The 240,829-nt window shown below is 41.5% G+C and overlaps 3 protein-coding genes and 2 long non-coding RNA genes across 9 annotated transcripts; 3 read left to right on the top strand and 2 right to left on the bottom strand.

The window, feature by feature from the left end:
* The first annotated feature begins 1,533 nt into the window (after positions 1-1,533).
* Positions 1,534-10,773, top strand: LOC128423435 (uncharacterized). Its single transcript, XR_008332754.1, has 3 exons — positions 1,534-1,661; positions 4,584-4,727; positions 10,468-10,773. It is a non-coding gene; the product is annotated as an uncharacterized LOC128423435 (long non-coding RNA).
* TNFAIP8 (TNF alpha induced protein 8) lies at positions 7,551-51,549 on the bottom strand. 2 transcript variants are annotated; one of them, XM_053408561.1, is made up of 2 exons: positions 51,353-51,549; positions 7,551-10,595 (listed from the first exon to the last, which is right to left on the bottom strand). In XM_053408561.1, coding segments are annotated over exons 1-2 (567 nt in total). In that variant the 5' UTR covers positions 51,354-51,549; the 3' UTR covers positions 7,551-10,029. The 2 variants fall into 2 exon arrangements, with proteins under 2 accessions (XP_053264536.1, XP_053264535.1); XM_053408560.1 differs by lacking the exon at positions 51,353-51,549 and adding an exon at positions 30,130-30,252.
* A 966-nt stretch (positions 51,550-52,515) lies between these two features.
* On the top strand, positions 52,516-55,747 carry LOC128423434 (uncharacterized). The gene is made up of 2 exons (XR_008332753.1): positions 52,516-55,481; positions 55,635-55,747. It is a non-coding gene; the product is annotated as an uncharacterized LOC128423434 (long non-coding RNA).
* A 5,405-nt stretch (positions 55,748-61,152) lies between these two features.
* Positions 61,153-130,721, bottom strand: DMXL1 (Dmx like 1). Of its 4 annotated transcripts, XM_053408555.1 has the most exons (45): positions 130,206-130,720; positions 123,445-123,570; positions 121,291-121,368; positions 120,249-120,327; positions 118,453-118,579; positions 117,592-117,658; positions 112,734-112,909; positions 111,160-111,349; positions 110,826-110,991; positions 109,863-110,075; positions 108,578-108,822; positions 107,822-108,488; positions 107,565-107,686; positions 106,926-107,015; positions 104,820-104,922; positions 102,199-102,315; positions 100,702-100,923; positions 98,560-100,218; positions 97,176-97,286; positions 96,227-96,396; positions 94,588-94,685; positions 92,831-92,996; positions 91,621-91,873; positions 89,731-90,809; positions 86,933-87,124; positions 86,456-86,532; positions 85,534-85,661; positions 84,312-84,560; positions 79,493-79,665; positions 78,373-78,506; positions 77,783-77,868; positions 75,607-75,808; positions 74,557-74,674; positions 74,007-74,069; positions 73,049-73,135; positions 72,206-72,327; positions 70,870-71,011; positions 67,723-67,773; positions 67,396-67,456; positions 67,019-67,146; positions 66,477-66,569; positions 65,665-65,756; positions 64,823-64,875; positions 64,087-64,304; positions 61,153-63,721 (listed from the first exon to the last, which is right to left on the bottom strand). In XM_053408555.1, exons 1-45 carry the CDS (start codon positions 130,290-130,292, stop codon positions 63,497-63,499), a joined length of 9,105 nt encoding a protein of 3,034 aa, XP_053264530.1. In that variant the 5' UTR covers positions 130,293-130,720; the 3' UTR covers positions 61,153-63,496. The 4 variants fall into 4 exon arrangements, with proteins under 4 accessions (XP_053264530.1, XP_053264532.1, XP_053264531.1 ...); XM_053408557.1 differs by lacking the exon at positions 74,007-74,069 and having other exon boundaries at positions 130,206-130,721; XM_053408556.1 differs by lacking the exon at positions 67,723-67,773.
* A 6,043-nt stretch (positions 130,722-136,764) lies between these two features.
* Positions 136,765-228,081, top strand: DTWD2 (DTW domain containing 2). Its single transcript, XM_053408559.1, has 6 exons — positions 136,765-137,056; positions 173,722-173,812; positions 174,545-174,639; positions 183,612-183,801; positions 223,859-223,987; positions 227,461-228,081. The coding sequence occupies exons 1-6, from the start codon at positions 136,881-136,883 to the stop codon at positions 227,629-227,631; spliced, it is 852 nt and encodes a 283-aa protein (XP_053264534.1). The 5' UTR covers positions 136,765-136,880; the 3' UTR covers positions 227,632-228,081.
* Positions 228,082-240,829: the final 12,748 nt, after the last annotated feature.

The following is a 240,829-nucleotide window of genomic DNA, read 5'->3' as shown; positions in this document are numbered from 1 at the left end:
TAAAAGGGACATGGGTGGCGCTGTGGTCTAATCCACTGAGCCTCTTGGGCTTGCTGATTGGAAGGTCGGAGGTTTGAATCCACACAACGGGGGTGAGCTCATGTTCCTCTGTCCCAACTTCTGGCAACCTAGCAGTTCGGAAGCACGCCAGTGCAAGTAGATAAATAGGTACCACTGCAGCAGGAAGGTAAATGGCATTTCAGTGCACTCTGGCATTTGTCACGGTCCAATGTATGCCAGTAGCAGTTTGGTCATGCTGGCCACATGACCCGAAAAGCTGCCTGTGGACAAATGCCGGCTCCCTTGGCCTGAAACGAGACGAGTGGGTCCTTTACCTTTACCTACTCTTGGGTAAGTGGGTTTAGAATTGCAGCCTCAAACTCGAGTGCTGTTTTAGTTCTAGAGGAGGGAAGGCTTGGGAAAACATATTTATAAAAGAATACCAGCAGCATTCTGTTAATTTGCACACATTTTCTGAGAAGGCAAAAAGTCTCCTGAAAAATTAAACTTTGCCAGATGCTTTCAATTACTGCTATGTTGCAGTTTTTCAAGTTCACAGAGTTACTCAAACCACGGCAGATGTATCTTTCAAATGGAAACAGAAAAGGCACCTCTGATCTTGTCAACTCTGCTGGCTGGGTCATGGGACAATTTGTTCAGTTAAAGAGACCTACAGATATGTTTGAAACTTCGGTTCGTCAGATGATGTTAAAAGTTTGAGAAATGCGAGGTGCAAAGCTTGGTATGAGGCATGCTTGTGGAATTGGAAGACGGGATCCATCCCTTCTCTTCGTAGCCAAGAAGTACAAGATGCAGGATAAAAATAAAGACTATCCAAAATCCATGGCCAGACAATATTTGTTAAGACCAACTGAAATGTAACAAAACAGGGCCAACTTTTAGTGTTCCTCTGTTCTCTTATTAGGCTGCATGGGAGAAAGGGAGAGAAGCTGGCTTGGCATTAGAATATACATTTAGTCACAGAATGAGATAGTACAGCATACTCCAATTAATTTCCATATGGAAATTTAGATGCATGCATATGGTTAAGTGAACTACATAGTCCATATGTTAGTCATTAAGCTGTCTGGAGACTATTCAAGTTTCAGGTTACTGCTGGGACTAAAAGCCACCATCCGTTCGAAATACATTATTTCCCTCAACATATTCTGAGCACTGTCGTTTGTTAAGGACGCTGCAGATTTTTCTTTATATACCGAAAAGCCCAACCCTAGCCTCCTACAAGGAAAAGGTTTGTGCCATAATAAACCGGTGAATCTTTTAAGGTTACGGCAGCTGCTCCGGAAGTTCTAAAAAAAAATGGGTAATACACTAGGTGCCCATCAGTGTTTTAAAAGCACCGCAATACTTTAGTCCTTTTCTGTAACAGTGCTGCAAAAAGTACTTTCAAATCTCGCGAGACTTGCTTTCTTCCGACAGAAGCCAGCGTGAGAGAGAGAGAGAGAGAGAGAGAGAGAGAGCGCACGCGCAGTTACTCTTCGCTACGACGTAGTTGGCAGTTGGGAGTAGCACGTGACCACCCGAGTTCTTCTGCCCAGCCAGCCAATGGGGGCGCTCCTCGCTCGGGCCGCGGGGCTTTCGAGGGCTCGGTCGGCGAGACAAGATGGCGGCGCTTAGCGCTGAGGCGTCTTCTCAGATGGGTAAGGCGCGGTGGCGGCCGGCAGGGCAGGGCACGCTCTTTTTAGGCGTGGGAGACGCGACCTGCCCGGACGCAGCGTGACGGCGACGAGGAGGAAGGGGAATGACTGCGCCCGCCTCATGGGGGGGGGCTGGTGGGTGCCCTCTGCACATGGCCAGGAACGCTCGTGCTATTTTTTTGTAATTATTTGCAACCCAAAACCCCGCCTTTTTTCCGAGGCTCCCGGCGCAGTAATATAAATCTCAAACCCTTTTTAATGTCCAATTTGTCAACCTCAAAAAGCCACACAAGTAGCAACACACACACTATGGAAACGTTTGAAAACGAATGAACATTAAATTAAATAAAACTACACAAGGGGATCTCTGCATTTTTCAAAGCCGGTGGTCCCAAACACAGGACGTGTAAGGGATATATGTAATCCTGCAAAAAAGAGAGCTGCATATTCTCTGATAAGAATACTATATCAAAATCTGATTTCCTCCCCACTAGGGGGAGTATTGTACTGCTGACACAACTACACAGTTTTGCACCCTCCCAGTGCTTTGCACCAACCTCAGGATTGCTTTATCTCTAGCATCTTAATAATTAGATAACCTGATTTATTACTGTAGAAAGGACTGGCTGCTGGCATGTTTTCAGTTTCTGAAAGAGAGAACATTGCTGCTTTAATTTCAAGGTTTTTTAGTTTGTTTGTTTTTAACATATTAGAGAAAAAAGGGCCAGTTTAAAGGAGTGGATTCACTGAAGTATGTTTTACACCATCTCGAAGCACCATTCTAGCATTTCAATCTCTTCTGATTCAGATGAAACAGAACTGGGTGTCCTCCATATTGGTGACACCTCACTACGAAACACTGAGCAGTTTCACATAGCTGTTAAATAATATGTCAGCTTGCATGGAGCATTATTATTATTTATACTCCACCCCACTCTGGGTGGCTCCCAGCAGATTAAAAACAGAATAAAACATCAAACATTAAAAACTTTCCTAAACAGGGCTGCCTTTAGATAACTTGCATGGCACCAAACAATGATGCCCTCATAACTACTTTTTGAAAGCCACCCTGCAGGTAACGGTGAAACTGCTGAAGTACAGTGTCCCCAACCTTGATCTCCCTGGGCTGTTCCAGAAGAATACCATTGGCAACCGTATCAAAAGTCACTGAGAGGTTGAGAAAAATAAGTAGGTATAGATGGCTCTACCTAACTGTACTGTCCTGCTTTGAATCAGCAATTTTGTCCCTAAAGTGCAGAACAAATTTGTCACAGCAGGCTGCTCAGGGTGTCAGAGCATCTCTCTTGGCCAGATGACAACAGCCCATTTGCTGCTTGGAAGCTCTGCTGGACAGCTACCTGCAGTTGCAGTGGTGGCCGCTGGTGGAGGAAGAGGGGGCGGGGAGAGCACACCGCCCCTGGCAGCGCGATCCCAGTGGGGTGCAATCATGGCTGCCCCGCCCCCTGCAGGCAGCACGCCACCCCCAGGATGTGTGCCACACCCCCAGGATGCGCACCAGCCACGCCCCTGCCTGTTCTCTGCCCCCCCCGGTGCCAGAGCATGAAGCTCCACCACTGTGGGCGGTGTGCCACATCCCCAGGACGCGCACCAGCCACGCATCTGTCTGTTCTCTGCATCACCCCCCCCCCCGGTGCCAGAGCATGAAGCTCCGCCACTGGTGGTGACACCAAAGGCACTCAGTAGCAATTGTGTCAATGGCTCTGTGCAGCCCACCATTTCAGTGTGACAAGAGTGCCAGCCAACTGCTTAGCATCTTCAGTCTTTCATAATAATGTATGAGAGTTCAAACTATGTAGGGCTGCTGGGATGTGTATTCTAGCCCCACCCCAACATTCCCAGCTCCTTCCTCTTCTGCCATTTTTCATTCAGCATAAAGGTATGCAGGAAGATTCTAACTGGAACCCAGATTGTGCAGGGTTCTCAGTTGCAGAGAGTATTAGGATCACATTCAACTGAACACTGTTATAATTCCCCTTTGAACCATTGCACAGAATATGTGAAGGTCAGCAAAGAACCCAGTACACAGGGGATATTGGGGTAGGACTTTAAACCCACACAGATTCTTCCAAATGCCTGAAGAGCACTTTTCTCCACTAGGCACCAGAGCCTAATTTAGGAAGAGATGTAGTAATTGTATCCACATCCCTCATTTGTATAAAGGACAGTGACGGAACTCATGCATGCAAAATCATGGCTAGTAGAACAGGCTTCCATCAGCTGTGTTTGGTTACTTAGTAGTGAGGAAAACATTGCATGTGCTCTGAGATATGCCTTTCCCGCCTGCCCCCAGACTCAAGCTACAACATAAAAAATGATTTTGGAAGCTACATACACACTAGAGATCTTTGACTACTGTGTTGTATGTGTTAACTTCAGACAATTTATCATGCTTGCTTCAGTGTTTTTCATCCCAGAGAAGCAATCTTTATTTTCCTACTTCTTTGATTTTAGCACATGCCCCTGGAAAAGAGAGACAAAATTTTCATTGAATTCTGAAACCCTTTTAGGTTTCATGCATCAAAGCTAATGTCCTCCATGAATAAATCAAAGCTTGTACAACTTGTCTTTTAATGCAGAGCAATGGCATACTCTTATACATTGGGTTGCACAAAAAAGGCATTTTCTGCCATGTAAAAGACAAGTTACAACTATTGATAAACTGAAAAGTGTATCTTGATGGAGCTGTACTTATCCTAAATTCAGTTTCCTGTCTGAAATACCTTGCATAAGGAGGGAAAGTTCCTCCCTTTGTTTTAACAGCTATTTTTATGTTCCCCCAGTTTGCAATATATTTTCTGAAATGCTTGCACTGGAAGTAGTGTTTGTAGCAACTGTGGTGTATCACTAATTCAGTAGTGTCCCTATAGATTAACTATAAACATGTTATTTTCTTTGCTTCAAAAGCAGTGAAGTCAACCTCTTTTCAGATACATGCAGTTGATCATCTGTCAGCAGTGGTATCTGAAAAGCTGCTTCCTGGATTTGATGGCAAGCAACTGCATATTGTGCAACACACAGTGGGAAGTTCTAAAGAAAAAATTGGCAAAGGTAAACATTTGAGAAGCACTTAACTTTCCACTTTCATAGGAGAGGTCTGCTCCCTTGTTTTCTTGCAAGAACCAAGCTTTGCATTTGTAATGCATGCATTTGTTGAACTAGTTGTGCCTAAGGCACCAGGTCTGGCAAGCTACTGGTTTCACTAGTTAGGTTGTGCCCAAGGCACCAGTGTCTCATTGTGCTAATATAATGGTTTCACTAGTTAGGTTGGCCACAAATAATGTAACAAACAATTGTTACAACAAGTGCTGTATGTGGCTTGCTACTATTAGAGATACAATGCAGTAGTCTGAATTATAGAGAACTCTTAGCAATCTACTTCTATGTATGTCTACTCAGATGTAAGCTCCATCAAATTCAATGGGGCTTACTTTCAGGACTGCAGCTTAACTTAAAATGGTAGAAATTTACAGCCATAGGGGGACAAATGTGGATCATTTGGTCATTGAGCGAATTAATCTGTAGAATTTATCCAGTATGTTAAAACTACCACCATAATTATTGGTGAGAGGAGAGAACATTGGATGAAGTCACTGAGCTGTATTTGTAGTTGCTATTCAGAGATGGAGTTTGCATATTCAGACAGAATATGACAATTCCAGATAAATATTGACAGTTGCTCAGATAAATATTGACAGCAGTTTAGTTCCCTACTAGTTGGATCCATTGGGTCTGACCTGTAGGAAAGCCTCATTGTTTAATATGTAACTGATGGAAGTAGTTGAGTACATATGTGAAATGAAGTGGAATCAGGCTGCTGAACATATGGCTAAAAATTATTCTTTATTCTGATGAGTTCAGTTGTTATTCTCAGTTTTTCAATTGAAATTCAGAAGACCTAAAGATAAAAGTATTAAAGTGCTCATGTGGGGACAACACAGGGAGAAATAACTTACTTTGAATGTAGAATTTGAAGGACAATTTTTTTCCCTGTGGCAAAAGATAATGCAGTAATCAATACATGGTTTCTATTCAGATCTTGTGAGGGAACACCAAATCTATACTAGTGATGAAAAAAGCAAACAGAAGAAACGGGAAAAAATTACTGTGTTCTTGCTGACACTAACAGAAAATGATACTGGCTTCTCCTCCATTTTGAGCTTATTCCAGTCAATAGTACTTAGCAATAAGGGATACTCCATTTTAAAATTTGCCATGAGTGTTTTGTGCCTAGTAAGTGTTGGTGTATTTCTTTTCCCGCCCCTCTCCCAGTAACTCAACATTATTCCAAATTGTTTCGTTTTCCTGTTTTCATTTCCACATTTCCCTTATTTATCCCTCACTTTTTCCCTTCTTCCCATCTCCATTTTACATACTATGTTATTTATGTTATTGCTCAAGATGGCCATCTATGTAATGACCTGGTAAGAATCATAAATCAAGCAATGCTCTTTCTATTGACAAGATATCATAGTCCCTGTGGTTTTTAACAGTAATGTTTTTTAGGTGGAGACTGAACCAGATCTCACTGGCGCATTGATCTTGGAACATCCACATCTTGCTCGATAGCCACTTCCTTAGATGGTATTGTCTTCCATTTTCCAGCCACTGCTTCCTCTAGCTCACCTTTATTTCTATAAAGGTTTATATTCAGCAGTATCAGGATTTGTGAGTGGTTTTTTGGTGGTAGCAAAGTGAGGCATTCTATCAATGTGAACCAGACAGAACTGGAAGCTCAGCAATAGTGTACAGTATTTTAGTCACTTGGAACCTTCTTGTGGTTGAACTAAGAGCCATTCAGCATCTGTTTCATCATTCAGATGTTGAAGCTTTACCAATGGTTTCCTTTCAAATTTATTTTCACTATTTTTTTATATATATAATTTTTTATTAATTTTCCAATACATTTATACATATTTAACCAAATTGTAACAAAACATCTCTTTTGGACTTCCTTCAGCTTCCCTGGCAATCATCCATGGTTATCTCTTAATTACGCATTCCCTTAATTTATTTTCACTATTAGTCCCAATAGCTTTCATCAGTTTGCCTTTCACTGAAAAAATTTCAAGAGTTTTATTTGTGTCTCTGGAGAATGAGTTTGCCCTTGGTTTGGGGGCTAAACTGTGATGAGTGCCGTCTATATCCAATGCAGGTAGTTAGATAGTTCAGGAGCCCAACCCTCCAGTCTGGAATCCTATACTGTCTCCGTTCTTCACCCTCACATTCCTATAGAACCCACAAGTTCCCTGACCATTCAGTTTTAATAGAAAATTCCATGAGTGCATATTTAAAACACTTTTTCATCCCCATATCCAATGGTACCATAGTAGTGCATTTTAATTATTAATTTTATGCTTTAATTCAGCAATTTTTGAAGGCAGCCTGCCACTTTACAGATGAGTTTTATTTTGTTACTTCTTTGAGGAGCTCTGCAGCAACTGTCATCTCCCTTTTTTTGCAATTTTGATTGCTTTGGCCACCATTTTATTGGCCTATGAGATTTATTTCACATCAGCTGAAACAGAGGTACCAACTGCCATACAGTTTGCTGTTAATTCATGTCCATTAGCTAGTTGTCCTATGTTCAACATACACTTCCTGAGGCTGCTTCTTTTATTAAGGAGGGATGATAAAAGCCAGTGTGGTGGGCAGTTTTTCTGCTATGGGAGAAAACACTTATGCTTCCATCTTTCTTTGTGTGTGCACACCCCTTTTGCCTATCATGTAATGATTACAGTATTTTAAAAAATTGAAAAGTTATGAATGTTATAGGACACTGATTCATTATCTTCTTGCAAGAAGGGGAGAAAACAGCCTTAGAAATAGTTGGTGTACATAAATAAAGAATCAAGAGCAATAGGTAGACAAATGTAGAAATGTTCAGTAATTTATTCCATAGATTTCTTTTTCCACTAGATGATGCTTTGTATAGCCACTCTGTACCACTTCTGATATTCCAATATGACATTTTGCCAGCTAAAATGCAATTATAACACATTCAGAAACATGTTTGCTCAAAAATAAGTCCCACTGAGTTCAATGGGTCACCCCCAGTTAAGGTATGTACAGGATTGCAGCCTTAGAATATTATGTGCCACCTATATAACAGAAGTATTATACATTATCCAGGGTTTGATAGCACTCAAATTTCTAGTACAGTCATACCTCGGGTCGAATACACTTCAGGTTGAGCGTTTTTGGGTTGTGCTCCGCGGCGACCCGGAAGTAACAGAACGTGTTACTTTTGGGTTTTGCTGCATCCGCAGACGCTCAAAATGACGTCACGCGCATGCACGGAAGTGGCAAATTGCGAGCTGCGCATGCGCAGACGCGGGTTGCGTTTGCTTCAGGATGCGAACGGGGCTCCGGAATGGATCCCGTTTGCATCCAGAGGTACCAGTGTATATTTTTTCTTAGGCATTCTCCATGCTTTGAATTATACCCATCTCAATCTAAATGTAGTGGTGTTAAGGGCAGCTAAATAAGTCTTAATAGAATGATCTCAAACTCTGCTAATGAGTGGTAAAACTTAAGGGAAATCAAGTTTCTTCCCGCAGCAATAAAACATATATTTTGCAATACCTTAGGGAAAGCAACTACCCATAATAGAAATGGCATGTACAAAAATTATTAGAGACTTGTCAAGAAGGAACAAAACATGGCTTGGATTTAATTAAGTAGTGCATATCCATTTTCTGATTCGTTATGCCATAGAAAATCAGGCACAGCATTTATAATGAATATATTCTTTTAGTAACAATTCTTTTTAAAACTTGGCAATCAGCAAAGACCTGTGTGACATACAAAAACATTACATTTTCAGCAAATTCCTTTGGATAGTCCTATTTTCACCTCAATATTGTATTTTAAAGAAATCTTATACAAGCTGCTGCAGTTATAAGATGCATTTCACCATATTTGCTATACATTTATTCTAGGTTCTACACAGTGACTTCTGTTTCAGAGGCAATGTACACAATATTGTTCAGAATTTGGTGCTGGTACTTATGGTTTGCAGATTCACAATACCACCCATTTATATATATATATAAAATAGTTACTGTATTTTGTCACCCCACGCTATAGATTCTCATGTGCTCACATACACAAAATGTTGACTTGTGCATGCAGGGTGCCTCATTTTATTGAGGAACTTGATCTGGAAGTACATTCTTCTACAGAAATAAGAAAAGGCATATGCAAACTGAACTCCATGTGCCCACTGTGGGATTGGAATATTTAGGACAATTTCTATTTAAAAGCAAGCCCCTTAGCGATGACAGTAATTTTGGATTAAGCTAATTTTTGGTTTGTGTGAGGGTATTGTTAGCAGAATGGCAAAATGTATATGGGTGCTTCATTTAACCACACACTACTAATGTATAGTTTTCCTGGCCACACTTTATTACTGTAGCCAACTAAGAATAGCAATACATCAATCAAATCCAGACCATTCAGCTGATAAAGCACACAAAATTATGGTACTATAGATTAACAATCCAAAGCCTTAAATGATATGATTAAGGGTAGGGTCATATGGAAACAGCCTTTGTGAATTCCCTCGAGAGTACATGCCACAAGGTTTAGAGGTGGTATGTACTGGTCTTCCATGGAAGTATGTTATGTGAAACCATGCCAATACATGTGAAGCATATGCAGATGCAATAACCACAGGACAACAGCTTGATGAACTACTACTATCGTTATGGGAACAGGGACTGCCATGTACAGATGTCAGTTTATGCCAATGAAATATTTCCAGATGCATCTGGCGGCAGCCCTGCACATTTCAAAGGCAATTGTGTGGTCTCTTACTGTCTTATATGAGAACCAGCCCTACGAAGCAGAACTATTTTAACAGTATAACTAAGACCATGTGACCTAAGCATTTATGTATAGCATATATGGATCTAGATTAAGTAGCATAGGTTCTATTAAATCTAACTCCAGTTATCATATATGTGCCATAGTCATGATTTGTGTATATAAAAAAATATCGATCCTTTGTAGGATTATAAATACTCTTCTACATGTAGAAATATGCATTTTGATTCTGATTATCTTGCTGTACACTTTTCCTGTCTATTTTACAAAAGCTTTGTTTCACGAGTAATCCCGTTTCATGGCTTTATTGCTCCACGTTTTAAAGCAAAGTACTGCAAAAAAGAAAGAATAGCAATAGATGACTCCAAATAAATGGGTCAATTTGATGAAGAAATTTCTAAATATTTAGCATTTGTTTTGGTATTCAATTTTGCCATTACCACACACAGTTTTTCTAGCCCTCCTTCATTGAATCCAGACCATCAGTAGTCCTCAGCCAATGAATATACACCACTGATGCAGTAACTTATATATTCCCTTCATCTAACATTTTGTTGACACCATCACAGAGTCTCTGAAGGTGAGACTTGTAAGATCCAAATGGATTGTACAAGGCAGCCAAAAATTCACAATCTGAGAAGTGATCAAACACGTGGTTGACTCGTCCATGAGATTTCGCAGTTAGGTGACGCTGAATGATTTCATGAAGCAGGTCTCTGCATTCATTCAAGAGTTTTGACAAAAACTTTCTGTCAAAGGTATAATCCACTTGATGGAAGCTCACCACAGTTTTGGCCAACTGGTGAACTTTCTTCTTGAATTTCTCCATAAGGATGATCTCTTCTTCATTAAACTGGTTATTCCGGTAGAGGATTGCTAACTTGATTACAGTCTTAATGAGATTTTTAATGATCTTCTCCGCTTCCTTTTTGCTTTGTGTGTATTGCCTTGTCACTCTGTAAAGTTCATCCAACACATCACTGCTAGTGTCATCTATCAAAGCATTTGCTATGGATTTAGATGCCATTTTGCCAAGGATTTTCTTCTGGGCCTGGATGGCCAAACCTTTGGAATTGAAGACATCTGTTGCCACTGGAAGAAAAAGAGTAGATGTTAGTACCTTCAGACCATCTGATGCAATCCATTGAATGTGAAAGCATTTTAAAGCACTGTGTGAGGGGGAAATAACTAAAGTTTCCCACTACATATATTTCCTGTATTAAAATGCTGATTAATTTCCTTGTGTAACAATTAAAAGAACTAAAACCTTTATACTACTTAGGAGGGTATATTTTTTTATATCTAAGTACTGATGTTGTTATTACTATTTCAGTGAATGGTACCCTATATTGCTTACTTGAAATATAATCACCTAAAGGAATCCTGAAACCAATATGGGAAGCTAATTACAGACCCTAGAAAAAATAAAAATCCCCCAAAAAAGGATGGAGTACACCTGAAGAACACAGAGAAAGATCATTTATTTCTAGGCAAAATACCCAGAATTTTTGAGAAGCAAGGGTGGTAGCTACTGAGCAAAGCAATTTATCATGAGATGAGAAGAGTCTGAGCAATGAAAGCTTCTCTTAAATTGGGCTGGGGGACTGATTGAGCGGAGGCTTATCTGTGCCAGAAGCCAGACTCTCCCTTCTGCCTACCAAACATGCTGGTGGGAGCCATTAGAAAGTCCTGAAATGGGATATTCTGAGGGCTGTGGAATGGTTGAGCCAATCCTGGATTGAGTATATCCTTAGCCGGTCTCACTGCTGTTACATGATGGCATCTGGCTGGCTGGTGCTCCAGCATGGAGCTGGTGCGGGCACAGCGCTGCCACCATTAGGCTCTATCATCCTGCCCTCTCCACTTCTACCACTGTGAGCAAGCAGGGCTGCGGATGTAGCAGTGGCCCTGATGCTCCAAAAAGCAAAAAAGGTAGTTAGTGGGATCTTGGATTGCGCCTTTAATGTACATATTTGAACACTAAATGTACACTTTGGTTGGTAAGAACAATTTGTTTGTTTTGAGTGGAATATAGGATTGTGGTTCTTTGTCTTAAGTGTCAGATTTCCATGCCTGTGCTGACATGCCCCCCATAGGACACATGTGCAACGCCACAAAAAGCTGCGCTGTATAAAGAAATACCTTGTCTGTCCTAAATCTAGTGCCAAACAATTCAGGATTTTTTTGGGGGGGTGAGGGGATTCTTTCTATTCATCACATCACAACATTTTATAAACTTCTATTATGCTCCCTCAGTTGGTTTTCCTAAATCCACAAAAGCTGTAGCCCATGTTTCCCAACACAGCAGCTGTGGGCACAATATCTGCAGAGACAAAACTAAAGTCCATCATGAGAGCCATCCTTATCTTGGAAAGTTACACAAGTGGGCTAATTCAGACACACTACTCCACTGGAAGAAAGATAGAGCAATTCTGAGTAATATACTAAAGAAATATGATCTGGCCCTCCAAAAGACAGTTTAGATCTTGCAACAGCTAAGTGGAATACTGCTTTATTTGTTGTTTTTTTAAAATCCAGGTAATCACATGCATATGGATTAGCACAAAGCTTTACACATGTCTACTCCTAGACAATATTTATTGAGAGAATAGCTAATGAACTTTGAATAAAGTCTTACTCCAAGAGCAAAATATGTACATCTGGAAGACTCCTACAGATCAAATCCTGGAACTTGGAATGTGTCCAAGATATCCTACTAGCGCTCATGACAAAGATTCTGCTATTAGACACAGTCTAAACAGTTTATTTTAACTCTCATATCATTTAAACATGTCTTTTAATAGCCCAATTTTCACAGATGAAGCTACTCAGATGCCAGATGAACTATTGTGATCTATTTTAAGAGAAGCAACTGGGATCACATGATGGACAAACTTGTGTTTTAACCATGTGATGGAGGGAGAGTCAGTCAATTTAAGAAATAAATAGTGCACTTAATGGCTCACTTGTAGTCTCAATTGTAAGAATCAAAACTCAATTTTCTCATATTAAGTGACAGCAAATTTCTTTTCCTAAAACACACACACACACACACACACACACACACACACACACAGGGTTTCCTGTGACTGCAGTTACTTTATTTCATTTTTCTATCACCAGATCCTTTAAAAGTTGCTCTAAAATGACTGACATTCCACTTTATAGCTACCCTAGGAAACCTATTTAGAATTAAGTAATTCTAAGAATAGCAAACTAGTGCTAGAAGTTTTAAAAATATGAATGAGATTATTACATATAGTTTTCTACAATTACTATTACTTCCATTGTCCAATACTTCCAATATCTGACACAAATCTAATATTTCATGTTTTCTACAACAATCCTATAAATGTTCTTCTAAACTGTTTCTGCCGGGGGTCTCACTTTACACTAAGCCAGGCATGGCCAAACTTGGCCCTCCAGCTGTTTTGGGACTACAACTCCCATCACCCCTAGCTAACAGGACCAGTGATCAGGGATGATGGGAACTGCAGTCCCAAAACAGCTGGAGGGCCAAGTTTGGCCATGGCTGCACTAAGCCAAGCTATGTCTTAAAGGAACATTGTGGCTGATCTGGTTTTCCTTGGGTGCTGCTGCTGCACTACTGTGAGCAAAACCATGATTCAACTTAGAATGTCATCCTAGCTGGATTCATGGTGCTTCTTGCTCCAGACAAAAACAAAAGCTATAACCAAGGTTTGATCTTCGTTTCATAACTCATGATTTGTCATGGAGGCTAACTATAAGACCAGGTTGAACAACATGCTAAGCCAAAGCATGCCTTGGCTTACAGCAGCAAAGTAGAAAGATGATCGAGGGAGAACCACAGCGGGTGTTACCTCCTTTCTGGGAATAAACTATGGTTTGGTTTGGTTTAGTGTTTTGTGTGAACCAGATAATTATAATCACTTTCAGGATCAGACGCAGCATGAACAGCAGGAGAGGGCCACTGTGCTCATGTCCTACTTTTGTGGACCAGGCTTCCCATAAGGATCTGCTTTGCTACTGTAGATAACAGGATACTGCACTAGGCAGGGCTTTGGTGTGGTCCAGTGGGACTTACGTTCTTATGTTGGGGTCTCGCAGTTTACTTAGCCACAAGGAAAATTAACTGCTTTAAACTTAATGAGGCTGCTATGGAAAGTCAAATTCCATCTTACAGTGCTTAAATAAGCTTTGAGCCAGTTTACACACCCACGCTGCTGTTTTGTTATTATTTGATTTGAATTCTATTTCTTCTAAACTGCTCTGATTTTGCTACATATAAATAAATATTAAACTCAACTCAACTGGACTGATGGACTGCAGCTCATGTAATAACTTGCATGTATGACTGAGGCAGAAGTTTCATTACTTCAAGCAGAATCCTCTTCAGTGGAAAATTGAAAACCAAGTGAGGCACATATATGTGTGAACCAGTCCGTTTTTGTTTTTTTAAAAGGGTCTGATTAAGTGGGCGCATCTATATACACATTCTTCCTTCTAGACATCCACTACTGGCTCTGTGCTCTCAAATCCACACTCTCCCATGTATGCTATTGGTCAGCAATCTGCAGGGCTTTTGCAGACACATTTCCCACAGCAACAAGCCTGCAAACTGGAGTCATGTTTGAAATGAAAGTTGTGCGAATAGAAGATTGTATCACTTGCTTAAAACAACAAAACTGCATAGAATACAAAAGAGGCAGCAGCATGCTAACTAATAATGTTGCCTGGATAGCTCCATTGGTTAGAACATGGTGCTGAAAATACTAAGGTAGCCAGTTTGATCCCTGTATGTATGGGACAGCTGCAGACAAACACAGCTTACTGCTTGACCAAAGATTTTAAACCAAATGAATGTGGGTGGACAGGGTGACAGTTGGCTATGGTATTTGTGGATTTGTTGCTGCAGGCTTTGCCTCAGCACAACCTCTATGCTAACATTCCAACTTTCTATCCATCAAGCCTAGATTTTGCATGCCAATGGCAGTTGACAGTTTTAAAACCGGTATGTATTAATATTTATTTACCAGCACTCTGTTTTTCTTTGCACAAGAGTCACAGGGACGTTATCATTCATTTTTTAGTTGCTTTTCCTCACAAAAGTGATGCAAAGCGGCTTAAAAAAATAGTATAAACGTTAAAGCCAGTTATAATACACACACAACCAGTAAATGCCTAAAAAGCACATCTGTGCAGATGACAGGTCATACATATCCCACCACACTAAAAGCGGCAACAAATGTATGAAGCCCTTCAAATTAAGTAAAAAGGAAAGCTTTTGCCTGGTGCCTAAGAAATAAAGATGGCACCAGGGAGAGCATTCCACAAGTGGGGAGCCAGCACTGAAAAGGTCTGTTCTCATGTGGCCATCCTTCTGAGGAAGGGACACAAAGAAAACACCTCAGATGACAATTTAAGGATCTGGGTTCATTCACATGGGAAGAGGCAGTCCTTGAGATACTGGGGTCCTGAGCAACTTAAGGCATTTCAGGTCAAAACTTGCACTTTAAATTGAGGCAAGAAACATAATTTGTAGCCAGTGCAGTCATACCATAATTGGTGTTATATCTTTGGACCGTCTTGCCTTGGTCAACAATCTGGCTGCTGAATTCTGCACAAGCTGAACCATCTTTAAAGCCCCGCATACAATGCAGTAATCCAACCTAGAGGTTACCAGAGCCTTAGCAATGGAAGCTAGGCTATCCCTGTCCAACTGGGGCACCAATCAAAGCTGACAGAAGACACTCAGTCCCACTGAAACCACTTGAACCTCACATGATAGCAGTGGATCCAGACGTTTTCCCAAGCTACGTACATACTGCTCTTTCAGAGGGATCATAATCCCATCCAAGGCAGATTAATCCCATCTATCCGGTACCAACTAACACTTCCTTGGCCTTATCTGGGTTAAGCTTCAGTTGAACAAAGTCAAGGAAATGAGGGGTAGAAAAACATGGAAAAGAAAAATAAATAGTCCAGGATAATGGGGTAAATGAGGAACATGATAATGCATTTGTACAGATACAAGAGAGAGGAGCAAAAGGATGGATGGATGGATGGATGGATGGATGGATGGATGGATTTAATTTCTGTACTGCCCTATACCTGAGGGTCTCAGGGCAGTTCACATAAAATACCAAATACATAAAAATCAAAACAACAACAACAACCCAATAACCTCCCCCCAAAAAAGAGCCAGCATTTTAAAAAGGGTATAGGATGTAGATCAAGTCAGGCAAAGGCCTGGTTAAAAAGGAATGTTTTGCCTGGTGCCTAAAGGTGTATAGTGAAGGCACCAGACGCACTTCTCTGGGGAGAGCATTCCACAGACAGGTAGCCTGCATTCTTGTGTTGCCACCCTCCTGACCTCTCAAGGAGGAGCACATGAAGGAGGCCTCAGAGGATGATCTCAGGATCTGGGTAGGTTCATATGGGAAGAGGTGTCCTTGAGGTATTGTGGCCCTGAGCTTTTCAGATCAAGGAAGAAGATGGATATGGGAAATAAAAGGGAAGGAAACAACTAGAGATGAAAGGACTATTAGGCCAGACACAAAGAGAACAGTAGGCGGTGGAGGTGCGAACATATACAGAGCAATGGGTGGGGGGAGGCAGAAGTGAACTGGATAAACACACTGGAGAGAAGGATGTCATTAACAGCCAGAAGAGACACAAAGATCAGCCAGATATTTCCTCTCCTCACCCCACCCCCCGCCAACTACAGGACCAGAGTGATGCTAAACAGACACAGGCCACTTCTTTTAACTTGAGTTCAGACTTTTTCTTCTTTTTTTAACCACGTCTAATTCCACATCCTGACATTTGGATGCTGCTGTCAAACACCTGATAACCTTCAATGTTAAGGACATGTTTTGCTCTCAGGGATGTAAAAGAACACTTTGGGCATATTTATAATTGTGAGCTAATGACCTGGAAACAAAATATAAAAGAACCCCAATGGTTAACTTTCACTTCATAATGGAAGATGGCATTTTTTTAACTCTGGCCCTGCACAACACATTTTCAGCAGTCAAACTACTCTCACCCTGACGCTTTCTTTCCACTATTTGCTTTGGCATTTTTACAAACTAATTTGACAAGATGTAACATATACACTGGAAACTGCAGTGGTTTTTTTTTGTTTTTATGTTTTTTGCTCTACTGAAGCCTGGCCATAGACTACTGAAACCTCTGTTCTGAGTATTTTCAGGATCATAGTACCAAAGGTGACTCACTGAGACCACTATATTCAAAATGCATACATTCAGAGTTGCCTTTCTATTATGACCGGTGACTATGACTAAAACAATGAATGGATTATTGTACATTCATGCTCCAAGCATTTTACCATTTTTTATCTTGAAGAGAATGAGGAAATTTTGCTTAATAGCAGAATTTGGCTGGCTAGCAGGGCCATCACTCATAATACCTAATACCTGTTTATCAAACAGTCTGCTTCTGCACTCAAACCATCTCAATTCTGTATCATGTCAAAAAAACAACAACAAAGTGGCAGACACTGACCTCACACAATCACATGGTAGATTCTGCTGTTAGAAGACTGATAGTACCATAATGAGATAGCACCTTCAGTGATACAGCTTATTCCCAATTTGAGCTGACAACCTTAGAAACAGCTCCTGTAGCTGCCCTTTAACCACTAGCCAGGTCTGCAGCAGTTAGCAGGTGGAAATGTTTCGTTCCATGCCTTAAAAACCTTCACCTGCTGATTTGCATGTCTCAAACCTTTTTTTTTTTTTAAAGGAAGATGAGTAGGCCAAGCTGCTTTTATCAGGTCAGATGGCGAGACTGCAGTTGCCCAGGAGGATTATTTTACCCGAAAATTGCACAGAATTTTTCTGCCGGGGTCCTTACAGGTTCTGACACCTCGTAACGGGGGAATGCCCCATCACACTGTATCCTCAAGTCAATAAAGAAGCAGCCTAGACCCACTGACCCAGGAAAATCCTAAAGTCTAGGTATCAACCTCACTGCTAGTAATGAAGCAAATGGCTGTTAAGAAGTTTTAGTAAACTGTCCTACACCAGGCATGGGAAGTTTGTGGCCTTCCAGCTGTTGTTGGGCAACTCCCAGCACAACTGACTACTAGGCCATGCTGGCTGGGGCTGACGAGAATCAGACTCCAACAATATCTAAAGGGCCATAGGTGTCCTCCACCCCCCACCCCAAAAAAAGATTAATTCCACATAGTTATCAGTACAAAGTCTTTGAGTGATAGTTGTACCCTTTTGCACTCAAGTTACAGTATTCTGAGTACTTCTAAAGTCATTGCTGCAGGATACATATGGGTTGCAAGCAAAGTGAGAATATTAGAAATATTATCTTTTTCCAAGAGGGGGACAAAATAGAACATGAGGAGATCTAACCACACTTCTTTTCTAGCAGATATACTCAAGCCTCTTTATTGCTCCATTTGAAAACCATAAGAGGCTGTGGAGGAAATTTGCTACAGGATGTGGGTAAAGGTGCAATCGGACAAAAGCAGGACGACACAAATTCACATATTACTCTGACAGTGCCATGGTATACAGTAATACTGATTTCATCCTCCAAGTGTTAATCTTTATGTAGCCAGAAAAGGGTGAAAAGAACAACAAACTAGCCAAATGAGTACTGAGCATCCTCAGTTGGGTGGGATGATGGCTGACTGTTGTGGGGTGGGGACCAAAAACCAGGATGACAAAAATGGAATGGAGTATCCTGGGAAAGGACACAACTGGCCAGTGGGCACTTTAAACATCCCCATGCTGCAACATGTGTTACAGGTCCCATTTGTATAACTAACGCTTGTTTAGCTTCTTGGAGATTTTGTCTAAAGTTTGTAGGGCTATAGCCCTATTTGAGTGTTCCAGTTATCCTATGCAATTAGAATCACATGAAGAAGAGTGGCAACAAGTTACTAGCTCAGCTCTCTGTTACTGTTCTCACCACTCTCTCCAAGTTAGAGGCAAATGTCTGCAATGCAAAGCAGAGCTGGGTCCTAAACAGCACAAGGAGCCTATACATTTAGAAAAGATTCCATACTTCAGAAATTAATGCTACAATTTGTGGATGGTACAGCATTTTATTTTATTTTTTTTGAGGGAGAGAGGAACTAGCCCACTAATATAAGGTATCAGAACATCTAAATAGGGCTTAGATGCATGGACCAACAATATAACCCAGAAACACACATTTTATTTTAATCATACAGCTAAAGCATATACTTAGCTTTCCAAAGCTGTGGCAAGAGAAGGCTTAAGCGACATTATGTGGAGTATATCACAATCACCATTTTTATTATTGTGACTGAATTGCATATTCTGCTGAAATATTTACTGATTTTGCCTTGAAGAACTGTTTTAGATAAAATCCTATTTCCCCTTAAAACCATGACACTCATTTCTGCAATACAAGAATTATAACATAGACAAACACAGCATGGGAGCAACCTTCAGAACAAGATATAAGCTTGTAACTCTTCTCAATACTCTGAATGACATGGATCTACTTAACTGGAGAGTGCACAGAGTATTGTTAGTGAGACTATTCCTGTGAGATAGATGCCAGTGATTAGTTTAAAACACACAACTATTAACGTAGCTAGCATTGGATTATCATAATCAAGAACTGCTCTTTTCTCATTTATGTGCAATGACTTTCTACCTTCTCTTACAACTAAAACATAAGGCAGTGATTCTTAAGTGCTTTAGCCTAGGCATTCATAGATTCTAAGCCAAGAAATATGGTGTATGCAAATAAAGAATGCTGATTCACAGTTCTTTCTATCTATATGAGGGAACGTAACAGAATGTTAACACATTTCCTTCCTCTTTGCCTTTCTGTAACAAGAAGCGCATCTGCACAAGTACTGCTGTGCTATAGTTATTAGTTGGTACACCAGGCAACATTAAATTCTTAAACTTGCAGAATGATAAGCACTACCATTCTGCTGGGAGAACCAGCATCAAAATGAGCAGGGGAAAGTCATGCAATGTGAGTAGTAGTAATTTCAAATTACTAAAGCAGAGGTTAAAAAACTGATATTACCAGCTCTACTGTAGCTGGGTAATGAAAATGTTTTTCAAATTTCAGATAACCAAGGCATCTGCCTCTTCTCAGGGGAGCTCAAGGCAGCATACAGGGTTCATGCCTCCTAACTGTATCTTCACAACAACCTTGTAGGGTAGTTCAGTGAAATGCCCAAGGTCACTCAGTGAGCGTCACAGCTTAATACAGATCTGATCTCCCTGATACTATTCAGACACTTTAACCACTGCACCACACTGGCTCTGGGTAAGCTTCCTGCCAGAGTGGTCAGCAGAGAGGGGTGGCACTAAGCACCTGGCCTCCCAGCCATGATGTCTCTGCTGCTTGCTGAGAGTGACAGGGGCAAGGTGGCAGTGGAGATGGGAACTAGCTCAGAGCAGTAATACGTTGTGAGACTCAATGGGCAGCCTCTTCTGAAGATAGGCAACTCTGCTACATCTCTACACCTGGGTTGATTGAATGATCCAATCACATCAGATGCAGATATATGAAAGAATTATCCTGCCCCAAGATGATGTGGAAGATTACTGGAATGAGGCAACAACAGAACAGGAAAATGTGCAAAATTACTGATCAGGCTGCCAACTTTCTGGGAGGGTACTCTGAATTAAAGAAATCCTCACCGGACTCTGGTAGTGGTCTGAGCACAATAGAATGTCCTTCTGGCATGTACACAATGAACATGTATGAAATACAAGCACTTACATTTTATAACCTGTAGACAAATCTAATGACTGAAAACACCATTTTCAACATAAGAACATAAAGGGGCATTCATTCGCCAAACCATAACACAATCCAGTCAAAATTTGGCATTTAAAACATAGCACAATGGGCATGTACTGTGGAGTCAGGACTAATCCATGGCTTCATGGTATTCATCTACCTTATGGTTGTTCTTATCTTGGATCATACAGTGGTGCCCCACAAGACGAATGCCTCACAAAACGAAAAACGCGCAAGACGAAAGGGTTTTTCGGTTTTTGCGTCGCTTCGCTAGACGATTTTCCCTATGGGCTTGCTTCGCAAGACGAAACGTCTTGCGAGTTCTTGCGATTTGTTTCCTTTTTCTTAAAGCCGCTAAGCCATTAATAGCCGCTAAGCCGCTAATAGCCGTGCTTCGCAAGACAAAAAAACCGCAAGACGAAGAGACTCGCGGAACGGATTAATTTTGTCTTGCGAGGCACCACTGTACATGATGCAGCAGTCATGTTTGGGGAAGTAACATATGATCTGGGTGCCCATGCTGGCATCCAATTCTCCAGAAACCCCGTTTGTAGTTTCTCTCCTTCAGGGGTATGTGGGGAGTGGTATAAAAAGCACGAGTGACAGCATGAACTCTGGGCTCAACCTTCATTTCCCTCACATGGATGTTGCAATGAAACTGCTGTAAAGAGGGTTGTGTTTTTAAAGTACAGTAGACCCACAATTTATGAAGGGGTTATGTTCTGGGGATAGTGCATAAAGCCAAAATTGCATATAGTCAAAACACGTTGAGTGCAAGGTGGGTGGGATTGCCAAAGTATTTTCCCCAGATGCCCTCTCCATTTTTAATTTTTTTAAAAATTGTTTGCCAAGCACATAAAGCTGAGAGCCAGTGTGGTGTAGTGGTTAAGAGCGGTAGTCTCGTAATCTGGGGAACCGGGTTCGCGTCTCCGCTGCTCCACATGCAGCTGCTGGGTGACCTTGGGCCAGTCAGACTTCTTTGAAGTCTCTCAGCCCCACTCACCTCACAGAGTGTTTGTTGTGGGGGAGGAAGGGAAAGGAGAATGTTAGCCGCTTTGAGACTCCTTAAAGGGAGTGAAAGGTGGGATATCAAATCCAAACTCTTCTTCTTCTTCTTCTTCTGAATGCACACAAGTTAAATGTCCATAAGTTGCGAGTATAATGTTATGAAGCAGGGAGGCTTTTTATTCAGTTTCAAAGCATAGGCAGCTGGTATAATAGTTTATTGCAGAGTTTCTCTTGAAGTTATCCTGCGTGCAATTCCATTCCTGCCACAGCATCACCCCCCTCTCATGAGCTCGGAGATAAAGTCATGACATGCAGCTTTATTGATTCTCATCTAAAACTGCTGCAAACAAGCTTGTGACCTCAAGCATCTTGCACAGAAAAAGCTTCTGGAAAAGCCACAGTTATCAAAAAACAAAGGCTAAACCTCTCCAAAAAGGCATCAAAAATTCTATGCTGACCTCTCAAAGTAGTTTACAGTTTGCATTTTGACCGAGTCCACTGGAAAAGTGCCACATTCTTTTCCTGATCAGTGTATGCCAATTGTGAGTCATTGCTTCTGTTGCACTATTTTACTGTTCAGGAAACCAATGAGCTGTACAGCAGCTTCACATTTTTAATTTATTCATCTCTTTACCCCAAAGTGATGTTCCACTTCCTGCTGAACAAAGCAATACCTTTAGGAGGAAGCAAAGAGGGGAAAAATAAGGTAAGGAGGGAGGAGAAACCCCTGGAGATACTGTGGGACTGCCTTTAATGAAAAGTTTACTTCCAAGGATGAGAAAACATTTTCTGATGCACATCAGGTTGATTCTTCATTTCCTTTTGAGGTGTGTAAAAGCAGAGCAGGGGTTTTGTCAGGTTTCATGGTCCAGGTGTCCAGATCTGACACTGTTCCATGATCTAGATCAGGGGTCAGCAAACTTTTTCAGCAGGGGGCTGGTCCACTGTCCCACAGACCTTGCGGGGGGCCGGAGACCCTTGTCTGCTAGAGAGGGGTAGGGGAGGCTCTAAGCCAGGTTAGGAACATCCTTGGTAGAGACACGACAGGTTATGTTGCCTCTCTAGGAAGAAGCTAGATGACTTTCAAGAGAAGTGATGGGGCCTGTGGCTTTCCAGACATTGTTGGTCTAAACTCCCATCTATTGATTTTTTTAACACGCTGGTTAGGGATGATGGGAATTTCCAGCATCATCTAGACCAGGGGTCGGCAACCTTTTTCAGCTGTGGGCTGGTCCACTGTCCCTCAGACCATGTGGTAGGCCGGACTATTTTTTTTTGGGGGGGGGAGAAATGAACGAATTCCTATGCCCCACAAATAACCCAGAGATGCATTTTAAATAAAAGCACACATTCTACTCATGTAAAAACACCAGGCAGGCCAGGTCCCACAAATAACCCAGAGATGCATTTTAAATAAATGGACACATTCTACTCATGTAAAAACATGCTGATTCCTGGACCGTCTGTGGGCCGGACTGAGAAGGCGATTGGGCCAGATTCGGCCCCTGGGCCTTAGTTTGCCTAACCATGATCTAGATTATATTCCAAGCACCCAATCCTTCAAATGTCTGTTCAGTTCAAGTGAACAACAGGTTCAGTGTCACCTCATTGGAAGGATGTGAAAGAATTAACTGTGGTAGGGAACCTTTAGCCTGTGGGTTCCCCAATATTCAAAGTATACTTTCAGGGAGCTCAAGAGACAGCAGAAGGATTGAGTCCAAGCAAATGTAACTATTTTGAAAAAAATTAATAAAATTACCATAAAAACTCATTATGGACATTTTGATATTTCACTGTTTTACCTAGTCATGGTATCTACTCCCATACACTGATTAATTTATTTATCATTTACCTTTGTATCCTGTACTACTTTGAATGGATATATGCACTAACAAAACATTTGGAATATTTAAAGTCACACTTGTAGCACTGAAATTTATTTTACAAATTCTATTTTTAAGTCAAAAATATGCAAATTTCCAAAACTAATTCAAGGGGAGTTTTTGAAGGTATATTTACTCACTTGGAGGGAGTTAGCAAAGTTAGGTGCAAATGAATTTATTATGTGCAACATTGCAAAGATAGTATTTGCTATTTAAAAAACCAACACCCTTATATTTGCTCAAATCACCAAACATTATCAAACATTTTTTGATAGTTGATCTAGGTATATTTGTACTAGCTTTTGGTGTACCTCGCAAACAAAGTGTTTAACATTTACCAGCCCATGAAAAAAATGAAGCCATGTCTCTATTGTTGCTGTGTAGATGTTACTGTTCACATGCTTGAATCCACATGCTTGAAGGAGGAAGTCTCAATTTTGTGTTTGTGTGTGTGCATTAATAGTATGTATATTTGCAGTGATCCAATGAAAAGAAGTGCCCCTGAAGAAGGAAAAGAATAGTGAAATGTCTTGGACCTTTAAACTACAATAAACTTTGAGAACACTTCCCTCTTTCATTTTCTTGTTGTTCACATAACTACACAACCCAGAAATTATAAAGCTGTGAATGTGGCTAGCTTCATGCTAAGACTGGCTAAGGTATGGGAAGTACATTGCTAACCACTTAGAAATGTTTTGCTACTTTTAATGGTAGTGATTCTAAGAGAGAGGTGAGCCTCAGCAACGCAAATGGCCAGTGCACATGTAATTTGCTTAACCACATGCTCCTTCCCAATCCCTCCTTGTGGAACCGGGCAAGCCTTAACCACATAATCACCTTTCCCATAGGGACATTATTCCCTGTGTTTGTGGTGTTCTTTTAAGTTGTGTTAAAATTCATTTTGTGTTCAAGACTGCCTTCAACCTTTCACAGGGCTGTACTGTTCCCCTGAGGCAAGGTGAGAGACCTTCAGCTCCCAAGGTGAACTTCCGTATCTCTAGATCAGGGATCCTCCTTTGGCTCATGGGCTGATCTTGGCCCACCAGACTTCCCCATTTGGCGCATAAGTCCACCATGTGTAAGCCATGGCCACCCCCATGACACCTGATGTCATACAGGTAAGGGTGGGGCTTGACCAAAGCTGCTTTGTCCAGCTCTGAAAGCAACCGGCAACCAGTTGGTTGTCAGGAGCCTTTGAAGTGCTACACGAAGCAGGAACCCAGTGCTAAGCAGAATCACTCTCCCTTCATATCAGCTGATCCAAAGGGAGATCAAATTCTAATGAACTTCTGAAGTTCTTTAGCTTATTAACTTCTCTTTCTCTCTTAAATATTTTTCTATTCCTTTTTCTCGATTTCTTCATTTTCCTTCCTTCCTCCTCCTTCTGCTCTCCCTCTTTTTTGCCTTTAATGTTTCAGTTTGGATAAAGAAAGTATGTTTGACAATAATCTTTGTATTTTTCTTTATAAACCTTAATAATTACTTTAAGGAAAAAACAGGGAGATGCTGAGGTCAAGCTTTTGTAGCAAAAATAACATGCTCATTCAACATAGGTTTCATTGTCCCAAGCTCATCTGATTTTGTTCCTAACATAAAAATTTCTTGTCAGTTCACCAAATGACAAAGTAAAACTATGAATAAAATCAAGCGCCATTAACCTAGTCTCTATTTTCTGGGAGAAGGTATTTGAACACTAGAAGAAAATTAGAGAAATTCTGAGTCATTGCGTGTGTGTGTGTGTGTTAAGTTGCATACCACCCTTCATCTGTAGCTCTCAGGGCAGTTTGCAGCATAAAAACAAAACAAAAAACATGTAAAATGTAATTTTGAAAAGCTGTTGCCAAGTAATGAAACTTTGGGAAATTATGATATAGAACATGTTAGCTATATATGGAAACAAAAAATGTGTCTGCAGGTTGACATTTTAACAGAATTACGCAAATCTGAAAGAAGGACATGAACAGGTAACTTGAAGGTTGTGAACATAAATTATTACTGAAATCAAGTAACCATTCAAATCAATGCAAATAAGGATGTAGCAAGAGTCCTGCTGGAGGTTGGATCTGATTTAGTTCAACATCCTATTTCTCAGAATGCCCAGTCAGATATCTATGGGAAGCTTACAAGAAGGGCTCACTTCTAAATACATGTAGAAGAAGGCTGATCGCCGAAGAATTGATGCTTTTGAATTCTGGTGCTGGAGGAGACTCTTGAGAGTCCCATGGACTGCAAGAAGATCAAACCTCTCCATTCTTAAGGAAATCAGCCCTGAGTGCTCACTAGAAGGACAGATCCTGAAGCTGAGACTCCAATATTTTGGCCACCTCATGAGAAGACTGGACTCCCTGGAAAAGACCCTGATGTTGGGAAAGATAGAGGGCACAAGGAGAAGGGGACAACAGAGGACGAGATGGTTGGACAGTGTTCTCGAAGCTACCAATATGAGTTTGACTAAACTGCGGGAGGCAGTGGAAGACAGGAGTGCCTGGTGTGCTCTGGTCCATGGGGTCACGAAGAGTCGGACACGACTATGACTAAACAACAACAACAGATAATGTGGATGTTTAATGTAATAGTAGTTACATGAAATGTCCACATCATTCAATCATTCATGCTGCATTATGATGTTGTGTGTGAAAGTTGGTTCAAGACCCATTGAGGTATTGATTGGCTTCTCTTATTTAACTCTAAACAACAACCACAGGTCAGACTCTGACCGTATGTTTGCCACCTCAGTTCAGTCATTTGCAGAAGAGTAAATGGTCAAACTATCATAGAATTATTAAATAACTTAAAGCAAATGCATACTAATTTTGGATCCATTTCCTCTTTCTAAACTACAGACATTGTGAAAGATTTATTAAATATTTAAGCCATTACAATTGCTATATTGATAAACTCTGTGTCATGGACTGGCTGGATGCAGAGGAGTGCAGCAGGCACCAGCGGGTACCTTCAGTTCTCGTTAACTGCTTCATTGGGGCAAGATCTACTGGAAAGGCCTGAGCTGTTGTGTTTCTCTGAATAAAGAGAGTTAACTTCACTGACAGTGCCCCACACCCAGCGCAGCCAGATTTTATGGCTGGTGGTGGACCAAACAGAAGACTGGGACTGTCAGGTCTGCCACTGGAGTACTGCGCCCCCACTAGGGTGCCAATTGGTCCATTTGCCAGCTCCCCACAGCCGTCAAGACCATTGCTGACATCAGCTGGCCATGCAGTTGAGTCTCACCCCCAGCGCTCCTCGTGGCCCCATGCCAAGCTGCAACAACAACCACTGCCTGAAGATGGTAAGCAGTTTTAATATGAACCGCCAGCACCACCACAATTCTGGTGTGACTTTATTGATCATACAAATAACAAAGCATTAGTAAGTTCTAATTAACTATGTCCTAGTAGTTCAAATACAGTTTTCTATCTTACCCAGAAGTATAATGTGAAAAAGCACAGTGGTGAGGCTGCACACCTAACAGATTCAAACCCAAAAAATAAGTGTCAAAATGCCTCTTTTTAACATGGGATACACGATTTAGCAAAGAATGTCTTCCAACTAGTTAGGAGTAAATATGGATGATTACCAGAAAAATCGAAGGAAGTCTCAAAAGTATAATTTGTGAAAATTTGGTTAAAAATGTATAATTTTGGTTGTAAACTAATAAAAAGTATATTAAAAAAAAAAGAATGTCTTCCAACCTTTCCCACCCCATCTATCCCAAAATCAAGAAAGTAGCTGAGACATCTGTCTGACTTAACTCTAAACCTCCCCTAACTTTAACCCTGCCCACACTATACTGCAACACAACTGTGTTGTGCAAGAAGGAGAAGCATTACTACTAAATTGGGGAAAATATGTGTTCCAGCTCAACTAAGAAAGCAATTATTCTAACCAGGATGGCAATTTTCACATTAACTCACTCCCCCCAAAGTATTTAAGGGAACATGATGTTACAGATATTTAGCTTAAAATTAGTTGTGCTGAACATCAGTCCAGTACAAATACCTCTAATAATAGTTTGTGGTCAAAAATTTAATACAAAATTTAATACAGAATGTAGCAAAAAGCACAATTCTATTGATCCATTGAGGTTTAGAAATCAATTATAATGTTCCAGTGTAATTGCTCCTTAGCAGCATCATTTGTTGTGGGATATTAAAAGGCCAGTATGTGAGCAATCTTCATCTGGAAAATACAGAAAACAGCGAAAGAAACACACAAATGCTGCAAAGCCATGGAAGAATGAAATGAACAACATTAACAAGACCTCTGCCAAAACAAAAATTAAGAGCCCTATTTTCCTAACTCAAATTTCCTAACCCAAGACATTATTTTATATTTTTTTATCTCTCTCCTTGCAGCCCTTCTGAAACAGCTTATAAGACAAACACATAAACACACAAAAAAATGCAGCTTAAATAAAAAGCCACACACACAGTAATCAGAGTCAGGAACAGCATCAACACTGTCCAAGGTCTGTCTGAAAAGAAAAAGCATAGATGGCCAGCGAAGGATGGAAAACAAACAGGCCTGGTAAGTCTTTTTAGGAGAGTGTGACTACCAATATGCTACTGTTCCTTTTAACTTGCTGTTCAAGGCCGGAGTCCTCTGCACCTAGAAGCAGCTCCCCATTGGGAACAGTTATTTCTGAGCAATAATGCACAGGATTGCATTGGAACTGAGGCATAGCACTGGCAAGAGGAGCTCATTTATAATCCCAGCATCCACAAAGGAACAGGTAAGTTATCAGGCCCAAAAGTTTACAATGCTTTTTTTGTAATGACATACATTAACACAATTAGCAAAAGTTTGTGGTCTTTAATTTAAACACCTGAGTGGAACTCTGGATACACCTCTTTATAACAAATATATTGTTTGGTTTCATCATTATTTTCTTTTTTCTCCATTCTATGTCTCACATCGTAAGCTCTAACTACAACAGCCATCAATCCCGCTTAAAACCTAAATTTTGGGTGGACAGAAGAAATCGATCAACAGAATTCGGGGTTAGTTAATTTCCTGCTATGGGACACGGGTGGCGCTGTGGTCTAAACCACAGAGCCTAGGACTTGCTGATCAGAAGGTTGGCGGTTCGAATCCCCACGACGGGGTGAGCTCGCGTTGCTCGGTCCCTACTCCTGCCAACCTATCAGTTCGAAAATGCGTCAAAGTGTAAGTAGATAAATAGGTAAACTGGCGGGAAGGTAAACTGCGTTTCCATGCGCTGCTCTGGTTCGCCAGAAGCGGCTTAGTCATGCTGGCCACATGACCCGGAAGCTGTACGCCGGCTCCCTCGGCCAATAAAGCAAGATGAGCGCCGCAACCCCAGAGTCAGTCACAACTGGATCTAACGGTCAGGGGTCCCTTTACCTAATTTCCTGCTATTCTCCCCTCTCCCTGTAGCCCCCCACCCAATGTGCCCTAGAGGTGCCCCCAACACACTGAAACAGGTTTGTAAACTGAGACACAATATACTGTATTCAACTTTTACAAATGCCAACATGTGTTCTACTTTGTTTTCCCTAATTACCCCCCTTGAGAGAAGTTTCACCTTGCTCCATGTGAAACTCAGAAGTTTTGTAGAAAACAGAAGCACACAGGGGCATCTCAAGATGTCAGCAGAAGAACAATCACCCTGTAGCAAAGATAGCAGGGGCAATTTGGATGTTTTATCTTAAATCAACTGAATGTTCATGTGAAACGAAGGCCACTTTCAAAAGGTTTTCCTGCAATCCTTGTGTCATGTCATAGCATGCATGCTGCTTACTCATCTTGCACACAGGAGGGTTGGAATGAACGTGCCGCCAGGGGAACACTGCACTGAGGAGTTGCCAGAGAAGAAAGGTTTAGTACAGTTTTACAATTGTTCAATGGAACTGGATTCACATTTATCCTCTTGGCTGATGAGGAAAGGAAAGGGATCAGTATTAAAATGTGTTTAGCATCAATGTATTTGTTAATTAGCTATGCTGCAGTTTGTGGATTTCATTTACTAGGCTGTGTTTTTTCTGTGCTAAGAAATACACACTCCTTCAACTCCAACTGGAAGGATAAGAGCTATGTTGAAAACATTGGCAAGGTGGGGGTATCAGATAAGCCATGGGGAGAATAGAGGAGCATTCCAGTGTTTTGAAAAGTTTCCTGATTTACTACGAACTGGTGTTCTGACTAGCTTATACCAGCCCTTTATTTCATGCAATTTTATCTGGCTTCTTAATAAGTCAGGAAATTCCAGTTTTTAAAAGTGTGCCCACATTTTTAAAGGCATTGTCCTTACCCCATTCCCACCCCTTCTCCAAACCTCTGATTGAAATGGTTTTTGTATTAACATTTCAGAAAGCCATTTCTTCCCTTCCTCCACCAGATACCCCCTCCTCTGTGTTTACACAGATAATTGGGGTATTTCCAGCTCTCCACATGCTCTTCCATATCATAAAAGTAAATGAAATCGTTTTCCAGATTGACAAGCTTTGTTTCAGACCTAGTGTTACTTAAAAGCATACATACATCAAGAGTATATACCCACACTGGAAAAAGAAGTTGTTAACGCCAAGAAACCTCCTTCCTAAAAATAACGATCTTTCAGTTCTCTGTATTACACAACTTCCTTTTGCAAAAGGAACACTGCATCTACTTTTAAAAAAAAGTATCTTCCCCTTTCAACTTAAGCCGTTGTTGCTTGTGTGAATACATAGCACTCAGCCCTTTGAACATTAATAATACTGTGTATTGTATATAGTTATCATTGCACAAACAAAATGCCATTGGCATCAAGGCTCGTGTTTCTGCATTTTCAGTGAAATCTGAACAGCAGTCTTTAGATGCCTTTTGCTTTCTCCCCTCCCCTATGAAGAGCTCAGTGCTACAGAGAGCACAAATCTCTATTCATCATCTCATATTGCTGCCAGAAGCAGCTCTGAAGGAGACGCGAACTTTTTCAAAAACAAAAACCCAAATCTTAGAAAACACTAAAGTCATACCTTCTTTAGATTCATCTGCCTCGGCGCTCATGGTATCACACTAAATCTCTGGAGATTGCGGATGACGTGCGCGTCTGAGAAGCAGCAAAGTCAACTTCTCAAAAGAAAAAAAGGGGGGCTGGGATTAAGAGAGGAAAAGTTCTGTGAAACCAACGAATCACAGCTCAGCTGCTCTAAAAGTTTCCGCCTCTTTCGGAATGGCATTCTGAGCAACTGTCTGAAAAGGAGCACCTTTGCAGACACCCATTTCATTTGCTAGGAATCACAGTTTATATATTTTATTCTATTTTAGCCTTTCAAATGGTGGACTTCTACTCGTTAGAGCCTGCTAAGCAGTGTGAGCGCACACATGCACATGAAAGGCAGTTAAGACAAAACAGCAGAAAAGCCACTAAGTTTTTAATATCTCATTAAGAGGCTGGCAAGCAGCATGGGCCTACAACCTCCAACTGTAATTGTCTAAAACAGTGTTTTGAGCTATTAAGAATTAACTTGATATTTGAGTATGAATTGCTTTATAGGGTGGGTGTGGGTGGGAAAGACTCAAGGAAGGAAAAGGTATATTTTAAAAAACAAAAATACTTAAGCATTGTTTCTTCCAGCTTTATTTTAAAATTCAGACTGTGGCTTTTTATCTGTCCATAACAGGAGCAATTTTGGGGAAATATTTTTCCCTCTGCCCCCCTTATCTGTGCATTTCACACCTTTAATGTCTCAGATCAGATAGATCTGGTGCTAAACCACTGTTTGTTGTAAGCAGAGTTTAGAACCCAAACCATGGCTTGAGAGACCTCTGGGTATAGGGCGGTATATTCATCATCATCATCATCATGGTTTGTGCTTCCAAATGTACAAGGAAAACCATGACTTGCAGTACTTTATCTGCTTTTACATTCTGCCCTTCAGCTTTGCTAAATTGAAAGGGCCAGAAGCATATGGAAACAATGTCTGCAACTGTGGTTTCTGAGGCATTACAGTGGTACCTCGGGTTAAGAACTTAATTCGTTCTGGAGGTCTGTTCTTAACCTGAAACTGTTCTTTACCTGAAGTACCACTTTAGCTAATGGGGCCTCCTGCTGCTGCCACTCCGCCGGAGCACGATTTCTGTTCTCATCCTGAAGCAAAGTTCTTAACCCGAGGTAATATTTCTGGGTTAGTGAAGAGGGAAAGGATTTGCTGAAATGGATAATTGACTTAGAATACAAAAAGGGAGGTGTGAGGAGGTCAGGGAAATAAGTTAATGAAAGATCAGTAATGGGAAGATTGGCTGTATTTTTATTGATTTTTTCTTTTTGATTTTTCTCTTTTTTGTATCTTATTTTTTCTTGTTTAAAATGAGGGGTTTTTTTTACTTTTTTGTTGTATTTTTAAAAACTTTAATAAATATCTTATTAAAAAAAAAATTCTGGGTTAGCGGAGTCTGTAACCTGAAGCGTATGTAACCTGAAGTGTATGTAACCCGAGGTACCACTGTATACCAAATCTTGGGGCTGGTTTAGATGATACACACCTGCCTCATCTACTGGATAGAGAGGGGAGAACAAGCTTGCCTGCTCACCTCACCCAGACAGCATGCAAGCACCACTCGAGTCTCACTATGTGCATGGTCAAGCATGTGTATGATATTATGCCTATGCATATACCAGATTTCATTTAGGAAATCAACTGGAAGGTTTTAGTGTATGTATGTGAACAGCATTCACATATTATGTCCCCACATGCAGGTGTGGAGCCACCACAGGTGGGTCAAGTACTCTGGACAGGCAGGTATGTTCATGGTTCTCAAGGTATTTGGAGCCCTGGCTCAACTGGCTCAAATTGAGTGTGAACCATAGTTTCCAACCCCACTTCAAACTATGGTGTCCAATTGCAAGCAAAGGTTCATCAGTTCAGACATGATACAGAATCATAATTCGGTTTCCTTAACCATCATTTAGGGAGGCATCTGTATTACTACTACTACTACTACTATTACTTATTAAATTTGTATACTGCCCTTCATCTGCAGGTCTCAAGGTGGTTCACAACATAAAATTACAACGTTGAATATTGAACCTTTACTGTTGTATGAACTATCAGCTTTTCTGATAGTGATATAGCTCTGTAATTAGCCTATTCTTAAGTTGTTTAAAAGTTTTATGCTTTTGTTTTGAAATTGCTTCTACTGAAGTAAATTGTTTTAATGTTACAGTTCAGGGTGACAATATCAATACTAATGTTGCCCTTTCTTCTTGCAACAACTCTGCACAATCTAAGTGTCTTCTTCAATAGGCTTTTGTGGTGCTTTGTAAGACCAAAGGCTGCTGCAATTGTGTCAGTCATGGTAATTGCCATGAGATGTATTGGTCTCTTGTGGAAGAGGCACTGTTCGTACCAACAGTGCCCGAGGTGATTGTTAGACTACATGTGAAGAAGCTCTCCCTGTGCCCTGTCAACTCAAACAAGCAACTGGCGAGTTACCAATCACTTGAGCATTAAATACTGTTAATGAAAACAAGCAAAACAGAAAAATCTAAGTTATGTTGGTAGAGAATTTACTTGAGCAACGGAACAATATTTAACTTGGTTTTTTTTAAAGAGTGCTGTATTTTTCCTGTAACAGCAAGTTCAAAGCTCGGGAGTGCTTTTGAATCTGGCCTTGTCTTGCTTTGGTAACATCCAGACTGGATAGTTTTTAATTCATGACAAATAGGGCTGCCTTTTAAGTGTTCACAAAGAAACTTCAAACAGGGGTTTTCCACAATTAACATTTTGCCACTGTTGAAATATCCCTATTGTTTTCCAGTATGTTTCTGACATCAGTTCAAAGATCTCCTTTTGATCAATAAGGTCCAGCAGTCCTCAAAATTCCCTCCTAGGGCTCACTTGAGCTGGCCCATGGCTCATAAAATGGCAGTGAAGGAGCAGAGTTGATAACAAAATGATGGTCAATAGAGACAGAAATAGGTATAATTGATGAGCAGTTACTGACACTTCTATCTAATCTCTTTGTCACAGCAATTTCCTTGTGGCAGGGAATTCCAATAATTAAGAACAGATATTGGCTTCGGAGGCAACCTGATTTAGACTCTCCATTTTATTTTATAAATTTGTTCTTAGTCATACAATTATTTATAAACTATTTTTTTAGGAACATCCAATGGTGGTTTATGTTTTATTTTAGGCAGAAATTGCTGATCTATATCTAAGCAGAGATGGCTTTTATATTTTCACTTCCACATACACCTCAAAATAGTTTTACCCATCCACAATTTCATCTTCCCATCTCGTTTCACCCCTTTAACTTGTACCCTTTCCCCACTCCACAAACTGTCAGTTTCTTTAATCCCTCCTTTAACAGCTTCCCTCACCCTGATTCCCCTTTATTTCCAGTTTATCAGTACTCATATTATAAATACTGGATTTCTCCTAAGTTCCTTTAATGCCCCCTCTTCAAAGGAGGCTCAAACCATCCATTTCTTTCACCAGCTCCTCCTCCTTCCTTCCTTCAAAACCAGTTAACCACACTGCCAGTTTTCTCACTTTCCCCCCTTTCTTAGCCTCCAACTCTGCATGCTACAGCCTCACTCTTGCTGGGAAGCATAGGGCATTCTGGGCACAACAGCCTAAGTCAGGCAGCCCCCCCCCCCCAGCTGGCTTAGCCTTTCAAGGCCCAGGGCAAGTATACCCAGCTACTTTCCACTATGCACAGGCAGTATCAGAAAGTAGCCAGACACAAGGCACATTTTGCGACTGGTGCAGGTCCAACTGTGACCACGCGGAGATCTCTGGATGCCAGGTTGGCAACTGAACTCTCAATCTGGCTGGCCTCTGCAGCTTTCTTAAGCAGGTATGGAGAAGAGATTATTGCATTTATATCCCACCTTTTCTCTCCAAGGAGTACAAGGTCCAACCCCCTCCTACAACAATCCTGTGAGGTAGGTTAAGAGGCTGTGACTGGCCCAGGGTCACCCAGTGAGTTTCATGGCTGAGTGGGGATTTGAACCCTGATCACCTAGGTCTCAGTCTGACACTCAAACCACATTGGCTTCCGAGAGTACTTCTGCTATGGGGCAGCTATATAAGTTAAGTAGGTAAATAAATATGGGGAAAACAATATGTAACGTAGAGAAACATCTGAAATATTTTCCTTGAAGCTTTTCCTGACAGCAACAGGAGGAGGCGGAGGAGAGGGTTCCACTCGCTCCACACCAGCAGCACTGCCACACTCCTTCCCTCGCCAGGCCAGGAGCCAGAGCTACCAGGCGCATGTCAGAGCAAGTCTAGGGGAGGAGAAGCACAGGGGTGCCGGCGGTGGGTAGCTGCACCACTTGACTTCTCCCAGCCTGGTGAATGCTTCTCCCCCGCCCCACACACCAGCAGCATAGCTAGCCTCTCGAGCACCCACACAGGGGACGGGATGAGACACCATGGGGGCAGAACTAGCTGCCCACTGGGCAGCACGAGCTGGGGCAGGGGCCAGCTAGAGGGCAACCGCGGCAGGGAGAAAGGTGGCAGCTGGGGCAGCCTACAGGCCACGCTCCACATGCATCCCATGCTGCATTTTCAGGCAGTGCTGGGCCCATACGCTGGAGGGTACCCTGCAGCCGCAGTGCTGCCCGTGTCACCCACCCTCCTTCCTCCGCTACTGATGCATCCTGTTCTGGGTGTTTTCCCAACCCCTCCACAGGAGATGGGGTGGATATGGAGAGGGAAGGAAAGTTCTGCTATGCAAGCAAAAGTCTTTGTGCAAATGGTACAACTTTATTGGATCCAACCCTTAGGCTACAATCCTATATCCACTTAAGTGGGAATAAGCACTATTGAATTCATGGCGCTTCTTGTGTATACATGTATAGGATTGCACTGTAAGTAATGCAGCTGAGAGTGGCAATACATCGACACTGTAGTGCACAGTAACAGACCATGACATGTCAGCCTCTTTTCCTACTAAGGTTGACAAACTTCCAAGCCCTATGGTTCAGTATTTTGTGTAGTAGTAATAATCATAATCATAATAATTTATTATTTACATCCCGCCCATCTGGCTGGGTTTCCCCAGCCACTCTGGGCAGCTTTCAACAAAATTTTAAAATACAGTGGTCTGTTAAACATTAAAAACTTCCCTAAACAGAGCTGCCTTCAGATGTCTTCTAAAAGTCTGGTAGTTGTTCTTCTCTTTGACATCTGGTGGGAGGGTGTTCCACCGGGCAGGTGCCACTACTGAGAAGGCCCTCTGCCTGGTTCCCTGTAACCTGGCTTCTTGCAGTGAGGGAACCACAGGAAGGCCCTCAGCACTGGACCTCAGTGTCCTGTCAGAATGATGGGGATGGAGACACTCCTTCAGATATACTGGACCGAGGCCGTTTAGGGCTTTAAATGTCAGCACCAACACTTTGAATTGTGCTTGGAAACGTACTGGGAGCCAATGTAGATCTTTCAAGACTGGTGTTATGTGGCCTCGGCGGCCACCCCCAGTAACCAGTCTAGCTACCGCATTCTGGATTAGATGCAGTTTCTGGGTCACCTTCAAAGATAGTCCCACATAGAGTGCATTGCAGTAATCCAAGCGAGAGATAACTAGAGTATGCACCACTCTGGCAAGACAGTCCACCGGCAGATAGGGTCTCAGCCTGCATACCAGATGGAGTTGGTAAACAGCTGCCCTGGACACAGAATTGACCTGTGCCTCCATGGACAGCTGTGAGTCCAAAATGACTCCCAGGCTGCGCACTTGGTCCTTCAGGGGCACAGTTACCCCATTCAGGACCAGGGAGTCCTCCACACCTGCCTGCCTCCTGTCCCCTCAAAACAGTACTTCTGTCTTGTCAGGATTCAACCTCAATCTGTTAGCCGCCATACATCCTCCAACCGCCTCCAGACACTCACACAGGACCTTCACCGCGTTCACTGTTTCTGATTTGAAAGAGAGGTAGAGCTCGGTATCATCCGCATACTGATGAACACCCAGCCCAAACCCCCTGATGATCTCTCCCAGCGGCTGCATGTAGATGTTGAAAAGCACGGGGGAGAGGACAGAACCCTGAGGCACCCCACAAGTGAGAGCCCAGGGGTCTGAACATTCATCGCCCAACACCACTTTCTGAACACGGCCCAGGAGGAAGGAGCGAAACAACTGTATAACAGTGCCCCCAGCTCCCAGCCCCTCTAGACAGTTGATGTTATGGTTGATGGTATCAAAAGCCGTTGAGAGATCCAGCAGAACTAGGAAACAGCTCTCACCTTTGTCCCTAGCCCGCCGGAGACCAGTGCGACCAAGGCAGTTTCAGTCCCATGATAAGGCCTGAATCCTGACTGGAAGGGATCCAAATGGTCCGCTTCTTCCAGGCGTGCCTGGAGTTGTTCAGCAACCACTCGCTCAGTCACCTTGCCCCAGAATGGAATATTTGAGACTGGGTAATAGTTGGCCATATTGGCCGGGTCTAGAGATTTTTTTTTAAGAAGTGGTTTAATGACTGCCTCTTTCAGCAGGTCTGGGAAGGCTCCCTCACAGAGAGAAGCATTCACCACCCCGCAAAGCCCATCGCCCAGCCCTTCCCGGCTAGCTTTTATAAGCCAGGATGGGCAAGGATCAAGGAGACAGGTGGTTGGTTTCATTTGTCCAAGAAGCCTGTCCACATCCTCAGAGGTAACAGATTGGAATTGTTCCCACACAACTTGACTAGACAGGACTCTAGCACTCTCCTGCCCTGGCCCTGCTCCCACAGGCCATCAACATGGGATAAAGCATCCCCTACCACTCTTTGGAAACCATTTGGATCCATTAAGTGGCGGGGGCAGACCATCCAAATCGGTCCCACCTCCCTGCAAGAGTTCTACAGGAACTTGAAGCTTCACAACTCCTGGGTTTAAAAAAAAAGAAGACATTTTTAGGATGCTTTATTCAAGGAAAAGTTGAATTCCCATACAGCTATTGGTTTTAATATGCTCAAAACCAACATAATTGGTTCCTGCCTTCCACAGATGTGTGATAAGGCGAAATGAAAGTTCATTTGCAATGCATGTATGCAAAACAGGTCTTCTAAACTGCATACTAAAACACAGAAGACATCTAATAATGGCCTGGAAGCAAGCAGCTACTTTTTGCACTCACTCATTTTAAAACCTTAAACACACATGGCACCTACCTCTCTCTTGAAAGCCTGCTTTTATCTTCAAAAGAGTTTTGCCATGCAGTAGTATCTGTGTATGAATCCCATATGAAATTAGATAGAATTAATGTTACAGATTTGATCTAGTTATTTTCCCCAAGATAAATCCATAATTCAGTAATCTGGACTCAGTTTAAAACTGTGTGAACAGACTCCAATTAAGGAATTCTTATCTATTCTAAATTTGGTTCAAGCTTTAGAAAATGTAGTTGTATCAACATGGCACTAGATGGCACTTGATCACTAAGAAACCATATCCTTTTACACAGGAATGCTGGTTTGAACACAACCATTAGAAGCATTAAAACTTTACAAGAATTTTACACAAGTTTGGGGTATGTGTGTGTACACACACAATATATATATATATATTCTCTTACTATATCAGTTAAAACGATTAATTTTCAACAAGGTTATTGGAGGCAATCCACATATCCATGAACATAAATATCAATTTCTTTTATGGCCACATTCACTAAAATACAGGAGAGAAGAATTAGAAAGTTTGACACAAGTTACTATGGGTTGCATTCAACTAAAACATTCCCAGAGTACACCTATGGAAATTAGTTAACCTAAATTAGTCATACATATTAACTTCAATGGGTCTACTCAAAGTAGGACTAGCATTGAATACTACTCTATAGTAGTATTAGAAGAAAAATCAAAATTTCATCAAGTCTTTCCTATATATAGTTTGAGAGACTTTCTAAGTTTGTTATTAGTATTGATACCACATCCCAAATGGTTTGATACAAGTGTGCTAAAAACCAGAGTGAAAAGCTATTTTGCAGCCGTTACATTTGACCTTAGGATTCTGCTTTCTTCTTGTTCAAACCAGATTATTCCAATAGCCATGTAACAAAGCTTATGCACAGTGCAAACAAATACATCTGAGCAGCAAACAAAGTATATGTTTAGTCAACAAAGAAATAAAAGGTGGTACTTATTTTTCTAGATGTTTAGCTTCAAAACTCCTCAGGGAAGCTACCTTACTGTGCTTCTGCATAGCACAGTATTTCAAACTCAGTCCAATCATCACTTTTTAAACAGGCTCGCAATGCTTCTCAGATATTTGTAGAGACACAGCCTTTCCCTTTATTCATGCATAGGTGATTTCACAGCTGGAGATACACATAAGCAGCTAGGGATGGGGATGCATAAAATTTCAAGTCTGGATACTAGATTTTGGAGTGCCTGTAGCCCTCCCGTTTTATTATCAACAGGTCACTGGAGTACCAAGGTGACACACATGCTTAACAGTGATGGTGAGGAGTAATTGTGTGAAAAGCACGCATTCTGAAGTCCCCTAAAACCAGAGTGAAAGCTTTCTCCAACACCACAAAAACTCATCTGCCCAGGTCTCAGCTATATATGCCAAGCCAGCTCCCTCTTTCATGATCAAACTCTGGATGATGGATGTTTTATTCTGGACAGACCCATCATTTAACATCACCACCACCACGAGGCCACGAGAACAGCTGATAGGCACTCCCAGATTCTGAAGTGCAGCAGTCAAAGCAGAGGGGCAAAGGGCTTTGATGTAATTAGCCCTTCTCTCCCACTTATATACTTTCACCCACCTCTGTATGTCTCCCTATCTACAATCATCACTGGGATGGAAGTTTCACTTCCATCTCCTATCCTTGGCCCCAGCCTAGATACAAAACTTTCCTTATCCTGACTGTTCAGCCCTAATCATTTAAGGCTTGGGGAGAAGCAAAGCATATATGGAAGAGGCCAGAAGACTCTGCCTTCTACTGTACCAGCTGGTGCACTGGTGCATCGGTCTGAAGTACTTAAGGCACTTCAGCTTTAACAGCCACCAGGATATACAGTTCTACATCTAGAAGAAAACACAAGCTGCATATGTTATCATTAATAGTGGAAAGAGTGTGAACAGAACAGGCAAATCTCTGATCAAACTGATGAAGCTTTGTCAACATTTCCATATTATCTGGATTGAGATGAAACATTATTCTAAATTATTCTGCAGAATTATATACCTAGTGATAAGATGCAATATTTGATTGTTCCCAGTTAGAGAACAGCCTAGTATTGATGCAACCATGACCATGGCATTTATCTTAAGTGGAAACTGATGTAGTAAGCTGGAAGGCAATCACAGTTCTTGCTCAACAACAATAAGCAAATGCTTCCCAAGTAGTAGGAATGACACAACTGAATTTAAGCCTCCTTGCAAATAAGAACAAATATGAGTCATGTTACAACATGGGTGTTCCCATAGTATCACTGCTCAAACATCTAATAGTCACAGAGTGAATTCTGAAAACATTAAAAGGGAGAGTCATAAAGACTCTTAAGAACACAGGAAAGAGAGGAGTGAAAACATAGAGGAGTGATGTGTTTTGTAAGCTCATCTAATGATTTCAAGGATCCTGCTATAAAAGTGTTCCTTAAAGTACAATGATTCAACAACAAAAAAGAGCAAGACTAGAATTGTTGCATTATTACATTTGGATTTTAGTGGTCTTTTGAGCACTAAGACACACTTTAAACTGGCCCATTAACGGGGAGGGGCATTTGGGTCACTGAGCATTCAAGAAAATAAATTGAGATATTAACTGCAAAATGTTAAGTTATGCTGCGGAGTTCATGTTCTTACAAATGAGGTATTATCTCTTGACTTATACTTTGTACACAAAACCACACAAATAGGCACCTATGTGTTATGTTATCGTTCAGAAATAATAACCAATACAATTTACTGTTCATGCATTTCTCATTGCAAACTCTTATTTATATTGAGCTTAATTTGAAGTCAGGAGTCAAAAACACACAAAAGCTTGCCTCTACCTTTATTAGGACCAGTTAGAATGCTGGTCCTACTAAAAGGTTCTCATTGGCCACATTTGCACATCACAATAAATCACACATGAGCCACAGTGAGGTTCAGTGGTAGAGTGTTTGCTCAGCATACAGAAAGTCCCAAGCTCAATTCTTGGCATCTCCAGGTAGGGCAGGGATAGACCTGAACTCTGAACTCCTTAGAGAGCTGCTGCCAATCAGTGTGGACTATACTGAACTGGATGAACCATAGGTCTGACACAGTTTAAGACAGCTTCCCAAGTTCCTATGCTTTATGTGAAGCTTTTAGTTTCACTTTTTTTAAGCAATGGCTTCTCATCTCTTTCAAACTGGGGAGTATGGTTTAACAAGCTATGGATTATAAAGTTGGCTTGCTTAAATTTCTTCACCCAACAACATGGCAGGAAGAGAGGTGGGGAGCTAAGAAGTCTGGAGTTTGCTGTAGCTCATGTACATAACCCATGCTTTTTTACAGGTTACAGGGAACCAGGCAGAGGGCCTTCTCGGTAGTGGCGCCTGCCCTGTGGAACGCCCCCCCAGCAGATGTCAAGGCAATAAACAACTATTTTACTTTTAAAACACAACTGAAGGTGGCCCTGTTTGGGTAAATTTTTAATGTCTGATGTTGAATTGTTTTTAATATTTGGTTGGAAGCTGCCCAGAGTGGTTGGGGAAACCCACCCAGATGAGCGGGGTATAAATAAATTATTATTATTACTACTATTACTATTATTATTCCTGTGGGTACTCAAGGGTACACAGTATCCACATTCCCCCCCCCATGTTAAAAGTGTGGCACTTACTGTAACAATTTCATGGTGAGTAAAGGTACCTTTTTTGCTTAAAAAGCACAGTACATAACAATAAACCATGGTTTAGCATGACATTCAAACTGGGTCACTGTCACTTTATTTGCATACTACTTTTCTAGACTATGTAATTTATTACCCATCCTTCACGAACAAGTCTAGGAGGGCTGCTGCTGCAATAATTTAAAATTCAGACATATAAATACTTAAAACAAATCACAGTTGCATGAATAGGGTGGGTCCTGAAAATACACATCTAAGGTGTCAAAGACCAGGGTAAAGAGGTGCATCTTCAGTATTTGCCAAAAGCTGCATAGCAAAAGTGCTAGACACACTCAATGTTAAATACCTGACAGACAAATGGCAACATGGAGGGCAAAACACTAATTACAGAGCAGTAAAATCAAAGAGAGAAAGCACGATTCGCTTCTCTGACCTCATTTGGAAAGTATGCAACTACAGCATTTCTCTTAGTATCAATAGATGATGTCCATCCCTCTGGCATATACATAGATACACACTGGTAAGCTCTATATTGTTTGCCTTTCCCAGTTTAGCTCTCTGCAAAAACTACCCTCCAGCATCAGCCAGTGGAAAAACACGATCAACAAAAGTAGATAAATAAATAAACAAGGGTCTGGACTACGCAAGGCCTAACATAAAGCCAGGGGGATTAGGGGTGCTTGACGTGCAGACCACTTGTAGCAGCTTACACAAAAGCTGGAGTTCATGTAATATAAAGGCAAAAGCTCTCTAACACATAAAATAATCAGAAAGCTTCTACTGTGGCAGAAGACTCTTTGTTCCAGCAGAGGTTTTATCAGTGGAAGAGAGAAGGAATGTGATTTTCTTTTTTTTTTTTTTATAATATTTTTATTCAAAAAGTTTTCCATATAAACATAACATACATGAACATACATAAACATACAAAAACAGAAACAAAAACAAAACAAAAAACATGTACCATTTCATATCCTAATTTCTTATACCTTCCTTCCCCGACTTCCTCATGCCTCCCTTTTCTGTATTCCAAATTCTTATCAATTACTCAGCAAATCTTCCCTTATTTTAATTTAAGTTTAAGCTAACCTTCCTTGTTCTCCTTGTCTTAACCATTACTAATAGTAACCATTTACTTTCAGTCCATCATCATTCTAACTTTCATTAACTTTGTGATATTTCTTTAAATAGTCCTTGAATTTTTTCCATTCTTCTTGCGCTGTTTCTCTTCCCTGGTTTCGGATTCTGCTCGTCATTTCTGCCAAACCCATGTAGTCGAGAAGGAATGTGATTTTCACCCTTCCTTTAGCAGCACTGATCACCTCCCAAAACCTTCTCCAGAAGTTTGGCAGTTCCTTTAGAACAGCATGGGAAATGGTGTGAGGAGGAGTACAAATTGGTGAAAATAGCCTCCTTTCCTTTTTGACTGACAACAACCTCTGCTGGAATCAAAGAGCCTTCCTTTGTTAGAGCAACCATACTGCATGTAAACCACAGTGATTTCCCCCATTCATTCTGTGAATTTTTGACTAGGGGGCAAACTGTTATTTCACATAGAGTTCATGTAATTCTTTCAACAACTTCACTACTTATTTGCCTATTTATTCTGGGAAACCTTTCTAGAAGTCAGCCTAACTTGTTTGTCTTTTAGGTTATTATGTGTTAACTAAGTATTCAAATAGCTCCATTTCCATCTGCAGCACAAAGCTATTTCCCTATTATTCAAAGAAAAGACACTGATATGCACATGGATGCATTAAATACTAGGCGAAAACATGAAGAAAATCCACTACTAAGCTGAAAATATATTAACTGAGCAGAAGAAAGGACAAAGACACAATATGTCATTTTGTCACAGGTGATCGCTTCCTGATTCTTTGAAGATTTATTTTAATTTATGTATTATTTTCTTATATATTATATTTTAGTCTAATAAAGTATTCTTTATTAAGTAAACTACATAGTTTATAATATATATATGTGTGTGTGTGTGTGTGTGTGTGTGTGTGTATGTGTGTGTGTGTGTGTGTGTGTGTGTTATAAAATGCTAAAAAATATGAATGTCTTTATTGTCCTTTAAAGCTCAGAAGTATTTGACCCATTATTTTGAATAATGTAAAATTCAGTGCTCCTCACTTCTCCACACTCTGTTTTCTAACAGGTAAAAAGAGGGTAAGCCCATATCCCATTCCTACTGCAACCTCCCAATTATCTTCTGTGTTCTCCGACCACTGGACCCCTCCAGCTCAGTTGATGCCCCTCTAAATCATCCCTCACCATCTCCATGCCATAGAAGCCAGTGGTTACAGAAAAAGACAATGGTCTTTTAAGAACAGCTCTTCAGAGGAAATAGGGGCTATGTGGTGGGTTAGGCCAGCCAGCCTTCAGAAGTCCTTAAAAGGCATCAGCATGCTACTGAGACCACAGCTCTCCCAGAGAGAGTCCTAGTCTGAACTGGCCAAAGTGAGCTCTCCAGGGTACTAACAAGCTTTCTTTTGCTCTTAGGGGCCTTGCTGTGGCAATGCCAATTTTGCCTGGACCACTAGTCTACTGCCTCTGCCCTGCCCCTGCTCTTTAGCACATGGCCTCCATGGTGCAGAGCATCAATCCACCCTTGGATGGGGCACTATTTTGCTTCCCAGGCTCATATAATAAACTGAAAACTTTGCCACTTTGGAGTCATGTTAGAAATTTTAGTCCAAAGAATCTGGAGGGCAGTATGCTAAAGGACATACAGCTCTCTGGTCTAAAAGGATGGCTGCCAGCTTATCATAGAAAGGAATCACCATGGTATTGGAATACAAAGGAATACAACTGAGTATTTCGTGTGGCAATTTTCTTGACTTCTTTTTGAAGGCACTCACTTTCATCCTGCACTGGGTGGTGTTGTGGTAGCTCCATTGCACAGGATCTTGGAGTGGCAAGTGAACTTGGCAAGGCAGCAAACAAATCATTGTTAAGGACAGAACACCAAGCCATTGTTAAAACATAGTCAAAGTTTGTTCTTAAGAACAAACTATTGCTTCATACTGCAGTTCGCTGGACATTAATAAACCATAGTTAAGCCTCTGGGCAGAGTTCAGATGATGAAAAAAGCCATAAGTTTAACAAACCATGGCTTAGTGTTATATACTTCTATAGCTTGGTTAAGCTTCTTGCCACTCACCAGTATCAGATGATGAAAATAAAGTGCTCTATATTAACAAAGTCAAACCTTAATGTCCAGTAACTTATCTCATTCATGAAATGGTATTCTTCTTTTGCTACCATCATACCATGTTCAGTTTAGACAAAGGCCTCTTCCATATTCAGAATGAAGGCCTTCCACTAACTCTCTTTGCATATACCAATTGAATTATATGCTTAATTCATTTGTGCAGCTCATCCACAAACTAGTTCCAGAACCTGCTATGCAAATCTAAATAAGGAGCTATGCAAAGAAAGCCCTGTTTGCACTGCTGTAAGTGTAGACAGAAGATTAGAAGACAATATGAAATACAGACACCATTATGAAAATGTATTCCACTTGTCTCTACGATTCATGTTTCTCTAATGAAAATTATATTTTTGTTTTTCCTCCATCTTATATACAGCACCATTAACATTCAGGTGGAAAATTCAAATTTAATATAAAAGTCAACAATTGGGGGGGGCAATGCAGCTATATGTTTAGTCATACTAAGGAAAAGAAAAGCACCAGTGCACCCCACACTGCTAAGTGAAGCCTCCCCTAGTACCAAAGGCAGGTGGCTAGGATCATTTAGGATGAGGTGGGGGACCCTGGACCAAAATCAGCCTCCTAGGCCTCTCTATTCAGCCCTCTGGATTCTTCCCAGATGATGCCTCCCTCATTCCTAGGCTACACATCATCATGCTTTCATGCTCTTAAGTTCTTTTGCCTGGCTGTAATGTGCCCTTTAACTGTGTTAATATTACCTGCTTGCCTTATGGCAAGATCTGGGTGTAGTAATTTCCGACTTGTGTGGCTAGTGAATATACTGCCCATGGATCTCACTGAAAAATCTGAATGTGCCCATTGGTCTAAACAGGTTGGTGACTTGTGGATGAATGTCACAACAACAGGCTTTGGCCAGTTTCCAATGATCAATGATGGGGAGAGTTTTAGCCGAAACCTACAGGCTACACATAGAGCTTGCTCCATAATAGCATTTTAAATGAACGCAGTAGCTGAAGAAGCCACCAGCAAGCACCTCTTGAAACAGCACCAAGAAAGAGTCTCGTTACCTCCGAACACTCCTTGGTACCCAGAGAAGATGCACTAAGAAGGTGCCCAGATAAGCACAGGTTACAGATGTAAAGTTTCCTCACTCCCATCACTCTTATCTTTTCAACATCTTGAAAGTCTAAGCTGTGAACAAGAACTTAGCAATTATGTTCATGTAAGGAAGAAATTTCTTTAACGTTAACCATTTAATAAGAGGGTGTATGATGATTATGTTGGGAAACAGCCAAACACTTTAGGCTTTCTGCACAGTTCCTGGGTTCCACCTTTCTAAATGAAGGTGCTGTTCCTCCCAAACAGAAGCAAGATCCAGTCTTCTGGTCTGCAGGTGCCAGATGGGACAGCGCACAGGCGCATGCAGAAGAATGGAAAATGAAGTAAACAAAGAATCTTCTCTACTTCATAGTATTTTGTAGTCCCATTCATACAGGAGATTTTGCCCAAGAATTCTGCTATCCTACATTGTGTTGAGACGAATGAACACGCATACACAGGAAGTGCCTTTACACATGTGAAGAAAAACCTGGTTTACATCATACACATAGCGTACGTATTTTAAGGCAGCATGGCTTTTAATGAATTTTAACTTGACACTGGAGGTTTTAACTTTGTCTTAGTATTCAATGTTTTCTGTTACTGTTTAAATTTATTGGTTTTTGTATTTTCTTTTCTTGTAAAGTGCTTTGTTAGATCCACTGAGCCATCCATTTTTGTTGTTTATGCACATCACCTGGGAGCTAACATTTACAGCAAAAAGTGTACAGTACACATGTAAAGACAACTGAATCTTCTCCCACTCACCCTCCAGGGGCTTACCATCTGAACGCTAGAAGTGCACCAGGTTGGGGGGAAAGGGCTCTTAGCAGTGAGCCATGGGAAGATAAGGCATTTGAGGGTATAGCTGTCAGCTATACAACTCTTTTTGATGTTAAATATTACCCACATCGTGCTTTTTGAAAATACAAAAATGGAACAGATATGTGAACGGTGAGGCTGCCATAGTCAAATCTAGTTTAGCCTTTGAAAACAAAGGATACAGTTCCTCAAATGAGATCAACTTCCTTACCAAGGACAACTTAAGGTAATGCCTCCTATCAAATTCCTTACTACATGATGTACATGGAGCTTCACCAGCATAAGAGTATTGACCTATCTGTCATTGTTCATTTTCTCCCCATTGAAGCGAAAAATCAATAACTTTTCCAAACCCATTTGCCCTTGTAACAAGCTCTCCGGAAATACAATTCTTATTAAAATTATGGTAATGTATTTTAGATTTTACTTTTCTCCCTTCACCAGATGTTGGGCAGTGGCATGTAGAATTATGTGTGCAAGTTCATGTGGTAAGGATAATAGACCTTGGAATACACTAGGACTGCTAACGGCTGCTTAACATACTAAAATATTTTACAAGTACACAAAAAGGTTACAAATGTACATGGCATGAACATCCATGGCTTTATATAAGACCCAAGTTCCATGTCACATGCACACTATGGAAGCAAATACACATTTGCTGCTGAATATTATGTGTTGTTTCCAAATTAATCACTGCTGTTGTAAAGGCAGAAATTCCAACAGTAACTGAAAGACTTTTTCTGAAGAGTATACTGGTATAGGGAAGTATGCTACCTACTTCCTTCAACAGGAGAGCTGTCCAGATGGTCGCTGGAAAGACAACTAGACCGAACATTGCCTCAAATTGTGGGAGTGTTAAGCCATAGATTTGTTGATCAGGCAAGAACATAGAATTGTAGAGTAGGAAGGGACCATGAGAGTCATTGAGTCCAATCCCCTGCAAGCCCAAACTGGGGCTTGAACCCATGTCCCTGAGATAGCCCCAACACCCTGCAGCCCTATTTGGAATTAATCTTCATGAGAATAACATTCAGATGAGAGGCTGCACCCATTGGCCTTGTACCAGTATCCCTACCAACCTAGCCCCATCATCCACTTGCTGCAGGGACATGTCTGTGGAGGAGCCTGTTCTCAGTGCACAGTCTTGCTGCGCAATCATGGTTTTAAGTCTGAGAGGGAGTCTACTCGGGTAGACCAGGCTCCTTTCTACAGTTCGCCCCCAAACAGGGCTCCAAAAGAGAGGAAATTTCTAATCACAGTGCTCTTAGTAGTTGCTGAACTTACAACCAGGGCTGAACTGTCTCCTGTCAACATCCTATTTCAGAAATTATTCCAATCTATCCAAATCTTGCAAAACTTCAATCTGATTTCTGAATGATTGCTACCCGTATCTCAAATATAAATAAGGCTGTTCACACCCTCTCCAGACATTTCTTCTTCCCTAAGCAGTGGGCCAGAAACTCCTCAACCTGTATTACTGGAATGTTTGCCTACCTTACAATTGCCACACATTACATTGCCCTAAGTCTTTTTCTTTCTTGAATTGTCCTTAAAAGATCCAGGTAGTTCACAAATCAGATTTCACAAGTACAGAGATGGGTACTGGAATGCTAATACTGGGGGTATGATTTTTGTTTGTTACTATGGTATATATTTTTGTGTTTTTATATTTTAAACTGCCCTGTGACCTTTGGGAAAAGGGTAGTATAGAAATTTACATACATACATACATACATACATAGATACATACTGGAATATAAAATTGGGCATCCTGAAAATCTCTTTTTTCTTTTTAGAAACAGTAAGGATAATGCCTAGTGAAACCTCTGGTATGAGAGAGCAGTGAGCAAGATTTCTGGTTACCAATAGGCTTATATAATGTTTTGTCCCTCCACTAACTAGTGGAAACAAGGTAATATACACAAATCAAATGTATAAAAAATTGCAGTCACAGAATTTAGCTTTCCTTGACAAAGAATATGGAGTATCAGTACCTACTCTTTTCTTTTCCCATTATTTTATTTTTAAGTGAAGAAAATACAGAGCTCTGGATTACTGGCATGCAGGGAAACATAACTTTGGCCTACGCAGGATTTTTTGGTTCTAATGTGGGTGCTTTCACTGATGTTTAAGGCAGGAGTCTGGTACAAGGTGCAAGACAAGATTGTTCTGAAGTATCTACCAGAACAAACTTGAATCATTGCCAAACTCAGGATGCATGTCCTATTCTTCCTGCACTACACCCAACCAAATACACATTATACATACAAAGCAGGTGTATCAAGTATATACCTATTAAAAAGCAAATATTTGCTTTAGATGGCAGAAAAAGCAAAAGAATGATTACATTGGTCACCTTAGTTTGCTTACAAATGGAAAACATTGACCAGAGAAATCTGGTTTAGCCACATCCCCAAAACATGTTATACAATGTATAACAGATGTGTGCATGCACATACACATACACTTATTCAGATTTTTAATCTACTTTTTATCTTCTTTCCGAACAACTCAAGAAAATATATTTTGACGAATGAAGCAAGATACACCTGTATCTTCTACTTCTATTTCCCCCAGTTTCCCCATGGCAGAAACCCATTAAAAAAACACTTTGGTTACAATCACCATCAAACTTAATATTTCTCGCATTCTAGAAACTTGATCATTAAAACACCACCATGTGTCAAGCATTATGATCATGCCTTTTTTCTTTTTACAGTTTCACAGCAGTAATTTAATTTGAACAATCATTGTTCTCGGGAGGTTAATCAATAATATACATTATTGTCTAATTCCTAGAATAGGTTAATGTTGTTTCCTGCTTTTAGGCTTGCTCAAATTAGAAATCAAAATGCAGTTTATTTTGACAGAATATGTAAATTTCTAATTTCACCCATAAAAAACCCAAGGCATTTGTTTCCTTTCTTCTCATACACACACACCTTGCATATATAGCAGACATGGGGAAGATGTACCTTTCCTGGTGTTGCTGAGCTACAATTTCCATCATCACTGATCACTGGCCATGCTGGCTGGGACTGATGTGAGTTGGGGGGTTTAACAACATCTGGAGGATCCCTAGTATATAAGCCACAGAAGCCTCCCAAAACTTGGTGCCCTCCAGGTGTTTTGGGCTGCCAAAACATCAGCCTCAGCCAGCAAAGCCAACAGTCAAAGATAATGGGAGCTTGAACTGCAAGTTGGGGATAGTCGATATATAAAGGTAAAGGTAAAGGGACCCCTGACCATTAGGTCCAGTCGTGGCCGACTCTGGGGTTGCAGTGCTCATCTCGCTTTATTGGCCGAGGGAGCAGGCGTACAGCTTCCGAGTCATGTGGCCAGCATGACTAAGCCACTTCTGGCGAACCAGAGCAGCGCACGGAAACGCCGTTTACCTTCTCGCCGGAGCAGTACCTATTTATCTACTTGCACTCTGCTGTGCTTTCGAACTGCTAGGTTGGCAGGAGAAGAGACCGAGCAATGGGATCTCACCCCGTCACGGGGATTCGAACCGCCAACCTTCTGATCGGCAAGTCCTAGGCTCTGTGGTTTAACCCACAGCGCCACCCGCATCCCTGGTCGATATATAGGCTGCATTTATTTGCATGGGAAGCTACCTTAAATCAATTTGAACCACTGGTCCATCTAGCTCAGTATTATTTACACTGATTGGGAGCAGCAGTTCTCTGGGGTCTGAGACGGGGATTATCCCAGCTTTACCATTAAATGCCAGAGATGAAATTTAGGACCTTTGCTCTAACACTGAGCTATGGCCCTTCATATTATTTGGCAACTGTCTTTTGAACTGCCTTGCGTGTACAAATGCAGCAGGCAGGACAGATAGTACAGCACAGAATGGCAATTCCCGAAGCTTTTTAATTGGTATCCAATTGCCTTAACAATGTACATTTAACATATATTTAACTTTAAATATTTAAGGCTGCAGTCCTGCTTACACAGTGTAGTTGCTTAGATCCTAGCAACCTCTACAGCCACACTTAGAAGCCTCTCTAAGCGCACTGAACAACAGGCTAGAAGTAAACCCAGCATTCAAGTGGTGTGTATGTGTATGTTTTTAAAGGCCAGCTCCACAATGAACCCCCAAAAAGGACGAGAAAAGAATAGAAAGGGCTCTGGAGCTGCAAGCCTCTGGAAATTCCAGAGCAGCAGCCGTGATATGCCTTTCACAGCTACACAAGCTGACCAAGCAACCCAACCTGCAAGAGTTGGGGAGACAGTCAACCTCAACAAGAGGCGCCCCCTCCAATGATCCCAATTGCTTAATGGGATTGCAGGAGCAACAGCATCTTATTCTCTCCACCGCCCTCCCTCCAAAAAAGAGGAGTTTGCAGAATCGTAGCGTTGGAAGGGACCACAAGGGTCATCTAGCTCAACCCCTCTGCAGTGCAGGAATATTTTGCCCACGACCCCGAGACGAAGAGTCTCAGCTAGCAAGATTTCCAGCTTTCCATCTCGCACCCGCTTTTTTGCAGTCCTACTTCTCCTTGGTATTCCAACTGGAATGCCAATGGGGGACAGATATATATTGCATATAAATTCAATAAATAATAATATCTGTGAACCACCCTGAGACCTCTGGGTATAGGGCGGTATATAAATAATACTAATACTAATACTAATAATAATAATAATAATGTAATAATAATAATAATGTAATAATAATTGTGGTGCAGGTATATATTGAATATAAATTCAATAAATAACAATATTTGTGAACCGCCCTGTGACCTCCGGGTATAGGGAGGTATATAAATTCAATCAATCAATCAATCAATCAATATAAGCCCTGCTTGGCATAGTTGGTCACATGGTGCAACACACACACAAACACACAATTTGAATGGCAATGTCCATCAACTTTGGGGGAGGGGCTGGCTCCTCAAATATTTTATTTGGGGAGGGGCGAAGGGGCCTTGGCTCCTAGGGGTTGGCTGCTATGTACAGTATCCCATACCAGCAGGACTATTATGTGAGGGTAATCTGGGGGTGGTTTTCGAATAAGACCAACATGGTAACCTGTGATTTTTATTTTTATTTATTTATCTTGTGTGTGTGTGTGTCTACTACTCACTATCCCACGGATTCCTCAGCGAAGTCTAAGACGTTTCCCCAGCCAAGAAGGGAAGCCTCCCCTCAGAGCGCGCCCCCTCCCACACACCTTAAACTATTTAAAAAGAGCATTTTTCCCGTCACGAGCGCCTTCCTCACAAGCGGGGAGAAGCTGCCGCTGCTTCTTTCTCGTCATAAAGCCCCCACACACACACACACACCGACCCCTCCCTCCAGGGTCGCGGCCACGACGTCACACTCACTGTGTAGCCCGTGGAGAAACCGTTGGGACGGGGAGGGGAAACCCAACGGCGGCGGCGGCAGCAGCACCTTGACGACTCCTCACAACTCTCCCAATTCCCCGGGGCGCGCGAGAGAGCGCGGCTCGGATTGACAGGCAGGTGAAAGAAAAAGGTTTGGCCCACAGGGGGACAAGGAGAGGCGGGGCTTGAGACTTCGGGCCAATCGCAGAGCGGAGGAGAGGGCTGGGGGGCGGGGGTCTCAGCGGAGGTTTGAAAGGTGCGCCGCGTGAGGTTTCGCCCTCAGTGGCGGCAGGGCGTTGGCCGCTGCTCGCCAGCGGGAAGGGGGGAGTTTTGTTGGCCGCGTGGTTTAACCCTTTGTAAAGAAACGGGAATGCGAAACACGTGTCTCTCCTTTCTGAAGTGCCCCGCCTTTGGGAGCTTCTGCGCTCCTGTTCCTTCAACCGGCACAGGACGCCCGTCTGTCATCATCCTCTTGTCTATCAGATCCCGAACGAAATGTCTCAACTGTTTGTAGAGTTGGAAGGGACCCAAGGGTCATCTAGTCCAACCCCCTGCCATGCAGGAATCTCAGCTAAAGCATCCATGGCAGATGGCCATTTAAATCGCTTTCTTTTGACCCCAAGTGCTCAGGAAAATCCGTCAAAATCTTTCTACAATGTCTACTTCTAGTTAAGTATTTTTATTTATTTACTTGATTTTTTTTGGGGGGGGGTAAGCGGCTCCCCCCAGCAACGACCAAGGTTGCTAGGTCATCTGGCCTCGTTTTGCAAGGCCTCCACCACCCCATTTTGTGTGCACACGTGCAAATACATTTATAATTATATAATATATATAATATAAATATGTATTCTTTGCTACCAGCCATTAGGGGACAGTGCGCTTGGGTTTATGGATACTAAACCTGGGGACAGGGTGTTAGTGAGAAATAGCCCCCAGTAGTCCCATTGCATGCTCAGTGGGCACATCATGGCTGTCCGACTCTTGAGGTGGGGAAATCAAGATTTTACTATACAGTACTGAAAGGTATCTCAATGTGTAAGTAAAGGGACCCCTGACCATTAGGTCCAGTTGTGGCCGACTCTGGTGTTGCGGCGCTCATCTCGCTTTATTGGCCGAGGGAGCCGGCGTACAGCTTCCAGGTCATGTGGCCAGCATGACTGCCGAACCAGAGCAGCGCACAGAAATGCCATTTACCTTCCTGCCAGAGCCGTACCTATTTATCTACTTGCACTTTGACGTGCTTTTGAACTGCTAGGTTGGCAGGAGCAGGGACCGAGCAACAGGAGCTTACCCCGTTGCGGGGATTTGAACTGTCGACCTTCTGATCGGCAAGTCCTAGGCTCTGTGGTTTAACCCACAGTGCCACCCGCGTCCCTATCTCAATGTGTACATGCCATCTATTTAAAGTGCATGACTCCCCCCAAATATTCTTGGGAACTGTAGTTTAAGAATGCTGGGAATCATAGCTCTGATATGTAAACTAAAGTTCCCAAGGTTCAAAAAGGTGTACCAGACTGCCTCTTATGGGGTCTGGACTATGCTACAACATTTTGCTGCAGTTCCCACTTGTGTATGCATAATACATACCCCCAACGCACACACAACACAATAACAAAAAATCAACAATATATCCAGCTGGGCATACAAAACCTAAACTTATTAAATAATGACACCCAATTTAAAATCACAACCATCTTTCTGTAGATAGTGTGGTGAGAGATACAGTTTAGCTTCAGATTTACAGGTATGTGCTATTTTTCTTCAATAACTAAATTCCAATAGATTTTTTTATGCCATAAGTATATAGTCCATATTCATTATTTTTTATAATTTCCACTATTTTGCTATAGGGATCCTGGCAGCACCTATGTCAAAAGTTCCTTTTGGCAAAATGTATTCATGCCCTCTTATTTAGTAGGGATAACTGGGGAGAAATTTGAATATGTGTTTTAACAATCTTTCATATTTCCTGAATAATTTCATTCCAGAATAAAGCAACCTGTAGGAATCCCTGTCATCATTCATCCTACAGTTTGGTGATGTATTGGAAGTAATATTTGGAAGTGCACAATATTTATAAAGAGGTAGTGGGCTTTGGGTTTGCTTTGTCATGAAAGGAGTCTTGAAGGACCTTGAAACAACAACAAAAAGTTGTTGGTATTCTCTTTAGCATTTATATAGCAATATGGGAAGTAGGCTAAACTTAGACCTGCTGTATTATATGGTCCCAGATAATTTGCCATTATTGTAGCTTCAGCTCCCCGTCTGTTAAGGGGGGAAAGCAACAAACAATCTTGGAACTAGCAATGGAAGTGACCCTAAAGGGCATCTTGTCTCCAATATACCAATTCAGACTGTAATGAGGCTGAGCACAAATACTGTACAAACTTTCAGAAGTCCTAGGAAAACAATATATATGAGTAAAATTCTGGGTTTTAGCTCTTTAAATAAACCACACACTTTTTCTACTAAAACATACAAAATACTATACAGAAGTTTAAAAACAAGAACTGTAAAAGGCAGAAAGTAAGAGGCTCTAAATTAAGTTTAAATGCTATTTTTCATAGTAAACGGAAACATTGAAATTTCTGGCTTTTAGGCGCTTGATACCCTGGCTCCCCTTTTCTTGCAACTACAGATTCCCTTATTAATCAGCTGCACTTCCAATTTAAAACCCTCCCTTTAGATCCACAGTCTTCACCTATTTAGGAAAGCCTAAAAAGACCTACCTAATCCTGAGAGAGAAAAGAGACGACTCATCTTCTGTCTGAAAAATGCAGTTTTAAATTGCTGTCACAGGTGTCAAGTCTCCTGTTTGTCTTGCTTTCTAATTTTGCAATGTTGCAGCATTTATCTCACAAACTTCCTACTAGTGCACAATAATTAAAAGCATATTAGTCTGCTTCAGGTGAAAAGCTTCTGGCAGTCCTAGAGTTCTTAAGTCTGAAGCAGAAGCAGTCTTCCTGGCTGACATAGAAGACAAAATAAAAATCCAAATGTTTTATATATGTGGCACAATCACAGCTCAAGTAGAGTATTAAACATTGGTCATAGGACCCGTTTGGAGAAAGATACTTATTTTCCTCCTCCTCCTCACCTGAGAAACTAACTTTGTGCTTGCTCCACTCTGCTCTCATAGTGTTTAAAATACAAAATTTGAAGATGGACCATAGCACTTGGATACATTAATCACTTGAAGGGGGGCGTTGAGTACAAAGGATCCCTGGCCCCAACATCCACATACTGGGCATAGACACCTCTGTAGGTCAGGGTGGAGAACATGTGGCCATTCAGATGTTGGATTGCAACATCGGCCCAGTATACCTGAAGGAGTATCTTTACTCCCATCGTTCAGCCCAGACACTGAGGTCCAGCTCCGAGGGCCTTCTGGCAGATCCTTCATTGCAAAAACTAAAGTTACAGGGAACCAGGCAGAGGGCCTTCTCAGTAGTGGTGCCTGCCCTGTGGAACACTCTCCCACCAGATGTCAAGGAAATAAACAACTATCTGATTTTTAGAAGGCATCTGAAGGCAGCCCTGTTTAAGGAAGTTTTTTAATGTTTGATGTTTTATTGTGTTTTTAATATCCTATTGGAAGCTTCCCAGAGTGGCTGGGGAGGACCGGCCAGATGGGTGGGGTATAAGTAATAAAATTTTTAATTATTATTATAGCTAAGATTCCTGACCATTATGCTGCCAGGATCTGAAACGAGTCCAACAAGATCTAGATGGCCACAGGTTCTCCATCCCAGCTCTATACTGAAAGAGCTCAAGGCCCAAATATGCCATTTAACTCACATCAAACATTGATTCCCATTGTGAAGGAAACTAGTGGTTTGGAGGGGAGGGGGTTAATAGCTTTTCCTTTCCTTCTATATATGTATTTATTTACAAAGTATTTTTTGTCTGTATAATTCTAAGCACCATATCATGGGTTCTCTGGTGGTCTCCCATCTGGGCACCTCAGCAGACCCGCCAAGTGTCCCTATTTTCCAGGGACAGCCCCAGATTTGCAGAAGCCATTGTGACCCCTCCCTCTGCTGGCTCACTGGTCTCCAGAGTGCAAAAAGGCCTGGTGAGCTCCTGTGGTTGGATCATTTTGTGTTTGTTACAGAAAGAAGATAGACATGTAAGTAGGATTTCTCTCAGCATCTGCATTCTGTGATGATAGTGAATTTCTCTTGAGCTTTGAGGCATGAATGCCAAAACCAGTTTAGGAACGTAGATCAGGAGAGTACTAACTGTGGGCCCCATTTCTCACATTTTTCTCTTTCTTTTCTAGGCTTTCAAGGCTGAGAAAAGTGTTTTCCTGGTTCGGAAAGAGAAATAAGATTTTGCCTCTCCCTGAGACCTCCTCCTCACCCACAACCTCCCCCTCCCTCTTCCCCTCTGGACCCCTCTTTCAGAGGACAAAAAAGGTAAAACGCTTCTGCATATAGATGTATCTTCCAGAGTAATAAAGGTAAAGGTAAAGGTACCCCTGCCCGTACGGGCCAGTCTTGACAGACTCTAGGGTTGTGCGCCCATCTCACTCAAGAGGCCGGGGGCCAGCGCTGTCCACAGACACTTCCGGGTCACGTGGCCAGCGTGACAAGCTGCATCTGGCGAGCCAGAGCCGCACATGGAAACGCCGTTTACCTTCCCGCTAGTAAGCGGTCCCTATTTATCTACTTGCACCCGGGGGTGCTTTCAAACTGCTAGGTTGGCAGGCGCTGGGATCGAGCAACGGGAGCGCACCCCGCCGCGGGGATTCGAACCGCCGACCTTTCGATCGGCAAGCCCTAGGCGCTGAGGCTTTTACCCACAGCGCCACCCGCGTCCCGAGTAATATTAGTCCCTAAATAAGGCTTCTTAGGAAAGGTCTCTCTGTAACTGTCTGAGTCCTGTTTTGAGGTTCAGAAAATAAACATATCCCATGTGACTCTTTGTTTCCCTGTAGGCGCTGCAGACCTCCTGCCAGCCAGAACTGAAAACCCCAGGAAAACATGAAGGCAATGTCTATTTCCAAGGATATGTTCAGGGTATATAAGAAAGTCCCTAAAAACAGTTATAATTTCTAGCCTTCTCTTCTTTTCCATTGAGATGACATAATATCTGAAGACCTGGAGAGAGAGCAGGGCCAGGACAGCTTTTATACTGACACCATGAACCACAGAACCTGAACACGGAGTTTGCCCTCTCTCTCTACCAATGCTGGGCAGAGCTCCACCATGGAACGAACCTCACCATTTCCCCAGTGAGCGTGTCTCTTTCTCTGGGGCTCAAGGAAGCCCACTGGCTCAGCTGCAGCATGTTCTGGTATACAGCACTCATGGTAAGGCAACCTTCTGAGAAACAGCTTTTCGGTGAGCAGTGCATGCTGTCGTGAACTTCACCTTACAGCTTGGACTGTCTTTCCTCTGAGACGCCAAGGAAGCCGCCCTCCTGGGGCACCAGGGCTGCCTGGGTCACGGCGGGGTCCAGAGTGCCAGACTCCACATGGCTCAGCAGGAGCGGGGACGAGGGAGGACATGTCTTCTATGGGGGATCCTACAAGCCCAACTGGGGAGAATTTAACATTTTTAAAGCAAATGTCCTGGATTTGGTTCAGGCTCTGAGTCGGCAGTCTATCAGGCGACTTTGTATGTCTTGAAAATTGGCAACCCCAGATGTTTTGCTTCCCTGATTCTCAAGACAAACTGATTCTATTGCACACTCTTTTGCACTGAGACGCTTTAAGACATTGCTATGTATAAATATGCTATTAAGCTAGAGCAACTGTTCACTCATCTGATGAAACCTTTTAAAAGAATTGTTGTTTAAGCCTAAGCAATCACCTAGCATAATTACTTTTATTTTAAATTGTAATCTTACAATTCCTAAGTTATTCCTTATAACAGAAGGAGATGGGTTATCGAGTAAAGCTATCAGAGTGCAACTCAAAGTAGAAATATTGCACAGCTGGGCTGGATCCAGATGACCACATCTAACACCACAGAAAACAGATGCCCAGTGTTTTTAGTGCAGGTAGCATATCTGATTAGACATATTTAACTGGTGGGCAGACAAGGCTGGTTGTTTCAGAGGCTTCTTTCTTTGCATGTCTTGTTGAGATCCTAAAATGTCTGTCCAACAGTTGCTTGAAAAGCTTTGAGAGATTGAAAGCGTAACTTGGTATTCGTGAATTACAACTGACTTAATTTTCTTTAATGATACATTTCAAGGCACCTGCTTTTTAAAAAAAATGCCAATCTGCCTAGGGACAGCAAATCAATGAGTAAAATGAGTGGTTGCATTGCACAAACACACTGTATCCTAACAGTGATCTCCAGATCATTAGATTTGTATAGCATTTTTCACCAGTGCTTGAGAAATTCTAAAGTAAAATTTTCCACCATTTTTTTTAAAAAAGTAGCATAATACACTGAGCTTTCTGCAGGTTAACTCTGACATTATGTGAGACTTTAAAAAAAAATACTGCAAGATCTTGTGTAATATCTTCAGATGCTCAGAAACAAAAACAAAAAAACCCCCTTCTTTCCCCTGCCCTTCCTGGAAGGCATAAAGGCACGAAGTGGTGTCTGGTGCAGCAAATTGTGCAACATTTCAAAGCAGTATTGCCATTGAGAAAATGGCAAAATGTTTTCAGTGGGAGGGAGAGAGAAAAGAAAGAAAAATACACCACTGCTGGCCCTCTTTCCCTTCATAAGAAAACCCAGTAACTAACAGTCCACCTTCAGTTCAAGCCTTCCACATGAACTATTTTTGAAAGTTCATACTTGATGTGATTGGGGGGGAATAGTAATTCTGTAGTTTCTAATTTAGAAACTGAAATGATGGTTTTGTTCAAGCAAGCGATACAATCACTTGAAAGTAATGGGTTTTTTCCCATCAGGGATCAAATCTAAAGGGTTCAGTACCATCCACATATAGGATAGGGCTAAGTAACTGCTGCAAGTAACACCTAAGTCAAAAGTTGCTGTTCAGCTTAAAAACACAACTTGTCTTGGTCAGTGCCAACTGCTACATCAGGGTGGGGAACCAGCATAGGTCCCAATGTGGCCTGCAGAACCATTTCCCTCAAATCCTGTGATCCACACCTGATGTCATATGGGATGTTAGGTGTGGGACAGGCAGAGACTGGGCCGGAGAGAGCTGCAGAACCAAGTTCCTTATGGAAAGTTTGTGCAGCAGAACCCTGTGGAAAGCAGGGTTGAAGTCACCACCCATCAGCTGCGTGACTGAGTTTCCCATGGGAAATTTGACTGCACAGCCAATCCTTACAGAAAGCAGCTCTGCTAAACATAGGGATTGCAAAGCCCCTTGCACTGCAGAGACACACCAAAACAGCAAGCAAAACTCCTGTTGCATGATGCTGTCTCATACAAAGGCAGGCCCCTTCTCTGGATCCCAGCCTTGATGTTTCACGTTCGAAATTGCTAGATTCCCAACTTCCCATCAGCCTCAGCTAGGTGTGGGCCAATTTCCAATGCTCAGTGATGGGGAGTTTTAGCTGAAACCTACAGGCTCCATGGGACGCAGGTGGTGCTGTGGATTAAACCACAGAGCCTAGGACTTGCCGATCAGAAGGTCGGTGGTTCAAATCCCATGATGGGGTGAGTTCCCGTTGCTCGGTCCCAGCTCCTGCCCACCTAGCAGTTCGAAAGAACATCAAAGTGCAAGTAGATAAATAGGTGCGAAGGTAAACGGCGTTTCCGTGCGCTGCTCTGGTTCGCCAAAAGCAGCTTAGTCATGCTGGCCACATCACCCGGAAGCTGTACGCCGGCTCCCTCGGCCAATAAACGCCGCAACCCCAGAGTCGGTCACGACTGGACCTAATGGTCAGGGGTCCCTTTACCTTTACTTTCCAGGCTCCATACAGCTTGCTCAATACAGGACAGCAGGGCTTTTGTTCAGCCAGAACTCACTGTAACCTAGTTCTGACACCTCTCAGGTGGGTGCCATTGTCACAGGGGAGGCGTTCATGGTGAGTTCTGACACCTCTTTTTCTAGAATATGCATGATAGCATTCTTAATGACCACAGTAGCTGAAGAAGCCACCAGCAAGCACCTCTTGAAATAGCACCAAGAAAGAGTCTCGTTACCTCCGAACACTCCTTGGTGCCCAGAGAAGATGCACTAAGGAGATGCCCAGATAAGCACAGGTTACAGATGTAAAGTTTCCTCACTCCCATCACTCTTATCTTTTCAACATCTTGAAAGTCTAAGCTGTGAACAAGAACTTAGCAATTATGCTCATGTAAGGAAGAATTTTCTTTAACGTTCATCATCATACACCCTCTTATTAAATGGTTATGTTGGGAAACAGCCAAACACTTTAGGCTTTCTGCACAGTTCCTGGGTTCCACTTTGCTAAATGAAAGTGCTGTTCCTCCCAAACAGAAGCAAGATCCAATCTTCTGGCCTGCAGGTACCAGATGGGACAGCGCGCAGAAGAATGGAAAATGAAGTAAACAAAGAATCTTCTGTACTTCATAGTATTTTGTAGTCCCATTCATACAGGAGATTTTGCCCAAGAATTCTACTAATCAACATTGCATTGAGAGGAACAAACACGCATACACAGGAAGTGCCATTACACACGTGTGAAGAAAAACCTGGTTTACATCATACACACAGCATACGTATTTTAAGGCAGCATGGCTTTGAATGAATTTTAACTTGACACTGGAGGTTTTAACTTTGTCTTAGTATTCAATGTTTTCTGTTACTGTGCCAATTCGATTTTTGTTCTTCCTTTTCTTGTAAAGTGCCTTGTTACAGCCAAACAGTGGCATAAAGTGTTTTAATAAATGCTCTATATACCGGTAAGTAAAGGTAAAGGGACCCCTGACCGTTAGGTCCAGTTGCGGACGACTCTGGGGTTGCACACTCATCTCGCTCTATAGGCTGAGGGAACCGGCGTTTGTCCACAGACAGCTTCTGGATCATGTGGCCAGCATGTCTAAGCCGTTTCTGGCGAACCAGAGCAGTGCACGGAAACGCCGTTTACCTTCCCACCGGAGCAGTACCTATTTATCTACTTGCACTTTGACGTGCTTTCGAACTGCTAGGTTGGCAGGAGCTGGGACCGAGCAACAGGAGCTCACCCCGTCACGGGGATTCGAACCGCCGACCTTCTGATTGGCAAGCCCTAGGCTCTGTGGTTCAACTCACAGCACCACCTGTGTCCCCATGTCGTCCCCCAAAGTGGCCTGCAGGGGTCAGGAGAACCCCATAACAGCATGCGGATTGTGGTGTCTAGCAAGCTGATAAGTTTTGCATCAGAAGAGTGTGACACTGAATTCCTTCCTTTGCTTTCAGTCTGATGTGTTAACCACTCTTGGTACAAATTCATGATCATGTATGAAATCTATATTTCAGCAACAAATTGATTAGAAGGGTGGGGAAAAGTGCACACCTTACCAATCTTCAACATCATACCATGGTTTCCCCAGTTTGTGAATGAGCCAGATTGAGCACTGAACTAAGTATACCAAAAGATGAGTAGAATGATCCAGCTTAAACAAACTGTTACACCCAATTTCAAGGAATTATGGTTTGTTTAAACTACGGTCTCATATCCTGGTCATTTGAAACGAACCACAATTCCTTGAGTTCAGATGTAAGAGGGAACAGCGGTTAGTTTCAGACTCAGAAGTTGCATGCTTCAACCTCTTCACTAGGAGCACAAAAAAGAAAGGTGGGAGGGAATAAATCGAGGGGACAGACATAACATTAATATCCTTAAAATGACCTTCACGCTAAGGAAAGAGTCTTCATAAAAAGTTCATAGCAACTATGGCATTTTGGAACAATGATTCTCTACACGACTTTTTATTTAGGCATTATGGGTGGGTACTAAATACATGACAATATTACAAAATTTGAGTTATTAGCTGAGGAGTATTCTTCACAAACACACTCATTCACCCATTTTCCTTGTAGAAGTGCAGAAGTGTACACAATATTGGAATATTGGCATACTTAAAGTGCAACTTGTCAAAAGTTTTACTGAAAAATAATAGTACTTCTCAAAATATAAATTTCCATCTTAAATTTATTTAATTTTTTTTAAAAAAAGTCTGAACTGCTGGTACCCTGGACTGTAAATTTTCAGTATGCTTGGCTGCCTTTGTGATTCAAATATAAAACTCAGAAACTGGAAAATTAGGGTTTGTCTCTTTAACGTTGAAATCATTTCCCCATATTTGTCTTTTGAATTAAAATGTGAAGGGTGACAGTGTTTAAAGAGGAAATGCTTTAATACATATATGAAATATAATCGTCACAGCACTCAAACTCATGATCTGCTCCAAAATAGTTGTGCAGTCCAACATAAGCATAACTTTCCATAACCCTAGCATGTATCATCCTTGTTGATGACTTTATAGAAGCCCCACAAGGGACATAGGCCACTCTACAGGCCACTCCAAGCACTTATTTGCTGGTGCTACTTCCTTCATAAGTAGGGTATTAAAAGGCATGCCTTCCAGTCATGTGACTGCTTCATGGCACATGATAGAGCTATTGTCACCAAGTCACCCCATGGCCTGATCATTGTGTCTTAAAACATCAATTGATTCATGGGAATTTCAGAGGAAAAATGATTAAAATTCAATGTATCAAACAACTGTGCTAGTTCTTTGAAATGCCACTAGCATTTCTTCTCTACAATAGTAGCATATATGTTATTGCACAAATTTAAATGCAGGCTAAGTGCTTAGAAACCACCCCTCTGCTCCTTGCACAGAAATCTGCAAAAAATTACATTTAAAATCATATAAAATGTTACAAAATATTAAAATTAAAATGTTAAAGTATGTGTCCTGAGAATATTACAAAATTCATTATACAAGCCCTTCATTTTTGTTTTATTTACAGCATCCATTCCCAGACATATATATTTTTTTTACAATTAGCATTGTATTGACACTGTTCCCACCCCCAATATTATAGCAAAAAGTATATTATTTGCATTTGAGTAACCAGTCTCTTATCTAGTTTACATACTTTTCTACACTTCTAAAATGAAAGAGTAACCCAGAATAGTTGTTTTAGCACATAGAAAACATTGAAGGCTTTGTGCATTTCTCTATTTTGGTCAAAACAGTTAGTGTATACACTTTTTACATTTTGGCAAAAGAAACGTGAAAATCTTATTTCAATATACTTTGATTTCCCCCATTATAAATCTATAGTATATTTCATACCCCAGATTAGTCATTTTCTTTTGCAGTATTTTCTAAATTTGCTTCAGAAAGGCAGTTACAAGGTAAACACTATGATCTAAGTGCTGGGGAGAGAACAGCATCTTTGGGCTAAATGAAAACAAATTCACCAGAAAGAGTAAATCGCATTATTTGTCTATTTCCTGAAACACTCAGCATTTTACAAAAGAGCAATTTGCATTCAGTATCCTATGCAGCACATTCCTATGGTTCATTTCATCAACACTAAAGGTTCATGTATTGTTTTCTTTAAATATAATTCTTAAACAGTTTTATGAGAGAGATAATCACATAATATTTGCATATTTTTTAAACAGGGCTTAGATAAAAATATATATTCTGTATGTCTCTTGGTTTAAGGAAAAGACTGCCATCCTGATAGCAGCCGTTCAAGCATGGAAAGTTCCGACACAAAGTCTATCCTTCAATTCTTAGCTCTGCGTACAGAGTTCAAATTGCAACAATGATCAACTTGGATTCCAGGGATTAGGTAGCAGCGGTGGCTCAACTCTCAAGAGGTGCTTATTTTAGACAAGTACAACCCATACTCATAGCTAGCTAGGAGGAGGAATTTGGCAACAGATAGTTGTATTTATCAGGCTAACGTCATAAGGCTTCCTTATGGTATGGGTCTTTAGAGAAGAATAAATGAAAAAAGACCACATTCACCTACAAATTAAAAACACAGCAACATACATAAAAAACTTCAGCAACATACATATTTTAAACCTTTACTGAATGATCGCATATGGTTTAGGCAAAACCAGAAGGAACTTATTAAATCTTTAAGGCATCAGTGCATCGAGGACTGAAGCGCCAAGAAATAAATATAAACATCGAAAAATGTTACTGTGGTGTTAGCTGTACAATCATCAACATACTTTACATACAATTGTTACCCACTTATAAAATATATTTCAGTATTAACACCATACTAGAGCATGAATTTCACATCACTTTTCAATACTTCACTGAGTGAGCTAAATCGATCTGGCAAGATTCTCATCTTTACTGTCCCATCAGCTCCACATGAGAATATGTGATTTGCTGGTCCTGTCTCAATCTGCATGACACCTGTCCCAAGATTTCTGAAAATAGACTGTCGAGAATGTTCATTGATGAAAGTGTGAAGAAGACCAAAGTTAGATAGACTCCATACCTAAAAACACAAAGAAAAATATTTCAATATGTGGGTTTGTTTTTGCTATTACAAGGATAATATTGTTTGCTTAATCCATTATCTCGTACTAAAATTACTTCATCAATACTGTAACATTGGTTATTGTGTTTTTTTAATATATATTTCATTTTATGGTTTGTACTGCAAGCCTAATTCAACTTCTATAAAGAAAGGCAGGGTATAAATATTTTAAATAAAAACGAATTTATAGTTAAGGCAATAGTAAATAGTCTTAGGTCTAGGGAAAAAGCAGAAGAGAACAAAACATGAAAGTCCTACTCAATATAATTCTTAGGCAATGCTGTAATGAATGTGTAATAAAATGGAATTTTACAATGTGTTACCTTTATGTTTCCTTCAGCAGATCCTGTGACAAAATATTCTTCTGTGGGATCCACAGCAATTGCTTTAATTGGAGAATCATGACTCTGGAAAAATTGTCGTTGCTGCTTTTGCCGAAGATCTATTAAACAGGTATAGCCTTTTCTGCCACCTGATATTAATAGCTGGTGTTTGGGGGCATATGCTAAGACAGTTGCTCCAGTATCATGACAAGTAAAGGCTAAAATCCAAATCAATAAAATAAAATTAGTATTAGTATTTTATTTGTAGTCTTGTATAAAGCTTTGTGTAACAATAATAGCGCACATGAACTGCAATATTAAACCTGGTTTTAAAGTGCCAAACTCAAGTCCAAAGAAACTAAAATGTTACTGATTCTCCTGTTGGCTCTCATGCACATGGTTCATGGGATGCAGAGAGTTTCCCTCCCTAAGCAAATGACTACGAGGAACCACAAGAAATTTGTCCTCTATTAATAATGCACATATTCGACAAGATGTTGCCAATAAGCTCCAGCACAAGTTCCAATAATCTATTGGTCAGTTGATTGCATGTAAAATGAATAGTGATTTGTGAGGATAAGACTAAACAAGGAACAAGAATGTAAATCTAGACCACAGTATTTGTTTTGCAGAAGCTTCATAAAGAATGTAGCAAACTTTATGGGAAATATAACAATTATCTAGCCACATATAAATCTTTAGTTTTAAATTGTTTGCATATATGCGTTAAACTTACCATGCACTAAGCTACTAGAATGTGCAACCAGAGTATCCCAGAGACAAATATTTCTAAAAAAGAGAAAGATAAAAACAATCAAATAAACTTTTCTGAATTGCACTTGCTGGTGCCCTCCCTTTTTATACACATCAAATAGTGTTTGTGTGTATACAGTGTGTCTACTTCACTATATCAGGATAACGCTTCCTGCATCGGATAAAATGGACTGCCTATCTGCAGCCCTTGACAGATTGGCTCTGAGGGAATGACACTGTTGCAATAATAATTAAGTTCTACTCCGAGTAGACCCACTGAAATTCATGGCTATAATTTCGATGCATTAATTTTAACGGGTCTGCTGTGTTTGGTGGTTTTATGCTTGTAGAAATCATTTGTGCAAGGCAGGATAATTCCTTTTTGCCAATTCTCTCCTACCTACTGTAGTTTCCTGTGCACTCCGATAAGCTGGTCTCAAGGACTGGAGGGGCCCTCCTAAGTAGTGTGAAATATGGGGTCGAGGACTGCAGAGGGCTGGTGGCAGTGGCGTAGCGTGGGGGGTGCAGGGGGGGCCGGCCGCACCGGGCGCAACATCTGGGGGTTAGGGTTAGGGGGCGCAAATCCACGGGTTAGGGGGCGCAAATCCACGGGTTAGGGGGCGCAAATTACTTGCCTTGCCCCGGGTGCTGACAACCCACGCTACCCCACTGGCTGGTGGAACTGGTGAAATTCAAGTGTCCCACCTTGTGCGAGCGGAAGCACTTTCCCCTACTGCAAGCCGCCACTGGCACAGCCCAACATAAAAAGTACTTTTTTCATTTGCACTCAGTTTACCACTGTGATCTTGGAACAAATTTCAGTACCTGTTGTCAGTAGACTGCCCAGCTGTGGCTATCAAAGATGAAGAGCTGATGAAAACGAAGTCACTGGCTGTTTTGTTATGGCACTGCCATGTCTGGAAATTGTAACGGGCATTAGTAAGTAAAGGTTGGAAATAAAAGTAATATATAATTTGGTCTTATAAACAGTAACATGTATGAGATTGTCTAAGGGCTTTCCATAGTCATAGTAACAACTTGAATTTGGCCCAGTAACAAATCCTCAGCCAGTATGGCAGGAGTATTAAATGCTGATAAGATCTCGCATCTGTCAGCAACCATGTAGCATGCAGTCTTCTGCCCTAACTGCAGTTTCTGGGTCAACTGCAAGGGAACCGTAACATTCATAGTGCATTGCATTATTCCCATCTTGAAGTCCCAATGCCACAACTATTACGGTCAAGCTCTCCCAGTCCAGGAATAGTCACATCTATCATACCAGCCAAAGCTGGTAAGGTGTTTTTTGTTTCGTTTTACTACTTTTCATTGAACAGAAGGTCCCTTAACCATATCATAACATACTTTTAGAAAGTCCCCGTTTCAGAAGTGGTTTGCCATTTGGCTTGTGGGTTAGAGAAGAAGAAAGAGCACAAAACCTGCAATTTTTCAACCAAGTATATTTAACAATAGATGTTTAATGTCTCACAACTATTTACTTCAAAGTATGTGTGCAAAGCATAGGAGGAAAGTACAGTCAAGAATATAAGCAGCTTATAACAATTAAAATACAGCTTTTCAATGTCATGGTGCTATCAAACAAAAGCAAGCTGGGGGGAGGGGAGACTTTTTAGGCTCACCAAATATGGTTTGGGTGTGCTTCCATTAAGTAGAGACGTTTTCCAGTTTGTTTGATACAGACTTATAAACCCATCACCATCAACGATCCCAAACTGGGGAAAAACAACAACATTAAGAATATGAATATATATGCAGTTCCAACATATAGTGTTTGTGTTTGTGTGTTTCTATATTGCCCATACATTTAAACTTATTGTATCCTAAACGTTTAAACCCGTGGTTCCCAATGTGGGGCACACACCCCACAGGGGGGCCATTTGATTTTTAAGGGGGGCAATTCTAGAATGAGTTATTAACAGTGAATGGCCTTTTAGGCTTCCTCCACGTGAATAGGAGTTCACTTTTTGAATAATAAGAATTATATGTTACTGGGGGGGGGGGGCTCAGGATTTTAGAGATTAGGTGGGGCATAGCCCAAAAAAGGTTGGGAAGTGATTTAAACTTATTGTATCCTAAGCTACTGGAAGGAGCAACCAGAGCATTTCATAGAAACACATTTTTTTAAAAAAAAAATCTCTATGAGATACAAAAGGGAGGCTACCTTATTGCCTTGATAATTGAATCTCATCCGTGTAATCCTGGAGTTGCCACCAGACCGGAAACATGTAATTTGCTGAGAATGACCCCACTCAAACATTCTCACACTGCCATCCTGAGCACCTGTCAAATCTGGAATAAAAAATAATCCATAAAACTTCAACACTTCTTTAAAACTAAGGTATAGTTAAAATGGCCAAAAACAGATTCAATCTGAATTAAGAATTATAGCCGCCTACAAGTACGCTGGTTTTTTCCTCCATCTTTTTAAACAAGGGGCACTTTTCCTTGTTGGATATTTTCAAACATTTTTTTCCATACACTGCATAATAAATTGGGACTATTGCAAACATCAAAATGGCCTTGAAATATTAAACTTACAGTAAGGTAGTGTTGGGTGGGAAGCCATTCTTCGTACATTATTGATAGCCTTCTTGATCATCTGTTAGATGTGCAAAAATAAATAGGTAAGCTGCAAAATTGATCAGAAGCCTTTAAAAGTAATTAGTGATGTAAAATGCAGACGCTACCAAGTTTGTTTACCTTCATGAATTTGGGGCTGAAATATGGATGGAAGTCAATGAAAGCTACATAATTCCCTCAGCATTAGTGCACACTGGTATCAACAGAACATAACCCCTGAGTGTGGGAGCTTTCGTTCCACAGGACTAAGGGTCCCAACAGAGACACTCTAGGCTGCATTCTTACCTCTTTTCTTGCCAATTCCTTTCTGATTCCATTAAAATTATTGGAATATTCCTGTATATTGTAAGGTAAGTAAGACAGAGGTAGAAGCAGAAGCATGTAAGAGAGAGGCAAACAAACTTTTACAGAAGTTAACTAGGAATGAAGAACATTGTGTTTTGCATTTAATCAATCACAGAAAATTTAGTTGTGACTTATCTGCATTAACTGGAAAATTATGTATCTAAGTAGTCTTCGGTTAAAGAGCATGTATTACAGTAGGTAGTTAAGGTATTGACACAGGTATGTGGCACATTCATAAAGCCTAATTTTTAAGGAGTATCCTAAATACTTCTGCAGCTTCTCCTTTCACACTTAATTTGTCTCCCCTGCCCCCGTTGCTTTTACATATGCTTCTTCCTCCAATTCTTATCCCCATCTTCTCTACTCCAAGTTTATTTTTTACTATTTTTTAATATTAACCTTTTATCTCTTTATTTTCCATCAGTACCTCTTTGCCCCTCAGAAGAGGGAGGAGAAGCATTTTGATTTGGTAAGTGATTAGCAGGAGGATAGGAGAACTGGAGTGTGGGTGTGGAATTTGGAAGGGTCAGAAGATGCAGCAGCAGCAAGCCCCAAATGTTTCCTTCTCCCTCAGTTCATCCATTCCCTCCTCCTCCTTTTCTCATATTTGGCTGGGCACTCTGTCCTCCCCCCCCCCTCTGTGTGTGTGTGTGTCTTTTGCTCCTTTCCAACTTTTCATGGTACATCTCACTCTCCAACCCCCTCTTGCTTCTGTGTGGGCTTATGCACTCACGGTGCATGTGAGCAGCTACTGGGAACAGTGTCAGTCCCACGAAAAGGCTATGAAGCCCACTGGTGGTTCCTTGCCCGCAGTTTGAGAAAAAATGTGGAGCAAAAACAGAGTTTAAATTACATCAAAAAGGCAGACACATTAAGGAAAGTGTTTCATTCGCCAATATCATTTGAACGAGGCATTCTTCCATAGCTAGCAGTGCCTATTTCTAGGTAAAAGATTAGGTAAAACAAAACATGTACACATCCAGCTTTGCTGAATACCGCACACTTGCTTTGGTCTTCCTAGTGTAACAGCTGAAGGGAGTACTCAAAATTCCTTCCACGTGGATGTGTAAGTTGCGCAAATACTTTAGCATGGGCAAGATGCCCAAGTTCTCCCTTTGGATGTTACATAAAAACCATAAATTTGAAGTGAGAATTCAACCTTGCAGCAAAAGAAGATATATGGTAATTACAGTGCATAGGATCACAGCCTTGCTACTGTCTGAGCAATTACTATCTTCCTACAGTATCACTGGGCTCAGATACACATGCCTTAGAGATTTTTCGAGATCTTAGTGTAATCCATTTTACTTTTGCTTTATTTTCTCTACTTTTTGCAAAGGCAAAAATGACCGAGCATGGATACAAAAATCAAAACCGAGGATACATATAGAACCCTTTCAAGCAGTTGTTTTAAGTAACTAGTTCCAATATTTTATAAACTGAAGCTAATCCCTGCTAATTGTATCAAGTTTTATCTTTTTTGCTTTGTGTTTGGCAATTTTAACTCACATAACTGCAGCTAAACCTGCCATTTTTCCTCCATCAGGAAATAAAGGGCATGAATGAGGTTTGTAAAATATATCCAATGCCCAACGTCTTCTGGGCCAATATACACATAATGGCTCATGCATGTCTCTTTAAAAGAATCATCAACTAAAGAGTGTAATAAAGATACAAATACAAAAATTTAAAATACAAAAAACAAGTGAGCTTTCCTAATGTAATAGCAAGCAGCTTGCACAGCCTCAGATTCCTACTAGCAGAGCTGATGTGAGAACTCAGAACCGGTGAGGATTTAAAATGTTGGGGAGTAAAAGTAGAGAGATGTTTTCATTAGTGTTCTCTTCTGAGGAAAGTGTCAGAACAGTTGGACCAGAACTAAAACTTCAGAATCGCTTTAGAGACAGCATGGAAAGGTAACCAAAGCTAAGGAAGAAGAGGTCCTGAGAGGTTGGGGAATCCAAGGGGATGTTGATGGAGTCAACAGTGGACTGAGTTACATTGGACCAAGTGAAACACAGATGGATAAAGAATCCTGAAGAAAATGAAAACACAAGACACACAACTGAGGACTCGTAAGTGACTCTCAGTTTCAGCACTCCCACCCCATAGTAAGGGCACAGAAAGACTTGCCCCTATTGTAAAGAGTTGTTGTAATGGTTACAATTAGATGACGCATGCAAAGCATTTTGAAAGCTCTAAAAGGTACTATATCAATGCTGTTTTGTAATCAATTATTCTGCTTAAAGGAAACTGGGCTAGGCAGTAAATAAAACTAACTGGGAGTAACAGTGGCTGTAGGGACAATTTTACAAGACACAGCTTTTCTATCATTGTAACACCATGATGGGAAGATCCACAGCTAGTAAATTCTCCCCACGTACAAAGGTCATATCAAGAGCCAGACATGAAGATCAGTGAAACTCAAACAACAACAAAAAAGGAGAGCTCAATCATGTGTAAAATTAGAAATAAATGGCCAAGGAAGGAAGGAAAGGAAGTAAACCCTAGGCTGAACTTGGATCTCTCTCAACGTTTATCCTTTGCACAGCATAAGAAACTTCTGGATAATGGGCATCAGCACCAGGCTCTGCCTTTGCCTTGCTTCTCCATTTCTGCCCTTTGAAAGGAACCGATGGCAAAAGAGGCAAGCTGAGGAAACTAAGTATTAGCATGGTACCTTTTGGAATGTTCAAAATGCTTCATGAATTTGTGTCACATTTTCAACCACCATATATGGACAGATTAGTTTTATAATTTCTGTGCTACAATTAGGGATTGAGAATTCAACCAGCAACTTCTTAACTGATATATCATGTTCTTAGACAATGCACAATTACTAAACTTTGCTTTTGTTTCCAACAGCATTTGGATTGTCTGCACTGAAGAAAACTGTTAAACGTATGGATTCACACAATAACAGAAGTGCTGAGAGTTTCTTAAGTAATTATTAATCTTTAAAAGAATTAGAAGTGTATATATTCTGAATATGATTTATAACACCTAATAAAACTTAAATATTCCATATTCAATATTAAGTGTGTAATAGTGTGTAATTCAAGGATTATTCTATCGCAGGTGACTCACCACAGCAGCACCTCTGCCAGTCTGGGTACTACCAAGCCAAGGCATGTTGATTGGAGTGCCAGGATTGCTGTGAGTATAAGGAGTAGTTCCCTGAATGTTTCCCAGGTCATCACGAGCATGGATAACCAAGAAATCATCAGCTCTATAAAGGAAAATGTTCTAATGAGAAATTTATGTTGCAAGAAACGGCAGTTGTTCAGCCCATCTGCAAATTTTAATGCAACATCTCTAATTTAGGCTACCGTAAAATGGTAAGAAGGGTCTGCGTCAGGCTTCAGGGAATCGGCTTCCTCCCCCCCCCCCCCGTGGTAGTAGATTAGAAGATCAAATGAAAGGAATGCCTTGCCAGTTAGAATATTTCATATTTAATAATCACAGCAAGAGAACAAAGAACACATCTCCTAGAAATGGTAAGGATCACACACCCCTCTGTCCCAATTAATCTATATCACTCCTATGTCTTGTAATCTGAGTTTGTACCCTCTGCGCTTTCTGTTCTGAGACTTTCTGAGCTCTTTGTGACCTTGGGGAGGGTGGTGGAGGAATGCTGCTCAATGACTGTGAATCTGTCAACCCTCTCTCTCCCAGGGTTTCTTCTTCTGCTAGCTGTTCCCCATTCATTATTTCCCAGCTTCTGCCTTCTAAGCTATGTCCCTCTGCAAACCACTGTTCCAAATCTATACTGTCGTGGAAATATTCAGGAGCAGGGGGAGGGGGTGGCTCCCACCATTTCTCCTCAGTGCAACCCTCCTCAGCATGGTCCCTGACAGTCTGCTGGGTCTGGCCAATGGTCCATCTGGTCCAGCATCCTGTTAACATAATGCCGTTAACCAGATGCCTGCTTATACGTGGCTCTTTGAATTCAGAACTAAGGCGACCATATAACCACTTCAGTGTCTGGGTCAAAGCAGGCTAGTCTTTTGAGACAGCATGACAGCTAAGCCAACAGCTGCCAAGGGGGGGGGGAATGATTGCTTCTGTCAACACAGGTGGATTGTAAAACCACAACAAATAAGGGTAACAGAAAGGCAGTGCTAACATTGGGAGAAAGGTGGTCTGGGAACTGAAGCAAACAGAGAGGGGGAAAGTCCAAGGCTGAGGAGATAAAGAAAATCAGGATGGAGATCCCATAACACTCTTAGATAAATGCTTTAATAACTTTTAAAAACTAGTTGGATTAAGAAATTAACAGTGTATCATTATCATTTATTATTATTATTATTATTATTATTATTATTCATTTCATTTCTATACTGCTTTATATTTTTAAGAAAAAAATTAATTCATGTACAGAAGCCAATGTTAGGAGATATAGCCAACAAATGAAAAAATATACCCTTTAGCTTCCACTTCTACATCATCATCAACCCAAGTATAGATCTGTGTAGCAAGAATTCCAGAAACATCTAGTTCTTGAACATCGTGACTTGAAGCTATTGCAATGCAATTCCTGTTGGCCTACAATATACAAGTGTAAGGGGAAAATAATAAGCTCAGGACACCACCGGTTAACAATACCTTTAATTCCACTATTGCCTGTTCACCACTGAATACAAAAGCCCCATGGAAGCGTGAAGTTATGAGTGTGACAGGGTGTTTAAATGAATCCGCATTGGCAGAGTTCCACATAGCTTCATATCATTTGGGTTCCCAACCACACCAATCAGCTACTATTCTTTGGGTGGAAAGTGCAGAAGGTTAAAATATAATATCCATGCTGCAGTCAAGTGCATCTGGTTCAGCAAGCTTGTTTCCAAAATTGACCAGCCAGATGCCCCAGAAAAACCATTATCAGAGTATGATTGAAATAGCTATCTGCTATCAGTTTTTCAGTCAGTATTATTGCATTTCAAAGGCTCAACTGGATGAAAAGCTGCCCATATATATGATTTTTCATTTATGTTGTACCCACTCAGTTCCATTGCAACCATCTATTTATGTTGGTAGTAGACCAAAGTTTCTAGAACAGCAGAATTATTGCAACAGAGATCACTTTGCCTTTTGTGCATGCAGAACACAACATAATATTGACTGTAGGAGAAATAAAAATGGTGTTATTACCTCTAGCTAAGATCTGACTATTTTCTTTAAATATTACAATAGCTCTTTCTTCTTGTGAGCCTGAACTACAACATTCCAAAATATTCATTTTTTTAAAGCACCCCATTTGTGTGCATACCTTGTTGACAGCAAAAGCAGTGATAATGTCAGACTCTTTATGGATAATTCTAGCTTTACTTCCAGGGTATCCCATATCAGTCTCTATCTGTATATAAAAGTGAAACAGAGAGAGGGGGGTCACAGACATACCCTTTTTTAATCAGTAAGATTTCTATCTTTCTAGCTCATGCTGAAATATAAAAGCTACATATTAATCAGGAAGAGTTCTGTGCTACTTGAAAGCATGTTACTTTTAATTAGTTCTAGATAGTCCAGTAAAAAAAGGTAAATTGTTATAAAAAATTAAAACACATTTTAAAAGGTGTAACAACTTTGCATCCTATCGACTTTATAATCATTTATTGTCCCATCACTGTTATATTTAGTGCATAACCAGAAAACTAGAGAAAGAAAAGCAATTTCACATAAAGATGAACCATGTCTACCTATGAAATATTTAAAATTGACTCAGTATCTACCATTTAATAGTTCAGAACCAGTCACAAATAATGTGAAATTTGTCAAGAGCAGCAATAACCATATGAACAATTCTACAAGTCAGAAGGTTATAGAGTGAAATCTTCTGTTTTTGTATGTTAGGCCTCTGGTACCAAGCACAGAAATATCAGTATACACATTACTTATGTACTTGTCTGACACATAGAAGTATCTATGAAGGTTTTACAGGTTGCTGGTTGTAGCCTTTAAACATAATTACAATTAAAGTCTGCATAGTTTATCAAATACAAATAAAATTAATCCACAAATCTGCAAGATTTGACACAGTTGACTCTGGGGGGAAAATCACATACAAAGGAGACCAGATGATTGCTGGTATTAGTCTACTCTGTATCTTCCCAATCAATACCAATGAACCACATAATGTGTTAAACAGTTAAAACACACACACACAAACAAACATTTTGAATGTAGGCTATAGTTTTCCCATATCACCATTTATTTTATTTCACATATACCTTATTGATTCCAGGCTCTTCCACTGAAGTACTTTTGATATGTTCATTTTGGTCTTCTAATGACTACACCAGAAAAGAATAAATCACATGACAAAAGACAAGATGAGACTAACATGCAACTATGAGGCAAGGTTAACAATTACATAGTAGTTTTATGAATATGCAACAACATTTAACTTAGTGGAACAAAATTGTGGAATGCTGCAATAAACTTTGAAGTACATTCTCAGAATTACATCAGAAAGAGTTCTATACCTACGATACTATGGTGAAGACTTAACTCTCAGTTCACAAAGGGAAACTGGACAAACTATAATAAATGTATTTATACCAAACAAATAATACTCCCATTATATTGTTCTCCAGCCAGTGAACTTTACTGCTTACACATTAAGCATATGCAACTTTTGTACTTGAGGAATGTGGTGCCTTGGAAACTAGAACAAGCTTGGAGGGGTGACCCTGTGAGTTCAAAAATTTGAGGAAAGCTGGCTTAAGAAAAGCCAAGTTAATGTTATTAAATTTCTGTATAAAAACATACAATACATACCTCATTCAAGCACCTTTTCTTTGAAAATATGTTTCTGATGAAGGTTTCCTGGACCATTTCTTGTTTAACGAGGTATTGCCAAAGTCTCTTCACAGATAGTGCATTATTACTTTTAGACCTAAAAATGAAGAGAAACATGTTTTTAAGCATGCTGCAGTTTCAGAAGCGTTTTCTGTAAGCCCAGTTTAGTCCCACTACCCTTGTAAATCTGGCAGAGGAGAATCCAGATTTGCTTATTGCTCAAATCAATGCCAGGCAGGATGCAGGTGACCGCCAAAGAGAATCATTTTTTTGCCAGCATAAAATTAATAATCATGTTAACCTATTCATATGGAGCCAAAGAACTAATCCCTCAGGTTTGTTTCGTTTCAAGGAAGCTAGGTTTGAAATTAAGATGACCCAGTCTGAGCAAGGAGTGCAGATGTCATCTGAAAAAGCAGCAGAGCGTCTTAGCAAATTTTGATGAAGCACAACCAAAGGTAACAGAAAGAAGAAAAAACGATAAGTAATAGTGTAAAAGATAAAATAAAAGAGAAGAAACTGGATAAATAAAAATAAGGTGGGTGAAGAAGCTCTCTTATTTCCATAAAAGTCCTTATGTTTCCTTGCACATTAAGGTGAGACTTCCTTCAGAAAACAGCAAAAGGTATTTCATTTGATTTACTTACTTGTTTGTATTTGTAGTGTTCGGTTTTGGAGAACTAGCGGAAAGGCACAACAATATGTAACTTAACGCACCAGTTACAGTCCACTCAAACTCCATGTTTATCTGCACGATTCATGTTTGCAAACTTGTGGTTGCTTTGCCTTTCCACTTTTAAATATACAAGTACATTAGAATACAATCTACACGCGCGCACACACAAAATTAGTGAATTGTCCTTAAGTACTATCTGCAGAGGAAACTTGCTTTGAGGTAACACACCCACGCTATCCTGAGGTACACTTACAACACTAATTAGAATGTATTGCCGATATGGAAACGTGAATGACAACGGGTTTAAAGAGCATGAAAAGTACAAAAACGACAGAGCCCCTGAGCACACTTACTTGAAGGGGGTGTTTGTTGGCTCTAGCAAGGCTTTGTGGCGAAGTAGCGCAGGGCCTGAAGAGGATGCATCTTGAGAAGTATGAACAGAAATGAAGTTTTCTGGCGGGCCGCCATGCATCTCAAGTCGCCTCAGAAGAACCTGCTCCCAGCGTTGAAGTATCTTTAGTACTGCATGACACAGTGGGGAACTAACCGGAAGCTCTAAAACAAGAATAAGTTTTTCCTTTTTTTTTTTTTAAAGATATTTATTAAGTTTCCAATTTTTTTTAAACAAACAAACAAGCAAAAACAAAACAAACAAAAAGATTAAAAAAAATATCGTTCATAAATCATACTTTTCAATAACAAATTTCTCAGACCTCCTCATACTTCTCCTCCTTGTGTTCTAATTAAAGTTATTTGTTCAGCAAATCCTTCACTTAAAGCATTACAGCTTATAATATTACCTTATTTTCCAGACCCTTTTTTCCCATCTATGTTCCTTTATATCATTACAGCTAGAAACCACTCAATTTCAATCCAAGAATAAGTTTTTCCTTAACTGCAATATATTAAGGAACTTTACACTCTATTTTCTGCTATGGTACTGCTGTCACATCAACAGCAGATTTTACTCTATGGATGGAGCCTGCACATTTTCCTGTCAAGACGCACACAAGTGAGGCAACCAGAAAGTAAAAACAAAATCAAACGGACACATAAATTTACATGCTAAATTTGGGCATGGGCATTTATATGTGCTAATGAACTGTAGCAGTAGCTATCAAAGCAAAGCTGAAGATGGCAAACTGGTTATGAAATGAGGAATAACAGTTCTTTAGCCCAACCCTAAAATCCTTTATATATGTTGTTCATGTATGTATAAATATTTTTAGTTACACTTGATCCTGCCTTTCCTCAAAAGAGCTCAAAATGACATACACACCTTTTTTTATCTTTGTGAAATAGATTGTGACTGGCCCAAGGTAAGCTAATAAACTTCATGAATAAATGTACATTTGTATCTTCCCAATCCTAGTCTGGCACCCTCAACCAGTACATCACACCAACACCCTGGCATTAAATGGAACTTAGTTCCTCAAAATTATCCTTAATATGACTGCATCTGTTAATTATTTTCAGGGTTTAACACAAAACAGACCCTTTTCACAGTTGCATAGATTTTAGCCTGTTAGCTAGCTGTATGTGCTTTTTATAAAGGCAGTATAAAAATATTACTGCTAGAACATGGCTTGGTATGTAACTTAAATATATGCTCGTTCAATGGGAGCTCGGGTTTAGCCAAATTTAATATTTTAGCTGGCTGTTGTACTGGAGGATATAAAAAAACAGCCTCTCACTTTAAGAAGCACTATAAAGGGAGGCTTTAGCACCTGCGGCTCATGATGATGATCTTGCAAAACTTTTACCCTTAAAACTCCTCTCACTCAGTCCCTTTTGAATATTCACTCACAAAGTTCAAGAGGGATCATTACTTCAGCATCTGGACATTATATTAGCTTCTCATCCACATATTTCAAGAGTATTGTCCCTGTTATACCTAATTGCAAATTCAAATGTAAGCCTATCGTGTTTTATGACTTCCTTGATATTGTATGTGGGCTGGCACTGGTCTGTGACCGAAATAATAAAATTCATTCATTCATATTTCAAGAAGGAAAAAGAGAAGGCTAATTTTCTCAGTCCTTCAACAATGCCATCCCACAATGCCTTTCAGGAAAACAAGTTTGCCTGTCACACCAACTAAAACTCAACTAGGCTTGTAACTCCAAGCAAGGACGGAAAAACAGTTGCAGTATTATGATAACAGATAGAATCAGATATGTATAGATGGAAAATAAGATATGGACATGCATGAATGAATAATAAATATAATGGAACCATGGAGAGGGTAGAGGGAAGTCAAGGGATTGGAGAAATCCCACACCTTGATATTACATTGATGTTTATTTTATATTGTTTGTTTTGAATAAAACCAATATTTTTTTAAAAAAAGTAACTGCAAGCAGGGATGTACACATATGTGTACACATATGTACACATTATTTTTTTCATAATCAAGAGTTGTATAAATTTTATGAAATAATAAAAATATGCACCAGTAAAATGGGTTACTTAAGGAATATGAGGGAATTCTATATCAACAAATCCAAAAACCCACTAAGACAGACTTACCTGAAAGATCATGCCCAGCCATAGGGTAGAAAGTCTTCAAGTTCTGGAGGACAAGCTGAACCATAGCCAACCGCATCAGAGACCAACTAAACAGAATACACAAACAAGTATACACGAGCTGTGAAAAGATAATACTGGTTTCCCTTTCCTTTTTATTATTAACTAAGGGGTGTTCCTCTGCTTGCTCCATACACCAACTCCCTTCTCCCTGCCTCAGTTGTCTTCCCCCTAGTTTCCCTCCTCAGGACCACAGAATTTCCCCCGCCTCCTTCCATATTCTTCCCCAAGATTACAATGTGTTCTTCCTTCCTCAGCTCCCAAACCCGCAAAGGGTTGCAATATCACTCCACATCCCCCCTCTCTCCCACTCACAATGTAATCTCCCCCACCTTCAGTTTTCCCTTCTTTCTCTTCCTCTCTCACTTGCCACAAAATCTGCAAGTTCCAGTTTGTGTACAGAAGCACTTTGGTGTGTGTAGGAGAGAACTTTAGATGGAAAGCTTACCTCTTCCCTAGATGCCTCCCATTTCATAGATGAAAACAAATGTAGAAACAGTAAAGGAAAACAAATGAATCAAATCATTTCATACCTATATGAATTTGAATTTGAATGTTCCTGACTCTTTAAGTCTGATGAGAATTCATCATCACCTTCATCATCGCTGCTTTCCTGACTCTCCTCTGAGTCATATTCAATTCTAGTTTGTGATGATGGAAGAAATGGCTAAAAGGTAAATGGAAGTCTCAATTGAGGTAAACACAAAACAAAATACACTTGCTTCAAATACTTAGGGAGATCTGCTTATCATTTCAATTTCAGATTACTTTTAGTATGACTTGGTTTGAAAAGGGTAAAACCAATAAAGAAGAACTTATTCTTTTAACCTTAGAAATACAGACAGGAAAAATGCCAGGTTCCCTCTTTCATTTATACTTACCTTATACTTATACTAATACTTTCATTTTCCCATCTGTAAGACACCCCCACGTATAAGATTCTCCCTATTTTTGGGGACTCAGATTTAAGAAAATGGGGGGAGATGTATCTGTGTATAAGACACCCCCTAATTTTTGACATTATTTTTAGGGGGAAAACCTAGTCATACACAGAAAAATACTGTAATTCATATATTTTGCACACCTTTCCTTTTATTTCTTGGCACCATTTCCTTTCAGAGTTGCCTCCTATTGTCCTTAAGCTACTTTACTAATTACCTAGCTTTTTACAAATAAGATCAGTCCACAGCTGATGTGCTCGTTTTTCCACCCGCTTAGTCAATAATTCAAGGTTTAGAGATTGTTTTTCAAGCAGGGTTTTTGGAATACAGTAATTCAAGTAACATGTCATATTAAAACACTATTTTAAACCAGAGGTGGAGAGCCTCTTGCTCACAGAACAAACTTGGCCTGCTAGCCCTGACCATTTGGCCCGCAAGACTGTTTTGGGGAAGCCATGTCCATCTGCCCTACATCTGATATCATACATTTCATCAGGTGCGGGATGGGTAAGGGCTTAAAAGATGCATTCAGTGGTGCCAATGAGGGTATCTGCTTGAAGAAGCAAGAGTTGATTGTACTTCTTCCTGAAACTGGATTCTGCTTTTTGCCAAGAAAAACTACCTCACCAGCAAGGCCAGTATGTGACAGAGTGAGAATCACTTTGGCTTATGGAAAATATTCCAAAAGTGAATAAAAATTAAAATAAAATACCTTTGCTATGAAGTAGTCCCAGATACTAAGTTCAGGAGGAATAAATTTCTCTTTGTAATTTGGGGCATCTTGTTCTATCGAGGGTAAAGTAGTCTGTGAACTCTCTTTTAGAGAGGATTTTGATGACATTCTTAAAAACTTCTGTTGCTTCTCACCATCATCTAGAGAAGAGGCTGCAGAGAGAAAAGTACGCATCTTTTTAGTAAAGTTTGGAAACCACTTACCAGATGTCTATCATCAAACTATTTAAGAATAAATGTTAAAAATCAATGTCTTAATTGCAACACCAACCACCAAGCACAAGTCTAGTACAGTATTAGCAATTTCAAAAATCTCTGGCTTCCAAACCCTTAATCCTTTATCTATCCTCTCCCTTAACCCTACACTTCCAAAGAGGTGCAATTATACTGCGAAAATGCTTAGCAAAAAATGTAACTTTCATTTCTGCATACCTGAGAAATCAGATCTCTGACTCTCATATTACAATGCAGACTGTGAATTTATATCCCCACAGAAGAGCAGCATGTGGTGCTGCTACAGTATTTGCTAATAGTAAATAAAATCCACACTGGCATGCAGGTTTTAAGAGTACATAATCTATAAATGGAAGTGCACGATAACACAGAAATAATTCAGATTTATTTTTCCAGTATATAATGTCACAAAACATGCTCATAAAATTCTCCTTAAAAATGCAACTCACTTACCTTAAAGATAAAAACATATCTGTTATAATACAAAGTACTTTAAAGTTTTCTTAAACTTTGGTTTTTAGCTAGCACATCAAACATGCACATGCATTGCTTAATATGGTGCATTAGTTTTTGAGCTCAACGAAAATAACAAAGCTTTCTTATGTTTGAAATGAAGGCACAGGAAAATAAGCTTACAGAAAGTGTTACATGATACAGAACTTGAGAAATAATGGATCTTTTGAATTCTTGCTTCCACTCACCCCCATCTAAACAGTAACCACTGTGCTTAACTGCTTTCTTGATTTAAATTTCACTGTTTATGCCTGTAGCAGTAGTAGGCTATTTGTTATGGAACTACAGACAAATGCCAAACTTATTACAGGAAATGAAGTCTCACTGACAAAGTTTCTGACTCTACAAAATAACTAAGGAAATTTATCTAAAAATGGTTTAGGATTGATATCTTAAATGGTTAGGAATATTCTTGTACTACTTTTTCTTACACATGGCAGAGAAACAGAGAAAGAAGTTAATAAAACATGTATATAACAAGACTAACAAAAGAACATAAATAAGTGACAATATAAATCAGCGACAAATTGAATCCAAACATCACTGGATAATTTAGATTCTTCTATTGTAAAAAAACGACAAGTCTCATGTTAATAGGCTATTTAAATGTATAATATGAATTAGGCAAAAATTCCAAAATGCCCTTTTCTTATTAACCACCCTCGACTGTATCATGTTTTACACAAGCAGCAAGATTTGAGCATTCCTTAGTTTGCATTGGAAAACTGCAACCATCAGCACAGCCAGTTTGCATTCCATTTGCTATCTAAAGTCCCAAACTGCTTGAAATGACTTTAGGGAGGTTGCTCCCACAGAACTACTTTGGCATGGCAATTTTCTGTTTTATTTTACTATTCTTTTGTATTGTCAAAACAACTGAGCACCCTAAATGAAGAGGAATATGGGCTTCTAGTTATTTTTTAAAGGTTGACATTTGCACTGTACAATATCCTTACAGCATTCAGGACTACTCAGCAGATTGTTATAATAAAATAAGAAGAAGTGTCACATCTATATGTTAAATACTTAAATATCTGAATTTAGCTGAAGGACAACCAGCAGAATCCAAAATGGGTTGGAATAATAAACATCTGTTTTGTCCACCCCTGCTTCCAGTTCACAGTGCAACACCCATTTATTAGTATCTATATCCTCCACTAAATAATCATCACTTTAGGCATTCCAGGAATACAGATCTATTTATGGAAGACTGCCAATCATTCACTGTGGAAGATTTCTCTTTCAGAAGTACTGTTATTAAAATATTTAGTCCAACGGGTTAAAAAATAAGAATTTATTTTCAACCTAAATGAAAATGCTAACACACCAAAAGGAAAGGAGAATTCTGATTATGGTCTCCCTCCCTCCCTCCCTCTCTCTCTCTCTCTCTCTCTCTCTCTCTCTGTGTGTGTGTGTGTGTGTGTGTATTTTGTTGTACTCCATTCTGGAATCTGAATTGGATGGAAGGTGGTACATAAATTCTTTAAATAAATGTGTGTGCACATATTGGGCTGGATCTTGGAGGTTTACTCCCCCACCCCGGGTCTCTGTCATCTCGGCCTCCTCCAATTAGGCTCCTCAGTGTGAGGCCATCCCAAATCACAAATACAAAAAGAGTAACTTTTTACAAGTATTAGACCTGTGACATTTTGGAAGACATGTGAACACAAACTTGCTTTATACCAAATCAGAGTACAGTGGTACCTTGGTTTAAGTACAGCTTAGTTTATGAACAACTTGGATTAAGAAGGCTGCAAACCCGGAAGTAGGTGTTTTGGTTTGTGAACTTTGCCTTGGAAGCAGAACATGTCCGGCTTCCTGTTGAGTGTGCTCCATTTGTAAATTGAGTCCCCCGCTGCTACAGGAAAGCACGCCTTGCTTGAAGAACGCTTTGGTTTAAGAACGAACTTCCAGAACAGATTAAGTTCATAAACCAAGGTACCACTGTAATTGGTCCATCTAGCTTACATGTGCCCCGACATTCAATGGCTTTCCAGTAATGGGCAGCCATTTCTGGATCTTTCTTCCTCTGAAGCTTCTGACAGTGATTCCAGCCTTCAACCACTAGTCCCACCTGAAATCTTCTTACAAGCATGGGAGGAACACAATTTTATCCCTGAAAATTCCACTGTAATCCAGAGTTTACAGACACTGACCAAATCTATTTCCTCTTTTCTAAAGTGAGCTCTCCAATGAAAAGCAGTTAATCCTAAAATATGTGCTTGCATGCAAGTTCTAATGAAGTCGGTTTTGCTTACTTCCAAGTACATTCACAGATGACAAGAGCTATAAATTTTACCCTAAAGCCACAAAGGAATCCATTATCAGAATCCTTCAGAATCTAAGTGTTGACATTACTCATATCTAATCTGCATACCACACAAGTTTACTGTAGGTTATAGATAGAAGGGACCATGAGGATCATCTCTACAGGAATCTTTCACCCAGTGTGGAGCTCACACCCATGACCCTGTGATGAAGTCTCATGCTCTACCAACTGAGCCATGAACTATTCCTCAGGATCATTTGTTTGGTGTAATTAAAAATTATCTATAATGGATTATATGTGGACATTTGAATACAAAGCAGCATTTTGCTGTGGTCAAATAAGCAGGATATGTGAATGATGATGTTTAAATAAACTCTTCTCTGCCAAGGCCATTTTGTGTCGCCTATGCCAATCACAAATCAAATTATAAATCAGCCAAAATGAAATGTTAAGCAGGTCACATTGCCAGAGGATCTGTAGACGCCAAGTTTTACACTTATATTATTTGCTGCCCTACAACAATCTTTGATGGCGACTGGATTCATTTTTGCTATGAACTAAAGGCGGCTTTTATATGCTAAATTAAGAGTTAGAAATCCACAGCCATATGCATGGTCATGTGACACAAAACAAGCAGTCTTCATGAGCAAAATAATGTATGGGAAATATTTCTGGTAATTGCAAGCCATGTTCTTCCTTCAATAATGAAGTTATTTAAAACTGATTTAGAAGGGATTGTTCCAAATGTATGAATGACCAATGTGGTGGGTTTTTTTAAAAATTTTCAACTCCAATTCATATAGTTAACATCATATAAAGAAAACACAATAAAAACCTGAGGTCACGACTTACAAACAGAAATTTTTCTTTGTATCTTTATTCCTACATATGCAAGATCACATATCAGCACTGGATTTAAAAGCCTAAGACTGAAGCTAGTATCTTGCCTGCAGCTTTGGTAGGACTATGAGTACTGATGGCAGTTAGAGATTTGGTAAACCCCACACATTCCATGGAGAATACTACTACCTGGTGTGGGCTAGGCATAGGGAAGTGCCTACCTGCCAAAAAGAGAAAACATAGGCTGCTCTTAGAGTAAAGGAATATGGCTACATCAAACAAAAATAATTTATTTTTTCACGAATCATTTAAATATCATGACAATATTTTTTTAAACTGGCATTTAATAGGCTGCACAGAAAATTACCGTATTTTTCGCTCTATAAGACGCACCAGGCCATAAGACGCACCTAGTTTTTGGGGGAGGAAAACAAGAAAAAAAATATTCTGAATCTCAGAAGCCAGAACAGCAAGAGGGATGGCTACGCAGTGAAGGCAGCAATCCCTCTTGCTGTTCTGGCTTCTGGGATAGCTGCGCAGCCTGCATTCGCTCCATAAGACGCACACACATTTCCCCTTACTTTTTAGGAGGGAAAAAGTGAGTCTTATAGAGCAAAAAATACGGTAGTTTTAGACTATCAAATACTGGAACACCTAGAACTGTTTGATTAATTTCACATGTAAGGTATGAAATGGCTATTTCAGTTACATTAGAAGTGTTTACAGCACAAACCAATGTACGTTTACTTTAGAACCAAGCTCAGCTACGTCCATGTAAGAACTACATAGGATTGCAGCCTTAATGCAGTTATTTACTTAATTTAACTATAGCAGATATGAGGAAAGACAGTGCCAGACAGCCTAGCCAGTTTATGCAGCAAGAACAGGAAAGAACAGAGTTCACCAAAGTTTTATAGGTAAAGAAAACAAAGAGCGAACTAACCCATCTTTGATGTTTGTTGCACCTGGCCTTTCTTTGGAATCTTTGCTCCTCCACCAAAGACAGCAAACCACATTTTGTCATTAAGAGGATGGGCCACAATTCTGTACAGCTCATTGCTGGAATGGGTGGCGAGACCATGGATGAAGAGGCTAAGGTAGACTGCTGTCAAAATTTCACAGAGCAAAACTGTGATCCCAGATTGCGCTTCTTCTCCGGTATGATTTAATAACTGGATTAAAGCCATTATACCTAGAAAGAGAATAAGCATTCCCTAGTTTTTAAACACACACAAAAACACAAAACAATTCTCCCCAGAGACAATCGTAAACTTACTGTGAGCTATTTAGGGTGTTTATTCGTTATTTGTGCGGTAATTGCTGCAACCCACCCAAACCAACTGAGTATAAAATGGAGTTTTTTGAACTGAAACTACATCAATGCATCCTCAGGAATAGGCCTGTTCCCCAGAATGCACTTAACAGAATCAGAGTTTTGGGGTGTTCTTGGAAGCCCTCAGTTACCCTCAGTGGCTAGCAGTGACTTTTACCAGCTCCCGCTGGTACATCAACTACGGCAGTTTTTAGATAGGGCTAGTCTGGCCATGGTAATTCATGCCATAGTACCACCTCAAGGCTCGATTAATGCAATGCATCCTTGGGCCTGCTGTGGAGGCTCCAGTTAATGCAAAACACTACAGCTAGATTGTTGATGGGGACAGATAATCACCAGCACATAACTCCGGCAAATGCTTGTATTGGCTATTCATATGCTACTGAGTCAAGTTCAAGATTCCTGTATTAATTTACAAGGCCCTTAACAACTTGGGCCCAGGTTACATCAAAGACGACCTAATCCCTTATTTTCCTGCCTGAAGGTATTTGCGGGAGTCACTAAAAGTGGTTCCCCATGGCTCAGATATAAGTCTTGTATCCATCAGGAGCTGTTTGTGTTTAAGTCCTGTACCCCCAATTTTAGGGAAGAGGCTTCCTCCTGTTCACATTCTGGCACCAACTGAAGTATGTTTTTCTTCCAGTAGGCATTTCAACTGACATCTGATTTTGTAGTTTTAACTGATTTTGACCCTTTCTCTGTTTTTCTTGAAGACCTTTCAGAGACAATTGTAATTATACAGTATATATTGTTTAAATAAACCAAAAAAAGGAACAGCACTGATTATTGTCACGAAACCTAGATAAGACGAATAAAATCAAATCATTACTACCTGGCCACTGAGATGGTGCAGTATTGGGAGTTACTGTTTCATCTAAGCTTGCTGTCCTTAAGGAATGCCGGTGAGAAAGCAGCAGTGTTTGGTAAACCGTTCCAGTGAATTGGTTTGCTTGTAATGAGCTATTAAAAAAGAAAAGTTAAAATTAAATTAAATTAAGCTACTATTTCTATTAATCATGGCACTTCTTTTATTCTTTTAGAGCAGGCATAGGCAGACTTGGGACTACAACTCCCATGATCCCTAGCTAACAGGACCAGTGGTCAGGGATGATGGGAATTGTAGTCCCAAAACATCTGGAGGGCCGAGTTTGCCTATGCCTGTTTTAGAGTGTCTTTCAACCTACAAACCCAGTTCATATAATGCTAAACTATAGTTTGTTTAGCTTAAGTCTAATTTCCTTTTCCACCAAACTCAACCAGGATCGCTATCATGGTTTGGGGTAAGCAAACCAGGATCGTACACCATGGTTTGAAGTTGGTTTGTGAATCTTATTTTACACTGTAGTTTGTAGTTATGCACAAACTTTGTGTGCTGGTTTAATCAAAGATTGTTATACCACTCTGCCCCTACTACCCACATGGTTACAGAGTCATAAGCAAAGAATAAAAAAGGGTGGAATCTGGGGTCTGTAACTTACATCTCCAGAAGGTATGAATAGTAAAAAGGACTGAATGATTATCTTACCATAAGTAGCTATAGTTCTGTTAAATAAGAGATGTAATTAAGTTTGTCCATTTACATCTAATACTTCAGAAGACCACAGAACATAACCCTTTATCATAGAATACACACAGAGGCAGAAGCTGGGGGGGAAGTTTTGTGTATTTTTATACCTTAAGTAGGACTGCAAATAGGGAATTATTTCTCTTGCTGAGCATCAAAGCTCACATTCATTTATTTTAAAGATCATTACCTGTAGCTGTGGCCACCACAGAGAGACTGGTATATGCAAGCTGACAGAGATGCAGCTAACGTATGCATTACATGGATCTGGAAGAAAGTTTTAGAGGACACATTACACATCAGGCAAGAATTGTTGTTTATGTAATGTTGGAACCTCTCATTTCCAGAAACAAATTATCAAGTCAAACACAGTATGTCACATGACATAATGTGCCAGCATCTATTTAAAAATGAACAAAACACACTTGCACCAACGTGGTCTTAATTAAAGCAATTCCAAGGGCAGACTTTTGTGCCAGGGAATACATGTGCGTAGATATAAATGGGTGAAATGCAACGTAGCATTTAGTGCAGTATGCATAAACAGAAGAAAGTTCTGTTGTGCAAGTGGACCCTGTTTCGCTTAGTCGAATCCCACCATATTTTCAATTGTTAAAAAAAGACTTATTCAAAGACAAAAAAGAAAGTTACTTGTAATCATACTTGCCTTATTATTTTGTACATCTGGACTGGGAGGTGCATGAAGGTTTACTATAGCATGTAGTATGTCATGAGTCAGGTTACTAAGATGCAGCAAAGGATTGGCCACCACGGTTTTGGCACTTGCAGTACAGGCAAACAGAAGCGGTATTGAACTCTGCTCAGATACGGTATTAGTAGGCGAATGAAGCAACAGTTCCTTGGGGGTGGGGGTGGGGAGAATAATAGAAAGCATATTTTAATAGCTGAATTCTGGAAATACTAGCATAGGTTATTAACAGTGATTGCTTCCTTCTTACGGAATTCCTGCTGATGATACATATACACACTTGAAGTGATAACGTTAATGGTTTGCCTCTTCCCTCTCAAAACATTACTCAAAGCTAAACAGGAATCCAGTATGTTACTATATAAGCTGGTGACCAGCCTGGCAAATTACTTGCACTTTTGAATAAGTGATGTTTCGAAAGGGGCCTTGTGATTGGGCAGGGAGCATAAGGTTTCTGAATTGACCAGACTAATTTATGATCCATGTCCAATCAGCAAAACTTTCACCTGCTGCATCCCGAAGTTTCGATTTAAGCCCCAGCTCCAACAAATGACTACTGAGACCTGAGATTGGAGGGCTCTCTCTAGATCTGGTTGCAGGAAACTCTGCCTCAAGCTGGCCCCTATTAAGTTTTAGGCATTGCAACACCAGTAATTGTGTTAAGCTAAATTGCCAGTTTGTGTCCACACGCAGCAATGAATGTTGCATGAAGCATGTTTCTCTTGTGAAATTCTGTGCCACGTGGTGATGTATACAGAGGGAGGTGCAGGAGTGAGTGGCAGTTTCAGAACCATTTTCTCTCTCATATAAGAGCACCTTTGCCAATGGTTACCTGCCCAGAGTATTTTGGGAGTAGATTCACTGTTGTCTCTTTTTGGTGGTTTATCTCCCTTTACCATTTAATGTCCTTCAATTATGCAATTTTGCTGTGACTGCCTTAGCTTCTCCCTTGTTGTATTTTTTTTATCTTTTTGCTAAGGTAGTCCTCCATGTCACTCTTTAAGATTACAATTCATCTATCTGAGAGTAAGTCCAACTGAAATCAATGGGTCTGACTTGTGAGTAGACATGTAGAGGATTGAACTGTTGACTTCAGACTAGTTTTTTGAGGAAGGGGAATGAGAGATGGGAGGTGAAACTGACATTCCAAGCCTTATTTTCCTCAAAGGAGGAATTTGAAAGGGGAGAATGAGAATAGATCCTTTAGAAATCACAGGATCCCCCCCCATAGAATCTGTGATTTTTATAGTTCAGTCCATATGCATGGATATAATACATGTGTGATATAATGGTACTTCCAACAGCATGCTTTATTAACCAGAGGGGTCTACTTTTGCACAAAACTGAAGTTATTCCTGCTTTGCTGTTGTGCAGATCCATATTGAAAAATGTTGCCCCCCCCAAAAAAATTAATGGCTGACCATCTAGTATTGCAGATGGAAGTAGAGTAGAGTAGAGGAGAAATTTGTGCTCTTGGAGCTACTCAATGCATACACAACATACACAACAGTGGGAAGGTGAAGATGCAGCAGAAAGATTGCCAAACTAGTTCAGCAACCTGAAGGCACTAGTCCCAGTAAAGTTAGAATAAACTGTTGCTTGTATTTGTCTACATTGTAAACAAAGTGACAGTGCAATAAACAGAAAAAGCATGTCTGAAATGAGAAAATGAGTTGATTATTGTGGCATGTGGCATGGAGGTCAGCCGTATGTTGCAACAATGGGAAATGTCACATGACACACAAGCTCACTTATAATTCAGTAAGCTTCAACATGACAAACTGCTCCTGTCTTTATCCTAAAAAGGGTGAGGCATCTCCAACCCGCAGGCCAATCTTTGCCTGTCAGGGGGTCCAATTTTGCTTGCTGGCCATTTCCCTCAAATCATGCTCACCCACCCAGCAGCTAACACCACCAGATAAACGGATACTTTCTACTTCTGCTCAGCAGGGAACAGGATTGTACAGCCAAGGCAAGATTTTAATCTCCACTTATTAGCTGATAAACAGGGATTACAGTGCTTCTCAAAAATGCTTCTTAAAGCAGTTCATGTACTTCTGGAATTAGGTGGGCAGCAGTGGGGAGAAAAGAAGTTTCCCCTCCCCTCTCCCCAGTTACCACCCACCTGGACAAGTGTGTGAGCTGCTTCAAACAGCACTTTTGTGATGTAATGTAAGGCACCCCTCATGTTCCCGTGTCAGCTGCAACAGGAGTGTGGGGACTGCCTTAAAGCGCTTCCCAAAAGGGCAGTTTTATGCAGCTGCACCCTTCACTTAAAGGAGAAGCGGTTGAGTGCTTCAAAAAGCGTTTTTGGAAAGGGCTTTTAATAGAGTCCCCATGCTACTATTTCAGGCTGAAATGGGAGCATGGGGGCTTTCTTAAAGCCTGTGCAAGTCTCCCCATACCCCCCTGCTAATATTCTGAGATTGGGAATGTAAAATGGGAAGGGGGAGACATGCAAACTAATACATTTGGCAGGTGGATCAAATTTGGCTTGCAAAGCCAATCCTGAGAAGGTTCTGCCTCCCCATCCTTAAAGAGCTGTGAGGATACTAGATATGATAGTTAAATACTTATGTGTAGATGCAAAACTATTTAGACATGTGTTATTTGAAGAAATTATAGAGATCTCTTTATATACTGAACCAAAAATACATTAATGGGCACTATAATTATATTTTGCCAATAATATACTTTTCCTCTTAACTATTCATATTTTAATATTACATCTATACCACAAGGAGAAAACTCCATACCTGCTGAGATTCTTGAAGCAGTAAAATCAGTTCCATACGTACAGATGCCAAGCCTCCACCATGAGATCCATGAAGGATACAGTAACTTAGAAACATTCGCAAAAGTGATTGATATTTTACAAGCCACTGTCTTCTCTGAAGGTATTCTCTCTGCTGTGTATTTTGCTGTGTGTCTGATAGTTCTTCGGTCATTTCATTTGATGAAGGTTCATCCATTACTGGGCTAATTCCTGGCTGAACATCTTCTGTTTCAACACTATAGTCACAGGTTTTCTGAAGAGCTACAACTTCTCTTTCAAGCCAGTGATACAGCTGGTATCTTAATTTTCCACCATCTACTTCATAGCCAGTAGATAATGTACGAAGCTCCACTGTAAGGATCTTCAAGCATGCCCTAAATTTCAACTGTGCAGAAATGATGTCTTCTGATGAAGTGAAAACCTCATTTTCGGCACCTGAACTGTAGGTTTCTGTATAGCTAGAACTAACTTCATTTGGTTTCTCACTCATTTCCTTCTGCAAAGGTTTCATTACAATACAATCTTCACTTTCATCATCTTTGTCACTGTCCCATTTCAGCTCAAAAGGCTCATCCTGGAAAACTGTGCTCGGTTGACTCCAGTCGAACGAAAGAGCAGAATGTGAATGTTTACCTGATGACCCATCTGAAGATGATTCCAGACCATTGACAATAGGTTGTGACCAGTCAATGCTGAAAGGTTTGTTATCCTTTGATTCCAGTGGTCCTGGAGAAGAGGGTGAGCAGCCTTTACTAGTGTCCATTAAGCTAGATGTTCTTCCTAAAGGCTTTGACTTTTTTACCACTTTGGGCATCTTCGATAACACTTCCAAAGCCAGCATGGGACAGCCAGCTTTTAAGTGAGCATATGCAGTTGTAAAAAATAATCTTCTTTCCCTTAAATTGATTTCATCTGCCAGTCCATTTTCTCCTGTTACACAAATCCTTGTGGAAGATAAATCAGAAGACCCAAAATGGCGTCTCAACAAGAGAGGGTGTGTCCTTAGGTAATTATAAAAATTGAACACTGAAGGGTTACATCTTGACACATTGCCTTCATCTGTAAAGACAATGCATCAGAGATTATTGTTAATGATTTATTTATTTCATAAAAAAACAAGAACCAACCATTTCCAGTTTTAATACAATAAATCCCCTGGAACTACAATTTTTTGTAATATTATCCCACCACTATGTTTATAATGTGTAGTAGGACTCCCCAAGAGGTTTATATTCAAAACATGTAAGAAAATTATATTTGTATCTGCCTTATAAAAAGAATCACATCATGAATTCATTTAGCTCAGTATTGTCTCCATTTCAAACAATAAACAATTGGTTTATCATTATGTGTAAGAAAGTTGGATTCATGCACTTTGTACTCATGTACTCTTGCTCTCTTCTCATATCCTCCAGTGTGACCATGTGAACAGACTTGTATTTCTGAAAAATTATTGTTTCTACAGAAGAAAGAAGTTCATGTCGAAGACAAAAAGTAAATAGCAGATGTCTACAGATATTCTTCAAATGATATGATCATATCAAAGTAAAGGTTTTCAAATACATAGTAACATACCTGAGAATCAGCACTGTTATGATCACTCAAAGCTCCCATTTTGTAACTAGAATGAGACTGTGACAGATTTTCTTTCTGACCCTGCCCACTTTCCCCTTTGTTGAGAGATTCATTTCTTATGTAGCTAAATGTTCGTTCACTATTCTGAACAATGTCCATCTGGACTACCAGTCTGAACCAGAATAGCAATTCTTTGCTGCCTTTTACTGATATAAACTCAAAAGGTATTTTCTTCAGATGATAGATTCTTTATATGTTTCCTAACGAAGAGCATATATAAAACGTCCCAGCTTACCTTCCTCATCCAAAATGGGTTGGCTTATAAGAGTATCAAGAGCATGGCTATAATCCTCCAAAATCCAATAAGCCATACTCCGAAGAAAAGGATCAGCATGTGTGCTTGATGGACTCTCTTTAGTATGATGTCTGCTTCCCAGAATTCTCTTCTGTAGAACTGATTTGTAAGTCCCAGATACTTCAAACTCTGGCTCATAAAGTCTTGCTATTATAAGAGCCAATTGAATATCATTTAGTTTCTCTAGGCAGACCTTTTTGAAACAAACATAGGATTACTTTTAAAAATTGTTTCTGTCAATTTGTATCTCCACTGGGTTTTGTTTTAAGAAACTTAATATGTAAATGGAAAACAAATGTTGGATTACAGCTCATTATTTGGACAGCTTTCTAAACAATCTACCTGCTGATATTTTGTAGTAATGTCAGAAAAGTATTCAGCCTAATACCCAACAAGTTAATTAAAAGCAAAGCTGGCTTATGAAGCTCCCCCCCCCCAATAAATACTGTTCTTACCTACAGCTTCCATTTTCAATTAACTGCAGTTTATTGTTTTGTCTGAATTTGGAACTGCAATTTTAGTTGAATTATGGCTTATCTCCAAAAGCCAGAATCAGAAACCAGAGCCTGAAAATGGCTTGTTCAGGCAACTATGAAATGACCAACTGCAGTTTGTTGAAAATCGAACGGGGTGCTTTTAATATTCTTACTGGTGGAAGAGTGGGGAGTGCCCACTAAACCTAAATGTAATCAATATTTATTACAAATGTACATTGATTACCAGAGAACAGAAAATACAAAGTGTCAAAGTTATACACACAAAAGAAAGTCAAAGAAAAAGACAATCCTAGACCCAGTACCTTAATGCCAGTAGTAGCTAAGTCCTTGAAATAGGTTGTTTTTTTAAGCAATACAATGTCACTAACTTGAAATCATGAATATCAATATGCACATTTTAACTGAGTAGAACACTGGGTTAAAGAGAAAAATCATAAGTGCGTTGGAGATGATGTCACAGTCCCTTCTTTGACTCCAAGTACAGAGGCATTTGAAATCTTTAACCATAGTAAGCCAAGCAAATGACATTTTTCTTTTAAGAATTCAAGCTTCATATTTTTCTATAACAGCACATTACTTAATTATGGCAATAGTTATAGCCCCTGTTCTAAATATTTATCACTAGTCTCAAAAGGTAGTTTCATCCTACTTACCTCAACGGCATCTTTTAGGTGACCAGCCAACAAGAAAAACGCTGCAGAATGTTCAAAGCGTTGTTTGCCTAGCAGTGAAAAGGCATTCTTTAATGCAGCTTTACGCCATCTGTCTTCAGTAAAATTGTGTCCAAAGAACTGCGTCATCTTAGTGTCGTTTAGAGATCTGAAAATGCAAATATTTAATACACATGATTAAATCAGAATGTATTCTAATAAGTAAGTGATTGGTTCAGGAGCGTCCTGGGGGGAAAAATACTGGTAAGAATATTATCCAAATATCACAGGGTAGACCCTACTCAAAGTTCAAACAGCAATTCAACTTGCTTCTGAAAATTTCTATACATTAGGAAAAGACAGGACCACCGGTCTTATCTGCAAGGCACTGTATTTCTATGTGCATGCAAATATGTTTTCTTGTGGGTCTCAAGCTCACCTAGAGGATGAAGAAAGGAACACTGTTTTGCTTCAAAATACCCAAGTTTCTGGATTTTACTCAGTCTGAAACTGCAGATGATGAGTGTACTCTCTGTCGGGTCTTCTATGGCTCAAGCCGGTATACTGCAGTGTGTGCAATTAGTTTTCAACATTTGCTTGTCTGTTACTTTGTACCATTAGTCGTTGTCTATCATTCCTGTTTTTGTTTCTGAGTTGCGACTGTGGTCTATATGTTCCTCCTCAGTGTGAGTCTTTCTAGTCCCCTCCTGACCCTGGTGTGATCTAACTCAGTTTATCAGTACAGTAGTACCTCAGGTTAAGTACTTAATTCGTTCCGGAGGTCCGTTCTCAACCTGAAACTGTTCTTAACCTGAAGCACCACTTTAGCTAATGGGGCCTCCTGCTGCCGCCGGAGGACGATTTCTGTTCTCAACCTGAAGCAAAGTTCTTAACCTGAAGCACTATTTCTGGGTTAGCGGAGTATGTAACCTGAAGCGTATGTAACCTGAAGCATATGTAACCTGAGGTACCACTGTACTGTATTTTAAGTAATCCCTGTGTTCCCCATTTTTCTGAAGAGTCCATTTTTCTGAGTTGCTGTTGTTTAAAGAAGAGCCATTTATATTCTTACATTTTGTCTGTCTCTCCTCTATTTTTATGATAGTCCCAGCCCTAAGTGTTTTGTTGTTGTTGTTTTAAACTTGCTCCAGGCTTTGGTCCTTTAGTAGTGATGAACAAGATGTACAATTCAGAGCTACCAGCTAGAACCCCAACAGCTTTCTTGGTAAAAGATGAAAAAGAGTAACAGATCTGCACGTCATTTGCATGCAAAATCCTCAAAAGACTTCTCTCAGTAGTTACACAAAGAGATGTTGAACAACATGGGAGACAGAACAGATTCCTGAAGTAGACCGTGTATCAATGGCAAAGGTGCTAAAAGGAATCTAACACCTCCAGTATGACTGGTCAAAACTTATCCAACATACCAGGGTCCAGAAAAGGCTTGTTAAATAAAGGTCCTATGCCGCTAACTTAAGGTTAGATAGAACTACACCCTCCTGAATGTCTTTGTAAGTGGGACTAGAAAACATACTTCATGTTTGGGGCCATAATATTTAATGTTTTATTTCAGGCACCTGAGTTTTTTTGACTCCCGCTTACAAGTTGGTATTTGTAATGCTATTGGCAGAACAGGTGTGCTATGACATCAATAATGAACAGCTACTGGAAATCACAGAAGCTTCAAAAACTGATAGTAAAAAAAGTAACCAAGCTAATGATCCACATGTACTGAATTAAATTGAGTTATAAATCTGTACCTGTATAATCCCCAAATCACAGCCTTCTTTTTCATTGCAAGGTAAAAAATGGCCGCATCTAAAGGGTCATTGTTTCTTTGAAAGGCTGCTTTAGCGACCTGTAAAGATAATGGTGAACCTAAGCATTACAGATTTCATACATTTCTATCTAGATGACTGCAAGCAATATTGAACAATAATATTTGAGTCAAGGAAAAAACATTTATGTCAGTGCTGCTCATTGTTATAAGTCTTCTTTTTCTTCTCTGGCAATCATTCATAGCCATGAACACGGTCTTAACAGTGAGTCTGTAAGTGACTGTGGAGGCCAATTCTGGATCCACACATCCTTCCACAGTGGGGACAAAGGTTTCCGGGCGGGAGTTGATCATGGTGAGGGTTTGCCAAATGTGCCTTCCTCACAGCACATTTCTCCCTTTCATCCTGAGTTTGAGCACCTTACAGAGTGCACTTTGTAGTCACCATAATCATCAGCAAAATAAACTTCTGCTTATTGTAAATGGCTCAAGGCCAGGCGACTCTAAAAACAATGGTTTTAATAATCTTCATCTTATATTTAGATTAAACTTGAAGGACACTGGTGGTTTTTCAAGGGACATAGTATGAGCTGAATGACTTATTGAAATGAATTAAAATAAATTCCTACAATGATGTCTTGCAACAACAAAAAAGCAACCTGAAAACACGTGGTACAATGCATATGATAAATGAGAATTAATGGTTTGTAGCCAACATTGTCCATGTGTGAGCAGAATGGACTTCAGTTTGTGCAATGGGACTTTGCCTTGCACCCCTCCCCTAATGCATCCTCAAAATCCAGGAAGAGAGATCAGGAACAGGCTTAGATTCTCATACTTGGCTCCCCACTCCCTTCACTGTATGGAATGATTGAACTAGGAAAACCAGTGTTTGCTTGACTACGGAATCTCCCTTCACATTAGAAGAAGAAGAAACCCTTTTTTAAAAAGGGAGAAGTTAAACTCAGGGCCTTCTCCTGGTCTTTCACTTGCAGGATGTGAACATATATGTGGGGCCTTCCAAATACAACCATTACATAATGAAGTTCCATCAATTTAAATTCAGTGTCAAACGCAGGCAGAGATCTTTGGTCTGGGCTTAAAATGCAGTTGAAAATATATTTTCTTCCGCTGCAGTCCCAGCTTTAAATTAAGCAGGGGCTTCAAAAAAAAAAAAAAAAAAGAATGAATCGGCGAACGCTTATGAGTGTTCTTACAATTGAATCACCATTAAAGGTGAATCAGATGATGCCCAGTGATAGAAAGGTGAGTGGCCCTGTCCACCTGTTGAAAATCATGGATCTAGCTCACTGGCTGGATCCAGTTCCTCACCCCTGATTTAGCAGAAAAGGCTGAGTGTGAAAGATGCTTTCCATTGGCTACATGCCACCTTCTCCTCTCAGACTATCAATAACTGCAGGACTAAGCTTCCTTTCCCTTTGTCTAAATTGGTTCATTTGCTTTTTATATTTCTTTTCTTATCTACTTATCATTTTCCTATTAAAAAAGTAAAATATAAAGAAAGTACACATTTTAGTTTTAGTTACCCATGCTGAAAACACTGGTGTTTTTGCTTAAGAACATTCCAAAATCATAAAGCAACATGCTATCAAAGTATTTACCTTCTCAATGCATCTCCGTAAGCTATGGGTATTTCGAACCCACCATCCTACACCCATAGCTCTGAGCTCTGACCATGTTGGATCACCTTTTTGCATTGCAGGAAGCATGTTTAGCAGTTCTTCTCCTGCTACTGAATGAAATGCCCAGGCAAAATGACTAGAAGATAAGCCTAAATTGTTCAAAGAGATTATATTGTTACAGGTGTATAATTTATAACATGCTATCATGCTAAATGCTTATTTTTTTGTTTCTTGTAATCAACTTTTCAGGAGACTTTGGAGATCTTAGGACAACATCCAAGGGATCCACATCACATAATTTGGCTTTTCGCAAATAGGCACATTAGATTTACCAGTCTAAATATGTTACGTGGGCATTTGTCTGTTAAATTGAACACAGAATTATGCCAATCTCTATGAAGCCCCCATAAGCCTTACATCAGGGGTGGGAAAACTTTTTTTCAGTCTGAAGGCCACAGTCTTACTTTGGGATAGCCAGAATATAGCCTACAAAGTCAGACCACATCGCTCCATTCAGGAAAACAAGTGGCATTATTAAGAGTTAAATGACACATTCCAGTCAGGCAAAAACATGAAGCAGTCAGTGCCAGTGAGGGGATGTGAAGTGAAGAGGGTAGATGACTTGGGGAGAATCCTAGAGGCTAACCGAGAGGCCTTGAGAGCCACATCTGGTCCCTGGGTCTAAGGTTCCATATACCTGTATTACATGAAGAGCCCCAAACCAAGCCAAAACAGCAATTGTCCAGGCAGCCCTAGTTGTGCAGTCATACAAAGGAAATCCAGTTGCTCAGTGGAGAACTATGAAAGCCTACATCAGCACAATGACAGAGCTCCCGAAGGCTAACATTTCCTCAAAAATCAATTGTTTCTAAAAATGTTCCCCTACATAATGTAAAATTGATACTATAGGCAGAGTGAAAACCATTACCTTGGTGAAGGAGCTGGGCTCTGTGAGCAGGTGGCAGCGAAGTTGTCATAAAAGAGTGAAGACGTACAGCCAAAAGAAACTTTAAACCACATTCATCAAGTGTTTCTCCTCCTATGATTAAATGTTCAGTGTATATAATTTAATTCTTCATGGAAAATGTAGATATTCATTCCACCCATCATCTTGTTTCACATAATTTAAATCGCATTAGGAGCACATGGTTCGACAATTTTATAATGTCAGGAAACCAGTGTGCAGTAAAAACTGATTTACTAGCAATCAAAAACTATTCTAAATTAATATTGTAGACAATTATAGTGTTCATTAATTTGCTCACAGGCAATAAGTATAGCTGAAGTCCTGCATAATTATATTGTGGTATTTTTCAGTGCACAATTGTGTTACATATTACATTCAGAAGGAATATAGTCTGGATACAAAGGAGATGAATGTTGGACATTTGCAAAATAATACAGTCCAGATACAACATTGGGTAGCTTAGAATGACTCTCTCCCTCAATTCTAAGTACCTACCACTAAATCAAAAGCTGTAACTGCTCTATTTCATTCACAGAGCTCTTTGATTCTCAGAGAGCAGCTTTCATGTTATATGCCTAAGCAAGTGTTTCAGTGGCAGGCAACTTCTGAAACCAATCAACTAACCATGTGTAAGACCTGACAAATATAAACTAAGTATAAAAGGTTCCTAAAGCGCTGAAGCCTACATGGGCTGCCATAGTTGAACTATATCCCAATATGATGCTAAACCACTGTATCCTTCAAAACCAATCCAATTAAATCCTTTCTATTGTATGCCTGCGGAATTAAGTTTCACCTACTTTGGTCCCTCAGATTTCATAGACTTCCAAACCCTTTCATAATAAACAGATACATTCTGTGACTATTAGCAACACTAGCTAATGGATTATAAAAATATTGGCCTTTGTATTTCAAAGTGCAATCTAAGCATGTTAACTCAGAAGCAAATTCCACTGTATTCCAGGTATTCCAAGTATTCAAAGGTTTTTAGCCTAAGAGCCACATCCAACAACATACAATCACAATTCTCACAACAGAATGTCCCCTTCTTCTCTGCCCCCTGCAGCCTCTGTTCACATGTCCCAAAATCTGCTCTGGGTCCTCAACCTTCTCGCCACAGAGCAGTTTTTCTGGGGCACAGAGGGAGAGGAGGACTCCATTCTGCCAGTGGTGTCTGTTCCCCTGACAAATGGATATCATTCGATTTCTAAAGCTTGGTTTAACTATGGACTTTAAGTATATAGCACATCAGATGAGTATCTAAACAAGCATACTGTACATAGAAATTCTGGAACAGTTTTGAGAAGGTAAATATCTCATTTAAACAAATCATGAGAAAACTCACCCTTGCTTTTGTCTCTGCTTTCTCCTATATCAGTGCTGGTAATGGCAATTGTATCGACCAAGGCCATCAAAGACATCTGCTCCATCCTGGTGAGACCGGGTAAGCTAGCGTGAAGCAAGTGCCGTGAAAGAACTTGAGCATGCTCTGGCCCAAAGTAAGTTGGACTGTACTGAGAAAGATCAATAACCTTTGGCTTTTTATCTTCTTCATCTACTTCAAACATAGTGAGATCATCCGTATGTAGACTGGAATTCTGAAAGAGATCGTCATAGTTTTCATCTGCCGCCTCTTGCTTCTTAAGGGTTCTTTGGTTATTAGACTTCTCTGTACATGATGTATATGAGCAGTCCTCATCTGCAGCAAGCAATGCATATAAAGGTAGTGGTGGAACAGAGTCTATTTCTGTATAGTCTGTAATAGTACATTTGCTAAATGTCATGGGGTCCCGCGTACTGCTCCCACTGGCACAGATTGAGAGAGAACGGTACCGCTTTTCATGCTCAGGATCGTCGATGGCAATAACTTCTCCAGCAATGCATTTCACAAGATGAGAGAGGATGGCTTTTGCTCTACGCACTTTCCCTAGATCCATGAGTTCCAAAAGCTGCAGAGGATGGTACTGAGGTAAAGTAGGACATAATGTATGAGCTGCTTCAAAGAGGCCAGAATCTTCCATCTCCAGGGACAGATCATATACAGTTCGTTTCCCACTCAGTTTCTGAGCGAGACTTGTCATGGATCTGGTCAATGTCCTCTTGGGTGGGTGGCCACCAGATGACTGACTTTGTTTCATTAAGCTTATTATGGATGGTGTACTCCCACTGTAAGAGTCTAGAGTAACTGGTTCTTGCTTTGTAGGGGGCTGCCACTGAGAATAAACATGCATTTCACAATCCATCCCAACTACGAGGATGCCATCACGAACCCAAGATAAAGAAACAGGTAAAGGCGGTGAACCTTCTACTGATGAAACTAAATCCACACATCTTAGCAATATAAATCTAGAAGAGCATGACGTTTTAGTATTTTCCCACACAGGTAGTACGAGCATCTCCTTACCACTTTGTTCTTGCATCTTCCCAGACAGCTGACCAAACATATACAGCTTTGCCCCAATGCCTACTGTTAGGATATGCGAGCCGTCTTCTCTAGACATCCAGTCTAAGTGAACCATATGATTTGTTCTAGGTATTAAATTCTCATTTCCATCTATCACTGAACTGATGTCAACACCCAAAGAGTCCAATGTTGGGTTTAGCTCATCTAAGTGAAGTGTTTGTTCCAAGATCCAACAAGAGCCTCCGGTAGATTCGCATTCAAAAATTCCAACCGTCACCAAAAAGTCTTGAGATGAACGACTGTTTACAGTTGGTGTTCGCTTATATGCCACAGCTAAGCGATTTGTATGTGCACAGCTGATTTCCAGAGCTTGGCCTGGCACAAAAAGAGCACTACTGCTAAGAAGTCCATCTTCTATTAGTAATGGCCATTCTTCCCATATATACATGCCACTGTTCGTAATACTCTCTGCTACAGAAGTCACACCTGATTCCACTGCTAATCTGCACCTCCAAAACCTAACCTTACCATCTGAGCATAAAGTTGCCAGAAGATAAGGTGCATGACATACAGGATAAATGGAAGAAGAACTCAGGTGACCTGAAATTAGGAAGAAAGAAACCCTCAGGATATCAGATAAATATATTTTTTAAAATGCTGTAAATCTCCTAGAGGTGACCAGCATTAAATGATCAACAAGTTTAAATAAAGTATAACAAGAAAAATACAGAATTCCAAACTGACAGCCCCCGCCCCCCAAAATCAGGAAGTACAAATAGAGTGGTACCTTGGCACTCGAACGGCTTGGCTCCCAAACTGGATCCCAAACACCGCAAACCCAGAAGTGAGTGTTCTGGTTTGCAAATGTTTTTTGGAAGCCGACTGTCTGATGCGGCTTCTGCAGCTTCTAACTGAGTGCAGAAAGCTCCTGCAGCCAATCAGAAGCTGCGACTTGGTTTTTGAATGGTTTCGGGAGTTCAACAGACTCCTGGAACAGATTAAGTGTGAGAACCAAGATACCACTGTAAATCCAAAGTTAACCCCCCCACACAATTCCCTCCCCCCCCCCCATAAATTACAAACCTGCTGATGGTTTGATGCTTATGATCTCTACACCTTCTGGTAAATTCAATTCTTGACTATAGACAATTTCTGAAGAAAGAGTAAGTTGGCTGGTACTTTGAAGGTTCTCTTTGCAGGCTTGATATTTCTGAGTAAAGGAAGACTGGAGCTTCTCTTGATCTGGAGAAGTGTAAAGCTCGTCTTGAGATGCTGCTTCACATGCCTTGGAGTCTATTTTTTCATCTAAAGAAAGTGGACATTTTAGCTAGATGTATTATAAAATAAAATAAAAATAAAATCTATACCCCATGTATTCAAATTCTAGCCTAATCCTGGCTTTGATGTTGACCTATTTTCTTTCAATGGGTTTAACGTGTCTGTGAGCTCGGGGTCATGTAGCAACTATCATGAACTACCCTTGGCACTCTAAGACTTCAAGTATCCGCAAGCTGTTACAACTATTTATTTAACGGTTTAGTAGTCTGTATACTATATTTTAATACTGAAATACATTAGCAAGGGGCAACAGTCACATTCTATCCCCATAAGCTCTACATAGGCAGACCCTAGAGATAGTGAACTTGACTTTTCAAAGCCACACATAGCAATAATAGCCAAATTATCAGATAGAGCTGTTGACAGAGTTCTTCTTTCAGATACGGGAAAATGGGTAGCCCACAGCAAATTGTTTCAAGACTAACATACCTCACATGATAGTCTGAATTGATTTAAGAACTGTAATGTATTCATTCTTGTACCGGAAATGTTATGCTGTCTACAATGCACCATTCTGCACAACGCAATCATTTTGGATTATTTGCACCAATGCAAATTGCCATATTTGTATTGATCAAATTAGCACTACGAAGCACCTTTCAAGGCTCTTTTAAAAATATTAGGCTGCACTCAAACACTGGATATGATTCAGCCCTTTTGAGTACTGTTACTTTCAACAGGAGGTGTGCTTAATTGCCTCCTTAAAATCAAACACATGCAATATGTTTAACTTTAACTGAATACTACCCATGGCTGGATTCTACCCATTGCTTTTTAGGCAGACACAAACAGACTGAAAATGACTTGTTTTACTTTACTAATATTGGCCTGGTTTGCATCTTCCAAGAATTCTCTTGGTGTGCCTCCCTTCCTCTTTTCACGCTGCTGCTGCATCACTGACAAGCTAAAATCTACTTTGTTTTGTTGTTTGAACCCAGGCTCACTGTTTGTTTCCTCTAAACTAGCATCAAGTCATACTATGACTAAGTATTTTCTTAGTGATGAAGCAGCAGGGAAGTAGCAATGTAGAAACTTTATAATAAAGGATAGTTTATTTGAGAAGATTTTGAGGCAAGGACAAAAAGAAAAGAAAAACTAAATCCCATGCACACACACATTTGAAGAAGAACCAAAAATATTATTGAACTACAGCACTGCAATAATAATCAAAATAAGCAAGCATTCTATCAATAAATGTGCTTTATAACTTTAAAATTTACATTACAAATATAAAGAACCTACCTACTGAGACTGGTATGGACTTCAAATGTAATTTCCACATATGTAACATTGAACAGTTCTGAGTATGTTCAATTACTATTAAATAGAACTTTTCAGAAAACCCATTTTTCTGATATCCTGCAAAAATGTAGACAGATTTAGTTATTAGTATATGATAATTTGAGCAGTTGTTAACTACTGACTGGATAACGTTCATCCCTCTGTTTTATGGTATGTATGCATTCAATTTATATACAGTGGTGCCTCGCAAGACGAAATTAATTCGTTCCGCGAGTCTTTTCGTCTTGCGATGTTTTTCGTCTTGCGAAGCACGGTCCGTCGCAACTGCGCCTCTTCAAGCAGCTTTAGGAAAAAAGCGAACAAACTCACAAGACGTTTTCGTCTTGCAAAGCAAGCCCATAGGGAAAATCGTCTTGCGAAGCGACACAAAACCCGAAAAACCCTTTCGTCTTGCGCGTTTTTCGTCTTGCGAGGCATTCGTCTTGCGAGGCACCACTGTACTTGAAGGACCATCCTTTGTATCAAAAACTAGAGTTTTTTACTTGTTAAGGAATCCTGTTTTTGACACAGATTTAGTATGGCACAAGCTTTCATGGAATCCAGTCCGCTTATCAGATGCATGAAATGTTATCCTGGGTTGTAAGTACATATAAACATTTGGAGGGGGCGGAGAACAATAAAGTCAGAAAGAAACCGGGGTGCAGAGTAATGGGAGAACAATATGGTGTTAATCCTGCTATTTAATTTTATTAGCAGTGGCCATTCATACACCAAACACACACACACACACACACACACACACACACAATATTTAACAAGCCAGACACTCTGGCACACCTGGTTCCATACATTTCAAAGGGATTTATTATTTCATGAGAGAGAATAAAAATTGAGCCTTAGGTCACAATTCTATGCACATTTAGTTCAGAATAAGTCATACTGATTTCCGTGTTGCTAAGAGCCAAACAAGATGTGACAGTAAAGGTGTCGTTAGGAAAAACATTATTAAAAGTAATAATAACAAGAGCATGAGAGATTTTCATCAGGTTCTCAGCACACAAGAAGGGGAGATTCCGCTTTTACTTCCCAAAACACTATTCTGATTAGGTAAAGGCAGGCTTCTTTAAACTTGACCCTTCAGATGTTCTTGGCCTACAACTCCCATGATCCCTAGCTAGCAGGACCAGTGGTCAGGGATGATGGGAATTGTAGTCTCAAAATATCTGGAGGGTCAAGCTTGAGGAAGCCTGGGTAAAGGTAAAGGTAAAGGACCCCTGGATGGTTAAGTCCAGTCAAAGGCGACTATGGGGTTGCAGCGCTCATTTTGCTTTCAGGCTGAAGGAGCTGGCATTTGTCCACAGACAGCTTTCCGGGTCATGTGGCCATCATGACTAAACCACTTCTGGCGCAATGGGACACCGTGACGGAAACCAGAGCACAAGGAAATGCCATTTATAATCACACAATCACCCCAAATTGGCTTTGAGAAAAAAAAGCTCCCAGAAGTGAAAAAGGGACTTTCCCCATATGTGGGAGGGATGATTTTCACTGTAATAGTAGCTAGGTATTTAAGTCTTTTCTTTCAATGTGGCTCTGTTGAAATTTTTTTGCCACACTAAAATAAAAATTCGAAAATGTAAATTTCTAATAATGCATGAGTTCTTGGAACTAGATGCAACTCTAAACATGGGACTGGAATGCTGTTCAAACTCGATCCAACAAGTCCCTTTATACATATACAAATGATTATATATGCCATGGCAATTTGGCACTGTAGAATAGCAGCTTCTGAACAAAAGGACTACATATTCAGAATTTCAGATTACGCTTTTCTAGACTGAAGCCTGTACAGTAACTGGTTTACATACACAGCAGAGTGAGAGGAGAATAAAACTCAATTGTAATACACTAAAAGAAATAAAAGAAGCAATAGCATACAATTAACAATCAGTATGAAAAATGGGGTGGATGCGCTGTCTCCCTTCTTCAAACACAAATCCAGACACAGACCACCTGAATGAAGTTCATTGACCAGTTTGAGAAGCCCTGCTTTAGAGGCAATTAATACATTTATTTTGGCTCTTAGCAACATTTGGCCTTCTGCGTTGGCCAGCATGGGAAATCTTTGGCAGATATGCCTTGTGGACATGAACATTTGTGAAACTATTTTGTATTCAAAGACTAAAAATGAATTTTAGGAGACACAATTATAACTAATAGCATACAAGGTGAACTGTCAAAAAACAGAAGTTAGTATAGTCATTTCAGAACACTTATCATTCCACAGAATCTATAAGATGCTTAAATTTTCGAATAAAAAGACAATTAAAACCATACAGCAACAGCACACCACGTTACAACAGCTAAAGCAGGTAGAAAAAAATTTAAGTGGTCCACCAAGACCTTCAGCAATCTTCAAGTAGCCCATGGAGGCAAGTTTGGGAACCACTGGTCTAAAATATTAACAGTATGCTATGATAAGCCTGTTGCTTACGGGACAGGAATCCCATTTTCTTACTATAATTAGAATACATTCACTGCTTTAGATTTCATATTTTCACAAATTGTTACAGTCATAATGCCATTGTATTGAGAAGGTACTAAAGACAGATATGCTTTACCAGAGTCAGGTAACATGGTGTTTTTCTCAGACAGTCTATTTTCATGATTATTCAAAATGAAATCTTCTTGAAAAACGTGAAGTAGCTGCATTTTCCCACCATGCTAAATAATAAAAAAGCATATTAAAATACAACATTCTGCCCAAATTAAAATTAAATAGTCTCAAATAGAATATGTTGAAAATATGCAATACTTTGTTGAACACATTTTCAGGAGGTAAGGGGTGGATTAGCCCCTGAGAGGTTAATAGAAAAATCAGGGAAGAGGAGTCCCTAGAGAAGCTGTGAAGTGGAGCTAGAGCAGAGGAATCTGCAGCTTCTGTTGATTCTCTTATGGACCTTCCCCAAGAGTGGTAATAATGCCGACTTTTATTTCTTTGTGGCCCAACCCTATAAGCCATAAAATAAAAGCAGGAATGGCTATACTGCTCCACCTCCACCGGTGTAATACTGCCTCCCTAACCTGCTGTTAGGTTGAGCTGTTGAAGCCATCAAAGAAAATTGGCACAGACTTAGTTCCTACCACAGTCTGGAGTCACAAAGCCAGATGACCCAGGGGTCTCAAACTGACTCACCCCTGTGCTGCCAATAGTGTGAGAGGATGACTCATAATAGGCTTCCCTCAGCATCACTGCCACCTCCTCCTCTTCAATGTGTTTCATCTTCTTTGCAACTATACAGGCTGTCCAACCACTGATTAAATGAAGTCTGTATTCCCTTAAGTTTTACCTCTTATGGTTGTTTTAACTGCGTGTCTTTTAGTTCTTATCTGTTTTAATTATCAGTTTTTAGCCCTCCATTATCTATGTTTAATCTCGTATTCTATTCACATGTTTTATCCTATGCCTGTTTCTTTGTTCTTACTTGCTTTAACAATTATCTGTTTAAATGCTAACTGCTATTTTATTTAAATTGTTTCTCTTATGCTGGTCTGTGACTGTAATAAAGTTCATTCATTCATTCCTTCCTTCATTAGAGAAAACTTCCAAAAACCTAACTTATTCACCAATTCATTTTTCTGGATCAATGCATATTCATCCCAAAGAGGGAAGTATCATGTAGTGTGAGGAACTCATTGGTTTGCATGTTATTTAGCACGAGAATGCCAATTGATGTAGAGATGAGCTGAGCTGAACTTAAGGTTAGGAAAAACCATCTGTAAGATTTGGTATTTGCCACCTATGTTCTCATCTGGTCAAATGAAGTGATGGGAAGTCCTGGCCAAAACAATGTGTTCTGCTTTGTGTATAAAGGATGTAGAAATGTTTGCTTGGGCACGGGCAAGCTATCTCCTTGCTGTGGTGGTCCATTCTACTTTCTGGGGGATGTGGCAAGCTGATTTGCTGTAACTCTACACCTTTCTTTTAATAAAATCTGAGGCAATTTTACGTGAGGTGGCAACTGGTTAGTAGCATCCCCTGACTCTGGGCAGAGAAGGGTGGGGTAGTACTGTTCTACCTACGCTAGCAGACTCATACCCAGTTAGAGAGAGCAAAGAGATCCTAGTTTTCCCCAGACCAGCTGCCAATGACTGGGAAACTCACTGCAACCCTGGCAGGATACTGTGGTTCCCCTTCTTCACTTTCCTGCTGAAGTGAGCTGAGGGGGCCAAGGCTGGGAAGCAGTGTACTTACGGCCAGTTTGGTGGTGGGAAGGAAGGTTAGTCCTTCTCACAACATAAATAAAAATACAATCTTTGCAAAGCTTGTCCCCATTCCTCAGCCAAGACCCTGTTCTTACAGTGCCAGATAGGGCCATTCTCATTCTCCAGGATGGGATCATAACGATTAGACCCTGCCTGGCCTTGTTGGGATGAGCTAACCCTGAAGATCTTGGAATGCCCTCTAGAATAAGGTTATCAGATTTTTTTCAATGAATCCGGGGACACTTTTCAGCTTCAATGAATTTTGTTTGGGGACTGATTTGTAAATCTGGGGACTGTCCCCGGGAAACGGGGACGTCTGGTAACCTTACTATAGGAACCACAGGAAAAAACACAGTATTTTGCTCGTTCTTTCAGAGGCATATTATTTAGAGAAAACAGGTTATTTATTTTGAATAAAATAAAACAATGATGTTTCCACCCATAAAATGCAAGCGCCTTACCAGCTCTGTAATGGAATTCAACTCTACAATGCATCCTGGTCTAGCTGTGGATTGTTGACTTATGATGTTAAAAACTTCACCAACATATTTCTGTAGAGTTATAAAGGTCAGTAGTTAAAATTTTTGAGATTACATCCAGTCATATCTCATAAACCATTGTCTGAATCTTAATGTAATGTAATCACTTGGGACTTTATGAGAAGGTATTTCTGCTTTACTTAAAAAAGAGTGAGAATTTTTATTTTTGTGAATTCCTTAAGGCAAAACAAGTTTTGTTCTGAGAAATCTGGGTCAGGGATGGGGAACCTGTGGTTCTCTGTGATTACAACTCCCATCATCCCAGGTCATTGGTCATTCCAGGTGGGGTTGATTAGAACTGGATTCCAGAAACATTTAAGGGGACACAGATTTCCCCATGCCTGATCTAAGCAAAGCTCAAAAACATAAAAATCTCCTTATAATTTCAGGAGCCAAGATAAATCAAGCCTGAAAAAGATTAGTCATACTTTTTTAAACTACAGGGCAAGCTAGACTTGATGCATGTGGCAGGAGTTTAATCCTCCCCTTGTGATCTTTCTGTTAGATTATGTTAGATTTCTGTTAATTATGTAATTAACAAGCCTACTGGCCTTTACTTACAGAAATTCCTGGATTTGATAGCTCACAGAGAAGTTTTTTGGCATCTATTATAGCTTGATACAGTCTCAAATATTGTCCATCACTTGCAACAAAGCAAGCACTTGGTGAATTACAGTATGCACCTAAAGGCAATTATGAACAGTCTGATTTAGGTAAAAACGATCAACGAGTACCAGTACATACACACAGTTTTATTCAGATATCATTATGAGTTGTTACTATGTTCCTTATTTTATTTATTCATAGGAGGGACTTACCTAGGCAGTAACTGGGTATAAGGGTAGGCAGCCATGCCACATTTGAAAAGGCAGAGACATGAAGAGAATTAATTCTTGCAAGCTCAGAAACTCCACCAGAAAAAGATAACGGCCCAACTGGATCAACTCTCCAAAGGATAAGTTCACTGTAAACAGCAGTGAGATCCTGTGATGTGGTTGCTGTGCCTTCATCATGAAGTCTCGATGGTGAGACGTCACACGACTCTTTTATGCTGTCAACAGCCGGTGTCCTTATTGCATTATGATGAGAGGTTGTAAGCAGCAATGGAAGTACTGAATGACAAGCCAAGTCATTAAGATGGAAGCGATGACCACAATATCTTGATTTGTGGGAAATACTGAGTACAACTGAAAAGGCAGATTCCTCTGCAAAGCTGACCAGCCATTGGTTTAGAGATCCATCTGCATGTTTGGAAATCATCATAACATTTGGGGTGAAGATACTTAATTTTAAGCTGTTGGTTGATTTACTATGGCCCGAAGAGATTAACATCGAGCAGGAACGCCCAAGGCTAGATGGTTTCTGTTTGCCTTGTTGAAGAGCAAGATCCACATTCTTTGTACAAGCGTACATCACTACACTTTTGCAGAGCGAATTTGCATCACCAGTAGGGAAGGCCACAGGAATCCTTGAAACAAACGACACCTAAAAACAGAAATGGTACGGAGAAGCATTGGAATCAAGTGGAACACCTCAAAACTATTTAAAAAATTTATTCAGAAGAGCCACAGTACCTGTACTTGGCGAAACATGCCTGGCTGGTACTCATCTAGCCAATCTACATGCCATACTAACAGTGACCCATCCATAGGATGAATACTAAACAACATGTCTGCATTTTTATTCCATTCAGACAGCTGTACTTCAATCTCATGATCAACAATAGAAGATGACAAGGGGATATAGCTTGAATTTGGAGCTGGTTTTTCACCAGCAAGTTCTTGATTTCCTTTTTGATCTTCTCTATTGCCATCGGTTTCTGGTGAGAGAAAAAAGTGTCGCTGTCAAGAGATCTGCACACTGAAACCATCCTTATAGTTACAGGCAATGTGACGTTTTACAGCATTTTCTAGAACTCAAAAAGTTCTAGCAGGTTGAAACAGACATCTCCTATACGCATACATTGACCTAGCACGCATGTTATTTTAGACCACAGCTAAGTTTGACTGTGGTTTAAAGGTGAAGGGCAGTGTGTAAGTGAACAGGGAGGAAATAGTTGCCTCTTCATGCCACCCTTCGCTCCTGCCGTGATACTGGGAGTTAAATCAAAGTTACGCTCAAACCAAGACTCAGAACTGACTCTCTCCAATCAACCCACAAGCTGTAACCAAGCCTTGTTCTTGACTTACACCTCAAGACTTTGTCTGGCAAAGACAAGCCACAAGTCCAGGTTCAGATGTAATGGTAGCGTGGCAGCAGTGGGAGAAGGGAGAGGAAATCTGCTGTTATTTTTTTCCTTGTGCACCTGAATGCTAGACAATCACCTTTAAACCATCTTTAACTTTTTTCCAAAGTGACATGTGAATGAGCCCATTTGCCAAATATCCATGTTCAATATCTCCATCAATAATTTTCTATGGCTGCCAAAAATTTACTATGACTATTTTCAAAAATATTTCATATTTGGTTTATCTAACAAACCAATGTTCACGTGAGGGATATTCTTTGTTCCGTGGGTAATTAATGTCTGATTTAAAACGCTTTAAATGAAATATTCAAAATCTAGAGGTCATGGCTTCAATATTATGAGTTACAGAGACAATGAACTCTCTCGTGCACTTAGGGAAAGAATCCAAAATTTTGCAAGTGGGCTTTCACACATACAATAGGACTCCTCCTTCCTCTCCTCCCCCTGCAACCCTCTGTGTGCTCTCAAAATCTTCTGGAGAAGATTCCAATGCTCTGGAGCACATTTTAAAGGTGCCTGTTAAGACATACAAACTAAATAATAAATTCGTGTATTATAGGCATTACATTGTTTCCGAAAAGAGTCAAACAAACCAACAGTAGGCACTTTACCTTCATCAGATTTTATCTCTGTCTGATTAGACTCTTCAGTGCTGACCTCTGAAGAAATATGCTCAAAACTCTTTTTTAGTTGCTGTAGAAAGACTTCCATTGATAGGGTAAAATGCAATTCTTTATTATTCAGCCAGTGTACAACAAAAGGCCCACTCTTTTCTTCATTTTCATTAAGACTCAGAGACATGATGGAAGGGAGCAAAGGAATGTCTACAAGCAAAAGACTAAACTTACTTTCTCTTCAAGATGTACCATAACTTTTAAATTATTTCCTTTTTAGTAAGTAAAACTTAACTGCATTAGAAGATGGACATTAACACACACATACAAAAATCACAGGACAGTTAATCCTACATTTCTTTAATAAAGCACACCCAGAGATATACATAGACCCCACTCCCCTCTGCCCACAAAAAAGAGAATACAAACATGACTGCTTGAAAGTAGGTTATTAACATCTCAAGGATTCATGTCCGAAATTCAAAGAGCTTTTTAAAGTACACCTGAAGATTTTGGGCATGCTCATTGGGATTTCTGATTTTCTTTTATTTCAGCAGCAGAAACTAAATGTTATCTGACACAAGGAAGGAGGGCATGTCCAATGGACAAAGACAAGTCTAGTTTTTTTGTCTTTGGCTGCAAGGTGCCAAAATAACCCAACCGTGGCATGTGTGATTCACTTTCAAAGAAACTAAACAGATTATATGGCACATTTTCATTTGAGGTTTTTGTTATTGTTATAAAATTTATATACCACCCTTCATGCAAAGATCTCAGGGCCCTGTTCCAGTTAACATAAATTATTTTCTGTTAATCATCTTCAGCAGCAGTCAAAGCCTCGAACTGAAGCTGTATATCATCATTATTTACAGTCAGACAGTATGTCTATATTACTTTTGCAGGAGAATTTAAAAATGAACTGTACCCACTTATAAAGCAAAAATTGGCATTCATAATCACCTGTAGCTGGGTTGATGCTGGCAGCAATGTGGAAGTGGCAAAGTGCATTTGATTGCAGCGGAGTGTTTCGATGAACTTCGTGAGCGTCTTGCTGATGCGGCAAGTATCCAGTATGTGCAAGTGCTATTGACCTCCTTCTTCCTCGTCGAAAGGGCTTTAGATTTAACTGTTGAGAAAATGACATGTTGTACAAAAGCAGAAAAGTAATCTAGCAGCAGCAATATAGCTCAGATGCTATTTCTCAACAGTCAGCAGGTTAGTATGGTTGTTACTTTAAATACAAAACTATAATGATCTGGGAGGCTTACTCAAAGTCAGGTAATTATCTTCTTACCTCTAAAGCATTTTTCATGCTCTCTTTACTAGAAGCATTCCTCTTAAAGTTGTTAGTTGACTTCACAGGTTCAGGCAAATGGTTGTATCCACCTCCATATAACAGACTGTCATTTGGCAACAAAGTCTCTGCCCAGAGACGGCATATATTATCTTTGCAGCATGTCAACAGCACATTACATACGGCACCACTAGGACAGGAAAAAAAGTTTTTTTAAAAATTCTGCAGGGGTTTCTGAATTTTATACTGTGCTGCTACCTATAGCAAGTCATATTTTTCTGCTTTGAAGTCAATACTACACATGAATACTTGGAAATAACTTTTTAAAAAAAATGTAAGACATGTTCCTATTTCCTTACCACCCTTCTACTGCAGCAGTATGATGCAAATTAGGACAACTCGAGCCACAGTGGGCTTGGATATATTAGGTTCCTGCTTTGTTTCCCTATAGCCAAGGATATTTGGATGGTGCAACACTGGTGAGGACACAAACTCCTAATGTTATATGCACAGTGGTACCTCGGTTTTCAAACATAATCCATTCCGGAAGACCGTTTGAGTTCCGAAACATTCAAAAACCAAGACTCAATAGCCGACAGCTAGGTCTTCAGATCTTGCACTAAGCAGAAGCCACGTAGCACATTCGACTTCCGAGGCTTATTTGAAAACCAAAGCATTTACTTCCGGGTTTTCAGCGTTCGAAAACCGAAACATTCGACTTCCAAGACGTTTGAAAACCGAGGTACCACTGTATAAGTATTTCCTACAATTAGTGTGATCGTTATTAAGTGACTCTCATTCGATGACTATGTTCCACTCACAAATCTATAAAACTAAGCAATTACTCAGTGCTGAGGCAGTGATGGAGAACGAAAATGTGGCCAGACAGCGCGCTGCTGAAATCACTTACTAACTGTATTATAGGAACTTTTATGCCCACCAGCCAGGTAGATTAAGGTATTTTTCATTTAATGTCAGAACACATGTACGGAACTGATGTCAATGTTGCCAAAGTGTCGTACAGCAGACCTTCAGTGCGTTATGAGCGCGGGATGGTTCACGAGGCTTTGCACTGTGGCAGATATTTTACATGCTGCTTGAGGCATTTTATGGAAGCTTATTACGTGCAGTAGCAGTGGATAGCATGGTGGAGGGTGCGCCACTCACCTGACATTTCTATGCTCCCGTTGCTGCTGAATACTGGGATGTAGAAGGGGAGCAATGAGATGGTGGTAAGGTCAGTGCTGTGCAAACACACTGCCAAGAGCATCGTATTGGCTCCACCAGTTTGCACTTTACTGACCTTAACCCTTCCATTTTCTGTCCTGATCGGCAGCAGCAACTCAGCTGGAGGGAGGTCAGGTGTGCAGCACAGCCTGACCTAAGGGTCTACTACTGATTATATAGCTCCATAATCTTATCTGTTTTGGGAAGACTTACTTAGATTCATCTGAATGTTTACCCAACCATGGCTGATTAAATAATACTGGCACAATTTTGAGAGCACAGGGCAAAATTTGAAACCATTCACAATTTCTACCAATTCAAAGATGGAACAGTGAAAAAATGCTCACCGTGGCATGTAGTTACTTGTCTTTCGCCAGGAGAACCCATTAACAGACCGAGGATGAACCAAGTAAATAAATGAGAAGCCTACTTCCTGTGGGATTGCTTCTGGTGCTGTAACTGGAGGTGTGACTGCTGATTTCCAGCTATCAGTGTTATACCACACCTTTACAAGACAATCATCCTAGCAAAGAAAAAGTGATATATATTAGAACACTATTTTCCATAATTGCTACACAGAGCTAATTCTTCCACTTTTGCTCACTCTTAAATAAGCTTTTCAATACAATTGAATAGAATTATTTTCAACAGAATTATTTAATCATGTTAAATGGAGGATGAAGTCACCTTTTCCCCATAAAAACAACTTTTAAAATTCTTCTTAATCTATGGTTCATAATTTCTGCCAACTCCATCCCTTACCAGGGCCACTTCTTTTTGAAAAATGTAAGCAGCAGCAAAAAAAGTCCATACTCTTTCTGCAAGAAGAGTCAAAGGAGACTCCATTTTTCTCCTGAGTTCTCTGCCCTTGTCCAATCCTGGTTTCTGTACATGTTTGATTCCCATGACACTCATCCACCCTCTGGTTGTGAGTACAGAAACAAAAATATAAAACGATTTGCACTAAATGCTGATCTGCCTCACTTTGCATGAACTTCTCAGCTACTGACAGATTCATAGCTGGCTTATTTTAACTGAAACTCATAACTCATTTCTATGTGTGTAAATAGTATGTGTGTAAATAAGGGGGAAATTTGGTATTTTAGTATGTCATGCAGTTAAGATATCTGAACCATAATCAGAGCCCAGGAAGAAAGAATCACTGAAAAATCCAGTCTAATAGAAAAACGGTTACTGAAAATAATAAAGAGAAAGTGGAAGGTGAATGAAGAAAGATTAGATAAATAATTATTCAAGAACAAGATAAGTAGTTGTAAAAATTACAGAATTCACAGTCTGTAAAAAAAATGTAGTCTATAGTCCAAGGATGCCGAGAAGTTATGACTACATGAGATAACAATAGAAAAGCATGAGCATAAAGATATCAATGAAGCACCAGAGAGAAGCTGCTGAAGGACAAGATTTATCATGCTGTTTTCAAGGGCTGTTAAAGTCCTCTTTGGAATTTAAATAAGAATGTGCAGTGGCATAGAAGGTGCTATTAAAATAAATTTAAGATCTGAAAGAAGAAAAATATCAATGGAAGTTTTCATAAGGTTTGCTAATTACAGAGTAAAAGATGCAATTCAGATAAATGTTTGGACAGGGAATTCACTTAAAACAGACAATACAGAGGCTGATGTTTTAGCAGGTATGCATCTGAAAATATTAAGAAGAAACCAGTAATTTTTGACCATTTGTTTAAGAGAGAGACAGATGAGGGACTACTTTTATTCTTAAGTTTTTGTTTGGAAAAGAATGGATTGCACTGCAGAATACCAAAGAAGGTCAACACTTGTTAGACATAATCAATGGTTCTCTCCCACAAGCAAATAAAACCTAACCACTTAATGCTACACTGCTGTTATTAATCCTTTCATCTCTCTCAAGCAGAAACAGTTTGAAATTCTTGAGAAAGTAAGGGAAGGGAAGGGAGAAATGAAACATGGACAAAATAATAAGAGAAAAATGTATAACTGAATAATGGATAATTTAAGATTACCGTCTGTTAACGTATGGAGACTGAATTAATAAATGCATAAACATCATTAGGCCATTGAAAAAAAGCAAAAAGCTTCAATAATTCTCCTCCAGTGGAAACATAATTTAAGAAAGAGATTAAAAATATCTGGATGCCATTACACTGAGCTCAGATAAGAGAAGAAAAGAAAAGAAAGGGCAGTATATTATTGCTGAAGGTTTAACCTCCATTAAGAATACAGAATGGATAAAAGACCCATCTGAACGTTGTATTTTTGGCATAGAGACAATAGTCAATAAACCTTTTATGACATTTATGTCTGTTTATCTTTTATTAGAATAGTAAGAGTTCAAGGAACAATAAATTCATAGGCCTCGGTCCAGTACACCTGAAGGTGTACACCTCCATCGTTCTGCCTGGACACTGAGGTCCAGTGCCAAGGGCCTTCTGGCGGTTCCCTCGCTGCAAGAAGCCAAGTTACAGGGAACCAGGCAGAGGGCCTTCTCGGTAGTGGCACCCGCCCCGTGGAACGCCCTCCCACCAGATGTCAAAGAGAAAAATAACTACCAAACTTTTAGAAGACATCTGAAGACATCTGAAGGCAGCCCTGTTTAGGGAAGTTTTTATGTTTAATAGGTTTAATAGGTTATTGTATTTTAGTGTTTTATTGGAAGCCACCCAGAGTGGCTGGGGAAACCCAGCCAGATGGGCGGGGTATAAATAATAAATAAATAATAAAAATAATAATAATAATAATTATTATTATTATTATTATTTAATATGTTCCATGCACAGACCGTACAAACTTCAGCTCGCACAATGAGACTTTCACTTTCTCCTCCTCCCCACTGCAGCTCTCTTTATGTCCTCAAAATTTGCTCCAAAGGGGTTGGGAGATTCTGATTTTGGGGGTGCACAGGGGACTGGAGAGGAAAATGAAGTCTGCATGAGCAGAAGTCTGAGCAATGCTGGATTCTATGCATACATTCTTTGCGGGGCGGAAATTAAAAGAATAATACAGTGCATTACATAAATTTACACATATTTTAGACTAGAATAAGCGACATGAGTTAAGATTTATGAACACTGGTTCTAACTGGCAACTAACTATATATGATTAATCCATATTTCTGTTCTATTATACTATCCTTTCACCAACTTACTATTGTATATTTGTATTGCAAATAATTCAGATAAATGTGTTTTTAAAAGAAAATGAACAGAAACAGGCTTACTTCTATTTTCAGGGATGAAGGCATACAAAATAGCTAAGGTAATATATCTATTAGAGCAGGCATGTCCAAAGTCTGTTTTGGGGGCCTAATCCGGCCCCTGTTGCTGTATATGTACTGTGGTAAAATCCCCCCAAAAGCTGAATAACTTCAGTCCTAAGAAAAGCTCTATGTAAGAGTTGAATCCGGCCTCTTTCAAAGAAACAAGTCCTTAATTGGGTTTGGGTGTTGTACATTTAAAACACCTATTGCTACTTTGTCCCCTTTCTGAAGCCTAAAAACTTCAATCCTAAAAAAGCTCAACAACTTTAGTCAGCTCTCACGCATGTTTACTTCATCAAATCTGGCCCTCTTTGAAAAAAAGTTTGGGTATTAGAGCAACTACTGTCAGTGTTCAAGTATTTTCTTAAATGAGCATCCAATAATAAATAGCAGCTACACATTTCCCTTAATTTTGGCACTATAGCCAAATATGTCAATTCCACAGAAAGTCATTCTGTCTGAAAAACAAGCATCACATGATTGCATCTTAGGCCTTAGGGGAAGTGTTAGTTGCTTCAAACAGATCACCATGTTATTGCAATATTATGCTTCTGTGCTGATGATTATTCATCCGAAGAGCACAAGAACTGTGAAATCCAATATGTTAAGAGAAAAAACCACCACACTGGATTTTAAGTTAGCTGATCTTTTGTCCAAAATTTTGTTTATAAGGGTGACTTATTATAACGAGCGGGACGCAGGTGGCGCTGTGGGTAAAACTTCAGCGCCTAGGACCTGCCGATCGTATGGTCGGAGGTTCGAATCGCCGCAGTGGGGTGAGCTCCCGTCATTCGGTCCCAGCTCCTGCCCACCTAGCAGTTCGAAAGCACCCTTAAGTGCAAGTAGATAAATAGGTACCGCTTTATAGCGGGAAGGTAAACGGCGTTTCCGTGTGCTGCGCTGGTGCCGGCTCGCCAGAGCAGCTTCGTCACGCTGGCCACGTGACCCGGAAGTGTCTCCGGACAGCACTGGCCCCCGGCCTCTTAAGTGAGATGGGCGCACAACCCTAGAGTCGGACACGACTGGCCTGTACGGGCAGGGGTACCTTTACCTTTACTATTATAACGAGCAATTTATTTTACTTATAAATTTACATAGCACTCTTCACCTGAAGATCGCAGGGCGGCCCACAACATAAAATTGGAAATTATATTGTATGACTTATTCTTAATATTCTTGGAGGAAACTAAATTATGGTTTGTGAAATCTGTAATTTCCTCTTCTTTCAAGCAATTTATGACACTGTTGCAGCATCACAGTTGCTCCATGGATGAGTAAAGTTTGGGAAGATAGGGGCTTTCGCAAAACCACAGACTTACATAGCCGATTAGCTATGTGGACTACAACTTTCCAATCTTTGGCTTCTTAACCACTTATGACTGTGTCTGCATGCTTAACATTCTACAAGGCATAGGAGTATCACAGCTAAGCTTGCTTTGCCCTGCCTTTAAAAGCTTGGTGGTGGTCATGTTAACCCATTGGAACAAATGAGCTTCTTGCCCTGAACTTTGACTCAGGACTACTGCTTCTAGTCCAGCTAGCCCCGTCATTCCTGTTGCCTAGTCCAAGCTCTGAGGCTGTTATGATACTATGCTTGTTGCTGAGCCTGTACCTTTAATCTCCCTGTATAAAGATCTCTTCCTTACTCTCAAATAAGAACCTCTGTTGCCATGGTCTGAGTGGAAGCCAAGATAGGTAGTACCTATGAACTGCCCTCCCCTCCTCTTACTATAGTCACATGAGATGGAAAATGACTTAAAATGTGTGTGTAAGAATATCAACATTGTATCCCTGGTTTTATTGGTTCTTTTCATTTTATTGCTTTTTTTCAAAAATGTTTTATTATATTTTTATTGTAATTACTCTTTCTTACTTTAATGGTATATGCAGAAAGCCTAGGTGTGAAGGTAAAATAAGAAATATATTTCAGATCCTATGAAACTGGTTTACCTTTCCTGCAGTAGCAAAAAATTCCCCATCTGGTGAAAACTTCATTAGCTGAACTTCAGAAGCAGTTCTGTGAACAGCAGAAAAGAAAAGGGGTAAAAGATGTTCATCGTGATTTGATACCTCAAAAGCTTAATAAAACTGAACTTGAGTTAAATATTAGAGTTAGCAAAATTGCTTATTTGAAATTCAATTATTTTTGTTTTCGTTGCAGATGATTAATTGCAAAACTGATGATATAACTTATGTGGTTTACTTGGCTGTTCGCCTACCAAAAACAAAGTTACAACATTAACACAGGTTTTACAATTATAAAGCTTAGTAAAATCTGTTGAAACCCTCTTTCACTTCTTAGCATTTGCATTGTTTGCTTTATTTATGCTGGATCACCCTTCTTAGAGTAAAAGGGCGCTAAATACTCATATGCACTTCCATATGTTCTATGTTGTAGAGATGAAACATCTACTACATATTTCGGAAAGTATCTCATATATAACACTTTTTAATCTGGGAAACAACATACAATGATTGGCTCACACTGAATGGACCGAATTGCAGTATACTGTTTCTTGCATCTTTCACAGTTTACCAAATATGAAATTAGACCCGAGTTGAGGACAAAGGAAGTCAATTAGAAAAGAATAAGAACTGAAACATGGATATACATTTATTATTTGTTTTGTATCTGTATTTTTTAAAAAGTCTGTTTGTTGTGTGTGTTTGTGTTGTAATAATAAGCTAATAAAAAGCATATATAAAAATGAATTGCAGTATACTTATCATTTAAATATACTGCTTTGGAGTAATGCACCAGTCCAAGGAGGTTCAAAAACAAGTGTAAATTAGTCTTAATATATTTCTTACTTGCACTGCCAAATGATTCTCCAATTCCGAGCTTCTGTTTTTTCAGGATTTTCATCTTCTGATGGGTTTTCATAATTGACATTGGACCAAAGTTGCAAACAACTGCAAGCTGTCAATAGACGGGAGCCTAGATTTTGAGAATGTGTACACATAAATTAGAATAAAAAATAGTAGATAAAGTCAAACTACAGACTCTGAAATAACTGTAACGAACAATATAACTATAAACCAACTATATCCTCTGAAATATACACCTGAATCTATAAAGTTTTAGGTGATCAATCTGAACTACTCATAACGAAACCACTTCATTTGCATGCATAAAGGCTAGAATTGGCAACTGTCCTGTAAGATGGCAAATTGGCAAGAAGTCAACTGGCAAAAATATGCATGCCAATCCAGCTATCAGAATTCCATCTTTATTAGTTGTTGCCTAGAGGAAGGGAAGAGATCGATCTAGCTTCACTTACCAGCAATGGACTTCAACAGCTTCTCTGACTACACTGACTCAGCTAGTAAAATTCCATTTTTAACTGCCAAGTGCCTTATGAACAGATGGGGTAGGCCTGTGTAAAGGATTCTCTTTAGGAGGGTAAGCATTAAGGGATGGTGGGAACTCAGCAGACACATACATGAGGAATGATAGATCAGAAGGACTTGGAAGCATGGAAGAACAATGATGGCTGCAGAGAATCTCAATATCAACTCTTGCTAACTAGTCCCCCCGGAGAGTAAGGGATAGTAGGAAGAACCTCCAGATCAGAGTAGCCAGATGTTACTGGTCTCCAGCTCCAACCAGTCCCAGCCAGCATAGCTAAAAGTCAAAGCCGAGTCCAACAACATCTGGGCATCATTTTGGCTAATTCCAAGTTAGATACACTGAAACCTTAACTGCACAGCATCATGCATTGGGGTGAGGATGAGGCTTTGAGTTTGCTAGGAATCCTGCAACACAAGTAAGGTGAGCAATATGCATTGTCCTGGTCAATTTCTTTCAAATTAAAAATACTGATAAAGTAGCATGCGAATCCTAAGATTTAGGAAGTGGGGACTGTGTTGTAAAAAATGACTGAAGAGCAATGCTGTTTATATCAAATTTCCATAGAATCATAGAGTCATCTAGTCCGGCCCCCGTTATGCTATTTAGACGTGTGTGTTTTTTTCCAATTCATTCATATAAATGTCTCTTATTCCTCCACCCCCAAGCAGAAAAAAATAATCAATTCTGCAAAGTGTCATAAGCTTCAACATATATTCAAGTCAGTCAGTTACAGGAAAACAGAAAACAAGGTTGGGGGTGTGGTTTGAGAGGAAGAGAGGACACTTGGAAAAGAAGGGTACTTGAGAATAAACAGGGAGGTCGACTTCAGGGGAGGCTCGGGTTCTCCTGAATTCAAAGCACTCCCACTCCCCAGGCATACCCCTGGGATGGGTGAGTGTGGAGACTTATGCCAATCCTTCAGCTAACACACTTATTTTCCCTCTAGCCACTCCCTATTCTCCCTAACCAGCATGAATTTTATGTTGTGAACTGCTCTGAAATCTACGGCGGTATACAAATTTAATTAATAATAATAATAATAATAGTAATAGCAATGAAGCATGAGATTGGGTGGTTCTTCTATTACATATACTCCCCCACTGTCACCCTACAGGATTGCTCTGCCCAACACTACACTTCCTTCCACAGAAACATGCCTAAATATGAATTACATTATTATTATTATTGCCACAAGATAATTCATTGAAAGACAGGGAGAAAAGAAAGGCAAACATTGAGCTGATTTTGTATTTACCTGTTGGATCCCATGTTAAGTTATGCACTGCATCTTCCAGTAAAATTTGATCTGACTTCTGCCACTGATAATGCAATCCCTACAAACCAAACACAAATGCAATACAAATTGTTTCTAAACACTTATATTCAGTTGGTATAGTTGTCAAATAAAGCATAATGAATTCAGAAGACTGATCTGCCAAACTTCCTTCAGCAACTACTGGATAATATTTCCAAATAACTGAGATAGCAATGACAAGTTCTAAAAGTTCAATTCTAAAAGCTGAAACTGAAACTGCATTACAATGAGCCCAACACTTACGCAAGAGTTTTGTTCCAGGAGTCCGCATGCAATGGGGAAAACATTCAAAATCAGGAATCCCAGGAACCGTCCCACCCCACCCCAGTGAGGCAGAGGACTGCTCCCCAGGGGGTCTGGGAAGGTCATTGCCCTCCCATGACTTTCCCAGAGGCCAGTAAGCAAGTCGGTGCATCTGAAAGAAACTGCTCTATGTTTGGAAATACCGGTACTTGCATCAAATCTACAGCACGCGAAAGAAACTGGTCTATGTCTAGAAATATTTGCACCAAATCAAGAAATAAACTGGCATGTGAAAATGCAGAAGTTGATTTCAATAGTAAGTTGTTTTACTACCATTTTGATGGTTTCTGTTTTTTATGTTTTTTGCCTGCTCATCATAAAGTGGCAAAACCCCATAGACGCTAGTTTCTTACAGTTCAGCAGCTTGTAGCTCCATTTGCAACAAAAACTTTTAAAAAAAATTAATTTGTAATTATTGTCTGCATATACTGTACTTTCAATATGCCAGAAACAATAATTCTATGGTAAATGAAGTTACACATAATGCATTTTATGTTCCTAAAGCAATAAAGTTACTTTTGATATTTAAAGAGTGCATTTTTCCACTCCCCTCCCCCCCAAAAAAAATTCTGTTCCCTCCGGAAAAAAACTCACCTAGAACATTTTCCCTCCATGGCTTCAAATAAATACAACTCACAATGCAAATGCTTAGCAAAGACAGAAAAGATAAATTACTTACAGTATGATGACTACTCTTCTGTTTTAGGTGTTGAACTGGCTCAAATATACAAATCACATTCCCATAAGAAGCTGCAATCTAAAGCAAATAGCATTTTAAAATTTGTACTGTATTTACTTGCAGGTTGTGTTACTTTCCTTCCATAGCCACAAACTTCTTTGTATCTCCACGCAAAGAGTCGCCATCACAGAAATGGCAACTCTCTAAGTTATTTTGAAGATACACAATATTCATTTGGTTAGAAATGGCTACATATAGCTCTGTTAAGACTCACAATATATCTAATTACCCTGAGGCTGGGAGCTAAAATGCACAATTACATTTGTTCAATTTATATGGTTCATGTATTTTAAATGGGGTGAGAAAGTGATATGCATGTAAAAGATACCCTGAAACATGATAAGAAATGTGTGATACAGATCAGAATTCAGCAATCCTGGGTGTCAAAAGTACAGTACTTTGAAAAAGAATACATACAAGATGTTAACATGTAAGAAATATTTAAAAATCTAAGGCACAAAAAGCTCAGACAGTCTGAAATAAAAGGATTAAAGACAAGCAAGGGTAAAAAAAAGCAAAGAGAAACCACCTATGTATATTTGTATGTGAGGCAATAACAGATACATATATAATCACAATTTTACATATTGCACAGAACTGGAGAAGCAGATCCAAAAAATGTAGGGGAAAATAATGAAAAGAAGTTTAAATATTTTAACTTCACCTATCATCTGTCAGAACCATATTCCACTTTCATGCACAATATAAAATAATATATATATTGTGTATAATGCACTATTATTTTCATGGACAGGTCTTATTTTTTAAAAAAAGAAAACTTTATAATGTTACTTTTGCAGAAATTCTGGAAAAATGCAGTGAGATGCAGGTTCAAGATTAAAAATCTATTACAAAAACAAATTACAAGGCAAAACAATCTACACATGAGCATGACCTAAAAATGCCAACTAGAATCTTGTCAGAACTGCACAAAATCTAGAGTAGTAAAGACAATAAGAAGGTAGAAAGGTATTGAGCGCTTAATAAAGAAAGTGATAATCTCCAGTATTTCATTCTCACGTGGATCTCAACTGTGAAGAGGAGTCTTATGTTGGGGAAAAGTTTATGAATTCGGTAGTGTGCTTAAATTCACACCTTTCCTAACAGAAGGATGTTCATTCTCCTTTCATGATCTATGCTTATGCAGTTTCAGAAATAAAAAGAAAAAAGGCAAGAAGTTCAGAGAGTGGATGTATGAGCAAAATCAAACACACCTTATCAGCAAAGGAGAAAGCAATGTTGGATAAAACAGAGAATCCAGAGTCCTAAGATAGTGTCTTAAACTTCAAGAGAGGCCAAGAGAGATCATCAAGAAATCTGTTTTAAGGTAACTCTCAGTTGATTTTTAAAATTGGTTTTAAGTTTCATTTACAACAGTAAATTACTATGTGTGTCTCCTACTATATGACCATATCTTAACCTTCCAGCCACTCCTGCAGACATCTGAAATAGCATGAAGAGACTTCTCTCCAAGGTGCTAGGTCTTGATGCTGGCATGGTTCACATGTCATATTCAAACACAGTTAAATATTAACTATGGTTTAATGCATATCAGCAGAGTGCTGCATGCTGCTCTAAGTTCGTTTCGCTTTCCTCCCATCCTGGCTATGGCAGGAACAACAAACAGCAAAGTCTTGTATAGTGTCATCAACATCATGGTTTGTTTCTTGCCTAAACAAACAACATGTGATAGCCAAGAAAACGAAAGAGGATAGTCTCACGGAAAAACCTGTACTATCTCAGCCACAAGATGTCTTAGCTGGCTATGTACCCACCGCTGTAGGAAGTGCCTGCCTTGGTGTGGACTTGGGCCCACATTCACAAAGAACCTTGTAGCATAATGATGACCAAACTGTTCTTCAAAACACAGTATCTGACTCTAGAATATAAACAGGAGTCTCCAGCAGAGGAATTAAAATAGCAGGATAGCTGAAAGCATAATTCAATCTTCTTACATGCAGGTCCTTGTGAAGGGTTAGTACTAAAAGTATTTGAAGAGTTTAATATCACCTTCAGACAGGATGGCATTGCAAAATGCATATTACAAGAACAAATAAGATAGGTAAGTTTAACAAGAGTACCACTTCTACTTACCTTCCCTTGTTGCATAGAGCAATCTACACATCCCACTTGTATATTTCCATGTTTTGCTCCAGGAATTATTTGTAATCTTTCAAAATCAGTCCCCAATATCACAATATCACATCCTGATGCGTATGCCTAGAAAAAAGTAAATTGTATAACTGCTCTGCCTTTTTTTTTTGTAAGACAATTCAAAGAAAGGTGTATTTCAGTAATTACCGGTAATCTTTAAAACCCATTTACCTAATCATCTGGTTTATAATTGTAGCCACATATTTAATCCACTGAACCATCCTTAACAAAAAATTAAAGCTTTGTATTGCTGCTATGAGAAAAGCCACTTTGTAAGTAGCATACAGATCCTGACTGGATGCCGGTTAAGTTATTTCAATAATTACTTTTACACAAATTCAGCAAAATACATCTCTTGTGAACAAACGCAAGCATCTATACACTTATACAAAGTCAAAGCCAATAACAAAGTTCAGCTTCTGCTTATGGCCTGCTTAGAGAGACAAACCATAAGCCTGGGCTCAAACACCACAACAAACCATACTCTGACATGTTTCTGGCCCCATGCAGCACAGTAAGGAGAAAAGAGGGGGAAAGCACTTGTGTTTAAACTATAGTTTATTTGGAACAATGGTTTAATGCTTTGTGAGAACTTGGCCTATATGGAGGTGAGAAAATTTTCTGAAGAGTGTGGGGAATGAAGTGTGCCCTGTTTCTGCCCTAGCTCCTGCAATCTCCCTGGAGAGGTTAATCTAATTGCACATATTCCTACAACACTAATCTGCCTTTAGGATATTGCTAGAGACTCAAGTAGGCCAATAAACTGAACTTCTACATTTAGGGACAATGTTAGTTAGTTAGTTAGTTTATTATCCTGCCCTTTCCTCCAATGAGTTCAAGATGGTATACATAGTTCTTCCCCGCTTCATTTAACCCCAACAACAACCTTGTGACGTAGATTAGGCTGACAGGTAGGAATTGGTCCAAGGTCACACAGTGTGCTTTATGGCCAGGTGGAGACTTGAATCCTGGTCTCCCAGATTTTAGTCCAATACTCTAACCACTATACCATACTGGCTCTCTTTTGATTACAGGATGCTATGAACAAAAGTAGATTGTTATATCATAATGTGCTTGAAAGCTTCCAGAAGCACCTAACTGGTCGCTACTAAAGACACACTGCTACTGCAAACTAACAGGAAGAACTCTTATGGCCTTGTCACGCACTAATGCAACTGTAACATTATATTTTGGGTACTTGCACAATATAATGAACACAGAACACTTCTTAGGAATTCAGCTGTATTATTAATTGTGGCTAACTGAATCTGGAAGTGAAAGCTTTTCGTTTCCTCTTCACAGCATCACTGGAGAAGCATATGTAGTTTGCTCAGAAAGTGTTACAATTATTGTTTGAGCGGCTCCCAACCCCTTCTCTCTTTTGATAAGACTTTTGAACAGGAGCCACATTATGCTTTGTTAAAAGAGCATAATCATAACATATCATAGAAGATGTAGCCCTTGTAGAAACTGGGCTGTGCATTGTTTTAAACCTTATCAAGATCTTCCAGGGCAGCTTTGGAGGACCAGCCCTGTATGAAAATCCTCATTACAAGTCTCCAAATATGTATTGCCAGGTAATGAGACTAGACACAGCTGCTAAATTCAGAGAGAAGCAACAAATAAAAAAGCTACAGAAATTGCAGTGTTTCTGGAACTCATATACTGTAGATCTTAACATGCAATCAGTCAGATTGGCAGCCTCTGTAAGCAGTCCCCAAATGGGACAACAGACCACCAATTCTACTCCTCAAGTAAGTTATTAGGAAAATAGCAGAGACTGATGAAAGCCAAAGTATCTCCAGCTCAGGCTTAGCAACCTGTTTACTCTTCAGTCCCATTCTGAAGCTGTACCCCATCAACCTCTCAAATGGGAGCGAACTCGAGATGCATGTGCTGCTGGCCAGCACTGAAAATGTGATGCTAGCACTTTAAAATGCTGTCATTTTGTTCTTTTTTGCATGTATCCAGTACCTCAAATTGTTATGCTGGCTCCTAAAGTATTGATTCTGATGCCCAGGAATTTAAATATGTTGCCAATGCTGAGCCACAGTTTTTAATACACTGGCTGAAGGAATTAATAGCCTGTTCAGTGCAATAAACTTAACAGAAATCAATTAATATATTTATACAGTTGTGTTAGTCAAGTAAAAGAAAAAAATCCACAAAGCAGTAGTGAAGTAATACCTCCACTAAAGGTAAAGGTAAAGGGACCCCTGACCATCAGGTCCAGTCGTGGCCAACTCTAGGGTTGCGGCGCTCATCTCACTTTATTGGCCGAGGAAGCTGGCGTACAGCTTCCGGGTCATATGACCAGCATGGCTAAGCCACTTCTGGTGAACCAGAGCAGCGCACGGAAACACCGTTTACCTTCCCGCTGGAGCGGTACCTATTTATCTACTTGCACTTTGACGTGCTTTCGAACTGCTAGGTTGGCAGGAGCAGGGACCGAGCAATGGGAGCTCACCCCGTTGTGGGGATTTGAACCGCCGACCTTCTGATCAGCAAGTCCTAGGCTCTGTGGTTTAACCCACAGCGCCACCCGCGTCCCAATACCTCCACTAGGACCAAGTAAAACTTCCCAAAACAATAAGCAATCTATTGAGCTTATCAGATTTTTTCTTCAGGTTACCTTAAACAAAAAAGAGTGCGTGGGACTTCTTTTTTGCTGGGTATAATACAAATACCTGTCTTAGTTTTTAATAGTCTAAAAATGGAAATAGAGAAGGACGCTGTCACCTAAATGTTTGGCACATTTCTACTTCCTAATGAAATTAATGGGATGTACACCTACATTTAAGGGATGAATCTTAAATTAGATGGTGCAAAATAGAAATGTTTAGTTTTCATCTGAAAAGCAGAAGCTGGAAGACATTCAGAACATTCTTTAGCAACACAAATCAATGCATATCATTGCTATAATATTATAGCAACAATGTCCATGCACTCCCAGTTGCACTGATAGTCAACACTCCTGCTTAAAACAAAACACCCAGAGTTTTCCTCATTGCATCCCTTGACATAACATAGAAAGGGGGGTTGGGAGAAAGAGCTTTTCTTATGAAAAAGATACAATCTTAATAAAACATCAGCTTATCCTCCATGCCAGTGGCATTTTTTCCTACTTCTAGAAACTTTTCACAACAGAAAACCTGTGAATAAATAGTTGAATTTTCATTTAAACAAGGAAAAGGCCTTCCAGGTCACCTCTAAGATAAAAATGTCCCAAGCTACTTGTGATGTAATCACTTCCTTGAATTCACACCAACAAGCAGTTACTGTTTACATTACTACGTTCTTGGACTATTTGATAAACAGTGCTTATGTTCATTTGTTCATTTTTAAAACAATGAAGAACCTGTCAGACCTTGAAGAACTAGAATTTTACTAGATGGTGCCATAATAAAAACATGGAGGGTGGCTCATAGAACTCAGCAAGCACAAGGTCCCAGTTTCAATTCCTGACATCTCCAGTTAACCATCTCAGGTAGAAGGGCAGGGAGTGGTGGAATAATTCTGCAGGGGACTTTAGAGAACTGCTGCCTATCAGAGGAAATAAATCTAGGCTAGTTGATCCACTGGTTTGACTCATGAATGGCTAGATTTGGAAATTTGAAGCATTTAACAATTTTAAGAGTGTATTTTTTGTTTTCTCTCGTAGACTGATTGTTCTAACTCCTTTTAACATGTCTTAAGAACTACTTGCTATTTTGCCAATCCAATACTTTGCACGAGCAAAGGGAGTGGAGTTACTTTCATGCCCCTTAGAATATTATGCAGAAGACCATCTTTTTATTATTGTTTACCTAATTGCACAACTATTGCAGGGACGGGAGATTAAAAAGATAATATAGTATTTTCCAAGACACATGCTACAACTACGGTACTTTGAATTAATAGCTAGTCTACAATTTGCATATATCATATTTTTCCATGTATAAGGGACCTCCATGTATAAGACAATCCCTATTTTTTTGAACCAAAAATTAAGAAATCAGTATTTAAACATCAAACAGGGTGGTGGGGGGTGCACACCCAAGATCGGGTAAATTTGTAGAGCTTTCTTCAGAGATTGCCAAAGCTGGGCTCCTAGGAGGGACGGTGGCTACGATGTTCTAGCAGCTTCTTCACAGAATGTAAGTGGTGTTTATTAAAAAAAAAAAACCCTGTGCATTCACCATATTTATATAAAACAACCCCCAATTTTTTACTAAACTTTAAAAGCAATTTTAAAAACATTATCTTATGCATGGAAAAATATGGTAATTTTAAAAGATCAGTTGTGTTTTACTTAAGTTCATAACTTGGAAAACTTACACTTTTTCCTGATGATGTACAAAGTACTGGCAAAAAAGAAATGCTACAAAGTTGAATATATATATAGAGAGAGATAGATAGTTACACACACACACACACACACACACACACACAAACAAACACCACAGCAAGTCTAGAACACACATTCCAAAATAATACTTCCCATGTTTCTATTATGGTATAACAACTGGAATCAACACAGTAGGTTTTCAGAATTTCCAGCACTATCTTAGAACAAGTGTTGCAAATACTCTGAATGACTGTAGTAAGACTCATCAGCTTTTTCTGGTCTACCTCTGCAACAAAACTTAAGAGTTTAACCATTTCATTCCAATAAATATGCAGACAAAATCTCAAATAATTAAATGTTGCAGCAAGGAGATACATGGCAGAAATAGCCTAGAAACAAAACATACTTAGAAGTTTAGGCCCAAGTAACAGAGTTGTTCAATAGTGGAACAGACTCCTTCGGGAGGTGATGGACTCTCTTTCCTTGGTGGTTTTTAAGCAGAGAGTGGATGGCCATCTGTCATGTATGATTTAGTTAAGATTTCTGCATCACAGGGGGTTGGACAAGATGAACCTTGGGATCCCTTCTAGCTCTATGATATCAAGAAATGTATTTTATTGCCATCCTATTAAGTAGTGTTAAAACGCAAGAAACAAGCCTCACTACGAAACAAGTTATGAAGAACAAATGTTTCCAGAGACCACCAAAATATGCTTTATTCTCATTATAATTAGTCATAACTCAGGGAGGCCTATTGTTTTGTTTTTGTCTTATTATGTATGTTGTGTTCTTGTTTTGTAGTTTACGTTCGGAACCACTTGTGATCCAGGACTACAAAGAATATATACATGCAATGCTAATCCCTAAGGAAAGTAGTAAGATCAAACTGTATTTATACTAAGGGTTTCCCGAGGGAGGTTGAAATGTACCAAAAAATGATTCTGGGTGACCATAGACCAGTTTTCAAACAGCAGTTTTACCCTGGGCTGAGTCAGTTTACACCATGGTTTATTGTTGCACTGGGAGCCTGTGAAACACCTTGGACTCAAGCAGTCCACATTCCTTTTCCCACACAGCTAAAAGGAGGAATAAACCATGTTTCAGTTTCTCCATCTCCAATTTCTGACTTGACATTATGTATAAAGCAGGAATTGTGGCTTACAATCAATTCTAATCAACTGCAAAAGCAAGTCAACTTTAAAATACAAAATGAGAGCACAAATACAAAAGCAAACCAATAACTCCTCTCCCACAAACACATTTAATAGGCCATATAATGTTTAATCAGTCAAAGTCTGGTTATAGAGAAACATTTCATATGTATGAAGGTGTCAGGTGAGCCTCTCTGAGGAGAGTATTCCACAAACAGGGAGCCAACACAGAAAATGCCACCCTCTGGGACTCTTTCAGAGAGGGAACACCAAGAAGAGACTCAGGTGATGACCAGAAAATAGTACTAATAATTAAGCCATAAGGAACTGTATATGCCCAAAAGTTGTTTCTAGCATGACCCTTTATCTTGATTGCCCAATCACACACATTTTGTCACAAGCGCACAAGAATGGGAGTACTGCATTTCAAACCTCAAAACCGCATATATAAACACCACGCTCAAATGTCACTTCCAGTTGTTTTCGATTGGAAAGCACAGCTGTTAGTTACATAACAGGCAGGCTGATCAATAACAGCCTCAGAAACAAGACAATCCAGATGTTTCCCAGGCCCCACAAGAATGCCATATAGGAGCCTAACCCTATCTCTTGGCCACTTGTCCTTGATATCCCTTCAAAAGAAAAGAAGAACTCTGCCTCCCTGAACACGTTTTGAACCGCCAGGCTCTAAAGCAAGCGCAGCTATAATAATAACAATATAAATGAATAATAATAATAAAGGGAGATACCTCTGAGCATGTGGAGAATGCCTCTGTGGCATTAATGCAACCCGACTCACCTTACGCCCAAGCACTTCGGAAACTAACCACAGCTCAGATGAGGAGTGCGCATTATTGCAAAAAATAAATAAAATGTAGAGAAGTGGCAAAAATGCTTGCAGCGGGAAGCGAAATAAAGGGCATTGATCTGCCCCGTCATGGCAAAGAAAGGGCCCGGTCTCGTGCTCGCTCAGCTCCCGACGCCAATACAGGCTCGGCTCCGGTCGAACCGGCGAATCTCGGGCGTGCGTCAACAAGGCACCTGCCGAGCGTCCCACCCGCACCGGTGCCACCGTCCCTGACGCAAACTGCCCGCCCGCGCGCCCTCTTCGCCTGCCGGCTGAGGGAGGCCGAGCGCTGCCCGGGGAAGGGGCGCCGTCGGAGGCGGCCTGAGACCCTCTCGTCGCGGTGGCACCAGAGCTGAGGAGGAAGAAGGAGACTCACCGTGAAGGGATGCCCGCCGACGTTCCCCACGGAGAAGCAGTTGTCCCCGGGGTTGACAGCCCCCGTCAGCACCTGGTGCAGGTTCATAACGGCGAGGCTCCCGCTTTCAGAGCCGACGCTCTCCGCCAACGGGCAGGGCAGCTGAGGCACCCGGAGCCGCTCGGCCGCGGCTAGTCCCGCAGGGGGCGGCGGCGGCAGTGGCACATAGTGGGGGGCGGGGTCTTCCTCCGAGGCTCCTCCCCTTCTCGGGCAGAGGCAACGTCCGCTCGCGACCTCAGGGGGCGGGCGGAGGAGCCCCTCTCGCGCGCGGACTTCCTCCCTCAAACCGGCTTCTTACTGGCCCTCGCAGAGTTTCTCTCTCTCTCCCTCAGCCTACAATAGCGGGCCGACCCTCTCCTGCGAAACGAACCATCGCGAGAGCGGGACCGGCCATGACGTCGCCCGGTTGACCCAGCAACCCGCGAGCTCCCTCCTTTTCCCCATTAGGGATCGTTATGTACGCCTGCGCTAGGACTGTGAGCGAGGGAGAGGATAAGGTTCAGAGCATGCGCAGTTGAGGCTGCGTGCCTCCGCGAGGAAAAAGACGCGGAAGCCGGAGCCGCCGGCGCGCAGGCGCATTGGTGGCTCGGGAAGGAACGTCGACTTAAGGGAGGAAGGAGCGCAGGCGCAGTAGAACCGTCTAGTCCATGGCGGGGTGTGGCTGTTGTCACGTATTCGTCATGACCGTGAGGAAGGGCGGCGTGTGTTGGGGAGAGAGAGAGAGAGAGAGAGAGAGAGAGAGAGAGAGAGAGAGTGTGTGTATGTCGGGCTGGGTGTGGTAGAGGAGCCGGTGTGTTCTGTTCCCGCAGGGAGGATCCTGGAGCCAAGGCTTCAGCTGTGAAAGGGGCCAGTGAGGATGTGGGAGGAGGATGTGAGGAAACTGGGAGCAGCCAAGGGATGGACGTGGCATACTGGTGAAGAAGCGCGGCTCTGCTGTTAGGAAATAAAGCCTTGGAGAGGAAAGTTAGCTAAAAAGTATCCCTACCTTCCTCTCCACCAAAGTCTGGATCTGGATGTGATAGAATAATATGTTTAAAGTTAAAAGGAAAAGAAAGAAAGATGATTAAGTTAATTTTATGAAAAATCTGTTTTGGAAAACTGTTACAATGATATACACTGAAATTCAGCCGGGGGGGGGGGTTTGAGGAAGTCACTTAATGTTACTAAGACTGGATTAAGCAAAGTTAAGATCTATGTTCGTTTGTCTGTTTAAAAATTTTTGGAAAATCAATAAAGATCCAGTCTTGATCTGGGTCTTCTAATTCCATATTTTTAAAGCCACTAACAAATGTCTAGGAAGCAAAATGCCGTTAGCAATTGCATGAATGGCACTGAATCTGGTCTGGCCCTAAAACGACCTGTACCCTGGTTGGTTGGCATCTTGTCTGTCCCAGGACAGCTTCGGGGGTGAAGTCAGAACCCTTGGAGAATGACATTCATCTGCTGCAGCTTTCATAACTGCTGCCTCCCACATTGCTTTTGCTGCATAAGCAGCATCGAAATACCAAGGCAGTGTGTATGGAGAAAATGGGCTGCCCAGATGATATAAGACCTTGCCCCCCCCCCCAATACCTCCCTGATGTGGTCCAAAGGAAAGCAGAGCAATACATTTGACACAAACTTGGCAGCAGGAGTTGCTGGAAGGAGGCACACAAGACACATTCCAACCGCCTTACAGACTCCACTTTGGATTTGTATAGGATTTACTCCTTAGACTTCTTCTCTTGAAGATGTCCCACAAGGCAGTGAGTACAGATGGCTCCTCAGAGTTTACTCCTGAAGCCTTTCTCACAAAGGAGTATGACCACAAGGCAGTGGAGGTTTAGGATCACAGTTTTTCTTCTATATGGGGCTACCTTCCCATGTTGACTAGCCTCATCTGCCCCTCTCATTTCCCTAAACAGCACATGCAGAAGTCCCCTTGACTACTGGATCCACTATTGGTGTTCACTCAATCTGCTGGAGTCTGTCTTCGCATGCAGGGGATACCTTAATGTGTGGCAAGCCCTAACACTTGCTTTCTGTTTGTTCAAAAACAAATTAACAGTTCTGGATAATCTGTAAATAGTAACTGACCACCTCCCCCACAAATAGTAATCCTGGAGCATGTCTCATTGTTACAGTATCATTACACACTCAGTTTCCTCGGCACTCAAAAAAATAGTTCAAACTGTTCCTATTATTAGTCTGCCACTTTGAAATATGCAGTAGGCATACAGTGCAACCTTTTTCATATTTACTCAAAAGTAAGCCCTGTGTTCAGTGGGGCTTACGGCTGAATAAGTGTAAATAGGATTGTAATTATATTAAGTGTCACTGTAGTTTGAATATATTTTCAGAAAAGGTCAGGTTAACTCATCTGATGCAACTGACATTATGAATTTAGCTTTAAGTCTTATACAATTGCGAAGTGACCTTATTGTGCTATATGTCCTGAGCATTGTTTTAAGGCAAAGCTGGTTTAAAAACATTTAAAATCAATAGAGTATATTTTCCCAGATAATGTGACATGACCTTGTGATGCTGGAAGGAGAAGGTATTGGGGTAAAGTGAGGGGAAAGTGGTGTGTAGAGAAAATAAAAACGTGTTTTTATTTTTTAAAAAGTCTGAGTTCAGGTCGGTGGAGTAGAAGAAGGGGTGTATACATGGAATATAGTTAATCCTGTGTATTTTCTGGTTATCCCAGTTACTAACAAATCCTAAAGAGAATAATGTGGGTTTCCAAAATAATTGTCTTTTAGTATAAGTTAGTGAAATGATTTTTGCAGCACTCTCTTACACATGTCTACTTACACCCATTAAGTAAGCTTACTCTCCAGTAAATGTACTGTATATAGAATTGCAACCTCATTTTAAACTTTAAAAATCAACTGGTTTCCAATTCAGCTAAAGGTAGTTTTGACTATATACCATTGAAACCAATCTGATATTGTCACTAAAATCCTAATGCTTTCAGTGGAAGAAAATTCTATGCATGGTTTATTTAGTGCAATCCTATGCATGGTTTATTTAGAAAGATCCCACTATGTTAACTGCTAAGTATGCATAGGATTTCCAGAATAACCTAAGCACATTTACTCAGAATTTCTGATGAGCAGTACCAGCTCCACAATAATCTACTGTGTGGAAATGTCTTTCGTCTTGACTAGTTTCAGATGAATTGAGGTCATGGTATAAAGAAACATGAATCTGTTTCTTACAGTTTAGGACTTCATTGTGAACTTAAGCAACTTGCTATTTTAGTTTTTGTTCAACTGTCTAAAATGAGACAGTAATTCTTTCTGAAGTTCCCCTCTTGGTTATCATAAGCAATTAACTCTATGGCTGTTCATCATCATATGTTACTGACTACTGAAATCCATGGGATGGAAAGCAGAAGGCTTAAATGAGAATGCAGAAGAGAAGAGTTTCAAATTCGGGGACTTTCCATGGTATTGGCAAACCCATTTAACAATTATTTCTTTTACTGTAGTTAAGAAATATCTACAGAAAAGGGACATCTTCAGTGGGGGGGGCACTGAGCTCCCCCCCCCCCAAAAAGTAATTTCTATGCAGTATTTGAGAACATATTGGCAGAGCTATTCACGGAGAACATTGTTTTAAGAAGTGAAATCATGGTTTTGAAGTTTCAATATCAACAAAATTTATCATAATCCTGAAATATCAATAGATTTGGGGCAGAATATTTTGCTCTGATTTTTTTCTGTGCAATACTATACCAGAAATTGTTCATGGACATTTGAAAGACTTAAAAAAAAAAAGTAACTTATCTTCAGTATCCCACTACAGAGATATAAGTATTGGTGTATTTCAAAAAGTACTATTCCATATTACAGGAATGTAACCTTACAGTACCTCTCTGTCTCACACATAGTTCTTTGCTAGCATTTCCTTTGGGAGAACCTTTAAGTGGAAACTGAACCTGGAACCTCATGAATGCAACCTATGAGCTGTACTAACGAGCTCTAACACCACCTCTGAAATCACTAACTTGCATGCTTTGGAACAAACACACTAACAGTCTAGTACTGTACTAAAAGTCATAGATGTAAAGGAATTCCCCTTCGTCGTGCCTGCTCCATGAGATGTCTGGAGGGTGCCAAAACAGGAACAGGCTTTTTCTGCAGTAGCTCCTTGCTTCTCGAATGCCCTACCCAGGGAGGCTTGCCTAGTACCTGTTACATATCTTTAGGCACTAGGCAAAAGCACTCAGCCCATGCCTTTGGCTAATATAAACAATCTATAGCATTTTAAGCTGGGGGGGTATTGTTTTTGTTTGTTACTGTGTTGTGTGTTTTGATACTGTAAACTTCCCAGTGCTCCTTGGATGAAGGGGGGTATAGAAATTTAATGATTCATAGAATCATAGAACTGTACAGTTGAAAGGGACCCAACCCCCTGCAATGTAGGACTTTCAGCTAAAGCATCCATGACAGATGGCCATTAATTAAAAAAAAAAGAATTACTTACTAATACAAAGCATAAATATTTTGGATCTTTTAAAAATATACCTGCGTGCCTAGAGAGGGATAGAAGTCCTGCCTAGGCCAAAGACACTGAGGCAGGATACACCTGTCCTCTTTGGTGAGAGCCTTGGAATGTTTTCCCAGTCTGCATCTGTAGCAAACTCTTTTTCTGATGTTTGTTTTTAAGGTGTTTTAGTGTTTGTTGTTTGCCGGCCTGAGCTCCTTTATTTATTTCATAAATAAATAAACAAACAACAAACGAAGTTACTGGGAGGAACCGATGGTCTGGGGGGTTTGGAATTTACTCCTGAGGAGACTGAAGTGGAAAAGAGAAACTTTGCCACTCTGGAGAAAGAAGGACACTGAAGCAGCCACCCTAGAAGAGGGCCACTGAAAGCTTTGTTGTTGGGGAAATATGCAAACCATTGAGTGGAGCAGCATTTCCGAAATGAGGGCTTGCATACAGCTGACCCAGTGGCCTCCTTTGACCCCTTTGCCAGGTATGGCCCATGTGCCCCTTCCCCAGAATCACAACACACTGTGTATAAGCAATTGTATGCAGTTAGAATATCTTGATATTCTATATCATTGATATTAACTTCTCTTTTTGTTGCAGATCAGTATCGTGCCATTTAGTAATTTTATTCAGTTTCAGTTTTCACATTGTTTCGATGTATTTGTATTGAAAACACTTGAGGGCCTCCCTGGCTATGTTGACACATGATACTTCGGCACACAAAGTCCTTGCATGTGAAAGCACAGCGTGGATTTCTGGGTAAAGGGGCTGTTTACTTCTTAATATTAGCAGCACAGAACCTGTTGGCATGTGAAATCTTATTTATTTTCCCCCTAACACTGCAAAGAAGAATTGTGCATGGGACTTAAGGAAATAAGCTCCCATATCTGCTGTATCAGATGATAGGCCCATCTAGCATCTTATTCTCACAGTGGCTGACCAGATATCTGTTGAAAGCCCACAAACAGGCCATAAGTGCAATGAACGCTTGTCATTCATAGCAACTGGTATTAACTGGCATATTGCCTCTAACATGAAGGCTCTAAACTTAGCCATCATGGATAGTTGCAACTGATAGCCTTATCCTCCACAAATTTAGGTAAAGGTAAAGGGACCCCTGAACATTAGGTCCAGTCATGGCGAACTCTGGGGTTGCGGCACTCATCTCGGTTTATTATGTCAATCATGTTGTACTTCCTGAAAAAGTTTCTACAAAGGTTTACATTCAATAATAAGAATTGTGGCAGTGTGGAATCTAGTGTTGCTCTTCATTTCCCCTCTTTTTCAAACTTGCTCCAGTGAGTTTTACAACTGAAGTTAACCAGTAGGGGTGAGAAGAACAGAACTCCTAAGACTATTAAGTCCAAGGTCTAAAATTAACTAGCTTCACCACTGGAGCTTGGAAAATAGGAAAAAAATGAAGAGCAACATTGCATCCCACTCTGCCACTATTCTTACTTGGTAGGAAACTGTTTCAGGAAATACATCAGGACTGACATGCACTGCCTTGCTGCCAGTAAAAGGGAATTGCTTCAATGACGCATGTGACAAGAGTCATTGAATCCATTTCCTTTTGGGGCATCAAATGCATGTTGGCTAGTGATTACACATTCTGTGAATGATGCATGTGAATATATGAATGCGTGTACACTCCCTGAATGTAATGTATGAATATAACTAATGAGCAAGTTTAAAAAAAAACTTGTTCATAAAGCTGATCTTTGGAGGATCTGCACCTCCTACATCCCCCCTCTGGGAAAACTGTCCATTTTCTTATTCTCTTACTTCCAGTTCCTTAATCATTAATTGATCCATAGGAGAATTTGTTGTGCCGCAGAGAAAGATTTCCTACAAGCGGAGAACAGATCTGAATTCTTAGAATCCGGGTAAGGCGGTGATTCGCACCCAGCACTTAGCACGGGTATCTCGCGGGTCAAGAGAGGCAAAGGCAGCATTCTGCGGGAACAGCTGCTCTTTGAAGAGCACTCTGCTTCCCGATTGGCTGGAGCCGCGTTTCTGATTGGCTAAGCATGGCCGGCGGGGGCGGGAGAAGGAGGAAGGCCCTTTTCCCATCACACGGCCGGCGTTCCAACTTTCGGGGCCCGGCGGGGTCCTAGCGCCCTCTCCCGAACGTTCCGGGGCAGGGCAGAAGCGATGGAGGGGAGGGAGACGCCGGCAACGAACGCCGCGGGGGGCAGAGAAGACGAGGAGCCGCTGCTGAGGCCTCCCGCTCCGGCGAGCGGCCCCGAGGAAGAAGCGGAAGACTGCGGGGGCCTCTGGGAGCTTCCCGTGGAGCTCAGCGCGCGGAGGCCGGAGTGCGGCCGTTGCGGGTGAGTGGCGCGGCGCGAGGAGAGAATGAAGGCAGGCCGTCGCTGCGCGCGGAGGTCACGTGACACCGCCTGCCCGCCCGCGCCCCCTAGTGGCGGAGAGATGACGGTGCACCTTCGCCGCCTCTTTCCCCCGCTTCTCAGTTTTATGGCGCCTCTGAGGAAAAGGAGGATTTCTCTCTCTCTTTCCCTCCTTTCCTCGCTTTGTTGCTGCCTTTAAATAGAGAAACAAAACAAAAAAAAATCCTTCCAGTAGCACCTTAGAGTCCAACTAAGTTAGTTCTTGTTATGAGCTTTTGTGTGCATGCACACTTCTTCAGATACACTGAAACAGAAGTCGCCAGACCCTTATATATAGTGAGAGGGTGGGGAGGGGTATTACTCAGAAGGGTGGTGGGAATGGGTGATAGGTGTGGTAGACCTGTTGACTGTTAACGACTGTAATTGGTCTTACAGGAAAAAGCAAGGGGTGAGATGGCTAAAAATAGCTTCATCATGTATAATGAGAAAAGAATCCAATGTCTCTATTCAGACCAGGTCTCTCCATGGTTTTAAGTTTGGTAATAAGTTGAAATTCAGCAACTTCTCTTTCTGGTCTATTTCTGAAATTCTCTTGTAATATGACAGCTACTTTGAGATTTCGTATAGAATGTCCTGGGAGACTGAAGTGTTCTCCTACTGGCTTCTTTGTCTCGTGATTCTTGATGTCAGATTTATGCCCATTTGTCCTTTGGCATAGGGTTTGGCCTGTTTGTCCAATATAGAGAGCTGAAGGGCACTGTTGGCATTTGATGGCATACACAATGTTGGAAGTTGAGCAATTAAATAGTCCTGAGATGGTATGTTTGATGTTGTTGGGGCCAGTAATGGTGTTATTCCCACCACCCTTCAGAGTAATACCCCGCCCCATATAAGAGTCTGGTGACTTCTGTTTCAGTGTATCTGAAGAAGTGTGCATGCACACGAAAGTTCATACCAATAACAAACTTAGTTGATCTCTAAGGTGCTACTGGAAGGAATTTTTTTGTTTGTTTGTTTCGACTACGGCAGACCAACACAGCTACCTTCCTGTAACTTTAAATAGAGAGAGAGATTAGATAGTCGGTTCGTTTGGATAAGATAAGATAAGATACTGCTTTTTTTCCTGCTGTTGCTGCTGCTGCTGTCAAGCAAGCCAGCTGTGGTGCATAGTGGTTACAGCAGGGGTCAGCAAGCTTTTTTAGCAGGGGGCCGGTCCACTGTCCCTCAAACCTTGTGGACTATATTTTTTGGGGGAAATGAACAAATTCCTATGCCCCACAAATAACCCAGAGATGCATTTTTTAAAAAAGGGCACATTCTACTCATGTAAAAACATGCTGATTCCCAGACCACAGGCCGGATTTAGAAGACGATTGGCCTGGATCCGGTCCCCAGGCCTTAGTTTGCCTACCCATGGGTTAGAAGAGCGTCAAACTGCGAAGTCCAGAGTTCAAACCCCTACTCAGCCACAAAGCTCACTGGGATGCAGTGAGGCATACCTCTGAGGAAATACGCATAGGATCCCACTGTTAACATTTGGGTTTGACAAATATTACATCTAATGATCTAACCATATAATGTGGCCTTTTTGAAGGCGTATGCAATAGCCACTAAGCAACATGCATTGGTGACACTGTGCTGCCATCTAGTGAGCAATTGTGTTCTTGCAAGTTTTTGTATTAAAAAAACACCCCTGAATCTAAAAACACCCCATGCATCTTATTTATTTTGGCAATTGAAGTAATCGTGGTTGACTGTGGTCCATGAATTTTATCGCATCTACTCAGAGTACTTACTTAGCAGTACGCAACCCCTTGCACATCCGTGCTGTTACTATTGTCAATTCCAGATAGGATAGGATCTTTTTTGACGAAAGGTACTATTGGAGACGGAGGAAAAAGTCATTTCCCCATGTTTCTTTCACCTTCCACAAGCAGCCCACTTCAGCAGCATTTCAAATAGAAAACTACAAATGGGACCTGCACAAAAAGTAAACTAAAATGGCTTAACCTGGCACCAAAATAGTTGTAATGTTGGCAGAATATTTGTCTCCTTGGGGGGGGGGGGCATTTCAAAGTTGGGTGTGCCACCACAGAAAAGGCCTTCTCTTCCTTGTGACTACATAAAAGTAAAACCAGCCTCTTCACCCACTTGCGCAAACTGGGGTGTCCCTTGCCCTTCTTGCACCCTTCCCCGCTGTCCCAGGAGGAGGATGCGGCTCTGCAAGGAGCTGTTATAAAACTGCGAGACCAAGGATGCTGGAACTGGCAGCAGAGTCTTTGGAGAAGGTCACAGAGGAGAGGCAAGCAGGTGCCAAAGCTCACCTTTCCTCATTTGGCCCAGGCCAGGATTAAGATACTCTGAGGCCTTAGTAAGGTAAAGGTAAAGGGACCCCTGACCATTAGGTCCAGTCATGGCCGACTCTGGGGTTGCGGCGCTCATCTCACCTTATTTGGCCAAGGGAGCCAGCGTACAGCTTCTGGGTCATGTGGCCAGCATGACTAAGCCGCTTCTGGTGAACCAGAGCAGCGCACGGAAACGCCGTTTACCTTCTAGCTGGAGCGGTACCTATTTATCTATTTGCACTTGACGTGCTTTCGAACTGCTAGGTTGGCAGGAGCAGGGACCGAGCAATGGGAGCTAACCCCGTGGCGGGGATTCGAACCGCTGACCTTCTGATCTGCAAGTCCTAGACTCTGTGGTTTAACCCACAGCGCCACCCGCATCCCACTCTGAGGCCTTAAACTATGTCAAATTTAAGTGGTCACATAGCATTACCTTAAAGGTTGATTGTTCAATGGACAATGAAAATGGAAAGAATGAAGTTTTGTATTTGCTATATAGGTATGTAGGTGAGGATGCAACTAAAAACTGACTATCTGACTAGCTTTTTGGGGACAGTGGTATTTAGAGGCACCTCATAATCTGAGGCCCTAAAATGTTGACTACATAGCTTGTGCATAAATCTGGCGTTGCTCAGGTCAGATAGTCTCATCCATTTTCTCTTATTGGTGGGCTGCTGCAGTTGCTTAATTTGTCCTTCCTTTTGGGGGAGTTTGTGGAATTTTTTGGTTTCTTTTGAATTGTGAGAATGGTGGACTAGAAGTTAAATTAAATCAATATATACTTGGCCACAGAAGTTAGCCCTCTTATTTATTTTATATATCCTTGGGCAGACTCTGGCTTCAGTTCACCTAAGAAATTAGAAATATATATAAAATTTGCCTGTCTGCTTTTCCTCCTAGGCTTTCTTGCTGCCTCCTCAATTTTCTAATTGGATTATGAAATCTTAGCTTGTATTCATGAAAGTAGAAAAGAAGAAGAAAGAAACCTGTCTAAAATTATTTATGTATTATATGTATGTATGTATGTGTCAGTCCAAAAACTATGATTCTAATGTTTTAACAGACCAGGTGGAGGATTCAATTAATTTGCACAGTGGAGTCTTGCAAATAACTGCCTTGTGCTCCATAGCTATGAAGTTGACTGAACTGGTGAAATTTAGTAAATCAGAGTTCTGTTATAAACTATTATTCCACAGTCCCTCTGTGAACTTTCTATCATAATCATGCCAGTGCTTCTGGGCCTTAGAGATATCTGCTAGCCTTGACATTTTTGCTCGTGTGAGTCACGGCTGCCATCACCAAGAGAGGTTTATTAAATTTAACTTTTGAGATTTGTCAGTCAGAGAGAGAGAGGAGTATTTGAAATGGCTCATTTGTAATTCAGCGGAAAGGCTGCCTTGATTTAGAGAATTAATGCACTGGCTAATGTGCTAGATGGTGGGAATAAGCTTTGCAGGTGATGAGAGATATTTTAGTCCCTCCTAATTAAGTCCCTAATGGGTATGTTTACAAGCCATCAGAGCTTTTCAGATGTAAGCTTTTCAGAAAAAGATAGGCCTTTCAGTCCATCTCGTGCCTTGACAGGGTAGAATTACTTATATGTACTTCTTGCAGTGCTTCCTCTAACATAAATTTGACCTGGATAATTGTTGCATGGTGATGTTAGGTGCTCTTTTTGCAACAGTTTTCATCATTTAATAGATATATCTGTATAATCCACCAGTTCTTTGAAAGTCCCTGCTATTTCAGGAAGCCTATCTGAAGACTTTTTTAGAATCAGCTTTTAGTTCCAGTCCTCTTTCAGACATCCCCTCCATGTCCGTCCTAGTAATAACCTCGGTTTGTAGCAGGTATGTGCATGTTTTGGTCTTGTGATAACAATGTTACTGTATGTAATGACACATGGGCAGCGTTTCCCAAACTTCTCCAATTCCATTTCCCCTTCTTAACCTACTCTACCTTTCCCCTTCTCCCAATGTTTTGCACGCAGAAGGTTCGAAGCTCAGTCTCTAGCATCTGTCCCAAGCTGTGAAAGACCCCAGTCTGAAATCCTGTTGAGCCATTCCCAGTGCTGAGCTAGATAGATCAGTGGTCTGGATTAGTTGTTTGATTCGGTATAAGGGAGCTTCACCTGTTGGATGGCAGATGTGTGGAGATCCTCGTATGTAGCAGAGTGCATATTAGTCTGCTTTGGTGGACAAGGATGTATAGAGATAATGGGATATTATTTTGTAATAGAATGTGTCCCAGTCCTCCAACTCTTTTTGCCCATCTTCTGCCATTCATCTGCTTATGTGATGCATACAGCTCTGAATTTAGTATAGGAATAATGCTTTGCACTCCCCTAGAGCATCTAATGCATGGGTAGGCAAACTAAGGCTTGGGGGCTGGATCCGGCCCAATCGCCTTCTAAATCCGGCCTGTGGACGGTTCAGGAATCAGTGTGTTTTTACATGTGTGGAATGTGCCCTTTTATTTAAAATGGATCTCTGGGTTATTTGTGGGGCTTGCCTGGTGTTTTTACATGAGTAGAATGTGTGCTTTTATTTAAAATGCATCTCTGGGCTATTTGTGGGGCATAGGAATTCGTTTATTTTCCCCCACTTTCAAAATATAGTCTCCCCCCCCCAAGATCTGAGGGACAGTGGACCAGCCCCCTGATGAAAAAGTTTGCTGACCCCTGATCTAATGCTTGTGAAGGGGACATAAAGATGCTCTTGGAATAGAAGAGGATGCAGAGGATGCAGTTTTTCAGGAAATGATCTGAAGAATGGGAGGAGAAGTTGTCCCCCTCCTCCTGCTTACTAAGTGTTCCCAACTCTCTCCTCAATGTACACTCCGTGTACCAGAATCAAAGTTTTGTGACTTCTAGGGATGAGCAGTTCTGGCAGTGGTAGCTATGGGATCTAGGCCATGTTACAAGTGTGCGCACATCCTGTTCGTCTTGCCCAGATGCATTGGACCATCGTCTCATAGTTTCTGTACCAGCCTATTTTTTTCATATGGGCGAATAACACCATTTCACTTATATGAAAGGATGTAAAGAAAATCAAATGAATGCATCCTTGGAATAGGAGTTAAGCAGTTTCCTGCCTCTAGTAACCCCAAATGAGCCTAACTTCTGAACCCTGTCTTGGGTTTTGTTTTGAAACACTGCAGTCCTTTGCATATGTACTCAGAGGTCTTTTGAGTTGTTTGAGTGTTTAATCCTGTGGTTTAATCCTAGGTAAGTGTGCAGCTTCATCTTGCAGCATTGGTAGTCCGGGAAATGATGTTGGGAACTGGATGGATAGGTAGATATTGGGAATTCTTAGATAAACTTGAATAGGAATAGTTGGTTTCACATACCTCCTGATTTGTTTGGCATTTGTTTAACAATTAGGATTGTTACCAATACTTGAACATCTGTTTGACTACTAAAATCTAGTCACTAGAATATCACTTGGATATCTCCCACCCCGGAGTAACTCTCTGACACCAGAGAAATCTGAACCAACATATTTGTTTTTATTTCAATCTCATACTTGCATCAATATTAGTATTTGTTGTTTAGTCGTTTAGTCATGTCTGACTCTTTGTGACCCCATGGACCAGAGCACGCCAGGCACTCCTGTCTTCCACTGCCTCCCGCAGTTTGGTCAAACTCATGCTGGTAGCTTTGAGAACACTGTCCAACCATCTCGTCCTCTGTCATCCCCTTCTCCTTGTGCCCTCCATCTTTCCCAACATCAGGGTCTTTTCCAGGGAGTCTTCTCTTCTCATGAGGTGGCCAAAGTATTGGAGCCTCAGCTTCAGGATCTGTCCTTCCAGTGGGCACTCGGGGCTGATTTCCTTAAGAATGGATAGGTTTGATCTTCTTGCAGTCCATGGGACTCTCAAGAGTCTCCTCCAGCACCAGAATTCAAAAGCATCAATTCTTCGGCGATCAGCCTTCTAATATTAGTATACTCTGGGCTTTTTTCAGTTGGAAGTTGCCAGAACTGAGTTCCGGCACTTATCAGGTAGGCGCCATTGCCATTATAAGAGAACAAGGGAGGTGTTCATGGTGAGTTCTGGCATCTCTTTTTCTAAAAAGATTACACTGGCTATACTGCGTGTTCAATTCTTAAATGTGGTAGCACAGTGAGTTAGGATCACATTTTAAGACTTGGTTGGGGGTTGATTATTACATGATGAGTTCTGATCTTTTCAGGCCATCCGCCCTGCGCTCATTCCATTTGGCTGCTACCTGTTTTGATCTGTTGACATTAAAACACACACACACACAATTAGACATCATTGGATGGCTGTGTCCCTTGACTGATGAGAACAAAGAGCCTCTGCCTGTAGCAGTGACTAATCTTGTTAATTAATGTCATTACCTTTTGATTGGCTTTGTCTTCTGTGATTGTATTAACTGTAGTCTTGCCTTGAGGAGTATGGGATTGAGAAAAGAAGGATATTTCTGTGCAGACTGAAACATCATAAGCTGTATCAGTATTGTTATAAGAATCCTAGGGTCCCAGATATAAAATAAGTGTTCATAAATTTACAAGGCAAACACATACATAAGTATATAAGCCACTTGTCTAAAATAGTACAGGAGAACAATCCTGTACTATCCTGTACTAATGACCTGAGTCATTTTGACTCTCCCAGTGACCTCAAATATTTCTCTGCAAGGGGGAAGGAAATGGGAAAGTCTCTCCATTGTCTTTTGCTTACCTGTTTTAAGGGCGTACTTGTGTGGGTGAATAGGATGAGCTTGTGACCTGGATTCAGGAATTAAAGTATTTACCACCACAAAAGAATGGTCTGGCTGTCCAGGTAATGCAATCAGTGACCAGTGATCAGGTATCCTGTCAGACAGGCTTTCTTCTGTAGACTGCCTCTTTCTGTGATGTATGCATGGTGTTTTGGGGGTGGTCTCTGGCTACAGGGTTAGCAGCTTCAAAAGTCTTTATAAGAGTTTGCACACCATTGTTCTGAGTTCCTCTCCTCCCTCTCTGCAAGGCAGGAGTGGAGGACCCCGTTGCAACAGTTTAATAAAGATCATGCTTACTAGCTGCTTTGCTTCTCCATATTCTCTGGTTGGTCTCTGTTATTTTCTCCTACCAATACAGAACCTACATAAGGACTCTAAACAGGCTCTTGGATACCCCATAAGGGATAAAGGAGCAGTTTTCCCCCCTTAAAGCAAGTATATTCACTGAAAATATGACCTATTTTTGAATAACCTATTTTTTGCCTTTCACCACATTTTACATATTGTGGTAGTGGGAAAAGAGAAAGCTGTCCCCCCAAATTGTCCACTTACAAAGTGTATTAATATTTCCCCAATAACATTCCATTTAATGAGAAATTTGAAAAAACCCCAAAACCACTGTTCCCAAGATTTGTATTATAGACTGGAGGTGTCTTATTAAACATGTTAGAAAATGCTAAGATTTTTTCTCTAAAAATATACACTCTGTTATAATTGGTGAAAGGCTTTTGTAGTATAGTTTCTAAACTCTTACAAAAAACAACAGCACCGACAGCAAAATAAAGTTAATGCATCACAAATCTATTGATATCATTGGAACAATTATGTTTGCTTTTGCATCCTGAAAAATCCTGAAAAAATACATATTTGATTGACATATATGTTGATCATTATCTGGCTGTAATAACCCTAATAAAGGTAAGTCGCCACTTGCCATTCTTTAGGCAAAAATGTCCGTCTTCATCAGCATTTACATCCTGCTTGATATCTCTTTAATCTTAATTGCTTCTGCCAAGTCCTCAAAGTTTAAACAAAGATTCTGGCTGCAGGCTGTGCGTATAAGACATCTAGCCAACTGCAGGAATGAATGGTTGCCCGAGACAAATGTGATAAGGCCTTCAAAATACTGAAAGAGAAATGTTCAAGAGGCTTTTGTTTAAAGCAGCAAACAGTGTAAAATACTTGCTATTATTCTTGCCCTGCCACAAAGATATGTCCTAAGTATCGGATGATTTTTTTTCAATGGAATATAGTGAATAGTTTTCAAGAGGAAACAGGCTCTTGGATAATCCCCTTTACTGCTGCTCTCACAATCAGTTTAGGTACTTTTCTCCATTGGCTGCTTTTTTTCTTTGTTTTGGAAATTCTTGGCAATATTCTCGGATTTGCAGAGTAGGGATTTGCAGTGAGAGAAAAGGGAGCAGTGAACCAAATATATTTTCTCTGCAGGTACCCCTTGTAGAGAAATATTAGAGCAGGTGGGCCTGCGGCAACACAACCTGCTCTAAAATGGAGATCTCTCTCCCGTGAAGGATCCACAGGGAATAGCAATGAGAAGCTCCTGCATCCTGATTCACAGTGTTCTATAATAATAATGTTGTTGTTGTTGTTGTTTAGTCGTTTAGTCATGTCCGACTCTTCGTGACCCCATGGACCAGAGCACACCAGGCACTCCTGTCTTCCACTGCCTCCTGCAGTTTGGTCAAACTCATGCTGGTAGCTTCGAGAACACTGTCCAACCACCTCGTCCTCTGTCGTCCCCTTCTCCTTGTGCCCTCAATCTTTCCCAACATCAGGATCTTATCCAGTGAGTCTTCTCATGAGGTGGCCAAAGTATTGGAGCCTCAGCTTCATGATCTGTCCTTTCCAGTGAGCACTCAGGGCTGATTTCCTTAAGAATGGATAGTAGTAGTAGTAATATTAAAATACAGTAATGCATCAAACTTTAAAAGCTTCCCTAAACAGGGCTGCCTTCTGATGTCTTCTAAAAGTCTGGTAGTTGTTGTTCTCTTTGACATCTGGTGGGAGGGCGTTCCACAGGGCAGGTGCCACTACCGAGAAGGCCCTCTGCCTGGTACCCTGTAACTTGGCTTCTCGCAGTGAGGGAACCGCCAGAAGGCCCTCAGCACTGGACCTCAGTGTCTGGGTAGAACGATGGGGGTGGAGACGCTCCTTCAGATATACTGGGCTGAGGCCGTTTAGGGCTTTAAAGGTCAGCATCAACACTTTGAATTGTGCTCGGAAACGTACTGGCTTTGACAAAGTTTTTTGGGTGTGGCTACATCTCTAAAGGTACTCAGGGCAGTATTCAAATAATTGCACTCGTGGATAAACAACTGCTTGCACAATGGGACTTTCCCGCTCGCCTCCCCCACTGTGTCCCCTGACCTTCCAGGGCAGGTTTGGGACAGCAAGGGTGGAGGAGAGGGGGCAAAGTCCCACGGCTTCGAAGCCTCGAAGTGTATGTTAAAGATAGACAATATGTTAAGGAGTTTAACAATAAAGAGCAGAGTGTTTTGAAAACTGAAGTATGATACCAATATTTTTATTGTAAACACCAAATTACACATGTATTCACAATCTCTGATAAAAACGTGATATTAACAATGTGTCTCTTACGTGAATTGTGTATTCGTTCATGCTTAAAATAAATAAAAAGTGTTGCTGATCACCCCCCCCCATCCCTAATGACTGGGAATTCTGTTTTGGCGCCCACAACCCAGGTCCCAGGAGCCATTTGGCTCCTAGCTTTTCTATCCCAGTTTCTAACCCTTATGAGGAGATGCAGTTTTTAAGGCATTGAGGTCCTGCACTGTGTACAGCTTTATAGGTCAGCGCCAGCACTTTGAATTGGGCCCAGAAACTAATTGGCAGCCAGTCACACACACACACACACACACACACACACACACACACCATCCAAAACAGTTTCAAAACAAGCCAGATTCCCAGTGTGTAATGAGAATTCATGGCAATTAGTCACACTAAAATTAGCCAACCCAGATTAATGTATGTAAAAGAGAGAAACACACGTCCACAATGTGAGGAACACAGAGTAGTTGCATGGCTCTCTGGGTTCAGAAATTCAGTTTTCTATTTACTGTAAGGCAGAAAGCAAGCGGGAGAAGAGTTCAAGCAAAGACACTATGCGAATAGGGCTGAGCGATATATCAATAAATCCAACACCGGTTTGAAGTTCACATCATGATAATTGTTTCATAATATTTGAGCTGGCGATATATGGTGAATCACAATGTGTGTAAGGGCTAGACTAGGCAATATCTGGTTTTCAACATTGCGATAACTCACCAGCTAAACGTTGCAACGTTATCACAGCTAAACACTGCAATCTACCGCAATGTCTGAAAGAAAGATGGAACTATACAAGAGGCGAACAGGACAATGTCGTGGCAACTGCTACTACTTAGGGCAAGGGTTGGCAAAGTTTACCAGTTCACTCCAGCGGAGATCCCTTCATGGGCGCGATTTCCAGCAGAAGTGATTTCCGGCACCGCAGAAGCAAGTCCTCGCGCCGCGCCAGTTTAGAAGAGTAGAAGAGTTTTGGATTTGATATCCCGCTTTATCACTCCCCTTCAGGAGTCTCAAAGCGGCTAACATTCTCCTTTCCCTTCCTCCCCCACAACAAACACTCTGTGGGGTGAGTGGGGCTGAGAGACTTCAAAGAAGTGTGACTGGCCCAAGGTCACCCAGCAGCTGCATGTGGAGGAGCGGAGACGCGAACCCGGTTCCCTAGATTACGAGACTACCGCTCTTAACCACTACACCACACTGGCAGCGTCCGGGGACTCGCCGAGCGGATGGCTCGGTTCGGGGGCGGCTCATGGGCTGGTTCAACGACCCCCGTGGGCCGCTTGTGGCCCATGGGCCTTAGGTTGCCTACCCCTGATTTAGGGGTCTAAAATGGATAAATGACAATATTATCAATCATCACACAGTTTCATCAGCTACTGCTTCTTCTGTCACCTAGTAGGCCTGCTGGCAGTCCGGCAGTCTCAGCTTATTTGTATTCACTATGACTCATCACTGTACTTTGGATTGTCCATAATACCAACATTTGGTAGCCAAGCCCAAAACCAAAAGTCTCAATTGGATGCATTTTAGCTTTCCTGCTGATGAAAGTTGACCTTGAGGTGACTGATAATCATCATATATCAGTTTTAGACCCTTAAGTAGTAGCAGTTGCCAGGACATGGTCCTCTGTGTAGTTCCTTCCTTATTTCACATATTGTGATATATTGATATATTGTGATTATATCATGATACTGAAAACCAGCTATGGCCCAGCCCTATATATGAACAGGAAGACGTCTCAGTGGTCCTTCCTTGGCACTTTGTAGATTTAAAGGGATAAGCATGCTCTCCATTTCAGGCTAATAAAAATACATAAACAAGGTAGATATTGGCTCAGATTCATACTGTGTGTATGTACTTTTGTGATAGGCTTTTATTCTCTTTAAATAATTACCCTAAGCACTTAGAGTGATATGGACAGCTCTTTGTGGTTCTCAAGAAGAGAAATCAATAGAGTAAATAAATAGAGATGAGTGTCCTTTAAAGCTTCATTGAGCAAGTGATCGTCTCAATCCTTTTCCACATCTTTTCATTTTGACGTGCTTGCAAAGTAAATCTATATAAAGCTTTCTTCATAAGTTATTATAGGCAAGGTGGGTGGGTGTTCCAAAATACACAGATAACAATTAAAGAGTCTTAACAAAACAAAACAATAAGCTCCCACAAGCTTCTGTCTTCCTTAAAGCATGAAAGTGCTCTGCAAGAAAGTATTTGGCAGAGATGCTATAAAATAGCAGTAGTCTGTTGTTATCTAGATTGTTGCCAAGGGACCAGAAATCACACTGAGTCTTCTCCAACCAAGCACTCAATGCAAAACATATTTACCTAATTGTTTCTCACTTCAGAGAGATAATAATTTTATTTGGCAATCTTGGATTTTAATATTGCTTTTCAGTGAACTTTTCTGAAGTTTGACTCATAAAGGGCATACCTTTGGAAAGCAAGCTGTCTTGTTAGCTTTCTTAATAGAACAGCAGGTTAATTATACACTTCGGTAGCTCAGGTCTTTATAGGATGATGAAAGTAGCTGTGTGTTTAAAGCCAGATGTGCACTTTCTGCTGAAAGGACATAATTCTTCGTGCATTTTAAAAGCCCCATTTCAAACACTTAGGTTCTCACGGTTCAGGCATCTGAAGGCTCCTTTTTGTTTTGCTTACAATATATGACATTCTTCATGGCAAATGCATGTAGCTGCCTGCATCTGGACCCAGACAAGGGACATAATCCTGGCTCTCCTCTGTACTGAATAGTGGATGTGCTAGAGATGGTTTTCTTACCTTGATAATGGACTGGATGAGATCCAACAAACTGAAGCTCAATGCAGATAAGAATGAGGCATTGTTAGTGGGCGGTTCCCTAGACTGGTTGGCTGGAGGTTGCCTGCTCTTAATGGGGTTGCACTCCCTCTGAAGGAGCGGGTACACAGCTTGGAGGTTCTCCTGGATCTTTTGCTGTCGCTTGAGGCTCAGGTGGCCTTAGTGATATGGAGTGCCTTCCATCAGCTTCGGCTGGTGGCCCAGCTGTGCTCCTGTCTGGACAGGGATAGCCTAACTTTTGTGTTCTATTCTCTGGTAACCTCTAGGTTAGATTACTGCAATGCATTATATATGGAGCTGCCTCTGAAGACGGTTTGGAAGCTTCAGCTGGTGCAGAATTCAGCGGCCAGGTTGCTCACTGGGGCAAGATGATTTGAGTATATTACACCGATCCTGGCCCTACTGTACAGTGGTACCTTGGTTCTCAAACTTAATCCATTCTGGAAGTCCGTTCCAAAACCAAAGCGTTCCAAAACCAAGGTGCGCTTTCCCATAGAAAGTAATGCAAAATGAATTAATCGGTTCCAGACTTTTAAAAACAACTCCTAAAACAGCAATTTATTATGAATTTTACTATCTAATGAGACCACTGATCCATAACACGAAAGCAATAAACAATGTACTGCAGTCACACAATCAACCAGTAGCTGAACTGGGTTCCACACAGTAACAAAAACAAAACAAAAAAGCTGCAAAAATGGAAACGCAAAATAAATAGCAAAAACAGACAGACCTCAGCGTAACACTCAAAACGGAAGCGTGGCACTCAAAACGAAAGTGTGGCACTCAAATCGGAAGCGTAAGACTCAAAACGGAGCTTGTTCGTCTTCCGAAAAAAGTTTGCAAACTGGAACACTTACTTCTGGGTTTGCAGTGTTTGAGTTCCAAGTTGTTTGAGTACCAAGGTGTTTGAGAGCCAAGGTACCACTGTACTGGCTGCACTGGGCCCAATTCAAATTTCTGGTTTTGATCTATACATCCTTAAATGGCTCTGAACCGCAATACCTCAAGGACTGCTTCTCTCCTGATGAACTGATCCAGACCGTGTGATCATCATCTGAGCCTCTTCTTCATGTGCTTCCTCAGTGAGAGGCCCGGATGGCAGCAACACAATAACAGGCCTTTTCTGCAGTGGCTTCCCGTTTGTGGAATGCTCACCCCAGGGAAATTCATCTGGCACCTTCATTCTACAGTGGTACCTCAGGTTACATATGCTTCAGGTTACAGACTCTGCTAACCCAGAAATAGTGCTTCAGGTTAAGAACTTTGCTTCAGGATGAGAACAGAATGCTCCGGCGGCGCGGCAGTAGCAGGAGGCCCCATTAGCTAAAGTGGTGCTTCAGGTTAAGAACAGTTTCAGGTTAAGAACAGACCTCCAGAACGAATTAAATACTTAACCAGAGGTACCACTGTGTATCTTTAGGCACCAGGCGAAAGTTTCTTTAGGCCTTTGGCTGATTAAACATTATATGGCCTTTTAAATGTCTATGTGGGAGCCAGTTAGGTTTTTGGTTGTTGTTTTTTTGGTTTATTATGTATTTGGTTTATTATGTATATATGTAAATACATCTCTCATTTTGTATTTTTATGTTGTGAACCACCCTGTGGCCTTTGGATGAAGGACAGTATACAAATTTAATTAATACTACTACTACTACTAATATTAATAGTGGCAGCAGAGCAATTTGTTCTCAGCTACTCAGTGTTCATAATACACTTGTTAACATGAAGTGAGGAGTTCCAAAATATACATGTAATAATAACAATAATTTATTATTTATACCCCACCCATCTGGCTGGGTTTCCCCAGCCACTCTGGGCGGCTTCCAACAAAATATTAAAAAGACAATAAAATATGCTAATCGTTAAGGAAAGTGGTAAGATCAAACTATATTTATACCGCAGCTTTCTTGTGGTTGATTTTTTAAAAAAAAGATTTTGAGTGACAATAGACCAGTTTTCAAACAGCAAATTATAAAAAGTAGTTTTACCCTGGGCTGAGCCACATACAGTCTAAACCATGGTTTAGTTTTGCACATGCAAACTTCTGGGAGCCTGTGCAAACCCTTGGATTCAAGCAATCTCCTCTCCTGCTCTTACACAGCCAGGAGGCAGAAACCATGATTCGGTTTTTCTCTCCCTGATTTCTGGCTTGTCATTATGTACAAACCAGGAATTGTGGTTTACAATAAACTCTAATCAACTGCAAAAGCAAGTCAGCTTAAAATGGGGGGTTATGAGCCTGGTTAATTTAACACACTCGAGTTTATTTTAAACCATGATTCCTGATTCGCATGTAATGAAAAGCCAGGAATCTGAGAAAGTGAAACTGAATTCTCCTTTATTTCTTCTCCCAGCCAGGCAGCAGGAGGTTAGCAGAGAGGAGCAGAGGACTTGAGCCTGAGGTTTCACTTGGGCTTGCAGAGATTTTGTGCACATCAAGTTAAATCATGGTTTAGTGTTGCATGCAAACTGGGCCATTGTCGCCTCCATCTCTGTCCCTTGTCTAATACATCTGTTAGTTGTCTGGCACAAGGCTGTATTCAGTCATCAGACATTTTGAATGGGTAAAAATAGATGAAGACGCCATTTTTTATCTCGATTCCAGACACAAATTTAGTGCATGAGACATGTGGAGCTTCCAAACTTGCTTTGCGAGTTCAGGACATTGTTCTTGCGCTGGATCAATCTGGTGTGGCAAATACGTGTCTTTAGCCTTTCTTATCCTATTCCCTTCAAGTATCATAAAATAGACACCGCTTGATTCTAAACAAACAAACAAAACCCTCAAAGCTGTTTACAAAAGATAAAACAGTAAAATCAAGAAAAACCCACAACCCTAAATTAAAACATACAATGCTAAAACATATTAAAATCCCCCCAACTTTCAGAGCATTTGGGTAGGTTTGTCTACATAGGGATATTTTTAGCAGGCACTGAAAAAGAGTACAATGTAGGCACCTGCTTGATCTCAATAGGCAGGGAGTTCCAAAGTAAATGTCAGTTCTACCACACTAAATGGTCAAATTCTTTCAAATGCAGAATGGGTGCTATGTGGCACCTGTAGCAATGCCAATTCCACCCATTGAAGCGGTCGAGTGGGCACTTGTGGGGTAAGATGATTTCGTAGATAAACTGGTCTCAAGTTGTGGTGCTGTGGTCTAAACCACTGATCTTCTTGGGCTGGCTGATCAGAGGGTTAGTGGTTCGAACCCTTGCGACGGGGTGAGCTCCCATTGCTCTGTCCCAGCTCCTGCCATCCTAGCAGTTCGAAAGCACATCAGTGCAAGTAGATAAATAGGTACCGCTGCAGAGGGAAGGTAAACAGCATTTTCGTGCACTCTGGTATCCGTCACTGTTAAGTTGTGGGTGAACATATCAGACGACACAGCGATTCTTCAAACAGCTCTTGTTTATTCACAGGCCAGAACAGAACTGAACTGAAAGGTTCAGTCAGCCTGCTTATATAGAGCTCCAGTACAACGTAACTGTAACAATTTTCTAAAACTATCCAATCTCACTTTCGATCCCAACGTCACTTTCGATCCCTTATTTGCATAACTATCTACAGTATCCCCCTGCTGGCCCAGGGTGAGAACTTCAGTACATAACAGTCACAGTGTTCCGTTGCGCCAGAAGCGGCTTAGTCATGCTGGCCACATGACCTGGAAAGCTGTCTGTGGACAAACACCGGCTCCCTCGGCCTGAGAGTGAGATGAGTGCCGCAACCCCATAGTTGCCTTTGACTGGGCTTAACTGTCCAGGGTTCCTTCACCTTTACCTTTTTATAATACAGTGGTACCTCGGGTTAAGAACTTAATTCGTTCTGCAAGTCCATTCTTAACCTGAAACTGTTCTTAACCCGAGGTACCACTTTAGCTAATGGGGCCTCCCGCTGCCACCGCACAATTTCTGTTCTCATCCTGAAGCAGTTCTTAACCCGAGGTACTATTTCTGGGTTAGCGGAGTCTGTAACCTGAGGTGTCTGTAACCTGAAGCGTCTGTAACCCGAGGTACCACTGTAATAGTAACACATTGAACATGGCCCAGTAGCAAATTGTCGACCAGTGCAGATTTATGAGCACAGGTGTTATCTGCCAACAAGGTTGGATAGCTCAGTCCATAGAGCATGAGACGCTTAATCTTAGGGTCATGGGTTCAAGACCCACACTGGGCAAAATATTCCTGCATTGCAGGGGGTTTGACTAGATGATCCTCGTGGTCCTTACCATTAGGGATGCGGGTAGCTCTGTGGGTTAAATCAGAGCCTAGGACTTGCCGATCAGAAGGTCAGTGGTTCGAATCCCCGCGACGGGGTGAGTTCCCGTTGCTCAGTCCCTGCTCCTGCCAACCTAGCAGTTCAAAATCACATCAAAGTGCAAGTAGATAAATAGGTACCGCTCTGGCAGGAAGGTAAACGGCGTTTCCATGCGCTGCTCTGGTTCTCCAGAAGTCATGCTGACCACATGACCCGGAAGCTGTACACCCGCTCCCTGAGGCAATAAAGCGAGATGAGCGCCGCAACCCCAGAGTCGGTCACGACTGGACCTAATGGTCAGGGGTCCCTTTACTTTTTATGATTCTAAGGCCTCACTTTTGTCAGCCATCACACTGCAGCATTCTGCACTAACTGCAGCTTCTCGATCAAGCGTGAGAGAAGCCCTACGTAGAGCGCATTTCAGTAACCCAGTCTTGAAGTAACCAATACATTAACTACTGTAGCAAGGCTTTCCTGGACTAGGAATGGCCAGGGCTATGATTTTGTACTGATTGTGGTTTGCATCTTCTTCAAAGCCTATTCTTTTTGAGCTTGGGCAAAAATTGAGCTTTCAGGTTTAAAACTGGACTGTAGAGGGCAGTGGTGTATTTCATCATTGCATATTTTTCCTGCTTTAAAAATTTGATAGGGAAAAATTCTCACTGGCTCTTTAAAACAATTTCCTTATGCCTGTATATGTCACAAGAATGCTTAATGCTTCTCTTTTTAATTCATTTTAAAGATATCTCAGCTAATGTAATCCCACTCATTTGACCTACAATATATGCATTCCGTGTTTTATAAACTAGTAGGAAAAATCCATGTAGTAAGTTGTGCAGGGACTGTAAAAGCAAACACAAAACACATATTTTAAAAAGTATTGAACCCAATTTTACAGATATTTAGTGTTGTTGTTTTTTAACAGGTTTTCTATAATTGACGGAAGGAGGCAGTTTTTGCAAATTCCACCTTTCTCTTGCAGGAATCAATGCCACCTCTGCTGCTCTCACCAAATGCTGTCAGAAGGGTTTCCCCAACCCTTGGATCAGATTTGGGGATGGGGATAAGGGCTGCAGAAGGAAGGGGGAATGATAGAAAATAGGCTTCCCAGCACCCCTTCATGAAAGCCTCCACAGGATCAAAGACCTTCTATGAATGGTTACAAGGGGGGGGGGCAATAGCTAAAATGTTTTGATTTGAAAGACAGTCAAAATGATCCTTGAATCTACTCCTTGACGACACCTGATGGGTGCTTATTTTTATATGTCTTATTACAAATATTGTGTGTTTTAAATTCTATTTTCCCTCTCTGATTATTATTTTTTTGGGAGGGTGTTATTGGGTTGTTCTTATTTTTTTTTCTGTTTTTATTTTGATTATGTATTTTGTGTTTTTATATTGCTATTTTATCCTGTGAACCACCCTGAGACCTGTGGGTATAGGGCAGTATATAAAGTTAATTAATAATAATAATAGAATAGAATTCTAAAAGAAATGTGTTTATAATTCCATGTGTTGTCTAGTTTCTTTGTTCTGGAATACCTGAAAATGACAGGTTCTCCTGCAGGTATGAAGTTACAGGCAACGCATGCTTTATTAAAATGTGCATATCTATGGTGTTTTGTTTTTAAAAAACCCTATGCCCAGAAAACTGATTAATCTTCTTCTTCAAGTACAAAACAAAACCCCAGTCCAAACAAGGCATATAATAAAAGAAAAATAAAAGAAAAGAAAAATAATTCTGTTTTGCAGCAGCTGGTTGCAAATTGGTTCTTAATTAGCCTAAAACAAGGAGGCAGTGTGCTCCAGTTATTCGTAAGTGAAGGTAACTGTCAGTTGCAGACGTCACTACAATTATATATTGTATTATTATTTCTTTAAAAGATTTGTATACCACCCTTCATCCAAAGATCCCAGGGAGGTTCACAACAGAAATACACAGACTCCATTAGTTTCTCCAAAGGTATAAACTCTCAGTTATACACAGTAAAACCAAACAAAGCTGCTACTTCAAGGTTCCACTTCATTTCCCCAATTATTAAGGTTATTATTATGCTTATGCATTTTAGTGAGAGTCCTGGAGTCCTTGCCTCTAGCACTGACTGATAAATAGCTTTGAAAATAAGCTGGCCTAATGCGTACCTTCAAAGCATTCAACAACCCTTCCTCCCTTGACACATGTCCTTTATTTACATTAATCTCAGGCATTCTCCTCCGTTTTGCTTTGCATAGATTGTGAGCCAATTTATAGGATTCAGCTGATAAACAAAAGAGCATCCTTTTAGCACTGAAGAGAGATCTCCATCAGTGGAGATAGTCCATCTTAATGAGTACCTGGGTATTATATTAGTACACAGATGGGCTTCTGTGGAAGAAAGTGGCTTCTTTCATTTGACCCCAATCCATAGATGCCCTTCTACTGGTTTCTGAGTGCCAGGGGTAAGGCAGATAGATGGTATCCAGGGATAAAACCTTCTCTAGGGTGGTACACTGAGGTTAAAAAAAGAAGTCCATAAAAATGTATAACCTTCATTGTGTAGTTTTCTTGTATGCTAAACACACACCTTTTCCCCCTAGCCTGAGATTGATTTTGCTCTTTGCTTTTGACTGTAATTCGTTTTAATAGATTTTAAAATAGTTGAAACTTGGGACTCTACAGTGAAGGGCTGCTAAGAAATCTAATAAAAATAATAATTTCAAGTACAGTATAGATAAAATCGAGCACTAAAGATCTATTATTATTCACCCGTAAAGCAAGTAGGTCTATTCTATTGTTAGTTTGCACACATTCAGTATATAATGTAATTTCAGAGCATATAAAGACACTCAGCTTTTAATGTGTTACAAGATTTCCAACTACTTAAAATATATGTAAGTTGTCTGCACGCATGTTCCAATACTCATTTTTCAGAACCTACGCCTCATTTTTCTGGCCCTAGTCTTGTCCCTTTTAATACCAACTTAATACGCAGAAATTAAGCAGCTACAGTGCTTCCAATATTTTATATCTGTTCCAGGAAAGAAACTCCATCAGCCTAATTTCTGCAAGTTCTGCTGAAGGTACAGGTCATTAAAAAAACGTTGGCAATTCTAGCTTCAGCTTAATGAAAAGCAGTGTTTTTTAACCCAAAGTTATGTGCTGATGTCCTTTAATTACTTGGGTCCCATTAAACTCAGTTGGAATTCAGTGTATAATTTACCTGATATTTTAAAATTCCATTCTATTTTGCAGAAGAAAATACGTAAGCTACAAGTCACTTTTGATTGGTGTTGGTATGTCACTGTTGGGAAACTCAATCCCCACACTGGGTGAAAAGGGGTGGGACTAGATGACCCTTTCAGTCCCTTCCAACTCTACAGTTCTGAGATTCTATGGGAAAGTGGTATAGACAGCACTACTTTAAACCTGCTTTTGAGGAAATTGGGAAATAAACAAAGTGAACTGATGCTGACCTAATCCTGGAACAGAAGGTGCTTTTGAGAAGTTTCTCACCTAATAAATGACTAAATAGTCATACTGCTGCTTTAAATAAGGTGTATTTATAGAAATATAGCTGGGACGCGGGTGGCGCTGTGGGTTAAACCACAGAGCCTAGGACTTGCCGATCAGAAGGTCGGCGGTTCGAATCCCCGCGACGGGGTGAGCTCCTGTTGCTCGGTCCCTGCTCCTGCCAACCTAGGAGTTCGAAAGCACCTCAAAGTACAAGTAGATAAATAGGTACCACTCCGGCGGGAAGGTAAACAGCGTTTCTGTGCGCTGCTCTGGTTCACCAGAAGCAGCTTAGCTGTACGCCGGCTCCCTCGGCCAATAAAACGAGATGAGTGCCGCAACCCCAGAGTCGGCCACGACTGGACCTAATGGTCAGGGGTCCCTTTACCTTTATAGAAATAGAATGGCAATTCCCAAATATACTATTACCACTAGAGAGCATAATATACTGAGACCTCTTTATCCAACAAACCTACGTGAATTAAAATGTCCCATCCCATGAACAGTAGTAGAAAGTAATGTTTGGGTACGTATTCCTCATATTATGCGGATCAGATTTTTTTAAAAAAAGTCTCTTCTATACTCTATCACTTTCTGTTCCATTTTAGTTGATACCACCTGAGAAGTCATATTCTGATTTTTCTCTCCACCCCCCCCCTCCCCACCCCTTTTGCTATGTCAGACCTTTGCCTAACCTGCAGCCAGCCAAATGTTGTTAAACTCCGTCTCTCATCAACCCAGCCAGCATGGTCAATGGTCAGGCATGGCGGAAGCCGCAGTCCCACAACACCTGGAGGGCCAAAGGTTGACTACACCTGTTATATCAGTTTCAGTGAAGAGAGTGTGTGTGGCATCGTTCAAAGAAATTGGTAGTGACTGGAAAGTGGCACAAAGGCATCCATTTCAAAATTCTGAAGGAACACTGCTTAGTGGTTTCCCCCCTGAAGTTTTTCTTAATTAAGTTTTCCAAAATTTAACACGTACATTTCAATACATAATAAAAAACATTTTTTCCGACTTCCCACCCCCTTTTATATAGTGTTTCTCTCCCTCTGCTGCACCCTACCTTCTATCTCTTAGACCTGAACAAAACTACTATAATATTTAATCCCTTCTGTTGCTCATCATTCAAACCCTGCTCATGTGTTCATCATATAATAAAATTTCTTTAAATAATCTGAAAAGGATTTCCATTCTTCCACAAAGCCTTCACCATTACGTTCTCATATTTTAGCTGTTAACTTTGCCATGCAAAGACTGGAGTTCTAATTATTTCAGGAGGCCCATCACAAAGTTAATTCCATCATCTTATCATGAGGTTATTTTACATGTAATGTCTTCTAAGTTTATAGCCCTGATTAAAATTTCTCTTTAGCAGGAAGATGCAGTATCAGCAGATGTTTAAAAGTAAAGGTAAAGGTACCCCTGCCCATACGGGCCAGTCTTGACAGACTCTGGGGTTGTGCGCCCATCTCACTTAAGAGGCCAGGGGCCAGCGCTGTCCGGAGACACTTCCGGGTCACGTGGACAGCGTGACAAAGCTGCATCTGGCGAGCCAGCGCAGCACACGGAAACGCCGTTTACCTTCCCGCCAGTAAGCGGTCCCTATTTATCTACTTGCACCTGGGGGTGCTTTCAAACTGCTAGGTTGGCAGGCGCTGGGACCAAGCAACGGGAGCGCACCCCGCCGCGGGGATTCGGACCGCCGACCTTTCGATCGGCAAGCCCTAGGTGCTGAGGCTTTTACCCACAGCGCCACCCGCAGGTTCAAAACATTTCTATAGGGTCTTATTTTAAGGTGTAAAAAAGGAACTTGCACACCTGGGAGGTCAGGGAGTGAGGAAATGGTAAAATCCTATACATCAGGTGTTGATGGACTGCATTTCCATCATCCTTGACCATTGGCCATTTTGGCCAGGCCTGATGGACGTTGGAATCCAGCAACATCTGGAGGGCACCAGGATGGGGAGAGCTGCTTTACTTACCTACTCAGAAATAAGTCCTGTTGAGTTCAAAGGGGCCTACTCCCAAGTAAGTGGGTACAGAATTTCAGCCTAAAACATAAAGGGGAGAGGGCTATGAGATTTGATATCTCAATGGAACATTCCATGTGCATGAGCCGTATATGTCTAAGTACTTAATGCTGGAGACAAATGAGATGATATAGACTCTGCTTTCAGAGACTGGCAGTGGTTAGAAATGGAAACTGGACACTTAGCCTAATTTAGCAAAGCTTTTCTTATGCTCTCAGGTACAGTCGTACCTTGGAAGTTGAACTGAATCCATTCTGGAAGCCTGTTCGATTTCCAAAACATTTGGAAACCAAAGTGCAGCTTCTGATTGGCTGCAGGAAGTTCCTGCAACCAATTGGAAGTTGTGGAAGCCCCGTCGGATGCTCGGCTTCCAAAAATAGTTCACAAACCAGAACAGTCACTTCTGGGTTTGCAGCGTTCAGGAGCCAAAATGTTTGAGAACTAAGTTGTTTAAAAACCAAGGTACGTTTGTGTTCATATGAGCTCTGAGAGGGGAACTGGGAATTTCAGCCAATTCCCTTTCTGTGATTTTTATTTTATTGGTGCTCTGAAAAAGGTATCTGACAGCATGAATATTGCTGCCATCAAAATCCACAAACTGCTGACTGATAACTCACACTGCTCTTAGAAATGCAGGTGCTCGTGGTGATGTCTGGAACAGAAACATCCTCTAAAGTCTTCATTAATGAATTGTTCTTAATGGCTGCGTTTAAATACCATTAGCACTACACCTTGTTCAGCAAAATGAAGACAATAAGTATCTCGTGTCATGCTCACCACTAAGTCAACTCACACCACTAAGCAAGATGCATTAAAAATGACAACACTAAGGTTCATTAGTTCTTGACTTTCCCCGCTAAGTTAAAAACAAAAAACAATAAACTTTAGCAAATGTCCCTGGCATGAGATTGGTTTTTAGTGCTCTTGGTGTCGTCCAATGCCATTCAATTAAAATATAGACATAATTCAAGTAATCATAACACTGTTCCCTTTTTACTTGTGGGCAACTTGCATTACAATTTGTTAATGGAAATTACCCGCATAAATCCTTTCTTTTTAAATGAGCCAATAGAACCCATAACGTAGAGTTCTTTTCTATTCTTTATTTAATTATCTCCCCATTTCCCCCTCTCTGTTCCATTTCTATCAAATGGTCATTGGAATGGAAGAGTGAAGAAATGCTTAGTCAGATTTTCTGTCATCATAATGTTCGAGTAAATAATGTGTTACGATTTGTTCTTTGCCGCGATGGATGGGCAATGTTGTCCCAGGCTATATTTGAAGTGGGCCTGACTGAGACATACTAATTAGGACTCCACTTTGATTGGGTCTAGATTAGTTTTAAATTTTAATTGGGACCCATCATCTCATGGCTTCAGATTGTCAGGATCAGCCACCTTTTCCTAAAACCATGTTTGCAAAAGGGGTGGTGGTGGGGTGCCATGGCATTCCAAGGCCTCAGAATTATGACCTAAATGCTGTTGTGCGAGTATGCACAGCCTTATCTATTGTTCCCAGAAACAAGAGTGTTAAGTTGTGGGCGAACATAGCAGACGACACAGTGATTCTTCAAACAGCTCTTCTTTATTCAGATGTCAGAACAGAACTAAACTGAGTAGCTCAGTCAGCCTGCTTATATAGAGCTCCAGAACAAATGTAACTGTTGTCATTTTCTAAAACCATCCAATCACTGAACGTCACTTTTCGATCCTTCATTTGCATACAAAACTATCCAATCACTGAACATCACTTTTTGATCCTTTATTTGCATAACTATCTACAGTATCCCCCTGCTGGCCCAGGGTGAGAACTTCAGTACATAACAAAGAGGATGTTTTTGTTTTTTCAGCATAACCTTGGCCTTAATCAGGAGACCTAAAAATGCTGCAAGCTCTTCTTGCTGCTGCCCAAGTTTGCGGGAAATAGCCGGCTGGCAGGCAGCTTAGTTAAAAAAAGAACTTATTTTGAAATGGGCATGAATTTAAAGGGATTTGTGGTTGTGGGAGTGAATAAAAGAAATTTGGCTTTTGAACTCTATCGGTATCTAAACTGGGTGCTACCACTGGTTCTTTGCAAAGCAGATCAGACAAATAGCTGTTTGTCTTCCCATTCTATAGCAAATTCACCATTGGATTTTGCAGGGATTAGAAGCTTGTGGAAATAACATATTTGTTATTTCCAAATAACATTGGAAGCTCCTGCAGCCAGTTGGAAGCCCCATCAGACGTTCGGCTTCCAAAAATAGTTCACAAACCAGAACAGTCACTTTCGGGTTTGCGGCATTCGGGAGCCAAAATGTTCAAGAACTAAGCTGTTCGACTTCCAAGGTATGACTGTATTTAATAACAAGTCACCCACTTTTATGGGACGCAGGTGGCGCTGTGGGTTAAACCACAGAGCCTAGGACTTGCCGATCAGAAGGTCGGTGGTTCGAATCCCATGACGGGGTGAGCTCCTGTTGCTCGGTCCCTGCTCCTGCCAACCTAGCAGTTCGAAAGCACGTCAAAGTTCAAGCAGATAAATAGGTACCTCTCCGGCAGAAAGGTAAACGGCGTTTCCGTATGCTGCTCTTGTTCACCAGATGTGGTTTAGTCATGCTGGCCACATGACCCGGAAGCTGTACGCTGGCTCCCTCGGTCAATAAAGCGAGATGAGTGCCGCAACCCCAGAGTCGGACACGACTGGACCTAATGGTCAGGGGTCCCTTTACCTTTACCCGCTTTTATATTTTTCTTACATACTATTTTAACCTTTTATTTGCTACCTATTTTCCTTACTTTCTCTTTCTGTACAGATTTATCTTTCCTTCTTTTTTCCAAAATATGGTTGTGGCACCATAGGTGCAGCTCACATGGCAATTCACACCTTATAGGCAAAGCTCACCTGGAGTATGGAGTTATGGAAGACTTACACAAAGTTTTAATAATGTTTTCTCCCAGTGCTGTTGGGATGCATTTAACCTCCACCTGTGGACAGCAAGTTAAGACATTATCGGCTGCTTCTGCAGCAAATGCAGACAGCTAATTACTTTGCACCTTTCCCCAGGAGGCCCTCAGAGCAAGGAAAAGGTAAATAGAAGAAGATTAAAGCTCCTTCCAGATTATCTCTGGACTGCACTCAGAATCAATCCTCTGATTATCATAATTTTCTGTATGGGTGCCTTTCACATCAGCCCTGACTATTGGCTCTGCTGGCTGGTGCTGACAGGTAGTTAGGTCTCCTGGAGGGCCAGAGCTTCCTTATCCCCAATTTACTGAGTCTTGACCAACTCAAAAAAGATACAAACAACAGATGTCTTCACAGAACAAATCAGGAGACTTCTGACATGAAAGTATTAAGTTGTTGAGCTCATTGAACACAGAACTGAATGTTTTTTTCTTTTTAAAGAGCTAGACATACTGCAGATTTTGATGCAAATCAGAGGCACCGAGGCACCACATGGTTGCCTTGGGCCAGCCCCAGTCGCTGATGGCAATCTATTTGTGGCAAGCCTGAATTAATGGACACCTTGGCCTTTGTTGGCTGTGGCCTGCTCCTCAGTGCAGATTCTGCTTTCCTCCAGACATCTGTCTCTCTTCCTCCCTCATGACATTTTAAAATGCACCCCAAAGACATATATATATTTATACTCCCAATTGTGCAGAGATGATTTATCTAGTGTATCTTATATTTAAACATAAGCTTGAAATGTGGTTCTTCTGTATTTTGCTGTCAGGAACGAGGCTCCACTTATATCCATGGAGACTTGTGTCTCCAGTAGCCTCAGAGCTACTTACCCATACGTAACTAGGAAGAGCTTGCATTGATTTGAGACTAAGAACATCCAGTGGCTCGTCTTACTTATTTAGGAAAGTTCTATCCAGCCGTCATAAAATATATCGCAGGGTGGGATACAGCAACCTTGGCTTCCCCTTTCAAGGGTCTGTAATTGTGTGCCTTGCAGACCCCTCATTTACCTATTTAGAAACACCAAAGAAGCTTTTTGCCTTGGCATTTTCAATCACCTCAGTTATAATTATTGAAATAAGGGGAATAGCTGTAGCCAGATTCCCAGGGTCCATCCCAAATCTGAGTTTTGTGTAAGCCTCAGTACGATAATGTCTGCTTCACCCTGTGGTCCCACAACCAATACTCCCTGCCTGATGTAGATAGTTAATGCAGCCGCTCAAGTAATTTAATACTGTCCTTCCTTCCCAAGAGTTCATTAGCTGACTTTGATGTCCTAAAAGTTGAGTATGAATATTAAACTCATCAGGAAATATATTGGCTGCTTTAAAGGCTTCTCCAGTGGGGATGTGCTTTTATGTGTCTCTTCTGTTATTAACTTCAGTAAGTGACACTCTACTACTGTAGCCAGTGTCTTTCAGACATTTTGCCACATTTGTCCCAATTTGGACTTGTTGAGTTGTGACTGAAAATCACTACAATCTGATGGATCTTTGGGAGTAATGAGAAGTGAATTGATGATGTCAGGCTAGGTGTCAACGAGAGAAGAATCAGGATCAAAGCTGGCATTAGTTGTCACCCTTTTCTTTGCTTAAAAGGAAACCAACATTTAAATGGACGTTGAATCCTGACTGACAGCAAGCAGTTCCTTTCTTTGAACTTTTAAGATGTGAAACCCTTCTCCTGTATTTGCCCTAGACATCTGAGTGAATAGCAATTCACTTTGCAGAAAACCTTAGTGTGTCTAGACTACTCTGCCATTAGTCTTGACCTCCACCCTTAAACCTTCTTCCTCAAATCACCGCCTTGCTCAATTTTTCTGTGTATACCTTTTTTTTTTGTATGTTTATATGGCTGTCTCTAGCCCTGTTCAACCATTCATATTCACACGGTTCTCATCTCATGAGGGAGCAGTGGGGCTGTGCTTGGTGGCCTACTGCCATGCACTGGTGGGAAAGTCTGAAAGGAAGAGTCTGTTTTAAATGCGTTGGTGTGATGAAAAAGTTGGTTTTGCTGGACAGGTTGAATCAGCAAGTGTTTCTTTCCCTACCAGCAAATGGTTAATGAACGGCAGCCTCTGATTGGCCGTGGTTCTAGGAGGGAGAGTTTAAAAGGAGAGGATTTGAGGAGAGACAGGTAGTTAGGAGTTGGGGGTTGGTTAAGGAGTTGAGGGAGTTAGGAGGGTTGGTTTTGGACGGTTGGAATTGAGGTTGGAGAGGTTAGAAGATAGGTAGGGAGACAGGTTGAGGTATAAAGAGTGAATGGGAGAAAGAGTTGCTTCTGGATCAAAAAACAACTTCCACTGTGAAGGACAGGGTGTGGTGTCCTGTAGGAGGAATAGACTGGAATTTTACTGGGAGACAGAGGTTGAGCCAGGAGAAGTAGGAGCTGGAAAGGAACAGCCTACTTGGGACTCAAATCTAGTCTGGAGGGGAGAGATTCTTCCAAGGAAAAGAAGAAACTCCCAGACCCAGTGAAGGGAGGTGATATGGAGAGCCCTTTGGTCTATTACTTAAAGTACCTCAGGAGCAGGATTGTTAAAGGGGGTGGATACCTGAAAGAAAGTATCGCCGTATAAAGGAACCAAACCTATACAGTCATACCTAGGGTTGAAGTAGCTTCAGGTTAAGCATTTTCGGGTTGCGCTGCGCGGCGACCCAGAAGTAACGGAGTGCATTACTTCCAGGTTTCACCGCTTGCGCATGCGCAGACGCTCAAAATGACATCACGCGCATGCGCGGAAGCGGCGAATCGCAACCCACAGACGCGTATTGCGTTCGCTTCGGGATGCGAACTGGGCTCCGGAACAGATCCCGTTCGCATCCAGAGGTACCACTGTAACTCAAAAACAACTGAGGATGAAGTAAAGTGAAATCACACTCTTTTCTTGAAGTAACCCAAGTTTAATCCGTGTGTGTTATATACTATCTTGCCTTATATAAATCTTCATTGTTTATTTAAAGAAAACCTGCCTGAGACTCCACCTTACTAGTTATCCCCTCACAAAGGAACCCTTGCAGGATTCTCAGGGCTAGAATTATAAGAGGAAAGGAAAAGAAACCTTTGGGCAAAGGGTTGTTCAGTGAGGTGGGGGCAATTTATCTGAGTGAGAGCGGGCCCACTGGCGTGAGAGGAGAAAGTGCCAACGCGCCCGTCGCAGTTGGCTCCCATCATGATTTAGAACCAAATCATGCAGACCAGGTGCCCATGTATGTAGAGCAGGATCTGTGCTTCAGACCTTGCCCAAACACATGTAGATGTGGGCGGCGGGGGTTGCAAGAGCAGAACCAACTAGTGCAACCCTGCTCTGCCCCTTGTGTTTGTAATGGTCTTGCAAGTATGATTGCTCAAAGAGGGCTTCATTTTCAGGCACTATGGCTGCTTCCCTGTAGCTCACACAGGACACAGGCTCAAAAAATGACAGTAATCTTAAAAGTGATTCCAAATCTACCGGGCACAAAGTGAAGTGATATGTCTCAAATGACGATTTGAGAATGGATATGATAGAGGTGGCAGATTGGCAAGCTTGATGCAACATAAAAGAACTTTTAACAGTTAATTCACTCTCCTGCTTGTCTTTGACTCATACTCATCATCTGCATTTGAAACACACAAGCCTCTTGTTTTGGGCAATTGGATTATTAAAAATGGATGGCTTTCTCTAGAGAATTCCCTGCTCATTTTCAAATATCACACTTTATTGAATCATTCATTTAAGAGGAAAAAACGATCTACAACCTCATTCTTATGTAGGAAATTAGATGCATATTATATCCCTATGAATAGATTGAGCTGAAGATTGTGAGCACCTGTTTCAGTGTTTTTCTATGCCTGTTTTTAATTTTTACCAGAAACATCATTCAGTAACTCTGATTTCTCCCCCATTCTTTTCTGATGGTTATTACATTGGAAACAAGAAATGTTTTGAATATTTTTCTCCCCAGTTTCTGTTTTTCTGTACACCTGTGATCATATTATTTTACTGCCAGCTTCAAAAGAGCCATATGCAACTGTGTTTGAAAAGTGTCCTAATGATAGAGTTTGCAGTTGGAAAATATTTATATGAAGATGGGAATTAGTAAACATCCTTTTGAGTTCTAACCAGGATTATCCCTTTGGGTTTTGGTGCTTAAAACCATTTTATGATCTAGATGGTTAAGCTATACTGAGAGATTAGCACACATATACAGCTCCTGTTTCCTAAAACTAGCCACAAAAGCTCATTTAGAGAAGGCTTTTATCACTTCCCAAACTTTCAAGCACAAATATTTACAGAGTTCCTGAAGGAATTATAACATGGGCTGGGAACTTCAGATTTGGACTCCTAATGTGGCCTTCCAGAACTTTCTAGTTCACTCTCAGAAGTTTCCTCCGGCCATATCACCTCCCAAACTCCACCCCTCATCAGCCTTGAATAGAATTGTATAATTGGGAAGGACCATAAGCGTCATCTAATCTAAAGCCCTGCATTGCACCCTTCTCAAATGTTTTTGCTTGGCTGATCTATGATATTGAACAGTTGTTTGTCTATGATATTGAACAGTTGTCATTACAGTGGTACCTCAGGTTAAGTACTTAATTTGTTCCGGAGGTCCGTTTTTAACCTGAAACTGTTCTTAACCTGAAGCACCACTTTAGCTAATGGGGCCTCTTGCTGCTGCTGCGCCGCCGGAGCACGATTTCTGTTCTCATCCTGAAGCAAAGTTCTTAACCCGAGGTAATATTTCTGGGTTAGCGGAGTCTGTAACCTGAAGTGTATGTAACCTGAAGCGTATGTAACCCGAGGTACCACTGTATTAATTTTATGACCTGCCATTCACCAATAGATCCCAAAACAGGTTACAGCAATTTAAAATTCAGAAGTAAAAACCAGTTAAAACATATTATGATCACAGGAATAAGGTGGGATACTTTTATCAAAATCTTTAAAAGGTTAATGAGACTGGGCTTACCCTTACAAAAGCCATGCTGATTCTGCTTCAGCCAGAATTCTATAGGCTTTTTATATTTTATAAAGCTTTTCACCATTTTTCCTGGAATAGATGTTAAGCTAGCCATCCTATTGTTTTCCAGATTCTGGCTGGTTCCCTTTTCAAGCATTAATGTTACATCAACCACAGTCCTTGGGTATGGAAGCTGATCTTAGAGATAAGTTACACATTTTTGTTACAAGATCAGCAATTTTACATTTCAGTTCTTTAAAGAACTCAGGAGAACGCCAATGATTTGTCCATTTTTAATTTGTCAGCAATCTTAGAACTTTGTCTTTTGTCATCACTATTTGCCTTAATTCCTCAGATTCCCTTTCTGAGAAATAGGGATAGGATCTGCCCTATCTCTTTTGCTGTCTAGACAGATACAAATAATTCATTATGGCTCTTATGTGATGTATTCATTTTTAACGTTCATACTCCCACTCTTTTGTCAATCAAGGACCAAGGTAGCTTACAGAGTTAAAATTTGCAGCAGCACAAATTGAACGGAAAAAAGGGAATGCGATAAAACAGCCAATTAAAACAGTTGGCTCATAAGTATTAGGAATTGGCTCCAGCCTCCAACCGAAGGCAGCCTTGCGTAGAATATGGCCCAAAATTATCTCCTGGATTCATTTTCACTTGCTTTCATCTTGCTGCCAACATCAGCCAGGCATTCTGTACATATCAAACATGTACGATGAAGATGGAACGAAAAGAAACAATAGTGTTGGAATGACTGTTGCACTTATGCTGATCTTAGATGGAATCTCCACAACAGGGAGCCTTCTGGCTTCACTTGAAAGGAAGGGAAACAAGATGGAAACTGGTTGGACACAACAGGACACACTTTTTATCATTGTTTGACATTCATATTATATCATATTGAAGAAAAATCTTTCAGGAGTGGGAGAGAATATAAAATTCTTATCTATGAATGTCATCATACCTGACTATTACAAGCTAGAATTGGCTCAACTGAAAGCTGTATAATTTACAAAGGCTTTAATCAATATTTACTGCAGTGTGAAGGAAGCAGGGATCAATATTATTGAACAGGCCTCCACATCATAAGGCCCATGGGCTGACTATGGCCCAAATCCTGATAATTCATGCCACCGTAGAGGAATTCCAAATGCCCGCTGTTTCTGGCCATTTCGTACCACTTCAGGGAAACATTTACAATCCATATAAGACCATGAAAAGTGTTGTCTGTGGTGCATCGTTAGGTCTGATTGCATCTTTCCTACCCTCCCTGGAATTTAGATACACGTAACAGAAATTGTGCCAGTTTTTCCAGACTATGCCAGCCAGCCATGTTATGTAGCCTACTTGCATCTGAAACTCCCTCACTATGAATTTCTAGGAGAGTGAAATCCTGGTGTGCTTGTGCTGTTTAATTCAGCAAGGACCATAAACAGAGCAAAAATGATGGCACAAATGAGAAATACTACTATGTGCACTTGTACTCAAGAACCCAACTAACACATATCCTTTTGAGTCTTTAACTCACTTGCCATAGGGTAAGTTATACTAGAAGAATTAGCACTCGGACAATAGACCAAAGCTTGGAACCAAAGAATTTATGAATTTACATCATTCTAACTGGGGCTGAAGGGACGCGGGTGGCGCTGTGGGTTAAACCACAGAGCCTAGGACTTGCTGACCAGAAGGTCGCGGTTCGAATCCCCGTGACGGGGTGAGCTCCTGTTGATTGGTCCCTGCTCCTGCCAACCAACAGTTTGAAAGCACGTCAAAGTTCAAGTAGATAAATAGGTATCGCTCCAGCAGGAAGGTAAACGGCGTTTCCGTGCGCTGCTCTGGTTCGCCAGAAGTGGCTTAGTCATGCTGGCCACGTGACCTGGAAGCTGTATGCCGGCTCCCTCGGCCAATAAAGCGAGATGAGTGCCGCAACCCCAGAGTCGGTTACGACTGGATCTAATGGTCAGGGGTCCCTTTACCCTTTACCTTTTTTAACTGGGGCTGAAGGGAGTTCCTCCAACAGCATTTGAAGGGCCACAGGTTTCTCATCCCTGGTTTAGCCAAATACAACTTAGAGCCTATCTGAATGCCTACTCTGTGGAGGTGACAGTGGTAAAGACATTTTTCACCTTTCCTTAATGTCCAGATCCATGAGGACGGCCATCACCATGGATGGCCAAAATGAGGAAGTAGTCCCAGGATTCCAGAGAGACAGGAAGGGGAGACATAGCAGGATCAGGACCTTGGAGAAGAACCATGGAAAGGATTTCAGAATCACAGTTAGTACCGTATTGGCGTGAATATAAGCCGCACCCGCAAATAAGCCACACCTTTAAAATTCAAGGGAGGGGGGAAGACAATACCCGAATATAAGCTGCTCCCTTGAAATTCTGCAGGCACTCACACCTGTAAATGGCAAATGTAGAAGAAAATCCTACGGGTACTAGAGAGGACCCACAAGTGAGTTAAACACACATTCGTAGCACCGTAAATGCAATAAAAAAATCAATACTGCACTGTAAAATATGGGGAAAGCGATGAATGACATTAGAATTAATTGCACAACAGTCTCAAGCTCACAATTCGGCAATAAAACATTTTTTTTGTTACGTTTTACCATATGTCTGTTTCAACAGTGATATCGTAAAAGCCAGTTTTTGTAAGTTCACAAATTTAAGCTGCACTTTAACTTTTCATGATCAGAATTTGGGGTGGAAAGTGCTGCTTATATTCGGGCCAATACGGTAATCCCACAACTGAGGCAGGAAAGTATCCATGTGGTGTCCTGCAGCAACTGGCAGATCCATAAATCCTGGGTTAGGTATTCATTAACTAGAGACTGTATCCCCAAATGCTGTATCTGGCCAGCAAAAGGGCCTGGTGTCTTTCTTCACAGTTTGGCTTCTTCTGTGTCCTGGAGTTTCAAGCTGTGAGGATTTCTCCTTAGGTCTCTCCTGAACCTCTTGAGGAGCCTGTGGACCAAAAATCAGAGTTTGATGTCAAGAGTGTCTCCTTGGGGTTCAGGAAAAGAGATACAGGTTCCATTGAGAGTGACTCCACATGGGGCTGACCACTGAGAGTATCCATCTCCTCCTCAGCGCTTCCATTGTCAGAAGACTCTACCTCTGAGGATTCCTGCTCTGGGCCCATGACACCTTCATTATATGCCATCTAGTGCAGCTCTTCAGAGCAGTTAAGGGGCTTATTCAACAATATCCATGCATTCAAGGCAAATGTGTGTAGGCTTAAAACCTGGAGGATACAAGGTGTGGCCCCACACTTGCTGGTTCCATTTCAGACCTTTCTATGATCACCACAGTGCTCTGAAGGAAAGTTCTGAATGCAATTATAATCCTCTTCCAGGATTGGGAACCTCAGTACAGTAGTACCTCAGGTTAAGTACTTAATTCGTTCCAGAGGTCCGTTCTTAACCTGAAACTGTTCTTAACCTGAAGCACCACTTTAGCTAATGGGGCCTCCTGCTTCCGGCCCGCTGCCGGAGCATGATTTCTGTTCTCAACCTGAAGCACTATTTCTGGGTTAGCAGAGTCTGTAACCTGAAGCGTATGTAACCTGAAGCATATGTAACCCAAGGTACCACTGTAACTGAGATGTTGAGGACAGGTCTGTGCGATCTGTAGTCCAAGCGTATGGCTTTTCTGAAAAGGATTACACACCCCTTAAAAAACTAGGTATTCTGTTGCATTGCCACTTCTCCTGGCTGATGTTTTACTTTGCTTAAGTAACATTTCAAATTGATGACCACAGCCATCTCTATGAAAGCTGCCCTTAGCAAATGTGCAAGCCAGGCATTGACTGGGCTGGGGGCTTATGCCAGGATAAGAACACATTGCAGTAGTGTGAATAAGATTTCTGCTTGCCGGTTAGTTTCTGTGTGGTTCTGATCTACAAAATCCTAGTTACCTAAGGTCAAGCCTGTCTGGGTTCCAGAGCCATCTGGCCACTTAATGGAAATGCATGTTTAGAGAACTCCAGCTCTCTCTCTTTAGGAGACCATGAAATCCTCCCAAGTATCTGAGCAAAGCGGAAGGTTTGATTCATACTGCTATTTCATTAATGGATTATTTCTCAATGCTACTGATTAAATCATGTTATTTAATATTGATTTTGTGTGTATGAGAGACAGAAAAGAGCCATTATGCGTTGTTTCTTCATATATTCTAAAAGTTAGTAAAACAGTGAATTGACTTCTTGCAAATCTTCATGCTAGATCTTTGGTTTTGAATAATATATGTTGAGGAGGGGGAGATGTGTAGATAATTTATGAACATATAATAACTGCCTGTTGCCATAATTGCAAGCTGAGATTACTTGAATTCTTAGAATGGTAAACAAATATAATTTTAATTGTCTAATGTAAGCATAAGCATAAATAGTTAACACCACTGGATGTTTCTTTAATGAGATTGTATTTGAACAGAAAATGTGCAGTAACTATAGAAGTTACAATAGGAATTCATAAGGTGTGTGTTGATCTTCAGACTTTGTAGCGTTTGGCTTTCTCTCACTTTCTCTCTTTTGGGCTGTTGAACTCCTAAGTATCTTTTACTGTTTAGTGAAATTGATTTCCTTCAATATGTGACATGACTTCTGATTGAATCACAAATGAGCTGCCATCATTCAATCAGAAACATCTGCTTCCTAATATTACAGACGTTGGATTGGATCCAAATAATCTGCTGGGTGAGTGGAAGCACTTCTGCTAGGGGAAGGAATGTCAATTTCACACATACCTCTTTCTGTGCTTCCTAAAAACCCATGCTGGAAAGTTGTAGATCTGCCATCTGCAGCATTTTGTACCACCCCCTCCTGCTTGGGCAAATGTACTAGAAGACCCTCAGAGGTAGAGGTGCTCCTTCCAGATGTACAACAGAATCTTAATACCTTGCTGAAGTACCGCTGTGTCTGTTCTGTGCCTGGGGAGATTTACCGTATTTTTTGCTCTATAAGACTCACTTTTTCCCTTCTAAAAAGTAAGGGAAAATGTGTGTGCGTCTTATGGAGCGAATGCAGGCTGCGCAGCTATCACAGAAGCCAGAACAGCAAGAGGGATTGCACAGTGATCCCTCTTGCTGTTCTGGCTTCTGAGATTCAGAATATTTTTTTTCTTGTTTTCCTCCTCCAAAAACTAGGTGCGTCTTGTGGTCTGGTGCGTCTTATAGAGCGAAAAATACGGTATATTTGATTTTAATATTTGTATTCCATTTTTCCAGTGACAAATTCCAAGCTCAAAGTGGCTCACAACCACTATACTGTCAAACACAATAAAGCAAATTAACAACAAATTTCATCAAAATGATTAATACAGTTCAACAAAGTCATAGCAACTGTGTACATCACATGGTGTTCCACTGAAAGAAAGTGGGATATAAATTTAAGAACGTCTAAGACACTGTGGACTTCCTTTCTGTAGGACTATCAGGGCCGACCCTGCTATTGGGCAGAGTGATTTTATGTGTTATGAAAAGTGAGCAAATTGTGAGTTACATAATTTATTATTGATGTAATTATTCACTTCTGGGAGAAAGTGCTTGTGGGATTTTCCGTCTTGGAGGAAAATAACTTGGCCAACCTTGTATACTATGCTCCAAGATTTAGGAGAGAAGATGCTATTTTCTATTCCACCTCAGGCAGTACAATGTGTTGGTTCAGTTCTGACATCTATGCCATACTGAGTGATGGTGCCTTGCTGAAAGCTACATGATGACCTTTGTGGCAAGGATTTGAACACGTTGCTGGAACCATTCATCCTCATTTAGTTTCTCTGGTGTGAAGAATGAATGAATGGTAGATGCAGACTTCCGAGCTCTTCTTTTGTACAATCCCCAATGACAAACGTAAGGGCAGAAGCAGTGCTCTGTAGATTAACCCTAAATGATAGGTATGGTTTCTGAACACATGGTCTTATATCTGTGGAATTTGGTGTGTTCAGGCACGTTTAAAAATTACTATGCTTGGAGGGTGCGTGTACATGTGGTACAAGTCAAATATTTCCAACTCTTCAGTGTTTCTGAATTTTCACCTAAGAGTCTGTTTGCTTGTTTTAGAGCGCTACAGAACCACACAGTTGTTTGGGTTTTTTCAAACGTAGCAGAAAAGCACTCAGGCAAAGATGCACGTGTTACATAATAAAACTGCATTATATATTAACTCCTGCTATAAATATATGCCTGCCAACCTAGCAGTTCGAAAGCACCTCCGGGTGCAAGTAGATAAATAGGGACCGCTTACCAGCGGGAAGGTAAACGGCGTTCCGTGTGCTGCGCTGGCTCGCCAGATCCAGCTTGTCACGCTGGCCACGTGACCCGGAAGTGTCTGCGGACAGCGCTGGCTCCCGGCCTATAGAGTGAGATGAGCGCACAACCCTAGAGTCTGGCAAGACTGGCAGGGGTACCTTTACCTTTACCTTATAAATATATATATTTCTACTCCTTTCTATCCTATAGCCGTCCTGAGAAGGTGTGTTTGTGTCCATTCTTGCCAGTCAACCCACTGAAAGTCTCCACCTGTTTGTATATCATCCAGCATCCAGCAGAGGTGAGTAACGTTGTGGGAACTGCAAAGGTTCAACTAGCAAGTTAGCTCAGCAAACAGGAAATAACACAAGTGAAAACTGGCTTAAGCCCTGTGAAATTCAGCCACTTTTGAAGCTGTTACCAACCTCAGCGACAGTCTCTAACCTTATATGCTAAAGCTTAGTTGTTTAGTTGTTTTGTGTTTGCTCAAGCTGTTTGCTGTTTTCTCCTGTGATGAGAAAAATAGTGCCGTTTAGTACATACTTCCTTTGTTTCATTGTAGCTCTTTTGATTATTGGTTTGCAGATATTTCTGATTTTAAGTGTGAAATAACTTTCCTTCACTTTATTTTTTTCTGCCAGCTAGAAATAGCTATGTTATACTGTATATCATATCTCCCAATCAACACACATTATTGTTGCAAGCTTCACACAGCACATGGTTATTAGGCATTGCACAAATACTGTAAATACAAATATAGATATGTGTGGTTCATTTCCTGAATATTTTTGTTTTCCTTCTTTGTACATTTTCAAGTTCAGGTATATGTTTGCTTGGTAATAGGTTGGACCCAATTGTTTGGGGATAGATATACCATTATTTTGTCAAGAGATACTGGTTTTTAGAGGTTTTCTTCCTTTTCCTGTGAGTCATAGTGTTTTCAGGTTTATAATACAGGCAGATCCAGTTTTGCGTGTGTTCAAAGAATGACGTAAATCTCTTTGTTTTGTTTTTATAACCATATGAACTGAAGGAAAGTAGAGTACTACGAACTGTACCCCTTCTGGCTGCTTGTCTACCTGAAGAAAAATGCAAAGTCTTGATTGGTCGTCGCTTCAGTGAAGACAGGTAAGGAGCACTGATAGTTTAACTTCCATTTCTTCTATGAGCAGTTACTCATAATTGTAAGTTAACTTTGTGTTAATTGGCTCAGCGTTTTATAGTGCACATACAATGAAGGTGAAACAAGCTAATGTTCCAATGTGCCTAAACGAAATAAAACAAATTTTAGACACTCCCAAGCAAATGGCGATTCTTCTTTTTACATCTCCATCTCCGAATCCATCATTCATGCCCTGTTTATTTACTATATGAATTCCTTCAAATTTGTTTCTTGGCTTTTTGCTATATATCTGCTATATATATAATCTTTGTCCAGTTAGTTGATGGTGCCTCACATAAATGTGTGTTTCACTGCCATTTTCTTTGAGTAGGATTCACCTAAGTTGTTGCGTACATGAAACAATGTCTGCTCACACAGTTAGACAGGCCTGGCCAAACTTGGCCCTCCACCTGTTTTGGGACTACAGCTCCCATCATCCCTAGCTAACAGGACCAGTGGTCAGGGATGATGGGAATTGTAGTCCCAAAACATCTGGAGGGACAAGTTTGGCCATGCCTGCAGTAAGAATTTCCCCTGTCTCCTGCCTGCGCTATGCCACTGCACCCCCTAAATTTGTTTTGGCAGGTTGGGGGAACCCTCAGAACAGGTTTAGGGGATGTGTGGGGTGGGAGCAGTGGGAGGAAACTCTCACTGCATGAGTAGCCCATGCATGGATACCACCCTATGTTTACATCTAGTATAAGACTCTGGCTTTGCGTCAGGTTTGCATCCATTCCAAACTTCTAAGTCACATATCTCCTAACTCTGTGGGGGGATATATCGATTTTTTGCCCATGAGGAGCAGACTGCAATGTTGACTTCACTCAGCGGTATATCACAGGTGAAACCACCAACGCTTCTGAGTCCCTCTGTTAGCAGGATCCACTGGAGGGAGTCAAAACTCCCTTCCTCCAGCAGGCACTGCTAGCAGAGGGACTCACGAGTGGCGGTGGTGGTTTCACCAGAGATATGTAAAGGTAAAGGACCCCTGGATGGTTAAGTCCAGTCAAAGGCGACTATGGAGTTGCAGCGCTCATCTTGCTTTTAGGCCGAGGGAGAGGGTATTTGTCCACAGCCGACTTTCCGGGTCATGTGGCCAGTATGAATAAATCACTTCTGGCGCAACAGAATACCGTGACGGAAACCAGAGCGCATGAAAATGCCGTTTATCTTCCTGCCGCAGCGCTACCTACTTATCTACTTGCACTGGCATGCTTTCGAACTGCTAGGTTGGCAGGAGCTGGGACAGAACAACGGGAGCTCACCCCATCACGGGGATTCGAACTGCCGACCTGACCTTCTGATCAGCAAGCCCATGAGGCTCAGTGGTTTAGAGCACTGGAGCTGTCTCAGCTGGGAAGTGGGGACCTTCCCAATCCCCAGCTGAGCTGCACAAACATGCTGCGTTGTCCCAGCCTGCGAGCCCCTGGGTGAAACCGCCGCAAGGTGAGAGCTGGGGCAGTTTCACCCAGTGTCTCACGGGCAGAGGCCAATGCATATTGTTTTTTCAACATCGCGGTATATCGCCAAACCGTGATGTTTGGCTGGTGATACACCGCCATGTTGAAAAGCTGATATTGCCCAGCCCTGCTCTGGGCAATGTGTTATCATCTAGATGTCTACTGATCAGGATGCAAGTTACTTCTCTTTTCTCAAGGAAATAAACCAGGGTTCAGCAACCATTTTCAGCTGTGGGCTAGTCCACCGTCCCTCAGACCATGTGGGGGGCCCGACTATATTTTGAAGAAAAAAATGAACAAATTTCTATGCCCCACAAATAACCCAGAGATGCATTTTAAATAAAAGCACACATTCTGCTCATGTCAAAACACCAGGCAGGCCCCACAAATAACTCAGAGATGCATTTTAAATAAAAGCACACATTCTACTCATGTAAAAACACCAGGCAGGCCCCAAAAATAACTCCAGAGATTCATTTTAAATAAAAGCACACATTCTACTTATGTAAAAACACACTCATTCCTGGACTGTCTGCAGGCCAGATTTAGAAGGCGATTGGGCCGCATCCTGCCCCCAGGCCTTGGGTTGCCTACCCTGTGTAATAAACTATAAATGCAAGAATTAGTATTAGTAACTCCTGAACCTGCTTGTGGAATCTAAGGCATCTCAACCCTTTTTAAGCTACTCTTTTTTAGTGTTCAGCTGTTACCTCATAAGAGACCGCACATGGTATTTGTATCTACTGAGTTTTCCACCAGTTTGGGTTATTACTATTATCATTATTTATCGAATTTATATATCGCCCTATACTCGGGGGTCTCACTGCGGTTCACAGAACAAAATGAAGATATAAAACCACAAAATACATAATAAAAACAAAAACAATAACCCAATAGCCTCCCCTCCTTTCTGACTCATGGCTAGCATCCTTTGTAGCTCCCTAGTTCTTGGTCCTCTAACCAGAGCCATCTTCAGAACAGAGTGCCCTTTGCACAAACCTCTTGTCTTCTGTCTTTAGTGAAGTTCTAGCCCAGTTTATCCTGCTTCCACCTAGGTAGTTGCACTCCCTAGTCTGTCACTATTTAGAGAACTGCCACCTGAGGAATTCCGACGCTGAGTCACAACCACTGAATGAAAAGGCGCTGGAAATGTCTCTTCAAGGGCTGGAGGTATAATAAATGTGATGGTATGAGCGGGAAAGATAAGATGTTTTGAGAAGTATGGAGAAATGAAGCAAATCACGCCCCAGCCCAAAGGCACACTGAAGCAGCATAACATGCACCTCAAGATCAAATTTTAGATTTCATAGTGTGCCTACTATTGCTCAGTGTAATCTTCTGGCAGAAGTCTTTTCAAAGAAATGTTATTAACTTCATAGCACAGGGGGGGGGGGAAACACCAAGCATTTTATCTATTTACCGTCATGCTTAATTTAAAGTATTCCATAAATAAATAAAGCTATATCCTGTAATGTATAATACTTTATTTAATTATCATTGTGTATTTTTGGCCAAGTGCTTGTTCTATTATTCATCATGAAAGTTCTGATGAAGTAGTGAAACTATTATCCTAGGTTTTATTTAACTCTTTTAAGAGATATTTTTACAAGCATTTTTAAAATCATCAATCCTTTTTCAGTTGAACAGTAGAGTTTCCTAATACAGTGGTACCTCGGTTCTCTAACGAAATCTGTTTGGCTTCCAAAATCCGTCTGGAAACTGAGGCGCAGCTTCCCATTGGTTGCAAGAGCTTCTTGCACTCAGTGGAAGCCATGTCGCATGTCCGGGTTCTGAAAAACATTTGACAATGGAAGCATTTACTTCCAGGTTTTTGGTGTTCGAGAACCGAAATGTACAACAACGGAGGCATTCGGGAACTGAGGTTCCTCTGTACTTTAAAGCAAACACTACCAACAGATTAGTAATAAAATAATCAATTTTTCATGTCATTAAGTTATTTTATTGGAGCTTTAAGGGTGATTTTGCACTTGGTTAAGCAAACTTTGGTGCTAATTAAATTCTTTGAAAGCCATTTCTCTATATTATCATAGTTCTGCATTTTTATTTTTATGAAGCTAAAATAAGCCCATTTGTTTTTCTGATATCATATATATATATATATATATATATATATATATATATATATATATATACTCCTTTTATTATTTTGGCATCTTTTTAAAGGTCCCCCCAAGACCTTCAATTTCAATTTTAATAAATTAAAATGCTATTGATGTTTTAGAGGTACTTACAAGAACAGAATCTTCATATTTTGTGCAGACAAAAAACAAAACAAATCTAAATCTTCAAAATTCATCACAGATCAACCTGAAAATCAATCTGAAAAGTTTTCTATAAACTTGCAGCACTGAACTGCTGAAATACAACAAAAATGTATTGGAAATGAACAAATTTAGTGGGGGGACACATTGAAAAGTTGCTGAGACTTTGCAGAATGGGCAAGAGTTTACCTCTCCAAATTCAAGGTGGAAGCAGCATTTTTGGAATGCTCATGTCTATAGAGGAAATCTGAATAAAATAAAATACCGTATTTTTTGCTCTATAAGACTCACTTTTTCCCTCCTAAAAAGTGAGAGGGAATGTGTGTGTGTGTGTTATGGAGTGAATGCAGGCTGCGCAGGTATCCCAGAAGCCAGAACAGCAAGAGGGATTGTTGCTTTCACTGCACAGCGATCCCTCTTGCTGTTCTGGCTTCTGAGATTCAGAATATTTTTTTTCTTGTTTTCCTCCTCCAAAAACTAGGTGCGTCTTGTGGTCTGGTGCGTCTTATAGAGCGAAAAATACGGTAGATGTAGCTCTCAAGAGCAGTTTTGTGGTGATGGTGCCAACTAATTATGTGATGTATTTTACTGAGTGCATTGGCCATAGACAATAAGTATGGTAACTATCCTAGGAAAAATATAAATTTAGAGACAGAGTGCAGAGAGTAATCCCTATCTATGTTATCAATATTTGTTTCCTTTTTGCCAAAAAGAGATGCCTAAAAATAGAAGAGAATGGCAAATATAATATGGGGTTTTCTTTATGAAATATAAGTCTGATAAAAGTAACCTGGAGTCTTGGTCTGTAGTCACAACTAGCATTACAACAGACAACATTTTAGTTTTAGATTCAGGAAAGCAAAATATATCTAGGAATAGCATGAAATCCCTGCCCTTTCTTAGATGAAATTGCATGGCCGTCTCAGCCTGTCTTAAAAGTAGAGCAGCATTCTAAGCGGCAAAGAAAAATGTAGTTCTATATAATAAAAACATGGCTTCCAAAACAAAAAGGACTTAGAATTTTAATCTCTCTTTCAAGATGGGTTTTGAAAATTCCCACACCGCCCTACAAGTATCTATATGCATTCTTAAATGGAAATTCTTCTGCTGATATATCGGCAAAGGAGTCTGGTTTCTTATCAATTTGCCACAACACACCATCCACAAATGTATGGAGGACCATTTATACTCATATCAACCTGGCTCTGCACCAAGATCTTTGGAAACCATTCTGCATGGTTTCCATACTGTCTGAGATGGGGTAGATAGCAGTTAGGGAGAGGCCCTCATCAGTTGTTGCTTCCCACTTATGAATTCTGCCCGCCGAGGCTCATCTGGTACCTATAGAGATGTGTTTTTTAAAAATTAAAAATCTAGACTCTTTAACTCAGGCATAGGCAACCTTGGCCCTCTAGATGTTTTGGGACTACAATTCCCATCATCCCTGACCACTGGCCCTGTTAGCTAGGGATGATGGGAGTTGTAGTCCCAAAACATCTGGGGGGCCGAGGTTGCCTGTGAAAAGTATGTTCATTTTGGGGTTGAGAGGACCAAAGAATGGCGCACGTGCCTGTGTATGTAGACCAGTTCTGTGAAACATGCACCACTTCTGTGGAGACATTTCCTTCTGGCTTCTCATATCAGTTGAGGATTACGATAAAGGCGCAAAACCCACTTTCATTTATTTTTAGTAATGCTCAGTCCTTAGCGGCTGGAAAATGCTTGAAGTGGAGTACCTCTGCCTCAATCAACGCTTTCAGTTTGTCCTCAGTTTACATTGAAGCAGCTGCCAGGCTTTTCTCAGCCTCTTTGAAGCACATAAGGCTCAAGAGGAAAGTCCTTTCTTTGTAAGAAAATCACATGTGTATATAGAATGCAACTTTTATTTTTCCCTTTACATCCCGAGATGTAAGATCTTTACAAATCTGGCTCTGATCTGGAGGGGCAGGGGAATGTTGAATTTTGGGGTTCCCCCTCCCTGTGATTCCTTGAGTCTTGGGAACTTCAAAAAGGATGAAGCCACTCTGATTGAAGTGGGATTTACTATTAAAACACCTGCCACTCTTTGGTACTGCAATATCCTTGTTTCATGCTTTGTTTCATAACGGTGTTCCAGTCTTCTATGGATTCACTCCTGCATAGGTTTATATAGTAGGACAGATTTTGTTGTTGTTAATTTAAGTAATCTCTATGTTAAACGCAGACCATTGAAGCTTTTATTTTAATAGTTAATACAGTGGTACTTCGGGTTACAGACTCTTCAGGTTACGCGTTTTCGGGATGCACACCGCGTCAAACCTGGAAGTACTGGAATGGGTTACTTCCGGGTTTCGATGCTTGTGCATGCACAGAAGTGCTAAATTGCGCTTTGGGCATGCGCAGAAGCGGCAAATCATGACCCGCACGTGCACAGACGCAGCGCTACGGGTTGTGAACGCTGCGGGCTGCGGACGTGCCTCCCGCACGGATCAAGTTCGCAACCCGAGGTTCCACTGTACTACTGTATGATTGGGTCAGGGATGAATGGCTTGTGAATAAGGAGGACTTCTAGAATGATCAAACCAGTTTCTTTTGCTAAGTTGATAGCCTTCTCCAGGTCTGTTAAGTATCTCGTCCTAGTTGGTAAAGTATGATTCTCTTAATCTCAGGTTGTGGGTTTGAGCCCCATACTGGGCATAAAGATTCCTGCATTGCAGGGGGTTGGACTAGATGACCCTCGTGGTCCCTTCCAACTCTGTAATCCTACGATTTTAATGTAAGCTAAGTAGCAGCTGACATATTGACGTGGCAGTGCTTACTTAGCCGCCCAGAATGGCTGGGGAGACTCAGCCAGATGGGCGGGGTATAAATAATAATAATAATAATAATAATAATAATAATAATAATAATAATAATAATAATAATAATAATTACCCCGACCTCCCGACAGCTGTGTTGCTGCTGATTACTAGGAGGAACAGGCAGCGGCGGAGGAAGCTGCTCGGGCGCCTGGTGCGGTGCGCCCAGGGGCGGTGTGAGCCACCCATAGGGGCAGGGCGCACCGCGGGGCCTCTGGAGTCTGCCTGCCTCCTCCCACTCAGCCGTCCTTCAGCTGGGGGGGGGGAGATGCAGCTGGCAGACCGTTTGGGCAGCGCGGAGCCTGTGTGTGCCCAAACCACCGCGTCTCTCCCACTGCAGGCCCCGCGGTGAGTGCCGCCTGGCATTTTGTCACCCCTCTCAGTGGTGACACCCAGGGCGGACCACACCCCCCACCTCCTTCCTCCTCCCCTGGCAACAGGGAGGTTGGCAAAGCGATCCTGCTGATCTCACTGACCTCTCTATTTCCTTACCCCTTTCCCTCTCAGTAATCAACAGTGACTCTGTCAGAAGGTCAGGTGAATGCTGCGGCTGAACCATACCGTCCACTACTAGCTAGGACTATAAGTTGTCACAGAAACTAGCTAGAGCGGGCGGGAGGCATGCCTTTCTCCTCCCCTATCTTGGCTGTGTTGATGAGAATGCAGACATCCTGGCCTAGATATGAATTAACAATTCAGCATTAAATGTGTTTAATGCATTGTTCAGTGTTCCTAAATCTAAGAGCTGAATGCAGCCGTTGGATCATTTTATAGCAACCACCACTCCCTAATGTCCATACATGGTTTTTGCTGCCTCTGAAGGAATGAAACTGTTCCACCATTTTATGTTTTCTTCTTTCTTATAAAATGGTTGGCTGCTTCCTCTTTTTTTCCTTTTTTTTTTTAGGGCTCTTCTCTTCGAAAAGGTCTACATTATACAGGAGGGTTCAAAGTTAAGCCCGAGAATTTGATGTTTGGGGAAATAGAAACTATACCAAGGTTCCACTTCCCACTCTGATTGACTAAGACATTTAGGGAGGGAGTTGAAATAATTTATATATAGGGAAGAAAAAGAGAGAGGGAGAAAAATGCTATAGGGTAGAGAGAAAGAGTTGGGGCACAGGAAGCTAGCACAATTGGAGCAATGTAAAAGGAAAAGCCTAAAGAGAAGATTGCAAATGGAACCAGTCCCTGAATTCTGAAACAGATGGATATTGATAAACACAGTCTTGTCTGCGCTTAGGATCAGTTTGCCTTGTATTGTTATTATGCTCTAACGGGGAATTGTTCAATTATTATTTAAAATAGGTGTTTCTTTAAGAACATCTTTTTCCAGAATGTGTTACCCTGTAAAAACCATAAGTTGAAAATTGTCTTTTTTGAGTTTAAACAACCCAACCCCATACCCAGTTGCCTTCCAAGTCTAGCCAATAGAGAGGGTTGACTGGCGCATTAAAAAATAATACTTCCAAAGATCAAAGAGCTGTTTAATGAAGGCAGCCAAGGAAAGAAGATAAAAAGGTAAAGGGACCCCTGACCATGAGGTTCAGTCGTGACTGACTCTGGGGTTGCGGCGCTCATCTCGCTTTATTGGCCAAGGGAGCCGGCATACAGCTTCCGGGTCATGTGGCCAGCATGACTAAGCAGCTTCTGGCGAACCAGAGCAGCGCACGGAAACGCCGTTTACCTTCCCACTGGAGCGGTACCTATTTATCTACTTGCACTTTGACTTGCTTTCGAACTGCTAGGTTGGCAGGAGCAGGGACCGAGCAACGGGAGCTCACCCCGTCGTGGGGATTTGAACCACCGACCTTCTGATCGGCAAGTCCTAGGCTTTGTGGTTTAACCCACAGCGCCACCCGTCTCTAAGGAAAGAAGATACCTGCTTGCTAACAGTGGGGAAGTCATCAAAAAAGGAGGGGTTGGCAGAGCTGGTTTGCTTGTTTCCCGTCCCTCTCCTGGGGAAGTCTGGTCCATCACACTGCTCCTTGCTCCCCACTATTGTTCTGCCTCCAAAGCCTAACAGCTTTCTGCAGTCTCATTCACAAAGTTAATAGGAGTGCAATACACAGGTTTCTTTCCCCGTGCATTTAAGTAGTCCTTGAGAGTGTTGGGTGGAATTATTTGGGGAAGATTGTAAATAAGTAGTTTCATTCCGATGAATGAAGAATTGGAGTTTCCTAAACCAGTGGGGCTAAGTATGTTAAACAGATTTCATATGTATGGATACTTAGAATCCAGGTTTATCATGAGGTGAAATGGGATAGGCAGGATTGAAAAAGATGAGCAAATTCTATATTTGTACTCATCAGAAAGAAAGAAAGAAAACACTAAAGTCACTTTTTCAATATTTCTGTAGGTACCCTGAGCTGGCATCTGTGTGCAGAAATAAAAATACCTTAATATTATATCCTGGAGCTGGAGCAGCAAATTTGGAAGAGGTCGACTTGAGCTCACCTGACCCCTTTGTGATCATTATCATTGATGGAACATGGAGCCAGGCCAAAGATATATTCTTTAAGAATACCCTTTTTCGAATACCTAAACAGGTAAGGTTTAACACTTAAAAAAACAAAACAGGTAAGGTTTAACACTTAAGAATGAAGTGTGCTTCTGCCTGAGTCAGTTCCCTTTGCAGACTTGCAGACACCTGCAACACAGCATTTGCATATATCTTTTATTATTAATTTAATATGGAAAATGCTGCTCCAAGTGCCCTCCCATGCAATTATGCATGGAACTGTTAAAAGTTGTTACTGTTGTTGTTGAAAACAATTTTTAAAAAATAATCATTGGGGTAAAATTCTTGGAAGAGATGCTTGAATAACTCATGACTGGAATTTTTGCTGTCCAACGGCTTTACATATTCACATGTTGATGCAGTAGGAGGGTCATCGACTCCTTTTAGTAGCTGAAATACTAGTCCTGTTTCATGTTGTTTTTACTCAACTATGCATTGGATCAATACCATGACCTAAGAGAAATTTTTACAATGATGGCTTCTGCAGCAACACCTGGTATAATCTCTCTTCATCAAAAGTTATCTTCAGCAAAGGTAACCTTTGATTACATTGACAATAGCCCTTGTGTGCTTGATAGAAATTCCACATTTAGTATGCTGTAAGCCTTTCTGACAGGTTTTAGATCAGGCTCAGAACTGCCAGGTCAGCAACTCACAGAAGTATAGAAAACTGCCTTATACAAGTCAGATCGTGGATCTGTCTAGCTTGATAGTATCTTTATATTGACTGACAGCAATTCCACAGAGTTTTAGGCAGAAATCTTCCCAGCCTTATCTGAAGATGTCAGGATCTGAACCTGGAACCTTCTTCATGAAAAGCATTTACTGGACCACCAAGCTGCAGTTCTTCCCCAAACCACAAGCCGTTTAATATTAAACATAATATGAATTAATTTAGTTATTTTGTTTATAGAAAAATATTGCATCCTGCTTTTCTCCTGCCTTTGAAAAGTATCCTGCTTTCCGACTCCAAGAAGGGGTTGCAAATGAAGTATAAAACCACAAAGGTCAAAACCAAAATACTGTTATCATTAAAGCAGTTGCAAAAAAAAAGCTAAAAGCAGCACACACAAAAAACCCCAAAGGACACAAAGAACACAGAAACTGGAGGTGATGATAAATTAATTAAATTGATCAACAGCAGAATCGAAGGCTTTTTCTCCTTCTTTAAAAATAGTGTTCAAATGCCAGCGGAACACAAATAGAGGAGAAAGGAACAGTGGAGCAGGGAATTCCTCACGAAGGGCACTGCCTCAGAAAAAAGAAAGGCAAAATGACATACAGTGGTACCTTGGGTTAAGTACTTAATTTGTTCTGGAGGTCCGTTCTCAACCTGAAACTGATCTTAACCTGAAGCACCACTTTAGCTAATGTGGCCTCCTGCTGCCGCCTCGCTGCCGGAGCACGATTTCTGTGTAACCTGAACCATCTGTAACCTGAAGCGTATGTAACCCGAGGTACCACTGTATATCCAAATTTGTACTTCTACAGTGGTACCTCAGGTTACAGACGCTTCAGGTTACAGATGCTTCAGGTTACAGACTCTGCTAACCCAGAAATAGTACCTCGGGTTAAGAACTTTGCTTCAGGATGAGAACAGAAATTGTGCGGCGGCAGCGGGAGGCCCCATTAGCTAAAGTGGTACCTCAGATTAAGAACGGACCTCCAGAACGAATTTAGTTCTTAACCCGAGGTACCACTGTACTGAGATTCAAGAATAGAAGCTAGAAAGGAGGTCTGTGAATAGAATGCCTTATATCTCAATGTATGGCCTGGCTAGCTCAATTGGTTAGAGGGTGGTGGTGATATGCCAAGGTTGCAGGTTTGATCCCCAAATGGGATAATTGCATATTCCTTCATTGCTGGGGGTTGGACTAGATGATCCTCAGGGTCCCCTTCCACGTCTACAGTTCTATGATTTGATAGAGGTGGAATATTGATCATCTGTGTAGTGTTCCAAGTGAGTAAGAATATATATTTTTTTAAAAAAAGATTCTCTACCACAAGAGATGTTACCTTCTCATCCATTTAATGTTTGTTTTGCTTTTGTTTATGAGTTTTATTAATTTCAGAGTGGTTTTCATGGCCTAAATAAAGCCTGAAAGAAGAGCAACTTAAGTTAATGCATCCTGAAGCATTATATAGAGACATTTAAAAATAAAAATGAATTAATGCATCGTTCCAGCTCACAAGCTCCGTTAGTTATGCTGGTCCCTATCTGCTGTAAAATTCTCATGCAATTTATTAATACATTCCTTCCGCATATCATTTTTATTCTTCTGTTACAATTTCTTTTTTTAAAAAATTGCTGAAGGTCTGCCCATATGTGGAACTGGAACCATCAGTACAGTTCTGAGTTTGGTCATCTTAAGCATGGTGAACGGGTGGCTGAGAATTTTGTCGCGTAATCCTAATTGATTATGGGTTGTTCCTGCCCACCTCCCATGTGATTGGACTAGGATCTGGCCCTTACATCGTTCAGAGATGAGGGGCCCAGACATTGAAATAGTTTGGAGCCAGGTTTTTCAGTTTGAAGGGCAAGAGAATCCATCAAAGAATGGCAGAGTTTTGAGATGTGTGTTGGTGTGTTTAGTGCGTTTTATGAAATTCAGTGGGGGTACAGGGTTTGTGAATGCAGACTTAGAAGATCTGCTCCCTGTTTAGGAGTGCATGTTTGCTTCCAACACAGGCTGCTTATATATTTGTAAAATAAAACTAATATCACAAAGACACCGTAAGTCCCCAGTGCCTACTCAAAGGGTCCAAATCCTGTAGCATCGCTATTGGAACTTTCCACTATTTGTGGGGTAGGGAACACATTGTCTTGCTGTTATTGATATACTATTAAAAGCAGAAAATCTTGAATCCACATATAAAAGAAATACAGTCGTACCTTGGTTTTTGAACAGCTTAGTTCTTCAACATTTTGGCTCCCGAACGCCGCAAACCCAGAAGTGAGTGTTTCAGTTTGCGAACTGTTTTTGGAAGCCAAACGTCTGATGGGGCTTCCACAGCTTCTGATTGGCTGCAGGAGAGACCGCACTTTGGTTTTCGAAAGTTTTGGAAATCGAACGGACTTCTGGAACGGATTCCATTCGACTTCCAAGGTACGACTGTATAGGGTGGGGAATGAATAAGTCTAGCACTCTCTTAGCCAGTTTAGGAATGTGTTGTGCTTAAAACTATTTACTTGTGACTGTACATCTCCCTTTTGGGTTTGAAGGAACTAGAAGTCAAGGTTCAGGAGAGTCTGCTATTAGTAGGTGCAGGCTGTAGAAGGGAACTACTATTGCTAAATCTATTTAATAATAAACTCATTTCTATTCAAGACATGCTTTTTTGAGAGATACCTTTAAACAACATAACAGATACAGGGAGCTCTCAGATCTTACCATACCAACTAGCAACATGAGTTTTCTATGAGAGAAAAAAATTCACTCATTCATAAAGGAGCAGCTTGAGGAAATAAAGATCCCATACAACTAGGGCAAAGTTTATATGTACTGTGTTACTAAGATATTGGGCCACACTCCCCTCAGGCATGAATAGGCTAAAAATTGTTAAGAAGCAATAGCTACACAGATTATGCCTGTTTGCTGTTGTTACAGAACCTGAATACTCATTAAGTGGTCAATTCACACAGTGAAAATTGATATGCTGAGAATATGGTCAGAGAGAGTCAGACAGAGGTTGGCATGTAAGGAAATGAATATTTCAGTTGCTTTGCTGCACTCCCAACACTTAATTCAGCCCTAGCTTTTTAATACAGCAAAACTACTTAGAATGGTTGGGTCATGGCATGGTAAACAAATGTTTTTGGCTTGGTGTAAGGGGAAACAATATTATAGTTTTTTCAACATTTATCACTAGTTGACCATAAAATGTAACCTGTCAAAGGTGTGTGGGTGTGGGTGTGTGGGTGTGTGTGTATGTAAAATTTGCTAACCTGTCAGTGCTAAACTCAAACTAAGAGCTTTCTAATAATTTTATATCTCATTCTGCATTCATTAGCTGAAACCTCTTCGGAACTGTGCTAAACAGCTGAAAATGAGACATAATAACTGTCTGCAAAGTTCATAATAATGTTCTTTTTCATAAAATTTACATCTGAGGACTGTAATATCCGGCTGCTGCTATCGGTAAAAGTTATTGTTGCATGAACTGCAGCTTCCTTTTATGGCCCCAAAGATCAGCCAAACACAGGTTTAAAAAGCATCTCCCATATTTTACTGCCATTAATACAAAGGTTATATTATGACACTATTTTCTTATAATCAAGCTGTCTAACCCTTTGAGAGTAACCTGTATAACACAGAAGTAAAGCGCAATCTATGCTTTGCTTCTGCACAAAGTATGCAGTATTTCTTTCTTTCTCTAGAGAATTACTAAGATCTTCTTCTTTCAAAATAAGTTCTCTTTTTCTGCCAGCATTTATTTGCTTCTGAAGTTATTAAAGCAAGGTTTTTATTACTAGAAATAATTTAAATTTTAATATAACAGTTGCCACACAAAAGCTTGCACTAGTTGCGGATTGCACTTTTGCCAAAAAGTACATCTGAGCAAATGTTGAAGCCAGAACTTTATGTTACATTAAACACAAGTCCATCTCTAAAATGACAATTGTGTGTTTAATTCCATTCTTCTCTTTCATAATGCCTCAGATTGCAATCCTATATTCACTTAACCTAGGAGTAAGTCTCATTAAATTTAATGGTACTTGCTTCTGAATAGGAATGTGTACGATAGTACTCTAAAACAAACCACATAGTACATTTTTCTCCCATTCCTAGCAGCAGATAACTCATAAAACACTTTCAAGGTAATACTTGGAAGATGATAGACAGATAGATAGATAGATAATTTTAAATGAAAAAGATGTCAAACCTCCCAGATCTAGAGACTTCAGTTGTTTGTTAACAATGCAGCAGATGCTTCAACTGTTTGATATTTTTTGATACCATGTTTTATATATGCTGTAAGGCACCCGGAATAAGATGGGTGGGGTATACTACTACTACTACTACTACTACTACTACTACTAATAATAATAATAATAAAACGTTCATATGCATTTGTGCACACACTTTGAATTGGAATCAGTGATATTGAAAATCTCAGAGCTGTGGATTGTTTTTTGTGTATTCAAAATGGCTGACATACATATCTGTAGCAGAGGTAATTATCTATATTGTGGTAGGGCTGATAAATAATAACTTGCTATCAAAGGTACTTTGGATGTGGGTGGTGCTGTGGGTTAAACCACAGAGCCTAGGGCTTGCCGATCAGAAGGTCGGTGGTTTGAAGCCCTGCGAAAGGGTGAGCTCCTGTTGCTTGGTCCCTGCTCCTGCCCACCTAGCAGTTTGAAAGCACTTCAGAGTGCAAGTAGATAAATAGGTACCGCTCTGGCGGGAAGGTAAACAACATTTCTGTGCTCTGCTCTGGTTCACCAGAAGCGGCTTAGTCATGCTGGCCACATGACCCAGAAGCTGTACGCCGGCTTCCTCGGCCAATAAAGCGAGATAAGCACCGCAACCCCAGAGTCATCCGTGACTGGACGTAATGGTCAGGGGTCCCTTTACCTTTACCTTTACCAAAGGTGCTTAGTGAATTTGAACCTTATCCAAGTCATGATCAGAGTATGACTTCTGAAATGGAGGAGAGAGGCAATTGTGGAGAGTTAAAAATTTTCATTAAATTGTTGGAAGCTGCTTACATGCATAGTTCTCATGCTTGTTTCAGATTTATTGCTGTTTATCTTGCAGATGTTGATCAGATTTTGCACAGAAGAGCTTATAATTATGATTTAAGCCTTTTCAGGGAGTCAAAGGGAATATATATCCAATAAATAAAATGCAAGATTCCTCTCATTTTCTTGTCCTAAAGTGTAAGTGTTGTATATTCCAAAAAGCATAAAGAATGTTCTAGGACTATAACAAAACAGTTTCCCTTCCCTTTTACATGTAAATTATGTATATGCATTTTGTATTTCAGCATAAGAGTATTTCTAGCATACTATTTTTGCAAACAGCATTTCTTGCAGATAATCACATAAAATTACAGGTTTCTAAATGTATCATCTGTATGAGAGATTCTGTTTTATTTTCAGGATGAGACGTACATTTTATCGAACATGGCCTGCCTGCCTTTCCTATCTTACATTTTTGCAGAAGTTAGTTCTGCTAAATTCAGTGGGATTTGCCATCTAAAAAGTGCCTCCAACTTTTGTGTATCCCCCCCCCCCCCGTTCTCAGATTCTAAATAGTGCCATTTGAATATAGATATAGAAGAGAATAAGATTCCTCATATTTTTCAAAATACATTTTTGAGTGGGATATTTTTAGTGTATTTTTCTTTCCACTTGTGTCAGGGAACTGCCATCGGAGAAGCAGGAGGTGAAAGGGCTCACAGAGGCTGAGAGAGACTATTCAGCTGGGGAGGGAACCAGCAGGGGGAGAGGTGGAGCAGTTCCAAGGGAAAGTGAGTCGGAGGGAGGGCTCAGAGACACTTCCAGCGAAAATAGTGGGGAGGTTTCAGGACCTCCCATAGGGACACCTACTCCTCGCCGGAAACTGTCACGCCGAGAGTCCAGAAGACGCGTTTCCGTTAAGGAACTTTTATGCTGGAAGAAGTTCCGTAAACGCCCACTGTCCAATTCTACGAGCGACTGATGGAGCCATGCTTAAGGAGCTCCGTCACAGACAGAGGTTTGTGGACTTAGCCAAACTCTGAGGGACTAGGATTTTACGCACAAGCAGCTCACCATCCCATCACAGCAATCGGACAGACCCTGAAAGCAGCTTGTGCAGAGAGGCATCATGAGCAACCCAGCCGGAGCCGGGGGAGCAGGAGGAGCTGGAGAGGGTCCAAGCCTGGAAGAAAGGTACAGGGTGTTGGAAGTCCAGCTAGCGCTGCAAACGGCGAGGCTAGAGGAAAGGAGGGCGCAGGATGCAGAAAAGACAAAAGGCGCTACACTAGCAAGAAAGATGCCAGGATTGGTGCAGAAGTTTGGGGGGGACCCCAGGAACTATCAAGCCTTTAGGACAGAGATGCAGTATGCTCTCGAGCTGCAGTTTGACGACTTTCCCGACGAGGCATCGCGAGTGGCGTTTGTGGTTGGCCATCTCGAAGGGGGGGCGAGAGACTGGGTTAGACCCCTGATGGCAGGGAATAGTGAAATGCTGAAGGACACGAGGAAGTTTTTTCGCGCCATGGATTTGATGTTTTCCAGCGAGATTGAACAGGGACTGGTGCGCAGACAGTTGATGGCTTGTAAACAGGGGAGCCGATCGGTTCATGAGTACTGGACTGAGTTTACAATGCTGATACATAAATTGGGGTGGGACCTATCGGCGGAACCCATTCAAATGCTTTTTGAAGAGGGGCTTTCTTCGGCGGTGAAAGATGAACTTTCCCGGGCGCCCAGGGCGGAGTCTATGGACCAGCTGACCAAATCAGCGCTGACCATTGGAGCGCGCCAGGAGGCGAGAGCCTTGGAGAAGCGGGAAGGGAAAGGAGAGCGTTGGAGGGATTTCCGCATTCCAGAGATTCCGGAGCCAAATTTCCCGCCAGGAGAGCCGATGGAAATTGGAACAGCGCACGCGCGCGCAGTTTCAAATCCCAGTGAAGGGAGGAAGAAGGAGGGGAAGAGCACCAAGAAATGTTATCTCTGCCAGCAGCCAGGTCACTTTGCCAGAGTCTGCCCGCAAAGAAAGGAATGGCAAGGGATTGCGGGAGCTGTTGGGGGGAAGGAGGAGGGAGTCCAGGAGCCAGTAAAAGCCAACGCCTGGCTGCCACCGTCAGGGCACAGCAGCCAGGCCAAGGAGCAGTAAAAGTGCCCACACCGGAACCTCCAAGACCAGCCCTAGTAATAGAGGTGTTGCTAGAGCTGGCAAACGGATACCCACTAAAGACAAAGGCGCTGTTGGACTCAGGCAGCTCCTGTAATTTTATGAGTAAGGAGTTTGCAGCTGAACACCAGATACAGATACTCCCTTTAAGTAACCCCCTGCAGGTGACCACGATCGATGGGAGGGAGCTGTTGGGAGGAGAAGTTAGCCTACAGACCATCCCAATGGTTATGAGGGTGGCCAGGCACACCGAAAGGATAGCGTTCAATGTGGCCACCCTGGGAGGGGCTCCCGTTATTTTGGGAATGAGCTGGCTAGCGTTGCATGATCCGCTAGTGGGCTGGCATCAGAGAGTGGTCTCCTTTGGGTCAGCACATTGCCTGGAACACTGCAGAGAGGGAAAGGTGCCGGAAGAGGCAAAAGCCTTTCTAGCAGGGACGGAAGTGGCGGACAAAGGGAAGGTGCCCAAACAATACGCTGACCTGAGCAAGGTCTTCAGCGAAAGGGAAGCAGATAAACTACCACCGCATAGAGCCTTTGACTGCCAAATTAACCTGGTCCCTGGAGCCCAGCTCCCCGTGGGCAAGCTGTACGCCATGTCAGACAGGGAAATGCAGGAGTTAAGGGAGTTTATTGATAAAAACCTGAAGAGGGGCTTCATCAGAGAGTCCAGAGCGGTGGGGGGGGAGCCCAGTGTTTTTTGTGGACAAAAAAAACACGGATAAACCCAGGCTTGTAGTGGACTACCGGGCCCTAAATGCAGTGTCAGAACCAGTGACTTTCCCCATGCCCAGAATTGATGACATTTTGACCAGGGTGAGGAAGGGAAAGATATTCACGAAACTGGACCTGAGAGGGGCATACAACCTGATACGAATAAGGAAAGGGGATGAATGGAAAACCACCATGTTCACCCCTTTGGGGGCTTTTGAATATTTAGTTATGCCCTTCGGATTGCAATCAGGCTCAGCATGTTTTCAATCGTTCATGAACCACGTCCTGGGACCTCTGCTCTACAAGAATTGCGTGGCCTTCCTCGATGACGTGTTGATATATTCAGAGGATGAGGAGCAGCATGTAAAGGATGTGCTGAGCCAACTGCAAGCAAACCAGCTGTGGGTGAAAGTGGAGAAGTGTCAGTTTCACACCAAGGAGGTGGAATTCCTGGGGTACCGCTTATCAGACAAGGGATTAGCCATGGATCCAGGCAAGGTCCAGGCGGTGCTGGAATGGAAGACACCGAAAACGAAAAAGGATGTGCAAAGGTTCTTAGGGTTTGGGAACTTTTACCGTAAATTCATCAAGAACTTTGCCCACTTAACGGCTCCCATCACGGACTGTCTCAGCAGCAAGAAGAAATTTGTTTGGACGGCGGAGGCGGAGCAAGCGTTTGAGGAGTGGAAAAGGGCATTCACTTCGGAAGAACAGCTCCTGCATGTGGATTTACAAAAACCCATGAGTGTGGAAACTGATGCCTCAGACCAGGCGGTGGGGGCGGTGCTGCTTCAGCCGGGGAGGAATAAGTCGGAGTGGAGACCGTGTGCCTTCTTTTCGCGTAAGCTGAACAAATCCGAGAGGAACTACACCGTATATGACCGAGAACTACTCGCCATTCACGAAGCGTTCCGGAGATGGAGACATTTACTAATTGGCGCACAGCATAAGGTGCAAGTGTGTACGGACCACAAGAATTTGGAGTATTGGAGAACGGCACGAGTGCTCAACCAACGACAAGTGAGGTGGGCCCAGGAGTTCTCCAAATTCCATTTTGAAATTTGCTATGTGCCAGGTCCAGAAAACATCAGAGCGGACGCTCTCTCACGCAAACCTGAATATTTGGAGGGGGAGGGAGCGCCTGAAGAGAGACATATCATCCCAGAGGACCGCTGGGTGTGTGGGGCGGCCTGGGTGGGGCAAAGGGAACTGGTAGAGGGAACGGTAAATGATGAATACGCCCAGAATAAGCTCAGAGGTTTAAGGAGAGAGGGAGAAGACCCCGGAGGTTTTGAAGAAAGAAACGGGGCATTGTATTACAAAGGGGCACTATATATACCCGAAGGGGAATTGAGGGGGAGAGTACTCAAACAGCTGCACGACAACCCCACAGCGGGGCATTTTGGGCAACACAAGACCATGTGGTTGGTGACCAGGGAGTTTTGGTGGCCCAAGGTGAGGGAGGATGTACGGGAGTATGTAAGAGGGTGTGACCAATGCCAGAGAGCCAAAGGAGAAAGGCGGGCGCCAGCGGGGTTATTAGAACCGTTACCCACACCAGAACGACCGTGGGAGGCGGTATCGATAGATTTTATGACTGATCTGCCTAAATCCCAGGGGAAAACCGCCATACTGGTCGTAGTAGACCTGTTAACTAAGATGGGTCACTTTGTAGCTTGCTCACATGCAGTCACGGCGGAAGAGACAGCGAAATTGTTTGTAGAACATATTTTTAGGCTGCATGGCGCCCCCTTGAGGGTGGTCTCCGACAGAGGGAAACAGTTCACGTCCAGGTTCTGGAGGAAACTTATGAGCTTGCTGCACGTAGAGGTCAACTTTTCGACTGCCAGGCACCCTGAGACCAATGGGCAGGCGGAGAGAGCAAACGGTATCCTCCAACAATACCTGAGGTGTTATGTCAATGACAGAGAGAACGATTGGGTCGAAAAGTTGGCGCTAGCGGAATTTGCCTACAATAATGCGGAGAATGTGTCCACCGGGATGAGCCCCTTTTTGGCTAATTATGGGTGCCACCCCAGGGCGTTTCCAGGGGGAGGAGGGGAGAGATGGAGTGTCCCGGCCGCCGAACATTTTGTAGAAGAAATGGAAGCGATCCATCGTCAACTCCAACTCAACTTAGAAAGGGCCAAAGAAGAATATAAGAGGCAGGCAGACAAGAGCAGAAGGGAAGGTGAAACCATCAGGGTAGGGAGTCAGGTCTGGCTGTCAACCCAAGGGTTGCCGTTCAAGGGGGGTTGCAAGAAATTGAGACCCAAAAGATTGGGACCATTTGAGGTCATCCAACAGGTCAACCCAGTGGCTTTCAGACTCCGGTTACCGAACCACATGAAACTGCACCCAGTATTCCACAGGTCATTACTGTCACCATATAGGGGGGAAGGTGAAGGGGTATCCACACGGGGGCCAGTCTTAGAAGAAAGGGAAAGCAGCAACCATGTGGCGGAGATCATCGACTCCAGGTGGAAGGGTAATCAGGTGGAGTATTTGGTCGCGTGGGAAGGGGAACGAGGAGTCGGAAAACACCTGGGTGACGGCAGAGGAGGTCAGTGACGAGATCTTGATCGAAACGTTCCACCAAAGGTTCCCCAGGAAACCTCAGCCAGTAGCGAGGTTCCGGAGGGAGTACTTTGGCACCACCGACGATGAGGAGGAACTGGAAGGATTCAGGGAATCGGAGTTGGAAGAAGGAACAGACTCCGATGAGGAGGAGTACTTGGAAACCGGAAACAGCAACCGGTGGAGGGAAGTGTTCGAAACTTCGGAAGATGAGGGAGGTTCTTTCAGGGGTTTTGCTCCCTCGCCTCCCGCAGAGGAGGGGAGGGAAGGGGGTGAAGGGGGCCCTGGAGGGGAGGTGGATGTCAGGGAACTGCCATCGGAGAAGCAGGAGATGAAAGGGCTCACAGAGGCTGAGAGAGACTATTCAGCTGGGGAGGGAACCAGCAGGGGGAGAGGTGGAGCAGTTCCAAGGGAAAGTGAGTCGGAGGGAGGGCTCAGAGACACTTCCAGCGAAAATAGTGGGGAGGTTTCAGGACCTCCCATAGGGACACCTACTCCTCGCCGGAAACTGTCACGCCGAGAGTCCAGAAGACGCGTTTCCGTTAAGGAACTTTTATGCTGGAAGAAGTTCCGTAAACGCCCACTGTCCGATTCTACGAGCGACTGATGGAGCCATGCTTAAGGAGCTCCGTCACAGACAGAGGTTTGTGGACTTAGCCAAACTCTGAGGGACTAGGATTTTACGCACAAGCAGCTCACCATCCCATCACAACTTGGTTTTAATGTATCTATGTGGGAGTTGTGGGTTTTTTGGCCTGTTTTTTGGTTGTAAGTTGCTTTGGGTTGCCCTGGGCAAGATAAAGTGACTGACAAATTTAATAATAATAATAATAATAATAATAATAATAAATCAATGTAGGTGCATAGAGAATTGCATGCAAGAAGCTTCAGAAAACCAAGTTGACAGAGCTTGAAGAAACAAGATAATGTCTAGAAAATCCCGGACCATTTGACTACCCAGTTCTAAACTCTTGTAACTATGTCGAAATAATGTTATTATTCTGTGTGACTGACTTTTATATCTGTCTGAAAAAATTGCATTTTTCTGTTAGCATAGGTAGTCTGTGTGTCTTGCTCAGAGGATGGAAGGGACTATATTGTCATAGTAAGTTGATAGAATATGTTTGCAAAACATAGCTTAAAGTTGTCCCCTTTTTACTGAGTACTGCTGTGTAAAGCCATTGTTTGTAACGCTTCATATACTTTCCAGGAGCACATCCATGTGCTTTACAGAAGCTTACTACCCTGTGATGTTTTGGTGCAAACACAACTGAGAGAGGCTACGAAGGGGCCTTGCATGCACCACAGGTTTCCTTGCAGCAGCTGTCACAGTTGGCAAGGGGGATGCTAAGGAAGCGTTGCATTAAGCTGGCCCAGCAGATACAAATTAGTTCAGCGAAGGGAACACGTTTGTGTGCACAGCAGGCGCGGCTGCACAGTTAGGCTACTGGTATTTTGCACGAAGCAATCACTCTGCGCTGCGAGAGAGGCTGCTTTTCACGAAGGGTGATATCCATAGCAGAGTGGGGAACAGATGGCGAAAAAGCACTTGACCTTATCATACTTCGTTATATGCATAAACAAAGTTGCAGAAGCTTTTTCCTCAGTAGCAACAAGCCAATAGTAAACAGAAAACACACACGTTTAATCTTTAAGCTGTTTGAAGCCTACTTTGGGGGGCACAGCAAGAAAGGTGCATCTAAAACAAGCAAATGTTGTGCCCACTAAAAGACCTGCAGTGAATTGGCCAGGTATATCCCAAACGGGCTCCATGATCACTGCAGATGGTGATAGCAGCCACAAAATTAAAAGACGCCTGCTTCTTGGGAGAAAAGCAATGACAAACCTAGACAGCATCTTAAAAAGCAGAGACATCACCTTGCCAACAAAGGTCTGTATAGTAAAAGCTATGGCTTTCCCAGTAGTGATGTATGGAAGTGAAAGCTGGACCATAAAGAAGGCTGATCGCCAAAGAATTGATGCTTTTGAATTATGGTGCTGGAGGAGACTCTTGAGAGTCCCATGGACAGCAAGAAGATCAAACCTATCCATTCTTAAGGAAATCAGCCCTGAGTGCTTACTGGAAGGACAGATCCTGAAGCTGAGACTCCAATACTTTGGCCACCTCATGAGAAGAGAAGACTCCCTGGGAAAGACCCTGATGTTGGGAAAGATGGAGGGCACAAGGAGAAGGGGACGATAGAAGACGAGATGGTTGGATAGTGTTCTCGAAGCTACCAGCATGAGTTTGACCAAACTGGGGGAGGCAGTGGAAGACAGGAGTGCCTGGTGTGCTCTGGTCCATGGGGTCACGAAGAGTGGGACACAACTAAACGACTAAACAACAACAACATCCCAAATGGAGCAAAGCCGCACAAATGTACAGCATTGCACTGTAAAGTTACTGTTAGGCGACTTCCAGAATGGTTTCTTTTCATCAACTCAAGAAAATAAAAACCATTCCAGGCTTCTTTCACTTCACTGGGGTTATGTTTGTGAGTAATTGTTCAATCACAGAAGAAAGGATGGCCCACAGCCTAACCCAGGGGTCAGCAAACTTTTTCAGCAGGGGGCCGGTCAACTGTCCCTCAGACCTTGTGGGGTGGACAGCGGTCTATATTTTGAAAAGGAAAAAAAAATAATGAACGAATTCCTATGCCCCACAAATAACCCAGAGATGCATTTTAAATAAAAGGACACATTCTACTCATGTAAAAACACATTGATTCCCAGTCCGTCCGCGGGCCGGATTTAGAAGGCGATTGGGCCGGATCCGACCCCCGGGCCTTAGTTTGCCTACCCATGGCCTAACCCTTTAATGTATTCACATTCTCCCCCCTTTTTTAAATAGCGAGTCCATATAGAAGGTGTTTAGTGACGTTTCCAGAAAGTAAACTATCCATTCATTTTATAGAGAACACGTTTTTTCCCAAACAAACAAAAAACACAAGAGTTCAGACCCTAAATTCTTTAGTTGTACTTTAAAGCTGAACAGTCATGAAAGGTGACACATCAGTAAAAATTTTCTCCATTGTTGTTGATCTTCAATCCAATAACAAGCAGAATCCTGTTCCCAGCTGATGTGAGGCAAATTGTAATAAAATTTCCAGCATCTGTTTCCAGCACGGGTGACCAATCCAGTTCCCTGTGTTCAGCGAGAGGCAGGCTGTGCAAGAAACTGCCGTCTTCAGTGATTGTTGGATGTTTAGAGCTGAGCTGAAATTTTGTAAAGTACAATTTGCATATTGAAATATTAATTTTAATCTGAGGAGAGCTTTCCATTGAACTAAGTAGATAAGAAAATGGTGTGTTTATCATTCAGCCAAATTCTAGGCCACAGCACTCCTCTTAGGAGTTGTGAAAGAAGTCAATGCCTCAAGGAGCCCTGCGGTTCTGAGCTAGTTCCCAAGGGTCTGCTGGAGTAAGCAGCTGTCTTTAATTAACACCCACTGTACTCAGAGAAGACAAAGACACACTTAAGGGGTTAATGTATCTGGAAGTAGAATGGGTGGGTGGGCTCAGCAGCCTTCCTGTGTTGTGAGTTGCAATTTCTCATTCACTTTCCTCCTTGCTTCTCTTGTAACCAGTAACGCCTGATGATCCTAAGTAAAATATTCAGTTTACGCATGCAGCCATGTCACTCTTCCTTGAGGTGAGACAAAGAACCTACTGTGCAACAGAAAGTTCCCGATCTCAGGAGCAAGGAAGCTATATACAGTGGTGCCCCGCAAGACGAATGCCTCACAAGATGAAAAACTCGCTAGACGAAAGGGTTTTCCGTTTTTGAGTTGCTTCGCAAGACGATTTTCCCTATGGGCTTGCTTCGCAAGACGAAAATGTCTTGCGAGTCTTGCGATTTTTTCCCGCTCCCCCCCTTTTTCTAAGCCGCTAATAGCCTTTTAGCCGCTAAGCCACGAAGCCTTTAATAGCCGCTAAACCGCTAATAGCGCTAATCCGCTAAGCCGCTAATAGGGTTGCTTCGCAAGACGAAAAAACCGCTAGACGAAGAGACTCGCGGAACGGATTATTTTCGTCTTGCGAGGCACCACTGTAGTCCATAAACTAGTTTCAAGGCCTAAGTTTGGGGGAGCTCTCTGACCTAACTCTGCACAAACTTGGGCTCTTATGCTAAGGCAGTTTACCCTGTGTGACCTTTCTCCCAGCCCGTATTACTATGACTGAGGTGCAGCATTCTATCATGTGGTCAGGACTAAAAGCCTATGTACACAGCACAGCAATATGTGAAAGGTTATGGACAGAGCTACATATGCTTTCTGAAGCCCTTGACTAAGTTTTACATGAAGTCTGTCTGTACTTTGTGATCCATAGTTATGCCTTACGCATGCAACTGGAAAACTATGTAGTCTTCTCGCAAGAAACTTTCAGGTAGCCTCAAGTGTTGTAATACAATGGTACCTTGGTACTCGAACGGCTTGGCTCCCAAACAAATCGGCTCCCGAACGCCACAAACCTGGAAGTAAGTGTTCCAGTTTGCGAACGCTTTTCAGAAGCCGAACATCCTACGCGGCTTCTTCTTGAGTGCAGGAAGCTCCTGCATCCAATCAGAAGCTGTACCTTGGTTTTTGAACAGTTTCAGGAGTTGAACAGACTCCCAGAATGGATTAAGTTTGAGAACCAAGGTACCACTGTATACAGTTATTGACTCTCACGTGTGTGTGTGTGTGTGTGTGTGTGTGTGTGTGTGTGAGAGAGAGAGAGAGAGAGAGAGAGAGAGAGAGAGAGAAAGGGTTAACCTGAGCCTTGAGCTCAAGTTACCATTGTGGGTAGGGCTTAGCTTGCTCTCAGCAGTCTCTGCTCCCTCCTCCCACTGGCTTCCCACTGTGTTTCTGGGAGCATGCAAAGGAGGAGCCATGCAGCCATGGCTCCCTGCAAGTGAAATGAATCTCTCTAAAACAGATTTAAAGTCTGCATTTTTTTTTAACCCAAGATTGCATGTTTGCTATAACTTCTGGAAACTCTGTGAGTTTCACTTATTTGCAAAGCTAAGATTCTTGTTATTCATTCAAGCCTAAGTATTTTCATGGGGAATGTTTGTTTAAAGGTGGATTAGAGAAGACGTAAAATCTAACCAAGTTTTAATGTGCTTGGAGCTATCGTCATTGTGCTAACTCTGCTTCGAGAAAAAAGATCTTTCTCCCAAACCCTTTTCTCAATCATTGAGTGCAAAGCCCTTGGTTTATTTCCTTTTGTTCATATTCATATGGTTACTGCAAACTTATATGTATGGAGAATACCTCTATATAAATTCAGAACTCAGATATGTTTTCCTGAATATGGGCTTTCTCAATCTTTCCTCTTCATTATGAACAAAACCATAAATACTTGTAAAATCTGCAGCACCTTCACTTGCAAGTGCCATCATTTATCAGCTTTATTTATTTTCTGCCAGTTTTCACTATTGGAAGAGGTTTAATCTTCTCATACTGTCACTGATGAATTTTTTCTTCACAGAACTGGACTGCGGGCTTCTGATAAGAACTAAAAAACGTTGTCATCCTGCTGGTCATTAGTTGGAAAAATTATTTTATACTTGAGGTTGTTGGTGGTTGATAAAACATCTTTCTAAAATAACCTAGTTCAATAAGCCTGAGCCATTGCTCTTTCAAAACTGAGCTTCAGGAGAAGCTACATGTATGGCTGATTCTCGTGCAAGGTTTCTTCATGGAAGGCACAGAATATTATCTTGAAAGCAGGCACGTTGTTCCTTAGGCCTTTTTTTTTACCTTGGGGCCCTAGGCAGATGTCATAGGTGGTGCTGAAACTGGTTATCAGCGAAATGTAAGAAACCTTAGCCTTGGGAGCAGAGCATATACTCAGGCTTCAATAATAATAATAATAATAATAATAATACCCCACCCATCTGACTGGGTTGCCCCGGCCACTCTGGGCAGCTTACAACATATACTGTACAAAAACATAATAAAGCATTAAACATTAAAAACTTCCTTATACAGGGTTGCCTTGAGAAGTCTTCTAAAAGTCAGATAGTTACACATCTCCTTGACATCTGATGGGAGGGCGTTCCACAGGGCAGGCACCGCTGTTGAGAAGGCCCTCAGCCTGGTTCCCTGTAGCCTCACTTCTTACAGTGAGGGAACTGCCAGAAGGTCCTTGAAGCTATGTAGATCTCAGTGTCCAGGCTGAAAGATGGGGGTGGAGATGCTCCTTCAGGTATACTGAGCCAAAACTGTTCAGGGCTTTAAAGATCAGCACCAACACTTTGAATTGTTCTCAAAAATGTACTGGGAGCCAATGTAGGTCTTTCAAGATCGGTGTTATATGGTCCTGGTGGCCTCTCCAGTCACCAGTCTGGCAACCGCACTCTGGATTAATTGTAGTTTCCAAGACACCTTCACATAGAGCACATTACAGTAGTTCAAGCGGGAGATAACCAGGGCATGAGTTGCCCCAGGTTTTTTGGAGGGGCAGTGGCTAGCAGTTCCTTTCTAACTCTTACATGGCTGATATTAGCTGGCTACCACTTGGCTACTTTTAGCATGGAATGGTAGCTTCAGTTTCGCAGACTTCATGTGTCTACTTCAGTGCAGGCAAATCTGGGATTTGGGTTGATCCTTCTACATCTGGTAGTCTTCTGGCTTCAAGATAGTAGATAGGAAACCATACTATTGATTGATTGATTGATTGATTGATTGATTGAATTTATATCCCACCTGCATACTGAAGGAGCCCAGGGTGGCAAACACAATTTAAATACGAAAACATTCTAAAGCAGTTAGAACATTCTGATTACAATTGCAGTTAAAAAATCTAGAAGCAGTCATAGTTAAAAACATACTAAAAGTAGTTACAGTTAAAAACATCATTTCATCTCCTGATCTCAGGGTTGCCAGGAACAGTATTCTTCAGCCACCAAGTGTCTGGGTGATGTTTTTAAATTGTTGCTGAAAGTTAATAATGATGGAGACAGATGCACCTCACTAAAGAGGGCATTCCACAAATGGGGAACCTGTATCAATATTGCCTGAATAATGCATCTGTTGAGAGCATGACTCTGAGTAGTTACAGTTTCCCAGCATTTTGGAGCTTGAAGGAACGTAGAAAACCCTTAACATGAAATATTAAGCCAAAAACTTTTTCGTTAACTGAATACAAAATTATATTTGTGGTTGTGTGTAATGTGTCTGCTGTAATTTAAGCAGTGCAACTTAGGTTTGGCTTATCCTTTGACATTGCATGCTGCCACACAGGGCCTGCTCTACCATTAGGCAGAATGAGGTAGCTGCCTCAGGCAACAGATGTTGAGGGACAGGAAGCAGATTGAGCTGTATGTGCCATCTGGCCCCTACCCTGTGACACTTAAGCTAGCCGACTGCCCTTGAGTACATTGCCCCATTGTCAGTGTTGAAGAAAGACCCAACTACCCATCCAGTCAGCCTTTGTCTAGGAAGGGAGGGGTGCCACCTTGTTGTTCACCTCAGCCCAGTTTCTTAAAGTAAGGGGAAAGAGAAACCCTTTCACTCGTATTTCCTATTAGTTAAAATGGTAATTTTAGGTTTTAACAGTGCAGTCCTGTGCATGTTTGCTCAGAAATATTGCACTGGGTTTACTGAGCCTTAATCCCAAGTAAGTGAGCATAGGATTGCATGGTTCATGCTATACATACCTCATCAGAAAGGTCAGCCATATTTACCTTAAATATATTTTGCTACTGCATGTGACTTCTCCGTTCATAAAATGTATTTGTTTACTATAAAGGGTTCTAATATTTTTTTGTAGTGTATTTTTATATGCAAATGATACAGAATTAAAAAAAAGACATGCTCTTTCACTGCAGAAGGAGGACTATCCTTTGAGACATTTTATTTTTGTTTCAATCTATGGGCTTCAAACAAAAGTGGTAGTCATTGGGACTACATAATGTTGGTCCTTTTGGTATGTTTTTGGAGCAGTGTTGTACAGAATTTCCTCAAGAAGTTTTCTTATTCCTTTCCCCTGTTGCTTTTTATTTTGTTTTTTTAACTTTTAACCTAACAGCACAATGTACAGTAATTGGAAGTGAATGCTATTTTCTGTAGAGGTGGCTATCTTATGTTTCTGGGAATCCTTTAATCTTCTTGCTCTTTCTGTTTCCTCCTGGATTAGCAGGAAACTGTCACTCACCATCATCTGCCGTGATGCTGGTGGCCTTCTTTCTTCAATCGCTGTGTATTTTGTCTCTGTAAGTAAGGGGGAAAGGTAAAGATAGATGCACCAGCCTTGTCTTGGACTGCTAGAGCTGGCAAATAAAAAGCATTTCATCTTTTATTATTCAGCGGCTGCACACCCATGTTATTCCCTGTTCCTTACCAGATTTAGACTGCCATCCTTACTGGAAGAAGGATTTGTGCCAGGTTCATTGTACTAATTGTAAATAATGCTGGTATGTTGTAAACGATAATGACAGCAATGATAAAATAAGTAGAAGCCAGAAGGAGAGACAAGGGCTCCTTTTACATCTTAGAGGCTGTTTTTTAAAAAGAAAAATCAGGCAAAAGATAGGTAGATTAACACTAGTCTTGAAGCCTGATGTTTTACCAGCTGTCTCTGAAGAGATGGCGATTTTTCACACTGTCAAGCTAGAGGGGAATGTTCAGTGTACATAAACTACATTTTCCCACTGCAGATACAACAACACTTCTTTCTTCTTATGGTACAACATATTATTTGCTATCTTAATTAAATTTTCCTTAGGCTAATTACCCACTCACTTCTAAATGGCACTGAAATGTGTATGGCATAAACACTTTACAATATCATTTTTAATTTTAAGAAACCCTAGGCATTCCTAGCTCGCATTGGCCTACCTTTATTTCTGAGTTGCTGCATTAAAAAAAAGAAATGTGCTCAGTTTTACTATCTAGTATATGCAAATAGATGATGCTGATGAAATGCACAGGGTAACGACATCACTCAGCTAATAACTTGACACATGCAGCATACACCCTGCAAACATGGTTATTTTCAATTAATTCTAATATATGTCTCACAGCACATGTAGAAATGAATCCTTCTTAGTAGTAGTTGCCAAAATACACCTTATTTTGCATTAAGTGAGGGTAGGGGCATTACACTGCAATCCAGACTGCAGCCAGGGAACAGCAGGGTTGCATCTGCAGTCTTGCCATTCAAACAGGATTGAAGGAATAGGAAGGCAAATGGCTGGAGTTGGTGCATCAATCAGGTCCAAATTGGGCCCAAAGAGTAGGGCTGAACTTGGGATCCAGCCGATCCTGGGCCATCTCAGCCCCACCCTTGAAACATCCCATTTATGGGCTTTCTGTGGGTGCCACTGATGAGGATCCTGCCAGCGGCACACCAGAACAGCTGCACATCAGATTGATGCTGGCATCACTCCAAGGGCAGAGGCCAGCATGGCTGGGAGGGGTATCTATCCTCAGTCCAAACCCACAGCTCCAGCTTGCACAAAGGCGGTTTGGATTGCAGCCCCATTTGAGTAGTTGAGACCTCCAGGGATAAAGGTAAAGGTACCCCTGACCATTAGGTCCAGTCGCGGATGACTCTGGGGTTGCAGCGCTCATCTTGCTCTATAGGCCGAGGGAGCCGGCGTTTCTCCGCAGACAGCTTCCGGGTCATGTGGCCAGCATGACTAAGCTGCTTCTGGCGATTTATCTACTTGCACTTGACGTGCTTTTGAACTGCTAGGTTGGGAGGAGCAGGGACCGAGCAACGGGAGCTCACCCTGTCACGGGGATTCGAATCGCTGACCTTCTGATCCGCAAGCCCTAAGCTCTGTGGTTTAGACCACAGTGCCACCCACGCCCCATCCTCCAGGTATAGGGTGGTGTATAAATTGAAATAATAATAATAATAATAATAATAATAATAATAGGAAATCTGATCATAAGTCAGAGAGTTCCTTGGAAGATTTGGACAAACCTGAACAACAGACAATGTCTGCACATTTTATATGTGTATTTATGCATGCATATATAGTCATATTTTTAGTTAAGTGGGGCTTGCAATGATGGCAAACGGGGCAGTGCCCCCTCCGAAATACGAATCAGTGTGTCCCCCTCCCCAATAGCTCTATCACACTCTGCGCTGAGTCTTTACATTCATTCACTCTGTAAGAACTCACCCTGCCCTGGTTTCATTAAGAAGTCATAGGGTTGCCATATTTCAGAAAGCGAAGTTGTTGAACCTTTTTAAGGAAACCACCAAAATTGGGAGAAACCTACACCAAAAATTGTGATTTTGAGCTGTTCCCACTGCTTTTTCCCATTGCATTGCCATACATCTGGGTTTCCCCTGACATTTTTCCACCTCGGCAAAATTCCCTCCTGACGCCATTTTTACACCCGAAAACCAGGACAGAATTTTCCTGACGTACGGCAAGCCTAGGCTAGTATAGCAGTAGGAGACAGCTGCTACTGCGTGGACCTATTTTGTCTTTTGGCTCGCCAGAAGTACATATTTTCCCCCAGTTTAAAAATAGCCTCAGGTTTGGTCCTGGGAGCTACCGCTCAGTCCTTTTGCCCAGTTTTGCTGGGGTTGGTCAAAAAGGCATACCCAGAGCCAACTGGGGCACAGCTTTTTGTGGCTTCCATTGCTTAAGGACGCCTCTAGCCAGTCATGTGGCAAACAGCATTGTTGCTGCATTTAGCATGCAAAGCTGTGGAGCTTAATCCTTGGTCAGCAGTGATGGGAGAGACTGACACTGCAGAGCCACCAGCCAGCACGACTTGCGCAAGCTTCTGGAAGCAGGGATTGCTTAGGGGGCACAGAGACTGCTTTGAGGGATGAGGGGAGGTGGTGGAGAAGCCACGAATCCTCTTTCACCTTGTATTTTTCAACTAATTTTTACACAAGCTTCAGAGTTTGTTTCCAAGCCTACCCCAGAGGAACATAGCCACTTGAATTCTTTTATTCTGATCCTTGTGAATTCCAGGAGCAGCGAAATGTGCATTTCCAGTAACATTACATGCAGATGGGTGCTGTCAAGTGGGCAACTCTTCATGCTGGCTTGCATGGGGTTATGCATTCATTAGCTGCTTGGTTAATGCAGTTACTCTAGCATGCCTGTGCCCACCTCATATAAGCCAGCTTCTACACATGGATCCTGCTCTCTGCATTTGATTCTGAAAGTTGTCTTTACTGATAGAATTGGGGGAAAGGGCTTATATCCTGTTCGGCTGGGGTTTGAGCCTTGCAGAGGAACAGGAAGCAGTAACAAGCACTTACTTCAGTCACGTCAGACAGCTTAAGACAGATCAGCACCATGGACAGCTCCCTTTTAGCCGAGCTATATAGAAGATGCCTCAAGAAAGGGTAGAGTCGCCTTAAGGCAGTGGTTCTCAACCTTGGGTCCCCCGATGTTTTTGGCCTACAACTCCCATGATCCCTAGCTCACAGGACCAGTGGTCAGGGATGATGGGAGTTGTAGGCCAAAAACATCTGGGGACCCAAGCTTGAGAAAGGCTGCCTTAAGGCATGGGTAGGCATACTAAAGGCCTGATCCGGCCCAATCGCCTTCTAAATCTGGCCTGAGGATGGTCTGGGAATCAGCGTGTTTTTACATGAGTAGAATGTGTCCTTTTATTTAAAATGCATCTCTGGGTTATTTGTGGGGCATAGGAATTCATTCATTCATTTTTTTTCCAAAATATAGTCCGGCCCACCACAAGGTCTGAGGGACAGTGGGCCAGCCCCCTGCTGAAAAAGTTTGCTGACCCCTTAAGTCTGGCAGGACCTCACTTCATCCCACCCGGAAACTGCCTGCAATTATTTAGGTAAAGGTAAAGGGACCCCTGACCATTAGGTCCAGTCGTGACCGACTGGGGTTGTGGCGCTCATCTTGCTTTATTGGCCGAGGGAGCTGGCGTACAGCTTCTGGGTCATGTGGCCAGCATGACCGAGCCACTTCTGGCGAACCAGAGCAGTGCACGTAAACCCCGTTTACCTTCCCACCAGAGTGGTACCTATTTATCTACTTGCACTTTGACATGCTTGCGAACTGCTAGGTTGGCAGGAGCTGGGGCAGAGCAACGGGAACTCACCCCATCACAGGGATTCGAACCGCCAACCTTCTGATCGGCAAGTCCTAGGCTCTGTGGTTTAACCCACAGCGCCACCCACGTCCCTCCTGCAATTATTTAAGAGCCCTTAAATTATTCTGCAGCCAAATGCTCCTATGCAGCTGTGGAGTAGGAAATGCTACAAGGAGAAAATTCAGACACATTCTCAGGATGGAACTGTAGAATGTGAGGGCAATGTCTTCCTGCAAGTGGAATGACCTGTAAGTTGTCCGAAACACAGTCCTGTTTTGGGTGACTGTGATGTCCCAGATGCAGGGGACATAATAGTTTGGGGTGCAGTATGATGACAAATAAGGAATGGAATATGTTTTGCCGGCAAGGGGAAGGTGGGGCAGAGGGAGAGATCTTGCAGTTCTATTGAAGTTCTAGCAAACTTTAAAAATCATTTTTTAAAAACCCATTAATTATCCAATTCTTACATTCCTATCTTTTTTGTGTGTTCAGATTAATGGTAACCTATAGGTAGGGATTTGCCATTTTGTTTCTTTTGTGTACAGCAACTAACATAATGTTAAGAGCATTAACAGCAACTACAATATACATGGCGGCTCTTCAGTGAGTACTAGGACAAAATTAGGCCACAGAATAATTTTAGGCTCTAGGTGTTGACCCTGTGGCAGAATGTCTTAAATGGGATAAAAGGGGGTTTGCTTTTTATCTTTATTTTCCCTTTCATACTTGTATAATTTAGTTCCATATGAGGAAATGCCACTGTGGGAGTAACTGTGTGTGGTGAAATGCATTTTGCAGATGGCAGTTTTTATATATTTCTTGGATGTATTTTGATTTTAATATCAAATGAAGTATAAAGAAAAAATAAGCATTGCAACTGTTTAAATTATAATGTAGAATATAACAACATGCAGCTGTGGCGCAGTTAATCTTCCAAAGCAAGACCAAGTGTTGACAAATTTTGGAACATCTCCATTTTGCTTCCTTACAAACCCAGCTAACTTGGCCAGCAGTACTGTTGCCTCATCAATCACTCCTCCTAGTAGCAAACTCGGCTGGTGAGTGCTGACAGGATTGTTGCCAAAACAGGGCTACAGAGAAACAAGGAGGAGGTGTCAGCACACTCAGGTGAATCTCAATATATGCACAAATCCATTTTTTAAAGCTCCCCACTTCCCGAAAATGTAAAGAGGTGACCTCACAAAAAACAGTGAGGACTGAGCCCAGTAAGCCAAGGAATGTAGTTAGGGTGGAGTTAGGATGGAAAAGTGGGAAGTGGAATGTCGCACTTGATGGAAATGACTGGCGAAAATTCTGAACAGAAGCTTTTAACAGTGAGGTTGCGCTGCAACATTTTGTTGCAGGCCCTACATCTTTGCTTCTCTTTTGTATGTGTGTCATAGCAGCCCTTCTTAATTCACAGCTGTGTTCACTGAATTTCATTTTATTGCTTTCTGCCTCCTCTTCCTAGTTATTTAGAACAAAAGAGACGCACTCAATGCTATTTGGTCATCTATTCCTATCAGCTAAATCATTTGCCATCCTTTCTGGTTAGATTTTATCCATAATACTGAATTTTTTAATCTTCTTCGATATTGTTTTATAAGCATTGCCCTACATAACTTCTTTCACTTCCCTTTCATGGGTCAAGAAATACTCAGTGCCATTAACAAAGAAAGAAATGGAAGTGTAAGTAATTAGTAGCCCTCAAAGCATCCCGTGCACAGGTATTATTTTTGTCTTTCGGCACTTCTGATATTTACAGTTAATTTAAAGTTAAATAGGTCTGGCAATCTGCATAATTACATTTCTTTTCTTTGTTTCATGGCCCTGCCTTGAGATCCGCACTCTGCTCTGTGCCTGCGCTTCCTTGCAGCACTTTTCTTGTCCATTAATTATTAAAAGAATAGCACTGCATAAAATATTGATCTGTTGCCTGACATTCATTTCAGAAATATATGCAGGGGGGAAAAAGGTAACATGAGGAGCCTTTTCAAAAGCTCGCCATTCCACTCTTCTGATTCCTGAGCAGAGACTTTTAAAAATGCTAATTCTGCTTTACTCGCTATTAATTATGCATTCCATAACTATTCAGTATGAATATTTTTCAATGGCGTGCTATTTTTTTAAATTAAAAATTGACATTTTGACCAGTCAAAAGCATACAAGTTTCCTGCCCCAGAAACCAAGAGGAGACCACTTGCCCACATAGTAGTGATGCTTGGTGGTAAAAAAAAAATTTAAGCGTAGACCCAGAATATCTCATACTCAAACTTACCTACGGACAGCTCCTCTCAGGATAACTGATACCTCTGAGATAACACGCAGATAGAATTGCACTAATTGATAGCAATACAAAATGTTGATGGCACCAGCTTGCCAAAGGAATAGATTCCAAACATTTGGCAATAGTTTCCAAATGCGTAGGAAGCTGTGATCATGAAGAAAAGCGTTAACTAACTCTGTTTCTCTGAATAGAACTAAAGCATCAGACTTTCAGATTATATGGCTCCCTTTTCTGAAACAGCCCCAAACATGGACCCCTCATTTCCAGTCCTGAGGTGGAGCTGCATCACTCTGCTTCACTGTTTATCATACATGCTGGCTCCGCACCCCTATTTTGAAAAATAATAATTAGGGAGCCAGTCCCCTCCAATGTTCAGAGGGCATTCAACTCTGCTCCCTGGCTCCTTGCAACATCAGGACGTTGAGCAATGTTGTGAACGTGATGTGTTAGGCTATCATGTCGGGCTCTCCATCATCTTGTACTCAGACCCCTGAAAAATGTTGGTTCGCATCAAAGTACAGTCCGTTCAACTTCCAAAACATTTGAAAACCAAGGTGTGGCTTCCAGTTGGCTGCAGGAAGCTCCTGCAGCCAATCGGAAGCCGCAGAACCCCTGTCGGACATTCGGGTTCCAAAGAACATTCGCAAACTGGACCACTCCCGGGTTTGCAGCGTTCGGGAGCCAAAACGTTAGACTTGCAAGGCATTCAGGATCCAAGGTACGACTGTAGAGAAAAGTCGTACGAAAAAACATGTTACAGAATTTGTATGCACAGAAGCAGTTTTCCCATAGTGTCAGGGAACTGCCATCAGCTCAGAGGGGAGAGGTGGAAGGGCAGTTGTGTTACAGGGAGCCTCCGAAGATCTTGCGAAGCAGTTCCTCCTCTAGCGAGGAGGAAAGCCCCGCCTCCTGTGGGGAGGGGGTGCAGGGACCAGGAGATGCTAGGGAGAGCCTCAACACTGAGCCTGAGCAAAGCGGAGGGGAGGCAAGTCCCCCTTTGCCAGCGCCCACTCTGCGCAGTAGGTTTGGGCGCAGAGAGGGGAGGAGAAGGATGGGGGTCACACGACTGTTATGCTGGGGTGGTACAAGGACCGGCCATGCCCAGATTCTGCTAGCGACTGAGCAGACATGGGCTTGCGATGCTCTGCACTGCAAATAGTTTGTATTAATAATAAAGCCTGGAAAAGACAGGTTGGAGTCTTGCCTGTTTGCTCTCGAGCAACCACGCCACCACCTGACAGCAATCTCTGAGGTAGCAGTGAAAAGGCAACACGATGAGCAAGCCAGGGACAGGCGCTGAGATGGAGCAGGTGAAAGCCATGAAAGCCCTGATGGAGAGGAACAGGGACCTGGCGGTTCATGTCGCTACTCTCTCAGCCCGGTTGGAGGAGCGCCGAGCCCAAGACAGCCAGGTCAGAGTCACTCCAATTGGGAGAAAGGTCCCAGCGCTTGTGAGCAAGTTTGGGGGGAAGCCTCAGGATTACAATGCTTTTAGAACTGAGACAACCACACCACCACCTGACACATAGGGAGACTCACTTGGGAAATCTTTGGTTTGTCCATACAGGCTTCCCACCTGCAGTTCCATGTTAGTGTGTTGAAAGAGAGAGTAATAGTCTGTTTTCCGGCAGCTTGGTCATGCATTTCCTCTGCCACTTTCCTGATTGATGCTATTTGTGCATGGCCAGTGTGGGAGTGTCATCAAGTAACATTTTGATTAGCAAGTGACAGCAGACTTTCCAGGTACACTGTGAGAGTAACCTGGCTTTTGTAGATCCTGTATAGCTATTGCTGTGCTTTTGAATCTACTGCTGTGTGGACATAAGAGCATGATTCCATACGTTAGCCCCAGTGTGGCAGCCACCCAACATATGGGGACCATATGATCACCTCGCCCATGTTCTCTTATTCCTTAGCTTCGAATTACTTTATTTTAATTCAAGTTTCTTCTAGCAAGCAAACTCCTATTTCTCAGATGCTTAGTAATAATTCTCCCTCTTCCAAAGTTTTGGAGCAAAATACTTCTCATTGATTCTCTTGTGCTGTGCATCAAGACTAATATAGGGCTTTGTCTAAATGCCAGCATCTAGCTGTAAAGAAATGCATTTAATAAGATGAGCTTCCATACCTTGATAGCAGCAATCATGTAGGAAATTATAGGGGAAAGGATTTATGACCTAAGTGGAGATGGAAATTTAATAAGAGGCTTTCATCATGGCCACGGAAAAGTCATGGAGTTCTTTTAAGTGCAGTTCACATTATGCATAAAATGCACTTATTTTCCTAACATTTCTGTAAATATCTCATAGGTAGCGTGATTACATACTCATATGGAAGCATAAGAACATGAAAAGCAGAAAGGTTTCGTGACATCAATTTACTTTTTCTGCCTATCCATTCCTAACAGTTGCATGGCAGCTATTCCCTGTAGAATATAGCAACATGGAGCTCTTAAAATGCCACTTTAAATTAAAGTCAAGATGTTTGAAATGGCTAACTTATTTATGCTCTTGATGCAAATTTCAGCAATGGGCTGAGGCTTACTTTGTGCATTGCTTTCTCTGTCAAGAAGGCAGCTGGTGGAACTTTAGCAGCAAGCAGAGAGAAGTTAGAGCTATAGCATATAAAAGCAAAAGGAAATTTGCACCCCTATTCGCCTTAAAGAAGACATTTTATAAGATTTTGACACGCAAAGCTATACTTTTTATCTGGGCCATATTGACAAATAGATAGTAGCTGCACGATATTTCACATTGCCTAAGACCTGTGTCTTTTTGCGTGTGCTGTTTGGATTCCTTGCTTTTCACTGCTTTTGCATTCTATTTAATCACCACTAATACTTGCTCATTATATCCCCCTGATTTTAATGTTAGTTCTGTTAAAACCTCAACATCAAATGTTGCTGAAAATGACAGTGGCAAAAGAACCATTTCCCCACTTCAACTTAGAGAAGAATGAAGGGGTCTTTATTTCTAAGAGCTACCTTCTTCTGGGATATCAGGAATCTGCACCCTCACCATTCTACCTCTTTTTGGCTATCTGCTACACCTGTCCTCCATCCCTTTATAGTAGTCTTGTTCTACTGTTATGGACCGGCTGGATGCAGAGGAGTGGCAGGAGGTACCAGCTAGGGAACCCTCAAGGGATCCTCTGGGAAAGAAGTCTCAGAGCTTGGTGGTGGGACAATAATGAGTGGTTAGAGGGAGACGGAGGCAGACTGTGAGAAGGAGGTGTTGGAAGGTGAAGAGGTAACAGGGTTAGGTGAGCAGGAAGAGGCCGTGGCAGTGAGCAGGCCAGAATCAGAGGCAGAGACTGGTGAGGAGAGGGGCCAAAAGGCAGAGGGGAGGAGGGCTGCTGAAGAATCCAGGGAGTCTCCCCCTCCCACTGCAACCATCTCCTCTTCTCCTTGGTCTCCCAGAACATGAAGAGGAATAAAGAGGGCAGAGCAAAGAGAGATGAGACAAAGGAGCCTCAAGTTACTGGGGAAGCACCTGGGAGGAGAAGAGCCTTACAAAGCGGTGGAAGGATCTGTGTGATATATAATAGAACACACAAACTATATTTGGCATTTCATATGTTCGACACAATAAAAACCTGATCATATATTTACTCAGACCACTCGCTTTCAGTCTAATGTCAAAGTAAGTAGGATTGCACTGTTAGATTAAGTCTAAATATTTCATGGTCTCTGTGCAGTCCCACAGAGTAACAATGGAAACTTAACAGGATAAAAGACGTTTGGTGAAAGCGCACCTTCAGCCTTTAGTATACATGCACAAAGCGGGGGCTTTGTGGAACATTGCGTACTTTGGCCTCAGCATCCCCTGCCAAAATGGACCTTGGATCCACTAAACTTGCAGCTTAGGCAAGCAGTCTCAGTATGCCTGCCTTGTGAAATGTTGGCAATGAAGCCACATTCATCTACTTGCACGTCCTTCACCAAAGCAGAGGAGGCAGCGGTTGTGCCCATTGCAGGTTTGCTACTAAAAGTGGAACAGCTGCATCAAACTGCCTTTTGCAGCATAGACAAAGATGTCTGCTTGGCACCAAAAAAAACCCCAAACTGAATGCAGATGTACAAATAACAACACTGTAGAGAGAAAAGAGAAAAGAAAGTAAAAATGGAAGGGCCCAACTTACATTCTTGGGGGGAGCGGAAGTTTTCTGCTGGGATAGCTCAGTTGGTAGAGCATGGGACTCTTAACCTCAAAGCCATGGGTGCGAGCCCCACATTGGGCAAAATATTCCTGCATTGCGGGGGGTTGGCCTAGATGACCCTTGCGATCCCTTCCAACTACAGTTTTATGAGTCTATGATTCCTCTTGATCATTGCCATATCCTTTTGGTCATGTGTACTAATGGCTGAGACTGAGATTCCTGCCAAAACTCTTTCACCTTTCATTACAAAGTTAGGTGAACCCAGGGCTCGCTCTTGTGATAGTACTCGTCAGTACAGGGTATCAGCACATGCTGCCCATGGCAACCATTTTGTGCTAGCACCCATGATACTTTTATTAATACAGTGGTACCTCGTTTCCCAAATACCTCCATTATCATACATTTCGGTTCTCAAATGCTGAAAACCTGGAAGTAAATGCTCCATTTTCGAACGTTTTTCGGAACCCGAATATGTGATGCGGCTTCCACAAGAAGCCACATTCCACAAGAAGAATATGTGATGCGGCTTCCACAAGAAGCCACATTCCACAAGAAGCTCTTGCAACCAGTGGGAAGCCACGCCTCGGTTTTTTGACATTTCAGAAGCCGAACGGGCTTCCGGAAGGGATTATGTTCGAGAACTGAGGCACCACTGTATATGAGTGCTGGCATGAAGTGGGGAAACAAAGAAAGGCTAACTATTTTCCTTACCTACTCAGCCTGAGCTTAGAGCTGGTTTACCTAAAATTTATTTATAGGGAAGAGAGTGAGACTACAGAAGTCTATAAAAGAGAAGTATGTGTTTTACAGTTTTCAGGAACATTCAAACGCATTTCTTTATAAGCAGTAGCCAAGAATTGGATTCTGCCATCTTTACTTACTTGAACACAGCTCTCATCTGTGTTTAGTTCCATTGACGTCAGTGGAATCTACTCACTAAGCACTCCATTCAGATCAGGAATGTGAACATTTTGAATAGCTGTATTTTAAATTACAATCAGACTTGTGATTAAGGACAGTCTGGATTTCTCCCTAGATCAGCAATTAACTTTAAAAAATGTTCTTTCACTTAAAGTGACACATAGTTGTCATTGTGTAGAAACATATTTCAATATATTACAATGAGCTACTGAGGATAGCATAAAAACAAACATAATCTGTTAATGAATCATTAGGCAATAAGCCCCTTTGTGAAGATAAGATTTAGTACAAAGATTGACAGTCTGGGCTTTTGCATTTTGCAAAAAAATAATAATGAACTATTCTGTTCTCAAAATAATCAGACACTAGTAATATATCTCTTACTTGCTAACTATAAAATTGTAATGTATGCATTAACTAAAATATCAGTCATATGCTTTGCTGATCCATTTGCAAAAATGTGCTGACTAGCAGCTGTAGATGAAGATGACGTTAAATAAAGAATTATAATGAATCTGCAGCAAGAAACTTTAAGCTTTTTCCTCTACTCATTATAAAATGTATTAAAGTAACCTGCAGACAGGGCATATATTTTCAAGTCCCTCCAAAGTATTCTAATCACTCACTAATAGTTCATATCCATTTTGACCCATTTTTCCTGACAGTCCTAAAAATAAAATAAAAAACCAACGAAAGCTAGTATTGTCGAGTTGGGACTAAAGTAAACATGACTGTCCTTTTGCTCCTCTGTGACTCCCAGTTGTCTACAGAGTTGCCTTTTCTGCCACAAATGGAAGAAAATAATTAATGCTTCTCACGATGAATGGCATTCTCTCTGCAAGAAGGATCGTTTGATATTCTAGATGGATAGACATGGAAGCACAAAGTGGGCAGTCACTGTCCTGCACTGTACTTTGATCCATCATAAAGGAAGTCCTGGAACTAACTTATTGGGGGTTGTTTTGGTCAGTTCAGTATATGTTGAACGTGTCATAAGGCTGGGGTAGCTCAGTGGGAAAAGCATGAGGTTGTTCATGCCAGGGTTGTGGGTTTGAGCCCCATGTTGGGCACAAGATGCCTGTATTGAAGGGGGTTGGACTCAATGACCCTCATGGTCCCTTCCCACTCCACAACTCTATGGTTGTATGGATGATTTAAATATTCCATGAATTGTTTTTATAGTGAAACAAACTATTTCCCCACCACTTTTACTAAAAGGTATTCTCCGCAATTGCAAGTAACTGGGTAGCAATCCATCTGCCCTGTGATCATGTGTGGTATAAGGTTTTGTTTGTTTTTTTAAAAATGTATATACAGTGGTACCTCGGGTTACATACACTTCAGGTGACATACGCTCCAGGTTACAGACTCCGCTAACCCAGAAATAGTGTTTCAGGTTAAGAACTTTGCTTCAGGATGAGAAGAGAAATTGAGCTCCGGTGGCGCGGCAGCAGCAGGAGGCCCCATTAGCTAAAGTGGCGCTTCAGGTTAAGAACAGTTTCAGGTTAAGTATGGATCTCCGGAATGAATTAAGTACTTAACCCGAGGTACCACTGTAAACATCTGAGATCCTGGTCAGCTGTTGAGTCTGGCCATATGGAGAGGACAGTAGTACCATACTCATACTTCTCCATAGTTATTGTTGTTAGCAGGGAAATGAGAATACACACACACACACACACTACAAAATCTAGGCTCCCACATAGATTTAGGAGTGCATCAGTGTTGACAAACCCTGGATTAAATTCTGAACTAGATTAGAAAACATTTTGTTATCCCTAACATCTTGACTCAGGTGAAGGCGTGCCTCTTCCCTGGTTCTAGAGAGACTTACAGGTATGAACTTGTTATTTGGTTAATGTGACTGTCAAATAGGTTTTTTTTAAAAACACACACAAATAATCCTGTATTTCCTTGACACTACAAGGTGTCTACTAAATTCAAATTCCATAGAAGTAAAACAATCGCAAGAACTTAAAAGCCCAAGGAATGCTGACCTTGTAAACCCCTAAGATATCTTGCCTCTCCTTCAAATGTCAATTCCACTTAAGTGGGAAAAAGGAGTTGTGGATCAGCGAGCACATTAGAAGTTCTAGCACTGCATAGCATTTTATAGAGGTTCTTTATTTAAGGATCTGAAAGGTCAAGTAGATAAAAAAAACCCTGCAACCAACCAACCAACCCGACAACTGAGCAATGTCCTTTTTTGATGGTTTTGTCTGGCAGCCCCAGTACTCACCTTGTTTTGAGCATCCTGTGGCTTTATTTCCCGTAAACATCTGTAAAGTGAGGGAACTGGTAATATCCACCAGACGTTTTGTCAAGGCTTTTTATTTCACTATGCTTTTAATGTTTAATTTTTAGTCTTCTAATTGCTGGTCTTTGCTTTTTAATCTGACTGCTGGTTTTAAGCTCTCTTTTTATTATGCAAAAGCCGAAGTATGGTAACAGCTTTATTAGAGAACCGACCAAGGTGTCACAATGCCATGAGCGTTCTCCAACATTTTGCAGATATGAAACCTGGTGGTTACTTGCTTCTGTTTACTGTTCTAATTGGAATACTCCAGAGTAACTGTGAGCTTTTATTTCCAGAAATAAAAATGGATGAATGTCCATTGTTGCTTTGTCCCAGTGTTCCTTGGTGCAATATAAAATCTGTTAACGCATCTTTCATAGTGTAATCTATATTAAGTTTGCATAATGCCTTCTGCACTCCATCTTAAGAGGGTTTGTTGCAAGCTGCAGACTTTGGGAGTTTCCCGTCATGTGTGGTTTTCCTTTCTCATTCCCCCCCCCGATGTTTTGTTTAGCATCCAGCAGCGCTCAGAGGATCTCAAAAGCTTATTATTTGGTGACATTTCAGATGATGGTAATGAAAGTTTTACCCTACAGTGATTTTCTCATTTATTTTAATAACTTAGCATTCTTTTGTGGCAGTGGGTCTGAAATACATGCAGGTTGCGGGGTAGGGTGGGGTGAGAGATGCTACATATCTACAATAGGATATCTGTACACACATGCATAAGAGGGACACGGGTGGTGCTGCGGTCTAAACCACTGAGTCTAGGGCTTGCTGATCAGAAGGTCACGGTTCGAATCCCCGCGACGGGGTGAGCTCCCATTGCTCGGTCCCTGCTCCTGCCAACCTAGCAGTTCAAAAGCACACCAAAGTGCAAGTAGATAAATAGGTACCACTCCGGCGGGAAGGTAAACGGCGTTTCCGTGCGCTGCTCTGGTTCGCCAGAAGTGGCTTAGTCATGCTGGCCACATGACCCGGAAGCTGTACGCCGGCTCCCTCGGCCAATAAAGCGAGATGAGCGCCACAACCCCAGAGTCGTCTGCGACTGGATTTAACGGTCAGGGGTCCCTTTACCTTTTACACACATGCATAAAGAGCATCATGTCATAGGTCGTGTTATTGAAGACATCGGATTATTTTTTGGGAGGAGAATATGATTGTATTGTAGCTATTGGGTGCTTTAAATCACAAACAGCCAGTTTATCTGTTTCAGTTGTGCTTTTTTAGATCTCTTTCAGGTGAGCATCTTTTACTGCTTATTTTGAAAATGTTTTATCTGCTTTTAATCTTTGTTCTTTGGACATTTTTCTTTTCGGGGGGCGGGGGGACAGACTGTTTCTTTCAGCTACAGTTGATATGTCCTTATAATATGCAGTTCATGTTGGAGGAATTTTTATTCCAAAAAGCAGTATGTATGTGTGTGAATCATCATAACAATAGTATTAGTAATAATAATAACTTCTAAGATTGCTGAGCTTTGTCTATGTTGTGACCGTCAAAATGACTGTTAGGAAAGAAGTTGGGTGTGGAAAAGTGTTTGATTAAGGACCTGTAGGAGTTGAGCCCTTTGTTCTTAATTTGGGGCTGGTAAACAAGAGGAAAAGGGGCAAGGCAGCAGGAAGGTTGGTCTGGTATAGCCAATGCAGCAAAGACAATCGGCCACTGTGTTTGTGCTTCCTTCCTCCCATCTTACTCTTCTTGGTTACTAACAGTGATCCCCCACATTGGGAAGCCAGGCAAACAATACTGCTTTATGGCTGCTACTTTTAGAGACCCTAGTTAGTCTCCCTCCCCACTTCAGTGGCAAAGGTTGCCACAAAATCTCCCCCCCCAAATCTTTTCCCTCTTCTTTTTGTAACTGTGGCTGTGTTGTGGCACTCATGTACACACGTGTGATGGCCTGGGATTCGGACTCAGAGGCTGAACCTGAAGAATCCCACCCTGCACAGGAGTCCCTGCCTCCAGAACCAGCTGAGCCGGGGCTGGGGCCTGAGCCTGAAGGGTCCTCACCTGTGCTGGATCCTCAGGTGCAGACACCAGCTGAGTCTGCTCTGGCTCCTGAGGTGATGGAGGACCCATTGCCTGCAGGTGCTCCACTCTCAGCCCCGTCAGGGGAAGAGGAGGTTGCCTCTGGGTCCGGTAACCCTCCAGCCTCTCCTGAGCTACAGAGGCTCAGGGCAGAGAGGCGGAGGGAACTAAGTTCCTGCAGGAGGAGTGCTCGCCTCCAGGCCAGGAGAGGCGAGTCACCAGAGAACCGGGGCTGCCCTATGCCTCGGGGCAGATAAAAGCCAGTCAGCCCCAGTCCCAGGTTGCGGAAGCAACGCTGTTGCTAGCCTGTTCCTGCCTGCACCCTGTCCTGCTCTTCTGCCAGAGTTCCTGACCTCACCTGACTCCCCGCCTTGGACCCAGCTACAGCTTTGACGGACAGCCTCCATACCACACCATTGACCTCGGACTGGACTCGGACCTTGGCTCTCGGTTAGCCCCCAGGACCAGCACAACACGACTCCCAGAGGCACAACACTGGGGAAATGAACATGGCAGCCACAACAGTTTGGAACTTTTTCTGCAGCATACACACTCTATAAAACACTCTATTAAAAAAATAAAGTAAAAATCTGTGGAGGGAAAAGACATTGCAGCAACTGCAACTGATAGCCATTGTCGTTTGGAGGCCTGTATACACTATGGATGCCTTGATCTGTACTCCATAATTGTGTCCTAGCAACACTCCCAAACTGTCAAAGCAGTGAACCTGTCACACTTATCAGGCATCATCAGCAAGTTATAAGTATCAAACAATAAAAGCTAAAACCCCCTTTTAAGAGTAGTTTATAAATTCACCTGTGAGCTTCACTTGTTGGCAGTGGAAATAAACATTGGCTGATTTACCTGAAGCCCACACAGCCAGCATATCTCTTGTGTATTTTCTATTCCTTCAGTGTTCCTGGATGTTTTTCATCTGTAAGTGTGGACTGTGATGGTTTCTTCGGTTGCTGCTCAACACTCACTCGACCTTGGATGTTTTTATCACCAACCTCTCTAATCATTTTCATTGAAAACCGTCATTGATTTTGCCTGCCAAGCTTTCCCCCTTGTCAAACATCTGAAGAGTTCTGAGAAGTCTGTCCTTTAAGTATTATTTCCAGATTATTTCCAGATTGTTCTGTTTGAAATTTAAAATTAAAATCATAGAGTTTTATCACCCCAATTCACTTCATAGCATTGATCATACTCAGAAAGTGATCCTTATAAAAAAGCCTGAGGAAGGAACTGCGCTCATTTTTTTCCATGTTACAAGTACAGCCAAGGGGAAATAATAAGGTAATCTCCGAGGAAAAATACGTTATATCTGTGTAGAGCGAGAAATTAAATTAGTAAATCAATCATAAACCTGAGAAGGAGGCTTACTATTAGTGTTCTCTGGGGAAATAAAAACTTTGTTGGTAGAATCGTTATCGTAAGCTGCTCAGGGAACTTCATTATTGGGTGACATATAAATACCATTAATAAATAAATGCTGCTAAGCCAGGTAACAAAATGCTTCACATGGTCAGACACCCCTTCTGAACACAACACCACAGTGCAACGTGAAACTCGATCTTCGGTTGGCTGCAGCTTTATTCAGTTCCCTAATGGGATTAGAAATCCCCTGCCCTGTTTGGGCATTCAGTTTCTATGTGTGATTGGGATGGCGTGAGGACAAACTGGTTGACTGCCCTCTCCACCACATCTCCATGCCTGTCACCACTAACCTCCGTGCAACGGAGGGTGAATTTCTGCAGCAGGGAGCTCCTGATGTAGCTGTCAGGAGCTCACCCTACACTCGAGTAATAATAATAATAATAATAATAATAATAATAATAATAATAATAATTTATTATTTGTACCCCGCCCATCTGGCTGGGTTTCCCCAGCCACTCTTGGCGGCTTCCACAGAGACCAAAATACACTAAAATGTCACACATTAAAAGCTTCCCTAAACAGGGCTGCCTTAAGATGTCTTCTGAATGTCAGGTAGTTGTTTATTTCCTTGACATCTTATGGGAGGGCGTTCCACAGGGCGGGCGCCACTACCGAGAAGGCCCTCTGCCTGGTTCCCTGTAGCTTTGCTTCTCGCAATGAGGGAACCGCCAGAAGTCCCTCGGCGCTGGACCTCAGCGTCCAGGCAGAACGATGGGGGTGGAGACGCTGCTTCAGGTATGCTGGGCCGAGGCCGTTTAGGGCTTTAAAGGTCAGCACCAACACTTTGAATTGTGCTCGGAAAGGTACTGGGAGCCAATGTAGGTCTTTCAAGACTGGTGTTATGTGGTCTCGGCGCCCGCCCCCAGTCACCAGTCTAGCTGCCGCATTCTGGATGAGTTGTATTTTCCGGGTCACCTTCAAAGGTAGCCCCACGTAGGACCCTGGCAGAGACACATGCCCAACTGGCATGTTCTCTCCCTCCTGGTCGATCGTTCGGGAGCTTCAGAAGCTTTCTTCAGCCTGAACATCACAGCGACCGATGCCAACAGACATTGGCACACTTAGGGATCCGCAGAGTTTGCGCAGCTTGCGTAACAGTCCTCAGCAAGTCAGCATTTTGGCTAATCTATTTTATTTACATATAAACACACACAGAGCACTGCATCAAACAGCAAAGAGCACTAGCATCAGACAGCAAAGAGAAAAAGAACAAAGGACAATAGTCCCACTTCACGGAACACAGTAACACATACATCCTGTCTCCATTACTTCCCACTTTGTGGAGCCAAAACATACACCGTCATGTGAAAGACAGCAGTCCCATGACTGCAATCATGGAGCAGGAATTCTAACATCAGCCAGCCTGCATGGTTGAGAACCCTGATCATGCATGAAATACTGCAATAACGAAGGGACATATGCCGAGCATATCCACACTCTCATGTGTGGGGAAGCTGAATGCCTGACTAGGGCTTACCTTGATTATGATTCTGCAGCCTCCTTATATGTTGTACCTTAGATCTGCTATCAGTTACTGCTTTTGGGCAGGAAGTGAATATAGCAGGTGCAGAATCGCAGTGTCCATTGCCCAAATGCTCAAGAGTTTTCCCCACCTTCGATAACCTTATGAAACAGACTCAGATATCGAAAAGGAATCCATAGCAATTTAATAGATACGATCTGATCTGCACCACACATTTAAAACAGATCCAGTGCACATTTAAACCACGCGACGTCTCCCATAGAATCATGAGAACTGTAGTTTCAGGGTGCAGGGAATTTTATCTCTGTGGTGAGGAAACAGCACTTTTCTGTAATCTCAGGACTCCTTGGGGAAGTCATGCACTTTTAAATCACCACCTTTCTTCTCCATATCCGGTACAGTGGAACCTCGGTTTTCGAGCGTCTTGGAAATAAAATGTTTTGGCTTTCGGACGCCGAAAACCCGGAAGTACCGTATTTTTCACTCCATTGGGAGCAGCGGATCATAGGGCGCACCTAGTTTTTACGGGGGAAAATAAAGAAAAAAAAATTATCCCCCCCCCAGCCCCAAAGAGCAAAGAAGCCAAGACAGTGAGCGAGATCCATCCCGCTGGCTGTCTTGGCTTCCTCTTTAGCCACGCACAACCTCTCCAGCCAGGAGGGGCTGCACGCGGCTTCGTTTTTAGCTGCAGGGCTGGGGCGGGGGAAGCCCGAGCTTCCCCCAACCCCAGCCCCCAGAACAGGCAGCTATCTGCAAGCCTTCCAAGGCTCGCAGATAGCTGCCTGAAGCCTGGAGAGCGAGAGGGGTTGGTGCGTACCGACCCGTCTCGCTCTCCAGGCTTCAGCGAAAGCCTGCATTCGCTCCATAAGACGCACACACATTTCCCCTTCATTTTTGGAGGGGGAAAAGTGCATCCTATAGAGCGAAAAATACGGTAACTGCTTCAGTTTTCGAACGATTTTTGGAAGCCGAACATGCCATGCGTCTTCCCTATTGAGTTTTCCGGACGTAAATGCTTCTGGAAATGCAGGCTTCGGTTTCTGAACATTTCAGAAGTTGAACGGTCTTCCGGAACGGATTACGTTCGAAAACCGAGGTTGCACTGTATTGGGAAGGGGTGCCGGAGGTAGGCGCTGTACACGTTAAGGAAGTGTTCGTGGAAAAAGGAGTCTCTGCAGGATGAAGTGTTAAGAAAAATTTCAAAGGCAATGGATTTTGCATGTGTCTCGACACTTCAGACTCTCTCTGTATCAACTCTTTTATCATCATTGATATGAATATTAAGAGGATGTGCTACTTTGGCTTTCCATCCAAAGCCATTCCATGCTATTATGTCTGAATCTGAAGGATCATAATGAATAATGTCTGAATACTATCGCAAAGGCTACTGTGTCATTTTTCAGAGGCTGTTTATAAATCCGGTGAAAGCCTTTGCAGCTGATAAAACACACAGCCTAATGGGAGATTGGCATTTGTCTTTCCTGAAAAATGTTTAAACATATGTGATAGTGTGAAGTGCTTATCACTTAAGGCAGAACTAATTAATCAACTTAAAGTATTTTTAAAGTCTGCAAAGATATATTAAAACTCTCCAATAAATCACATGAATTCATTTTTTATTGTACCTTTTTATAACAGTGTACTAATTTTCATTTATAAAATATTTTGCAAGTACATTTTTAAAAATTAACCCTATACGGTATTTTAAAATGGTTTAGGTTTTAAAAAAAGTTTTTACTGTGAAATATAAGACGTGAACAAATAGAATGGCAGGATTTAAATCAATATAGGAAATGATAATGGTATAGCAGATTAAAACCAGAGTTTCAGAATCATGTTTTTCAAAAACATTATTATGGTGACTTTTTATTTATTTATTTAAAGTATTTTTAGACTGCTGTTCAGCAAAGCTTCATAAACAGCTGTGCTAAATGTAAAGACCAAATTTATTCTAAATACTGTTTGCGTTACTATTTAATATATACCTATTTTTAAAGATTATAAGTGAATTATAACCAAAAAACGTTGCACTATAGCAGGCATAGGCAAACTCGGCCCTCCAGATGTTTTGGGACTACAATTCCCATCATCCCTGACCACTGGTCCTGTTAGCTAGGGATCATGGGAGTTGTAGGCCAAAAACATCTGGAGGGCTGAGTTTGCCTATGCCTGCACTATAGTATATACCTATTATAATTCTCAACTACTACAAAGTATAATGGTGCATATTTTAAGGACTGCTTTTCAAAATAGAGAGCTCCTGTAATTAGTTGTTCCTTTAATCTACAATTGTTGTTGTTTTCAGGTGCAGCTGAGAACTAGCCTTTCAAGTCAGTATGTAATTCGTACCCAGCCTACAAATGCATGCCTGTCTACACTTGAATGTGCAGCTATTTCCCTGGCCATCATGGAGAAGAATGATGGTATTAAAGAAGTAGGTAATTTTACTCTGCTAATGGAATAATAGGGTGAGAACAAGGCTATTTCACAAGGCTGTTTCACAAACAGGACTGTATTTATTGGCTGTATTTATTGGCCAAGGACCATATACCATGCATATTTATAGTTGCAAGTTGTTAACTTCAGAGATTTAACAGAAGGGAGAAGCAAAGTTCTCCTAAGCATTTTGCACTTTCTTGCATGCCATACATCAACATCTGTCAAAAGCAGCTACATAAGTACTGCTTTTGGGATACTTCATTCCATACATTTAACTATGTTCTAAGTAAAGTTGCAACCCTAATCCCATTTACCTGGGAGTAAGGCCAGTTGAATTCAGTAGAACTTACTCTGAAGTAGACATAGTTAGGATTATGGTGCAAATCACATCTTTTTTAAACAATGTTTTTAAAAGTCAGCAAAAATATTTATAGGTTCTAACGTGAATCACAGACATATGTATAGCACCAAATTTAGACCCTTGGTTCTTTGTTCTTCTGACATTGGCTATTTACAAAAACAGAATAAAGGTATTAGTGTTGTTAGACTGAAAAGTGTGCCACTTCTCTTTCCCCTCTGAGGTTACATAACTCTCCTTTTCTTATATTTCATAACATTTCATGCCGAAACAAAGGTTGTTGAAGTCAGGCTAAGCAATTATCTTCTTTCGCGGTAATGAAATACATAAATGTTTATAAATAGGTTAAACAGCTACTCTGTGGTCCAAAGGCATCTGTGGTGAACCCCAAAGAATAATAAGTCACTGCCAATCCAATTTCAACCAAGCAATTAATAACAATCATTCCTGCATGAGATACTCTGCAAAGATGACCTAAACAACCCTTGAAGTGAGCTTGAAGATTAAAATATATTTGTAAACTCATCCCAATGACTCGAAGCATTCTTCTAGCCTCAGCGTATGACCCACTGGGTTATTTCAATCTACTAATCAGCTTAAAACTGTCAGATGTCATTATAAGAATTGGGAACATGACAGCTCTGGAGTTTAAGTTTATTCTACTGGGTCAAAGAACCAACAATAAGACATTAGCCTTTGCTGTGCAAGTGGATCTCATGGGTCTGTGATGGAAGACTCTGTCAAGATTCTAAAACTTCTCCAATACACTTTGGTAACTAATACTGGAAACGCTACATGATTGTTAGCACTCCAAATGAGAATCCTAAGAAACAGTACTATAATGACTGTTTCTCATTGTGGGTTTTCAGAATAAATAGGCTCTGGGACAGGGCTCGGGAACCTTGACCCCCCCCCATCTCCCATCAGCATCCATCACCATGGCCAGGGATGGGGAGAGCTGTCATCCAGCATCATTTTGTCAGCCACCACGCCTACCTGCCCTACACCTGACAGGTAAAGGTGTGACTCAGTTGAAAGTGGGGTTTACAGGCTTTATCAATCATCTGATTGTCAGGTGTGGGGCAGCTTGGCTGGGACCGGAGTTTGTGATGCATGCAAAGCCTTGTACTTCTGCCGGTACAAAGCGTTGTTCCTTGGCCTGCATGGCTTGATTTCAAACCATGCTGGCAAGGGGAAATGGGTCACCTGGTGATAAATGTGATGTCAAGTGACTGACAAACTTGACCCCTAGGTGGTGAGGGAGATAAGGATCTGTGCCCCCCCCCCCACTGCAGATCCAGTTCCTCACTCCTGGTCTTTAAATGAGCGATGGATACCCAATCTTAGGTACCGGTAACTTGCAGGTTTCTGTTTCAAGCTACAGTGGAACCTTGTGTTACGTACCGCCCTCCTTACGAATGCTTCGGATTATGAGTTCCGCTAACCTGGAAGTGGGACGCAGGTGGCGCTGCGGGTTAAACCACAGAGCCTAGGACTTGCCGATCAGAAGGTTGGCGGTTCGAATCCCCGTGACGGGGTGAGCTCCCGTTGCTCGGTCCCTGCTCCTGCCCACGTAGCAGTTCGAAAGCACGTCAAAGTGCAAGTAGATAAATAGGTACCGCTCCGGCGGGAAGGTAAACGGCGTTTCCGTGCAGTGCTCTGGTTCGCCAGAAGCGGTTTAGTCATGATGGCCACATGACAAACCCTGGCTCCCTCGGCCAATAAAGCGAGATGAACGCCGCAACCCCAGAGTCGGCCACGACTGGACCTAATGGTCAGGGGTCCCTTTACCTTTAACCCAGAAGTAGATGCTCCCAGTTGCGAACTTTGCCCCAGGATGTGAGCAGAAGTCATGTGCCGGCGGGGCAGCAGCAGCAGAAGGCACCATTAGCCAAAGCGCGCCTCATGTTAAAAATGGTTTTGGGTTGCAAACGGACCTCCGGAACAAATTAACTTTGTAACCGGAAGTACCACTGTACTAAGATTTATAACCAACGTTTGCTGAATTGTTAATGGGTACTGGCTGTTTCAAACCTATCTGAATTGCATTTAGCAATGAAAAACATATTATTAATGAACCTCCCTGTATTTTGGTGTTTCTTTACTCCCAGTTTTATGGAATCAAATATATCCCGTGTGTATTTGGAATATGAAGGTGTACTAAATACTAGCACACTGTTTAACAGCCCTTTGCATATTCAGAGTAAGGGAGTGGGTGGCGCCATGATCTAAACCACTGAGTCTCTTGGGCTTGCTGATCGGAAGGTCGATGGTTCGAATCTGCGCAATAGGGTGAGCTCCTGTTGCTCTGTCCCAGCTTCTGCTAATCTAGCAGTTCAAAAGCACACCAGTGCAAGTAGAGAAATAGGTACTGCTACGGCGGAAAGGTAAATGGCATTTCCATGCGCCCTGGTATTTGTCAGGGTGTCCTGTTGCACCAGAAGCGGTTTAGTCATGCTGGCCACATGACCCAGAAAGCTGTCTCTGAATTAATGCCCACTCTCTCACCCTGAAAGAGAGATTAACTGCACTCCATAGTTGCCTTTGATTGGACTTAACCGTCCAGGGGTCCTTTACCTTTACCTTTACATTCAGGGTTGATAAAGTTGCATGCAGTTCAGAACTCTTCCTACCCTTTTTGTATTTTAGCCTTTGCAAGAAAAAATGTAGTTTTCTGTTGTGTTCCCCCCACTTCCACCTTCCCACTTTTTCCTAGCACCAACACAGTAGAGCCAAAATTAGGAACACAAAGAAATATGTCCAGGAAGCTTAGAGCACGACAACAACAAAAAGCATTGTATTAAGATCTGCAACTACTTTAAACAATGTGCTTGCAATTCTTCTGATCATTTTTATATCAAGCACACATTTCAGTATATTAAATATTTCATCTCAACATGTGATAAAATCCAGCCTGCAAGCTTGAGCATAATTCAGTGGAAGCTCCCTTTGAAATCAGTGTGAGTTCCAGTGTGCTCAGGAGTGGGATATCAGTCATTTACTTGGTGCAGTGACAAGCCTGTGTTAACTCAAGATGAAATAATATCTGAAACCTATGTATAAAAGCTTTTTCTCTCTCTCTCTGTCTCCATCTGTCTCCTTTTTTCCAGACTGTCCTCCGTCCTCTTCAAGCCCTCTGCTCTTTCCAGCTTCAACACGGCGCCCAAGTTCATCACAGCAAGGAGCACCTTCTTAAGAATGGTTTATACAACAAGCCCATGCCAAAAAACAAACGCAAGCTCAGAAGAATGGAGCTCTTAGTGAATAATGTTAAAATTTAGCAATGTCATGTAGAATTAGCTTTATTATTTTTTTTAAAGAAAGAATCCTTTAAAATGATGAAGTGGAGTTTGATATGGATTTAATCCAGACAATCATCTCTTTTGGTAATGGACAAAGTTCAGGTGGCAACTTGGCAAGGAGTTCAAACATTATAATAATAATGAAAAGCAGAATGCCTGGACCATCAGGGAATAAACAAGAAATATCCGTCCCCCATACTCTCACCCCTGTTTATCAGTCTGTGATCTTTAGTATGGCTTCTTTAATTTTTTTTATGGGAGGCTTTTGGCATTACTGCACAAGGAACATAATTTTTTACAAGGCAGCGGTTAGAAGAGAAAATTCCAGTATGGGGATTTTGATTTGCAACAACAGTGGGAATGAAATAATAATTTTAACATTTTTTTCCGTTTAATTTCTTGTTCTGATTAAACAATATATCATATAAACCTTCGTGTCCAGTTCACATTGTGGGATGTCGGTAAGAACAGACTAGTAAATGTGATCATTGGAGAAGAAGGTTTTTTGTCCTGCCACTCAGGAGAGCAATTACACACTGCAATACACTTGTATGTGATTAGCATGTACATTGTCAAGGGAAAAGGCATCTCCAAAACCTGCAATGGATGTGAGCTAGAAAGCTGCAGCCAGCCATAGATGATGATTAGGAGCTTAACCATGATCAGGCAACACACTAAGCCAAATCTTGGTTTAGCTGCTGCACGGAGCTAGAAGGCAACAGAGAGCAGCAAAGCGGGTTCAAATCTCACTCCAGGAGCCTGCATGCCTCTGCAGTTTTGATCAGCCATAGTTTGGCTTCCTGCGAGTTGCAACCTGTGTTTCCTACGGCCTGGCCACAGTAATCTATGCTTGAAGAACCTCACAAGGCGATTGCTACAATGCACTTTACATGAGCTACCGTGAAGACAATCTGATAGCCTCACCTCATGCAAAATACAGCTAATGCAAAACAGCCTAGCTGTTGAGCAAGTCAGCTAGATGGGACCAGGAGGCACTGATCCTTAAAGCTCTTCACTGCCCACCTTTGACCTACCAGGACAAATTTAGGACATAGGTACTGATACATAAAAAAGCATCTCCCCAATATCTGCTAGCCTGCGTTCTTAGCTTGGCAGATAAGGGCCTCTTAATGATCCTACTGGTTGATATGGCCTGTGGGGCCGTTGTCTGAGACAGGGACTTCACAGTGGTGGCACCCTGACTGTGGAATTCCTCCCAGGGAAGTACAGTTGCACCTCACAATGTTAATATTCAGATGTCAATTAAAAACCAATTCATCTGTGCATTTGGGCAACAAACTCTCTGGGATTCATCAGTTTTGTTATTAATACCGATTTTTAATATCGTTTTTAAGGATTGTAATTTTTAGTTAATTATTAATTATTGACTGTGTTTTTTACGTTGTGCACTGCCCCAAGCTCCTTTAGAAAAAAAGGTGGTGTATAAGTGTAAATAAATAATAATAATTGGTGGTGTCTGACAAAGTAGTTCCATTAATGCAAGGACTTTGGGCTCCATGCAGGAACTGTGCCTCATGTCTTTCTTGCACCCCACATGCGCCACCTAGATGCGTTCTGGGGGTTCCCTCAACCCTCCAGAACACATTTGGGGAGGGTATGCAGGGAGAGAAAGTGGAAGTTCAGTTGCACAAACGTAAATCCTTGCGCTGACAGACAGGGCCGTCTTACCTCTAGGCGCTAGGGGTGCAGGGCACCCAGGTGCCGGGCTATCAGGGGTGCCAGGCCAAGAGTCCAGGGCCTGAGAGTAGAGTCTGGGGACGAGCCCGTCCATCAGTCGGAGCACTGCAGCAGGCTGTTCTGCTGCGGGCGGCTCTGCGCAGCGAGTTCAGGGGAGACCAAGCCACTGAGAAGCTGAGGCTGGTTCCTCCTTCCTGTGCACCTGGGACTGGGCAACCAGGGATGGGGTGCCAGGTGGATCTTTGCACCCCAGCGCCGCATATGCTTAAGACAGCCCTGCTGACAAAACTACTTGGTTGGAAACCACCCAATACTTTTTAGTCATGTGTCAGGGATTGACATTTTATAGCAATGTTACTATTGTAACACAAAATGAATATGTGGTAGAAGCTGAAGAAGAATGTCCTGAATCAATAATGTATGGTTAACTGTATTTTGTCCAGATGAAAGAAATTAAATCAATACTACTGAAAATATGGGTTGCAAGGAAACACTGTTAATGCTGACATAGAACATTCTTAACTGTAGATGTATCCTGGCTGCAGCAGTTGTTCCTGTGAAAGCAGCAGCAATTAAGCTTTGTAGCCAACATATTTCTCTTAATGGAGGATGCACTTGCTTCCTTTGATTAATTTTTCCTTGCTTCAGACTCATTAACGTAGTAGTATTTTCTTCTGTACCAAAAATATTTTTTCCCCTTCAAGTTTTTAAGAAGAGAGGAAAATCTAATACCCTAGATTCACAGTTTAAAATGTCTTGGTACTATTAGTCAAATAACCCCTTCATTTATAATGCCACAGTGTGAATTTTTATTAAATGTGGATTAATGTTTCATGTATATGAAAGAAGTCTGTTTTGGCACCCTTTGCAAGTCTTCTTAATACTTTAGTATGTTTTTACTCCTTTGGAACTACTCAAAAGAATGCTTTGTATAATGAGATCTTTTGGAATCTCAACCTTTTAATTTTGTTGAGGTTTTTGTACATATAGAAGTGGTGCTGTTCCTGTTTGCCACATAGAATATAGCTGGATCAGCTTTCTTCATTGTTTCTCCTCTAATAATTAGTGAGCAACCAGTGAGCTATACTTGTAATAAACATGGATATAAGACAGAGTTAACAGAAGTATAGCTCACTGGTTGCTACTGTTTTCAGGAAATGTTGAACTGCTTTTCAGTTATAAGTTACTAGCAGCCTTATACACAGCATTGTTGGAAAATTCTAAGAAACAAAAAATAAAAAAGAGTGCAGTTGTGAAATAAGTGGTCAAAATCGGTGCAGTTTTGAAAGGTTCCATCTGCCATCTTGATTCAACATGGCATCCAGTTGTAGCCAAATATAGACAGAGTTACTGCTCAGTGCACAAAAGGCTCCTTCTGTTGACTGATGGGACTCTGATTCAGTGGAGAATCCTGCTGGAGAAGGGATAAGGAGCCTGATTCAAATTAGGTGCTTGCTGTAGCACTCTGGGGGGACTCTTAAAATGACTGAACACACGCCAAAATGACCGGAAGAATCTGAAATCAGGAAGTCCAAAATTTTAATAAGGAATGAGGAAAATTTATAACTTATCTTAAAGACCATTGTAAACAGTTAAAATCATCAGTAGGGTTGGAATATCACTTGTAGTTTAAGGGTGAATTCTGGACACAGTGGAGATGTAAAAGATTTGGATCATCATAAAAGATGCAGGAAGAAATGATCAATAATCAAGACCCACAAAGGGGAGGATGGAAGTGCAGGAGGTTCCTAGGAATCCTGTTTTTATTATCTATGTTCAATATATGACTGTAAAATTTTGATCTGAAAAACCAAATAAATTTAAATAAAATAAAATTATTGAACACACATAACACCCAGCTTAAACACATATAGGTCTATCAAGATTAGTGACACAGTGTGTTTTATGGTTGATTGCATTGTCTTCATTATTTACAGAAGAGCTTTTGTTCCTTGAGTCAGGCTAAATGGACATCTGGCAGACCTGCATAAGCCTTCCATTTCCTGTAACAGCCTTCGTGGGCATAAATGAGAAGGGAGAAGAAGGGCATAAATGGGAAGGGATCCTGTCCATTGACTGTGCAAATGTATTAAGCAATTTATTTGTCATACAATTTGGTCTTCAGTTTTGCGGTATCTTCTTTTAGTATTTTGGTTTATTTCTATTCAATTTGTTGATTACTCTTCCCCATTTGTTAAGAGAAAAACACTTCAGTCTGGCACTTGTCTTATTTTAGTTTATCTCTTTAGTATTTTTTATTCAGAAATAGTATTGAAAGAAAGCATCACGAAAGTCTGGACTTTTTACTGATGGAACAGTTTTAGGGCTTGTGGTATAAGTTTTCTGAGCAAGAATTGAGCTCTAACTTCACTTTTCCCTCTATTCCTCATTACTGTTAATTATCCAAATGAGAGAACTTACAACGAATTAATGTTGCATTTGAATACTTGAGTAATTTCCTCATGTTTCTTTTCTGTATTACATAGATGAGTTTTGTTATTGCGAGTACAAATTACATGAACTTTTTGTCAAATGTGCAGGCTCGGTGTGTTTCTTTAAATGGCTCAGAAGTTGCAGTCAGAGAACTGCCTACTTGCAAGTTATTTTAAGGAGACAAACTTTTTTAAAAAAAATATGCATTGATAGAAAAAAAAGTAAAATTGACCTTGAAGCAAGTCTCACTGAATTTTGCGGGACTGCTAAATGGACATCCATACAGTTGCACTAGCATGAATGTGATTTGTGATTATGCCTGCTCCAGAACAAAAGTGTGGCTTTGTCGTTCACCGCTCTGGGGAAGCTGTGTGGATTTGTTGCCTCTGTACTGGCAACAAGTGAACTCAGTTGTTCCTCTCTTTACCTCCTAGGCTAGTTTTGAGGATAGAACAGATTACAGCCATACGTTGGAAGTTGAACGGAATCTGTTCCGGAAGTCTGTTCGACTTCCAAAACATTTGGAAACCAAACCGCAGCTTCTGATTGGAAGCCCCATTGAACGTTCAGCTTCCAAAAATAGTTCGCAGACCAGAACACTCCTGGTTTTGCGGCGTTCGGGAGCCAAAATGTTCAAGTACTAAGCTTTTTGGAAACCAAGGTACAACTGTATTACCAGTTATACCAACTGGACATCCTTAGCAGAAAGACATGGTACTGGGGTGTGTGTGTGTGTTTTAAGCAACATAACAATTTGTTATTGTTATTATTCATTTTATACCCTGTGGAATCCATTGGAGATTCTTTAGCAGCAGTTAACAAGAAGTGATTATCTGTCATTGAATAATCTGCACCTATCCTGTAACAAGTTACTCTTGGATACGAATGTTGTCTGATCCAAATCTCCATTTGCCCAAGTCCAAATCCTGCTATATGTACCTGTATAGTCATTGTCTTGCCATTTAAATCAGATGTGGTAAAACTTCACTGAACTACAACTCCCATCAGCCCTTGGAAGCATGGGAGTTATAGTTCAGCAACTACTGGAAGGCCAAAGGCTCCCATGCCTGATTTAAATATTCAACTCCGTATTTGCTTCAAAGCACATTCTGTTAAGGACGTCACTGAAATCAACCTGCCTTTTAGCAGAGCAATTGGGTCACCAACATTTTAGAAGAAAAAAATATTATTTTTTCTTTCATTCAAACTGCTGCTTCGGATATGTGCAGGTATTAGACATGCATAAATACCTCATCCATGGTGTGTGTACTGGTGGTGGTGGGGTTTAATTGGAAGAAAATAAATGTTCATTTCTTAACTCTGTGCTCAGTTCAGGAGACAAAAGAAAATATGTTGACAGAGTATAATGGCAGAGCAGTTCCCGTTACGTTGGTGATTTCTACATGAAAATACCTAATACATAATTTAGAGAAGGCAGAAGCAAGTGCCTGGGTGGCCAATGACTCCAATGAGAAAATCATGTTGGAACCAAAACATGCTATGTAAAATGCATGATAAGACTTAGTGCTCAATTTTAAATTTTAATTGACTTTGGTCGCATGAGGCAGGAAGATGTACAGTTAAGGTGAATTCCCAAACAGCTTTTTGACATGCCAGCTATTAGAAGTGTTGTAAGTAGTTCGTGGTAATAAAGAAAAAAAGGGGTAGGTGGGGGAGAATCAAAGAAAGATGCATTAGTTAACCTGAAGTGATACCAAGTGGTCGCTTGACATGAATAACAAGCCTTCATTTATAACATTAAGGCTATAGTGTGCAAATTTGGAGTCAGTGCTATTGAAACAAGTTTTAAAAATCTCCTTTTCAAGTAGCGATATTAAGAATTTAATGCTCCATACATTTTGCTGGCCAGTAGTGATGTATAGAAGTGAGAGCTGGACCATAAAGAAGGCTGATCGCCGAAGAATTGATGCTTTTGAATTATGGTGCTGGAGGAGACTCTTGAGAGTCCCATGGACTGCAAGAAGATCAAATCTATCCATTCTGAAGGAAATCAGCCCTGAGTGCTCACTGGAAGGACAGATCGTGAAGCTGAGGCTCCAATACTTTGGCCACCTCCTGAGAAGAGAAGACTCCCTGGAAAAGACCCTGATGTTGGGAAACATGGAGGGCCCAAGGAGAAGGGGCGACAGAGGACAAGATGGTTGGACAGTGTTCTCGAAGCTACCAGCATGAGTTTGACCAAACTGTGGGAGGCAGGGGAAGACAGGAGCGCCTGGCGTGCTCTGGTCCATGGGGTCACGAAGAGTCAGACACGACTAAATGACTAAACAACAACAACATTTTTCTGAAGGCCTGGAATTGATGGCACTGCCGACAGTATTGTGGGTAGAAGGCTGTGGCTTTCAAACTTTCTGCCTTCAAAGAACCCTTCTCACATCGGCCAGTCTGCCAAGGAACCCTTTTGCATCTGCCAACAAACTCAGGTATTGCAAAGAATTTTAAAGCATGTTCCAGTTCACAGAAGACAATGCCAAGCAACATCACCCTGCATAAATTGATGCATGGAGCATAAGGAAATGGTAGAATGCTGAGGAAAAATAGAAAAATGTGTTAAGCCGGTCCAAAATGGCGTGTCTCACAAATTGCCTGAATTTGGACAGTACTAACAACTCATCTCCAGCTCATACTACAGGTGTAAATTCAGCCTGAGTATATCCAGAAGCACACCCAACCCTGTGATTACATGTTACAGGGATAGATCCATTGTTCAAAGAACTGTGTCTGCTGTTACTGATCTCACCGAAGAACCTTAAAGAAGCTTCTGAACGCTGCTTGCAAACAACAGGCATTTGAGATTGAACTCAAATCAAACTCAAATCAGACTGGCTTCATGGTTACAAGGAAATGTGCCAAAGAAACCTTATCCCAGTTTTAAAATTTACAGCAGAATCTTTGTGTCTTTGGCATAAAGAAGATGAATAATATAGTATGCACTGCTTGTCTTAAATGCTTGTGGTGCTTCCCATACCTTATCTCAAAAATCCTTAGAACAACTTGGCAACTACTTCAAGACTAAAACTTAAAGATAATGGTTTGTCTGATCCAGTGAGTTTATGATGGAGTTGAAATACAAAATATGCTCACTTCGTGCTCTTAAGCACGATATCAGACCAGCTATCAAACTGCTTAAAATATTGTTTCTACTTCCAAAGTTCAGAGGTGAACGTGGATATATACTGCATGCAAGGTGGAGGTATCAGCAGCCTGAGGGAAAGGAAAAAGAATGGAGTATTCTGGAAGAGGGGAAGTGACTGACTGGAACACTGAACAGGAACACTTCACACCACAACCTTCCGTTGCAGCTCCTACTTGTTCAAATACAAATGTATAGGTGTCAAGAGAATTCTCAGCATGAATATATTGGATGAACAAATAGATTGACCACTTGTAGTATGTGTCCCCCCCCCCTCAAAATTGTGGCATTAAGACATATTTTACTCCTGATTCAGTGGTACCTCTGGTTATGAACTTAATTCATTCCGGAGGTCCATTCTTAATCTGAAACTGTTCTTAACCTGAGGTACCACTTTAGCTAATGGGGCCTCCTGCTGCCGCCACACGATTTCTGTTCTCATCCTGAAGCAAAGTTCTTAACCCGAGGTACTATTTCTGGGTTAGCGGAGTCTGTAACCTAAAGCGTCTGTAACCTGAGGTACCACTGTAATTGTTTCGCCCACAGGTTATAGAGGCAAAATTAGTAGTTACCAGATTCCTTTAAGATGAGGGGGTCTCCTGCTTTTCCAGGCCTGTCTTGCCAGGATCCATGGTGTTGGTCAGTGAGCAATACTGAAAGCTGCCTCAAGCCAGGCTTTATCATAAACGTAAGGGAAGCTTGATGAATCATAGAGTTGGAAAGGAACCCTGAGGGTCATCTAGTCCAACCCCTTGCAATACAGGAATCTTTTGTCCAGTGTGGGTTTCGAACCCATGACCTTGAGATTCAGAGTCTCATATTCTACCAACCAAGCTAGGTCCTAGCTCTGAAAGTGTTCTAAAATTTTATTTTACTCACCAAAGCAAGTGTGATAGTTCCTAACTCAAGAAAGAAAATACATTAATGTATTTTCTTGCACCGCAATAACATCTAGCACGCTGTCACCACTGTCCTGCTGCAAATATTATGAAGGTTGCTGTGCTTAGCAACTCTGTAACTCAAGGATTTGGGCTTCTGATATCTGCTGCCTCTTTTTTCATTAGTTATTTTAGCCCCAGCTTACAGCTGTGGGTTAGGCCTGGGAGTATTTAAGCAGAAGCACTGTCCATGTAGCGTTGACATGAAAGTGCTGCAATAGCAGGGCCTGTCAGAAACCGGCATTAAAGAAATATATGGGAGTCCAACTTGGAGAAACTTCTCTCCCTCTCTTTTTAAAAGTTCATTAAAGCATCTTAAGAAGTGTCAGCACAAAGCAGCAAGTTTAATGGGGCCATACAAAGCCCCTGCAATGCTCAACACAAGATTTAGAGGCAGCTCATCTCCCATTGTTCCTTACCTGCCAGTAAAATGTTTATAACTGTGCCAATTTATGAATGTATCAGCATCTTGCCGGAAACTAAATGTAAGGTGCTCAACTCTCTCCTGCAACTGTTATTATACTCTGAGATAATTTTACACAATAATGATTCCACATGGCCCCAACGCATCACATTTCAGTACAGATCGGCTGTCAAATATACAGTGGCACCTCGGGTTAAGAATTTAATTCATTCCAGAGGTCCATTCTTAACCTGAAAGTGTTCTTAACCTGAGGTACCACTTCAGCTAATGGGGCCTCCTGCTGCCGCCACGCGATTTCTGTTCTCATCCTGAAGCAAAGTTCTTAATTGAGGTACTATTTCTGGGTTAGTGGAGTCTGTAACCTGAAGCGTCTGTAATCTGAAGCGTCTTTAACCCGAGGTACTCGGAAATGTCAAGTGATTTTGACCAGCAACAACAAAACCAACAACTGGCAGGAGAAGAAGAGAAGCGGAAGAGAAGCAAATTTGCTCCATTGGTTGCAATCTTGAGTAAGTTATGTATGTTCAAGATTCATTAAAGGCAGGAATACTTCCGCACTAGACTCGTACTCAAGGGGCTGGAATTGAAAGACACATGACTGCGGTGCCCTCACTCTGCCTTCCCCCAGCCACTTTGCAAGGCTGGGATCTGATCAGATCCCCAGCCTTGCAAAGCAGCGCAGGGCTGGCTCAGGGAGGGCGGCATGACCATTGCACACATGCGCGCGCACACACACTCCAAGGTGAAAAATGCGCCTGGGGTGATTGCCCCAGCACACACACACCCATGCTACGCCCCTGATGGGTGTTGTTGCTAGGTTGCTGAAGGCTGCACCACAGCATCAGAAGAAGATGGCTTTATAGAGTTGGTAGGCATTCTCTCTTTTTGCTGTGCCCTGCAGATTGTGCCAGGAGTGGTTAGTGCAGCAGGTCAGTTGCCTGGTTTCACTCCCCCTCTATGCCGTTTAGTAGCATCCTGACACATTAATGCAGGCATCAGCAAACTTTTTCAGCAGGGGGTTGGTCCACTGTCCCTCAGGCCTTGTGGGGGGGGCGGACTATATTTTGAAGGAGGAAAAATGAACAAATTCCTTTGCCCCACAAATAACCCAGATGCATTTTAAATAAAAGGACACATTCTACTCATGTAAAAACACGCTGATTCCCGGACCGTCCAGTGGCCAGATTGAGAAGGCTATTGGGCCGGATCCGGCACCCAGGCCTTAGTTTGCCTACCCATGATGTAATGCATCATACTTTTCCAGACACAGAAATAAGTGACGGGGAATAAAGTTGCTAAATTTCTCTGTGTTAGGCTGCCATTAAAGACACATGAGCAGGTTTAGTTTTAAAAAAGAAGGTAAAGATATATAGCACCAGGGATAATATAATGGAATTGGTGGTAACAACTTGCTTTGGCTCACTTCCTGGAAGACCCCTTTGAATCATCCATGTGGCCACAGTCTGAGTCTGTTGTAGAATAAGGGATGGGTGAAATATAGAGTGAATTAACTACTGAAATTCCAGATAGATTAACTCTAATCTTTAGCACCCTTCAAAGGTTTGCCTCCACACTTAGGGTTAACATCTGGAGTGTCATGGGCCAAGAGTCAGCTTCACCTGATGAACAGCAGCCTGAAGGGGGAGAAGGCAGAGTGACTCCACCTGCAGCTGATCAGCCTTCAAGGACTCAGAGGAGAAGGTCCTGATGAGAACCAGCTGGCTTCAGCCTTCTTAAGCAGAGCTTCCAGCAGCAGGCAGATGTTGGAAACAAGGTTTGTAGACTTACCTTGCTGCTTCCTGTTTGTCTTGACCCCAGATTTCCTGACCTCTGGATCATCTGATCACACGGATTGCTCTTCATCTGACCCTGGGACTGAACCTGACTTTGGATGCTGAATCTGCCTCCAGGTAAGTACAACTCAGAGACGCTTCTGGTTGGCTGGCCTCCACTGAGCTCTGCATGTTGTTGCTCAGCAACCTGACTATGACATGGAGGAGGGGTGAGGTCATGGCTCCAGCTCTGTTCCCAACCTAGAATGTCCAGCTCCCACCATCCCCATGGTGATATCTAAACAAAAGGCTACTGGAGCATGTTGGGTCCATAACACTGGAGAAGTAGAATCATAAGGCATGACCTGTGTGTATTAGACCAGGGGCCAGCAAATTTTTTTAGCTGTGGGCCAGTCCACTGTCCCTCAGACCTTGTGGCGGGCTGGAGAAGCAGCATGGGGTGGGGGGAGCTGGAAGAAGAGGCGAGGGGGGCAAGTAGTCCTCCCCATACCCCAGCCCCAGCCGCTGTGTTTACCTTCCCGGACCGGTGATCTGAGCACCCCTAGCCCCTTCCCCCTCTCCCCAGAAAGGGAAGCAGGAGCCCTTCCCTGGTGCTTCAGCCTTGAGGACTTTCGCCAGACACATCCTTTGGTGGTGGGCTGTGCTTGGGTCTGCTGGGAGCTAGCCTGCCAGGCCAGGACTCATTGCAGCGGCTCTCTGGTTTCGCCCCTTTGCTCCGCACCCAGCTCCTCCTGCGGGGCTGGAGCTTGCCTGGGCTTGCCGGGTGGCACGCTTGCAGTGCACAGTGCCTCTGCAGTGGCGGCGGCAATGGCTGCAGTGGCAGCTCCTCCTCACACTCTTTCCCCAGGGCTCCCGCAGGCAGGATGGTGGCTGTAGACTGGCAGCCCTCGGCGGGCTGCAGGACGGGTCGGTAGCTGGTACGTGAGAGGTAGGGGAGGGAAGTGGTGCAAAAAAAATATGGTGGCGCAAAAAAAATATGGCAGCACAAAAACAGAATCCCCACAGCCCATGCCAATCCATGGACCGTCTGTGGGCCGGATCCTGAAGGCAATGGGCCGGATCTATCCTGCAGCCCTTAGTTTGCTGACCCCTGTATTAGACTAGCGGTGGGAACCTTTTCAGCCCATTGGGTCAGATCCTTAGCTCCCCCTCCTGCAGCGGTCACTTTGCCCACCTGTCAACCATCTGTCATAACCATGACATCAGATGTGCCATCTTTCAAGCTGCACTGCAAAGGAAGATTCCAAAGGCTTGAAGCCCTGCTTGGATTAGCTGGACTCTGGAATTCCCAATCAGAAACTCTGTAATGCAGCCAATACTGCGGGACCTGAAGTCACTGCCAATCAGCTCACAGGAGCTGTCTTTAAGCACTGCTTTTAGCAGGGATTGGCTTCACTCATGTGTGTCGCTGGACCTAGGTGGGCTCGAAGTCACTCTCAACTTCATTATACACCTTTAGGTGCCAGGCAAAAGCATTCCTCTTTAACCAGACTTTGGGCTGACTGACACCCAATGCCCTTTTAAAATGTGTTGGGGTTCTTATTGAGTGGTTTTTGTTTTTATTTTGATTATGTATTTTGTGATTTTATCTTGTGAAACGCCCTAAGACCTGAGGGTACAGGGTGGTATACAAATTTAATAAATAGTAACAATCCTCTGTTTCACTGTTGTTTTTTCAGTGTGGCTGAAAACTCTTTATAATTTAAATTTGAATTTAGTAGTGGTCCATTTTATACCTGTGCATGGCATAGCCTTGCCTACAAATCTGGAAAACACTTCCTGAGTTCTGGACTCGAGACGAGCCAAATGAGTCATCTTTGATGGGAGTTTGAGAGAGAATAGCGAGGGGAGGTTTGTCACAACTTTGGGAAAGCCAAAGAGAAGAGTACAAGAACTAGGAAGGTGAGCACTCTGAGGGTGTTCCTTGAGCTTGCCATGCCACATTCCAGATCGCTAGAAAAACATGGGATTGCCTTGAGCATCTTTGTACAATATCAGCTTTGTCAGTAGTGTTACAGTCCCTTCTGAATTTCCATCTGTTCCTGCTTTGTGGCATGTGGCTGTCAGGAGAGCCTTGTCTGCTAGAGAGGAGTAGGGGAGGCTCTAACCCAGGTTAGGAACATCCTTGGTAGAGACACGGCAGGTTATGTTGCCTCTCTAGGAAGAAGCTAGCTGACTTTCAAGAGAAGTGATGGGGGCCTGTGGCTTTCCAGACATTGTTGGTCTAAACTCCCATCTATTGATTTTTTAATCACGCTGGTTAGGGATGATAGGAATTTCCAGCATCATCTAGACCAGGGGTCGGCAACCTTTTTCAGCTGTGGGCTGGTCCACTGTCCCTCAGACCATGTGGGGGGCCGGACTATATTTTTGGGGAAAAAATGAACGAATTCCTATGCCCCACAAATAACCCAGAGATGCATTTTAAAGAAAATCACACATTCTACTCATGTCAAAACACCAGGCAGGCCCCACAAATAACCCAGAGATGCATTTTAAATAAAAGGACACATTCTACTCATGTAAAAACATGCTGATTCCCGGACCGTCCGTGGGCCAGATTGAGATGGCAATTGGGCCGCATCCAGCCCACAGAACTTAGGTTGACTGCCCTTGATCTAGACTGCTGCAGATTCTCTATTCCTGTTCAAGAGATTAGTTAGAATTGATAGCTGTCTGATCATATCGATAACCTGTTTTAAATAGTTTCATCATCTTCTGTTTGTTTGTTCTGGGT

This window comes from Podarcis raffonei, chromosome 11 (assembly GCF_027172205.1).
Source record: "Podarcis raffonei isolate rPodRaf1 chromosome 11, rPodRaf1.pri, whole genome shotgun sequence".
NCBI classification, from domain to species: domain Eukaryota; kingdom Metazoa; phylum Chordata; class Lepidosauria; order Squamata; family Lacertidae; genus Podarcis; species Podarcis raffonei.
This window is presented reverse-complemented; position numbering and strand designations above follow the sequence as displayed.

What these genes read in the sequence shown, in the direction of transcription:
- TNFAIP8 (XM_053408560.1), bottom strand. Translation starts at nt 30,160, where the DNA reads ATGAGCGCCGAGGCAGATGAATCTAAAGAAG. An exon ending in GGCAGATGAATCTAAAGAAG is followed by an intron (nt 10,596 to 30,129) that starts GTATGACTTTAG and finishes TTTTTCTTCCAG; the next exon opens with TGGCAACAGATGTCTTCAAT.
- DMXL1 (XM_053408555.1), bottom strand. Translation starts at nt 130,292, where the DNA reads ATGAACCTGCACCAGGTGCTGACGGGGGCTGTCAACCCCGGGGACAAC. An exon ending in ACAAGTAACTACATGCCACG is followed by an intron (nt 111,350 to 112,733) that starts GTGAGCATTTTT and finishes TTCCTGTCCTAG; the next exon opens with TGGTGCCGTATGTAATGTGC. An exon ending in CCACCCAACACTACCTTACT is followed by an intron (nt 67,147 to 67,395) that starts GTAAGTTTAATA and finishes TTTTTATTCCAG; the next exon opens with ATTTGACAGGTGCTCAGGAT.
- DTWD2 (XM_053408559.1), top strand. Translation starts at nt 136,881, where the DNA reads ATGGAGGGGAGGGAGACGCCGGCAACGAACGCCGCGGGGGGCAGAGAA. An exon ending in TCATCCAGCATCCAGCAGAG is followed by an intron (nt 173,813 to 174,544) that starts GTGAGTAACGTT and finishes TATGAACTGAAG; the next exon opens with GAAAGTAGAGTACTACGAAC. An exon ending in AGAATGATGGTATTAAAGAA is followed by an intron (nt 223,988 to 227,460) that starts GTAGGTAATTTT and finishes CCTTTTTTCCAG; the next exon opens with ACTGTCCTCCGTCCTCTTCA.